This window comes from Tyto alba, unplaced genomic scaffold, assembly GCF_018691265.1.
Source record: "Tyto alba isolate M040663 unplaced genomic scaffold, T.alba_DEE_v4.0 Super-Scaffold_6, whole genome shotgun sequence".
NCBI classification, from domain to species: Eukaryota; Metazoa; Chordata; class Aves; order Strigiformes; family Tytonidae; genus Tyto; species Tyto alba.
In genome coordinates this window covers 15,598,724-15,887,081 of record NW_024881327.1, presented here as the reverse complement: position 1 = coordinate 15,887,081, position 288,358 = coordinate 15,598,724, and the positions used below count along the sequence as shown (strand labels likewise).

Genomic DNA, 288,358 nt, shown 5'->3' with positions numbered 1-288,358 from the left:
TTCATCTGGTTTTCAAATGCTCTGTACTTACTCCAACTTCTGTGACCCACTCCATCAGTTACTAAACTCACGTTTTCATCCCTTTTCTACTTCCACTTTCATCACTCTTTTTTGTGGATCAGATATTCACCAAGTCATCTGACTCTTGTCAGATAAGGAGTTCATTACTTATAGGATCAGTATAGAGCATGAAAACTTCAAATGCTGAGCATGGTACAGGTAAATTGGAGAACTTCAGGAGATGTGAAAGGCTAGGTATGTGACAATTAGAGAGGGTGCTGGGTTAGCAAAAGAGCATGGCAGAGCAATGGTCAACAGATCCATCCTCTTATCTTTCTTCCATGATGGAATGCAAGACACTACAGCTCAGAAGAGGTTCATATAGAGTGTTTGGTCATACAGAGTATTTGGTCATATAGAGTATTTGTGGCTCTACCAAGCCTCTAGGAAGATGATTTCTGATCATTATACCACCAATCTTCTGCAGACCAAGCATTAATGTAATCATATGAAATGTGTGGGGGGGAAAAGCGCATTATTGTGACAAAAGAATTGGAAATATCTGAAGTAGATAAATACAGAATCAGTGCTAAAGTGGAATAATAGATGTCATTCTAGGATGATGAACAGCTACTTGGGGTGCTGCTTTAGCTCAGAAAAATTAGAAGAAACTTGCACTGTGTTTGTCATATCCAAGAGGAGATCAAAGTATATGCTTGGATGTAATCCAATCAGCAATAAAATTATTACAGTTCTTTTTCTAGCAAATCCAGTCAATATGTCGATCATACAGATTAACACTCCTACGATAACAGATGACAAAGACGTAGTTGATGAGTTCTATCAACAGCTTGAAGAGACATTCATTAAAAATGAAGCAAAGCTATCACCCTTGCAACTGGGGACCTAACTGTGAAAGTTTGGCTGTCAGATGTATAAGCTCTCCAAAAGAAGCAATGGGAAATGACTACTCATCTTGGTTTACTGAATGAAAGAGGCATCTGGTTGAACTTTGTTGCTTTCACGTTCATTCATTCTTCATTGAACACCTAAATTGTATGTCCAAGATATTTGCACGGATGGGTGTGGCATCATGACTAAGAGCCAAGTGATGTTGAAGGATGAACAAGTAGCAAGCAAAGAACACGTTGAGTTGGAAGATCCGTTGTTGGCTTTTAGAATGTCAGAAGATAGATATTCAGCAGCCAATTGCTTCTTGTCCAGAGGCAGAAAAATCTATGTGATGTTTATCCAGAAGATGTTGGTGGTATTGGCATGGAGGAGTAGTCAGTTAACCCAAATGGGCTATGGAATAAAACTGCCAACTGCAAGCTACCGATAAACACATCCTGATAAGTCAGTACTGGGCTCTGAACATCTGTGAACAGCAGCAGGCAAGCATTTCATTAGACAGTGTGCGAAAGAGTAACATATGCTGCCCAGAATTTTTCGACGTGTATAGAGAAACTGCTTTGAGAAGCTCTGAAAGGATTTGCAAACTAAAATGGAATGACATGTCCCACACCCCCATCAGGGAACAAATCAGATGTGCCAAGGAGATAACAAGGCAAGCTTCAGTCCTAGATAATAGGCAGCAAATTCTGGAGTTAGTGAAAACCACAAATGAAAAACACTTTAAGGACCGTAATGTTGGAGGGAATGAAATACCTGTATACTGACTCATTTACCACAGACAGTATGCAAGCAAACATTACCTAGTGATCAACTGCAGAAGCAATAGAGAAGTTCAGTTATCTGGAAACTTTTATATTCAACCACAAAGATATTCAAAGGGAAGTGGAGGCAGAATTCCAATTCAGCTGTATCTTCTCACAGAAAAAGGCATGAGAAACCCTATGAACATTTAAAAAAGTACAAAGGTTCAACAGGTGAAAAGCTTATTTTTTTAGTACTGGCTTGGAGAAACAAATTGTAGCAAACTAAGCCTGATCACAGAAAGAGAGCTGAGATGTGTAGGCTTTATGCATATTGTAGATAGAAAAAAAAAAAATGCTAGGTAGAAATACTGAAAGTTAGAAAATGATCTTCTTTAAGAAATCAGCAGAAGCAACTGGATGGAAAACTGACTATGAGCCAGCAATGTGCACTCACAGCCCAGAAAGCCAACTGCATCCTGGGCTGCATCAAGAGAAGTGTGGCCGGAAAGTTGAGAGAGCTGATTCTACCCTTCTACTCCGCTCTGGTGAGACCCCACCTGCAGTATGGTGTCCAGCTCTGGGACCCCCACACATAAGAAGGACATGGACCTGCTTGAGTGGGCCCAGAGGAGGCCACGAAGATGCTCAGGGGGCTGGAGCACCTCCCCTGTGAGGCCAGGCTGAGAGAGTTGGGGGTGTTTGGCCTGGAGAAGAGAAGGCTCTGGGGGGACCTTATAGCGGCCTTACAGTGCTTAAAGGGGGCTGATGGGAAAGCTGGAGAATGACTTTATACAGGGGCATGTAGTGATAGGACAAGGAGTAACAGTTTCAAAATGAAAAAGGGTAGATTTAGATAAGGAAGAAGTTCTTCACTGTGAGGGTGGTGAGGCACTGGCCCAGGGTGCCCAGAGCAGCTGTGGCTGCCCCCTCCCTGGAAGGGTTCAAGGCCAGGTTGGACGGGGCTGGGAGCACCCTGGGCTGGGGGAAGGGGGCCCTGCCCGTGGCAGGGGGGTTGGAACTAGGTGGTCTTTAAGGTCCCTTCCAACCCAAACCGTTCTATGATTCTATGAGTGACTGTTCTATTTAGGACTTTTTTCAACGTATTGTGAGTCCAAGGTAATGAAGAAAAGAAAAGCAGATAAAAGCTTATTCTTCACTTCATTTTCTTCCCATTGTACATGGATCAATACTTTGTTAGCTTAGCCTATGTTCCGGGCATATCTTCTAAAACATCAGCAAAAACACTGACACCAGCAGTATCTGTACATCATTTATATAGATCTCATTCCAAATGACTTAGGCTGGTACTAGAAGGAAGTATTAGTGTCATCAGTGTACAGGATACACCTTTTGGCAACTGTTCTCCCTAAGAAGATCAGGTTAGTTATATGCTACATGACTCTAATAAGGTAGTACTGAGAGATAAACAGTAGTTAGCCTTGATACAGATAAATCTTCTGTAATTTTAGATCTTTGAAATCCAGTTATTCTGTACTTTTTACCTCACTGCTTTTACAGCCTTCCTACATTGCCTACTGGTATTTTTCTGGGGCATGCCTACAGTAATTGAAATCTAGTTTTGCTTATTTGATGGGAAAGCTAGATTGAAATGCAGCACATTGTGTCTCTGGTCTCTGCTGCTCTTATGTCCAAACTTTGAACAACCGCTACAGACTTTATCATGCTCGTTACATTTTATTGTGTCTACTGCCATGCAGTTCGCTTCTTCAAGACTTACTACTTTATCAAAAAATTGAGGTTTTCTAACAGTTTCCTGGACCATTTGGAAATACCAGATTGCAAAATATTATATGTGAGTGCAAGGAACTACAAAGATATCTGCACTCAGAACAACAGATTCAATAGGGTAACTGAACTTTTTAGCACTTTTTTCCCCTTCTGCCCCCCCTGCAAATAAACCCCACAAACTGCCTATTCTACTTCTGAATCCTGCAGTATCTCCATGCATCCTTTCTATCTTTTATGTATTTAATTGTACTGTTTCCTTCCTTTTGATGCATAGAACAATCAAATTAAACTGATTAATTATCAAATTAAGTATAATCAAGATAATGTTGGACTTTGTTCTATATGTTTCAGTTAAAACTGACCCCATATCACTTATGGTCTGATTTAGATAATTACTTTTTTTTTTTTTTTTAATCAAACTGTTTTCATACTACAAGAAAGAAATTTGGAGATTGAAATTCTCCCTTCCAATCCTTGTTTTCTACATCTTAAATTGCAGGGTTTGTGTTGATATTACAGAAATAGTTGGAGAAGGCTTCATGATCTCCAGAACCTAATGCAGGAGGTTAATTTTCTGCCCCTTCCTCTCCCATTTATAATTTTTGCAGTGCGTGTAATACAGTGCAGCTCTGCAGTCATGCTGCTGCTGTTCAGCCTCCCCTCTTGTATATTTTATAGGAAAAAATCCCAACTGCTTTCTCTGGATTTATTTTTAAACAATTAAGAACAGCATAAGATCAGAAAAATGGGGAAAAGAAGATGTTTGATGAGCAGATTAAGTGCACAAAATGATAACTTGGGATTTATCCAAAGGACATTTTTCTTTAGCCAGACATGCTTTTTCTCCTTGTTGCTGTCATGATTGATTAGTGAAGCACCAAACAATCCATGTAATTATTCACCAACTGCAGACCATCTGGAGTTAGGAATTTGCAGTCTCTTTCTAGAAATGTATCTGCACTGGGTTTGCTGCACGCTTTTGAGCCTAGTACTTAATCACCACATGTGGGAGGTGTTAACTAGGGAATTGCCTTTCCAGTCTAACTACATTATCATTTACATTGTGCTGTAAATGTCTACAACATTTAAGATGCTGTACAAAGGGTTAGAAGTGCAACACACATAACAGCTAGTACCCGAAGAGCATAGAGTTGAAGTGCACAAGTGGGTACCATAAAATAAAAGGCAAATGATGAGGGGAGGGTGGCTGCTAGAGAGGTAAAGGAACAGATGTCAGAAATTTTTTGGAGGAGGAGGTGAATGAGGAGGAGGGAAGCTGTTCCCATATGAAAGATGATCTAAAATGAGGAGTGGGCGAAGGAAACAATTTGGAGTTTCTTACAAGTATGTCTGCTGTCCTACCAAGAAGTGTTTGCGCTTTTGAATGCATAGCTAAATTTGACAGGAAAAATAAACCTTTTAAACATACTAGCATAAAGAGAAATGTAAAAACCCTGCCCATTGCATGATCTAGACATACTGTGCATTACAAAAGTAGCTCAGTCACCAAAATAATGCATGTCTTAACCAGAATCTCCCCCAAAACTCTTAAACTCATCATAAATTGCATAATTGTCCTTTTTCAGAGACCAGGAAAAACAGCCCAGCCTGAAGAAAGTCCTGAAGGTCAACAAGTTGAACAGGAAGGTCAACAATCTGGCTTTGTGGACATGAGGCAGGAAGGCAGGAGGCGTATTCTTCAGTTGGCGATAACACAGTGGGTGCCAGACTCTGACTATCTTATAGTTAAACCAGGGATTGCCCACATTTTTTACTGTGGTGCTTCACATATTCAGTGATGACTGAGAATGACACACCTTAGTGATATGGTCCTTTTGGTTGAGACTCTAGAAATTTATTGTTTCAAAATTGAGTAGAGACAGTTCTATTGTTATTGCTGAAGCTACAAATATGTGTTCATAAGGAATCATTAAATATGAAAAGACATCTGTGTTTGGGATGATGTCTTCTGGCTGGGGGAACATCCATGTAGCTTCATGCACTGCTTAGTTGCTGCAGAACTAGTTTCTACAGCTGTTATGACACATGCAGTGAGGCTATTGTCTGTATAGCCTGAAGTAACAAAAGCCATTTCATTTATCAGTATTTCTGTACAATATCTGGCCCTCTTTCCAAGAAAACAACAACTTTATTTTAGAAAGAGGGGAAATGTATATATTTGTTAACATATGCAGTTTTCCTCTAAAGGCATGCCACAATGCAAACATATGGGCTGCATCTCTTTATGCTAATAAACATTATAATGCCATGGCTTGGTCTCTGGCAGAGGCATGTCAGAGCTTATAACTATATGACTAAGGTCTTCTCCTGGTATAATCTGTTCTTGCCACTTACAGAAAATGGACCTTGTCCTACTGCTGAGCCATGCTGTAGCATTGTTTGGGAAGCAGTAATTGCTATGGACCAAATTCATGCCATGCAACATGCTAACAATTAATCAACATAAATGGTCATGATCTAGTGCTGAAATTCATGCTCTGTTTAGACACACAGTACACTTGTACAGACATAACGACAGCTTCTAGCTAATTCAGAACCATTTTTTGACAGCACATAATGACCAGGAAGCCTCCCTAACACAACTGACTTTCTCTGGTTTCTTGCAAACTGTACCTAAGGAATAAGAGCCACCGAGCAAGCTGGAATACTCCATCTCCTATTGGGATGTCAACTACTACCCATATTTTGCCCCACTTTTTGTGTCTGGTTCTCTCATTCATTCACTGTGATGCACTTTAATCTTATCTTTAAATAATTTGTCATCTCTTCCCAGTTTATAGCATCTTGAGTTTGTTCTCAACAATCTCCATCCTATACCAAATTAATTAAAAATAGTAATATTAATCTCAGATCCCTGTGGAATCGGTTTTGATACTGTGCTACAGATAATTTAGTGAGCTGATTTTTGTAACCAGTTGCATACAGCAAATGAAGGGGCAGGAGAATTAGGTGTGGAATGATTCTCTCTACTGATCCTATAATTAAGAAAAGGTGAGAAGCAGTAAATATCACCAAAGTTGTCATATAGACTTAGCAATGTTTTACATTCTATCACACTTATTCCCATTCTGTCTCACTGAGCAGGCAGCTGCTAGACTTAACTACAGTAAGATAATGTCAGAAAACAGAAGCAAAATATTTTGATCTGGGGACTGCAGAGCTGTGGGTGGTGTAAACTGTGGCCTCCTTGTAGATCAGAGAAGAACCAGGAAGAACTTTTAGAAGAGTGAGAAGCTAAACTATGCTGTTACCAAATTAATGTGCTATCCTTGCTTAAGTCAATGGGAGGTTCATCATAGTCTCCAGTGGAGTCAGAATTTCTTTCTCAGTACTTAAAACTCTACAAGGTTAACAGAAAAAGACTCAAAAAAATCACTAGCTGTACATTTTTGGAGACTAGATATATATAGTTGGTGTGCCTTGCTTAGCCACATCCCATCTGCATATTGGATAAAACTCAAGCATTCATTAGGTTCTCCACTCCTTGATGCCTTGATATCTACTAAGTGGGAGTCTTGGCATATGGAATGGGTAGAAATCCTGGTCTGCTCTGAGTTTGTCTCTAGTCTGGAAGATCACAGGACACCTGAGAACATCATGGCACATATTCACACATCACTTTAGATGCAGCCTAAGAAAATCTCTGCCTTCACAATGAAAGGTAGGTACCAATACACGGAGAAGCCCATGTACTTTCAGTAACAATTCTCTCTTTTTACCTAGAGGTACTGCTGTTTCATAAATGGTCTAATAAAGCTCAGTCTTAGATGTCACAGGAAGGTATTCATTCAACACATTAGGAAACTTATTTAACCAGGCTGAAGAGTGAATAGTAGAATGATGTGCAGTAGAAAGGTAGTGGGAACCATCTGCCCATTCTTCCTTTGTATTTCATACTATTTTTGTCATTAAATTAACACAGGTCTGTCAGGAAAAGGAAAGAGGGGAAAGAGAAGGGGAAGCAGAAAGGAAGGAGAGTCTTTGCCTTGGTCTGCCAGGTAAGAGGAGTCCCATCTCTGTTACTTATCCCTCCAGGATGTTTCTTCCCTAATGCATTTAAAAGTCCCATATGCCAGGAAAACAGACCACTGTTGGGGTTGTATCTGGGTTGTGTATCTGCCAAGTTGTAGGAAAAGAGATTTTATAACCAGCTCTACCAAAAACATGTTTTAGAGGAAACCTGCCTTACAAGCAAATGATGTAATGAGGGAGAAATGCCCTCATGTTTTCCAGAAGCACCCAGCACAATCCTTAAAGCAAATCCCATAACTTGCTCTTACTCATTCATAAAGGAGAATTTTTCTTCCCAAAACTCAGTAGTATCCTTGGGAAGAAAGAAGAGTTTGTAATATGACCTGCAGTCAGTAGGTCTACACTGCACCTTTTGTGTACCCAGTGAGCTATATGGTCACCTCAGCAAACCACGATGAAGCTGCATGATCACTGACATTTTGTTTGTGCATTCTCTTGTAGGAGCCTGTAGTTTTCTGTGTCATGCTGATCCAGACACATCAGAGATGATTTAATGAATATGGGGGCAAGGAAGGTAAGGAAAGGTTTTTAAATGGGGACATTTCCCGGCTACAGTCTAAACCAAGAGTAGTTATCAAATTAATTCATAAACACCACCAGCCACTGGCAGTTCTTTGCTGCTTCCAGATGAAACAGAATTCAGACCAGTGATCAGGAGGCAAAGGGTCTCTCACTCATTAACAACCCCATGAGCTTTCAGTTTCCCAAGAGCACTAGGTTTTATAAGAATGTCAGGAAATACACAGTAGTTGTGGCATAGTGTATGCTTAAAATGTTAATTACCTTTCTAGCTTAAATGTCTTTGACTTACTGTAATTAGACAGCAGAAGACTTTTTAAAGATGCATTGCTGGTGCAAGTTAAGCACTGTTTCGGTTACATGTCATTCTTCAAAGACAGCGTCTGAAATATGTATCTGAAGTGTAGCATCTGAACACTGTTTCGTTTACCCCAGACTTCAGTGTAGCAGTTTTCCCTGAATTTAATAAGGCTGCATTAGAATGAGCAGTGCCCAGGGTAACCTGAGTCAATGAAAAGCAATTTAATTTAGTTTATGCAAGAGGCACACTGTGTCTCTTCCCGCCCCCCGCCCCTCCGAAGTAAATGAGATGAAAATCTTTCTTACATATTGAACGAATGCTTTCAGGATTGTGTATCATACTGTGATCTCTATAAAATCTTGTGTAAATTTGTGTATTTTGGTCCCTGTGTATTTGGTGTAAGATACAAAGATGAGCTGAGCATAAATGAATACACTTCCCTAAACATCCGTAAAGACAACTATTTAATTCACCGAAATAATAATAATAAAAAAAAGGAAGAAAATAGCTGAAGCACAACTGGTATAAACAGGATGACTATGAAGATCTATGTGTTTATGCTTTTATTCTTTGTAGTTCAGTAACACCTTCAATGCCATATATACAGGGCACAGACTAGGAAACCTTATCACTACTGCACAAAGTTTGGCTCTTTGATGTCATGGCACAGTGAAATATCCAGGTCTAGTGTCCAAAAATACAAAAGGGTTATGTCCTGTGCCATGTGCTGATTTGAATTTCACATTGATGCCAGCGGGCAGCATATGTGATGCATTATATGTTGGTAATGTGGAAAGTGACAACATCACAGAGACACCCTAACTTCTTAAGCCAAGGAGTGACCTCATTAGGCCACAGAGGAAAACTTTGAAAAGACTTCTGCATCCAGGATCCAAGTCAAGACAGATACACGAGGCATGTTATTTAACAGAACGGTAAATACTGTCTTTGCATACTGTGCATTAATCAAGAGAACAGAGGGTGGGGCTGTACATCACCACACAGGCATATGGCACAGCACAAATCAGTGTTCAGAGGAGAGGTCACTAAAAGAAACCATCCTTTGCCACAGGTACAGAAGCTGTGTGTTTTAGTCTCCTTTGAACTATAAATACTCAGAAATTGCACCAGGATGTATGTTGCACTTCTATTTCATGTTTGTATTTGTTCTCATCTTTCATGTCTTTCGTATATTATGTTTTTCATGTTAAGGTTTCTGCTAGCAGTTTGCATCTTCTTGAGGTGTAGATGTTAAAATCAAATGCCGGAGTGCAGGGGCCAGCATTTGTTATTTTCTGCTTTGGACTGTATGTGTTAACATTTAACAGGAAAACCTAAGCGTACAGGATGCAGCACTATTAAGAGTTTTAGTTCTTCTGGTCTAAAGGGCACCTGTACTTCATTTTTTGCTACCAAGGCAGCAGTTTACCTTCAGGCAACAACTTATATAGTAACTGTATATGCTAATAAGAGATCAAGCTTCTTCAGAAAATAAAACTATGTCACCTTGTGCTTAGTTGTAAGAATGAATTAATACCAGAATTGCAAAGCTAAACATAATCTCTGTAACACCAAAATTACTTCTGTCTCTAATAAACTAAGTTCATGTTTGAGAGACAAATTAAAAACCAGCAAGCTTAACTTCATTAGCAGTAGAAAAAAGGTCAGAAGGAAAGTGAGATTTATTCAAACAAATGCCCATACTTTCCTTATAAATAGGCTTACAAGAAAACGCTTATAGGAGGGACAATATAACACAACTGTGTTCAATGTTTGTTCATTAGAAATTTTCTCACCATTTAGAGTACATAATTCCAGGTGGTATTAAGATCTGTACATACTATAAACAACAAATATATAGTTTAATGATACCTTTTGCTGTTCGGAATTGTTATGGATTAAGTTTGTTCAGCCATTTTGGAAGACATACAAGTTTTATTCATCGGATATGTCTGGCCTGATTATCCATTTTGCTGTGAAATTCATGGACAGAAAATGGCACAAAACTGTACAATGTGCTGGGAAAAGGTAAATGAGTTAAATAAAAAATAATGGGCTGGAATACTTTGCTGTGTATGTGCAAGAAAAAGATACTAGTACTTATATGGGGAAACAAATCCCAGTAAGTATTTACTGATGAAATTGGTTTGTGGGTCAGTCAGAGCTTTTATTGCTAGCACGCCATACAGCCACACTGCTCGTGAGTCTCTAATAATTTTTTTTTTCCTGTTTTATTTGAGAAGATAACCTTCCAAACCAGTCCCGTGTGTCCTGCGCAGGATTTGAGCAATGTTTGAAAGATGCTGTGGACAGCCCTTAGAGAAGCCTGAGTACCGGGGGGAGCACAACAGTGTTGGTGTGTTTGGCGGTGATGGTATTTTATTGCTCATCGTGGGATGTGAAAGGATCCTGGTGCAGTGGCAAAACCCCAGGCAGCGTGCTGGTGGGGACTCTGAGCTAGTGCTGTGCGCTGGCTGGGTTCTGGAGACAGGAGGCTGGAAGGCCAGGGCATAGCAGGGCCGGGGGCCATGCGAGACCACAGTGTGACATGCAGAGCTGCAGGGAATGGGGAAATAAGACCAAGATGTAGCCTTATGGTCGGTCTGCAGAAAGCTACTTGAAATTCCTGTTTGGTTTCCATTCAGGAAAACATTTCCCAACGCTGCTTTAAAGACTGTATTTCCATGGCTAGACAGACACATTAGTGAAGATCTTTCAAATTTCTGAAGCCTAGTTTTATCATTCTAATAGCCAGCAAGGGTTATATTAGCTGCTGTTCTGTGTGAAGGAGTGACTCTCAGTAGAAGGCGGCCATATACAAACAGACTCACATCCACCCCAAATTACACATGAGCAGAACAGTGGCATCCTCTTAGCATTAGCAAGTACCTCAAAGTTGGAAGGCTTCTTGTGAGTTCAGATTTCGTAGAGCTTCCCATGAAAAAGGTCTTTAAGCCGTCACAGGAAGTTTGATACAGTCATTTCCTAAGTCAATGACTCCCTGGACTCTTACAGAGTAATTGCAGTGCCGCTGCCTTCTCCTCTTTTACCCCAGATACTGCTTCTTTTTGCATACTTCTGCCTGCATATTGCATGGAAGAAGGTCTTTGTGACTTGTATTCTTTCATATATTTCAGGTAGAGCTAAGGCAAAGATAGCAGTCATACAATACAAGAACATTGCTGTGTATATGTGTATATATACATATATAAAAAATGTTTTCTTTCTAGACACTGTATCAAGTTATTGTTGTCTAGAACTAGTATTCAGCTTAATGGCTCCCATCCTCTCTTACTTTGCTCCAAGTCTTCTGCAATGAAAGAGCAAATTCTTTCAGAGACAAGCAGTATTCCCATCAGTAAAACAACTGGGACAACTCTTCAGTATGCTCAATTCTGGTTTATGAGCCACTAGAAAAAAAAGAAAAAAAACCCAAACCGAATAGGAAGACAACTCTAGGTCATCCCCTTTGGTGCTCTTTTCCCATCCTGTTTGAACTAAGAAAACTGAGTAGAACTTTGTAGTAGCAGATAGACCAATATAATAAAACTTAATAGCACAGATACAACAGGGACAGATGATGCAGAGTGTGGGCTGAATGTTCATGCTCCCTTTTTTCTTTGTGGGAAAATATTTAACAGTCACCAAAGCAGAAAAGTACTAAGAAAGTTCAACAGCAAAAGAGAGGCAGACAACTTTTGAAAATAGACTTGAAATTTATAATTATGTTCAACTAGCATCTCAATATACATTTTTTATCCTGGGAGCCCTACTATGTTACTTTCTGAATAATCATCCATCTCAACCAGGCCTCTACAGAAGGATCCAAACTCTGCATAATTCACCTTCCCACCCCATTAGAGTCTGCGCTAATATTTTCATCATGATGTTTATATGAGAACATCTGTATAGAAGATCCACTGCTCTCCTCACCTGGGATCTCCCATGCAGAACCTTCTGTAGTTGATTCAGCTTACAAACATATTTTCCAACTCAGTATAAGAAGCCTCTCCTAATTTGATTTGTGTTTCCTTCTGACGGAAGAACAGTTCTAGAAGAGATATTTATTAAAGACTCTTTGCAGCAAATACTATCTCCATTTCATCAGACACAACTCTGTGGACCATACTATGGGACAATTTTTTTCAGATTCCTTCTGCTGGCCTTCCAACCTTTCCTTCCTTTCAGAGTGGAGTTTAAACACCACCTTTCATAAGTACTCCATGAAGTCCCAGACACTCATAGTGTACTGCGGTGAACAGGAAGTATCCCGCTTTCCCTAAAATAAATTCAGGATTCTTAGGTTTGATTCTTCTAAAGATTCTCGTAGTCACTGAGTCCTGCACAAAATTTTAACAGGAAGCATGTGACGAGTATAATTTGCATTGCCCTTCAGTCTTTGACAAAACATGACTACAGTAGAGAGATCGTTGAAGCATTTGCCTCTGTTTTTGTCTGTTTTACCCCACAGTAACTAGATTAATTTGTCTTTCTTGTTAGATCCATCTCTGTAGCCAGTTCAGTTGTTTCAGATACAACCACTCTGAGGATCATAAGCAATGATTAAATTAACCTTCCTTTGAAAAGTTTGTTGGTAGCATTTGAAATTAACCTAAATTAGTATTTATCTTCATCCTCTTCTAGATTGCCTACTAATGAGTCAGAAGCGGGTCTCCTAAAAGAAACCTATTCATTCTAGGTGAAGAAAATACTGAAGTATTTATTTTTCCTCTTTTGGGGAAACACATATTTCACCTCCTCTTATCACAAATCCTTTGCTAAAGAAAATAATACTTTAATTTCAGTAGGAAAAAGAAGATAGCTTCAAAGACAGAACATGAAGTTGAATACCAGAAGAAAGCTAATTATTAAAATAAATAAAAAAGTCCTAATTCAGAAGCCAAAGTTTTCTATAATATGTTCTGCTGAGCAGGCTTGGCTTGGAGGTTTTTCAGTTGTTTACTCTGTCTTGATTCGAAGACTCTGGTCAATATGTGTATATTATATATAATGCATTTATACCTGATTTTTTAACTGAAAGGGAATGATCTCATTTCATTCTTTATGTGTATATTCCTCTTAATATATGATAACATACCTGTTGGCTTGTTTTTTTTTCCAGGAATTAAAATTTACCATGAAGTTAAGCAAGCATTTTGTTTTTAGCATCATTATCTGGTTCAGAACTGAACCAGTGCTGAGAAGTTGTGTTTAGAGATGAGTGTTGAATTTTGGACATGAATGTTTTAGTAATTTCAGTTGCTATTAATTTGCATGCAGAGACAAGAGTACTAGAGAAATGAAAATTTGACATTCATCTCTTCATATAAACAGAATGATTTATTTTTAAATCAAAGTAACCTACTTTGGTTACTTTTAAAGCCTTTTTTCATTTTTTTCAACATTTGATTGAGGTGGTTTTTTTCTTTAGCAAAGAAATTGTACGTTCAGTGAGTTCAAAATTACTCAATCCTGACCTTAGAAACTGCAATTTCTGCCTAGAAAGTTTTATTTCTGAAAATAAAGGTTGACTGCCAGTAGAAACCATGGGTAAATCTTAACAGATGGCAGTACATGCTGCAATTTTATGAAATTCCTGCCCATGGCTGTATATACAACTTATTCTGCATAGCTGTTGGGATCTGTGCAATTTAGTATGAATGTATATTATGTGGGATTAGTTCTGCCTAAAAAGAGGAGCTTGTGTGGACTGGCATGGTGGCACAAATGCATGTTTTCTTGCATCTGCCTGAACCTTGGACAAAATTCCATTAAACCTGATATTCAGTACAAGCAGTGTAAGTGTACAATGCTTCCTGGCATGGGCCTAGAGATGGGGGCTGACGTGTCTCTGAGATGACTCATGTACACATGTACATGAGCTGAGCCTGTTGCAAAGGTCATTTACATTGAGATATATATACAGACAGACAGAAGCATCTGTGGAAAATTTGGTGAACAAGAGAGCAGGTAAAGACCAAAGGAAGACCAAAGGATAAGTTGGTGCTGAGTTATTTGCCCTTTTTAAGGAACGTGACTTATTCTGTGCTGCTAGGATTGTGTTAGGTTCTGTGGCCCCAACACAAGGCTGGGGTAGTGTAAAATTACTTTGTGTGGCCTCTGAAAAGATTCTTTTGCAACAACCCTGCTGTCTGATTCATTGTCAAGATCCTACTCTACCAGGTATTGTGGCAGCTGGACCAGAGTGACCATGTTTCACTCACGTTTGTTCTTTGGTAACGATTTCTGGCTGGCCATGGAAAGACTTCAATCTGACTTGTCAAGCTGAAATATAATAAATCTTAAACTTCAGAGGAAGCTGGGGTGGATTTTCAGAATATTCTCAATTCAGCGGAGCCAAGTGTGTCAAACTTTGTTGTCTCATGAAATGAGAGGGAACACTGAATACAGAAAAAAACAGATACTAGTTGAAAATGCATGAAAATTCTAATGTTATGGAGGAGAAAAGGTTTAAAATGTTTAAATAACTCCTCCTCAAACTACATAGTTGCTGACTAGCATAAAAGAGTTAATTACAGCTTGCTTTCCAGTAAGTAAGACCTTTTTAATACCTGCAGGTGTCCAGTAGATTCTTTTGTATCAGCTAGCCATAAGGGGTAACATGATCCTCCACCATTTCCTTTTGGGTGGAAGTAGACACAGTTTGTAAGGTAATAGAGAAGACTAATAGCTAGATCTTTATTGAAAAGAAAACTAACACCACACTGAAATGCCTTTCAACTTTTTGGAAGGTCATACTGGGCTCCAGCAGGGCTCTAATCTGCCTTTGAACTTAAACTGAAACACTCAAATCAGAGCTGCTTTCTATGTTTGGATCACTGCTTTACAGCAGTGATTTTCAGCCCCATCCTATTGGCAATCCCCGTGCCCCATTGCTCTTTGCCTGGCGAGGTCAGGCACGGGATCCTTGCTGCCAGATAAGGCAATCAACCTTTTCTTGGCAGCTCGCAGCAAAAGCTAGCTACCAGCTGTTTCCCGTGACTGATTGAAGCCAGTGCTTGCTGCTGCTGCTTTCTTTTGGGCTTTAATGCCTTTTATCAAGAGTTTTCTTTTTATGAAAAAGACTACTATGGCAGTGCACATAAAAAAACTCAAATAGCTTTGAGTGAGAAAGAGACTTCAAATGTTCAGTGTCTCAGTGTCATAATGAGGACAACAATGGCCAGTGCATTCAGAGGTTACTCTGAGGTAATGCTTTTCTGTTCTACTTGTGGGCCCATTAAATGATTTGCAGGGGACTGCGTTCCCTCTTCTGTATCCTCACTTACGCTTTTGGAGAAAGAAGGGATTGGGTGAAAGAGGCCCTATTCCCCCTCAGTTACACTTTTTATGCTGAGATACTTCTGAACAACCTTTCTCTTGTAGACATTTCTGACCACAGGAAACTCTTCTTAAATCTTCAGATGCCCAATGTTCTTAGAAAATGGATTAATAGCACTAACTAAAATGCAGCTAGTACGCTTTGATTCAAATATATATTCAGATATAGCATTGCGAAATTGGACAAGACTCTGTTTGAGAGCCTTCTGTTGGCAAATGCCTTGGTGTAGAAATCATGGACCTAAAAGCTACAAAAAGTAATTTTATCAGTTATTAGTCACTTCTAGGAAGTGATCGTATAATAAAAAACCCTAGCGATGCTGGGATATCCAACCTACGTAACAGTGTGGAAATTATTAAATTTCTTCCTTATGAAAAGTGCAAACTGAAAGCCAAAACCAGAGATGCTCTTTTACTTTGGGGGTCTTCTATCATTCTGCACTGATTTTCTGGCCTTTGTTCAGACAAGATACTGTTAATTATCTTATCTATAAAGTATATACTGAAATACAGATGTTTGCAGAAGCACTTCTTAAAATACAACATTTTATTTAATTGATAAGATAGACTTGCACATGCTAACGATGTGTGTGTGCATAAAGCCATTGTGAAACACTTCAATAAAAATGGGACCTATGATCAATACCCCTGGTAAGTTTTCTATATTGACCTAAATAGCTACCATGAAAAATCCCAGACAAGTCGACAGCAATGCTCCCCTGTTTGAATGTTGCAGTACCATCTAAAGACAGGAAACTTAATAGTAACCAGGGCCTAACCCACAAAAGGCATCTAAACAGAGTCACACAAAGGTCTAGCTGATTCTTTAAAGTATATATAATGATCTGTAGATTATATCAGAAGCGGTCACAGAGGCTCCAGCTTGTTTTCCCTCCATAACACTGGTCTTAGAGTTTCCCCAAAATAATTGCTATAAGAACCAAAGGATAATTTTTATGAAAACCTCAGCTCCTTTTTCAAAAACCTCCAGTCATGGAGAATTCACCACAGCCTTTGACAAGTTGTTCCAGTGTTTAACTATCATCACTTACAGAAAAAGCTGTTTATTCTCCATCTAGACCAGTTCATCTGCCCCTTTTAGCCAGTTGTACTCATGTCTGCTAATCTAAATGGCCTTTTACTCATCATGTTATTACTCACAGAGAGAGGTTAAATTGCTTCTTAACCTTTTCCAATGTAAGCTAAATAGACTAAGCTTTTAGTTTTTCACTGATGCAGGACATTTTGTAATCCTTTAAGCATTCTCATGGCTCCTCTCTTCATTTTTTTGCATTGTTTTCACTATCCTCCTTGAATTGTCAGTACCAGAATTGGAGATAATTAGCCTGTAACTGCAGCAGGAATTACAAATGAAGGCATTACACGTGGTTTCTACTCCTACTAGGTTCTCCTTGTTATGTATCCATTATTTTGCACCTGGTGATACTTTCTGACAAAGGGAATTTAAAAATACCAAGTTTTGTATTTCTATCTGGAAGATGTCCCTCTTCCATGTATACTGAAAGCTCAATGTGCCTGAACTACTGCTACGTATTGCTGAGTGCTTTGCTCATAAAATAAGGCAAGGAGTCCCAGGCTTTTGCAAATGGAAGCCACCACCAACTCAGAAGGACCCAGTCCTGGCATGTTTTAAAGAAACAGTTGTTTTAAGGAGTGATGACTCATCCTTTTCTTTTCCTGTTATAAAGCTTGATGACAAATATGCATTAGGCACCCAAGTATCTGACGGAGCTTTGATACAGTCTCACACCAAGCAATGAATTGCCACGATGTGAAAGGCTGAGCTTGAAAGCAGACATTGAAGAAGAAACACTGGAGCCAGCCTCAGTTCACCCCACCATGCAGAGGGGCAGCTGGCCAGGTGTGCTGGACACAACCAACCAGCGTAGCTGCCATGTAGGGATCTTGCCGCTAGGCGCATCGTGGGCTTGGCTGGGATTGCCTCTGAGCCCCAACTGGGTGTTCGTCTCTCAAGGTTGTAAGTCAAACATAGATTCCTAAACATGAGTCTCGTATGCACAAGCTTGCAGGCCAGTAATGCTAATGAAAAGTCAACAGCTGTTAACAGATGAACCTCACACATTTAGAAACAAGGATAACAAACCCATACTGTGCACTGCTATGTTCTGGTAATTAGCCTTGGAGATGGGCTGTACTATTACCCTGGAGCAGCCTATATACCGGTCCATTTCAAATTGCGCTGATGCTTTGAGAATTCAGAGCTTTTGGAAACGTTCTCGAAGCTGGAGCAGAGCCTGTGGTTTGAAAGGAGGCAGTGGGAAACTAAACAAAAGATAGAATAAAGTAGATTTTTGGTTCAGTTGGCTGCCTTATTTTTGTTTATTGGTTGATCCACTTTTTTTTTTTTTTTTTTTTTTTGGAGCCCTTTTACCTTAGTTGCTTTTTTATATCTTCTACAATGTGGCGTCTTCACAAATGTAAGAGAAATTGTAAAGGATAACACAGCAAAATTATGTGGCAGTTTAGACATCAGACAAGGCACAGAAATGAAAAACACTGAAATTTCTCATATTGTAACACATATACATATATATTGACAAGCGGTGTGGGGATGTGTGTGTGTGTGTGTGGTTTTAAACAAGTTCCAGAATCTTACTTTTCACTTCCCTTCTATTGTTTTCTGTAGAAGCATGATTGCTTTAGCAATATTTGGGAAATTTTAACTTGTGTTATTTGGGAAGAAGCCACAAAAATAATCTGATACATCTAGACCACAAATAGGAATTCCAGTACTCCTCTGCAGTTAAACTGATCTGTGGTAGTGGTCTGAGAAAAATAGTTTAAAAGCCCTATGGAGATATGATAGGACATCTAATCCCTGCAGTAAAAGTGACTAACACTAAGTTTGGGGAATGAGGCTGAAATGAAAATCAAGAGGATAGGTTCAGTGTCCTAAGAGGAGTTGAATTGATTTCAACTCAGGACTTGAAATCAATTCAAATAAACTGACCAGGTGGGAATTAATTAAAAAGAGGAAGAGATATAGATCGTACTTATGAAGGGTTGTGGCTGTATAAGCAATTGAGTAGATTCTATTTCTCTTTCTAATAGGGAGGGAATGGGTAAAACTGGCAAGGGAATTGCTAGAATTAAGCCATTTGGAAAGGGAGAGAGATACAAAAATCGTTCTTCAGCATTTATCACTGGAATTGGCAAAAAGTCTGGGAAGGTGTCATTGTAAATAACCCGAAAGCTCCAGAGTAGATCGTTTCCCTCATGGACTTATGGATTTTAGAATTACCTTGCATCCTTTCAGTTCTCGGTCATCCCATAAGCATTTTGGTTTCTGGTTTCCCTATGATAACACTCTCACCACACCTGAGAAGGAGATTTTGATGAGTTCTCTCTTGAATTTTGCAAAAACGGTGTTTGAAGAAGTAATTTATAATACGTCAGTGTAGGTGTCTGACTGCAGTAAATTGAAGAAATTGTGATATGACAGGCACGTGCAGACAGAGGAAGCATGTGGAGCAACCACCCTCCTTCTGTATGTCCAGTTTGACCTTGTGACGCTAGATGGTCTAACGGCAAAGCTGCAGTCTTGGCCTGACCAAGGTTTTTCTGCATATGATGTCTGTGCAGCTTGTGTTAGTACCCACCTGATGAATGGCATTCTCCAATAGTTTGAAATCAACCTCTGTGAAAAGCACTATGTTTAAGTCTAAAAATTACATGTAATTAAATACAATCAAATTCCAGCACTGTACAAAAGACCCGCTGTCACTGTTATAGCCCAAACCATTTGATTTTAATTGGCTATGACTTCACGAAAGTCGATATGGCTTGGTTTGTTATGTTATTTTAGAAAAAAAATGCAAAATGTTTATTTGACTTTAAGCAGCTCTGAAACTTGCCTACTGTAACCCATAATCCTCTGATATTTTTAGAGAAATGCTTTTAGACCAGACACCATGAATACAACAGATTCTATGTAGCCTTCTGTGGTTTCTTAGCATAAAAATAATCCATGTCTAAACAAACAGTAAGGGGAAAAAAATAAAACAAAACCGCAGAACAGAACTATTTCTACAACTTGAAGAATTGCATCATGTTGTTCATAAAAGTTCATTCTTTCATTTTCATTTGTTATATGGAACTTTTCTTAGCAAGAATCATCTAACAGTACTAGAACTAATGTGCCATCTTGCCTGTATGATATTAAAATATCCCTGAGTAGCTAAGTACAGCGGCTTCTCACAGAGATTCACAAAAAAACCCAAGTGGATCCTTTATCTAGCTTACACCTAAAACAGGTTGGATTTGCTCCCTTGAATAACAAGAAAAATATCTAGCAAAATAGGATAAAAATTTATTAAAACACTCTCACTGCCTATAATCTGGAGATGCCATCAATAACTGTCATCACTGACACGAACCAACAATTCAGAGTATTAAAAGATTCATTTTATACATTTCTGATCATCAGTATTCTATACCCTATTATGTACTTTTCCTTTCCTGAAGTTTTTTTTTGTTCTTTCCCCCTGCTTCACAGCTTTCAGAAGTGATTCAGTCATCATAACATGCACCCTTTCATTTTTTTTTTTCTTTTCCAAAAACCTGCATTTCTACTACACTCTTCTGGATCCTAGATCCAGATTAGCTAGAAGTCTCATTTTTCATTTATGAAAACAAAATAATGTTTTTGCTCATTATGGTTGTCAAAGACAACCAAGATCCAAAACGAATATTAAAAGAACAATTCCAAAGTTCAAGAATTCTAATGTTTTTAAGCCAGCCTTGTATGTTAGGTATCTTTTAGTCATGTTTTAAATCTTCATATTTAGTGGTACTGCACTCAGAAAAATTAAAGGTTATCAGAGGAGCAGCTCTATGAGTAAATGTTAAAAAAAGGGAATAGAGAAACATACAACTAGGCTTATATCAACGCTGGGACCTGGAAAGGGGTTTCTTATTTCCCCACACATTTCTGTTTGAGAATCTGCATGCTCCAGAAAAAAAGGTATTGAAACAGAAAGCACTCTACACAGAAAAAAATTGCTTTCTAATCTAATGCAACTATTTATCTTTGGTGAATTTAAAAGCTACCAAAGATGTAGATCAGTACATACTAATACAAAAGGAAATCCAGTAAATATGTGCATCAAAAAGAAAGTGGAAAGCTTTCCTTTGAAAATGGAAACTATCAACAACTTTATCAAATATGTAGAACTGAGAAATTGTTTTATGACTGTTTCATCACAGCCTATCTTCATGGCATAATATGCATCTATAAATAACCTCACTTATACTGCTATTGTATATTGCCTATTTATGTTGAAATCTCCCTAGAACAGCCACACAGTTTTTCTGCTTCACTGTCCAAACTATGCATGATTAAAATCTTTCAGTAACATTCACAGGAAACACAGATTTTCAGTATAAAATGGGCCTAATATACCTCTTCCATGCATGAAAGAAAAATCTAATTGCAGACTTCAAGTCTATCATATGAAATACAGTGAAACATTTTAATTTCAATTAAAATATATGGGAATAAAATTGTAAATTAGTTATAAGTGCAAATTAAAGGTATAGAAGGAATCTTAAGCAGGATGATCCAATTTTTACATGGGTACAACATGTTCATGGTATAGTTAGCAGAGGTCTGTAATGTGGTAGCTGATTAAGCTGCTGGTACTCCAGTACACTGTCACGCATCCCAGAGAACTGTAAGGTACTTCACAAGCTACTAAAATTCAAAAACCTAATGAGATATACTTGCCTCTGGCAAACCAGAAAGCAGTGAGTGGCCGTGCAGCACAGGCATAACACTTCTTATTCCAGTGGTTACAGTGTTGTGCATGTCAAAAGGCTTTCATTTTGATTTCCCTGGCACAATTATTTTTCCTTGTAATTAACTCCACTGGCTATTTAAAAGTTTAGCTTGATTTACTCTGGCACAGAACCAGATTCAGCACAGATTTGACTGAATAATTACTCCCTTAGTTACCCATCTGGATTATAAGTGTAAAACACCAGTCAAATATGGATCAATATTATACTCAAGTATGTTCTGACACCCAGGCTGACGACACAGCATGTTGATTGAGCAGAAAATATTGACAAAGTAAAGCAATTCATTAGTTTAAATCTTGAAATAAAATTTCTAGTGTCTTTCCTCTCATCACTCTCAAACAACTCACTTGTATGTCTTTCTGTGGAATAGACTCAAAATCTCCAAACTGTTTAGGTCCTAAAGTCATCGTGAAAAAATACAGTGGGGCTCTGGTCCCTGGAGCTCTTTCCTGAGCTCTTCCTATCTGTAACCAAGCAGCTACACATAAAATATTAGAAACCCAAGTAAAACACTGCCAGTAGTCATATTTTGATTATGCCTAACTGAAAACGTACCACTATGAGTTTGATCTGCAGAAGCAAAGTTCAGCTCTTGTCAGATCAATGTTTGATTTACTAATTATTTTTTCAACAAAATATTCACATCAAGTTCTTAGATTGGTTTTAGGTAGTAGAACAGGAATTCCAGTGTATTCTGGAATACTGGTGAGGCATGTAAATGCCATTAGTAATGCTTTTACACTTTTGCAATATATTGAACTGAAATTCAAAAGAATATACAGATAAACCATAAGTTTGTTTATTATGAAATTACTTGTTGACAAAGCACAGGATCATGTAATCTTTTGCCTACTTTTTTCCTCAGCTACTCATGGAATTCACATCCTTTGAGTTTGAAGTGGCACACAAAATTGTCCCAAAGTGTTTAACACTGTTTGTAAGACAAGGGAAAAGAAAAACAAACAAACAAACCAACAAGAAACTTGATATGACACTGTTATTCTGTGCTTATTTTTAATATTTGTGCATCTTCCAAGAAACAAGTAAAATAATTATTCACCATTTGGAGAAGGTGATGGCAAAATCCACACTCGGTATCTCTTGAGATTTGACCTTGACTTGCGGTTCTACTAGCGCTACCTGCCTTTGACTGTGTTGGAGCAGGCTAGTTCGGTGACACCCTGCGCTCCTGTCTCTGTCACCAAGCTCCTTTTGGTTACCCCCTCCTGCTTGCACCTGGGTTTCCTCCACAGGCAGTCAGGGTGCGAAAGCCAGGAAGAGGGTGTGAGTCTGAACATCATACTGGGTCGGTGCACTGTTTGCCCTGGCAGACCTGGTGGCTGGGGAATACCCTGGTTCCAACAGGAGATAGGGAGATTTTAGTCCATTTATACAAAAGTTGCCATTTTTAGGACAAAGTAGCATCAAATTAGGAAGGAGGAGGGTGCAGAGGTACTAAGGGTCAAGGACTGAATGAAATACTAAAAAGCAATTAAGAAAGGATGACAATTATTATCTCCTATTACTGAGACATTATAATGGCCTAAAGACAAAGATTAAGAAAAATGTTTGCAGACATCTTTCCTTGGTGTGATGGTGATTTTTCTGCATAGATCTTACTGACTCCAGTAGGAGTTAGGCAGCTCTGGGGTGTGGAGCTCTTTGAAGCAGTCTCTCTTGAAATACGTATAGAAACATACACTACAGAAATCCTGCTCACTATATGATTTTAGTGTTAAAATTTAGCAGTCACCCATCTCCCAAATGCAATGTGACTAACTGCTCCTTGATGCCTACAGGCAGACCAATGCACTCAGATGCTTTACATGAATTCCTTGGCCACAGATACTTCTGTAATTATCGCCCTGTTGCAAAATGAGATTGTGCACACCCATCTGACACGTGAACCACACAAAATCTTCTCTGACTTTTCTAGGCCCTGATGAAAAGTGAGACACATACTGCTACAGCTCCCATACCTAAAGGATTAATGAGGTTATTTAGTAAGTGTTACGCAAGTTATGATTGATCTGGAAAAGTAGCATAGAAGTACCACCTTATTTTGCAAGAAATAGTGTAGGGCAGGAGCCTGGCTTGCATGTATAAATATTATTTTCATTCTGTTGGAAGTTTTCTTTCAATTGGAAATAAATTGATGTGATAAGGAAAAAAAAAAAAGGTAAAACTCTGACCTCATTAACAGTTGTAGCATGGTTGCCTTCATTATAAAAAGGAGGTGACTAAGGGAGGTATGACACAGGTCTCTAAAGTGATAGATGGTTCAGAGAAAGCAGGTAGGCAGTGATTAGTCACTATTTCTTACAGTAAAAGGCTTCTACACCCGCACTATCAAGTGACTTCAAAACAAACAAGAGGAGGTAGTTGTGCAGGCGATGCAGAGTGAATTTGTGCAGCTTGTTAATTCATTGTGAAGACAAAGAACTAAGAGTGCCAAGGAAGGGACTAGACATTCCTTTGAGAGACAAGTCAGTCAGTGGCTATTAAAAGTTTTTTCAGGTGCAGTTTTCAGCTTGGGAAATTCTTAAATGACTGGTTAGGAAGGTGGTTGGGTATTTTAAAGAATGAATCATTTATTAACTGTTCTTCTAGCACTTCTTCCCTGCATAAGTGCTAATGGCCACTGGAAAAGAGTGGATAGTGGAGCTGGGATTCACAGCTGAATGTAGCTGCCTTTATGTCCCTTTTTCCTAAATTTTGTGGGTTTCCAAAACACAAGCTGTTCATAACACTGAAAAACTATTAATTTTCATGGCATTTTCTTGGCTTTTACAGTCTGATCGGATTCTCATTTAGACCAGCACATGAGTTCTCATTTTTTTCTATGCACTGGCATTTGTGATGAGGTAGAGGGACTGTCCTGTCAGAGTTGCTCTTACCTTGATCGACTGTTGGATACTTGCAGTTCTAGAGGAAATCTTCTTATAGAGTGAGAGCTGTGTTTAGTATCAGGGAACACTGATTCACATTAAAAAAGCCCACTTGAAGTGGTTTAAATACCAAACTTTCTGCAGACACCGTGACTTTTAAATTTGTGCTATAAACTGGAGTAATTGTGTCATCGCTTCTGAGCTGGGAAGGACTTCAGGATTCCTTCCTCTGATGGTGAACTACTAGTAATGGGTACATTTTCTAGTGCTATAATTATGTAGAGTGGATGGAATATTTTTCCCCACTTCTAAGGACAGCTCCATTTGCAGCTTAAAGAACTCTTTCAAAATGAACTGAATCACTTGGTAGTTAATAATAGCTTGGCAGTAGGTTGTAGTAGGTAGTAGTTTTTAGAATGAACAATAGCAGAAAAAACGAAGAGAAACTTGTTTTCACCTATAAGCTCCTTGCTCCTTAATTTAGGTACAGAAAATTAAATGTTGACTGACCATGAAATGGCACAAGCTAAATATTGGGTGCAGGCTGGACAGAAGATATGTTAAGTACTTACTTCCTGGAAGGTTGATTTTTAGTATTTATGCATGTTTAAATATGAAAGTTAATTTCTCAGCATTATACACTCCAATGCATGACTGACCTTCCTCAAAGCTCCCAAAGCAGCTCTGGGTAGCTTTATTAGATACATGTTCCCCCAGCTTCAAGGTTTAATGTGAACCCAGAAACATCAATTTTGCATGGCCATTAAGCATTAAATAGATACAAGTGACTATAACTCATTTGCTGCCCAACAGATACACCCTGTATACAAAGCCTTTTACTGCATTTCTGTCACCACTGTATTTCTCCAAGCTTATGCTTATATTTCACTGATTTCAACAACATGCCAATAGAACAGAGTGGAGTGAAATTCTGTCTGATATTGTGCCTGAGAGTCAGAAGATCCATTATATTAGAAGGCCATGGAAGAAAATCAATGCTGTGATTGGTAACTATACACTATAGATTAATTAAGGCCAGAGGCAAGGGATTAAGCCCAGCACAATCATTTATGCAGTTTGATTGTGAACACAGTTGTAAGCAGACTTCTCTGAATGCCCAAAGTTGAAGGTCATGTTGTGTGACATTGGCAAGGCCTTTTTCTCCCAGAATTTCAGAGAGGACTCAAATTTCTCTCAATTTCTGTATGTAACAAGGTACTGGTGGCACTGTGTCCATGTGAATGAAACCTTCAATGTTGCCTTTGCTGCTGTGGTGTGGAATGGTATGTCATTTGTTTGGTTATTTTCTCCAGATTGGGAAATATATTTTAGATTCACTCCCCCACCCCCCAAACCCCCCAAACCCCTCCACCCCCCCAATTTATACTATGATAAATCATTGTTATCAATGCACAGATTTCTTATGAGGGAACCTTTGCCTGCTGGAGTAAGTTCTACATTATTACTTGCCTGTATGACTTCCTATGATAATTAGAAGAATAGTGCTAATCAAGTGGTACCAAAAGTGATGGAGGGATTGATTTCATTCTGCCTTGGACTGTAATCAACATAATATCTCCTTCTATACCCTACATGGAGTGTCCTACTCTCATCTTGTTGCTCAGATGTGGCAAAACTATTTCCAGCATTGTAGCCAATTATCAGTAATATTTTTAGTTAACATATCAAACTTTTGAGGTTAGAATCTTTACTTTTTTTTTTTTTTTTTTTAATTAAATCCAAAAAAAGAGTTGACGACCTTTCCCAGCTTTGGACTCTTTGAAGCAATGCTCAGCTGGCAGAGCAGCCAGAGTCACTAGAGTAAGGAAAAACACATGGTGAAAACAGGATAATTCTGACAAAGCAAATAAAATCACATCTGCAAACACATGGCAAACCCTTCATTACTGACCCAATCATCTTAATTTCATGGAAAACACCAACTGCTACAAATCTAGTTAATGATTGTCATGGCAAATTAAAGTGCGTAAAGTCATCTATTGTTAAAATCCCGACACAATTAGGAGCAACTCCTCTTTCATCCTCTGTATAACTCCTCTTTGGTCTTCTGTATATGTAACATATTCAATGTCTCACAGAAAATGATGCATCTCAAAGCAAATGCAGTTCCTTAATGCTTGAAATGCAGCTTTCCAGAACTGTGTTTTCTGCTGAAGGTTTTCCATTATCGTGGAACCAAGATCTCTGATTTAAAGAACTTTATCAGCACATCCCTGTGCAACTTGAGTGCATTGCTCATTCTCCATATAACATAGAAGCACTTCTATCTTTACACATCCCACACCTACTGTAACTCCAAAATATCTCCCCAATTTACAGAGCTTCTGTTAACGGTTATTATTTGTACAGTGTTTTCCAGGTCAAACAGTTCTTTTTAAAAAATGAATTACCTCAGTTTTGGTTAAATGATTATTCATGACCTTGTCTCAGTTTCCTCTGACTTTTTTCACTATTTGTAATGCTTACCTAGGTAGTCCCACTAAAAACTGTGTTTTGTTTGGGAATCACTCACCTTCACTGTGCTCTTTTATTTGCTAGCGTAGCTAGTCACCTAAATTTCATGGGATCATTTTTATTTTCTGATTAGGTAGTTGACACTTTTTATGCAAGGGTTTCACAAATGAGCTCTGCTGTGAAAGATGGGGATACAATTATGCTACTGTAACTACGGGGAGTCTAATAGTCACAAGCATTTAATTAGCATCCAGAAGTAGCTTGAATGCTTCAAAATAAGTCATTATTGCATGGCTTACTCCAAACAAAATACATTCTTTCGTTAAAAATGCATTAGCAAATTGAGAATTAGATTTGTGCTTTTAGGAGGAGGTTAGGGTAGTCAGTCAGACCTCTGAGAGATACTGGTATCACAACATTACTGTGTTGCCCAGTGATGTCTGAAGATAACACAAAGAGTACTGAACAAATTGTACCTGCAGCACAGAAGGTACCAGAAATCTCAGCATAACTGAGTGCATAAAATCAGAAATTCTCGAATATATGGGAAGGAAGCAGCATAAATAAAATGTTATTTCCTGAGAGAGAAAGTGGAATACATCAAACAGACTTCGAGTGAGAAAGAAACAATCATACTGAGGAATCTCTGAGGAAAAGAAAGGGAATTTAGCTTCCCAAGATTGTTCCAGCATGTGGTGTTAAACTTTTATTACAGTACATTGTTTTACCCAGCTCTCTTCACAAGTAAAGCAGCTCTCTAGCTTCTTAGGATCCAGTCTGACTGATCTAGAAATACCCGTCTCTCGCACTCTGTCTTTTTTAATTACACAACGCTCTTGGCAGTAGTCATCTTCATTTACAATAGCTCACTGGAGATCAAGCACCATTAACATTTCTCTGTGGTTTGATTCCTGGAGCTTGTGTCTGTCAATTTGGTTATATACACTTTGCTGTTGCTTTTGCAGTTTTGTTGGGCTGTGGCTCCAGGAGCCTTTCCACCTCTCTGCCCCTTTGCCTTTCCAGTCTCCAGCCACTAAGGAGCCTCTGGACTTCAGAACCGACTTTGCCATGCTCCATTAAACACAGTTATTTTAGCAGTCTTGCCATGTTTTCACTGAGTCCATTTGCAGCTGATGTAGAAGGATCTCTTCAGATACTTGGTGATTATGTCCAGGTAGCTTCTGTTGCTTTAAGTCTTCATTGTGAAGTCCTAATGTTGGGCGATGCAGATGGTGCAGGGCAGCTCCGGGCTGCATGGGGACAGCAGGCTGCAGAGCCAGTGCCCTGCTGGGCTGGTGTGGCCTTCGTGGCCAGGGAGCACAGCTTCCTCCTGGGTCTGTCCCCAGCCACAGCACCCAGTGCATGTCTGCACCTGGGTATCTCTGGGTAAGGCTTGAGGGGCATGTGCTGTGCCTAACAGGTGAAGGGCCCTTTTATGCTATGGAAAACATAGATTTTGCAATGTTAGGGGCTTGTCGGAAGTGTGAGGATGAGACCCAATTTGCATGTTCATCCACATAAATGTGCATGCATTTTCTACTTGTATGTACAATAATGGATACAGGAAAATTAAAGCTATTTAATGGCTCCCTTTGGAAGGTACCATCTGCTTCAATGTAATATTTAACATTCGGGACTCTATTTATAAACAGGAAGAGGTGTAGACTTCAAAGCTGGATTTGCTCATCCCAGCACTATGGCCACCTCAGAAGCTATATATATATATTTAACATGATACAGATCTACAGACCAAGCCTTGAATGTTTAAGTGAAGGAACAGAATGTGAAAGTGAAGGCTTATCCACCCTCCTCCCCTAGCTTAAACTAGAAGCAGCCAGTGGGCGATAATTCTTCTTATCATTCTACTTTCATTAAATAATTACTAGCATGTGAAAATATATTAGAGAAATAGAAATTGCATAATTGCTTTGCTATGATCCAAAAGTATTTATAAATAGACGCTGCAAAAGAATACCTATTGTATTGATCTAACAGTTTAGCTTTAGTCTTGCCACTACAAATTGTTCTCTACTGGTCAAAAGATAAAATTGGTTGTCCATGATATGTTTGCACATATGGTATTTGGATTTGATACAATTTCTGCCTGAATCAAATAGCTGAACACAGGCATATGAAAGTGAAGGAACAGTCCAGAGAGATTTGTGGCTGTCTGAGCTAACCCATGAAGCAAAGCAAGCCAGACTTTTGTCTGTTTTCTACATGAAGGTGAGAGAGGAAACCACTTAAAGCTAATACTTATCAGTTGAGTAGTTTTGGTTTTGTATTATGTCTTTGTATTCAAGTGATAAATTGTGAAGCAAGGACTTTTAAAGGACACAGTTGTAGTGTTTGCTTCCCTACTTTAGGCAACACCCTGCCAGGTTACAAGGTGTTTTAAAGCTAAAGGCAGGTTAACATATCCACTGAAATAGCAAATTCTTTATTTTTTTTTAGTAATAATGATGATTTCTCAGAATCTACTTTTATTTTTTTCTACCCTAGATTTGAATTGGGAAACATAGATATGAATTCGTGTTTCAAATATGATCCAGAGAAAAATGAGTGACTTGTAAGACAGGTTTACAAATAAAAAGTTGAATCTTTCATAACCATGCTCTCATGGTTGCCAGGAGTATCATCTGCCAGCAGTATTGATTTCAACCATCTTTAGTCAGACAGAACTCCTGGATCCATTTGAAACGTTTAAGCTGTCTTTATTACAAGTTCAAATGGGTTGCAGATGTGAAAAAACCCCACCTTTTTGGTACACACACAAATAAACTGGAGATGAAATCTAAGTGCAAACAAATGCAGTACTTTTTGTGATAGAGAATATAAAAGCATGACTATCCGAATTGTAAATGGATCTATTTTCAGAACTTATGTTTGACATACTGGGCTGACAATGAAAAGTCATTTTGACATGTCACATTGAAAAGCTACATTCGCTTCCTGCCCGTGGTTGGCTTACTCTGCCGTCAACATGTACTGCATTTTCCCTCAGGAGGCAGGGTACAGTGCAGACTTTCTGTTCCAAACCTCCTTCTCATTAGACCCATGAATTTGGGACAGGAAATGACATATAACTTCTTTGTTAAAATATAATATTTTGGTGGGTATTTAATGAAAAAAACATTACATGGACATTTAATCAAAAGTTTAAAGGAGGGAGGAGAAGGCTATAAACTTACTCATGTGCACGCTTGTTTTGAATATCATTGGATTGCAAACCAGAGAACAGATCTGTGTTCCTAGAAGTACAAATGTTAAGTAATGCAGAATTTAATCATTAAGGTGAGCTAGCCTCTCCCCATCGCACGTACTCTGTCCTGACTGAACCACCATATTTGACCAGGAACACATCCAGCTGTAAAAGTGATTTCCTTCAGCATGTAAATAAGATTTGTATCATAAAGGCAATTGTGACATGATTAAAGACTATAAAATCATTGTTAAATGCAAAGAAAATTGCCACCAAGCTAAGAAGGTAGAAATACATGTAGCCTGTAACACTTCAGACTTACCTTCCATACATTTGACAGAACAGGTTATTTAGTTGTCTCCTATTCAATATGCCAGAATCATGTATGTGTGTGTGTTTATAGGTATATACTTATCTGTTTATGAAGAATGTAAGTTATTTATTGCCACTAAGATGTACATAAACAAAGATGAGATCCCTGCTCAGTGACTTAGAGGTTTTATCCTGCAAGGTTTTGAATGCACAGAGGAGATGAGGAGTGTCTCAAAGTCCCTCCCATTGAATCAGTGGGAGGGGATTTTTTTTTTCCCCATCTTGGAATTTGCTCAGAATGTTGCAGATCCTGATAGGAAAGACATTAAGATCCATTCAATTCCACAGGTGCATTAAGTCTGTAGACACATTGGCTGAGGAATAAACCTTTGCATGGGTTGGTTTATTTGTCTGGTGGTTTATTTGTCTGGTGATAGACATTAGTGAGACAAGGTAGGTGGTTGACTGGTTTGTTACAAATAATTTCTGAAGGAGATTTGAGTCTGCTGAGTGAGAACTGGAAGACCATTCTGTATACTATACATAATTTTGGGGGAGGGTTAGAAATGCCCTTTTATTGAAAAAAAAAACAAAAAGCAACAAAGAAAATGTTGATTGCATTCAGATAAGAGATTTGTACTGCCTTTGACTTGTCATTGCTAGGACCAGTGGAGAGACAGAATATTTAGACTTGAAACACATACTAGAGAAAGGGAGTGCGTGGATGTAGAGTTAAAAAAAAAAAAAAAAAAAAAGTTTTACAGAAGGCAGATAACAAAACTTCAATTTGCCTGGCCATAGGGTGAGCAGGGTTCATCGTAACTCAACAATTGTAAATGCAGAACTGATGGAAAGACTGTTCTTTCCATGTAAATATTTAGACTATTGGATTCAGTAGTTGATGGTACATTCGGGGTCAGCCTCTTTATCTGGGTACAGAAGAGAATATTTAGGTTACCTAGAAAACAAATATATCCAGAGTTATAATATTAAATGCACAGAAAGAACATAATCAGCTCTCAGGTTCCAGAGGACCAATGTATTTAAAGGAATTAAATTTTGGGAGGAAATTTTTTCTGGAGACTTGTCTTATAAATTGTCTAATGTGTACTTTTTTGTCTGTATTAATAGCAAAATACTAGACTAGATGGACAACAGTAGGTCTTATTTTCTCATGGCCCAATGTTTTGAAGTAGATGCATGCCTTAATGTTTTTAAGTGCTTGGGAGTCTAAGACTCTAGTGAGATTTTCTAAATTGTTGGAGCAACCAACTAATTCCAAAATCAACAAAACCAAAAGTGATTATTTTCTGCAGGTCTTAATGTTACATATCTGGGAATACCTAAAAACAGATTTAAAGGTGATATAAGTTACCAAAATACTATAAATTTGCCATTATCCCTGCTAGACATTATAAGTTACTATTTGGTCATGGTCCTATTGTATCTAGATTTAAGTGTAATATATCCACATCCATACAAATATCATGCGTTTTACTTGATTCAGCCCTTTTCAAATGCTGCATGAAATAAATCCTTTCCCCTTTCTGAAGGGAAAAACTCTGATACCAGTAGACAAGGAATTTACCCAGTTCATTAGCGCAGGATCGTTACCGAGCGTGTAAATTCTATTGAAAGTATCTAACTTAACTTTACCATGGAGAGCACTTAATTCATTTTACCTGCAAACTTAAACCAGGGACTATCAGCTCAACTTCATGAGCAGAAAGCTGTTTCCTGAGGCTAGAAGGAAGAAATGGGTAGCCAGATAAAATTCTGGGGTTAAGGATCTGTATCAGTGCTGTGATCTTCTCCAGTGGTACAGCCAGAGTGAGCCCCTGCTCCCTTCCCACCTCAGACATATACATGCAGACATAAGTATCCCATGTAGGCAGAGATGCATGCAAAAGGCTTTGTCTAATTTGTTTGTATACCCAGCCTTTTCTGTTTTGATTGATACTTGATCATGAGGCAGATATTACAAAAGTTATATGGCTGTAAATAATGATCAACTCATCTCAGTTCCACAGTGATTATGCTTCTAGGGTCTATGTACAGAAAACATGTATAATTTCTCTCCATAAACACTTTTTCTTGCATCCATAACTATCCTTTTTTTTTCAGGTTTTGGCATCTGGGTAGCTGCTAGTAATTTAAAATGAGGACTAAAAAGGAATCTCATGTACAAAGGGACCGTGACTAGAGATTTAAATCTGAAACACAAGCAGAACGATGGATAATTCTGGTCATCTATAATTTCTTATTTAAAAATGAAATTACTTGCTAACTCAGTTTGACATAATAGGCCCAATCTTACCTTCCTTATTTAGCCCATAGATATGAAATGTGAAGTCTGAGTAGCAATGAATGGAGAAAGGATAAGTTCTAGGTGAGATATTGTGCAGTGTTTCAGTCCATCTTCACCTGAAAGAGATGGTTATTGACCTTCTATCGAATAACATGGATTTATGAACACTCTGTACATGGATTTATAAACTTATTCATATGTTTATAAACCAAATTAATAAATGAACATATTTATGAACCATATTAATTTATAAAAATGTGTTCTCAGGACAATATTTTTTGCTCCATCATGTAATAAGTTTAGCTCTTGCTCACAGTTTGTTTGATCAGTTGACAGTCACTAGCCTGGGAGTGGACTGTGGCTGATGCACGTTTAGTTCAGCTTTATAGCTGCACACTTTTTGATATACAATTGATGAATCTCCACTAAAAACTCCTGATTGCTAAAGTTATAATACCATCTGATCATGACAGTTATTTTTGCAAACACTGGTCCTCCAAGCCAGTCAGCCTCCTCTGTCCTATCCTTTCTGGCTGCCAAGTCCTTGTTCTTTACAAAATGTTGACAAAACACTGGTGCTACTGAGTGTCTATTTGATTTTTGACTGATTTTCCTGCTGCATGAGATCACTGGCAACTGCTAGAACACACTCTTGCTTTCCCAAACTTTGTGTTTATTTCCCTGAAGATCTTGCCATCTGCTGTACTCAGCTGCCCAAATAAGTAAAATTTTCCATGTCTTATAATTTTTTCCTGAAAACAATGTCTGTTCCCTCAATCTTTCCAGTTTTCATCAGGTTCTTTATGATCAGTTCATCTCTAAATAACATGTATCATAACAAGCCATGTTACCACAAACAAGAATATTGATTTTGGCAGTAGGACAGAAGTTACTGAAGCAACATTCAGTTAGTAGCATTCCAGAAACTATCTAGAGGTCAGCCAATAGAACAGTGGACAACACATTCATACATGATGCTCTTCATGCAGTGAATATTTTGTTGTCTTTACTTAGCATTTACACCTCATTTGTTCCACCTTGCTTACTTGCCAACCCCAAGTATTCAAACTCATGAAACTGGCTTGAAAGAGGTAACACTTTAAGCGATAACGCATTTAGAAGTTCTTAACCAGAGTGCTTGCACTTTCAAGCATTTTCCTGTAGCTAGCAGGAAATGCGCTTTCTTGTGGGGAGGGCAGAAGTGATGGCAGATATTCACACAAAGTATTGTGACCCCCTCAGAGCTGAGAAAACATCAGATATCTCACTTTTAAGAACTCCTTCATGCTGAGTGACTGAGTTACTCTCGATTTATATTAGCATAAGTAAATGAGAACGATGCATAAATAACTTATCAAATGACTGTGTGCAATAAAAAAAATGTGTTTTTTCACCTGTTAGAACTTAGAAGATCACTGCCCCTCCCTACGGGTTCCATCTTATTTCTCTTTAAGAATCAAGTAAACAAAAGCTCTTGAAGATGGAAAGGCACGCTGTGCAATTAAATAGAGAACTGAAGCAGTGAAGACGTCCATGCTGCCAGACTGGTTAGCTCTTATGTTAATCTGTTGCCTATCATCTCTATCGCTCTGCGATATCACAAGATCAATCTGAGCATGCCTTGGGTCAGCCTGAGCTTCGCTGGAAGTCATTGCATTATGAAGTGGGAACTGGGCTTGACTGCTTGAAAGTACTCTCTTCCTTTGTCTTGAAACTTGTTCAGAAATATAAATGTGGCAAAGGAAAAAAAAAAAAAACAACAAACAAACCAAAAAACCCTAAAAGCTTGAATACCTCACAGTCAACTGTTTGAAAACTAGAACTGGGATACAGAGCAGTGATCTCTTGTGAATTTTAACTTCAAATCTATTTTGTCTATAGCATCACCAAGCAAGCTCTTCACATTCTTATACGCAGGTCCTCATTTATTTTTCTCTCTTAGGTGATTTCTAGTGGGATGAGAGTGGGAGTTTGAGAGACGGATTAGAGTGAAGAATGAATGAGTGTTGCTCGCATGCAGATCCTGGGGACTCCCATAAAATCTAAAAAAGAAACCGTGGAGGAGGATGTGGCTGGCTGCTGAAATGCTCTGTGGGCTGCATCCTGCCTGTGGCTAGGCCAGAACTTGCACACCTTTTTGTTTGTTTGGTTGGTTGTTGGTTTTTTTTTTTTTTGTATGTGCACGCTAGGTCCTTAGACAACTCTTGCCACAATGGTATATGTATCTAATATAAAAAGAGACCGTGCCTTGGCACCACATCCTTATTGTTGGTACGCACATACTGTGCACACTTGGATTGTTAATTGTCTGCTTTGTAGAGATAGGAAGTTAATGTGAACTAGCGCGATGTTGCAAGGATGAACTTTCACTGTGGGAACCATGTTGGGGTTTTTTCTCCAACGCAATCTGAATTTTTGTCCTACAGTGCAGTGTTTTTCCCCAGCTCTGTAAAACTTCTCTGAAATGTCTTTATATCGCTTCGTGTAGTTCAGCAGAGTGTAAAATAACCTCTTGGCGTTTGCTTTAGTTCTGTCATATTCTGTTTACAAATTCAAAAGGACCTAACATAAATAGCTGTCAACACTTACATATTACTGTGATTCACTGACTTCACCACAAGAATTTTGGTACAGCGGCAGAAAGAGCATCAGTATAAAAATCTTATCCTGAAAGCCATTGCAGTTGTTTCTCTCTTTCAGTGAGTGTGCACAGCGAATCTAATTGTGCTACTTCAGATATAATTACACAGTTGCCAGAACAGGACATCAAAATGGTGTGTGGGCCTGAACCACCTAGAGTGAAGGGCTTTATTTTTCTTGTACTGCTACAAGAGGTTCTGCTTTGATTGTCTAGGTTTAAAAACTCATATAAATAGGGGGAAGAGGGAGAAAAGAGAAAAAAGAGAAGAATTCAGAAAATCAAAACATGTATGTCTCTTCTTATTCTCTTTATTCATACCTATGTTTATTCATAGGTAAAAATTTCTTAAAATTATGTTGAATTTTTTGGGGGGGAACAATTCTGACAGAATTATACTATGCAATTTTAAGGCCTGAGGAGTTCAGCATTAAGGACAGACTATCTGGAGTCTCTTGTCTGTTATAGCTACTTAATATCTAGCTATAAACTAGGAAGAACTTGTAGCACTGCTAGCTAGCTGCTTAGCTGTGGTCCTGTAGTCTATGACATCTCAAACCTTTCACGTGAAAAGCCATCAGCACACAGCAAACATTGCAGACGGGGATTTAAATCATGTCTGCTGTGCCATGGGAAAGGAGAAGCAGAGAGACTTGTTGATCCACTCTTGCATAACTGTGTGGTGGACAAATACGTGTCTGGCATGTATTACATTTTGAAAAAGCACTAAGCTCCAGGCCTTCCTTCTCAATTATCAAAATCAAAAACGCAGAAACACTGTAGGAGAGTTTGTGTTGCAAAATGACAAACTAGCTCATTTGTGGCTACAGGAGGTCTATGCAGGCAGGACTGTGATTGCCCCGGCTGGGACAGTTTAGTCTTACTGGCTGGAAATGTGGTCCCGGAGGCCTCAGTTTCACACTTCCCCTAAGAGGCCTAGTTTCTTTGGGACGACCATGTTACCTTGCTTCGGAGCTGGCTCAGGGGGCTCTGAATTGCACATGGACTATTCTGGATGGTAAAAATATCCTAGGAAACGTATTTAGCTCTTGTGGAAGCTTGTGGAGCTTCACTGAAATACATGAACTAATTGAGGAGTAAGGTAAAACCACTGGCGTTAGTGGTTTTCATGCACAGGCTGAATGGACTGAGTGTTGTCTTCCCTTTTTTTTTTTTTTTTTCTTTTTTATTTATTTTTATAGAATTGTAAACAAGGTGCATTTTAGGGGACAGTTCTGGCTAAAATGTTCCATCTAGCTAGTCTGCTTGATGGAATTAATCTGGCAATCAAATGCATAACTGGAAAAAGTTGAGCAAAGTAATGATGGACTATGAGCAATAACTTTTACTAGTATCACTAGAAAGATGTCCCATCACGTCAGTGCCATGAAACAGTCAGGCAAGAGGCTTTGTCACTGAGCTTCTAAGAAAGTTCTGTGTTTTCATGCATGGCATATTTTACTTGCGTACAGGTACTGAGTGTGGAGTGTTTAGGAAAAAGACTCGCATAGTCAGCAGGCTGGACTGATAAATTTGCTGGCATAAAATGCCATGAAGAACTTTCTGAATTCATTGGAGGTAGCAGGATGACATAGAGCATCCAGCATTCAAATATGTGATTCCTAGGAATGAGAAGCTGCCATGGATTCTAGCTCTGTAGACAGAAGCCAAATTTTTATGCAAACCAACAAGGCATAAGCTGTGGATACTGTTACACTGTTTTCTTGCTGCCTGGTCTGGGTGACCAGTGCTCCAAGGGAAAGCTCCATCAGTAGGAGCTGAAGTTTCCTTCTGGCAATGGCTGGATGAGAGGAGAGTGGAGTTTTTCTCTTTACTCTCTCCAACAAGGATTTTGCTTTGCAGGGGGCTAAGACTGTCTGACAGAACTGTAATTATGCTCAGGTTTACTGTGACTTATACAAATTAAATGATGAAGACATATAGGCGTATCGGAAGAAATCCAGACTGCAGCGTCTTGGGCATCTCAGCAGCTTGGTCTTGGTCAATGCAGGGTTAAACAGTATGACTTTGCTGAGCTGCTAGCCTTTTGTTCTCTGGCAGTAGCCAGTCACTCTGTTACTTTTACTGGAATAAAGTTCTTCATTTTCAGGCTATTAAAACGAACTGATTAAAAAAAAGACAAATACATGAACAAATATGTGCAAACAGAGGGTTCACTTTTTGTGGGAATTTTGGTTTGGTTGCACTTGATGCCACTCTCTCTTCTGCTTGTACACATTCTGTTGTATATGTTGTATATTCCAGTATGACTGGTGCACCCACAGAAAGCTAATTTTAAGTTCAAGTGCTTGATATTCTCATTAAAAGTGAATTCATAAATAGTGTGCATTACCAGTACTTGTGCAAGTTGCGTTTTACACTTGACTGTGTTTCTGAGTTATTTCCTAGCCACTAAAGCCCTTAGACCTTACTTAGTCTAACTTTCTGCATAACAAGCCTGATGGTTTCTACACTGAGTTCAGTATCTTGCAACTGAAGCAGACAGCATCTTTTTATAGACATCCAGACTTGATTTAAAAGCTCCAAGTGTCACAGCATATTCCAGGGCAAGCAATTCCAATGGTTAATTACCCGCACTGTTAAAAATGTGTCTTGTCTCCAGTTTGAATTTTGCTGAGTTCAGCTTCCAGGCTCTGCATCTTTGAATGTGAAATGTGAAACTCTTGTGTTGGTGATTACTTATGTAGCTTATCAGCACAAGGAAAAGAAACGATTCTCTGCAGTTGGTGAATAGGGTGGACAGAAGGGTGTTAGCATTCCTGCTCTTCTGCAGAAGCAATTATCAAAGATGCCAAGCAGTGGCTTTTGCCCTAAAAGGATAAGCCCTAGCAGGAAGTGGCAGCAGCAATAGGAGAGGCCTTGTATTAAAATAAATGTATGCTTTCAGTCTAACATAAAGTAAGTGAAAGGTTAGAAAGCATCTGTTTACTGCTAAATATGAAGAAATTATAAACCTTCTATCTTCTTCCTACCTCATTTGGGAATTCAGCATACTCTTAGGAGAAAGTCAATGTAATTTTTCTAGTATTAATTCATACAAGTTTTCCTATATGATCTTTATATAATGTGAACATTATGTATGAATGTTATGCAAAATATGCAGAACTTCAGAGTAGAAGGCTGGTGTCTGTCCCTAATGGGTCAGCAGCTTCTTCTTCCTCAGTTTTGTGCTAATATTTATCTAATTGCCCTGCCTGCTTAACTTTATCCAATGTCTCTGCAGTGTCTCCCCACCAATCTTTCGATTATTGCCAAGGCTTAGCAATTTCTGGAGTGATACTGTACAGCTTGTCTGGGAAATCTCAATGCAGATGGAGGCTGGCTGCTATGTGTGTTACTGTTGGCAGCGACTATGTATTTAGAGCAGTATTAGCAATTTCTTTTTTCTTTTTTAATGGGAAAACAGTATCACCTCTGTTTGTGAGTGACATAGTCAGATTTTACCCTAATGTATTTAGGTAGATACTTCAAAGACAGTGGCCAGAGAAAGCTTGAAGTCATTCAAAGTACACACTCTGATGGGGAGAAATTGGAGACCACTTGCAAAAATGGAGTTTAAGATTAAGCATCTCCAGAATACTTTGGAGAGTGTTTCTGGACACTATGAGAGTATATTCTGGGAATGCTGTGAAATGGCTCCTTCCTGGGAAAGAATCACTGGAAAATGTCACAGCAGGGACTTATCCATCCTTCCCTATCACTGCCCACCATGGGCTGCAACAGAGCTAAGTAGGTGAGGGGAAAGAAAAAAAAAGAGATGGAGGGATGGAGGGAGAAAAGGAGGGAGGGGACAAGGAAGGGAGGGAGAGAAGGAAGAAGGGAAAGAGGAAGAGAGGGGGTGAGGGGCACGTGGTAGCTCTAACAGGGTATCCAAAGGTTCTTCTAGGAGAAAGGGAATGTGTATGGAACTGCATAGTGCAATCTACATCATTAAGAGGAAACATGCTGTTATAAAACTTTTCTGAAATATTGTTCCAGGTACTTCTGAAATGAGGGGATAGGGAATAAAAAATCCACAATAAAGAGAAAGAAAAGAAGAAAGGAAAATACAGAAGGAAAAATTGGAGGACACAGAAATGGAAGGAGGTGAACCAATCATTCCCCACTGCATATTCTCCGAGCCCGTGAATATGCAAGTGAATATCTGAGCAAACATTATCCCTGACACAGATTCCCTTCCACAACATATTTGTGTTGCCATGCGTATGAATAATTGCATTAGTAAGGCAGAAGGTCTGGTTCCCATATTTTACATGCATCTATATTTTATCTGTGGCCATGCTTTGCACTCTAATTATATAGTGCTGGAAACATCCATTTGTCTTGTTCCCTCCCAGTATGAACAAGACCTTTTTTCTGGCTGACCCAACACCTGAAAGAAATTGGAGCAAGAATAAAAGGTGTCAGCTCAAGCTAAGTCTGGACAAGACAGAGGCAAACAGAAGGCATTTTAGCACAGTGACAGAGGTCAGGTCATCTGCCATCTGGTAGGATCTTGATGTATTGGTAGACCACGTTTAATTGTGTATCTGCATAGCAGCAACCACCTTCCTCTGTCTTATCTCCTGCCCCTTTCTCTTTCTTGTAAGCTTTGTTACTGAAATAGGTGGACACATAGATGAGATGACATGACTACATCCTCAAGCACTGTATTTTCCAGCTGAGGGAACAAGATGCAAGCGCATGGTGCTAGCACTCTCTGTGACTCTTGTGTTTGGCACCAGTCACAGTGTCAGGGCTGCTCCTCGCCTACAGGTCTCCGGGGACTCATGTATTGCAACAGCATCCAGATCCTCCACTGGTACAGTTGTGATCAGCCTTCTGCCAGCTGATGTATTTAAGTGGAAAACTCCTGAGAATCTGGCAAAGCATGCATGTTCTGGGCTACTCAGTTTTGGAAGTCTCATCAATCCCACTCTGAAGTCAGGATAAGCCCGTGTTAATTTTTAACTCAAAGCAAAACCATTTTTGAAGATATTAGATGAATTCACTACTGAGCAGAAGGCCAACACTGTAGTACTTAAATATCACTTAAGCCTTATCTGAAGATTTTAATGGGATTTATTTGGTATATGATCTTGGCCTGGCCTCGGCACAAGGGTTATTTTCACCCGAAATGAACTACTGAGGGGCTGACAACATCCTTTGGAAGACAACCAGCAAGAAGTCATTACTCTTGGGATAGCTGTGAACTCCAGGAGAGTTAGAGAAATATTTCCTTCTTAGGCAGAAAGCAGTGTCATATAAAGCAACTAACACAAGTGCTGGGCTTATTGGCAATGCTAAAATAGCAAGAATAACTGAAAATATTTACTTACACTCAATAAACAACATCTTCATAGTTCTGAATAATGTTAATGTCTGTTCCTTGCTTATGGTTTAAATTATTTTCACAAACCATTAAAGTCAAGATGATGAAATTGTCCCATCCTGTAGAGCACATCTATTTATAGAATGGATGTGCCCTGTACCAATAAGGATCTTTTAAAGGGAAAATATATTATCCGAGTGCTTTTCAACTGCATTCTCCAGTCCTATGCACTTGATTGTCATCATCTAGAGCCATTCCAGCCTCTGGGTAGCACTTTTTTAGCAATTCAGAAGATTTATGTGTCTGTTGCTGTGCTGAATGCCATTCTTTGAGTAAGCACAGAGCACTAAAACTTTCTTTTGAGGAGTGAGGGAGGAGGAGGAAAGATTAAAGTAGCTCGTGTGCTTCTTACATAAAACTTGAGAAGCTGAAATGCAATTTGATTAAAATATGATTGAAAGGATGTTCTGTGGCATGCTTGAGGTGGATGGTTTTAAATGACAGAGGTTCATGGGGGACAAGGGGGGAGTTTGGTTGTTGATATTTCTGTTGCATTTTTAAGGATATTAACAACTACTCTTGCAAGATGCCCTGCTGGAAAGCCTTGTGGGACTAGCAGGGCACTGCTACAGTGAAGGAGTTCCTTTGCAGCAGTTGGTTAGGAATGCAGCCCTGAATTTGCATCCCTGGTTGAGAATGTTTGTAGTCAATTAGAAACCTGGCTCTGCCTTACATTAGGGCTGCTCTTCATCACCCCGGGAATATAAAATGGATTTTAAGTGAGTGTAAGTGTAACTTATAACCATTATAAAACAGCTTTGCATCTTACAGCAGTTTAAAGCCTTGGGGTAAGTGAAAATCTGGATTCTCAATGTATAAATTATGGCCAGTCTGACTGAAAATTAATTGAAGGTTTTTATATTTTGTAATGCTACCACTAAGCCAACTTGAATAAGTTAGTTACATTTAATTCAATATGGCAGTTGTATTCATTAGAGCTCCTTAAACTGTATGGTAATCTCCAGGTTTCAGTGTTTTGCTTTGTAAATATTTGGGAAATGTACAGACACACATTCAGAGATCAGGTTGTTCTGTCCTTTTTTTCCATTCCAAAGTTCCTAGGAAAAGACATAGCACAGGAGGTCAGTATGAAAAACGCGTTCTAGTCCATTGTTCCTTTTCATATTCACTATGCTTCTTTAAATAATACATCACAGCACACTTTATATTCTGAGAGTTTTTGGCAACTAAATTAAAGTTTTCAGTGTTTGTTCCTTGGGTATTAACTTATTGTGATTAATTTTCTCACCCTTAACACCAGTTATGGTCTGTTTGTTACCACTGAGCCCTCAGTTGGCACTGATGGCACTTGAATAAATCATTTACTCCAGGATGTGTTCCATGTATGTTACCTTTAAAGTACCAGGGATTTAATCTATACTGTTTTCTGGCCATAAAGGCAGCAAAAATAAATCATAAATTGTGGCATATCTGTGAAAACAAATAAGGCTCTCCTCTTGCAAAAACAATTACACGCATCCCTCTTCGTTCTCCTGTCTCTGACAACAGCATTGCTCCTGAAAAAGGAGGCAGAAAAGCATCCTGGCTGTTAAACATACTGAGTATCACGTCTTACTTCAGGATCTCTTCAGCTGCTCCTGCCACTAGTAGTTTTTAATACAACATCAGAGTCGAATTAGCTATGTATTAGATACTTATAATATAAAATGAACATGTATCTTGTTATTTTGCTGTTTCCGTTTCCTTCAAATATTGCTCCTTTCTTTCTAAACAGGCATTGGTCTGTCATGACATTTCCTACTACACGAACATCTTAAAAAAAGCTTTCCTTCCATTCCTTTCCTAATTTATAATTTCTGGAAGATTTTTATATTCGCTGGGATAAGATCCTAAGGCCCGTTGCAAAATCTGTATTCTGTAGTCTCCCATTAAAAGCAAAGTCTAATTAAGAACCAAAGCCTGGGGGATGAACTGCCTGGGAGCAAATGACTAATTCTTGATAGCAGGACTGTGGTCTTAAGCTGTTGCCAGCATCTTGAGAACAGTTCGATGCTGGAAGCTGCTCCCAAGGGTCCTTTCTTTCAGTTTCACAAAGTACTGGCCTAGGCGAAGCAGAGGAGGTAGGTGCTCCTGTCGCTCTGCGGAGAGGCTTGAGGATGTGCACACCAGCAGGGGGAGATGAGGGGATGTCTTTCCACTTCTGGGAACCTTGGCACTGTTGCCTGCCTTCGGATACATCTACTGCTTCTACACTACAGCATTTCCACTGCACAAACTTGCAGTGCTTAATTAAAGCTCTAATTCTGAACCCATTTAGGCAAATCAGTGCAGTGCTCTACTGGATACATAAATCGAATTAAATCTGCTGCTTGCACCAGTAAATTCATAGGGACAAGCTACTCCTGCAGGTCAGGTTTTAAACCAATGCACATTTATTCACGGTTGGGCTCTGCCTGGGCTACTGGCCCTGCAGCTGGATGCAACAGGGCAACTGGGACTGTGGCCCAGCTGTGCAGGAGCTAAGGCTTGGCTAATTTCCTCTAATAGCAGATGTGTCAGGCAACTCCACCAGTTGCTCTTGGCAATCTGCAATGCCATTTGGCTGTAGTTTTGCTTCTGACTCTTTTGCTTTTCATTCTTGTTTTCTTAGTCTTGATCCCTGGTTCCTGTCTCCTTTGTGCTATGCTCCTATACTTCACCTTGTTTGAGCCCTGACTTATAATAGGGACTCTTTGCTTTTCAAACTTCTGGCTCTATGACTTTCTGACAATGCTCTTCAGTTTGCTATTACTCTTTGCATCTCTGGTATCTTGATTTATTGTTATGCTGGCTTCAGTACCTGTCTCCAAACTTAATTCTAACCTGGTTTTCACCTTTGGGCATACTAGAGTAGTCTGATGAAAGCCTCAAGAAATCTGAAACTGCAGCAGAGGAAACTTGTACTAGATCGCTTCTTGGCAGTGTTGGAGAAGGGACAGATGTGGCAGTCCCTTGCATGATTTCTTTTGGGTCTGCATGCTGCTAGGGATTACAGGCATGACTTGTGGATCAGTCTTGCACCAGAGGCTTAATCTGAATGCAAATATTCATTCACAGCCTTAGATGTCCAGTTATACTTCTTTTGTATTGAAATGTGTTGTAAGCAGGCCAGTTCTGGCAGGGGGGCATAACTATTTCCAGGGTTCAAGGTTATTTTCTTTCACTTGTGTTCTTTTCTTTTACTATCTGTTGACTTTTCAAATGTCAGTCCGGCTCTGTGTAACTGCTCATGGCACCATTTGTTACGGTGTTCCATGTTGACTCAGCATCTTGGAATTTGGAGCTAACTTGCTTTCCCTCTCCAGTATTCTGGATGCTATTGCTTGCATTTTATTCCAGCACAATTCATTTTGGTATCATCCATTCCACAACTCTGTAGAATTATCTAATTTTCCTTGCTTTCTAAACCAGGCACAGTACCATTATCAGTGTGTATAAATTCTGCTAAAAGCTTCAAGACCAAATCCAGAGCCTGTATAAATAGATGAGCCAAAAACCTGACAGATGTATGCAAGGGGAAGACATGAAAAACTCCAGAGGCCGGCGATGCAACAGGTTAAGTACCACAGTGGATGCACGAAAACCACATGTAGGGGAAGGAGAGGATACATTTGGTGATGGATTACGTGGCTATGTTTTGCCATCTGAACTTTCCATCCCTTTGCAAACATAGCCAGAAAGCACTTGGGTGATGCAAAAAATGGTTACCTGCTACAGGCCCTTTATCTAGCTCCCTCTTGTGTACTGAGGTGGAGTAAGAGTGGGAAACCATTTGTCAAGAAAATGCTCAGATGGTGTCCCTTGATGGGGATCTAGTTTGGTATATGGTCCTTTGTACAGGCTCTCTACGGTAGGGTGAATTTCCTCCCTTGGATATGATGGAACCAAATGGCATGTAGAGTACTGATAAATCATATTTGCTTTCCTTCCAAGGCTACTATACAGCACTTGCTATCAAATTTATTTTGGTCAGATGCAGATGAATGTAGTTCTTTTGGAAGTTTTAGGTGCTTGTAGTCAGCACTGTGAGCATGGGCTGTAACAGAACACTGGTTCCACTATGGAGCATTTCCTGAAGACCAACTATCAACATAGACTAGTACGTAGTGGTTTTAATTTTGTAGACAATTGTGTTATAGAGATTATGGCCTAGGCAATAGACTTAGATACAAAGATGCTAAGAATCCCCATTAATTTTTATATTGAAAGAAAATAAACTGAAACAATTACAAATCTGTCTTAAAAGAAAAATCAGGAAAATAATTGGTTAAGGCAGCACCAATATCCAGACTAACCTCATTGCAAATATTTTCCATGCAGCCTTCATGATACTCAAGAGCACTCTCTAACTTCCCTTTACTTCCAAGATACTGTCAAACTTACATTTATTACATGTGAAGCCAGAACTTCCAGGGGCTAAAAGCTAATGCATGAAGGACAGACACCCTGTAGCTAGAACAGTTTTTCTCTAATAATAATGATTAAAATTTTATACGCTATCTCTTACCATCAATACTTTAAAACAGTATCTTAATTGGTTGAGTCAGTGTGCAACATATGGTTACATTTGTAAAAGATTATCTTCATCTTGCTGCTGAAATAAAGTCCAGGCAACTCGAATACTAATTTTTCATAGGACCTATGACAGAGTTTGGAACCCGTTAGTCTGTACGTCTTTATGAAACTCTGGCTCAAGATTACTGCCTTCTCATTGCATGCACATTTATTCCTCCTTCCACTTTAGCTAGATGCTGCTGCTTTCTGTAGCTGCTGTGTGCTTAGAAGAATTGTCATGTCTCAGCTAAAGTGGAAAAGAATCCCTCATCTGAGGCAAAGAGGTGGGGACTGACTTATTTCAGACTTGAAAAAATTCCCTCTCCCCCAGCTCTCACAGACTTTGTCTCCAAAATCTGTGATCAGAAGTGACTTCTCTTCAGAAGATCAGAGCTTCCAATGTATCATGCTGGGCTTCTATTCTACTAAGGGATGAAATCACTAACAGTGCTACTAGGGATTGGTGATGCAAGAGGTCAAGTGTGTTAGAATTTTCCCTGAATCCACAGACCGTGTTCTTTACATTCAAAGATGTGATCTTCATGTTCTCCTCCTACTGTTAAATGACAAGAAGGAATTTAATAGGACTCAGATCCCATGAAAAAAAAAAAATCCCTCTACGGTAAGGGAGGTGTTTGTGAGAAAAAGCTGAAGGACCACCTGTGTAGATGGGGGGGAAAGGACAGATTTAAGTAATTAGGAATAGTCACACAACCTTTACTACTAGCATAGATCTGAAATACAGAATTTTTTTACCATTATGGGAGAACAAAGATAGTGTTCGGTGATTTCTCTGTCTTCATTTCCCTCCCTCACAGTAAAGATAAGGATTTTGCAAACGCTCCTGAAACAAGTCATGGGGTTAAGATTGCACCACACCATGACAGAGTAGTCATGAGGTCTTATACTTGTGATCTGAATCTTGGCCGTATCATCCTTGCAGAAGTGGTATGATATGAGGTGAGGTATTTGGCTCACCTTTTTCTCACGACAGCTTGCATGATTACTCTTCTTCAGAAGAAATTACCTGAAATGGGGATTCTGCTTTGGAAAGGAAGACTAAATGCATTCAACAGATGCATAATCAAGACCCCCCCCCAAGATAAAATGAAAGAACTTTGCCTAGCCTGGATATCATAATTGAAAATTTAGAAGCAAAGGAAAACTGTTTAAAAAAAGTCCCAGATAGCTTTCAGAATTAATACAAACGTCTTGGAGTTGTGACACCAAATGTTCTTATATAGCAGCAACAATAATCATACTTTCTTGTTAAAAAATCAGAGCTGAAGTCTTGTCCTGTGACTAATGGGGAAGCAAGTGTAAGCTGGAGAGACCCAGAGTCTCTGTTACTGCAGCCGATCAAGAAGAATCCAGATGACTCATGCAAACAGCCTGCAGTCACAGAAGAACGGATCCCAACTGGTCCTCCGCGTCTCATGAAGTTGTGGCCCACAAGGTGTAGGCAACACCTGAATTTACTGGCCATACTGCATTCCTAACATGCTGCTTCCCCCTCTGTGACCAAGCACCGGGTGCCGCTAAGCCGCGCTTCCCGGCAACGGGGATGAAGATGTAGGGTTTTTTCTATCCAGATTCTTCCATGCACTTGGTGCTTCATGAAGTACGCCTAACATATGGGGAGCCTTCTGCATACTTGTCATGGGCTTCAGGATTTGTTTGGGCATATATAAAATACCCTTGCTTGAGCACTAGCTCTGTTTCTTCTTCTTGTGTTACCATCGCGGTAGGAATCTCAGATGGGAACTTTGTTACCCATCTAGTTTGTGCTCGTGGGACTAAAGGATGGTCACACCACATGGAGCTCACCACGGTTGTAGGAACAAGCTGAGAACTCATGCTGTTGTACGCAATGCCAGCGGCATACAATGTCTTCCCATGTTCAGCAAAAATGCCGCAAGGACAGCCAACAAAATGTCCCCTAAAAATGTCAGGCGAATCAAAGCAGAGGATGTGTGTCATAACTGCCATCTTACTTTCTTTGTGGCTGTCTAAGCAATAGTATCTGCTAAGCAAGGAACTTGTACATCACCCTGGAGGGAAATGGGAAGCCGAGTTAGGTGTCTGTTGATTCTTGGCTCATCTACACAGAAGTTATTCAACAACAACTCTGTAAACATCCCTCTTCCAGAATAGGTGTGCCCTATTTTCCTCTTTAATTAAAACTCAAGAGTGTTAAACTAAACCGGAACAGCTCAGCCTTATTCTGGAAATAAATCATTAAATTAGTCAGGAATAGCTCCTCCTGAACATCTACACGTAGAAACAAGCCCTAAACAGTATTTATGTCGTCCGGAACCACGGGGGACACTGTCGCAGATGTAAATTACCTTCCAGTCCCCCAAAAAACGTGAAGTAAGAGCTGTCTTCCAACCGGGGACACCGAACACTGCCCACCCCACGACTGACCGCTGCGGTTGTCCTTTGCTGGACGGATCTGAGGAGGCGGCGGGGCGGGAGCGGCCCCAGCAGCGGGGCCGAGCGCTGCCACCCGCGCCCGCCGGCGCCTCGGCCTGGTCCCGCACCCGGGGGGTGTCTGAGCAACCCCCCCACACCGAAGGACGTTATTTAAGGAGTTTCCCTTTCGAGCAGGCCAGCGCCGGCCGTGCCCGTGCCCGCGCCCCGCGTGTGACCGCACCGGGTCACACCCCCCCCCCCCCCCCCCACTCGGGGCAGGCGGCTGGCTCGGCGGCTGCCGGCGCTCCCCGCACGATCGCGGGGCGGCCCGGCACGCAGGCGTGGCCACCGGGCGCGGTTCCCCGGCGTGCGGCCGCCGCGGCCACCGTGAGTGACAAGAGGCGGCCGCCCCCGCAGCCACACGCGGGCTCCCCCCGCTCCGCCTGCGGCCCCCGCGGTACCTCCGCGCCTGCCGAGCCGCGGGCCCGCGGGAAAGCGCGGCGGAGCGCGGCGCGGCGCGTCCACCCACCGGTCTCCACGGCGCGGGTGGGCGCCGGCGGGTGCACCTGGGCGGTGCGGCGGCGCGGGCGGGGCGGGGCTACCTGACAGTGATTGGCAGCTCGGCGGCAGCCAATGGCCGCGCGGGGGGAGCGGGAGCCGGGAGGGCGGGGCCGGGCGGCGCCGTGGAGCGTGTGCAGCGCCGCGGCTGGTGTCGGTGCGAGTGAGGGGAGAGACCCTGCGGGGGGGCGGGGTGGGGGGGGAAAGGAGACGGATCCGGATCCCGATCCCGATCCAGTGCGGCGGCCGGCGGCGGCGGCGGGAGGAGCCGGAGCAGCCATCGGCGCGCCGCGGAGGAAGGAAGCGCTGGGCTGGCCGCTGCGTGTGCAACCTGGCTGTTCCTGCTGCCCGCGTCCACTCGCGGCTTTTCCTGCCGGCGCTGCCTGACAGCCGCCCGCCGCGGGTGTCGTCGCCGGGGTCTTTGGCGGGGGGGGGGGAAGAGCGAGCCGTCCTAAACGACCCGGAGGCGTGCTTGAAAGCGAGCAATAATTAACTGGCGGAGGAAGAGGAGGAGGAGGAGGACGGGGGTGGAGGAAGACGGAGGAGGAAGGCACCGCGCGGCAGAGCCCAGCCGAGCCAGCGAGCGGCGGCGGGACGCGGCAACTTCGGCCGCAGCGGAGGAGCCGGAGCCCTGACCGCAGCGGCGGCCGCCGCCTCAGCCCGCGCCTGCCCTGCCCGAGGGGCGAGAGCCCCGCCGCCTCCCCGGCCGCCGGACATGTCGGAGCATAAGGCCGTTGATCCCAAGTTATCGACGACGGACAGGGTGGTGAAAGGTGGGTGCTGCGCCCCCCGCCGCTCTTTCGGCCGGGTCGTCCCGCCGTGCCCCCGGCTGGGGTGTCGCGTCCGTCGTGTCCCCCCCCCCCCCCCCCTTCCCCGCCGCGGCCAGGTACCGCGGGGCTGCCGGCGGCGCGACCGCTGGAAGCGGCTGGCTTGGCCCGGGGGCTTGCGCCGGGCCCCGGTGGAGGGTTTGCGTTTTCCCTCGCCTGCCCGCCCGGCGCTACATTGCAGCATTTCCCCCCCTTCCTCCCCCCCGCCGCCTCCCCCTCTCCGCCTTGAAGGCGCTGCACAGGGCTGGCGTGAGAGAGAGGGGGAGCCCCAGCTTCCTCGCCCGCCCCAGTGCCTGGGGGAGAGGGGGGCAGGGCTCGGCCCCCTCCCCCAGCCCGCCTGCTCCTCCGGGCATCCCCCCCCTTCCTCCTCCTCCTCCTCCTCCTCCTCCTCCTCCTCCTCCTCCGGGCTGCGCTGCCCGGAGCCCCCCCCGCAGGCTGCGCCGCCGCTTGTCACTGCCATTCGGCTCCCCGCATGCAGCAAGGATACCTGGAAACCTCCCCGCGCCGACAGCCGGGGCTCCGCTCCCCCCAGACCAACCCCCCCTGCGGGGGGACGGGCTGCGTTGCCCGGCTTCCCCCCCCCCCCCCCCCGCTCCCTGCAGGGCCGCCCCCGCGGCGGGGATGCCGCGCGGGGGGGCCGTGGCCGTGGGCGCAGGGGGGCGGTGGGCCGCGGGTGCTGTGGGAGGTGGCGAAGGCTGCTTCCTCCTCCTCCATCGGCGTCTGTTACTGACGGCCCGGCCTGCGTGGATGTGAAGTTACCCAGCGGGCGGACCGTGGCCGTGCACCCGCGTGTGCGTGCAGATGTGCGTGGGGGTGCTCGGCACTAACACGTATCGGCTCCATGATTTTTACTCGGTTTCAGAGGTATGCGTGTGCTGCCGGCCTCGGCCGTATAAACAAATCAGAGTTTGGATTACCAGCACATCGTGCCCTGCAGCACAGACCCAAGGGCTTATTTACTGGGGTGGTGCCTGATTTAAATTGCACATGTGCATTTTTCGGTACGTGTGAAGGGCGCGTGTATTCCGTGGCTGGGGTTTTCGGTTTGCTGGGTTTGGCGTTTCCCCCCGCCGTCCCCCGGCCACATAGCGGGATACACTTGGATACAGTGTATTTCATCCGGTTGGCTGTAACCCCTGGACCGATACAGATTATGGTGGAAAGCACGAATCCTAAATGCAGGCTGCATCCTTCCAGAACCCAGGAGGCTGGAAATTGCAGTGGCCTTGGAATGTATACACTTTGGTGTACGCTTTGAGTGTACATCAAAACTAAACGTTCAATATAAATATTATTCGGAAAGGCATATTATTTATATTTTTGTGTCTATAGTTACACTTACCTTCTTATGCCTTTTCCCCTCCATTTTTTTTTCTCCTCCAAGTGAAATTGTAGATTTTCAGATGTTGCAAGAGGCATAATTACAAGCATGATCATTTTTTAAAAAAATTACTTAGGAATTCACCTTTACCTTCTAATATCTGGAATATTTACTGCTTGTTTTAGTAGTCAGTCTGTTACATCACACTAAGAATAGACTTTAGAAACCTGAAAGAGCTATGTTTTGCTGATGTTTATCTTCTGTAGAAATAACAAATGACCATTGCATGGGGAAGACTTCTTTGTGATTATGGGATGCCTAACTTTTTACTTTTTACCTCTTTTTTTTTTTTTTTTTTTTTTTTTTTAATGTGCCTTGGTCTTAACACATGACCAAATCTCCCAATCTCTGCTGTGGCAGAACTTCCTTTGGCTTAAGTTGATGTTCATCATCAATAGGAATTATCTCAATATTTACAAAGCCCTCAATGTTTTCAATGCATCTGAATGTGTTTTGTCAGCAACTGCTTTTTGCGTTTTTCACACACATAACGTCTCAAACATCTGAAATTGCCATTTCTAAGAAAATTTAACAGTATGTATAGTTAGATATTTTTATAATGCAACTAACAGAAATCAACTCTGTTAAACTGAACAAAAAGAACAGAACATACGTGCTGCTTAGGTGTCTCTCTCACCTGGTAACTATTGTCTCACAATGCTAGTGTTCCATTGGAGATGTGAAGATTTGACTGGTTCAGTCCTTTATTAAATACTGATATCCTTTTAAGATCTTAAAATAGCCTCTGAAGAGAGTAGTACACAGTAAACTGATTCTTAATAGGATTATTCTTTGCTGTATCATAGGTACTTCACACTGCCTTCGTATACACTGTAAGGAAATCAAGTAAGAAGAAAATTGGGGGTAATAATAATAGCGATAGGAAAAGATTACTTTGTTGTTTCTTTCCTATAGGATGTGATCTGTACCTTCTTGAGATGAACAGTTGAAACAGGCTTGCAGGGTTAAGTGAATAAGGAATAATTAAAAAAATAAAAAGGTACCTTGAAAGCACCTATGCAAGTTAGTTGGAGAGCCTTAGTATTTTACGTAAGAAAAAGAGATATTCTGATGTTGATGAGATATAACCTGTGAAAACAACTTTTTGTTTTTTGAAGTTAGAATATGATATAAAACTGTACTTGGAAGGGAAGTGTTTTTAGCATATGGATGTACGTTCTGGATTAAACTCTCTCTTCTGTTTGCGTGTGGGTTTTTTTTTTTGCTTGTTTTTGTTGTGCTTGGTTGGCATTTTTTTAAAACCCTTTCAATTTGCTGGTGCATGACAGGAGATGTCTCCTAACAACAATTCTGGGCTGGCTGGTGAAAATCCTGGCTGGGCACTCTTACGTAATGGTGGGGTGGGTTTGGAGAGGTTACGGTTCCAGCAGCTTCATGCAGATTGCTTGTGGCTGAGAGCTGCCTCTTCAGGGAGTTGCTGTGGGCTTGTTTTTTTTTTTTTTTGTCTCCTCATGCTTAAAAAACTGAAATATACTGAGAAGTGGGGTATTTCCATAGGTGAGGACTTCATCTCCCACTCATTTTGCTTTGCTTATGAATTGTGTAAACTGTGCCTATAGTGATTTGAATCAAAAATAAAACATGCTTTTGGGAGAAGGGGGAAAGGGCTTAGGAGACCTTAATGCTTATAAGGTCCTGGTCTTCTCCCACCTCTGTTATGCAGCTAGTGCACAGTTACATTTGGTGGTTGGAGTGAGATTTTTGGATCTGATGGTGTCGTGCAATGAGCAATGGAAAGAAATTCAAGTCTGTGAATTGTTGTCTGAAGCAAATTAACTGTTGTTAAAGTTGACAAAACTGTGTTCTGTTGAGCTAAAGTAAAAATATGTGAATCCAGAGGATGCAGTTACAGTTTGAGAAGTACTTTTTTGATTCACTCTAGTGTTGTCCTTAAGATGGTACATGTGTTCTGATGCAATTAGGCAATTCATCTTTACTGTCCGGATTTTGTGATCCTGTAAAGGAGCAACATTTTGGTCTGTTGGCTGCAAATACAATAACCTGTACATGCAGAAGTTTGCAGGATCAAGGTTCAGAACAACATACTGTTACAGCAAATGCTGACTCGATGTATTTACAAATTGTGATTTCTTGCTTTTTTGTTAGAGGTATGATGCAGCCTTCACCTGGACAGACCTGTCTTTAAGTTCTTGTTCTTGTTCAGGACTGAGAAAGCTATTCCTTATCCATGTTGCTTTTCACTCCTGAGACTTGCCAGCTAGAGTGTCGGCTTGGTTGTTCTTGTGAAGGTAGGAATACCTGTCCAGGAAAAACTGGACTGAGGATACCAGCTCATTCCTCATGGGTCACATAACAGCTGTCTGATGTCAACAGCTTTTGGTCACTACTGACATTAGCAAGATTTGAACCCCACTGACCTGGAGGGAAAAGCTGTGTATCGTGTTACTTAACCTCCTCAAAATATTCAGTGTTGCATTACTGCCTTCTAGAAATACTGTTCTAAAGCAGAGTAATCCTAAATAAAAACTGAAAGGGAACTGGAGTAATCGTACAAAGAAGTAAAGCCAGTGTTCCTTGGAAATCTTGCTGTTAGCTATGTACAAGGATTGTTTTGATACTCCTGGGCAGGTCAGGTGGTTATGGGCTTTTTGAGTGGTGTGTGTGTGTGTTTGTTTTTGTGGGTTTTTTGGGGTTGTTTTTTGGTCTTTGAAGGAAAGTGGAGTTTTTCTGAAATCCTTCTATGTTGGCTGTTCAGATGGGTTCCTGCCATGGCTTGTGAACCATGGTGTTGGCAATCTTCTTTTCCTCTTGTGCGTTATGTGTGGAGGTGTACACAGTTATATCAACAATTGACAACACCCCAAAAAACTAGACATCAGTCTCTGCTGTCTCTGAATTTCAAACCGTGTCATTGTTAATGGTTTTCTAATATTCAGGCTATTGGTTGGTTGTAACGTAATGTGCATGCCAGCTCATGATCAGTGTGTTAACCACCAGTGTTAATTTCAGATTCGTGAAAGGTGAAATGCTGTCAATAATGGGAATTAGCAATGAAGTTTAGAGTTTCCATTAGTCCAGGGAGACTTGTGTGTACTCGCCAAAGGCTTATGCTGCAGGCTGGAATCCAGTGCCGGTGTACTGCAGAAGCCAGCCTCTGTCTCTCTGAATCAAGTGCAATTTTTCCAGCATAGATGTATCCTGCAAGTGCTGGGCTGCCGTTCATTGGTTTTTGAGGAATTGCGTGATGACCTGAATGTCAGTAGCACTGGTAACTTTGGTATATATTTTGCTGTAAATTTGAGTGTTAGGAAATGTATGACAAGAACTGGTGTTACTTCAATAGTTATAGCTGTCTAATGCCAGTAAACGGTTTTGTGCCCTTCTTCTGATGGTGCCGAAAATTCAGAATCTGCCTGATCCTCATGAGGGAAAGGGATGACTAGCTTTGTAGCTGTTCTATTGGCAGAGGAAAGCTGACTATTTTTCTTTTTAATTTATCCTTGTAGTACTTAGGAATGTACTCACTTGCTCTGAGGAAGCCTGCATCTGGGTTTAAGGAGTGTTACTGATTAGAGAATCCACCTTCACCTAGGTCAAAAAGGTGGTACCAGTGCAGCTGGGGATTATCTGCTCTCCTCCATCCACTTTTATCCCTATTTGAAGGGTTGGGTGTTCCTCCACCTCAGCTTGGGGAACTCGGTAATTGCAGATCCCCTGGTACCTTGGTGAAGCAAGCTGCATGAAATGCAGCTGAGAACAGAAAACAAGTGGATGTGCTTGCACAGGCTTTATGGTTACTTAGGAAAGAAAGTTAGGCTGGCTTGTCATTTCTTATATGTAATTACTTTGTTCTTATCTTGTGGTCAAAACTAAGTTAGTACTTGTAAGACTAGTGGATTCTGTCAGCTGGATGCAGTGTTCATGTGTTTCACACTGTGTAAGCTTGTATATATGTGTGATGGGTGTATAGCACTTGTAAAAGTTTGTGAATGTAGTAATGAGAAACTGAAACAAAACAAAAGCACAGTGTATGACAGTTATGCTTGTGTAATAAAGCTGGTGATTTATTTTGATTTGTGAACTCACTGAGCCTCTTAGTCATGAAGATCATTTTGTAAATAAGCCCTTTAGCAAAACAAGTCTTGCTGTATAGGCGTAGGGGAAAAATCGTGCTCACGCTGAAGGGCGCCGTTCTTATGTGGTTATTGCTGCACTGCATAGGTGGGAGGCTTTTCTCGTGCTCTATATTATGAGAGGAGCTTGCTGAATATACTGTTTCAGGACTGAGATGAGGGACGAAATTGCCTTGTCTGTGTGTTAAAAACCTTTTGTATACTTCTGAATTCTACATTGGCTAAAGCTGTCTTCTATTACCTGCTCTTTTTGGCTTAGCCTAGCAAGAGAGCTGGTGCTTTCGATACCACTGGTGGTGGTGAGAAACTCGAAAGAGGAGTTCATGCTGGACGTTATCAGCATTTCACTTAATTGGAAAATATGAGCCAGTTGAGGTCATTTTCCATAGGGGGATGTTGTAGAGAACAGTTGTTTCCTCTCTGCTATCCACTCTTAAATTGAATGGTATCTGCTTCCATTGCATGCATCCCACTTAGTGGTGATAGATGTTGCATGGTTATTCTTGCTTTTCTGTGCAGGTTGTGGCAGGAAGATCAAATGCAAAATATATCAACCTTTGATTACATAACTTGATATTTTAAATTTTTTTTTTTTTTTTTTGTAGCTCCATGACTTCCAGAACTCGTCACATTCCTTCCAGTCTGGTATTCTAAAGGGTTTTTCTGTCAAAAGTGATTTTGCGTAAGGTCAATAAATAAGTAGCTGTAGCTTGGATACTTCAAACTCATCTTGTTTTTTACTTTCTTCTATTTTGCCGAGTGGTTCCTACTTAAAGGACAACAGCAGGACTGTGACTTAAATTTGGTACTCCATTTTAAATATGAATGTGAATTTTTCCAAGGCTTCCCAGTAGTGTTGAAGCAGCATGTAGTGGGGGATAGTTCCCTCTTTGTAGCTTTAAAGAATGTGGAGAAAAGTACTTCCTTAAGAGTATTTTAAGATACAAAGATAGTGCTTAGCACTCTTCTCAAGCTTGCCATAAAAGAAGCCACAAGTTTCTGAAGTAAAAGCCACTTCAAATCATCTTCACGAAAAGGTGCCTTCTTATAATCTTTTGTATGTGGTTTCACAAGTCAAATGCAAGTTACTATTGCATAATGGTTCTTCAGCTGAACACTTAAATAATTTCCTGTTCTGATTATCAGTCATTTACCTTGACTTTCCCCCCATAAAAGACCATTTTATGGCTACTCAATCAATAAAGGTAGAAAGTATCATCCCAATTCTGAAAAATATTATAGTGTACGTCAGCCTAGTTCATGTAAGTGCGTGGCTCATTGAATGATATGTCACTCAGGTTGTAGATTCAGATATATTATTGCTGGAAGTTGTACCCCAGGTATGTTCTTGTTTAACTGTTGAATGAAGGAAGAGATAGAAGAGTGTATGTGGAGAAACAGGGAGACAATAAGTGCTATGATGGTAAATTTTTCTTTTAAATATAAAAATCCAAAGTACTTATTCCTCCCCTACTTACTCCTCCACCTTAAAGCCACTACTGTTGAAATAACACCTCCAGAGTAGTACCTCCTTGACAGTCATTTACGTGCATTTTAAACTGACTATGATATCTATATTTATAAGTGAGGTTAGTCATGTTAATGTTGATATGGCAACGCTGCTGTATGAGGAGAACATGACTGTCTTGTTTAAGATTGAATTATGATGCCAACACAATCTCCAACTAATACCATTTATGTTTGGAGTCGGAGAGAGAAGGAGCAGTGGAAAGTCACCAGAGTTCAAAAATGGTGTTTTTAGTTAGAAGTTAATTCCTGGGTGTCTGGTGGTTGCACGTGCTTAAGGTGTAGATAGCATTTTTTCCTTTTAGGGTGTACTTCATGATGTTGTTTTTTAAAAAAAAAAAATAATTTGAGGACTGTCTACCACTCCAACTTCTTCCTACTTAGAAATAAAGCTGTGCTGTACTGAACTTCTGTTGCAGCTTCCTCTTGTTATGCCCTTTATTTTCCTGTCTATTCTTTTCCTACATTTCTGCAAACTTTTCTCTCTTTATTGCTCTCATACTTGTTGCTGAGTATGTCAAGCAGCCTAAGTGCTGCCTGGTAGTTGTGATTTGCGTACCTAAGACAAGAGGTTTACCGAAGATGGTGACTTTCCTTTGGTGGATCTGTAGGTGCCTGGGGAAGCATGTGAGAATAAGGGAAGTATATTCTCCCTCTTCCTCAGACTTCTGTTGTAATTCTGCAGCCAGCTGCTGACTCTGTAGCTTTCTTTTCAGTGAATAGCTCCACTAGCAGTGTGCTGCTCAAGCTCTACCCAGCTTGTCACAGAAGGATGTCTCTATTTTGCAGTTCAGCTGCTGCTTGCAGGTTGCTTAGCAGTAATGTTGAAAACTCACAGCATGATTCTTAGTGTTAACTCATGTAGTTTGCAAAAAGCTCTGAGGGCTAGCATAGACAGTGGTGTGTTTTTGTTAACTTCAAGAGAGACGGTATAGGCACTTGTGCTTTGGTGTCTTTGCAACCAGATACAGAAGTTAGCAACAGAAGGCAGGATTTGGTGAAGTTGGCAATACTTGAAAGAACCTTAAGCTCACTAGAGATGAGTGAACTTTAAACCCCCAAGCTTAAACTCAAAGTGTAAAAGGTGCGGAACCTAGTCTGCATAGAGATTGCACAAAATCTTTGTGGTAAAGAAAGTCAAAACTATGCTAAATTATGGTTGCATTAAGTCTTTCAATAGTAATAGCTATTTTTCCATCTTTCAGATAGGCATATATGGCCTAATAAAATAATTGAAGTCTGCATATGCATTACAGGGCTTTCAAAATTGAGAATTGCTGTAACGGGATTGATGAAACATGTACTGATGGAGACAGGTATCGTTATAACAATGTCAGTATTCTACAACATATTCTTTTTTGCCATCCCATCTTTTAGAGGCATGCAGCTTAAGCATTTTATTGCATCAGATTCATGTTAGCTGAAATACTTTCCTTGAGTTGTCCTGACTGTTGCACAATGTAGAACTGATGGAGTGGAGCAAAAAAGTATAACTAACCTGCTATGGAGCAAATTCTGCAGTAATGTTGACTGTGATACTTGCTAATTATACAGAAATATCAAGCCTGCACAGTGTTGCCACAAGAAAGGAAGTGCACTTTGAACTTCTGATTGGAATGGTGAAAATAACATGTGTTAATAATGGGTTATGCAGATGTGATGCTGCAGACAGTCTTTAACACTCATTCTGGGCATTGTTCGATGGGCTTAATTAAGAGAATCCAAACTACAGGTTTTTGGCCTAATTTAGTGTGTGATTAGATTTTAATTTTTAATTTAAGCTTTTGTGAGTGTCTTTTAAACGTCATACAAGCAACCTTCATTTTTATTTTTTTTTGTAACTTGATAGTGAGAACTTGGTGATTGTGTGACTGCATAAAGCAAAATTCCCGAGTTGTTCATGTTCTGCAGTAATCAGCATTTGGAAAGAAATCATTTGCAGTCTAGATAGATGGCCCAAAGCGAGAAAGGAGGCCTAGCATCTGACATGCTTTCCATTGCTGTGTTTGGTTAGAAGTATGTGTTTAACAGTTACTTCTCTCTTTCTTTGGATAGGGATACTGCATTTTTATTCTTCTTTTGCTGTGGCTGTATTTGTTACTTGTTATCAACTCCATATTGGTTCCTGTGAAAATGGGCATATCTTGGGTATAATTAGGTGATAGCCTTTCTGAAGTGTTTGGAAATCTTCTGGAAGTGTGTTTCTGTCCTGAAGTGGAGAAACTGGTGAAATGAATGCTAATTCTCATAATAAATTAGTGATTTCCTTGGTAACAAGGGGAGGGGGGAGGGAAGGCAGTGCAGGAGTTTGTGACTTCTTTCTGGTCTGTAGTTATATATGGGTGATTTTGGAGGGGAAGTCACATAGCTGGGGAGGAACATACACTCATGTATTTTCTCTAGAAATGACATGAAATTACTTGAAATAGTATGTTCCAGATTCTGTGGAGACTTTATGTGGGAATACATCCTTTCCCCTAGCTTTTTGTCCATCTGTCAAGGAGTAATGCTCTAGTAGAGAGAGTTGTGTCTGAAAATTCTTTCTGCATCTATGTATGTGGGTTTTTTTCCATTTTAACCTTTGCTGTTGTGTATTTGAATCCTTATGAAAAAATCTGATTTGGTTTGCATATAGTACAGTTAACAAAACAAATAAAAGCTTCTAGATGGGGAAGCCCACCCTGTTGTTGGCTCTGGAGAAAAGATATTTCTTCAGCCACTACGGACTTGAGTAGTTTTACTCAGCACACCTCTTTTCAACAAGAAATTTGGGATTTCTTGGCTGAATTCTGCTTTTATTGCTAGAAAATACAATTTTAGTAATGTAATACTTTGTATTTATCATAATTTTTAAAGCAGTTTAGCAAAATTGGCAATTTGAATGCAGAACCATTCATACAAAATCCCTTCCTATCCCCCTGAACACAAAAAGCAACCCATGAACAGAAATGAAAAAAAAAAAAAACAAAAAAAACCCACAACAAAACAAAAAACCAAACAAACAAAAAAAAACCCCAAAACCAAAGTAAAACCAAAAAACCCAATAGAATTTAAATAATTTTTTAGTCTCTTTTCCATGATGCTTGCCAAGTGTTGGTTTGATGTAGATTACAATGGTCATACTGTGTTACAATCTTTGAAAAAGTGCAACTGGTCATTAGCTGCAATGACACGAACAGCTGTAGTATTTTATGGTAACAGCTGGGAACAATCTAGTTCTCTTCAATAACTTTCTTTTATTGTTCCTTTCATGCCATTTTTGAAATGAGAAAGCAAGATTATTGTATTTGTTCTCTATTTTACACCAGGGATTTCTTCATAGGCAGTGGTGGCAATTAGGTATCAAAATACGGCGTTGCTGTTTGTGACTTGGAACATTTCCCTCTGCAGGACCTGTTTCATAACCCACTGAAATCTGCGGGAGTTGGAGACTTTTCATTACCTTGAGTAAACTGTGAATCAAATCGTCATCCTAGGACTTAAAATTTTGGCCTTCCTTTTTGGTGCATGATTTCTCTTTGATTTAAACTGCTTTGTTATATCTGATTTTATACAGCTTAGAACAAGACAGCATTAGCTTTTATTTTAACACTCAGCAAAGTGGACTTCTACTTTGCAATACTCTTGTTTAGCAAGTGGAAAGGGACTTGTCTGTTTATTTATTGGGAAACCAGCCACCTACAATTTGCTGTTCTGTTGCTGTGTCTTCATAAGTGTAGTCTAAAATATTCTTCATGTATGTATGGTTCTGTTTTACCATTGGAAAAACAAGTAGGAGCCTTTTTCACGTATAAATTTTTTTTTTGTGTCCTCTTACAAAGGAGTTTTCTTCAATAATGTACACATCTGAGTTGCCTTAAATAAAATCTGCTTAACTTATTTTTCTGGTGTAATAGAGTAAGTCTCAATATTAAAATCACGCTGGTAGTACTGAAGATGTACATACCAGATCTGCTTCGGAGCATTATTTTCTTAATTGAGAGACCTGCTGTTCTGTATCACACGAGTTGTGGTGTCTGTGATCACTAGAGGGGAGCCTAATGGCATAACAAGGTCTAGTGGGTGTAAACCTGGGGAGTTTGGGAAGAAGAAATGAAGAGCACAGTGGGCCAAGGGGGTGTGTTTTCAGTGCAGTGAAGGGTTACTTAGGGAATCCGATCTAGGTTAGAAATCACAGGCAGAGAACTGCTTCAGGAATGCTTTGCCTGATGAGTTATATTGGCTCAGGTGAATGTCTCGGAGGTGCCTGTGCAGCAGGGTGGGAAGTGATGCGGTAGCTACTGGGGAGCTGGACTCTATCAACAAGCAGAGAACTGGCCAAGGCAGTTGGTGAAATTTTTAGTTACTCATATACTCTGTGTGTATAACCCTAAGTTTGGTTTACATTATCAGTGAATGATCTTTCTGCATCTCTTTAAATAAAAGTTTCTGGAGATAAAGTGCTTATAGTTTCTGTTAACAGTAAGCAACAATTAAGCTGTTTGTCCTTATGCTATCAGTAATAAGGAGGGGAAAATGAATTTAAGATGCTATCTTTTGAGTATACTGAGACGAGGTTACTTTTGGTAGAGGGAAGAGAGGAGGAGTAAAGTCAAAAAAACATATTTGTGCTACAAAAGGGGATGAACCTGCATTAATTTCAGTTGAGAGATTAGTTTTAGCTTCTGGGCTGTTGACTACCTTAACAGGTGTGGGCTTTTTTCTTCACCATTTTACCTTCTGCTCACCACTTCACTGGAGAAATAGCGTATCCTTAATTTTTATGAATGATGTGTCAAAGTCACTTTCTCAGTTACTCACAACTAGAAGTATGAGCTCTGACAATTTCACAGAAGTACAGAATGGTTGAGGCTGGAAGGGACCTTGGGAGGTCATCTAGTCCAGCCCCAGCCCTCAGTCTTTCATCACAGGAGAGGTGCCTCAGCTGCTTAAATCATTTTAGTGCCACTTGGTTGGACTTTCTGCAGTTGTTCCATATCTCACAGTTTCTGTGTGAAATCTAAATGTAAATAAAAGTTAATTTATATGTATAAAGAACTTGCACATTAGGGAGTAGCACACCCTTATCCTTTTTAACAAGGTACTGCTGCTTCCCTGGAGCTCGGATCTCAGGTGACACCTACATCACGTGTAAATACTGTCTGTTTACCACATAGAAGATGAGGAATATTACTGTAACAAAATTCTTAAATCTGTGTGAAATTTTTGTACAGTATTAACCTCACATCTTGTATCCTATTGTCACAGACAATACTTCACTGTAGGATATTGTTTGTATAACCTAGGCTAGTCTTAGAAGTAATGCCAGTCAAAGTTACTCTCCAGATACCTTTTTGGTTATAATCCAGTTGCTATGGCAACCGAATGTGCATGACTCTTCCCTCATGCCCCCCCCCCCCCCCCCCCCCCCGATCGAGGGAGGTGATCCTTCCCCTCTGCTGAGCACTGGTGAGGCCACACCTGGAGTGCTGGGTCCAGTTCTGAGCTCCCCAGTATGAGAAGGACCTGGACATACTGGAATGAGTCCAGTTCAGGGCCACAAAGATGCTTATGGGACTGGAACATCTTTTGTATGAGGAGAGGCTGAGACAGCTGGGGGTGTTCAGCCAGAAGAAGACAAGACTCAGGAGGGTCTCATCCATGTGTATAAATGCCTGGTGGGAGGAAATGAGGAAGGGGGAGGCAGGCTCTTCTCAGTAGTGACTGGTGACAGGGCAAGAGGTAATGGACACGAACTGACAGGTCTCACAGAAAGTGATTTTTCTGGTTTTCAAACACTGGCACAGGTTTGCCCGGGACGTTGTGGAATCTCCATCCTTGCAGACATTTGAAAGCTGTTTGGATGTGGCCCTGGGCAGCTGGCTTTATGTGGTCCCACTTGAGCAGGGGTGTCGGACCAGATGACCTCCAGACATCCCCTTCCAACCTCAACCATTCTGTGATCATCCTTTACTGAAATTTTTTAAAAATAGATAAATAAAATGCTGTTTATCAATTCACAGACCTTCTGACCAAACATGAAATACAGAAATTTCCCTTTGAAAATGAAAGGTTATGTCTGCTAATGAGATATTCTACAAGAAGAATGCTTTATGTGATTATGGGGATCTACTGTACAAATACTTATTTTGAAATAGCAGCAAGATATGTTGCATTGGGAAATTATGTGGTTTTTTTTTTTTTTTTTTTTTAATTGACACATCCATATGTAGCTGGCAGTGTTGCTGGCAAAACATTTGCACAAATCACTCTGGACAAGTTTCAGAATCTCCTGAGCATGTATAGCTCTGGAATTTGGTGTACCTTGAAAGCAGGGACAGATAGTATGCCCACTGTACTACTTTTCTTTGGGCAATTGTAAGAAAAATGGAAAAAAACTTTATATAAAGATTTCATAATTATTACCAGCCCTTCTGACATGACCATCAGAAGGGTCCATTTTCTAATTAGTGGAAGGAAGTGGTTATCTTTTACTAGTCTTTGGTTCATCTGATTTTTCCATAGTGACATGACAATAAAAACTGAGGGTGATGGTAATTGTCTTTCAGCTTGAATACTCTGGCATATTTTTTTCTTTGCTGCATTCTTATGCTTTTTTTATTTCCCTCTGAGGATGCACATTGCCCTGTAATTCTGACTAGAAAATACCTGAATACTGCAAGTGTAAAAGTAAAAGCAAACCTGTGATAAGGGAATCTCTTGATATGGGTGACAGGGAATGAAAATCAGCATTTTGGAAGAGTTTGTGACAAAAGTATGCTCACTGCTTCAGGAAAGTTAGTAGAGCTACCACATTAGAAATCTTGAGCAAGTTCTCTAGGTGGGATCACCTTCCCAGATAATGGAGATCATTTTTTTTTACTGAAAAGGCAGCTTCGAGGGTTGCTCTGTTGATTAGATACATTTGAAGAAAATGATAGGCAGGTACTGTAGTTTAAACTGTGAATTACCTCAGTGTTCATTTAGATCATACTGTATAATAAAAACCTGGGGCAACATACATCCTTATGAAATAAGTTTAAATGCATTTACTGTCTTTACAGCAACTGGGAAGAGGACTTGCTATTGCAGCTAATAAATCTTTTGCCTAATTGTTTGTCATTAGAAAAGTGCATGTCAAAAGATCCCTTGTTCTAGAGAACTTCTGGTTGCAAAAAGGCAAGTAGAGTGTTGAAGAGTTGCCTTAAAGATACATAAGGAAAGGAAAAGACAGGTTGAACGTAGATGTCATGACCTGGAAGGATGATCCTGGCAACTAAACATACCCAAGGAGCTGAAGAGGTGCTTTGAATAGATGGAAATGAAAAGCAAATGAGAAAGCCCAACAACTTGCAGGTGCTGTTAATAGCATATGTTCGCTTATCTGAAGTACGAATGGATATTCCAGGAATATCTCTTCTAGCTGTGCTGCAGGGCATTTCTTCTGAAGCAGCTCTGGTGGTTACGCCGTCATCTCCTGCTCAGGTACAGGCCATGTGAAGAGAAGGCTTTTTAGCACAGGGGGTACCTATCACAGTTAGAAATAAGTCACCAGAGGAAATAGTTTCTATGGATTATATTAATGAAAAACTTTTTGGGAGTGACTGTGGAGCAAAAGTTATTGTATAGCTAATTAAAATATGTCTTTCTTTATGAGGCAAGATGAATGATGCTGGCATTTGTTGTTGAGCATCTACTGTATCCTAATGCTCTGATATACTGGGAAAGATTAAAAGCTGACTTCAGTTAGTGCTGTGTTTTATCTGCATCGATGATGCAAGCTACTTCTAATAATTTTATCAGCAAATATTAACAAAATACCATGGTTTCATAAGGCTTATAAAATTTTTGCCTGAAGTCTTAATGTAACAAAACTGGCAGAACTGAACACTGGTTCTACCATAACTCCCAGAAAATAAAGGGCTGTGTAAGAGCAGTGAATTTTTTTCATGCCTTGATGCAGGGCCAGAATTTTAACTGCCTCCTTAAAGTTTAGCAAAAAAATTTTTAGCTTCAAAAATGCAGGTTTTATCTTTGAACAAAGATAACTGGTGGCAGTAATAACACTTTTTCTAATGTGCAGAGCCGCTGAGTGAACTTGAAGAGTTGATGAGATCAGATGGTGTGTCTAGCCAGAGAATGCTACAAAATCCTTTCACAACTGTTAGCTACAGAGTGAATTACCTTTGCCTGAGTTTATGTTTATACAGTACCATGCATTATTTTGGTGAAAAACATTCCTTTCAAAGTGTTCTTCCCTCATGAGCATCAGTCTCTTAGAAAAGCTACGTTTTTTTAAAAGGTGTAATAGAGATTTACAAATAGTAGTCTATAAAAATGGGAATAATACATGGCAACAACTTAATGGCTGGAGTCCTTGTTGAAAGCAATGCTTCCCCCCCCACCTTCTGGGCACGCAAAATCATATTTCTTGATGAGTATCTGCCAAGATTTGTCAGATTAATTTTAAGTAAGGTGGGTCTCCTGAAAGTTTCAGGGTATGAGGGACCTAAGGAGGAGTGAGGTGTGTTAGCTTTGAAAGTTTCCATGCTGTGGGAGGCTGGGAAAGTAACAGGCTGAATTTACTCCTGGTACGGTACACAGCAGCAGTCAGAAAGGGTGCTGGTCGGAGCCAGGGAAGAAAAAGGTAACTGAAGTTTTAATTACCTTTCCTTTCCTGCATCAGCATCTGTATGAAGCTTATCCTTATGCCTTCTGTCTGATTTGCTGTGAACAACGTGAATATTTTCTACAAACCTAGGAGGCCCTGCTTTTGCATTTCTGAGTTAAAGAAGAAAGTGACTTCTGTACTAGCTTGTCCTGGAACACTCTACTTGGGAATTGTGCTATATAGCATAAACTTCACATTGAAGTAATCAAAGGAGAAATCTCGTTTGGTATTAACCTTCACTAGTGAGGAATGCCGAGTATGATAAATGGACCAAAGAGGGTATTATTTATTAATTCACGTTTGTATATCTGCTGCACTGTAGAAGTCTCTGTCGAGGGGCTGGTTTCTCTTGAAAGAAATCACCAGAAAAAAACAGGTCCATATAGGAGATGTGTTCATACATGGCAGGACTGTAGCATCCTACAAAGCTCTTACTGAGACCAACAGGTGCTTCCAATCATTACTTCAGAACTGGAAATAGAAAAAGTTTGGATGTTTTCTACTGAATGATAAATACTGGGCATGCTACAAGTTTGTTTCTGATAGAACAGCATCCCCGATCCGTGTATGTGTACCTGTTTCTGGTTCATTGGTGGTGCAGCAGAAGAGGTGGTATTTGAACCAGAACTAGTGTATAAGGGAAAGGTAAGTGTTAAAAGCTTTCCGTCTGAAACCCTACCAACTCCCTTTTCAGCCTCTGGCTTCCCATTTAGATGGGGAAATAACTGTGGGTAATTGTGTGGCTAGGTGGGTCTTGCAGAGGAAGTAGTGTTAATATTTTGTGCTATGTACTGGCTAGGTTTTGATGCTTTAGAAAACCTTTTGCCTTTTTTTCACCACAGAGAAGTCTTGGGTCTCAGGTTGGTAAATCTTTCTGAAAATTAATGAATTTGTTCCTGAGTTAACTCAAATGAATGCCTTTTGATTCTTTAAAATGTTTGTTCATTTTTTTTTTTTCTGAAAAATGTATGCATCTGTACATGACTTCTTTTTCTTCTTTATATGCAAATTTGGACTTTTCATGAAAAGGAGGATGTTTTCTTGCTTTGACCTAGCTGCTATAAAACCTGTGTTAATATGGCCTGTCTAATGTCATACCCTCCTTCTATACTGAGAAAATTGTGATGACTGGAATGCATGTTGTCAACTTCTGTAATCTAGGTACTTGAAATATTTACAATACTGTGGTTACTGTAAAATTTCTTATATACATATACATGCACACACACTGTAGCTGCCTTGTATGGTTTTGCCTTTCAAGTTCACATCCTGGTTTGTCTCCTTGTTTGTTTTGTTTTCTAACCTAAGGTGTTCAGCAAAAATGAATAAAATTCTAACTTCTTTATCTCCCGTCTGAAATTTGCCATGTAGACACTTATATCGTAGTGAAATAAGCAGGAGGAAGGAGCAATCATGCAGTGTTTGAAACTTTTCATCAGGCTAAAACCAAACCCTCGAGTGTCTATTGAACCTGCCAAATACTGTATCAGGATGTTGTCTGTCAAGAGACTTAAACCTTTTCATGGATTCGATGCATGGATTCAAGCAGCAGGGGTATACATCCTGGAAAGGATTTGCTGAGAAGACCTCTGTTTTTGTAAGGCCACTTCAAATGGCCAGGAACAACTTACAAATAACCACCCACCCACGTTACTTTCAGTAGGTATGAGATGTGGAGAAGTTTTAGGGCAAGACTCATCAGTCCAATACATTTCTTTCATATTGTGTGCAAGAGCTGTGAATAATCGGTGCCATCCCTGGTTGAAAAAGCCAGTGCTTTGTGAAAGCAAATGCTAGTTTTTGTTTCAGACCCTGATAGTCAGTCCAGTAGGAAATAATAAGGTAACCCAAAACTATTACAGGTGTAATATTTTCTGTCTGATGGGCAAAGCTCACAGAAAACCTCCTAAACCCTGACTACAGACTCATTTAATTGAATCTCGTGTTTTAAACTGGGCACATCTTGGATTGAGTCCAGGGCATGAAACTGGAGAGCATTTGGTGGCACTAATAGATGATGTTCTCCTGTAACTGGATTGCCTGGCATCTGTTGCCTGCCCAGGAGGAGGCAGCATTAAAGAATGTGCCCACTCAGCGATAGGCAAAGAAAGTTCCCTCTTGGATTGCTCCTTGCTGGGGATCTCCTAGAATCTTTTATGCTAAAGTCTAGAGCTCCAAAATGAGGCTTTTGTAAGTGGTCTTGCTCCTCTGACACAGGAGAAGTACCCAGAGCAAGAGGGTACAGATTCTGCTTTACTGGTAGACTGGTATTGTGGAATCAAGTCTCTCTTTCCCCTGGGAGGAAGGGTGGTCCTAGATCCTATGCTCTGTACACCTATATAAGATGTGTTTATCTTTTGACTTTTCCTTTTTCTCATGCAATCTATTGGTTGTTTAACATCTGGGTGGTTCGATGTAACTCCTATCAAACTGAAGTGCTCTTTTTTGCTTGCCCCTCTGTGTGGGAAGGCGAAGAGTTTAGACCTCACCTTGCAGCTGCTGATTGTTGTTGTTTAATTCTGTTCAGGTTCTCCAGCAAGAAGGACTTAAGAACATGAAGCGAAAACAAATAGTGATAGAAACAAATCATGCCTGTATATGTGGCCATATAGTTTTTGTCTCCCTTCTGAGCTGAGGGCTTCTCTGTTCATGCCTGACTCACCTGGCCTGCACTGCCAGGCTATGCAGTCTGTCTTCCCTAACGGCTTTTAACAATTTGTTGTTCGTTGTTGTGGTGTTTTTTGTGTTTTTTTTTTTTTTTTTTTTTTTGTTTTCTTTTTTTTTTTTTTTAACCTGTCTGAGAATTCTCCATTTTGCAGGCTTTTTTTTTTGTTTTTTTTTAGGATAGGAGTCCAGTCCCCTCCCCCAAAGGTCATCTCTTGTGTGTTGATGTACATAAACTACCTCAAGGTTTTCTTAAAGAATAGTGGAAGCAAGCCCACTAGTCCTCCCAGGAGAAAAGTGCAGTGAGGTCAGTGGTATTCCTTTTGCTTCCCTTTCGGTTTTGTTCACTCTTATGCGTTGTAAAACAGCCAGGAAGATTTGTCATGAATCACTTTTAATTTCCTCTCGTGCAGAACATAATCCAATATAAACTTTTATTTTTCTTACAGTAAATCTATCAGAAATGGGTTTTTTAAAAATCTTAAAACGAAATGCAAAACCAGAAAGCACTCTAGAAACCCACCCAAATGTTGCAAACACATCTTCGGCATAACTTCGGTCAGACCATTTTGTTATTGGTCTCATTTGTTTGATCCTCATCGAGTTAATGTTTACTGACTCATGGGATGCAGAACTAAGTTTCACCTTGCCTATATAGCCTTTGGTTATTTTGACTTGTGTTTAAAAAAACCCTTTATTATAAATTTAAATTACTGTTATGAACATTTTTCTTCACATCTATCTGTGGACTATTTTTCAGATTTTCCGGTGTTGGAGGGTTTTATTTGAGGGGGGAACATCATGACATCATCAGAAGTGCTGTAGGGAGGGATAATCTGCAGAAAGAGGGAAGAGTAGACAGCAGGGGTAATTCAATATTTTGTTCTCTACCAACTTACTTTCTTTCCTGATAGTTTTCACTTGAGCCCAGGTCAAGAAAGGGGAATGTTATGGTTTTTGCTTTGTTTGTTTGTGTGGTTTTTTTAATTACTATTATTATTTTTTAAATTTTCTGGTTACTGATGTGTTAGCATCCTCCTTCGGTTCTCGAGAGTAACTGAAAGGAGAAATGGATCAGGTGGCCCTGGTGGGAGTCAACACGTGCTGAGATCCACAGCAAATTTTCTGTCTGAAAATGCACTGTGAGTTACTGGAGTTCATTGTGTAACATTACACACTGAAGTAAATCACAATAAAAATGGTATTTTGCTGTGCTGGTACTCTTTTTTAACATGCAAGCTGTGGTTTTTTTTCCGCTGAGAGACAGAGAATAACTTAACTTGCCTCTTTGAGTCCACATCTGCTCAGTGACTTTCCAGTGGTCTTGGAGGATGCCAACAGCGGAATCAAGAATGGCATTTTAGTCTCCTCATTTGGAATCTGGTGCCCCAGTCTGTTATATCAATATTGCTCTCAAAATAGTGCCTCCTGGTGCTACCTGTATGATGAAAGCATTTGAGCTGGCATATGTAACTGTGTTCTCCTTGTACTGCTTTGCCTTTTGCTTAAGTTAGGGCATGTATATTCCCCCCTTCCTCGCTGCCACATACGCGATTCTTCTCTCTACAACTGGGATTCCAGAACAAAAACAAGGATTGGTCTTTAAATGAGAATATGAATCAGTACTGTGAAGCCTGGACTCTTAAATGCAGTTTTTTGTCTTTGTGTTTTCAGTAGCAAATCTTTTTTCTACCTTGTCTCATTTTTAAACTGGAATATGTTCTACCTTTTAATAACGTTCTTGAAGTGTTATGTATGGGAAGTAGTCAAGCTGCTTGCAGCACAATATTTAAAGGTTTACAGTGTATATTGAGAGTGTGTTGCTTTCACAGGGCCTTTTGGATTTGATTCCTCTCTCCAATTTAACTTCATCAAAATCCAGAGTCTCTCTGGCACTGGGAAGTAAATGTGAAAGGCCAAAATGTCTCATTCAGACAACAACTCAGGTGTGCAGTCACTTAACTTTCCAAAGGCTTTGTTGTATCTTTAAAACAGTGGGTGCATCACTTTAGTATATCCTTAGACCTTGAGGATGTTCTTGGGCAATCAGCCAAATACAAATATCATGACCCTTGAAAACTGGTTGGATCCCAGTATAGTTTGCAGTAATTGGTTTTTATAGGGCAATGACTAATTAAGAAAAATCTCTTCTGGAAAGCCTCTTAAAATTTCAGAAACAAAAGCTCTTATTTTGTCTAATACATGCTTTCCTAAGGCAAAGTGATTATTCTATAAAATCAGAATCTCCTGTGGTGATTTTTCTCCCCCAAGAAAATCTATGTTCTAGAGAATATATTGTTCTCAGCTTCTCAGAGGGAGAAAATGTTGTTACAGATTGAAAGCATAAAAAATTTACAGCATTAGGGAGGTCAACTAAGAAACAGTTTTTAATGTTTTTACCTGGAACGTGTAGCAACAATTAAAAAAGTGGGTTTGCAATTCAACCAAAAATTGACATTGCTATTCATAATGGCTTGTGACTTGTGCGTTTAATGAGAAGAACGACCATGAAGACTCATCCTGTCTGTTTGCAGAACAGGTCATTCTGTGGGTCAGAGATGCTGACTTGCAGGGGAGGTGGTATTGTATGGGGAAGAAATCCTGTCTGTCTCCTTCCACTTTGTTCTTTGCCTCTTTTTTTTTTTTTTTTTTTTTTTTCCCTTCTCATTTATTTATTTTTTTTTTAACTTACCCATGTAAATTTGTGACATGATCCAAAAAACAAAGTGTGTTGACAGGTTGGTATTCTTTGATATCTGGTGCCAGAAGACTGTTGGAAAAATACTTAATTCTAGCATGTACAGAAAGTCAGGTTAAATATTGCAATTGAGACTGCTTTCGTTCTGGTCACTACAAAAGAGGAACAAATTATATTCTTATAATAGTGTTCTAGCTCAGGTGGGCTGTCAGAAGTATCATCCTTTTGGGGACATTTGTTTACAAAAGTGAAAAAGGCAGGTTGTATAATTCTAGGATGGGATTCCCTATATATACATCACTTCTAAATTAGTTGTATTTATACATAAACTGGCTTTCCATATATACTCGCAATTAGTGGAAGGTAAGCAGAAGGGGATATTTGTCTAAATGACTTCTAGTCATATAGAATTTTTTCAGTATTTCTTACTGGAGCTCTATTCTTGAGCCTCCACGTTACAGGACTGGCCACGAGTGGAAGCAGACCATTCCAGTCTTGTCTAATAATGTATTTGCTTTAGCTGTGTGGAGACTATGTTTTGCCTTTAATTCAACTCTTCAGGGAAGGGTGACAAGCTTACAGCTGAGTCTTCTCAGTTTGCAGGTTTGTTATCAACCCAGCTTATTAAGTGTCAAATGCAGCCTCTTTTTTTTTTTTTTTTTTTTTTTTAAATGGTTATTTATTAATGCCTGGTTTGCAGTATGGCTGAAGAGTCAGTTCCTTATAACGCATAGCATGCGAGTCAGCTGTGGTGCTCCGTGTATCGGCAGCCAGTCCTGTCTTAATGTATCAGATAAGCATAACAGTTTATAGAGGGCTGAGGAAATTCACTCAAGGACTGGTAAATACTGTTTGCCTTATCTCTGTTAACCTAAACAGTTCCCCTAAATGGCTGGTGGTAAATGATCTTGGCTAAGTTTTATGAAAATAAAGTATTTAAAATTAAATTAGTTCAAGAGGCCAGCCATAGTTTACTTGTCTGTGATGGTAAACTCTCAAATAAATCACAAAATCACGTATGGGTGGTCTTACGACAGGCTAATTAAATATATTAGGAATCTTAAACTGAAATACCAAGATTTTTCTTCCATAGCTTTTTGTTCTTAAAAGGCTAGTTATTTTTTTTTTTTTTACAGAATTATATAATCTGGTGTCTTATGGAAATGGTTGCCCAAAATTGTAAAAGTTCCAGCATCCCCTCAGAATGATTAGGTGCACAGTTTAAGAGTAGTGCTTTTGCAAACATCTGCAAGAGGCTGGAGTTTGTTACTTTGTCATTTCATAGAAGCAGGGCTGGATCAAAAGGCTTTTTTTCTGCTGACATCTCATTTGCTGCTCCGTGGTCAGCTGAAAGGATAATGAAGCAGCATGGTGTCTTGGCTGTGAGGGAGATACAACCCTTGACATTTTCTTGCAAAGTCTAGAAGATGACCTGTTTTCTCAGGGTCTTGCCTAAAGCCAAGTATGGAGCGCTTGTTCAGTAACTTTAATGATGTATTTTTGGTAGTGTTGCCAGGTCTTGTTCAGCTCATGATGTCTCGCTGATTAATATAAAACTTACAGTTCTTTTTAAACTTTGTCATCCTCTTGCTTTACCTTTGTGGTATAAAACTTTAGACACATCTCTGAAATTTATTTTCTCTTGCTTTGCTTGACCTGTGAAATCCTTTTGATTTCATAATTTGTAGAAAAATATGATTAAAACAAATTCTGCTGCCACTTCTCCTTCTGGAGAAGATAGAAGGTGACTGCCTAGGGTTTTTGAATTACTCAATACCAGTCACCTTTACTTGCTGAGGATGTCTTGGTTGCTGTTGCCCTCCCTGTGAGAGGATGAGATGGTGCTGGTGGCCTGCTTCATTCCACCACCTTCCAGACAGAGCAGCTTCAGCGTTTCTGGTGCTGTTGCCATGATCCCTGTAACATAAATGCAGGTCAGGGAACTTCTCACCTATGGGTGGGAAGATTCTATGATCCTCTGTATGGTGTAGGATTCTTCAAAGCCTATGTGCCAGTTTAAAGTGTTTTTCTTTATGTAGGAGGAAAGAAAAGAGAAGCTGAGTGTTCTGATCCTCCTTCTTCCTTTCCAACATGAAAAAGCTCATTAGCTGATTGCAAAAACTTTTTGCAGTTTGCTCTGTGATGCAAGGTAAAAGTCACAGTAACTAATTAACTAACTAAATAAAGGCACTGTAAAATATCTAATCTAAAATGAAGAATCATAAAGCCATTTTGTAGAACATCTGAGGTCACATCTGGAGGTCATAAAGTGTAGCTATGGATGTGCTTGTAACTTTTTTGAAAGGTTTCTTTGGGTTGAACATTTCAGTTTTTTAAAAGACCAAACACAGTATATGAACTATGATAGTCTCTAAAGATGAAGTGTAAGAAAGAGTCATAAGCATTTTCTAAAAATCAGTAAAGGAGTAAGTAGACTTGCTATAATCTAGATTTGCCTTTCAAATCCAACATTCTGTATTTTCCATATTCATACAGAAATATCGCCCTGTGCTGTAAAGTCATGAAGTGATGAAGAGCTGTGCTTGCACAGGAACATTTGTCCCTGGGTAGAGAAGCTTCCTTGCAGATCTTTTTACCAGTGTCGTTCTAGCAGAACTTTTCTCTAGCTGCATGCAGAACATAGGCTCTTGTGACTTTTAAAAACAAGCCTTAGATATGCTTCTTTCACTAATACTTAAAAACCAACGGTAACCGTGCCACTGTCCATGGTCAGCTGAATTTCACTTAGTTGGAAATCTAAATGCTGTCCTCTGTAGCAGAAAAAGCTGAGCCACTGGCCAGACCCGTTGCCTGTTGACCTTCCATGGTGATTTCTACCTTCCCTGGGAAAGGCTTTCCTGCTTTTTGAGGGGTGCAGGATTTTGTCCCTTCATTTGTAGGTATCTTCTGAAATCCTGGACATCCTGATTTAGAGGTTACTGTGAAAGAATGTAGACCCGGGCTTCCAAGCTGAGCTTTTTTTACATCTCTCTGTCTTCTTTGGGACCCAAATAATGCAGGCTGTTACATTAGGCCTAATGATTTGTGCCTCATTAGAATTTTAATTTTTTAAATATAGAGTCTATACGTAATTAATATGTTATAAAACAGCTGACCAGCACTGTTTTCTACTGGAATTATAATGCTGGGAAAACTTCTCATAGTATGTTTTTAATCACTGACCTTTTCCTTTGAAGTCAAGAAAAATTTACAACAGTAGTTATATGTCTACAGGTGCAGTATGAATACATTTCATGTAATATTTTTAAATCTGCTAGGTTTCCTGTGGTAACATGTTGGGTGTTTTTTGACCCTGCATGTAAAGACAATTAGAGAGTTGATCGCTAAAGCTTAGAAGATGTGAATCCGGTGTGTGAAATGACTCTCTTAATCCTTTGCTTAATTCGGTATCTAATTGTTTAAAGATCCATTGGAGTGTGCTAACAGCAAAACAAACAAATATAAACATAGCCCAGGCTAATGTAACATCAGCTAAATATTGCGAGCTTCCAGCCTGGCATGGAAAGTGCAAAACTGAAAGGCTGGAGGATGCACGGCAGGCGCGGGATGGTGGCTGTCCTCCTCGGTGTCCTGGCGCTCCCTGCCAGCCCCGCAGTGGGGTGGGAAGCTCCTCCCGGGACGAGGCATCGGCTGTGGAGCATCCCGAACTGCTCCCAGGCTTCTCCCACCCTCCTCTGGAGACTGGGGTGCGCTCTGGGGCCCGGCCAGACAGTCATTTTGGGCTCACGAAGCCAGAAGGTGCAAAGGCTTTTCCCACACCTGGGTGTGGTTAGTGCCTTGGCTTTCCTTGCTCCTTTTCCTTTTAAATGTGGAGATACTTGCCCAGGTCGCAGTGTTGAAACTAGACCATGCCTCTTGGTACACAGCCTCATGTCTTCGCAAGCTGTAGCTCTGCAGCTTTAATTATGGTATGGAAGCAAAAGCAAGGCAGGGGGAGAGAAGGTGCTCCCATGCAGCATAATGTAGCATACTGGTCATCAGCAGTGCCACTAAGGGAGGTGCATTTTGCCTTAGTATTTACGCTAGGAGGTGTCAAGCAGAAGGCTGTACCCCCCAGAGGAGGGAGCAGGGTGGTGGCAGTGGTGTACAGCTCTGCTAGCAGCACAGCACAAAGCTCTTACTACTACTGAGGATATTTCCAGTTACCTGATCTGCTGAACATTTTGTCTTTCGACCTCTCAGATTAATGCAGATACTAACATGCTCTCAGAGCAGTTTTGGGTATTACTAGTTTCAGATTTGTGAAATCCCTGCTTGATAGATTTTTATTATGTGCATTTCACCACTGGGGTATAAAAACCAGGCTCTGATAGCGACAGCCTGAAGAAGCCTTGGCACAAAGAATGTAATGAATTAAAAACTTGGCTTGGTCCATAAGGTGGGGTTTGCATTTCTTTTGGGATGACTCTTTTGTTGTTCAGTCTGCATAAATATCAGATCTCACCTTTACTATGCTCAGTAAAACCTGAATAATTCATGCAACTCTGACTAGTGGTTGACAAGAAGCAGCAGCAGTAGTGCTCCTGTAATTTTTGTGATTGCTGAGATGGCTACTTATTAAGAATTAAAATGAAGTTCCTAAAAACTGAGAGTTGACATAATTTTTCTACTGGAAGCATGCTATGGACTTGCAAGCCTTGCTAACCAGAAGCATAGAGATAAGAAATAGAAACCATTGAAAAGGAAGACAGTATTCATGTGTTTCCTGTTTTATCATTATTTTGTGTTCAACTTAATTTGTCAGTGGCAAAGTTCACATGACCTAAACCATCCTTTTGAAGCAAATTTGCCAACTTGTATGACTGTACTTATTAGTTCTGCATTTTGCAGAAATGCTGAGTGCGTTCATGAAGATCTTACTTTCATTTTGATATAATATATTGTGAATTATCAAATACTGCTTTATTTTACTTCACCTACAGGAAACGAAGGATAGATGACCTTAAGTTATTTAGCTAGTAGTAGGTGGTCCTTATTTTTGGTATTTTACTTTATAGAAAAACATGTATGAACTGTGTGCAAATTGTATATTTCTCTTCTTGTATGAACAAACAACAAGGTTTTAAGTGCTACCCTAGGGAGTAGGATTTAGTTTATAGATGTATCCCTCCTTTTAGAGTGTAATAGATATAGTACTCTTCTCCCTTGCTCAGTCTTGCATGAAACAGGAAAAAAGATTCAAATCTTTCCTTCAAAGTACAAAATAGCTATACTGTGTAAAGCTGTCAAAAGCACCAATGTGACTTGTAAGCTGATGTTTTCTGTTGACAACATTTTCATTGAGCAGTCCTCAAAACTACAGAGAAGGTCTGGTGGAGGAGATGAATTGTGCTGGGACTCCTCCAGAGCAGTGGGATCAAGGCAGCTTCCCAGGCCCCCCTACACATCCCAGTTATACATCTCAGATGAGAGATGACGTCTGTCATCTTTTTCCTCTTCCCGGGTTCTCTTCCAGTGTATTTTCCAACATGAGGAGGGTTGTGAGCGGTGTTTGGCAGGGTGCCTGGGTGCCGTGCAGCCTTGCCCTGGCTGGGCTGCAGTAGGCACTTGTGGCTGGGCTTCCTCATGGGCTCTCCTTATTGAAGAAGAGGTGCCCAAGTGTATCCCATGCAGGAAACGAAGGGTGTGAGTGGGTTTCCAGGTAACATGTTGAGCTAAGGGAAGGGATATTATTCATTATCTTCTTCTTTTAAACCCAGAAGCAAATCTAAGTGGCTGTGGAGTTAAGAAATGGTACCAATAATGGGCATTGGGAAGAACTGAGCATTTGTGTGCAGAACAGAGCAACAGGAAGATATGCATAGCTCCTGAGAAGGCTGGCACTTGTCCCACTGAAGTGATCTGTATAATGTTACAGTAGACTGCTGACACCACCAAATTTTGATAGATAAAACTGCAGTTTGTTTATATAGATTTTTCTCTAAGGTTCAGTAATTCCAATTGAAGATGTAAGTCTTTCATGAAATAAAAGTATCTTCATCTCTGTTTGCAAAGCTTGCATGATGTTCGGTCTGACGAGTAGTTGCTGTTTTGGGACTTAAACAGTAAGTTGTTTTTTTGTACAACTTTGCAAACATGAAATAGCTGCACAGTCAAGTAAATAGTCTTCTAATCTATATAGATACGTTCCTGCTTTATTTGAAGTACATGGATCATTTAGTATAGTTTTATTAGCTGTGTCTTTTATGTTCTTGGGCTGGGTTGGATGGATTTTGTTTTGTTTTGGTTTCTTTTTCCTCATTTAGAGGAGCACATGGTTTTGAAAGAGTTGCCTTACATCTGAAAACTTAGCAAGGAGTCTGCAGCTCATATAGTTAGTTCCATTCGTAGTGACTTCTTTTCCAGATATCTTTTTGGTTCCTGCTTAATTACATACTTTTGGCAATGGGAATGTTTTTTAGGACAGTAAATAGGCCCTGTTCAAACTCTGACCACCAAGCTAAATGTTAGTATTTAAAAGTCTATCAACAAACTCGGTGAGGAAAGAAGCATTCACAGTAACAAGATGAGATTATCTTGGTTAAAGCATATGCTGAAGAAATTATTTCTTTCCATTGCCTGGATAATAACAGGCAATGCTGCAGTCCACTGAGAAATTAGGCAGAAATGTTGAGCTAGGCTCGGTTGTTTGCTGTCAGACTATTACGTTAATTCCTGGAGGAGGCTGTTTACTAGTTGATATTCTCAGTATTCATCATCCATTTGTTACCGTCAAAGAGGATAATTTGAGCATTTTTGAAAGACAAAGCGGGAAGGGATTATAAACAGTTATGAGGACAGATTTAGAATTTCAGATGATGAATTGGAAAAATGGTCTGAAATCAATGAGGTGAAATTTAATAAAGACAACTGTAAAGTGTTACACTTAGGAGAAATCAAATGCACAAATACAAATGGGCTAGGCAGCATGCTGGCCAGGAAGGACCCAGGAATCGCAGTGGATCGCAAACTGAATTTGTCAGGGGTGGTGTGCATAACGCTGTGATTTCATTAGGGCTGTAGAGGTGATGAAACATGCCAGATGAATAGCGGAGGAGGTAATTATTCTTCTGTGCTTAGCACTGTGCTTTTAGGCTCTGTTTTAGACTTCTTTAATAAGAAGAATATGGTAGATAAAGCAGGCAGGGTCTCAGTGGCACCAACAAGGCTAGGACACAAGGTTTGAAAAACTCAGTCTTTTGGGAAAACCTGAAGCCTCTGATTTTCTTTAGCCTGGAAAACAGAAAGATTGGGGAGTGCCTAAATTTTCAATGATATGAAAAAATGGTGTAGGGAAGATAGAGCAACTATTCTTCGTTTCTACTGAGGCTAAAATAAATTATCTTAATTTGCAGTGGTGGAGATTTAGATTACATAGGATGGAAATTTTCCAGTACTGAACATGTTTTTGAGGGCTGAAAGAAATTCTCTGGAGTCTTATAAGAGAGAGATGAAACACTGGCACCATTGCAAAGATGCACAAATAAAAGCTGGCCTAAGTAGGCAACCCCCTCAGTCCCCTAGCTGTGGTATACATAGCTGGACTCTGAAAGCAACAGAGCAGAGAGTTAACCCCGTTGAGAGCCTGTCAGCTCAGCCTTAGAGCTGCACTGACGTAGCCAGGGATATCTGGTTCTGTTCATGGAGCTGCCTGGGATGCTTCTGCAGATTTTGCTGTGTGGTAGAGATGACCTAAAGCTGCCGGAGTCTGTCCTGGAGGCAGGGACTGGTATTAGTCAGGGCTTCTCAGTTTTTCTAGTCCATATCCAATTTTTCCTTTTAAAAACTCTTGTTTCATTATAGCATGTGGTTCTTGGAGTGGGGAAGGGTCTTCATGTCTCACTGGTTTTCTGCAGTGTTTCAACAGTGAGTTACACCTTGCAAGTGGGGAAGGCATAGATGATTGCCAGGGGCTATTTTTTGAGTTCTGGTTTTCTGTCATTCACTGTTAAATGATCAGCTCTTTGTATAATTCAAGACTGTTTGCAGTTGAGCCTGGAACCTTACATCTACTTCAGTTCCTTTTCTCTTACACTAGCTTCTTTCAGGACAGCATCTTTTATCTACCTAGTATTAACACTACTAATACTGCTTTTGAGATGTTAACATTTCCTTATACTTTTGTATATGAAGACTATGTTCACTTTCCAGTACCCTCTGAACTGTGTTTGATAAGCTGACGTGATGCATGCTTAGCTCTGTACTCCTTGATGTCAATCTTGTGTTGAAGTTACCCAGTAAAAAATTATGCTGCTTCTTTCTAATTATCCAGATGTTACCGTTTTGGGATTTCAGGTTGTTGGGATTTGTGTCGTCATTTTGGCTTTGGGAAAACTGCATGCAACTGTGCAATGAATTGACGTTCTGTAGCAAGTGGTAGTTTTATTGCTTACCTTTTTTATTTCTGAAAAGTACAGCATATACTTCTGGATTCCCTCTGTGTGTGTGTGAATACTTTAATTGGATAATTTTCCCATTCTCTAAATAGTACCAAGTGATTATTTCTTGAATGTTTTTTCAGTTTTATCTAAAGGTGCATTTCAAAGTTAGGAAAATGAATATATGAGGATTAGCTTTTGACTTTGAAACAAGTCTCAGATTCATAAGAAGCCTGTAGTTTAGCAGGCCTCAGAAGCAGGTAAAAATAACAGAGTGGGCTGTAGTGTCCACATCTGAGTCAATACAGGGTTAGCTTCTCATCTGGGTAAATTTGCCTACAAGAGACTCTGTGCTACAAGGGCTAAACTGGTTCTTGTACTTGAGCCTAACCCGTTGAGAAGTGGCGTGGGAGCCTCTGCAGCACTGAGCTACCTGAAGTCTGGGGCGTGTTCCCCAGCCCCATAGCTGGGGGCAGTCTTTGCTCTGCTCTGTATTTGGCAGGACTATTGATTTTGAGCCAGTCTGACTGTTTTAACTACTGTGTTTGGAGAATTATTAGGTGGTAGCTAGAGTCAAAATGTTTTTCTTTTCCTGTCCGGATCTATCCAGCTGCACAGAGCACTAGACTCAGATAAATTGTTTACTTGCCTTTTTCTGTGATTTGGTGTAGGAGATACTTGCACTGATGAATAAGAGGTGATTTTTTTTTTTTTCTTCTTTTTTTTTCCACCCCCCACTGGCATTAAACAACAACAGGGCACAGAATTAGTCATGCTTGAACATCGTGAGGAGAAAAAAAAAATCCTGATTACAGATCCTAATGACTTTTTTGTTTTTTAAATATGCTCACTGTTTTTGAAATTAATGTCTTAACTTTTGCACGCAAGGGGGGATGAAACAGTTTCAGGAAAATGAAAAGTAACATTTTTTGATAGAAGTTACGGAGCTCTAGTTCAGGGGTTTTACTGGAGACTGGCTTCTGAGCTCAGTGAAGTCACTTTTAATGTAGGTTCTATTGCAAAAAGAGAACGCTTATTTTGGGAAGTTAAAGAGGAAAGACTTAATCTGAGCTTTCTGTGAAATTAGTTTATTCTTGAGGGTGGAGGAAAGTGCATAGAAGTGAAACAATATTTATACTCATTCAGACAACAAATTGGCTTTTTAACTCTAATTTGCAGAGGCTGAAATTTTGAAACTTTGAAAATCAAGCCCTTTTAAAGTGACAAACTTACATGAATATCATAGTGCTGCAAACATGAAAACAGTGCCTTTCTATATGATTTTTATTTTGGTCAAGTGAAAGTGTACAAAACCAAAACACTGGCTTTTGATGTTGATGCTATTGACTGTTTATATCAGTCTCAGGAAAGTCGAGTTAAAATGTCACATATGGAAGGGATGCATGTTCCAGATGATTTACAGGAGATGACTATTACAATTTAGCGCAGTGTAATTTGCAGGCTATTGCTGCTGTTAATTCCTCACTCAGGTGCTTCTTGAGAAGGGAGCATTTAATTTGGAAAACCTTCTTCTTGGGGCACCTGCAGATTTAGTGACTTCGGGCATGAAATGCCGTAATCCTTCTATCTGCTCTTTATTGGGGTCTTCGTATCTCAGCTATGGATCTGATACAACACTTGATGCAGTTGCCTCTTCAGCTGGTTCAAGGATTGTGCTGGAAGTCCCTCTTATTGCTCAGACTAAAATTAATAGTGTAAAGATTTTCCCAGGTAGTCCCTAGATGTGTTTTGTGGCAGTCACTGAGATGCAGGTTCAAAGATGAAGTGACAATCGTCTTCTAATGAGCTCTTTCAGTGCACTTTGCCAGTCGCATGACTGGTTTCACTTGGACTCCTTCATTTAGCAGCTTGCTTTAGCCTACTCCGTTTTAATTTAATTTCCTTCCTTGATAGGATACCTACAGAAGTTTCTCATGCAGTTTTTCTCAAGTGAAAATAGCTTTGTTAATTGGCTAACATCACTGTTCGGGTTTCCCTTTGCTTCTGGTCAGTTCTTTTTTCTTCATTGTGTGAAAGTATTATCTTTGCTGTTTGCCATAGTATAGTAATGTTTTTTCATAAAAACTCAAATATGTAGACAGCTGTTTCCTTTATTCAGGACAGCACTAAAGAGGATATTATTACTACCCTGACACTGTGCACTTAAACTAACTCATGAATTCATATGGCTTGTTGTTTTGCCTTCTTTCTGCTAAGACAAGCAGTTTATGATAGTCTGTTTTCTTCTTTGAGGCACTTTCTGCTCTCACTGTATGAGGTCCTGCAGGTATTTTATCAAGGGATTTGGCATGTGTAATACCAAATGGTATCAGAGACGGGACTCTACTTCCCTGAAAACCTGAAGTAATAATTTTCAGTGTGGTAAATTCAAGCTGCATAAATATTTTGCACATATCTGACATAAGCACGTTGTACTAAAATGAGACTAGTGTTCTCTTGCCAGCCTTGGCAGCTCTCAGCATCAGTTTCCACGCACCGGCACTTCTGAAAATCCCCCCCCAAAAACTCTGAACACTTCCCACATGAGTTGAAAGCATTTGTTATTTATTGTCCGATAGGATTTTATGTATCAGCAGTGCCTGCTACTTTTAAAGGATGTAAGTATGCTACTTAAATATGCCACATGCTTTAATATACTGATTTGAACTTAATACTTACTTGAGACATGCTGTGTGTTTTCAAGTGGCGTATCTTTGTGCATCCTACAGTCACACAAGTCTGAGGCACCTCCTGGTAGAGGTTTGCTGAACTTCTTTGCGAGTGGCATTTACTGTCAGTCCCACTTTGAACATCATGTACTTAATGACAATCTCTTGTCACCAAAGCAGTTGCATAGGAGGGCTTTTAAACCTGTAGGCTGAGTAACTCTGCAGCATGTATTCTAGGCTTTCTGTATTACTAAAACTTCTCATAATTTGAGATAAATTTCCCCATGTTTACAACTCTATATAACTTTCAAAATACTCTTTATGGCATACATACGTTTGAAATGTATGCAGAGCTGGGAAAATAGTACAGTGCTCCTTAAAATGAGACTTTCACAGTCTACAGCTTTCTCTGCTGCAAGGTTGTGAAGCATGGAGTGATGTTACTCAGCACGCAATAACTGTATTTGCCAGAGATTGTTCTGAATAGCAGATTCATATGACAGAAGCACATTTATATGAATATAACCGTGAATACGTTCATGTTCTTTTCCACTTCTCAGTTAATTTTAGGAACAGTGGCAAATTCGGATAATGGGCTTTGTAGAGTTACCGCATGGCACAGGTGTTCTCCCAGTGCTTCTCTCCTTCTTGTAAGAAACTTAACTATTGATGTCCAAAGATGAAGAAACAGTATATTTGAAAATATTTTTTTTAAAGTGTTCCTCACTTCTCGTTTTCCCCAGAATTCCTTAGCAATCCTTGTTTTCCTCAGATAACTATTTATAGCCAGTATCTCTGTTACTGGGAGGACTCAGCTGGCAGGGCTTGGGGGGGATTCCTGGAGGTGACATCATCTTGTCTGCACAGCAGTCTCCTGCTGGCATGGCAAGGAGGGAACAACCCTTTAGTACAGATGAGATAAGAGAGCTTGCAAAATGCCTTTTATAGAGAATACGTGCAAAGACGTACTATCTTACCCGCTTCTTACTGCCTGAAGAAATAATGGCTCAAAACTCTTGTTGCAGGCTTGGTCTTGAATTTTTAAACTGTCCACCCACTTTTTTCTGTCCTGAAGACTCCTTTGTATTTTTTTCAAGTGGTACTGAAAAGCTTTTTAAAGCAAACAGAGAAGAGATTTTAATTTCCTTGCCTTCCAAGTGGTAGAACACAACTTGCATGGAAGTTGAGAAGCCTTGTTCTGACAACAAAGGTGCCTTCAGTAGCGGGTAGGGCGTAAGGGGATATGTGTTTTATTGTTGCTGTCCTCTTGGACACTCAGCATCCCTCCTTTTACATATCCAAGAATTCGATAGTATCATCAGGAAAAGGGAATGTACATGAGGCACATATGTAGCTTATTTGCCACAGATAGTTTTTACATGAGGAAGAAAAAGGCTTTCTATGGGGGAAAAAAGGGAAATGAACATTTTTCTCCTGTTCATGGTATGCAATAAAAAATTTTTATGACAAGAGGTACGTATAGACCTCATCAGCTCATCATCTTGGAAAGTCTAAGTACCTGAGGAGGAAGCGTAAGCCTTCTTGTCCCATCCTGCAGATAAGGATTTGGAATGGACATGGGCTTGCTTTTTTTTTTTTTTTTTTATTTTATTTTTAAAGCATAATTCTGAAACTCCCAATCTCCCCATGGCACGGGATCCAGCTCTGTACATTTCAGGTTTACCTTTGCTGCAGCCCTGAGCCCAGGTAACAGAGCTAATCGAGACAGTGACCACGTAGCAAAAGCAGCGCTTGGGCTCCCCAGAATGATTTTTGATTTGCAGCATGTCAGGGCTGAAGCAGCAGCTGATGAGCTGTTGAAACTCGAGCAACTGTATCCCCACTTCACTTGCCTGAGTGCCAGAACATTTGAACTCCAACCCACCTTCCCCTTCTTTGTCCCAGCAAACTGAAGTATAAGGTAGTGTTTGATCTAGAGGTTTTAGCCATGGTAAATCAGGATAGGGATAAAACTATAGCTAAAATACAGAGGAAACAAATCCTTTTAAAAATAATATACCTAAAGTAACCTGTGCATTTGAGAAACGTTTGTGTGAGAAGAAAGGGGTTTGGGAGAGGTGCTTTTTACAAATAAACAGTTTTTTGATGTGATTGATATTATTATAGTGTTGCTGGCAGGACTGGGAGAGTACAGGTATATATCAAAATGAAGTATTTAGGAAGCTGCTGAAAACGGCAAGTATGACTCCCTGCTTCTCTCCACAGTTTGGTTCCATTTTGAGCCATGAAGTGATATGTTTAGCTAGGCAAAAAAAAAAAAAAAAAAAGTATGTCTGTATTCAGGATGTATTTTCAAACTTGAAAATACTGGGTGTGTTTGTTTACTTTAAAATGATGGATTCTTGCATCTTGATTCCTGTGCAAGTCTCCAAAGCAGAGAGCTGAAGGTGTGTAGGGGAGGAGGGGGTCAGAACAGCAGCTGGGGGGCTCCTCCTGCTCCTGGCTTGGCCTTACAAAACCAAGGCGGGGAAGAAACCGTTTTCTTGGCTGAAGCACATACTGGGGTTTTCTAAAGGCAAAAAGATTTCAGCCTCAGCTGTTGACAACTGATCTGAGATACTGCTGATAACGTGCTCCTCCGTGAGAAGCCTGAACCCTGTTGCAGGTGGCAGCTGACCTACTTACTGGAGCCTGGCTGAAGAGCGGTGCCCAGCCCTGGTGCCCGTGAGGGACCCAGACCCTGCCCTGGCCGCCTGCCCTACAAGAAGTCTTCTGTCTCCTCCGTGTAATTAGTGGCAGTCTTTAAACCAGCACACTGGCAACAGTTTGGTGCTTTTAATAAAAACCTATACCCAAGGGAGAAGAGATAAAAGGGACATGGTTTGCAAAACGCCTGCCTGGTTTATGCTTGTGTAAAAGAAAGGTGTCTGGTGGCTGAGGTTGGAAAAGGTAGGAAAGCCTGCTGTGTAGATTATACTATTTAACACAGTGACTTGCACATCCTTTAAAATATGTATCTCTTCTAAATGTCAGAATAAAAAACTCACTTTGCTTCATCCCTTTTTAAACTCTTCAAAATAAGATTTAGTTGCTTAAGGTGAAGTGTGTGTTCAGACTCTCTTGTACCACCAGTCATGATTAACTCTCTTCTCTTACCTTGCTAATTTCTTCAAAGAACATATTAATTCACATCAAATGTTAGCAGAAACTTACCACTCTGGGATCCTCATTTACTTGGTTTTGGAATTGCAGTGGTGGGACCAAGTAAGCACATCAGTAGGAGTTTTGTTATTGCTACTTGTATGCTGGTCATTTAAGTCAAGTGAAATTGGAAGGGTATTGCATGCCTTGCAGTCTCTCTGGCAGCCATCCTGAGGAAGGAAAACTATGAGTTCCTCTTCTTATCACTGGGCTGTGAGTGTGTGCTTGGGGCTGAGTGCACGCTGGAGTGCTTTCTTCAGCCGGGGCCATTAGTCTTACCATTCAGCCTCATCATTTTCTCTGTGAAGAACTGATGTTTTTACGAAACTTAAAATAAAGGCAATAATGGCTGTGTACCATGTAGCTTCTTACAATTTTATCGGTTAGGCTTTCATCCTGTTTCTGTGAGAAGAGGTAAAGAAGCAAAGAGAGAAGAGACAAAGGCAACTGCCCAAAGCACAGCTTTTACTGGTGTGAAGGCCAGCATTCCCTAGCTGGGGCTTGTAAATATATGGGAGAAACCAGGAAATATTGCTTCCTGGTAAAACAAAGATCTCACCCTATGCATCTCTCCATTTTTAAAATAGACCCCAATGTGTATATGCTAATACATTTGAAATCTTTGCTTCATTAAAAAATTCTACTTGGGGCCCTTTTGTCCTTGATGGAAATTTTGTGAAGGCAAAATTTTGTGGGTTTGACCAGCTTGAGAGCAATTAACATAAGGCAAGAGAGAAATGTATTTGTCAAGTAGAAAAGAAAGAGGGCTAAATATTTTCAACACCCATTAAAGAACCTCTTCACTGTAGTTGCTTGAATTAATGAAGACATTGTGTCATGTAAAGCAGCTCATGCTGGTGTCCAGGTGCAAGCTGCTGGTCTGGACTCCTCCAAGTTCAGTCCCGGTATGGCATATTAATTTCTGACTGTTCAAATCGTAGATCTCAAGTGTGGACATAGTGCATAGGAGGATTTAAATTTGTCAGTTATTGAAGTAATGGTGTGGGTTGTTTGCTGCCTTCTTTTAACGTGATGTTGAGGATTGAATGATGCTGGAAAAACAGAAAAAAAATAGATAGTAATCATCAGGTTACCTGAGAATTAAGGTCGCTTGTTCATTGCCATATCAGTTTTGGTGTGAAAGTTCATGTTTTGCTTTTGTTTTGAAACACACATCTGCATGTTGTATCAGGACTTCAGGATGGTATTTTGTGGATGAGAAGCACATCACAGGCAGTAGCTTAGATGTGATGCTTATTTGGTAGTACTGCTTCCTTTATTTTGGTTGACTTGCCAGTCTCTGACAACATGGGAATGAACTGAGAAACGTTCACGCTGCAGGTTAACTTAATGTTGGCAGTCCTCTGGTTCGCCGGGTTGCCATGACTGCGATGTTCGTTTGGTGTCCTGAATGCCGAGATGCTCAAATGTCTGGCTCAGTGTAGGCAAAGCTGCGGAAGAGTTTGCTTTTAAGCATCATAAGGTGCCAAGCAACAGAATAACTCTTGAGGATGGACTTGTTTGCAGTGGGTTCCCAGGGGGTTGGCACCTCATGGCTTTGAGCCCCCCTGGTGCCAGTGGCATTGTGGTAGGTGTGACAGTCCACGTACTCCTGGTGCAAGATCAATTAAAGATGGTGAGTCAGGGGTTGCATCTAGGTTTTTCTTCCCAGTGGCTCTGACTTGTCTCAATCTCAAGAGCAAAATGCAGGGGTAGGAAGTAATTGAGCCTGTGAGGTTTAAGAGGCAAAGAACCAAGTCCTAACCATTCCTATCTCAGTCACCCAGAAGCTGCCATTTTCTTCCACGAAAGCTGAATGCCACGTGTAATATCCAAGACAGACATTTGTGGGAGGTGTGAGGGGAATCCCTGAGTGACCCAGGCTGTTGTACCTGCATCGTTCGCATCTCTAATATTCCTCTTCACAGTGGCAATGCATCATGTGGTCTGTACGGCTCTGACTTGAGTGTTTGACTACTCCAAAGTCCTTGTACACAGTGCAGCCTTTAAAACTCATAAGCTGTAAAAATGTTATATCTTAACATCATTTCTCAACATTCTTCCCATCCTATTCCTTTGAAAAGGGATTTTTTTTCTGCAGAGCTGTTGATTATGATTACCAAATTGTATAATGTGGACACAAATAGTTAATGGTACTTGAGTAAGCTTTTAAATATTATTCCCAAGTGTCACTGTGCCATCTGAGATATTAAGATACAGTAGCTAACTTGTGACCCTCAGATGTATTGTAGAACTGGTATTTTTTAATGTATGCAAGCCAAGCCTGCTTTTTTGTCAAATAATTGTTATATTTGAAATCCTGTAGTCATTGTCAAGGCACTGGCTTCTAATTTTGCACATCCTGTAATATTACATCAACCTTGCAATTTGTGCTGGAAGGTGAAGAACCTACATGAAATTTCTGGTAATTATCAGCCCACACACTTTGGGCCATCAGGAGTAGCGTTCCCTGCTTCAAGAAGAATCTTACTGCTGTTTTGAGCATATTGCTGACTGTATACTAATATGTAAAGACTGTTAATCCAATAAAGAATAGTATTCTAATTGCAACAAAGCCATGTCTGTTTTAGAAGTTTATTATTATCCGATAATGAATTTTGTTTTGGTTTTAGTATCTTGTCAAATTCAGTAACTAGCAGTTGACAGTGTCTTAAAAAGCAGTGCAATACTTTAAGTATTTTCTGTTTAGTTGGGCAAAACTGGACTTCGGAGTGCAGGCAGGGCAAGGTTGGGGGCACCCCTGTGACAGTACTAGTGCATGTGGTCCCTCTGAGATCAGATTTTGGGATCTTTAGGGCAGTGGTTTCATTGGCAGTAAAAACAACTATAGGGAATGATGTTGCAATTTCGGTGCAACTATTTGGTATTTGAGGATTTGCGAATCAAGCAGGGCACACCTACAATATTCGAGGGGGGGAAAAAAACCCAACCGCTTTCTGGAATTTCTGCAAAGCTTCAGGTTGTGTTTCCCCGAGGAGCGAGCGCCGCTTCGGAGCGTGCTGTCGCGGGAAAGGGGATGTCAGGGGGCAGCGCTGCTGCTGCTCCCAGCAGCATCCTCGGAAACCCCCCACCCCGGCTGCACTGCCAGCGGTTAAAATTTGGCAGAGGTGGGGAGGAGAGAGAGAGAGGATATTGCTTACCTTGACAAGGACACGAACATTGTCTAACAGTGCCACCCAGTGCTGCCTGCCATAACAGCACGGGGGAGCGAGGCGCTCCGTGTGCCTGGGGGGGGGGGGGGGGGGGGGGCAGGCCCAGGCCCAGGCCCAGGCCCCGGCCCCCTGGACACGCAGCACCGAGCCACACGCGGGGTCAGTTTTGCTCGTGCTTAAGCCATCGTCTCCGAGTTGCGTGTTTGAAATGAGGGGAATAAAGCTACCTCTTAACATGATGCGCAGACTTCCAGCTCGGGGCGGGGAGGGGGGGGCATCTTATTTAGGAGCCCACGTACAGGATGAAGCGTTGTGGCCAGGTCTCGGGAGAGGTGATCTCAGGAGTGTACAAAATGCATTTAGTTGAGTATGCCCCCTTCATATGCAGTAATATTAAACTGACAGTGCAGCCCTGTTACTGCAAGTGTGGTAAGAGCTTGGTATAGCTCTTTGGCACATTTCTGGTCCATAGGTTCATATGTACTAAGGACACAATAATTTTGAGACTGGGTTCAGTGGCCAAATATGGCAGTAATTGAGCACAACTAGGCTGCTGAATCAAATCACCACCGAGTACTTCTTATTGATCTTAAACTATAAATCAGACTCTTGCAGGCACACTCATTTTTCATGGTTTAAAAAAAAAAAAAAAAAGTGATTTTTGAAGTGTTAGGAGAAAGAGAGACTGCATAATTTCATTTTAACTGGCGTCAGTCCTCTGTGTCTTCTCAGATATGATGTTGGAGAACAGCAAAAATCTAGAAAGCTGGAGTTCAACTCGCAAGTGCTGGGTCTTGGGTTGGAATTAGGCAGAACTGTAATTTTTAACCTCTGAAAGCCACCTGAAGAGGTGGAAAGATGACTGGGCTCTGTACAGGTGGGCTTTGCATTTTAAGACTGTAACAGCAGCTATCGCATTTTTTAGGCAGGCAATATGGACAAACCAGACAGTTTTCACAAATACAACATTTTTTTCAAAACTGTAAGTGGAGATTACATAAAGATTAATGTGTATTTAAAAGAAAAAGACACTTAACATTGTGGTTGTGGTCTGAAACTAAAAAGGATGTTGTTTATTATTATTCAATATTTCTTTAATGTTAAGCCAGATAGAGTCAATAAAAGTCACTGCAAAGCTATAGAAGATGAGCTGCCTTCCTTTATGGTTTATGCTTTTCAATCGTATCTGTCTCTGAAACATTTTGAAGAGAAATGGAAGAAAGCATTCTGTGTACTGATGGTACCATTGTCTAACTTCTATTATTTTGCATGCTTTAAAATATGAAATTATCATGTTATTGCTTCAAACTATAAAAGGCTAAAATGCATCACAAGTTGAATGTTCATGCATCGTGCTTCCTAGAAAGGCTTTGAGGAAAGGAGGGGTAAAGTAGATGTTTACCTTTCTACAGAGGTCAGTGCTAAAGTTGACAATAAGAATGTAAACTAGTGGTGCTGTTTCAGAATGTGTTTGATTTTTTGGGGTGGGGGGGGTGGGTAAGAGTAGGGGTGTTGATAATGTTAAAATAGATTAAAAAATAAACAAATACTCTTGAAAACAGGAGTAACTTCCCCCCCCCATTTTTCTGACTTGGTATGTATAAGTTCTTTATTAACTTTGGAAACTGGAGTCTGAAAGGAGCTGCCTTCACACAGATTAGGATTTTCTGCATCCAATAAAAATGTTGTCACTGTCACCTGGTCTGCAAAAACTGCTTCTTTTATAAACAGGACTAAATCATCAATTCTATTTCATAAGCTATACAGAGTGAAAGTAAAAATTGCTTGTAGGCCTTTAAACTCTCCCACCTTTTGAATTTCTGGATTTCTGGCTGGTGATGAAAGACCTAAAGGGGTGTATTTCCTACCATTGTCTTTGAAAATCTGCAGGTGTAAGCCGAGTTTGGCTTTTCAGCTGTCTGCTTGGCATTAGCTGAGTCCACTGATAAGTGAAGTGTCACTCCACAATTTTATTTTCCTACTTTGGGACTAATGGTGTTGGGGTGTGCATGTCCCTGAACTTCTTCTGTGTTCATAGGGAGTAGCGATACCAGAGAGAAAACTCCCCAGCCACAGGGGTTCGAAGCGCTGCCCGGATGGGAGGCTGCCTCATCTGCTGGAAGTATGCGAGGAGACTAGCACTGTCTGACTTGCAGAGAGCTGCTGTGAACCTTCATATACTCTAATAAGCAGAATTTGACAATTTTAACTTAGTGCTCTTCTCTCACCTGCAGCTGTGTTAGGGGGGAAGAGAAGGGGGAACATTAAACCTCTGTACTGCTTGGAAATCCAAATGGGTAACTTCCGAAAAACTCACTGCTGAGCCTTTTCGGGAGATGGGAATCTCCTCTGTATCATCACTGGTTCCTCTCGATGTAAACATCTGTTTCTAACAATAGTTGATGTTGAATTTTTGGTGTATGGATGTTCAGCGGCATTTTGCTTTAGTAGGGTCTGAAGAACATGCCATATAGAAAAAATTGGCAGTCCCTCTTTCATGTCAAAATTCTTGGACCTCTTGCTTGCAAAGGAAGATGTACTGAGCCATCTGCTTTTGGGACTGCGTTATAACTACTCTTACTGTGTGGCAGTCAAGATCTAGTACTGGTTTCTCCATAGCAGGGCTGTTACTCTGTATGCTTTCTGGAATGCAATATTAATGTCTGTACATGTGCAAACATAACAAGTGCGCTTTTGCAGTTAAGGCAGTTGTTGTTCTTTTTTTATTAAATGTAAATGATGATGTATTAAAATTTAAAAATATTTTTTCCCAGCTCACACAAATGATAGTTCTTTCTGCTGGAAGGAAAAAGATAGAAGTGATCTCTTGATATTGTATGTTTGTTTGTTTGTTTGTTTGTTTTTTTCCAGAGTAGTCTTTTACAGGATCAAATATTTAGACTTGGCCTCACTGCCTGAAGTCTGGTACCTAGCTCTCTTTTGGCATTTGCTCTAATACGTTCCATAACTAAAGTTAACCAAATTTTTTTCCCCTTGTTTTTTTTAATGTCAGCTTTTCAGTCGCATGCTGTGTCTGTACCAGGACATGAGCATGTGTAGGTGTTTTGGTCTGTGTTGGTTCTTTACTCGGATAATTGTTAGCAGTATTTAAGTATTTGCTTTCCTAGCTTCAATTTGCTTGTTCCTGTTGGGTTTGAAAAAAGTAGTCTGGTGCCATCTGTTAGTTTCAGGCTGCTGTATAGTTTGACCTTTGTAATCCTTGTCAGATGTAGCGCAGTGCTGCCTTTGCTGGAAGGTGTTTCACAAGGGAGGCTGCTGCTTCTACTCCCTACCGATTTAAAAACAAACCTGGATGATTTCACTATTTTGTGGGGTTTAACTACTATTGTATGTTTTGCAAAGGCTTTTCCGATGGAAGAGACTTGATCAGTGTATGGACTTCAAAACTACATCTGCTTACTGTTTGCTGCTACATGCAGGCTGTCATTTTGGTCTGTCATTTCTTGTACTTCACAGGACTGTTCAAAATCAGAGAATATATAGAAAACTTGTTCAGTTTCTTCTGTAGAAGCATGGTTTATTTTCCCTTCTTAAATTAGTAAACCACTAACCTTTTAACCCTCAACCCAAAACGTGGAAAATCTTTTATTAAAAGTCTGTGTCCAGCCTTCCTACTGCGAAGGGAAGGAAAAAAACAAAAGGCACTAAAGGGTAATGTGAATTTTAAACACCAAAATTCTCAATATTGAGAGATCTGTTTTCTGTATTGCTGTCTTAAGGGACTGATCTTGGTCTTATTGAAAAGTCCATCAAAATTTCAGTTCAGAAAGTAAGCTCTCAAATCAGAAGTCTGTGATGCAGATTCAAATATATGCTACTATTTAAAATTTAGTTAAACTGAGAATTCTGATAATTATGATGGTGATACTAAAACAGCTAAGAAAAAAAAAAAAAAAAAACAAACAAAAAAACCCCCAAAACCAGTAGAAAAGTCCAGTAAAATAAATAAGTCTTAAGAAGCCTGCATTTTCGAATAGGATGTTTTGGGAACTTAAAATGTTTATATACGGGACAAAACCACTAGCATTCATAGCCTTTAACTACTTAATACTGCTGTTTCCTAAACCAAAAGTGTTTGGCATGCCTCAAACTATTTAATGCATTTCAGCAATAAAAAGGAAGACTGCAGCAAAACAAAGCACAACACCAGTGACACCTCAACCCTAAACCAACCACTTTATCATAAACAGGGCTGTATGTTTTTTCTGTCCAATTCAAAGCTTTTTATCCTTTCCAGTCAAATATTAGTATGTTGGATTTGGTTTTAGTTTATTAAGATTTTTAAGCTCACATCTGTTGAAATATTCTTTGTTTTCATAGCTAATTTTTTTCTTTTCCTTTTTTCCAATATGCTTTAAATTATCACATTTCTTTCAGTAATTGGGCTGGGAATTAGCAAGACTCACAGTTAATTGTGCATTTCTAAGCAAATGTGTAAGCCTCTGACTAGTACTTAATTTCTTTTACCATTAGTTTATTTTGGAGAAATTAAATTGAGCAAAATGATATCACCATTTTTCTTGCTGAACTGCTTTTCAGAAATCTGACCTGTCTATTCATTAATTGAATTGTTGGACAAATTAATTGAAGAACTTAACTAATTAATAATTATAATAATTTAGAAAGTTTTATATATCAAGAATTTGATGTCTTAATGATTTGAGACATGTCTATATGCATTATGTTTCATATAGGCCTGAAGAGTATCTCACATATGGGCATCAACCACGATGATGTGTAAATGTGACAAAAATGTATATTGGTGGAAAAAGAGAGAACTTCCAAAATGTAGACTTCAACGCAATTTGGAAACGGCCTAGTTTTACAGATAAATATCTGTACAAAAATGCTGGTTTTAGGATGATAAACCCTCCCTGTTAACAGCATGTTAAATAGCAGAAATAACCTGTGTGATAAAATAAAAGTAGTAATAATTGTCCTTTTTTGAAGCCAAATGAGTTTTGTGAAGTGGAAGTAGCAGGGTTTCATAATGGAAAAAGTTGCAAGAGTGTCTCTGAGGCTAATATATTATCAACTTAAAAAAAAAAAATACAATTATTAGGAAAATTATTCTGGCTGTTTGAGTCAGAAGTGACCTGGTGGCTCAAAAAGCAAGAGCCTCACTCAACAAAATGGATTCCTTTACAGGAAACAGTGTAAGGTAAGTGATGTTGAAAGGTATACAGGGCATAATGCTATTTAAACCACATTGTAAAATTATCTGTAATATTATTCATACTCTTCTACTTAGTATTAGAAAATTTATATTTTTAAGTTAAACTGTACGTGAACAGTCTTCAGCCTCATATTTAATAGAGAGGTTACTGTGCAGTAATACCTAAATATTTATCTGCAGTAACTTTTGGATAGGAATTTTACATACATACATACATATGTAAATAAAAATACATAATGTATATTGTGTGTGTGTGTACACTATAAAATTAGGAAAATCATATCTATCAAATACACAAAAATTTGCATAAAATATAAAAATATCTTTTGTATAGTGGCCACTGAATAATGCTGATAGAGTGACCGTTACGGAAGAGTTGCCTGCGCTGGGCAGCATTGCTGAAACCCAAACCGTAACTGGGAATGTTGATCTCCAGAGAAATGCTGTCTCCAAGTCAGGAGCTGATGCCATCTCCCTGCTGTAGCAGTGCTGCCTTAGTGCTATTAGTGCTCTTCCCTGTGTTTCTGCATATGTAAATACTTGTTTGATAATGAACTAGCAGTTGTTAGTCCTGCGGGAAGCTGCTCACATGAACTCTGTGGCTTGTTTGCAAAAGCAGAGCACGGTATGCGTGGTACCACGGACAAAATGAGCAGAGCAGTAATGGCAACTGATTGGGAACCTGGAGGGCTTATTTTAAAATCAAAAAAGGTGGAATTACAGGACCAGGACAGACCTCTCCTGGGGCACTGAATCCACTCATCTGTCGCCTCCAGCGCTCTTGCAGCCCTCTCCAGAAATGGTTCACGCTCCACTTCAACACCGCGGAGATTTGTCTCTCTCTCTACCTGGATTCAGAGACTGTGTGAAACCCTTTCAGCACTCATGTCTGGCAAGTTTCTTATTTATGACCCAATTTATACCCGCCTGTTCTCTGGTCAGCACTGTCCACCAGTTTCTCTCCAGCCCATCTTCTTTCCCCTTTACTGCTCTGACGTCCCTGCAGCAGGCAGCCACCTCCCTCCCGTCCCCCCGCTTTCATTTTGCCTAGCAGGAGGAGGCAAAGTCTTCTGGCTTCTCAGAAAACAGACTCAGGGTTGCTGTGATGATCTTCACAGCTTTGCTCTGCACCTGTTAGTGTATGAATTTATTCTTTCATTGCAGGTGGCCAGAGCTCTGTATGGTGATCCTGGCCATCGCTCACCACAGCCTTCCCAATTACTGCATCTTGAACTTGCTTCGTGTGTTCCAGGGCTGTATATATTAAATAATTTGTGGTGTTTACTGCCTTTTTTTTTTTTTTTTCTCCTTTCTTTTAAATGTATTTAGAAACAGAAAGACTGAATGTATGTAGCTAATTTAAGCGAGAAGTGACCTGATAGTAGGGGCTAGAACCAGGGCATGTTATGGAATTACAAAGTTTGAGAAATAGAAATACGGAACTTGGTCTAATGAAATGAAAAATTTTAGTGCAGGCTTTCAGGAAGAAAGCAGAAGACCCTCAAACCTCTGCTGGCAAATAGATATCAGTGACGAGAATTGTTCAAAAAGTTATTGCTTGATAATTTTCAAGTTGGACTGTGCAAAATATCCTGAATTTATTAATAGGAACAAAATCCTGCCCTGTCAGGAGAATGCTCTGGGTGATGCCATCAGCATTTCCTTTTTTAACCTCAATATTTCTGTAATATACCATTGATATTCACTTCAGGAAATCATACACAGAGACAGCCTGAAATAAATAAACTGCAGTGGAAACACACTCTAAAAATGGTCTTGGATGTGATACACCAAGTCTCTAAGTGCAGTAACCAGCTTGAGGGGAATCATCAGCTGGTTCTTTGCACATAAAAAACTGCTGTGTTGCGATTTCGGTGTTCAGAATGTAGTACTGGAGACCTTGAGTACTTGCCTTTGGTACTGTGGGAATACACACCTCAATTTATTTTGTCAAGCTTTTGTTTCCCCCTCCTTTCTTGGAAGGAGGGGGGCATACTTGGAAAGGAAACAAAATCTTCTATTTTTAATACTTGCTTTTGTCATGAGAGAACAACAAAAATAATGAAATTCAAGTTAATTCTTACCTGCTGAAAGCCTAGCCTAGCCAAGACTACAGAAAAGTTACCTCTAGACTCGATGTAATTGCTATCACTGCGGGTGTGATGCATTTACTTTTACATCAAACAAGATTTATTTTTGTTTTTACTCTTTTATCTCAAAAACTCCATGTGATCTCTGCAGTAATGGTAGTGATAAGCTTTGTTTACACAAATCTTTTGAACATGGCATGAACTCTTAGAGGTGAGGGGAAGAAACTTAACAGCAAGGCAAATGTTTGAAAAATTAATGCCCAGTTATACAGGTGGGAATTAGGTAGGGTTTCCTAGGATGGGAATATGCTGAATCCCAGATCCAAAACCTGAGGTGGGGGCATCGGATTGCTCAAGGATTGTTGTAGATGCCTGCATAGGGATGGGACTGCAAAAGCCTGCTTCAAACCACGTGATTGGAAGTGGCGATCTCAAACCTCGTGAGAGACTCATGCTGGTTGTGTGGACTGTGTGTGTTGGGAGCTGCAGCATGCGGCTCAGAGGGCTGAGTAGTTCTCTGTGGTGAAAAGGTAAAATGCAGTAGTATCCTCCCACTCCATTTCTGAAGAAACACTTTAGGTATACAGACTAGAAAATAACCTAATCAGTTTTGTTCATCTAAGTTATCACACACCGACCTTGTGATTTCAACACAGAATTTACAGTGGTACGAGTTCTACTTCATATGTGGTGACAAATCTCCTTTTAATTAATCTAGATATTTTTCTCTGAAGGTTAAAAAGTAATTTCTAGTTAGTCTCATAGAAAGTTTGCTTGACAATTCTGTTCTATGCTTGCAGAATATTGTGCCCACAACGAGTACTTCATGCAAACTTCTGTGGTGTAGCAGCCAAATGTAATCTACAGGACCGAAGACTGTATTGCATGTGTAAATTCAGTTCAGTCCTGCAGTTAGGAGCTGTAAGCCCGCAATTTGCTCATGTAATTGTCTACTTTGAGCAGGTAATACCCTTCATCTAAGAAATAATTTTTAAAGGCATCTCAGAGATTCTTGCATCTTCTTGCAGGGTTTCATCACGAGGGAGTCATTCTGGTGGTGTGGTTCTTCCCTACCACAGGACCAGTGAAAATCTTGGGTTTGGTCTAAACCTGCAATGAGATGTGTCAAGACAACTTCCTTCTTTCCTCTTCACCCTGGGAGCTCTAAGCTCAACACCTAATAGGAACTGGGAAGAATTATCAGTTTGTGCTTGTGGCAGAAAGTACAATTTTAGAAGCACTGAAGTATTTCTGGATTCATTCTGATTTTATGCAGTGGTTTATTTCTTGCAGAGAGATGATATTTCAAAAGTTGAGGAGAGCTTAATGTTGGCATTTAGAAAGAAATTAAATATTTTGACATCAAATTTCCATTGGTTCAAGCTTCCTTAGTCTAAACAAAATACTGTTTAACCCAAATCAGGCTTCGTAAAACACCCTCTGCCCAGTTTCCTATGTAACATTCTCGTAGGAGGTAAGCTTCAGTGAAGTGCTGGTGAACCACAGCTTGTTTGCTGCCATGATGCTTTCATAGCCAGTTCCAAAAGATTTTACTGTTGGGAAAATGAGCAGGAGAAAGCAAGACGACTGCTGTTAGATGGCATTTAATTAAATAATAAAATAATTGTTGGCGTTCTATAGAAGTAATCCATTTCTAATATAATTGCTCTTCAGTAATTATCTCTCAACCCACCATCAGCTTCTCTTTGATGGGGGGAGGACAGAGTTTGCTGATTTGCAGCTCTTGCCCTCTCCTGTTCTTTCCCGCAACATCCTCCAAGCTGGCTTCCCAGCCTCGAAGAACTTGGGTACCTGTGGGTCCTGCAGCCTTGCAGCCGTGATGTTTTTATCGATCACCCTCGGGCTGGCTGAGAAGCCCTGAGCAGCAGTCAGGGGCAGCCGGCATCTCGGGGAGCTCAGCTCCCCCAGTGTCGCTCTAAGTGCCAGCCAGCCCCAGGGAGCTGCTGTGCAGCAGCCTGGTGCAGCTTTTGGGCTTGGCACAGCTCTGGTCTCAGGTAGCAGAGGCAGCACAGCGATGCTTTCTGACCTGTTGTGAAAGAGCAAACCTAGATTGCTGCTCCTCAGAGCTGAGCAGAAACCTTTGCTTCTCCGTACACCTGAACTGACATCTTGGGAGGACTTGTTGCTCCCGTTCCAGTCTTGCATTGTTTTGTTACTCCTTCCCAGTCCTGACAGAAGAGGTGCAGTATATGGGAGGGGGGGAACCAAAGTAAGGCTGCAGAGGAGAGGGTCTGGGAGCCCACAGGAGGGAGGGTGGTATTTTAACCTGGGCTGGTTCTTGCAGAAGCAGCATAGGAGGTGCAGTCTGGATGACAAAGATGTAGCCTGCTATCGAGGTAGTAGCGAAAGGGAACTGTCAGGATCATCTCGTTCTTCATTCACTCTTAATTAAATATTGCTTGCTTAAATATGTGTATAATGGAAGGTGAAAGTTGGTGCAAGCTGACTAAAAATGTTTTTCTCTGGCTAGGATTTTCTGTAACCCTTTCTACAAGGGGCGTTCAGTTATAATTTCTGTTTCTTACAGTGGAGACATGCTACACTGTTTGCTACTGTTTTCCCTTTGGGTAACCTGTTGTGATTGTGATTCAAATAAAGCTGATGTGATGTATCTTTTTGTCAATTAAAATAGAAGATGTATAGGTATATTATGAGGGCAAGTTTGTCACCCTTAGGATGCTGCAAATTTATGATTGTATTGGAGTTGGGAACAAGATACCAAAGTTACTTATTTATGGTCATAACATGAAAGAAGATGGCTCTTCACTTCAGCAGTATTGGTCCCTGTCTTTAATCTTTAATTAACTCTGAATTTGACTAGATCTGCAAATAGCAGATGGTGAAGTGTTGCCAAATTGCTGCTTATCATCTGCTTCTCACATACATAATTTGTAAGACTATAAGTATAAAGAAAATACATCAGAAGTCCTCAGTATGGTATTCCCTGATAGCAGGGAGTTGTGTTCGTTTTTCTTTTGACAATTAAGTTTAACTGTGAGCAAGAGATTTAATAAAGCATTCAGACAAAAAAAAAAGACTTTCAAGATCAATTTTTGAGAACAAGCAAATGTTCAGCTACTCCAAAAGTTTCCATTGTACTAAATCAAATGAATAATTGATCTTTAACTATGTGATGTTCAAATGAAATGGATAGTGACCTACTGCTAAGGTACTTCATGTGCTAGTAAATAATTCCTTTTCTTATTTGCAGTGGTGCTTCTGAACACTGACTGAGTTGTAGTAGTTGAACACAAAAAGGGGAAGAAATGCTCCTTATGTTCAAGAGTCCCTTTTGGGGGCTGGGGGGAGCATGGTGACTCTAATTTTACCTGGTAGAAATAAACAAAATTTCTCCCGTCAGCTCTGGGGAAAGCTGGAATTGTAGACTGTTGTCTTGACAGCATCTGTAAAACCTCTCCTTGGTTGCTAAATATGTGTTCTTACCTTAAAAAAACAAAACAAAACAAAAACAAAAACAAAACAAAAAAAACAAACCCCAAAACCCAAACAAACCACAAATTTAAAAGTAAAATTGAAATACTGAGAAAATTTGTTGCTTGGCCAGTCACACATCTCCTGATTTAAAGGTATTTCATATGCAAGGCTGGTTTTACTTTATGTTTTCAATATATTTCAAAAATATATTTTCAATAGTCTGTAGATGGTACAGTCTTCAACTTAATATTACACTTGCTGTAATTAAAATGTGGGGTTACATCAGCAGGTCTTTTTAAGGCAGTGATTTGAAGCTTAATGGTGCGGGCTTGACTGTGTTCTAAAGGTTCTTCTTAAGAGTGGCTTCTAAAGAAAGTGGCTTCTTAAGAATGGCTTAAGAGTGGTTCTTCTAAAGGTGGCTTCATCATCCTCTTACTTAGGGGTCATTTAGAGTCCTGCAACTGGGAGGTGTGTGTGTGAAAACCTGCAATGTGTTGGAGGAAATTGCTGCTGTCCTTTAAGAATTTATTTGGTTGTAGAAGCCTTTTATGCCAGAAGAAGAAATTAGCCCAGATTTTTATCCCAGGAACAGAGCCTTACAGCACTCAGTTTAACAAATGCATAACTGAGCAAAATATGTCTGTAGAAGGAACAGACTTCAGGGGAAGAAGGGGAGGAGAAAACGAGTAGGGTTTTTCATCCATTATCCGTATTCTTTAGCAATATTTTATTAATGTTTTTTTATGGTTTCTTAACTTTTCAATTCCATTCTAATTAAGTTTGCATTTAGAGTGTACCCATTACCTTTAACTGATATTTGTCATACTGTCAGGGTTTTATACTTATTTTTGCTGTCTAGTAATAGACATATAGCAAGCTACATCTTGAGTCTATGGGTTGAAAATGAAGGCATTAATTTTGCCTTCTTCACAGATCAGTCTGTCATGTCACTTGAAATCTGTTTCCAAAAGAGCTAGTCACTCTGAGCAATGTTCTAACGTGCTTGTAGTGAGGAGGGGAAGAAGGGATTCCTGAAAGGGAAAAAGTAAAATATGTTTTGCTGAGCGTGGCTCAGGAGGTTGGTTGACTTGAATCAGATCAGACCTCAGAGCTCAGATGGTGTTAGCTGTGTTGGTGGGAGGCTGGTGGATGTTGACAGTTTCTCCTGCTGTAGGTACTATGCACGTGGGTAGTGTGGTTGCCATCTTCTTCAAAAGAAATTCACAGAAAGAGCTGTAGATAGGAGAAAAGGCTTCTAATTTCTGATTACTGTCACGTAAGCATTCAAGCCAAATAGGTGGACAGCCCAGCTTTTACACTTCGAGGTTTACATCTACTCCTATCGTGTTGTATGTAATGGGTGGGGTTGTTGTTTTGGTCTGGTTTGCTCTGCTGACTCAGATCTTTTAACTGACTATATTGCTAAAATTGTGTAGTGGTAGCAGCTAGAGGCCATCGCTGAGCAGGAGAGGCCATTTTATGAGGTTTGTATAGGGACTTGGGGCTGGATTCATCTTGTCCTGTGTTTCTACCTCAGCTAATTGCCTTCATCTCCTTTTCTAGGCAGTGGAGAGTAACGTGTGTGAGGCACAAATCCATTCTCATAGAATGAGCTCAATCATGCTGTCAGAATGCTGGTAAAGGGAGTCGAAAGACAGTAGGTTAGTCATGCCCATCTGTAGGTAATCGTATGTTAGGGGTGAGCTTTGCCTGGGTGCTCTTGCAGTTGCAGCCTCTGCTCCGGGAGCATGTTCCACTTTAGGACAGTGTCTTGGTGTTTGTTACGTCAATGGAAAATTCAAGGGGACTTGGAAAGATGTTTGGTGTAGTTCTGTCTGGGATGGTCGCCGAGGTGGTTTCGTGATCTGGGTTCTCAGACAAATGCAGAGTAGGCAGTCAAAGAGTATGGGAAAGTGGTGAAATTTGCTTGTGGTCACGGAACAGGTTCGTGGCAGAGCCAGAATGTTTAGAGCATATGAGAGCCTGAACTAACTTTTAGGTTCATCTAACAGCATAAAGAAATAGGTTGGTCTTGCTTTGATGTTCAGTATATTAGGTCATCTCTGAAAGTCTAAATGTGACCTGACTATAATTTTATAACTGGGTCAGGCAGAGCTAGAGGAGTTCTTTTTTCATTCTGGTTTTAGTATACTTGAATGTAAGGAGGTCTTGAGTAAAATAAGGAAGGTCCAACATTTGAGAAAAAACCCTGACAGCATCCACCCTACTCTTTTCTAAGTAAAAGAACTCAGACCAAAACAACTTCCTACGTTTTGTATTTTACTTGGAAATGAACGTATCTGATACATTCGTATGCGTTTCAGCTGCTTTCTCCTGAGTGCTGTGAAAAGGTGGTTATGTTTTTTATGCTAATCTATAGATTAGATACATAATGTCCTATATTTTGTCTCCCAACAGAGAAAACAGACAACTCTTGCAACTGTTAGACATAAACTAAAACTGGAAACTTGATTTTGCAAGAAAATCATGGGGACAGCAACAAACTAAATGAATTTACAGTGACAAAAGCATGTTGAAACCAATGTATAACTAAATATTAAAACCCAACATTTAACTTCTGCTTTGTAAATCCCCGTCCTTAATGGGGGATAAGAGATTTAAGAGACAGGAAGACTTCCTGGTTTCAGATTCAGGCACAGGTAGAGTTTGGACTAAATCCTCATTTTCTCTTAGCCTGCCTTTCATCCCAGTACCTAAGAATATGACAAGAAAAAAGAAAAGCAACAAAGACGATGGCTGGAATTAACACTATGTAGGTGAAATATGTATGTTTGTTTGTGCTTTTGTGATTTGTTACATGATCTAAAGCTAATTTTGAATGATGATGTTTAGCAAGAGTTGCTGATAGAAGTCGGTTGTCATAATCCCTTGTATCTGGGAGTGTTACAGGAGTACATAGGGGAAGAGAGCCCCTGGCAAGGCCAAGCCCTGCTGTCAGGGAGCAGGAGGTATCAGACAGGTCAGTCTGCACAGCAGACTCACATAAAGAACAGGAGATTATCCACTACTTCTTATCCCTCGCCTTCAAACCAGTATGAGTATCTTTGACTCCAGTACAGCCTTACAGTGGCAGGAGAGAGATGGGTAGTTGTTTATTGCTATTCCTGTTACCTTTTAGGTTTGCTATTGTGCATTTGTAACCCTGCTGTGTTGCACAAAACATCTTTATCTTGGCAACTGCTTTGTTTGCTGTAAAGCATATAAAAAGCAGTATAATTCTCGTGGCTGGCACTTGCCAGAGATTTTTAAAGCAGATGGGAAGTCGCTGCCCGCGCGAGCTCTGCCATCGCAGGGCAGTCCCCCAGGGAACGCCTTCGCCCCTGCCCTGGCTGCCGTGTTCAGAGGGGGAGGTGGGCATGCCGTGCCTCAGCCTTGCACGGGTTTCTGATGGTGACCAAATGAAGGGCATGTACAGGGATTCATTTCATTGATTGTGAATGAGCAATGTACTTGCAATTTGTTCTTCCTTCTTGCTTCTTTTTCCAGTGACAGTAATGTATGTGCTCAAAGGAATGACGTTTCTCGTGGCTGCTTGCAGCTGTCTGTTCCATTTAAAGAGTTGTTCATGGCATATGGATAGCAATATTAAATATGAACAGGAAGGCCAGTGATGGTAACTGTGGAAGAAGAAGGGTATCAGAGGGACCAAGTATGTAAAGGCTTAACTATTCAAGTGGTAAATCTCTTCCTGTTGTGTGTGTGTGCGTTGATGTCTTCCAACATTGTGAATACAGTGTTGAAGAGACTTTCGAAGACCACATCTTATTCTCTTGATAACTGCCTGAAATCAAAATGTTAGGAAATTAGGGCAGTAGGGAATCCAGCCCAGTGAAATGGTCTCATTCATCTCTTTGTTCTTGCTGTAACTGATTGCAAAGATATGTTAAAACAGAGAATGAGAAATACTGACTGGCCGCCTTATTCTGGAGGTAGCAGTATCACACCTGAAACCTGTCGCCAGCTAATTTTAATTTCCAAGAACATGCTTGTGGGTTCCTTATTTTAAAAATATAGACATTTTAAGAATTATACTTCCCTCACTCCGTTCTTCTGTAGGTATATTTAAATCAAAACCTGTTTCTTTTTTACAAGAGCAAAGGCAGTTTATCATGTTTCTAGGGAAACCTACAGATTGATTTCTCCCTCTACATCATATATAGTCAGGGGGTGTGTGTGTTGTTTAATGTTTTGAGTGTGCAGAGTGAAAATGGCAACCGGGAGACCAATTCTGTATCTTTTTTTTAGCCCTTAGTGATTTTAACTAACATTTTTTGTGACAAAAGAGAATTTTTGAAACTTAGAGGTAATTTTTTTTCCCCCTAACTAACATCAGAGAACTTTGCAAAAGTACATAAATAGATGCTTTCTAAAGCATGATTGATCATGACTGAGTTATGCTTTCATCTAAGTGACTCTTCAGAGCAAAGTTGCTCAGTCTGCAGGTAAAAATAACATTTTTTTTCTTTTTATTTTTTCCTCAGCTTGTAATTGCCAGCTTTTTGGTCATAGCCTAGAGCATGAAAATGAAAAAAAATATACATGTAATATGTATTTTTAGTAAATACATTATTTCTGTTACATAGAGGTTCTGTCATTAAATTTAAAGAGCTCTTTTAATGATACATGAGTCAGAAGAGAATCCGGCACCTACTCCTTCCTATAGCTTTCAGCTGCTCGTTCTGCATTGTTAATAAGGATAGTGGGACACAGACTTGTCACAAAGCAGATGACAAAGTCAGTACAAAACACTAAAGCTTACAGACCAAGCATTCCCTAAAGTGCGAAGACCTGTTCAGCTGCTGTTTACAGATGCATTATGGTATCATTGTCAGTTGTGTGATCACAAGTGAAGTCTCCCCCCTAAGAGCTTCTTTTTAATCAGCCCTGGCCTCCCGGTTTCTCATGTCCTTTTGTGATACGCTTTCCCTTTGCCTCTGAATTTTAGCTTCTGTTTCTGTGTCACTGAGTCCCATGCTTGGAGCAAGGAAGAAACTGTTTTGAAGAGTTGACTTCCTTCTTGTGGCTACTCTTCTTTTTAGTAAAAAAATTTAACTGTTCCTTATTGCCTGATTTCCCTTACTGAGCAGTTCTCAGTGTCAGAATACGAGTACTTCTATGTGTCAGAGTAAGAGTTGAGATAGTCAATGGAATCAGCGTGCAAATGGATGCTCTAGTTAGCCAGAATATAGCTAACTCAAATCTAAATCCATGTTTGTTTGTTTTTTTTTTATGGGTTTTGTCACTTTTTTGACCAATTCTGCTAAGTTTCAAGCTGAAAGCATAGTTCATTTGTCATCTTAGTTTGTGATGACATTATTCCATTAGAGTGATATTAAATTACTATGTTTGCAGTACATCAGATCACTCTGTGCTGTAGAACAATCCATAGAAATCCGGAACTGTGCTCATTATTAAATATCAATTGATGTCTTTGTACGTGGTATGAAACCCTGATGGTTCCCCACCAGCATCTCAGCATGTGTCAGAATATCTTGGTGCAAGCGGGAGGTAGCCAGTTACAGGATCAACCCTGCACAGCACTGGTGAGGCCAGACCTGGAATGCTGTGTCGAGGTCTGGGCTCCCCAGTACGGGAGAGACGTGGACTTAGAGAGGTGAACCCATCAAAGGACCATCAAGGTGACTAAGGGACTGGAGCATGAGGGAAGTCCGAGAGAGCCGGGGCTGTTCAGCCCATTGAAGAGAAGGCTCAGGGGGATCTTGCCAGTGTGTATAAATATCTTGGGGGGAGTGGGGAAGTGGGGGGTGGGCAGGAATAAAGACAGTGGAGCCAGGTGGTTCTCAGTGATGCCCACTGACAGGGCAAGAGGCAGTGGGCACAAGCTGAAGTACAGAGGACTTGGTTTAAACAGAAGAAGAAATTATTTTACTGTGAGGGTTATCAAACACTGGCATAGGTAACCCAGACAGGTTATAAAGTCTCCTTCCTTGGAGATGCTCAAAACCCAACTGGACACAGTCCTCAGCTTCAGCACTTTACCCTTCTGTGAGAATCTAAAGATATAAATTAGAAATAATGCAGGCTTAATGAAAATGGTGAAGAGACTAAGGTTAAAAATTAGTGTCGTACAGGTCTTTGCCTTAGATGAAGTTGTTCAGTCACATCAGTTCATGCTGTTTCACTGGCTTTTCGGCGACCACTTCATTTGGAGTGACAGGAGACTCTGGAACACAGGCTGCTGCCTCTTCTGGTTTTGTCTTTCCTCCTGTTTGACCTCCTTGCATCCTCGACTGCAGTCTCCCTTAGCCGATCTTCCCCTTGCTGCTGGACTGAAGTGACAGATTGGTGTCGCTACGGACGTCTCAGGTCTGTGCAAGCGAACCGGCGTCACTGGTTGACTGTCAGAAGCTGTGAACTTCCACAGCGAACCGGGAGAGAACCGCGCTGGCAGTGCTTCCAGGGGAAGACTGAAAGTATGATGTGTGAAGAGATTATTAATGATACCGTGATGAACATGTTCTAATGGGTTAAAAAGTCATTAAAACAAACATTTTGGTAGCCAAATGTTTTATGCAGGCCTCTGAAATGTGCATGAGTAGGAGGCTGAACGGAAAGAGTGATTAGGCAAACGAGCACGCAGAGGTATGTCACTAGTCTTTTTCAGTAATTAGCAAGGGGACAAAAGGGAAAAAAAGTTACCTGGGTGAAGAAGCCAGACCAAAACTAATCTACATTTCAGAGTTAGAAGAGAAATAAGGAATCTTCCTCAAATTCAGTCTTTGACTTTCTAATGGAGGTCTTTCACTGTGTCTCTTGCATTCTGATATAAGCAGTAATTTCTGTTAAAATCAGAAAAGACAGATGAAACTGAAAAAGCATTAAGAAAATAACAGAAGGCAGAGATTTTTCAGGAAAAAATAAAATAAAAAAAAACCCTACTGACTTGTAACTCACACTGGTTGCTCATATTTGGTTGCCTTCTATCCCATATTACCTTAATCTTCCTGTTTAAGTATTTCATGAAATCTGTGCTAATGAATGATGCTATATGGCTGCAATACAGAGATGGTGGTATGAATAGAAATTCAGGTTTCTGTGTTGAAGCCAGTTTCTAGCTACTAGGTGAGATAAGCAGTGGTGAGGTGGTCCCCAGTCCTCAAACACTGGCCTCATATTTTCTTCTAAAATGTTTGATAATGTCTGATGTGAAGAGACATGTGTAACAGCAGGAACAGTTTGGATACTTCACTGTACAGGGGAATAATCACTTCCTTGATTTCTTTCACCCCCACCCCCAATAAGCTTTTTAAACTTAGCATGCAGATTTATGCAGACACTTAGTAAGGTATTTACTTATGTGCCCAAAATTTGCCTTTTGTCAGCTGATCTGAGACCTCCTTTTCTTCTGGCTTAGTTTCTACAGCATATAATATGCACTTTCTGCCTTTTTTTTTTTTTCCTTCAGGAAGACCCCTTACTGCTATGTGGATTGTCATTTTCACGTAGCACTGATAATTAGACCCAGATTTTTGTTTGTATCTGTTCTTTATTACATTAAAAAAGTATCAACTACTGAAACTGATGGGCACAGATATAAATCTGTTGTTATCTTTTACTATAAGTATGTATTGCATGAAACCAAGATTTACTGACTGGAAGTTTTATTCATGGCTGTTGATTTCATCTGCTGTCTGTTAGGTCTTAGACATTAATCTGTGCTTCAGCCATGTCCTTCAAGTTTATAAGAAACTCCTATTTTATTAATCTTCAGTAACTTAATTGCAAGCCCTGCACTGTCTCTTCGTTAGGTATAAGCTGCTAAATTAGATTTCCTTTCAAGTGTAAGCACCCGACTGTTTCACTGCTTTTTCTCTCTCCTCTTACCTACTACCTTGCTCAAATGCGTGAAGTCTCACCAGGTCTGTCAATTTGTGTTTTGTTAACTCTTTTCAAAACAAATCCCTCTGCGTTAGGGGTCACTGGGGCAAGAGGCCTACTGGATTATTAGTTCATCTTGCAGTGAGACTGCAGCAGCTAGTAGACTTGAACTTTTATGAAATGTGATGGAAGATCTGTTGGCAAAAGCCGAATGGTGTATTGTAAGCATGGAAAAAGATTTTTCTTGTGCTGAAATGACATTTAAACAATCTTACTCTAGTTTTCTAAGTAGTGTGGCTCAATACTTAACTTGAAGTTGGAGTTCCTTATTTTACATTCCCTTTAAGCCAAGTCCCTGATAATAGATCACACTGCCATTCTTAATGGAGTCAAGAGCAATAAAATAAGGACGAAGTTTGATGTGTTGTAATAGCGTGAAACTGGAATCAGGTCTGTTACTGCAAGAGACATAATGGCACATAGTTCATTCTTGCGCGCAAGCTGCATCAGCTCAGGATAATGATCTCTGTGATGAGACGAAGTGTTTCTGAGAAAGACTGCCAAAAATGAAGAGGATGAGTAAGACAGTGGTTTGGTGTTTTGTTTTGTTTTTTTGTTTGTTTGGGTTTTTTTACCCTGCAGAAAAGCACTGTGTGTTGTAGCCTTAAATGTCAAATTAAATGGTAACTTCCAAAAATATATATACCTTTTGGAATAGACAATATCAACTGTGAAGAGCTGGAAACCTTGTATATACATATCGGGAAATTAACATTTCTGCTCCCTGTTGTGTTGGCTGTATAAATGATCTGGAAGAGCAGGTGAACAATGAGGTAATGGAGTACTAATTTATTCAGGGTAGTTAAGGGCCAGCTCTTAAGATTTGTGCAACTACCTTACAATCCTGCTTAAGTAAGCCACAAAATTGCAGATGGAGTTTGATGTAGAGAAAAATGAGTGCGCACATGGGAACTGGAAACATGAGAATATTACAGTTCTACCATGCTAGGATCTGACCTGTCTCTTGTACCTTAATTGTTGCTTCAGGATTATCTTTCCACGGGTAGCTCTGGGAAGGCAGGACCTTGCTGCTTAGTAGGGCTAAGTAGAGCACAGCAAATCAAATGGCACGTATCACTCATTGAAAGATGAAGAACAAGTTTTAGGACGTCATTGTATAGTGGTGTGCCTATGTCTTCAATGTTTGGAGCAATTCTGGGCTACCATGCAGGCTAGTTAAGCTATAGGACTGCCTACCACAATATGTTCTGAATGGTGTGGAAAGCTGTGGTGAAAGTTTGCAAGAAATCAAAAAGTGAATTAGAAATTTGAGAGGAAGAAGTCCACTGAGAGCAAGTACAAACAATGTATCTGGCTCAAAGTTCCTCAATTCCTGGTGTTTCCATTCCTAGATTTTTAAAAGTAGAAGTTAATGCTAATCTAACAAAAATCTAGGTTGTATTATGATGCTGCTACTTGTTTATATAAACACAGATTTGATACAGTAGCACAAAAAAACCCCAAAACAATCCCACCAACCCAAACAAAACCCAAACCCCAAGTGTTCTCATAGCATGACAGCTATAAAGCCCTGCAGACTGACATGCAACACTGCAAATACCTCTTTCCTGAGAGGAGAAGTATTCTAATTTGAAATCCTTAATTTAGGGGGGGGGGGAAATTGTTAGGAACTTTCTCAGTGGAGTCTCTGAGGGTGAATGTTGCCTGACCTCTGTGGCCAACCTTGGAGAACTGAGGTAATGCAAGCTACCAGATGTTCAGGTAGCTTCAGTTTTGGTTATTTTCAGTTCTGGAAAAGAGTAAGCCTTTCTTTGGGCCTAAGGCTTCACAAAAATGAAGCAAGGGAAGGAAAAAACATCAATAGCGTAGAGGCAAAGGCAGGCAATACAGCCGTCTGTTTGAAAGAAGAGTTTGTCTATGCATTATGTATAAACTTATCTTTAAAGAGCTGCTCAGTATTTACACCAAAATAACTGTTTAGAAATAGTGTATCGCCTGTTACTGCTGCAGGAGAGGTTATTTATTGTTTCTGGATGTGGTTTTATTTTGTCATCTTGTATTTTGAATTAACTCTAACAGCCTGTTATTCAGAGAAACATGAGTGCCCCTGTTCTGTCCTCGCCTCATAGCTGCATTCATTCTGTACTTGTGGTTTGCCATTAGGGTTTTTCTAATATGTACTTCTGAACACTGGAAGATGAGCAAGAGTATGTGTTTCAAGTATTGTTTTTGAAATGTCATTTCTCAGCTAACCAGGTAGAGTTAAATAGCATGGATGGCAGACTTCATTTCTTAGTGCTGGAAGAAGAAAACAAAATGCAGTGTGATTGCAAGTCCTGGTTCATTTTGAATTCCAGAGGAGAGGATTTTAAACTCTCTCTGTTAGCATATGTATATTTAAGTATATATTTTTCTTCTTCATAGTCGCTTTCTTTCCCTGGGGCAAGATTTTTGCAATAAATACATTTTCAGCATGCTTCTGTATTGTGTGTTTCTGAAAAATGTATGAAGTTAGTTCAAGAGAGTGAATCATAGAACGGTTTGGGTTGGAAGGGGCCTTAAAGACCATCTAGTTCCAACCCCCCTGCCACGGGCAGGGCCCCCTTCCCCCAGCCCAGGGTGCTCCCAGCCCCGTCCAACCTGGCCTTGAACCCTTCCAGGGAGGGGGCAGCCACAGCTGCTCTGGGCACCCTGGGCCGGTGCCTCACCAACCTCACAGTGAAGAATTTCTTCCTTATGTCTAATCTAAATCTACCTTCTTGCAGTTTAAAACCATTACCCCTCTCCTATCCATACACTCCCAGATAAAGAGTCCCCTCCCCACCTTTCCTGTACCCCCTTTAAGCACTGGCAGGCCTCTATAAGGTCTCCCTGGAGCCTTCTCTTCTCCAGGCTGAACCCCCCCAACTCTCTCAGCCTGGCCTCACAGGGGAGCTGCTCCAGCAGCCCCCCAAGCATCATCGTGGCCTTCTCTGGTCCTGCTCGAGCAGGTCCATGTCCTTCTTATGTGTGGGGGCCCCAGAGCTGGACCCAGCACTGCAGGTGGGGTCTCACCAGAGCAGAGTAGAGGGGGAGCATCCCCTCCTTCAACCTGCTGGCCACACTTCTCTTGATGCAGCCCAGGACACGGGTGGCTTTCTGGGCTGTGAGCACACATTGCTGGCTCATGTCCAGCTTTTCACCCACCAGTACCCCCAAGTCCTTTCCAGTAAGGCTGCTCTCCATCCCTTCATCCCCCAGCCTGCATTGATACTGGGGGTTGCCCTGACCCATGTGCAGGACCTTGCACTTGGCCTTGTTGAATTTTCTGAAGTTTGCACAGGGCCACCTTTCAAGACTGTTAGTGTTTTACACAATCTAGGCCTTTTGCTCTTGTGCTGAAATGTCTATCTATAACACAAATCAAATAAATTTAATTAATTTTGAAATTGCTGTATGTGAGCATTGCTGGAATTGTGATTTCAGTATGTTCATCTTGTTACTGGAGAATCTCACAGAGAAGAGTGAATTTGGACGTAGTCCAATGTGCATCCCAAAAATTTCAGGGTAAAGCTGGAGGAAAGAGGGACTAATGTAGAAACTAGATTAGTCCTATGTTGCAGGATCTCTGCCGAAGCCCTTCATTTGTAGAGGAAGGCATAATATGTTTTATCTACATTGTGGCATTATAAAATAAAGTTCAGTCCCTCCTATGGAAAAGATGGATTTGCAGTGTTTTCTTTCTGTTCTCTGTGACTCTGAACCTCAGAAAACCCATTCATCATCCCCTACCCTGCATTTGCTGTGAGGAACAACATTTTCTTCTTGCCTGCTGGATTAGCCCAAATAATTTTTCTTTTTTTTTTTTCTTGAAAATGTAGCTTCATACATAGTTTCTAGCCAGGAAATGTTCTGGGATTCCATTTGGAAGGTTTTAAGCATGGGGGGAATAGACAAACAACTTAACTTGCTTGACATCTGCTGCTAAAGTTGATGTGCATAAATGTGTCAGATCATTTTGGCTGCCTGTAGAAGAGGGAAATACTAAAACCATAAATTCAGTACTGTTTGTCCTGTCATCCAAGGTTGACAATTCAAGTGATGACTACTGGTTAAGAGTTTGTGGTTCAATTTAACAGATCTTCTTGTATATCTGCCCCTGACTATAGGCAGGGTAGATTCTGGCATTGATACTACCAGCATATGAAGTGTAAGCGTAGGACTTGAGTTATTTAGAAATAGCATTTTTTTTAAGACTAAGAATTTAGTAAGTAAGGTTTTTTTCCCCCAAACGAGTTAAATCAGAAGCTATTAAGTTTGACCGTAAAGCTTTAAATATAGAATTTATCCTTTTGAATTTGCCATTAAGTATACATTTTAATATTTAAATATCTTTAAATCATTAGGACGGTGACATGGGTTTTAAGATCTTCATATAATGAAAAAGAGTGGATATCCATGCACTGTGATTCTTTAATGCATCCCACAGGTCACAACCGTAAACCAGGTTTAGGTTTGAACTCAAAGGCCTTAAAAGCATGTTAACTGCCCTCATGCAGCTGAGTCTCTTGGTTTTCAGGTTGACAGGCTTTCTATGAGGTTAGGTCTCTAAAAAGTAACATCAAAGCAGGGATCTGAAGGAGCCTGATGATGATGCAGGCTTTACCAAAGCACATTGTGTGATGGTGTATCAGGTAGAAAATGGCAGCGATGCAAAAGTCAAAAATTAATATTACTAAAAATTAATATGATTATTTAGCTTATAAGGTTTGATTCCAACATGCTATATTGAACTCTCACGAGGAAGGGTGGAAACTATAAGATTATTTGCATCTAGGGGAACAGGGGATAATCTGGGACAAATCTTTTAGACCTACATTACTGCTTTTTGGATAACGGTGCAATTAGTCCAGCAGTCTTTGAGGTTATTGTTAGTCTAATCTTTAAACAGAGAAAAATGTGAAAGTTATTCTGTGACAACAACATGATCGACAATGATAAAACTTGAGGAATTGGAGTTTGAGTTTGCTGACTTGCCTGCATCTGGATAATGGATGGATTCTTTGCTGCTTTGGGAAATTCCCAGAGGCGGTCTTGGACTTTGTTAATACATGTTCAAGAAATTAAGCACAAAGGATTTTATTTCTTGTGTGCTAAATCCTACTTAGTAAACATTAGTATCTTTATGTTCTTAATGCTAAGATAATATTAATCTTAGAAAAGCCTTTGTATCATACAAATGTAATATATAATGCATTTGTACTTGCCTTTCACTTACATGACAGAAGGGCAGGATTTTCCACTCTTTATCAAGTTGCTGAGCAATTTGAGACTGCTTGATTCTGCAGAAAATGATTCAGTTGAAGTGCACTTAATTTAATCTCCTCTGTTTCACTGAGTATTTGATAAAAGATAATTGAAAATGCCTCAACTTGTGCTGCAGAAAGTTGTATTTGTAGTTAAACCAGACTTCGGTTTGCTCTTTTTTTTTTCCTCCTTTTTTCTGCTCCCTCTTAAAGGTCAATGTATCTTATTTGTAATGTGAATTACACTGGAAAGTAAGCCATTTATGGACTCAGTCTGGAGCCGATGGAGCAGCCATTTAAATATGCATCTGAAATGTAGTTGTTCCAACATTCTCTGTCCTACCCTGGGAATTCTGAATTGGTAATACAAACAAGTTACTGCTGGCTGTGAGGTGGCCAATGATTGAATCAATATCTGATGAGTTCTAGATTTTTTTAACAAATCGCTTTTCATCTGTGAAAGTAACTCAGAAAGGGTGAGGGAACACATGAAAGGTTGGAATTAGTTTTGCTGCTTATTTTGCAAACAGCAATTTGCTGGAAGGCTGGTCAGTGTGCTGGTTCTGTAAGGTGAGTTCCTCACCAGTTGTCATCCCATTCATTACAATCATCTTGATAGTGGCAAGAGTAAAAAATGCATCTGTCTTTGTCTTGCTTGCATGTCCCCAGTTCTTTTTAAATAAAGTGAAAATTGGTCTCCTCTTTTTTTAGTTCTCAGTGCTTTTTTACTGACTCTGTCATTCAGCATAGGGTGTTTCGTGTTCTTCCCCAGAAGACAATGCTGGAAATACTACCCTGTCTTCAACAGAGCAAATTCCCTCTCTGTCTTTCGCCAGCCTTTTTGTTAGAAAATAGAGTTGTCTCCTTCTTGTCTAACAAAATGGTGATGATTTTGTTAAATACTGTTCTTTAAAGCTATTCATGAAAACAAAATGTCTCTTAAAAAAGAAAGATCAGATACGGTTTATGAGCAGAGCAGTTAGAGATTAACAAAGTTTGGAGGAGGTAGACAGGGGAAGGGAAAAACTTTTAAGCAAATAATGACTGTAAGTCTACTATTTTTGTCATTTAAATTAAATCTAGTAAGTTGCCAGTTGTGAGGTGAAAGATATTCTTTCCACAGTCTGTGGTACTCTTGATGCTGTGTATTACTTCTGGGGACATTAATGAAGAAATAATATAGTAGAGAAGTGTGGGGTTTCACTTCATACCTTAAAAAGAGAGGGAAGTCTGTGACTTCACAGTATAAACCCTTGTTAATTCAAGCATTCAATAAAACTATTTGGAAAATGGTTCAAGAAGCTGAAGCCTACCAGTTCTGGTCAGGAACTTGAGATGGAGTACACCGATGAGCTCTGTGCCAAGGAGTTTCCACAGCTCTTGGCAGGTCCCTGACAAAGCAAACCAAGTAATGATTGTGTGGCTCAGGTAGGGCTGAAATTATTCCAACAGCAGCTTCTCTTCACCCGATGTACCAAGTCAGGAGATGACCTAGCATCATCAGTATTTTTCATAAGAGTGGCAGGGCAAACACAGTGGAAAATGAACATGCTTAGTTTTGTTGGAGGAAGACTTTGGACAAGCTTTTGCCACGCTTTTGCCACGATCTGTAGTACCAAAATATCATCTCTGTAGCATAGTAACCTTTCCTAGCAGGGAGGTAACACAAACAAAGGCCCTGTGCATATGATGAGGCATGCATGGTTAAATGAGCTACTTTGAGCTCAAGTACACTGTGCTATGCCTTGTTTGCTTTGATGGAAACCTCCTTACTGGTTCCGCAGGCTGTGATAAAAGGAAATCAGCTGTGCTGAAATAAAGAGCAAAACCCCAAACTTTCTGGAGCTTGAATATACATCGAACTGAATTACAATACTTGTGTGTTTAAAGGTGGATTGATTCTTGGATATGCATCTTCAAAAAGGAAAAATGCCCCAAACAACCAAACCTCCCTCTCCACACACACGCACACACACACATATGATTTTTCAGATTAGGTGGCCAGTAATGGGCTGCATAGAACTAGTTACACTTGGAGTGCTAGCTGGATTTTGGAGAGTAATAACTTGTGTGTCCTGTTGTCCTGTCCCGTTCCTAACCGCCGCCCCCCGCCCCCCCCCCCCCCAAGCCACAGTAGTTTATTGCATTGTAATAAAAATGTGCAAATTAGACTTTAGTGTTCAGAAGATACACAGTGACATGTTTTCAAAACCAAATTAGATGAAACTCACTTAGGCCTTTGCAGCTCCCTTTGAGATTGTGTGCGTGGAGGATGACAGGAACTAGTTCTGTTAAGTCTTATGCAATACAGTATAAGATTGTGAAAAATACAGCACTCTTGTGATAAAGTACAATTGAGATGGCTAATCGTATTTTTAGTATGTTTTAACGTATGTGAAAGAGGAGGGAAAAGCAGGGTAAGAGAGGTGGATCCTGCAGTCTTTTTAGACACATACTGCTGGAAAAGTGTTAAGTGAATGGAAAAGAGATATGCTTTCTTCCATGTCAGAACTGGAACGAGATTAATGGACTCGGAGAATTCTGGTCTGACATAGAGCCCTTTTTTTATTCTGACATCTACAACAGTCTACAAGGAGCTGGTTTTAACAAGTACAGAAAAATGCTTTTGTGTATCCGGTCATAACATGCTGTAGGGGAAAAAACAAAGTTATTCCTAATGCAGAAGTAGTTATTGATCTCTATTGACTCTATTTATAATTTTATTTACCTTTAAGCTATTTTCTTTTTACACTAGAATGTTTTGGGGTTTTGGTCATGTGTGTACAATGTATTAATAATGCAACTTTTAGCTACTTTTACAAGGAAATACTGTAGGACTTTCTGGAAAGCTGTAGTTAAGTCAGGAAAAGCAGCCATTCTACTTTGTTTAGTATCTGTTGCGTTTCAAATATGAGAAGACTATAAAAAAGTGTGGAAGCAAGTTTAAATATTGTTTCAGCTCTCCAGTGGTATTTCAAAGGAACAGTTAGCAAAATGGGAGGGCTGGGAACTGCTATTATCTTTCTAATTTGTTCTATGCTGGAAAACTTATTTTTAAAAATAGGTTATTAAATTGGAAACCAAGGTGTTCTGTACCTTTCTGATTGTGTTTTGGAGACCTTCATAACAGGGCGAGCATTTTGTACCTGATCAAAAATTGCTCCTTAGGGTAAGGAGGAGACTAGCATCTATCCCTCACTTGACCACTTACTTGCAATGTCTGCCTGGGTTTAATTTGTTTGTACAGGCACTTTTTGTGAAATGGGGAGGGCTTATGAAAGGCTTACCTTCTCCCTTGAGTTTTCTGGTGACAAAAGAGGGTATATCAATACTTCAAACCTGGAGCTACCCACTGGCTGCCCATAGAACATGAGAGACTCTTGTGTTCTCTCAGAGCAATATTGCTTCTGGAGATAATAGCTTTGCTGAAGATACTCTCTGAACAGAGGCAAGGTTGCTGTAATGATTTGGGTCAAAATGAAGGTAGCTTGTAGTGAGGAGTTTCTTTTGGTATGCACTTCGGGTATAATACACATCATTTTAGAAGGATCTGAAGGATCCAAATTGTCTGGGGTACTCATAGCCCCAAGATGCATTTCTTTTTACACATTCCCTCAGAAGCTTGTTCAAACGGAGTAGGTATTTCTAATGGTAATGTGCTTTTGGGGGTTTGTGCTTGAATTATATTGATAGAGTTAGTATAGTTTAGAAGCCTTGCAGCTGTTCAGTGTGTTTGCTAGGTACAATCCTTGAGACTTCTGAGAGCATGTAGATTAGTGTCCATTACCCTTTGAATTAATCTGGAATCCTTCATTTGAGGTGGTGAGACTTTAAGACGAATTCTTTCCTCAAACTTTTACAAAGTTGGTTTGATTCCTTAGGGCGACACTCTCGGAAGTGACTGATTGTTCACATCTGCACAATTTAACATTGCTTGTCAGCAAACCTAGCAAAGCATTTTTAATTTCTCAGCTGTGCATGATGTGGGATTTCTTTGTGTGAGAAGGAAATAGAGGTTGGTACAGCCCTTGGTAGTTCTTTCTAGTTCTGTATAGCTTTAGATAAAATCTGTAATCAGTATAGGTTTTACTTGTGTGCGTGAACACTCATACAAACACAGGCACGTGGGTATTTGTAACTGTAATTCACTCCTTTATTATTAAACGTCAGAGTGTGTAACAAGGGAGTCATCAGTATGTCTTGACACCACTATGGTATCCGTTATTTGCTCAGTGGATTGTCTATTAAATACAAAACACATTAGTGTTTTGTTTAGAATAATTGTGCACAGATAGGTACTATAAATATTTCATGTCCATGTGCAGTCTCTGCCCACCTTACAGGTACTTCTGCATTCGCTGCAGATGGTGCAGGGTAACAAGTTATAAATCACTTCAAGAGGCGTAATAATTGTAATATTTGCAATTATTTTGAATTGTGCAAAGCTGAAGGTATTAAAAAACAAAACCCCAAAACACAACAAAAGCTCTTGATTTTGAAAATGTGTAGGGCAGATTTCTCAGTTTGGGCTACCTCTGTACATCTTAAAGGTGCTTCCTTTTATACTGTTCCCCAGAGTAACTGTTGCCTTGGTCACAGCATATTCAGAGAAGAGATGATGAGGTACTGGCTATGCGAATCGTCACATACCTTTCAGGTCAGCATATATTTCTGATTCCATCTTCCAGTTAATGGTATTATGTACCCTTTTTTAATGCCATTCTCATGTATGGTCAAAACTAGGTGAGCTTTGCCCTTTCTTTGAACAACAAACCACATTGCAAAGGCATTCATCCTCTTACCAAGGAAAGAACCGTAACAAGCCTTGACAAAGATGATTTGAAGTGCTGGTCTGGTGAGTAAGTATCAGGCATCTGCAGGATCCTCGCTGGACGCTCAGCTGAGAGATGTAGCAAATATTTTGCTCCTTCCGTGATGTTTTCACCCAGCCTATTGAGGGTTGCATCAGGGCATTTGTCAGCACACAGCGTTGCCTCAGAGATTTTGCTGCATGTGTATCAAATCACAGGTCGAGTTCACAACACAGTGAGGCCTTGCCAGGGGTTTTGAATATGTGGTATATCAGAAGTTTGCCTTTAAAACAGAGTGAAAGATGGGACAACTCTAAAACTTACATTTTCTAAATTTTGGATGACTTGGGAATTACCAGGTTTTATGTTGGTATTTTTACTCCATTTGATTTTAGAGGCCAGCTGTACACCAGAGGTCTCAGACACTGTTTTGTGTAGGAGAAATAAAAAGTGTGTGAGGGCTAATTTTGTTGTTTTAGGGTTTCATAAGTCTTTATTAAAACTGCATGAGTACATACAAAGTTGAAAGAAACAGCAGAAGGTCTTCTGTGTGTGGTTACAGATCTGTTTCAGGAGGTGTTAGGCACCCAAACTCTTTTCCCTACTATTGTTTCCCCCCCCCCCCCCCGCTTGTTTTCCCACTGTTTGCTCAGGCTGTGAAATTTTCTTTCCCCCTGAGCTTCTTTGACCTTCCTGCTGCCTCTCTTGCACTGGTGGGGAGATATGCATGAAGCAAGAACCAGTGAATTCTCTGGCCTCGTGCTGCCTTGTGCCACCTTGTTTGAGTTGTGAAGTATGCCTTTTATCTGTGAGCCTTTATTATACGCTTGATGCAAACCCATTGTTCAGTGTGAGAAGCAACTGCAGTCTTGGAAAGATGCTTCTTTCATTTACAAGTAGCAGGAACTAGCCCCTTGATATTTGAATAAAAGCATTAATCAACCCCATATTCCACTTAAGTCAGAGTTGTTTTCCTTGATTCAAGATGATACACAGGAACGAAGTGATGCATCTAACAAACAGCGCAGCATTCTCCAAGAGAAAAAACAAGCAACATGTTCATAGATTGTATATGCTGGACGGCTTCTTGGTGTCGGTTGTGATTATGGCTAGTTTCTCTAGGTCAGCTTTGGCTTATGCTGCTTTCCTTCGTTGTGGTGATAACGTAGTAGGCCAGCTATATTAGTTAGATCAGTAATGCCAGTATAATTATATTTCAGATGGATAAATTCCTGTTTCACGCTAAGGTCATTTAATAACAAAATTCTGATGAACCTTGAAGATAAACTCATCTCTTGGTAATACAGTCAGTGCATGGTCTTGAGAGATTAAGAACTAGTGAAAATGTGTAGGCTAGTTTTATCGTTTGAAATGCATTGGTGAATGGATTTGGTTTTGTATTTCAGTGAGAAATATCGTGTGTGACTTCTCCTTTGGCTAATAGTGCTTACTTTCATGTATAAGCAGAAATCTTACAGAAAACCTGACTTGAGATCCTTGCTCGAGCACTTGAATCCTATTTGCCACTTTTGTTTTTTACTGTTCCTTCTGTGGAAAACATCTTGATTGTATTTGTCCTAACATTCAATGCTAATAATAGCTTCTATAACTGTATGCATGCTGCAGTCCTGCCATGCTGCAGCAATAACTTGCACAGTTGTCCCTCCATTCTCCTCCTCTCTTAATCTTGTAACCATACCTGCATTCCAGGCTAATTAAAACTTTTCAGTTCAAGGAGGAGTAAAATTTCTCACCTTCTGGGAAGGTGCATTAACACCCTGTTACTTCTTCCTGAAGGAAAAGACAATTTCCTTAGCTTCTCTTGAAAACGTAACTGCTTAGCATGAAACAAATTTTCAGACTCCCGAGGACCAGAGAAAAGTTGCTGATGCAGGAGAGGAATGCTGCTGTCAAAATTCCTGACCTCAGGACAGATGAGGCCATTTTTTATGCCTAGTGACCACCAAATGTCAAATGTGGAAGCGAATTTAGGAGCAGGAGGCATGAGTTTAGTTTCCCCACTGCCTGGTGCCTCCATCAGCCTAGGTTGCAGCAGCACATTTCCTCTCCTCCTGTCTGATCCAGGGTTTTTGAATCATTTTTGGAAGAGTATTTTGGGCTTGGTCAGGGTGTGGGAGAAACCTCAGCTTGGACAGGTCTATAGCTGAGTTGTTCACCAAGAGAAGAGGAGATGGTACTGAGCTAAGGTCTCTTGGCCACAGCACTTCACTGAGTAAAGTGAGCTGGATGATTGAAATCTCTTTTGATCTTGATTTGAAGTGACCAACCTGTTCTGCACTAAGGGATTTGAGACGTGAGGTGTGACCGAAAGGGCCTCCCTCCACCTCACCGTTATCAGATGATAGAGTCCTCTCTTGGTTTCTCTGTAACTGTGCTCATTCGCTGGCTTTTTTGGAAAGGTGCTGGAAGTCCTGTTGTGCTGTGCGGATCTCCACGCAGGCATCCTTCACATAGCCACCCTGCCCCACGCACGCCCGTGGATGGCAGAACTGAGTGCCCCAGTGCTGGTCTCTCTGTGGGTGTAGTCATCAGCAAGTGAAGATTAAATTGCTTGCCCGTAGCAGATCTGTGAATAAAGCACAGGTTCTCTGATTCTCTCATAGCCTCATAAAGCTGCTTTTTTAAACTCCAATATTCTGCTTAAGAACAGGATATTTCAGAGAGGATCAGCAAAATGGTAAATTTAGACAGATTTATTTTTATCCAACACATTTATTACGCAGCAATTGAGATTTGATGGAAGATATGGTTTGCAAAAAATATAAAAGCATCTTTAATGCAAATCCTCCTTTTATTTATTAAATATCCTTTTAAATACAGGACTAGAAACTTATACTGAGAGCTTTGAAACTCTGTTGCTGCCACATATACCCAGATAAAACCCAAAACAACAGTTTAAAAAAAGAAAAAACAAACAAAACCAAACCAGAACAACCTTATTAAAGTACATAATGGCCCAATCAACAAAAAATTGCCTTTTAAAACTTCTAGGTTTTTTTCTTTTTTTTTTTTTAAATAATCTTGCATGTCTTATTTTTAAAATAAAAACAACTTTCTACAGCAGTCTGGGTTAGTTGATGGAAATAAATATGCCTCAGAGATCAGTCCAAGGCAGAATTTCCATGCAGACACTCTGTGGTGTAAGTGCTGGTAGAGGCGAGCCATGAAAACCAAACAAAAATACGAGGGATGATTCACAGCCACGTTACCTCAGATTAATGCCAGTGTCACTGGGTTTGGTTAGTTTTATTTAGACATCGAGAGCAGGCTGAACCCTTTTTCAGAGCTCAGTGTGGTCCATTAATGCTGGATTAGAAAGAACATTTGTTTAATGGCATTACAGCAGCACAGCATGGTGGCAAATGTGGTCCATAATCTTTAGTATTGATCTATGCGAACTGTAATAATGTCACAAGAAAATTATTTCTTCGAGTGTTTTGGGAGAAGAACAAGTTGTCGCTGGAAATTGGTTCATACAGTGTACTGGAAGTGTTCCAATTCTTTTCATAGGGAGTGAAAGGCACTGTCGCTTACATGGCCCGTGGAGGGGCTTGAGTAGCCTTTGCTTTCTGAAAATGAAGGGCTGAATTTCCCTGTTAAACATTCTGGTTTGAACTGGGGTATTGGTTTGAAGTGGCAAGGATAATCTCTGATATTGGGCAAGATGAAACTAATTGTGCTGAGTTGATTAAAGTTAAATTCCAGCAGAAGCCAGTCGTTTAAAATATCTTTGGCTTTTTAGTAAAGACTATGGTGGGGTTTTCTTGTTTTGTTTTTTGTTCGTTTTGTTTTGTTTTGTTTTTCTCCTTCTTGTGTGTGTGTGTCTTTTTTTTTTTTTTTTTTTTTTTGTAATATGACTCTATGTAGCATGATGTGTATGATCCCAAATCCTAATCTAGACAAAGCCAAACCATGCTGTGAAGGCTGTTGCTATCTAGCTGTTAAACTGCAGAGGAAAAACAATATGAACAATTATTAGTACCTTTTTATGTTGCTGTTTTTTCCAGGTATGTGACCTGACCCCTAAACAAGAAAGGGCTGTTGTTGGATCACTAATAGGTGTAACCTGGCAAAAATTACTTTTCCTACTTATTCAGGTGCACTTTTTTTATGCCTATCCTGTGTTTCCTGTCTATTGATTATGGCTAAACAAGCAGAATTCAGTTTTAGTGTAATTCTGAAATGATATTTTTCACACTAATACGTGTAGAGCTTGGCCAGTTCCTCATACAGCATAAACGCAGTGTTGGTCAGTATAGATTAATTTGTGCAGAAGTATGCTGATTTAAAACTTCCATCAAAGGCAAAAATGCTACTAAAACAAGCAAAGCCATTCAGAAGTAAAAAAAAAAAAAAAAAAAAAAAGAGAAGACAAACCAACCACAAACAAAACCTAAAACCAAAAAAACCCATCAACTGCTCTTTCCAGCTATTTTTAAGGTTAATTTGGCTCCTGCTGCACTTAGTTCATACACATATTTATATTTGTAAGGCTTTAATTTATACAGCTTTGGCCTTGTCTGACTGAGTTATGAAGTGCTGGTGTAGATCTGCTACTTAGTGCATGTCTCATCAGCAGCAAAATAATAGGTTAACATTTACATATCTGCATGATTTTTGGATTTAGTTCACATGGAATAGTTTAGACATTAATGTTTTAAAAGTTCTTCACATCCTGATATTTATTGGCCTAGGTAAGGTGTTTGGATTTTTTGTTTGTTTGTTTTCCCCAAGGTTTTCTTTAAAAAAAAAAAAAAAAAAAAAAGTCCAACCTAAAACTTAAATTATTCAAAGATGCTACTTGCAATTCCTTTGGTCAGTGTTAGCATCTTAGAGCCTGGAAGACCCAGGCAGTGAAATACGGAGCTTTGTTAGTGTCACTATGTCTTGGTCTTTCCCTGTAGTCTCTTTGGGCAAGGTATTGATTGCTAGATGCCAAAATGTCTTAAATTTGAGATGTAATTTTTTTTTTTTTTTTTTTTTTTTTAATAATAATTACCTTGTAGGGCAAGCAGGAACTTCAGTTTCCTCTGCCTGGTGAATAGCTTCTTGACTTGTAGCAGCAAGAGGTAAACTAGTGCTTTTTGTTCCAGGAAGCAACTACTGCAGACTGACATTTAAGCAGAGCAACTTCTGTAACATAACATTTAAGCAGTGTTAGAAAACAGAATATCTGCAAATAAAGGTTGCTTTACCTGCACTTCCTCATCTCCCCTTCTAGGACTCGTTTTAACAAATTTGTGTGACTGATGCCTGACTGCACAGTGGTCAGTTTTTGGAAGCTAAATCCTTGTTGTGTTTAAACTTTGCCCTGATGGAATAGCTTTGGAAAAGGAAGGATGTTTGCTTTTCTGTCCTTTCACTTGTCACTGGAGACTTTGAGGTAAATCTCAAAGCAAAGCTGATTTCTGACCAAACTTGGTACCCCATTTTGCTCAAAAGGTGTGAGAGGGTCTCAACTAAGACTTCAGTTTCTAGGTGAGGAATTGTCTGCAGTGCCCCTTTTGGCTACATTGCTAAATAAGAGACTGAAATATGGTAGTGTCAACTGACTGAAGTAGGTTGAACCAGAAAGAAGAAAATGGTGCCATAAATCTGGATTGACACCTAAACGTTATTCAGATCCTAGGATCAATTATTTTTTTCCCAATAGATCAAAATAATTTCACATGCAATCACTTCCTATTTGCTTCAAATTAGGAATGATAGTGAACTCTTTCTGTAGAAAATAAATTATACATAACTCAAGTATTTTGGGGGATGGAGGAGTGTGCCTGATTCCTTATCTAAATCTTGGAAGACCTTTGGTATTTTCCATTGTTACAGGGCTTTTTCCCCTTGACTTTGTTTTCTCCAAATGAATTGTTCCTATAAAGGAATTTAAACTCTGAATAATTATTGTTCTCTGTTCCAAAAGCTAATAAAAACAAAGCTCAACAGTATGCAGTTGGAGGCCTATGGAAAAACGTGGGTGTAACACACAAAGTAGAAAAACAAACTTTGCTGATGAGGCCAGGAGGCTACGATCACATTTTCTAGTTTTAACTGTATGTGTTGGTCCTAACTGGGAATGTTTCCTGTTAAACTGAATTTTTCCTCTCTATTTTATGTTGTAGTTGATTTTTTTTTATCCATAAACTGTGGACAGGAGGGGATAATAAATGTCAAAGATACTTGCGTATGATCTCAAACACTAGGAAAGCTTGTATTTTTGTAATATTTTATAGGAACGAATGTTGCTTTGTGCTCTATAAGACTGGTAGAAGTTGTTTGCTTATTCTAGTAGTTGGCCAAAAGATACTCTGGGAATGAGGTTAGTAAATAACCATGTACCCTACAATTTGAGATTTCAAACAGACCTTTTTCTTTGAATTACGAGACTTTTCTTTCATGTGACTCTCTTAAAGTGTACCTCCTCCCCTTCCCCTTTCTAACCTGTATTTCTTCCGAGGTTCTCAGGGTATGCTCTCTGATGTGTCTGTCGTCTGTGAATATTCTTCTGTAAAAGTTTTGCTGTCATTACTTTTCTCAGACTTGTTGAAAAACAGAAGAACAATTTTATTGCTGATCGGTTGATAATGATTGAAGATTAGAGTTGGATTTGGCTGGTTATGGTAATCCAAATTTATGTGTGTTACTGATAGCAATGCTTTAATTTATTGTAAAAGTGTTCAGAGCAGTTGGGGTGGATACATGTCAGTCATTTCATGAGACGAAAATCAAACCACCAAGGGAATTTTGTGTGTTTATCCAGGCCTTTGTGTTTTATTCCTCTTCATGTAAGCCCAGAGTAAGAATAGTGTGTCACTGCTCTAACCATCTTGAAGAACTCGTTTATGTAAATTTTTCTTTAAGGTTTTTAAGGTTTCATGTGCTGAATATAAAGAACATCAAATCCTCTATTGATGGGTGGTGATGTGTTGTTTTTTTTTTTTTTTAATCGATTTTTGTGTGCATGTGGTCACTTAAGGTGGCATAGCTACTTATGGTTGTTTTTTTCAAGTGTAATTTGACCTGAGTTTATGAGGAGATTGGTTATGTTCTTTTAAAGAGATGAAGAAAGGTATTGCTATATACTTCTCTTACTGTTAGTTGCTGTATATTCTGGAGAAGGTCAGTTATGTCATGAAAAGACCATAGTAATTCCTGAAGTGATGGGAAGGGTTAATATTGTGGCCTTTAATCCTTTGAGAACAGGTAAATTTGTTGGAAAGACGCTGTTAGAAATTCAGATTTGAGGACACTGAAATACTCTCTTACCTTATGTGTTGGGTTTGTGTGGCAAGGCTTTGGTAGCGGGGTGGTTACGGGGATGGCTTCTGTGAGAAGCTGTTAGAAACTTCCCTCGTGTCCGACAGAGCCAACGCCAGCCAGCTCCAAGATGGTCCCACAGCTGGCCGCGGCCGAGCCCGGGAGCAGTGGTGGTAGCACCAGAGCAGAGATTCCCCTGGTGAAGACCGTGGTGAGGCAGGCTGTGCCCCTGCAGCCCGTGGAGGTTAATGGTGGAGCAGATCCCCACCTGCAGCCCGTGGAGGGCCTCGTGCCAGAGCAGGTGGACGCCCTTGGAAGAGGCTGTGACCCTGTGGGAAGCCCACGCTGGAGCAGGTTTGCTGGTAGGAGTTGTGACCCCGGGGGGGACCCGCGCTGGAGTGGTCTGTGCCTGAAGGGCTGCACCCCATGGAATGGACCCACGCTGGAGCGGTTCATGAAGAACTGCAGCCCGTGGGAAGGACTCACATTGGAGAAGTTCGTGGAGGACTGTTTCCTGTGGGAGGGACCCCACACTGGAGCAGGGAAGAGCATGAGGAGTCCCTGCTGAGGGGGAAGGAGTGACAGAAACAATGTGTGATCAATTGACTGCAGCCCCCATTCCCCGTCCCCTCTGTGTTGGTGAGGGAAGGAGGTAGAGAATTCGGGAGTGAAGTCAAGACCAGGAGGAAGGGAGGGGTGAGGGGAAAGTGTTTTAAGATTTCGTTTTATTTCTAATTATCCTACTCTGATTTTGACTGGTAATAAATTAAACTAATTTATCCAAGTCGAGTCTGTTTTGCCCGAGACAGTAATTGCTGAGTGATCTCCCTGTCCTTATCTTGACCCATAAGCCTTTCATTATATTTCTCTCCCCTCTCCAGCTGAGGAGGGGGAGTGATAGAGCGGCTTCGGTGGCCACCTGGTATCCAGCCTGGGTCAACCCACCACACCTTAGCTGGGTAATGCAACAGAAATGACAGGATTTCAGTCCTGTTCTGTGGTTCCACCTTGACAATGACTTTTGGTGCCCTTTCCCTCTGCTGTGCCACTCATCTGTTTGCAAAAAGATCCTTGTATGCTCATTGAAATGGCAGAGGTAGTTGAGACAAGATCATCCTATCAAAAACATATCCGCATCATTGAGAGGTAATGAAATAGCTCTTGGCACAGTGTGCCGTCCTGGCTTTGCAGCCAGTTGGGTACAGCCTTCTCTTGCGAAGTAACAAGGTGCTACAGGGGGTAAGACTTAATCTTCCCTTTGTGAGTTTGAGGCTCAACCTGTGTAAAAGTGTTTTGTGTAGAGAATTTGCTTCACTTAGGTATCACAGGCTTATGCTACATGAGGATTCCTTGCAGTGTGCTCAAATGGGTTGGCTTAGTGTGGGGTATGTCCCGCGAGGAGTGGAGGGGTGAAGTGTACTGATTAGAAGGCCACGTAAAGTGCCTTAGCATCTCAAAACAACTTGTCAATATGTTGGGGATGCTACATGGTTGAAGGAACCCTTCCTTTTACAAACACTTTCATAGTGTAGCTTCTGTCCAAAGTTAGGTGAGCTTCTCTGAGGCAAGTTTGTGTTCTCCAGTTCCAATTGAAATGTCAGAAGATACTAAAAATAGTAATCAGAGCTGGGATATTTGATGAGGTGTCTTTTGTTATTTTCTTTATTATTTCAAGCCTTCATACATCAAGAAATTATGTTAGCAGGGCTCACTTCAGTCTTCTGTGAAGCAGTTCCCTTGCTCATCTGTAGTACCTTCTGGTGATGACATCAAGGACTAGAATTGGTTAATGGCTGCAACGGCAATTAAGCAGCTCTGTTATGGTGGGGTTTATTGCTCTCAACTGTTCTTTGAGAGATATGCTCCCCCCAACACGTTACATGAAGAAGAGTCGGTGATCTTGGATAAATACTGACCATTTTTACCACTCCTGACTGCTAGCTCTATTGATAATGCTTATTTCTCAGTCACAGGTGTTACTGCCTTTTCTCAAGCGGCCTGTTTTCCATGCTGCCAGCTAAAGTATCTGTCAAAGGAGGAACTCCTTTCTGTTTCCTCTCTAAATTTGGTATATGTGGGCTTTGTTGAGGAATGACCCTCTTTGCTCCCAATTTGGTTTACAGGTGCTGTTACTCTAAGTTGACTTCCTGTAACAGCACCTTTTTGACGGACTCTTTCTTTATACAGTATTGACTAGCGTGCCCAGTGGAACCTTCAGCTTTCTGTGAAGGAACATACCTTGTTCTTGAGTGACATTGAATGAATTATGTCTTTAAACAAATACAGCTGTAAGCACTTCTGATTACACTGAAAGAGTTTCTTGGCCATTGGGAGAAATTAATGCTGAAACTCTATAGGAATCCTCATGGTTTCTTATTATTCTATATTATTGATTTATTTTCCAGATTTTATTTTCTGACACTTTTACCACTCAGTGAGCAGATTTAGTAAAAAACAGTGCTCAAATACATCATGTCTTAAAATGGCAGGAGAAAGCTTGGTCATTTAGAAAGAGGTTGCTAATTCTAGTGATGTTTCGGAGTCAGGAATAGCTTCCAGGCAAGCTTTGCATCACATGTGCCTACTCAAATGACAGCAGCTAATGTAAAATGAAACCTGATAGTTTTTGTTAGAAAACATTAGAACATGAGTTCCACTGAGGAAGATTTTGGTTTGAGTCTTATGCTGTCATGTAAATAGTTCCTTTTTTTTTTTTTTTACCAGATAGAGACATATTTTCCTGTCTATAATTCAAGTGGAACTAGTAAGAGCTTGCATGTGTTATGAATGCTATAGTACAGATTTTTATATTGAAAGTAAATACTGTTTTCTAAATAGCTCACCCTTCTGTATGCTCCTCCTGAAAAACAACTGCTAAGAAAAAAATGTGTATGTCAAGAAAAGATCCCAGTGATCCAATGTGTTTGAATGGTGAATTTGTCACCAGATAACTTGTGCAGGGAGATGAAAGCGTCGTCTACGTGCTACTGGAGGAAATCTGTGGAGGGGGGATCTTTGTCGCATAAGAACCTGATGTCCTGTGTGGCTTCGTGTTTTTGGTGGTGCCCTGTCCCTTTCCCACCGCTTTGGTGAGCCCTGCACTGCCCAGGAGGTTTCGTTCTGTTCCCCTCAGCAGCTGGGGATGGCAGTGACTCTTCCCTTCATTCCTGTCTGTCACCTGAAGTAATTAGTGTTCTTGAAAAAACTGTACTGGAACATGCTCAGAATTATGGAGTGCTAAACTATCACTATTAGGTCGAAAAGTTGATCTTTGCTTCTTTATATATCAGACCATAGCTTTGGTCAGACATGACACAGTACAGAAATGTGAAACTCTGATTAAATAGTAAATACTCCAGTATGGATGTTGTTCTCATTAAGCAGGAATGCCCAAGAATATGCACCATGTTGTAAAATGGAGGTAGATTTTTTTCAAAGTCAGCCTGCAAAAAGCTTTAGTTATCTACTCAAAATGTTTCTGGCTTTCAAAAATACAGTTTTCTTGGAGATTCTGAGATGATGGGAAAATTTTATGTATACTAAGTCTGAAGGCTATGAATAAGTAGATGTAAAAAAATAAAGCTGTGGAGTGACCTGACTTTTTTTTGAACATGTAGAGTAAGTGTCAACCCATTTAATAACTTCATAGAGCAGATGTTTCTCAAAATGCAGAATTGCAAATTGCCATTGGACAAATTCAATGCATTGGGTTACTGAGATGATGATAGGTGTTGGTGGGTTTTCCCTACAAATGAAGAAGAAAGCATTTATTTTTCATAGAAGTATGGTGTGCTACAAATAGTTACATACAGACGTATAGCATAAGTTGTATGAACTTACAGGACAAGCATTACAGAGGGAGATAATTTGCAAGGAACTTGAATACTGAAGAAAGATAGTTTTTCTTATGGGCAGCTTCCTCTTGAGAGTATTAATTTAGTGTACAGCTTCATTTTAAAATGAATAATATATAAACAAAATAATGCTTGCTTTGCTGCATGCTTGTATTTTATTTATATGTGCACACATGGTCCACTCTAATTAAGCACAGCTCTTTATGGTTTATTTATTTGTTCTAGAGAGGCTGCTTAATATTTGAGAGAAACAGTAACGATGTGTCTGACCTTTGCAGTGGCTGTGTTAACGGCAAGATGGGTTTTGCCAGAGCCTGCAAGAGCAGTAAAATAACAGGTTGATCTTTTTCTCCATTTGCTGCAACATGCTCAAGAGACCTGAAAGCACAAGAAAAAAACAAAACAAACAATAAGTGGTTAAAGAGTATTTTCTTGTGTTTTCAGATCTCGGGAGGATGCTACTGACAGGCTCAGGTGAAGGGTTAAAAACTTTGTATCTTTTATTCTTATTGTGGTCTGTGTTTTATTACCAAACCATCAGGGTAATATTTCATATGATGAATAGTTGGTTGTTTTTTTTGTTTGTTTGTTTGTTTGTTTTGTTTTTATTTTAATGCCAATACAAAGAAATAAATGTAAATGGAGGTGGAGACCTGTCCAGGTTTTAAGTTTAACAGAGTATGAATAAGTGTGCATGACTTTCTTGTATGGTGGTCTTGTAGTGGGATTTGTCACTAAACTCCCTAAAAATACATGTGGTATGTACATGCAGATTTTATTGCCTCTCCCCTTTTTATGGCCTTTGCTTAATACAGATTCCCACCTCTTTTTAAACAAACGTCCCCTGAGCCTGTGCCGTGATGGGGAGCTCAGTGCTGGCAGTTCAACTCCCAAGTCCTTCCTCCTCCCCCTTCTCCTGCCTCTCCCTGGTGGGCTCCTCTCCCAGCTCCCTGCTCATCCCCCTTGTGCGTGCTGGGTGCACTGCTTTTGTCTGATGAGGCTCTCGGTTTTATTTCTGATAAGGGCAGAACCGCTGGGAGAGAGAGTTACTTTTGCAAATGCTAATAGCATAGGTTTAAAAAAAGTGGAAAAAGAAAGCAGGTATGGAGGAGCTGATGGGTACCTGTGTATTCAGATGGTAACGTTGCTATATATAAAAAAGCAAAGGAAATGTTTGTTATATTTATGAAAGGATTTTGACTGATCCAGGCATTTGTGGGTGATACCAGTAAAGAACAATGCTTAACTGACTTCCACATGAACATTACCATTTCTTATGTTGTTCTTCCATGGAAGCTCTGTGTATGTGTACATACAAAATTAATATTCTCATAATGGAAGATCCAATTTGTGGTCTATTCAGTTGCCCATGTTTTTGCTAATTAATCATTAATCATCTGCTATTGGAACAGTATCTTTTCTTCTTTAATTAGCCACAGGTACATGTTTGTTAGACATCTGCCTGCAGAGCTCTTGTAGTTCTGCAGTGTATGCCATATTTTTCTCTTAATCAGTAGATAACGTTTCACAGCTTTTGTTTACTTGAGTGCTTGATCATTTACTCTGATTTGCTCTATCTTTATAAAATAAAAAATTTCCTTTCAGTGTACATACATCATACATGGTAGTTACCACAAAGTAATAGTATGCTGCATAGGTTTTTACACCGTGATGCCTTTGAGGAAGAACAGAGGCAGTTGTCTTGCAAAGGAATGCAAGCTAACGGGACATGCTTCTACCAGCCAAACTGATTGGAGAGAAGTAACAACTTTTCGTTCTCCTTCCTCCACGCAGGAAATGCAGAATCATTAGGACTAGCCAACATTCTGGGGGGTTTGGTTTTGTTTTTTTGTTTGTTTGGGGTTTTTTTGGGGTTTGGGTTTGGTTTTGGGGTTTGGGTTTGGTTTTGTTTGGTTTTTTTTGGGTTTTTTTTTTTTTTTTTTTGCAGAAGAAGGATGGAGGCTTGGAGAACCGCTGGGTTGTCATTCACTTTCCTTTTTCTTGCAATAGGCATTCTTTTTCTGTGTTGCATAATGAATTCTTTATAGCTCATGTATGTAGCTGTCTTGCCCTTCATGGCCTGCTGCAGATACGTGTGAAAGATTGAGAAAGCATGTAATCTCATTTTTGTGAGTGTCATGGTATAGGCTCAACTGCAATAGCTGTGAAAAATGGGATGCGGTTTTGGTCTTCAGTGGCCTACCCCTTAACATGGAAGTAACATTCAAAACATAAATTAATTAAAGCAGTCTGTCAGTTCTGGTCGACTGTGAGAGATCATCATGGATCTGTGGCAGGGCTTTCCAGGGCCAAGGGCTGTATTTTAAGATCATTGTTAGTTGTAGGTGTCATTGCTTCAGGAGATTCCTGGTGGTGTTAGGGATGTCATAAAATTTCACCTTCTCTCCTTTTTATCCCACTTTTAACTCTGGGAGCAGTTGGGCTTCAGTGTGTTGCAAAGACCTGTGTTCATTAGTCCCTACCAGACTGTTTCATTGAATGGACTGCTGGAGCTGTGGCAGCAGAAAGGGAAAAAAAACCAAAACAAAACAAAATTGAGCCAAAAAAAAAAAAAAAAAGGATGTTTTCTGAAGATGTTTGTATTTAAAATATCAGTGGAATATAACTGCACAAAGTGAAGAGTTCTTGGCTTGGGCTTGGAATGATGCGTGCGATTCCTGGGCCGTTTCTGAAGCACACTGACTGTGAAATGCGCAGCAAATTGAAGCTAACGGATACGTCGATCCGCCGCGTTAGGGTTTCGTGCCTCGCGATGTGGCAGGGCTGCCAGTAAGACCCTCCGCGGGAGACGAGGCCCTTTGGCAGGGACGGGCCCGCACTGCAGATGCGGCCAGCTGAGACCAGCCCTGCGGCCACCTCCTCTCCCTGCTCGGAGCTCCCGGACGGCCCGGCCCTCCCGCAGCTGTGGTGGGGATCAGTCCCGTTACCCCGTGGCGGTGCCTAACGCCGCTCGGACTGAACATGCGAGGGGAAGGGGGTTAAGCCAGGACAACGCTCCGGCCTCAGCCTGGCAGCTGGCGGCATCGCGTCCGACCCTGCTCGCTCCAGCTGGCTCCAGGAGAGCCGAGAGCAGGAGCATCCCAAAGTTTGCCGTGCGCCTCGGACCTTACGCGATGGCAGTTGGCGGCTGGCTGGTCGCTGCCAAGTTGCCAGGGCAACCCGCCTGTTCGTTTCTTTCCAACTTCAGTCCGGTGCAGCCTCTGCCCTGCCTTTGCTGGCGTGGTCTGCTCGGCACTCGGGCGCGCGCTGATGGGCTCTGAGCGTATGGTGTGTGGCTCACTGTTACTGACACACAGAAGGCGTCTTCTGTCCCCCCACCCCAAGTCGTTAGAGAGAGGTCTGTCTTGGATTTTAGCATTTTAATTGGAGTGTATCTGTGCATGTCCACGTGCAGAAATCAAATGCTGTGCTTGTTTGTGCGTTTTATGCTCTTAATGGAAGGGGGCATTATATCAATGTTCTCTAGTGCTACCAGAGCAGTTTAAGCTCCATTCCCTTCTTTCCCTGCTATTCCCGTGCTTTTTGGGGAGCTTGTTTGAATGGATCTACCTGTAAACATGGCCTAAATCTTCCTCTTGGTTTTTTAGAAGCATGAATTAGTTGTTCTTGCATGTGTGAATAATGTAGTCTGCAGGATACATGCAATTTAATGGTATCCTTGATAATCTATGTACAATTTAAACCACAGGTTACGATAGGCAGTAGAAAACTCACGTTAACACTGTTCTTCAGCAGAGATGTCTTTTAAAATACGTCATTATCAGTAACAGAGGCTTTGCTGTAAAAAGTGACCAGATATTTTTGATTTTTTTTTTCCACTCAGCTGTCCCATTTCCTCCAAGTCACCGGCTCACAGCTAAGGAAGTGTTTGATAATGATGGAAAACCTCGTGTGGATATCTTAAAGGCGCACCTCATGAAAGAAGGGAGACTGGAAGAGAGCGTTGCTTTGAGAATAGTAACAGAGGGAGCTTCAATTCTCCGCCAGGAAAAAAATTTGCTGGACATAGATGCACCAGTCACAGGTTAGTATGGAGTTAGGATGATGGAGGGGGGACGGTTGCTGGTTTGGGACCTGTTAAGTAATGCGTTAGTGTGTGTGGCTTCCTAAGGAGCTGAAAGGCACCTTGAAAATCATTTGTTCTCTCCAATACTGGATTCTCTCTTTTTCTGATACCATTAGGATAATGGAGGCCATCAAGAGTTTGTAAACTAGAGGAAGGAATCTCATCTGCTGAGCCCTTTCTGTTTCTAAGGCAGAGAACATTTTTAGTCCTTAGGAGATTAGAAGAACTTTCTTAAACTTCAAAAGTTATCTGGCCTTTTGCACCAGGTATTAATTCTATAATTTTATGGATGTCATTTACCATAGTAGCACTGTTCAGACAATGTTGGGCTCTGAAGGAACAATAGTGTCAGAGTAAATGGAAATTTTAATTAAATGCTAAGGAAAATAACGAGTACAGAAAAAAAAAAAATAGCAAAATCCCAGGTTGTGTTGCCTGGGGGATTAATGAATTGTGCTGGTTGCAGAACCCATCCTGCCCTTGACTATCAAACACTACCACCCACTCATTAATCCTCAGGAAATGCCTTATACTTTGAATTTCCTTCTCTAATTGTCTCCTGCCTCTGACTGCATTCTGAATGTATGAATGCATTTGCTTGCTTTAATGCGCCTCCTCCCCTGTTCTGTTGTTGTTATAGGATATGAATGCACTTTTGGCAATAAATCAATCTGTGGCACAGAGAGTTAGCTGTGGGGCAAACGATAACTAATTCCAGCCAGTTTAAACTATGAAACGAAACTATAAAACCTGGTTTAAGAAGGCAGGTCCTTTTGTCACTTTCGTTTCTGGAGAGTCCTACCAAAATTAAAAGAAATAGGTTCATCTGCTGCAGAAGCGTTACCCATCTTTATTATCAGTACTGTTAGCATTCACCAAAAACTACATAGAAGTAGCAAAACCTCAATTTTCAAGGAACCTTCTCTGAAACTGAAGAACATAGTGTCTGGCCTAAAATGATGCACAAGTTAGTACAGCTTGTAATTTTAAAAATGACATCCAAATAGGGGATTGTGGCTTGACCTGGAGATGTAATGTGTATCATCTTTTATGTAATAATTAGATTGTCATGCTGCCGTGCAATTCTGATAGAAAAGATGTCAATTGTGTTGCAGCTCATTGGTGAATAATGGGATCCCCCAAGTAGACTGAAAATAAAATTCTACAGACATTTTCTTTGACACTTCAGTATAAATGGATGAAGTCAGAGGTGCAATACCATTGTTCATAACTGAGTGGAAGACATGCAGAAATTCTAACTTTCTGTGGATTTTCTCTTTTTTTTTTTTGAGTGACTTTTTTCTGTTTGGTTGATTTTTTTTTTTTTTTTTTTTTTTAAATCCACTGGGGGAGGTAGTCTGTAGGAAGATGGATCTGGTGTGTTGTGTCCTGACTGATTTCCATAAGTCCATGTTTAATGTTCTCTTTCTCTCTCTCTTTCTCTCTCTCTCTCTCTCTCTCTCTCTCTCTCTTTCTCAAATTTTTCCCTTTAAATATTTTTCTTAAATGCTTTTGAAAGTATCAGAATTGTTTCGAATTATATTTTGGAGATTAATCTCCTGAAGGTTACCCCATTGTTTAACACTGGTATAATTTAAGTCTTTGATTCTTCTTTTCAGTTGAGCCTACATCTTGCTTTGTTCCTGCTTTTGAAATTATTCTCATGCAGTGATTGTGAAACTGCAGCATTCTTCAGGGTGGCTGGTAGCTACTCTCTTTTAAGCTAGCGTAGGAAAGCTGGGCTCCCGATGCTTGTTAGCAGGGTAGATGAGAAGTGCTAATGTTCTGTATGAACAAACACGAAAGCTGGAGTTACGAAAGTGATCATCAGAAGAAAGAAAAAAATAAATTGTGAGGGGGAGGTTGGGAAAGCTTGTGAGGCATGTTGTTGTGGGCCTGACAATTTTCTTTGTATGAGTAGTATGACAGCAGGTGACTGGATAAAGAGAATATCAATTGACTGATGATGTGATGAAAGTGCAAAGTATACAGGCAACCAAGAAATAACTATGGAGTAGAGGAGAGCTTTTTTCACATGTGCGGAAGAACAAACAAAACCACTGAGAGAGTGGAAAAGAAAATAAATTTTCTGTTTTAGACATGGCAAGCAGTCTTGTTGAAGAGTGACAGCCGGAAATCATTAATATGGGGTCCTCTGTGGAAGATGCATTCATCTTTTAGAAACATATCCCTGTAGCTGGTTAATGAGATGGTGATCATGAAAAAGCAGAGATGGAAGAGTGTAACTGAAGTAAGAGCACTGTGGATTAATACAGTGATATACTTGATATACTTGTTAAATAACATGAAAAGTTTTCTCTTAAAGCCTTGTGCAGCCATTGCTCATTTGGAAATTTCTCTTTTGTTTATTTTAAAGGGTGATATAACTGTCCTCAGAAAAAATATCAGAGTTCTGTTTATAAACAAAGTCATTTGAAATAAAGTGGATACATAGAAGACTTGGATTTGAGGGAGAGAAGATGTGTATAACGGGGGGAGGCATCCAAAGAGCCTAGTATGGAATGCACAATCCATTATTTTGCATTTATGTATAAAACTTACTCTGTGGATAGCTGGAAGCACCAATGTGATTGTCATTTTGGGTTAATACATTTTGCTTTCAAATTTGGTAAGTATTCTGAAGTATTGCTGATGAATTTTTTCACGCCCTTAGCTCAAATTCTCATTGTTTGCTACATACATACATGCGTGCATGCATAGTTTGCTACAGGTCTGGCTTAAACCCAAGGTGAACTATTCCTGCAGTTGTTGCGCAAGGCTGCTGTTTACTAGGTATGAATCTGAACAGAGCTTTAACTAAGAAGAGACTCCAACTCCTCTGCTATCAAGCCTCTTCTTGCACCTGGGAAGTGTAGAGGCAACTTTGTCGTGTCTTGTGAATGTGAGTTGGGAAGGACGGAGAGACTTGGGTTAAAAAAAGTGAGTGTATTGAGGGGAAGACTGAAAGTAGGGATAAAGAGTGGTGACAGGGGCAGCTCAACAGACAACAAGGAGGTGGTTGAGACTCGCCACTTGAAGACAAGAATGCGATAGAGGTGAAAAGCTCGGGATACAAGAAAATGGCTGAGAGGCCGAGTCAGAGGTTGACAGAGGATGACTGGGCAGGGAAAGTAGAAAGATGAGCAAGAGATTGACAGGGTATTGGGACCAGCTGGGCAACGGACCCAGTCTGGGAGGTGAAGAGGCGCGGGGTGGAGTGGGCCTGGCTGCAGAGCGACGGCTGTGGTGGCAGCCGTTACCAGTACAGGCCTGTCTCGTGACCGGCAGCGGGGGCTGCCACAAGGGTTGTGGGGTCATCTGTGCCGCCAGCGAGGGGAAGGAGCAAGCCAGGCACCCTGAGCTACCAGGATGCTTTCGAGTTGACTGCAGCACCATGGGGGATGGCCCTGCCAACCCTCCCCCAGCAGGGAATGGGCGGGCAGCACGGGGACAGGGAGCCACCTTCAACAGCAGGATTGTTCCCAGCTTCTTCATCTGTACCCTTTTCTCTTGGAGGCATGTGGTCTTCGTGTTAAGGTTGTGGGTTTAATGAGGTTGATCTACCACTAGACTACAGCTGTTCAGTGTTCAGAGGAAAGATGTCTATGGCAGCCTTAGAATTTCCAGTCCTGTTTTATGTTCATAAACAGTATAAGGACACATAGAGAATTTGGCTCATTTTTAATTGTTTGGGGATTTGTTTTTTTTTTTTTTTTTTTTTTGAGAAGGCTGGGGAAGTGGATCTCTGAACCTCCCTGATGGCAATATTTATTGAAGTCACACTCCAAAGAACAGTTGGGAATGCCAGATTTTGAATTGCCTGGGTAGCTTTATGTGGCCTTATTATAGAGGTTCATTACTATACAGAGTAGTTATGGGCAAGTGATGTACACTACCCTTTGCATGATGACTAATTACCTGCTTGCTTTTATGGTCCCTCACTTCCAGATCTAAAAATCTGCTGTTCTTAAGTGCTGAACACTCTTAACTGCATGCCAAGCATGTGTCCCTTTGACTTCAGTGCATGGGTAACTTTCTCTCTGTGTGAATATACGTGTATACCTCTGTATACTATAGAATTATCTATAAAATGTATGATACATTTTATAGCTTGCTTGGCTCCCAGTCTGTAGAATGGACCCTTTAGCTCACCTGTGTTTTGAAGGCAGTGATTCACGTGTCTTTTGAAGTGATGAGATGCTGTTATACTGAGTGGTGTTCAAAGTATGTGAGCAAGCTGATCATGCTGTCTTCAGAGTAAGGTTCGTAGAAGTTTTGTAACTAAAGCATATTTCAGACAAGTGAAAAGAACACAACTTAAAAGTTGTTCACTGCATGAGTATGCTTCATTCTGTTCACTGCATGGAAAAGAGCAGAAAGTGACCATGTAATTAAGGAATTTGTAGCATAATGTGTATGCAAGAGAGATTGTACATCCTAAATATGAAGTTGTTTGTGCAGTTTTTGTTGTCAACGTTTGTGGTGTTCACTTTCGTTACTAGGTGTATGATTTATTGACATTAATGGGCCTCAGTTGACTGGTCCTTTGCAAAGCAACCAAATGTGCACTTTTGGAATGTGATAAATTGTTGTTTTCCAACATCTGCAAAAGTTACCAGAGGTTAAACAGTGTTACTAATCTGGAGGGGCTGGGGTTAAAATACAAGAACCCAAAGGTGATACTGCAGAATTTGATTTCAACAGCAAAGTAGCTGATGACAACAGCCAATTCCAGCTTCGAAACTAGATGTAATTTTGAAGTTGGCCCTGTTTTGAGCAGAGCAGGTTGTGCTAGATGACCTTCCCACCTTAACTTTTCTGTGATTTTTAATTTATACCTCCTTAAATGACATACTTAACTACAAAGTAGACCTAAAACTCCAAGTGGTATGTTTGTCTAATACCTATCATTGTGTGCCTTTGCTTGTACCTTTTGGATTACTTTTCTTGAGGATATTGTTAGATTTGCAAACACTGAATGAAAATAACATGATATCTCTTGCACATATGACTGCACAAGTAAATAAGCTTGTAAGAGATCTGTGTTTGTGCTTTTAAGGTAAGCTTTTTTTTTGATGTTGATATCTATTTTAAAAATAATTAACATGTGCTCTGTTCCTTCTTGTAACGTTTGACATCTCTCATTTTGTGTACTCAGTGTGCAACCCTTTTAGTTAGTCTTTGCCTATCATTATTAACAAGAGTTTCCTCTAGTGAACTAAGAACACAAAAAACAGTCATATACATCTTTATAAATCTGTGCTTTTTTTGCATATGGTACTTACATGAACATTACCAAGGCAGCTGCCTGTGTACAGATGTTTTCAATTCTGTTTGTGTGGGTGCCACCACCAGCAGTGGTAATGACAACAGTTTCTGGCCTGGTGATAATAGACAGGCCGTCAGCAGGCACAGAGGGTGTCAGTCCCTCATTTAGAAAAAATGGAAAATAGGTAAAACAAGCATATACTCTTGTTGTAAACCTTCACATGCTTCATTGAGAAAGCCCTGACTCTGTGCTATTCTGTGTTCAAAGCTTTCTGAAATGCCAGGCGCATGCAGCTTGGTATGTGCAAATAGATAGGAGAGCACCAGATGAAGACAGAACAAAAGCTTATTGCTGCAGTGTAGCAAGTGTCTGAGTCTCTGCAGGTCTTTTCCTTGGCCCTATTATTTTCCCTACTAGTCCTGCTTTTTATAGCTCTCGTGTTTACAGATGTGGTAGCTGCAAGGAAACCACCGTTGCTTGCAGAGCCTTCCTTGCTATTCCCTTTGCATTGCATAATGTAAGGTAGAGTGTATATGTATTTCCAGTAGGTATATAAGTGCTAACCTCATGCATGCTAAGGGGGAATACACCCACGTGCAGTTTCATTGTAGTATCTTTGGGTAAAAAATTCCATTGGCTTGGTTGAATGTTGCAGCAGTGCGGAAATGTAACTTAAATACTTGAATTGCTTATAATGTTTGTATTGTAGTGAGCATGCTGAGAGTTTTTGTAATTTGAACTCTAAAGTGATAGGAGGGGAGAGATTGTAGGCATCTGGGGATAGCCTGTGTGGGAACAACTGTGACAACTCTGTTGACCTTCAGAAATCTCTGGTGCATTATAGGTCCATAAAAATTATAGAGAGAAAGCCCTTTCCTGCCAGTACGTGCCTTTATGATCTTTGAAGCTTCCAGATATTCTCTGGGTACATTATTCCATGGGATGGTACGGTCTCCTGGGCCTGAACATTTCCTTGTATTCCACATACATTTTTCCTTTGCCCAGTTTCTCTCATTTGGTAGTATTAAATAATATTAGTATGTTGCTAGTGCTGTGCAAGTTAAAACTTTGTAAAGATCGAGAATTTCTAGTGAAAATGATCAATGCTAAGGCAAGCTAATAAAAGTATTTATGCCCATACTATAGTAAAAAGGCAATAATGTTTAAAATTGCATTGAACTGTAGCACACATAAATTATCTGATGCATTGGAGAGTTGAACTTAAAATGTTCTTTCTGATTTATAACTTTGAAGCAGTTTTTGGACAGAATCCCAGCATGGAGACTAAACAAGATTGCTTATTATGGCCTACTAGTAGTGTACGATCTATTCATATTAGCACAACATCAAATTTTGTTAGAAATTAACATTTCAGTAAAAGCAATTTAGTTAAAACTTCTCTATTTCACACTTAAGTATTTGGATTTATACTCTAAACCTAATATACCGAGATTACTGTTGACAAAACTGTGGAATTTCCAGGACACTGTTATAATTAAAATATCTACCTAAGCATTCTGAAAAAAGCGTTTGCACGATCAAATTGTAAAACTTCATCCTGAGAGGCTGGTGTCTTCAGACTCCCAAGTATAAAAGCTTTAATGTTGGTTTGAAGTCTAGATGCCTGCAGCTTCTGAGGGTAAGTGTCAAACAGAAGAATTATTCTTTTCCCTTCTTTGCCATAATGCATTCATTAAAGTTATCTTTTAAAAGCATATTTAATATTGTTTGAGATACTGAGTGAGTGATGGGGTCTTTCCTCTGAACAAGGTGCTGGTGCAGTATGACACTTTGTTCTGTAATTCAACCAAGACATGGTATCTTTCGGTTGTAACTTCTTTAGCTGCTTTAACTGTATGGCTAGTCATTCTGAAAACATGTTGGTGTTTTGTTCGCTCTAGCCTTAAAATGTGTGAGTCCCAAATGTTCCTGGTATAACTGCATCAGTTTGAGTTTCTGCATTATACAGGTATACATTCCCTGTGTGGACCAGTAACACCTGAAAACCAGACACATTTCAGCAAATTATTCTCTCAGAATAAATTGCCTGCAGTTAATTCTCCTCCATCATTGGAGAATTAACTTTGGCTGCAGCGAAGTAAATGTTAGTTTGAAATAAACTTTGACTTGTTTCTTTCTTAATATCAATTCACAATCTCGTTTGCATAAATAATGACATTTCAACAGAACAGGTTGAAACCGTGGAAGAGGAAGAAAGGGGAAGTATCAACAGCATCATCTACTCTTACATCCTGTTTGAAAACAAATGGCAGTCCAATTCTTTTTACATGCCTGTATAAGGCAGATGTGTTCTTTGACTTAATAAATTAATTAGACTTTATTAAGAAGTATTTACCATCATTTTTTTAAATTATTTCCCTTTACATATCACTATTGAATATGTTAGTAAAATACAGAGAACCTACGTGTTAAACTACTGTTAAAAGTAATTTATGATATAAACATACTGTTGAACAGCTAAAGTGAACTTGATTGGTTCCTTTAATTAGATTGCTGATTAAAACTGACACTGCTTCAGCTATTTTGCATGCTTTATTGAGAACTCATAATACATCAAATCACTTGTGGCTTAAAAACTGGGATTTCTGAAAGAAGGTGAAGATGTAAGGCTGTATGTATTCAAATTTTTTTTATCTGTTCCTTCCCTAAATGCTTCTGTCAGTGCCAGATATAGATTGAAATATGCCTGCCTGCATCCCTGATAGAACAAAGTGATTGCGTCTTGTAGCTTAATTGAGCTGCTTCAGACATTAGCATCTGACGTTTTGGCAGAGCTGATGTTTTCTAGTAGCAGCTGCTTAAATCTATCATTATTGCCAAGGCAGTGGATACTACAGACAGTATTCTTTACAACTAGCTCACTTGTTCTTATAAATAATCCATCTATAGTTAACTTGCTTCAGTGCAAAAATCATAGTCACATAAGCGAAAGTGAAATCGTGGAGTCTGAGATGCCCTTCAGATACGGAGCTTAATTTGATGCTGTGAAATGGAGGATCAAATACGTATTGGGCTTCCAGTCAGCACAGAAATTGCATTGATCTAAAAAATACCCACCAGCAAAAATACAAAAACAACTGCTTGCAAATACCTAAGTTCTTGTTTTTATTTAGCGTGTGGGTGCTGCTTTATCATGTAAATACTGACGGCACAGTATAGCATGTTAGCATTTCTTCTGGGGCTATTCCAAGAAGACATAGTTCATCATAGCAGTGGTGTTTATTGTATCTTCTCAAAGATTTTTCTGAAACTTGTAAATCAGGTTTTTTTATTTGCTTTGCAATTATGTAGGCAGTGGCACAACTTGAGTTAGAACCGGGTAGTTCTGGGTCTTCGACACTTGGATTCTTTGTTGAAAATAACCATGATGTTTGCACTGTGTAATCCTCGTTAGAAAGAAAGAGATCCTTTGTTCTTGCCTTTTGTGTTCTCTCAGCTTTGCCTAGTTATTCCTCCTTTTGATTCTGGCCTCAGGTTAATTTAACTCAATCTTTGGTCGTAGTTTATATTGGCAAGGGCTGTGGGAATGAAGTGGGATCACTGCTGAAATTGCAGCCACCCACATTCCTTCCCTCCCCCATTTTGGATGGAGGAGCTACTGAAATGAGTAAGACCTAGAAGGGGGCAGAGGGAAATTCCAGCATATGTTTGCCTCCCCCCCAGCAAAAGAAAAATCTACCAGTCATGCATGAACCGGCGTTCTCCACTTTATGGGTGTGTGTGAAGCAGAGGATCATGATTTATATGTGTGCGAGGCTGGAAGGGGGATTGATTCTGTCTTAATCACACTGTACTTAGAACAGCTGTAGAGCAGCTGTAGTGTAGAAATGAAGCTGGGAATGGCTATGGGAGAGAAGAGGAGGAACTGGGAGTGTGCAAGGGGGCAGGCAGACTGGTAGCAAGACAAAGCCAAACAGCATTTTGTGACGGCTGATTATTGCCGTTTGGAGGTACCACTTGTGCTCACCTGATGTGAGAGTCACTGTACAGGTGTGTGCCCCTTCCAGTCTGGTTGTGCTTTTGGGGCTAACAACAGCTGTCTCCTGCCTTCTTCTGTGCTTTACACTTGTATATCTAACCTTTCACCAAAACCTGACTGTGAAGCTCTGGCAAGTGCAAAGGCGATAACTAGCAGGTTCGTTCTTAAGAGATATTATAAATATTACCTGTCATCACTTAGAGCATAACTCAGAGAGCGTTAGAAGTTGGAAATGATGCTTACAGAAGGATGTTGTTCTGCGATGAGTGGTTATTCTACTTCTTCCTGACTTCAAATGCTTTTTCATTAGCATTTTAATTATTCTAAAAAATGCTACCAGAGCCGAGACAGATACTTTCTCTATCTGGTTTTCTGTAGTTTATCTAGATAAAACATTTACAGAATAATTTGTAAGTGTGTATAGTATCCTCTGTGAAGATACTGCTTTTTTAAATGAAAAAAAAAATAACCAAAACCAAAACTGCTACAGTTCAAAATATTGTAATTAGTTTTAAAAAATCTCATATTTTAAAATTTTCTTTAAACTCTATAAAATCCATGCTCTCTAAGTAAATGCACCAATTGTGAAAATTAATTGTGCTGAACAGGAGCATGTTTTCAATTTGCAGTTGATTGTAGAAAGCCTTGGGAAATGTCACAGGGGATCGTGGCAATAGTGTATGTGGTTTGTACTGGTAGTGTGTCAAGCCATAACGTGTTCTTCTGACTCAGGGTTTATTATGTGCCCTTTTTTGTGGCACCAAATCATTAAATGGCAAGTTTCGAATTGTTCCTTGGTGCTGCCTCCAGAACAACAGTGCTGGCTTCTGCTTCTCTCTTCTCTTAGGTTTGGGCATCTAAATCTAGTTCAAATTCATGTATTGATACCACTTGGAATGGTAATTACTTCCTGAGAAAATATTCTTAATAAGTGAGGAGGATCTTGCTTCCAGTCTTCTGATGAAGATACATCAAGAATAAAATTTGCAAGAGGAATCTAAGTCCTATGCTGTTTTGTCATTGCCTTCCTTTATTGTGTAAATAATCCCATGAGTTCAGCAGTTGTGTTGAACCTTGTGGATCACTTGGTTTTAAGTCAGTGTTGTTTATTTTGTTGGGTTTTTTTTTTTTTTTTGATCCAGCTACATCTTTAAAGCAGGCAACCCAAGGACACAATTGCCATGGATTAAGCTCCAATTTAAGAGCCTGTGAAGAAGAATCTAAACCAGCCTTTTGGTGCTCAGGACAAGGGAAGGTGCTGCAGAGAATTCTTCTCACTTGTTAGGTGTATCATCATCATTGCTTTCAGGTGTTACTTCTGAAAGTTGCCATGTTGAATATTTGACAGTCACTCTTATTCCCCCTTCTTGCTCCAAATCTACCTCTGTAAGAAATTTTACAAGTGGAGAAACACCCTGGAAGTATTGCTTCAGTCAAAATAGGTTGAATTTGGAAGTCAAAATGAACTGCTTGTGCGAATTCACTGCAGGGGTTTATCCAGCCAGACGAAAAGTATTTTTTTTCTGAACAATCGAGATAAATTGAGTGAACTGTGTCGGATTTTTTCTTTATTAACCTGTGCTAATACCACTTTAAAGTATAATTTTTAATCTATAACCTTAAAAAAAAACCCAAAGAAACCCATAACACATTTCATCTCATATTTCACGCATGTTCTTCTTTGTGATCGATCCCCTCTGTACATAGAGCCTGAGGGCTGCGGGGTGGCACCATGGGTTTGAGGGCATTGCCAGTGGCCATAGAACTCAATCCTGTGACTTCAGCCTTTGACAAAGTGGCAGTGCAAGAACACTTCCATTTTCTTTATGCTTGGCTTGCTTTCTGTGACAGGCAATAGTTGGAGTTGTCTAGAACAATAAATTATGAAAGCTAATGTTGCTTCTTTGTTCCACTTCAGTTACTTTGGCTCTTCTTAGACTTTAGGAGGGGTAAAAGCAAGCTTCAGTTCAGATACACAATTAAAAGTAAAGAGAAGTAGACCTAACAGTTGTTGTGAGATCAGACTGTGTACTTATACCAGGTTATATTTTTTCCCTAAGCAATCTCAAAAACTCCAGTTGAAAGAGTAGAACTCATTTGAGGAGAAAATCATCTTTAGATTCTAAACAAATAAGAAAATATTTGTCTCTAAACTGCTGTTAATTATTAGAGTATGACAGGTGATAGCCATTTCACTGAAATTTTACTTCAAATGAGATTAACATGGTTAGGCCAGTGTTGAAGGTGAGACTCCAACTACAATAAAGCAATCATTGTTAAGGATTTGAGTGTGGTTTGTATGCTATACTTGTTATTTTAATGATTGATTGCAGCAGATTAAAAATAGGTTTCTAGACTACCGATTCTCTTAAAATGACTTGGGGTTTGGAGGTTTTTGGTTTGGGTTTTGTTTTGCTTTTATTAAGTTATCTGCTACTGGAAATAGACTTGCTCATTATAGTGGAAAAAATTCCCAAACACACATAGAGATTATTTATGGCCAAAACCACCTCTTAATATAGAGAGCCAGCACCAAATGTAATTAAATCCTGTGCAAATTAGTAGTCCCTCTGTGGAAATACAATAGCACTGCACCTACATTTTATTGTAAAATTAGTGGAAGCAGCATTAAGGAGATGTGTGGGGAGAGGACACCAAGCACGGTGCAGAATACTTCTATGGCTCCCTGAATCTTCGTTGAAGGGACAAATGTATCCTCAGTAAACTGATGATTTTAGCAATGCAAAATGACTTTCAAAACATTGGCGCCAGTCTAGGTGTTAAAGTGCTTCTGCTTTTTGTGTATGAAGACTATCTGAAATGCAAGATCTCCTTCTGAAGGCATGAGCTGTTTAAAATGTTACTGGTTGAAGATGCCATCTGGTGGTATGCATTTGGTATGTCTGGCTGCTTCTTGATGTACCTGCCAACAAGGCCATATATTCTTTAACGTGTGCCAGAGAGAAAGAATAACCATTATGGTAAGGCCAGAACACGAAGGTCTCCTAGTTGTTGCTATAGGCACAGGCTGGAAGACTACCACAAGATAAGCATAAGCAATTAATGCAAGTCAGCCTTTCATTTTGAAGTCTGATTTTCTAAATAAGCACTTGGGAAAAAAAATCAGGTTATCTTACTCGGAGGCAGTGAAAAATAAAATGGATTTGTGTTGGACTGAGGTGACAATGAAATGATGGACATCTGCCACCTTTGCTTGGTACAGATTTTTATGGCAGAAGGAAATGCATTTCAATTGCATAAGCAAAAATTCAAAGTTTTTACATTAGTTGATAAAACCTTCTTCTGTGTGTATTCTGAAACCTCAAGGGCTGTATTTCTTAATCTGTAAGAATATCAGGAATACAAATATCATCTCTCCTAGTTTTTATGTAAAGCTTTTTTCTTTGAGAAGAGCTTTTAAGGTCTAACATTAATTGAATGGTAAAGGTTAAAACTTTGTAGCGATAGCAGTTATTCACTGTGCTATTGAAGCTAAATTACTCACTTTAGCTAGTTTAAACAAAAGCAAAGCATTAGTCTGTCAAAAGACATCTATCTTCTCTTTTGCAGGTTCTTTTGCTCTTATTTCATCACATGCTTTACCCAGGCATCAGTGACTTATTCTCCAAACTAGATTTTTTTTTTTTTTTCAGCATAGGGTTTCATTTAGTAATTAAGATAATATTATTTTTGTTATGTTCTTTCTACACTAAGCCCTTTCCTTAGAACCACAGAGTAATTTAGGTTGACCGGTACCTTTGGAAGTCACATGGTCCTGCCCCTTGTTCAAAGCACGGCCAGCTTCAAAGACAGATCAGGGCTAAATTCTGTTGCTTCTTTTCTCAACTAATCCATCTTCTTCCTTCCAACTTGCACATGTTTCTCCATCCCTCTTAACACCATGTTTCTGAACAGACCTCCTACCGTTCCAACTGTGTAGTGAGGGAGGGAGGTTCACACCTCACAAAAGGCATCACTGTCTTCAAGCTTCAAGACTATTCCTCTTAATGTCTGCCCCTATTTTATCAATTAGCCACATTGTTTTGCTTCAAGAACCCCAGTGACTCATCTGAGCTCAGGCTGTTTCATGTTAAGCATTGGAAACATTTGTTTGACTCTTCATAGAAGGAGGACCATATGCAGTTCCTTTTCCCGTTCTTTTTTTCCCTTGGTGATTTTATTCTTGAAAAATCTGGCCTTGGAAGAGTTGTTCTCTGAGCACTGAGTTGGCTGTCTTCTCAAGACCAAGTCCTTTCACATGTGCTTTCTGGGACAGGCAGTGTTGACATTTAAGCTGCCATTAAGAGCTATGACTCTGCAGTGCCCGAGTGACGACTGTTGCCCATTAAGCTTACTGAAGTGTATGGAGGAGAGCACGGCGTGGAGAGGCTGTTCTGAGTGCCTGCAGCTGTCTCATCTCCACCCTCCTTGACCATCTACCTCTCTGTCTGCCTTTGGACTTGCAAAGTATTGTTTATGCAAGGCTGTGAAGAAAGAGTAATAATGAAGAGGATCCATCCACCTGATGTGTCATTGTCGCAACTGAAACGATAGTCTCAGTGATAGATCATATATGAAACATGATTTTTGTGTCCTTCGGAGTCACCTGGGCACAGAATCTGGCTTGCAAAAAGTCTGACTGGTACCTTTATTCCATTCTGAGATGGCCCAAATCTCTTCAGAGTTTTGGAAGTGAACTGTCTGGTTCAGATCCTGTTAGTGTTTTGGGGCATGGGGGTATAAGAAAGGACTTCCCCAAAGTGTCTATCTACAGGAAAAGCATGGGGTAAGGTATTTCAGTAAGAAGGGTATGTTTCTAGTTGCAAGAAATTAATTCATATTGACAAGAATTTTGTGGAAAATACAGATGCTAATGGCTAGAATTTTTGATTTGGTGTCTGTTCTGCTGCATTTTCCATTTTTTTTCTTGTGAACAAGAAACCTTTTCCAGTAAATAAGTATTTATATCTAGAGGGTATACAGTATGTGATCTCAAAGCACAGTTGTTACAACTGATAAATGTGCTGTGTGGGTGCTGTATCAGTTGTGAGGCTCTGGTGTATTTGCATGCATACAGGGAATCGTGTAATTAACCACATTAAACTGAATAACACACAGCCTCCCCATTGTTTCTCTTTATGGGTGTAATTAGATGCTGAGAGAACTATAGCAGGAAATAGGAACAGTTTCCTCCTGCCACCCCTCAAACAAGTTTTCAGTTCCAATTAAAATAAATTACATTTTCAACCATAAGAGATTACTCACATGATATCTATGTTACTTAGAAAAAACAGGCACGGAAAGCCTGGTGTAAAGGTAAATACTAGAAAGGAGAAAGTGGAGGAGAATAATTTAGAAATCCTAGCCAATAGGAATTCAAAACCTGATTCTTTCAATTCTTCAGTTACACTCCAATGTGAAATTTCTACTACAAGTTGAGTAATGGCAGAGGGGGAAGCCTCCTCACAAGATTCTGGGCACTAGAGAATTACCTAGTTAAAGCATTTGATGTGCTTTGACACTTTGACTGACGAATAAAGTTTTATAGTTTTACATATTTTTTTAAAAAAACCCTTTATCTTAAGGAAGAAGTAATATATGACATTTTCTGCCTAACACCCTCCTAACTTGATCCATCAGCTGTTCCAAGAGTACATCCTTTCCTGCACTGCTGTGGCAATAGGACTTGTAGTACAGAAGAGGAGACGACCCTTCATTATGATGCAGTTAGGTGGAAGGATAAGACTTTTTTTATTACTGTTACTTTTGCTGAGACGCCATATGTTTCATGTCACAAATAAAACATTTGTTTGGTTTTGAAAGTATCAATAAGAAACAAGAACTAAAACCACGTAGTGAAAATCACGTGAAAAAGGAAAAGCATAGTCTTTTGGGCTATGATGAAGTTTAAAACTAAGATTATATTTGAGTTGTTGATTAATGAACTGCATAAGGGAAACCAGCAATCTGCTTAGTAAATATTGTCAAGGATAGGAGCCTTTTATCCTTTTACTGAGGTTAAAATGATGGGTAAGGTGGTGTGAGAAAGATTATTTGAGAGATGAGAAATTCCTAATTCTCTATTATTGTCATACCCTTCCAGTGACTTTAAAATCGTTTGATAGACATTATGACAAATAATGGCTGTCTTTTAAGCTTAATCATGCAGAAAAACTTATGCTGCATTGCAGGAAAAAGTGCTGTCTCCTGTCCTTTCCTTCAGTACTGTGGCTGTTTAACGATGGTTTAAACATAGTTGTGAAGAAACATATAATTAGTATCTTAATATCGCTGCTTTCCATGTGTGGAAAGTCTTAATTTCAGTGGCTAATCTGCGTCTCCATGGTACCTGCTACGTACGTTACTTCAATACGCTAATCAAACCATGAGGGGGGGATGTGGTCTGGGGAGGATTCTTGGATCAAACAAAAATATGCATGTTCCCTTCTAAAATATCTCGCAGGTGTATGTTTTTCAGTAGTTTCTTATTCTGCAGATGCAGTCAAGCTGTGTGATTGTGTTTAGTGGAGGAGACTTTTGACAATGCCAAAGCCTGATGGTCTTCCATTGTTAACCTTCCTTGCTTTCTTCTCCGTTGCATAAATATGCATTTGAAGCCATTTGTGTAATGCATCTTTGAGTCCAAATTCAGAAGTGTTTGATATTTCTTGCAGGAGAAAATACTCCATCCTCCAAAAAATAACACGTGATCTGCAGCCTGACAAGTACAATTTCGAAGGTGATGGCTGATATACAGAGTATCTTGATTTAAGATACGGAAGAGCAAGAGATTTTCACGTAGCCCAGTTTTTGCATCGAAAAAAACAGAGTTGGAGAAGCTAATCGATCAATGCTTGTTACATTGGAGTTTGGAGCAACCTCACCTTTCTGTCAGTTTTCAGAACAGCTTATTTTGTGAAGTTTAGTATAAAGATGATAATGTAGTTCTAGGCTTGAAATCTGAGCTGCATTTGGAAGATTTGATTAGTAGTTCCTGTCTCTGCAATTGTGTGGTAAACTTTGAAGTAAAAGCATTGCGATGACAATTCAATTGGAAAATTAACTGCACGATATGGAAGATAGCTCATTCTCCTCTTACTTCTTCTCCAGCTTTTCATCTACAAAAATAGTGAAATTCCTGGCAATCTTCTTATTTTCTCTGCAATTTTCCAGTGTCCTTGATGATACTGGAAAAAGTACAAGTCTTAATTGCTTCCTTTCTTGAGATATATGAAGAGATTGCTCTTCATATATATATATATATATATATATATTATATGTATTCTAATATGTGCTGTTTCTTTTTTGGGTTTAAAGTTAAAATGCTGAGACAGTTTTATAAAATTGACTGTAATGCTAAACTCGGCTCGTCCATAAGGCATTTAGAGCATGTTCTTGTACTGTCACTGCTGTTACTTTGTCAGCCACATAACTGCAAATACCCCTTGTGGCCTGGCGCAATTGCTGAATTATTATAATACCATTATGCGTATTGTTGGCTGAAGAGAGCGAAACAAGTCCTGCAGAAGATGTTTCCTCAGGTGAGCAGGGCTGGGCATCTAGCTCCTCCATTCTCCTTTCACCTCCTGAAATGCTGAGCCCAGCGTAAGTGATCCTTTCCTCCCCCGTGGCTGCTGACCTCTGGAGCGGCGTTTGGGGTCAGCCTGGCTGGCGGGGGCTGTTACGTGGCAGCAACCTGACCTGCCTGCTGGCTGTCCTCTCCCCCTGGGCTCCGGAGCTCCCCTGCACCCGTGTTCAGCTGTGCCAGCATGCTGAGCCCACTGACGTCTAACCTGGCAAAAACTACGTGATTAAATATAATGCTTGGCTTTTTGCTGGTTTAGTATGCTGAAGCACTTTGTTTTGCTTGGGGGTGTCTGAGACCAGGAGCTAGAGCAAGAGAGTGAGAGGGACTACAATGGTCAGGAGCATGATTAGCTGAGACTGCCATGAACCCTCGGGCTGAAATTACATTTGCTTATTAGGGATGCTGAAGGTACTCTGTCATTCCTGTGAAATATTTTCCTGGATGGTTGAGAGAGAATAAATACCGGTACCTGGTAAAGTCAAATGTATAATCTGGGCATGTTTAATATGCATAGCCAAAGCATGTGGTCCTTTTTTTCTTTTTTTTCTTTTTTTTTTTTTTTTTTTTTTTTTTTGTTCCTTATGGTATGATATTCAAACTCTAGGAGAAATGCAACATCTTGAAAAGTAATTTGCTATAGTACTTTTATTTCTACTATATGGAAAATATGCTGGTATTTTTCTTCGTATTGCAGAGTAATCCTAGACTGGGTATTTGAGTCATCCTGTGTTAAAAAAGCTGTGATGCTTTTCTCATCAAGAAATTCAGTACAACATGATACTGCTTTGCTATGATTTCTATCTGGTAAATATGCCTAAATTATACCTGTGAAATTTGTTCAGAAGATGAAAAGGTTGTATTTGTTTCCATTTAAATAATTCTCTGTGGAACCAGTGTAAGGGAGGTCAACTGTTCACTTCTGGGCTTAAAGAAGATCTGAAATCAGTATGTGTGTATGAACACACAAGATACAAAGCCTACACTTGTTCTGAGTTGGGTTTCACGTGCTTGTGCGTATATGTGTACACATACTGCACTCTATCCTGGTGAAGCATCAGACAGTGTATACATTTGACTTAGATTTTAAAGATATTTCAGGTGTTTACAGTAAATAAGCTAACATTCTTCTTCAAAAGTAGCAACATCACTTGTGCCGATGATCAAAATTATGGCTTGGTTTGCAATTGTGTTTGTTACTTGTGTACTGAATACTAGATGATGATATACTAAATGTATCACTTGATGAGGGATGCTGGTACTCTGTTTTGCTGCAGTCTTCCAGGGTTTTGAATTCTATCCTTGCAAGTTTCATTTTGTTGTACTGCAAGGAATATCAGTTTAGAAGTAATTGCTGATGCCTTAGAATCCTTTTGCTACTTTTTCTCCTTGTCAATCATAGTCTGTTATTAAGATTTTTTTGTCTTTGGTGACAAATGATCTGCTTGCTCTTGGTTGTGTCCTCTTGATGCCATCCTTAAAGAAGCCAGCTAACCTCACATAAGGAACGCCGATGTGTATTTAACTTTGTATTTAGTTCTGGTGGGAAGCTTTTAGCTGTATTCCTCATCTAGGCTGTAGAGACCTGAAGTGGGTGATTTTTTTGATGTTGTCTTCTCCCTCTGTATTTTCCTTTTTCAAAATCTTAAGTGGTTGATGTTCCACCTCTGAAGGTGTTCCCAGCCTTCCTGGGAACATTACATCTGTTTCTATTTCATGTTTGGGTGAAGACTGCACGAGTACTGGGACTGAGAACCACTGAAGTCTGTTTAATTTTTTTTTTTTTTTTAATTCTTTTTTTTTTTCCACCAGCACCTCTTGCTGAAAGTATAGTGAGGGGAGGGAAGTTAAAGTTCTTGTTCTGGAGAGAACTTAACACAACCCCTCAGGCATTCTCTTCTTAAATTAGAAAACAGTTACTCTCGAACAAGAAAATTGAAACCACTCAGAAATTTCTGTTTCCTAAAGCATCCTGCAGTATGTTTTTGGAGCAATTTGTGCTGTGCTAAGTCGCCTCATACTCAAAGCACAGCAGCACCTTTGCCTTGTCAAAAGCCCCGTGCGAGTTCTTGTTCAGTCATCTTCCTCCACATCTCTCTCCTGCATCAGCTTTCAGAGCTATCCGTGACCTTCTGTTCACTTCTCTCTCTGCTTTCTCAACACAACTGGCCTTGGCTCTTCCCATTGTTTCTCTTTGCTCTATCTGGAGCTCCCTTCCTCTCTTGGTCACTTCCTTTCCTCAGAAACACATGGACTCAGCGTGAGTTTTTGCTTTATCTTGGCTGTCCTTTAAATGCTGTGTCTCAGGGCTGATACATGGATAATGCAGAACTTCCTCTGAAGCTTTTAGATTGGTGAAACGGAGCTGCTGGGTTTTGATACCAGTGTGTCAGTTCTTTATTGGCTGTTGTGGCTCATATGTGAGATTTAAAACATCAGGGTCCTGGATCAGAAGGGTGAAATCTTCCACCTACAGACTAAGCTCAGAATTCTAAAGTCGGGAGCAAGGCAGTAACCCCTACCCAGCCCTAGAAAGTAAGATTTGCCCCTCAGTTTCCCTTTGAAGTCTGGGGAATGTCTAGGAGGCAGAGTGGAGACCAGATGGCTGAGACCCCTTTCTCTGGATTGTAGGCAGGCGCCTTGTGAAACCTCAAGGGATATGAGACCTCTCCGACCGCTGGAGGAAAGTTCCTGCCACCACCTATGGCTTGTCCCTTATTTTGCAAGGCAGCTAGTTATACCTGCAGCAGCGTAAATTCGATTTTTTTTATTTTGATTTTTTTTAAGTTTTTCAAAGGTCCATTATAAATAGAGTTGAAAGGATTTGCATTTTAAAAAGAAAGGAGAAAACCCATTTTAGTTCTGTCTTTAATCCAGATCACTTCAATAGGCTCATTTACAGTGAATCTCACAGGGTTGTCTTAGCACCTGTTGGATATCTGTCTGCATGGAGGAAACAGCGTTTCGGTTTGAAAACAGGCTGTTTAAATTGACTCCTGGGGTGTGAGGAAATGTAAAGATGCATTAGTCAATCTCAAGTATGTTTGTTAAAAGATTTTAATAAATTCTGGAGAAGGATGCAGCATTGCTTTAAAAAGAAAGAAAACTGAAAAAAAGGCAAAAAATCTTACTGTAGGGAAGCATGTCTGTCTCTTCTCTCAAGGAAAATGGGGTGTGCTTTAGATATCTCCAAGTTGGGGGTGATTGTGGGTTTTCTTTAAAAAAAGTTCATTAAAAATACTTCTGTTCACAAAAGAGCTCGGATTTATTACAGTTCTCCTCTCAGACTTAGGAGTTGTGCAGCTTTGGAATTTAAACAGATAAACTACGTTATCCCCTGGTTGGACTTGAAGCTTTTGGGTGTTTTTTTGCTTTTCATACCTTGTAGTATGAAATACAGTTTGTCTGCATTTGGTGTAATGCTAGTAGTAAACCTACAGCGAGTGCTGGAATACTGCTGTGTGGTGATTTCAGACACTACATCCAGGGTAGACAGCAGCAACAGATCTGACACTGCTGAAGTGCCCTAGCATAATCTCTCATTTGAAGGGAGGATATTAAATGGCCTTTTTTCCTCTGGAAAAAAAGACCTTCTTTTGCTCTGGAATTGGGCATGTTTATTCTCTGCTCGTGACTTAAGAAGAATCAACTTCTAATTCATTTACTGAGGATGGATTTTGAAGTGAGAATGGTAGCAAGCGCTGTTTGCTTCAGTTCTCGAAGGAAACGTAAAGCTTGGCCCTCTGCTTAACGAATGACTGATGCTAATCCTGAGTGATGATGCTCACCGTAGTTAATATTTCATAACTAGGCAGAGTGCTTGCTGAAGGGACTTTTAATATAGTGGGCTCTGGTCTTGGGAACAGCTTAAGGGCTCTGTACCTATGTGTGCTCTGACAGTAGAGCACAAATCTTCTCTGCTCTGTGTCACAGCTCACATGTGCAGAGCCTTCAGCTGTTGTTTTATTTGCTTCTTAACATTTTGTTCCAGGGATTTTCTTCCGCAATCGCTTTTTAGGTGTCTCCTAATTTTGTAACAACATATGTGCAAGTAAGGTTGAATTGGGTATTCTTTAGGTTACTTGTCCCAAGGTAGTGTACAGCCTTCCTGCTTCGGTGTTTCTAAAAGTCAAAGTTATACTGAGTTCTGTTTAATCTTTTATTCTATGAGGTAGCCACAGTATGTAGCAATAAACATCACAGAGAACTAGGTGATAACACTGATTTGTTCCTATATTAGTAGCAACTTTGTCTGGAATCTAATGTGCCTTTTCAATTCTTTATTTTATTTGTTAGCTCATTGTATACTGCTTCGGCAGACTGATTGCTCTTTGCAGCTGTTTGCTGTTCTTGGCATAAGCAGGTCATAGCCAGCTACTTTTTTTTTTTGCTTTGAAACAATATTGACTATGGAAGTGACCACTTGTATTGGTCCCTAACACAATTCAGGGCGGGCTGTAGTTCTGTAGTACTGAACATCTTGCTTGCAATGATATTTTTGTCACTGGATTGTTTCCAGAAGGCAAAGAAAACAGTTATTTCTGCTAGGCTGAAATAAGCCTGTGGTAGTTTAATGGAGGTGTAAGCCGTGAGCTCCAGAGGTTGTAGGGGGTACGATGGCTGGTCACTCTCGTGATTGTGCCAGTGACACTGCATCTTCACACAACAGTTTGCAGAAGAGCAAAAGGGATGGGTACATAGTAATCGCTGGGAAACTTAATTTATTGGTTAATAAAATAATTGGAACTTCTCTAAGGAGAGCTAAAGAGCAAAACATTATTGTATTTGTGCAGTTAACCTGGGAAGAACATGGGTCAATGTGATTATTCTTTAGTCTAAACATGCCTAGTGGTATTGCTCTTTGGCGCGTTGCTATTATCCTTCCTTAACGCTGGGGTCAAGCACAGTCAGAGATTGCAAATGATATTTTACAATGTTCAGTATAGTCACTTCAGAACAGATGAACCCTCAGTGGTATTTAGCCACTAATTTTTATTGTGTGTGATATATTACGTATGGAGATAGATAGATAGATATATATTAAAAAATTAGTTCTGTTAATTTGGGCTGCTCTTTCTTACCAGCAGAGATGAGGAAAAGCTAAAGAACAACCTGGTTCAGCTGCTGCAATAAAAATTAATTTGAAAGAAATGCACACCTCTGGGAACAGCAGGACTTGTTTACTCTATAAAGTGGTTAGATATGTTGCTCTAATCTTCATGACGAAGACTTTAAAATCCCTATATTTTAAAAAACCATGAAAATTGGGTAGTATTACCTTTTGTGTTCTCTTGGAGCGTGTGGAGGTTTGATGCACTTTATTCTTTGGAAAGGTATATTTATTTGGTGTTTGTCAGAAAGGTTTTGGCAGTAGCCAACGGGGTACTCTGTAAAGGTGTAACTGGAACAGGACATGGATGAAATATGTAGTTTGCTTATTTACTATTCAGAGAAGCACAGTGTCAAACAAGCAATACAAATAATAATGGTAGTGTTCTAGGAAACAGAATATTTCAGGGGTCGAAAAGGTAAATTGGAAGGAATTATGAACTCCCAGGAGACAACACCCAAGCAAATGGCAGGATTTGAAGACTGAGTTAATTTCCTTGTACACCCCCCATCTCTGGGGATTTGTGTATAATGATGTACGCAGAAGGCTGTCTGTAGCCACAGGCTTTTAGAAAGTACTCTGCCTAGGTCTTTGTTTCATTCTACTGAAATGGGAAAGGATTTCCAAGGGACAGAATCAGGCAGATGTTAAAAGGTTTTAAAAGCTCCCTGTTCATACATGCTGACTGGATTAATGAGGCATTTCCCAGCTCAGAGCATAATTTTTATATGCTGTTTATGTTTTTCAACTAAAAAAAACATGTTGGTACCCTTTTTAATTCTTCCTCTTTGATATAACTATTTAGTTTACCTGTTCAAACTTCACTACTGACTATTCCTTATGAATTTTAAATGAATGTAGAGCCTTCATATATATTTTCTAGGTATCTACTCCAGTGAGAAGTCAGTGGTACTGATGTGAAAGGATCCATCAAATTTCTGCAGAAGTTTAAGGCGCTGTGGAAAAATACACTAAATTGAAACTAAATAATAAAACCAAGAACTCCTTGATTACTAGATACTGTAGTACCTAGAAGGTATCTATGTAATGTATTTTAAAAAACACAGAGAATATTTTTGTGATACATGTACATTCTCAGTAAGGGGAAGTACTGTGCAAAAGCACTTTAAATTTTTTTTTTTTAGTTTTAATGAAGTTGCTTCCACCCAGGTGGTCAGCTTCTAAAACCTGTAGAGCAGATGGTTCTCTCCAGGAGAGTGAAATGCAGAATTGCAGAGTGCAATGTAATGGTGCCAGACCATGCAGGACAATCTGCTGCCTGAGCTTGCCTTAAAAGCAGAACAGGAACAACCCATAATTCACAGATGAAAAAACAGTCACAGGTCAAAGTGGGGCAGAACATAATTTACTGGATTATTTCTTGGGGAACACAAAGAACTACTTGAATAACAGCAGGCGGGAATGGATTTTTAAATATATAATTATGCCTGAGGTTAATTCCCTTTTACCTGTTGAGTTGCTGAACAGTACAGCGAGGAAAGACAACCACTTTGAAAAGCCATGGCCCCTTTCCTGTGATAAACCCATAAATATGTAGTTTGCTGAGCACCTGGCATGTGAATAGATGTAGAAGGAATGCCTCTGTTCCTGGCCTTACAGCAAGCCCTGTAAATTTTGTGTTCTCTGCTTTCTCCCCTTCTCTGAAGGCAGCAAGCAATCATTTTTGCAGTCATATATTTGTTTATTTGAGGGATTTCTTTCCTCTCCTTTCTGTTGTGCTCTTTAAACTGTAGAATTTCCTGCAGATACTGTAGCTGTACCTTGCATCAAAATGGTGCTGGTTCCCTTCTCAACATGGAAGCGTCTTTCTTTGGCCATTTCTTGTGCCTTTAGCAGACGTACGAGTACAACTTGAAAGGCCTCTACATAAGAAATTTGGGCTTGCTTGCATGTGCTGCTTCTTTCATCTCCTTCAGTACATCTGCATCTTGCCTACCCTTAGCAAGCTTCGATGTCCTGTCTAAGAGGAGGGGTGGGTTTGCATCTTAGAGAATAGGCTACAGAGGCAGGCAAGTGTTAATTTAATATGTCTGTAGCAAGTAGTTAGCTTTGAAAGTCTGGCAGCAGATGGAAACTCAACTAGGAATGAAAGCAAGAATGAATGTGCCTTTCAGCATCCGTGCCTGGAGAGGATTCTTGAAGGGGGGGTGCATTACATCAGTTCTTCACGTGATTAATGGCTATTGTTCCATCCTAAAATTTAAGATGAGTGATGTGTTTTTCCTGTTGAATTAATTCTGTTTGCAGCAATAAAAATTCTGGTGTGTAACAGAGTGCTTTGATCTATGCAGTTGTCCTTTTCAAGCAGCCGATGGTTGAAAGACTAATTAATTTATAAACATGCGTTGCCTTCTATTCGGGGTGTTTTTTCATATTTTGCTTTTATACTTCGTTTTGGTCATGTATGTGTGAGACTGTCAAAAAGAAATCCAAGTTTTTATTGTCTTGTTTAGAATAAGACTTTATTCCTTGCTCCTGCACTGAAATAGCTGAGAGAGAGCAGATACCAATATTTTATCTTCCGGGGTTGAACCTGGGGCACGCTCCAGTATCTGTCAGTGTTACATGGGACTTTCATCAAAGCTGACTGTAGATGACTCTGGCAAAAGGCAGGTGGTTGTGGGGCTAAACGCCGTGCTGAAACACAAGCCTTCTCCTTGGGGCTTTCTATGCGTGCGCTGAGATGACCAGTTTTTCCTTTTGAAAAGACCTTTAACCTCGGGACTGGCGCGGGGCTGGGCATTGCACAGCCTCTCTGGCTGAGTGGGAGGGAAAGGAGGGCTGGGGCTGGTGACTGGGCTTCGTTTTATCTCTATATCCGCTGCTGTATGTCGCTGTGTCAGCGAGCCAGCAGGAATGGAGATGAAGCAGTAGGGGCAAGTGTTGCTGATGTGATGTATACACACCGCTGACATGGAGCAGTCAGTTCGGAGGAGAGGCCTGGTTATCAGTTAACATACATGCTAGAATCTCTTCTAAGAATCAAATTTGGTCATGTATTCAGTACCACCTGAATTTACTGTAATATTGGATTATTTTAATCTCTATCATCTGAGGGTTCGCTACTATAAATTATTATTTAATAAAAGAAGCAGTGAGCCATGCTAATCAGATTGAAATACCATTACGCCAAGCTCTCTGCAGACATCGAGTAGAAGAGTTTCTTCTTCACAAATCAGTCTGTCCTACTAGGTTTTTTCCCCTCTGTTATAGGTTGTTGGTTTTTCTTTTGCTTATGTGGAATAACTGATGCTAAATAATCAATGTAAGAATTTGAACTAACCAGCATTTAGGGCAAAATTCTTTCTGTACTACATTACCCATAAAATTTTGGTGCAGGTGCATTGGATAAAAGGAAATGACAGTGTTTATATATTGCAGTTTTTGTTACCAGCCCAGAGTGAAGATAGCCATTTTTTATTCCAAATAATGATTAATCCCTCTAAAGAGAGGATTATAAGGTCTTGTCTTTCACTTTGTGTTGCGTTTGCTCTTGAATGTCTTCTTAAAATGACTTTGGCCTTTGCTTTGAACTTACAATTTTGTGAGCGTTGGGGAATTAATGTTGTATGGTCTGACTTTGGTCGTTCCAAAGGAGAGTAAGAGTGTTTGTCTTTCATATGACTTGACATCTTTTCTCAGGGTATAAAGAGAGGGAGAGGAGAATAGAAGACAGGAAGAGGTAGCACGTGTACATATTCACAGTTGGTCAACGTTTCTTGAGAAGCAACAGAAATTGTGCTTTGAAAGTCACAAAGGACAAGAAAAGGGGGTTCAGGCCTTCATGTTTTCTGTGTCTTTCATTTGTGTTCAATAACAGTTGTTGGTGATGTTGCACTTATACAGCAAAATAGTCCACATGTCATTTAATGAGTCCAGTCTCAGGAAGACACTGGACCCTGTCTCCCACCCCTCTGAAAGAGTGACCCTTGTGTGACAGCTGAGTCCTGTGAACTTTGAGTTTCTGAGTTGGGATGTTGTACCAGATGTTCAGACAGAACAGGGAGGGGCTGTTCGGTTCAGCTCAGTGTGTTGGGTTTGTATCATGCTAAATACATTTCTAGAGCGGTAAGGTAAGCAATTTTTTTTTCAGGTTCAGCTGTGAGACTGTAATAATGTGTGGTGCGGACTGTGTCCCAGAAGAGCAAAGTCTGCTTTTAGATTGTTACATGAAAGAGAAAGATAAACATGCAGTAGTATGGAGCCAGCAGAAAGACTGATATTTAGCATATATGTGACAATTTAATTTCACGTTTCCTATAAAATATTTTTTAAGCACTTTAGCCGTGTTTTTTTGCAACATTTTTGATTTACAGATGTTTCCACCGTCTCAATCAGATTTTAGATCTAGGAGTGCAATATGGACAGTATCATGAAGGTGATGTGACAATTATAGTATGGACTTTATGACCATGTTGATTCTAAGGATATGTGAGGCAACTTTTGCAAGGTGGGCTGGTACAGCTGGTAGAGCCAGGGAAGTGAAGAAACAGAAATGTGAAGGGAGACCAGGTCGAAGAACTATATATGGAGATTATAGAAATCCTAAAAATGGAATTTAAAGGAGAAATTAGTTCCAGTTTTTTATCCCCAGATACATACCAGAGTAGGGAGCTATTGGAACAACTGACAGAGTATAACTGAGCCTCCCAGTTTTAATGTGCATCTTCAAACAAATACTTTTTTTAAAGAGGCAGTTACTGAAGATGGTGATTTTTACTTGCATCCAAGTAGGTTAGATGTCTGTATAGAAATGGAGCATCTGCAAATTAGGTTGAGAGAAACAAGCATAAAAAAAAGTTTAGTTTTATTTCTTATAGGATGTAATGTAATATAAAATTAAGTATATATGAAAAAAAGGGGATGAGGATTTTTTTTTTAATTCAGGTTTTCATTATCTAAAATGGGATTTTTGATATAAACTAGGAGTATTCTTTTAATTTTTTTTTTTAAAGGGAGGAGTGGGGAACCTAACAATGGTCTCTCTCAACAAAATAAATGTATGTAAAATTGACTTGAGGGATTTCTGAATGTGATAGAAAAATAAGCTTGCTCTTCTTAGAGTATCGGTTTACAACGTGTTCTCATCCTAATTGCTAGTGCACACTGTGTTATTACGTTAGGATATGTACACCAAATATTTATGACTAGTCTCTTGAAACTGAAACAATAAAACACGCTGTTCTTGGAAAATTATCTAAGGAGCATACAAATGGTTGATTTGCCATTGCTAACACATGCTTTGAGGATTATGATTTAGATCCTAGATGTCTGGCTGAGATTGCAGGGATACCCCAGAATATCAGTAGCTTGTGGCTAGGGTAGGATGCCCCTTTAGCTGATACAGCTGTAGGTGAGGGTTTTTTGAAAGACAGGCATGATAATTTACTGTAAGCAGTAACTGAAATGCCAGGAGAAGAATCCCTTGTCCACGACTTTACCTGTGGTAAAGGGCCAGTGTGCCTAATTGCACATTCCCCAGCAAGTCTAACCAAACAAGGGGTTTTTTTAAAATAACATTGTGTTAGCTGCGGAAAGCATTCAGGTTTTTTGACAGGAGTATTGTAATGTCTTTGTACTAAATGGTATGGAGCAAGTGCCTCTTCTAAGTTCTGTATTTCAGTGCAAGCTTGTTTCTACAAGGGTTAAACTTCTTTTAAGGCATGAGCTCAGTGGTGGGGGTGGGTGGCCCATGCTGCTTCCTGCTGCTGGGAGATGGTCTGCACCGCGGAGTGGAGGTGAAGAGGGAGTCTCTACAATTCCTTGCCTGGTGTCAATGTCAAGAAAAACAAACCGACCCATAAATCCTCTCTTGAATCGCCTACAGAGGTGTCTGACTCACGTGGTGTGTCTGGTGCTTTTGTCAAATAGGTAAGAGACCATTGCTGGCAAGCAGTATTCTCCCTTGCCAGGCTAATCATGGGCAGTGCTTGGCTGTTGTGCAGATGTTTGCCCTCTTTTTCTGTGGTGGCCATGTCGTGCCAGAGGGCTGATGTGCTCCTAGGGAACTTGGCCTGCAGCTTTGGCAGTAATGTCTGCAGCAGTGTCTCTTGTCTGAAGTTGCACCAAAAAGGAAAGAAGGTTAAAAGGGACAACCAGCTGTCGAGAGTTGTAGTCATCTTCCTGGGCGAAGCTTCTCCCCTGTGATAAGTGCTGATTGGCAGGATCAGAGTACGTGTCAAACCTGGGATGATCTAGAGCACATCGGTTACAAACGTTTGGGATGACTGGGGACTTTTCTCTGTAGATATTAAAAGAGCCTGCCCTGAGACATTGCAGCAGCATACAGGCAGGAGACCACCTTGCAGGGTGTTTGGAAGAAGTATGTGGCTATTGCTGTCCATCTGGACTTTTCCCAGCTGAACTTTGGCCATCCTAATGAAGCATTAGCTGATGAACCATTAGCAACCAACAGGCATATTGAGTCTTTGGGTAGGAGCTTTGCCCTACTGCTAAGAGGGTGCTGTTAGTGCACCTTGAAGACCTTGCCAGTCTTCAAGGTACAGTCAGTGATTTTGCCTGTGGTTTCTATCCGTACAACTGAGGTAAAGCAAACTGTTAGTATTTTCTGGGAGCATGTACATGTACAACTCATGACAGGCATATAAAAAGAAAGAGGAACTTCTGTCTCATGCTTCAATGTAGCTGCTGTGGTTCACCAGAATTAATACATGCTGCTAAAGTTTTCCTGAGACTTGCTTTGTTTTTTATTTTTCTTTTTTCCTGAACGTATGATACTTGGATTGTAGTACCATAGCTAGTAAAGCTTTTTATTGAGCCAAAGCTGGGATGACAGTAGCATGCTGTTTTCAGAGACAAAGGGAACTGATGGTTAGTAATTAGGCTTGTGACTGCCAGTTGTTATGTACCCAAGATATTACAGCTGTATGATGTTTCTAGAGCAAATGGGAGGTGAGCTTTGCTAAGAACTTGAGAAGCAAAATTTTAGCAATTTCCAAGATGTTCAGAGCATCCTGTGAAAAAAGTTTTCTCTTAAATGGCACTCACCAAGGATGCGTTATCAAAGAATGGTTGAGGTTGGAAGGGACCTCTGAAGGTTACCTTGTCCAACTCCCGTGCTCAAGCAGGGTCACCTAGAGCCAGCTGCCCAGGACCATGTCTGGGCAGCCTTTGAATCTCCAAGGTTGAAGACTTCACAACCTCCCTGGGCAACCTGTGTCAGTGCTCAGTCGCCCTCACAGGGAAATGTCTTCCCCCGTGTTGAGAGGGGACCTCCTGTGTTTTGGTTAGTGTCCTTTGCCTCTTGTCCCATCACTGGGCACCACTGAAAAGAGCCTTCTGTTCTTCACACTGAAGCGTCCCTGATCTCTCAGTCTTTCCTCATAAGAGAAATACTCAGCCCCTTAATGACCTCTGGGGCCCTTTGCTGGACTCTCTCCACTATGTCCACATCTGTCTTGTACCAGGGAGCCCAGAACTGGACCCAGCACTCCAGGTGTGGCCTCACCAGTGCTCAGCAGAGCGGAAGGTTCACCTCCCTTGACCAGGGAACCATTAGCCTTTGTTGCAGCAAGGGCACATTGCTTATGACAGCCTCTGTGAGAGTGATTGAATTCTCTGTCATTTTAAAAATTGTTTATTTGCAGGTTTCATTTCTGTGATGGTGAGTAGTTGTTCTTTCTGGTTCTGTTCACATTTGTGGATCTAAGACTGTAACTTAAGGTATAATGTTTGATTAGTAAATGTATTAGCAGTTCTGCAGGCAGTGTGATATTGAATCCTGCAGTCCTGACCTGTGGAACCAAACAGCAAGTATGGAAGAAAGCTAAATGAAGCCAAGTTATGCACAGCCACATAGCCACGGACAGAGTCAGCTGTGTTGTGTCGTGTGACTAGGAGAGCCTTGGCACCTAAAGGGAATGAGCGAGAAGGCAGACCTGTCTCGTAATGCCCTGTAAAAGCAATTTATGCATCTGTAATTCCATCGTCTGTTCCCTACAGTATGATTAAAGCTTGTTGTGCATAGATGGTGACATTAGGTACTGGAGGTTAACCACCTCTGTGGCTTGTAAATAGCTGTGTGAATTACAGGTTTCTTACCTAGAGTTTCAGAACTGATGCAATGCTACCTCTTACAGGCTTTATCCTGATAAGTCCTTGTTAAGGCATGTATTGAGGGGAGGATAACACAGCATTTTGAGCTGACTACTTGATTGTGTTGTCTGCTCTCAGTGAACACATTTGTGTGGTCTGATTTTTCTTTTGTAGTTGGGACTCAGCAGCTCAACCAAGAACAAGATGCTGAGGGCAATGTTGGTCACAGATTGCAGTTAGGGAAGAAAGATGTGTAAGTAGGAGTTTGGCTATCGGGTTGGTCCGTTACAAAGCTGGCTACATCATTCCTGCTACATGTGAAATGATTGCCCTTTCAGCATGTAGTGGGTGAGATGCAAGGAGGTTGATCAGAAAGAAGAGGGTGAGCCAGGCAAGAAGAGGGTGAGCCAGGCAAGAAGAGTGAGCAGGTGTAGTGGCTGATAGGTTATGTTTCGAAAAATTGTCCACGCTGTTCTCTCCAGACGCAAGTGTAGCTGCCAGTCTGGGTGTGCAGATGCTGGAGATGGGAGACAGCTCTGAGGAGGGGCAACAGCAATAGAAAAGGCTGCTAGGTCACATCCTTCCGAGCCAGAACTTAGCACTGGGGGATGCCAAATAATTCCAGGAGAATATCACAGGATAATGTAACATAGGATAAAGATACTCTTTTTGAAATATTGCAGTCAGTTTGTTGTAGGGTTGACTGGCTGCATGAGAGCTTGGGTGTAGCCTGGGCGTCTAGGTAATCTGATCTTCATTGAGGCCACCAGTCTTGTATTCTCACCAAAACTCTGTCAACCTTGTAATGCTAAGATGAGGTGGCCTGAGGGAAGAAAATGCCTCTTTACAGAAGGCTTGGATGTTGATCAAGATGCAAATCATATGTAATATTTTCATTAATTATCTTGTCATAAGAGAGTAGGCATGTGCTAATAAATTTGCTGAGGGCATCCTCTGGGAGGGACTGTCAAAGAAGGACTGAAAATGAAGGAAGAACTGGGATGTATTAAAAGTCACAGTAGTAAAAATGGGATGAAATCTTTAGTTTTGTATGTGAAGCTGAGATTTCTGTTGTGAGCAGGTTGGGCATCAGCTTGTCTGTGGAGGAGAAAATCCTGGCTTTGGTAGTTAATTGCATAATGGCTGTGTGAAAAAGACAAATTCCATCCTGTCTGAAAAGTCATTTCTGATAAACACAGGGAAGTGTTGAGCTGATTTTCATCAGTGTGTGGTTCAAAGCCCTGGTGAAACTTCTCTGGAAAATGCATGTATTTCTGATTGATTGTATTCAAGATGAAATTAAACAGAAGCAGATATAGAGAAAATGCTCCAAGGATGAAGGGTGAAGAAGTGGTGGAACGGGGCAGATTGTAAACAGAAGGTTGAGGGGGGGAAATCTAGAGGGAAAATGAATGATTTCCTTTAAAAAATGGTGTTGGTACAAGAATGGATGGTTGCCTATTAATAAAGATAAGAAGTCAGCTAGGATTTAGAAGAAAAGTTCATCATCTTCAGAACAAAAATGTTCTTGAAAGGTTCCACTAGAATTAGTAAGGACAAAAAATTAATTTTCTTAAAAGGGAACTGTTTTTTTTGTTATTTGATTTTTTTTTTTTTCATTTTGTTTTGGGTTTGGTGGTTTTTTTTTTTTTGATTGTTTCTTTTTAAGGACTCATAAGCAGAATTATCAGGATTTGGGGACTCTGGGCTTTGATCCCCTTCAATCCAATATTGCAGTGCTTCTAAAAATCATAATTGGGTGGTATTGTGTGTGTTTAACATGATGTCTCGACTGATTAAATGTGGGTGATTTTTTTTTTTATTTAAAATATTTAATCTGTGTATGTTGTTGTGGCTTGAACTGGTACGGCTGTAGGAAAAAACATCTGAATTCTGACAAGAGGCACAGATCATCAACAGAGCTGTTGTTCTCAGTGCATAGATGAATTCTTCTCATAGTATGGTATCACTAGGTCTTCAGGGTTGTTTCCTCTGAGGGCTTCAAGAAGCTATCTTAGGGCAGAAGTAGCCACATAGGGGTTTTTTTTATTAATGCATAAGCCAGAATTCCATTTGGTTGTTTCTTTTAAGATTTCATGTTGTGGTATAAAAATGGAAGTGTATGCAGATCTTTAAAGTAGCTCTAAAATAGCTTTAGAGTAGGGTGAGAAAAGGACCTATTGAACAACAAATCTTGAAAACAAAGAAAATTTGCTTCAGTATCTTGAAAATTTAGAAGCATAAGTCTGTTCTTATGAATACTTCCAGTTGTAAGTGCTGGTGGGAGTTGGTGCTTCTGCCTGATTTACAGGAGTTTAGTGGACATGGAGCAGAATTAAGAAAAACAGAAGAGTCGAGGAGCTATCTATTTCATTAAATAGTACTTCCTTTTCAAAACAGTGCTGGCATTGTTTGAAATTTTATTGTATTGTAAATTGTAGTTTAAGCCATCTGAGGTATTACATCAGAAGTCTAAAAGGAATTTTGTCAGATATTGCAGTGTGGAAGCTGCAAAGATCAGACCAGACAGCTCTCACTACACTTATTCTGCAGTACAGCATTGGTACAAGTGACAGGGACATTAACTTCTGGCATCTGGGATAACTTCAGCCAAAGAGTGATCTTTAGTCTTCATTATATCATCCCAATTTCACTTGTGTAGCGTGAACTAGGGAGGCCCCATTAATGCTGTTAAAATTGTAATGTAGGCAAGATACACATCCATGCCTGAGCTTGTAATTGTAAGACCTGTTATTTAAAGTCAGATAGCCCCAAAAAAGGACACAAGCACACAAACTAGGTGTGAATTTATAGCTCCTCTGCTGTTCCTGAAATCTTACTGCCTGTCCAGGCCTCTCCCCTGGGCAGAGCCAGCAGCGCAGGCTGCTTCTCAGTGCAACCCAGACATTTTGCAGCTGGCTCTTCATTAGGTTTGTCTCATTATATGAGCTCCTGAGTTGAAACCCAGGCTTATGATTTTGCTGAATTGCTGATTATGTAGTTCGACACAAGAAGTTGCTGGGGACTGTGCTTGAATTCATCACGTGCTAAATGGTTTATTGTTGGTTTTTTTTTTCCTTGAGAATTTACATTAGCCTTGCGTATCTCCGATTGATATGCGGAGTTGATAGGTATTTAACAGGAATCCAGATCCTGTGAAAAGACTTTATGATGTCCCTCTTGAAACCAGCCCCCCTGTGCCTGATGTTGCGTACCTTGGAAGAAACCCTGGGGAAAGCAAGTGGCTCTGTATTTTAAACCTGCTGTGAGAAAGAAAGAGTGCAAGGCTTCAGCGTGCAGCCGTATGTTGAAGCAGGAGAAAACCAGAACATGGCTCTGAAAATCTCTACAGTCCATCCTTTGCACTGCATGTGGCAAGATTCCTGGGGAGAAAGAAGGTGATACTGTAGTCTTTAATTGAAGATGGTGATAACGCGTATGGAAAGAAGGCTGAATTCTGGTACTGAATACTTGACTTTGCAAGCTTAGTGTTCTTTTAACTCTTTTACTGTGCTTACAATTTAGTACTGTTGTTTGGGTTCAAGTGGACAAGCACAGATTATTTTTTATTTATTTTAATGAGGTAAAAAATAATTCATGAAGTTCAATATTTTCACTTCAAATGGAAGGGGTAAAGCTAATATTAAAAGATGAGGCCAATAGCATTATCTTTATTTACTATTGTAGCTTTTAGGAATACTGTCCTGGTTGGGGCTGGAATAGAATTCATGTTCATTTTGGTAGCTGGAGGAGTGCTGTTGCACACTGAGATCCCAGGGCCTCTCCAGCTCCGTGTGCCCTCACCTGTGTGCGGGGGCGGGGGGAGCACAGCTGGAGGGCTGGGCCCGGATTGGCCGATATGCCATGTCATGTGACCTTGTGCTCACTATATAAAGACAGGAGTGGGCTGGGAGCGCTCTCACTTCCGGGAGTGTGGCTGTGGGGCCTTGGTGTTGGGGATCACCGGCGGGAGCAGGTGGGTGGTGAGCAGCTGTATTGTACATTACCTGCTGATACTGCTGTCAGCGTATTGTTCGGTTACTGTTATTAAACTGTTTTTATCTCAACCCGCGAGTCTCCCTTTGCCCCTCTGATTCCCTCCCCATTCCCAAGTGGGGAGAGAGTGGGTGAGCGGCTGCGTGGCGTTTAGCTGCTGACAAGGCTCAAACCACGACAGTCCATTTTGGCACCCAACATGGGGCATGAAGGGTTGAGATAACAACAGACTTGATCTGCGTGTGCTATCAAATTTATTATAATGCCGACTTCCCATCCTGTTACGTCATTCTCTTGGCTCCTAGAAACGTGGGTTTTGTTGCTGCAGTTGTGTTATACATCACATTACTTACCGTATCTAGTCCTCATACTGCTGCTTATTACCCGTGGGAATTGGATTAAGATTTTTGCCTTGCTGTATTATGTAACACTGATCTATTGCATGATAAAATCATTGGTCTTGGGAGTAGTGGGGGATTTGTACTCAGCATGGTCATCGTCTGTATACACTGTGGGGCACCTAGTGGAATGGGTTAGTAACTACACCCTCCACCTTTTCTCCTCAGAGAGCCCACCCAAGGGGGAGATACCTTCTTCTATCTTCCCCTTCTCCAGGCTACTTGCAAGTATGCTTGAGAATGCTGAGAACTCTGAATATCCATGGAATGCTCATATTAACGTTGTTGTCTTGTTTCTGGAAGCTGTAGTGTTCCTGAATGTGGTTCAGGTTCTGTTTCGGGTTAAGCAACTGTTTCTGAATACCACCCAGAGGTCTACCCCAGGTTTGCAGAGTTATGAGTGGCTGGGAGTGTGAGGTAGCATGCGCAAGTACCTAGGACAGTGGGGACCTCCAATGTTTTGGAACTTCACCCCTGAACAAGTGCAGGATCCTGAGAAACTAGTAAAATATTTAGAAAAGGTGTGTGTCATCCTGACAACTCAAGAGAGACGCAGATCATTGCAACATTTTGGGGCCTGGCCCATGCCTACTGAACCCTGCTTGCCACTTTGCAGTACCCTCAAAAGGAAGACGTCTCGGCATCTGCGAGCAAAACAACCGGCACTGCAACCACTCTGACACCTCCACCAGGCACTGCAGCCACTCCAACTCGGACAACAGACACTGCAGCTAATCTGACCCCTACGATAAATATTGTGGGTGAACCAGAGAATCAGTCCATGATGGTGTCAGTTGCTCCCATACAGAAGAAGAAATACACTAAAAAATCCCCTCACATTGTAAAAGATGATGGTGAACCAGGGCCATCACAAGAACAGGAGGAGGCAGAGCCAGTGGTAATCACTTGATCTCTATCCCTCAGTGAACTACAAGACATGCGAAAGGATTTCAGCTGCCATCCGGGCGAACACCTCCTTACCTGGCTGCTCCGATGCTGGGATAGCAGGGCCAACAGTGTGGAATTAGAAGGTAGAGAGGCCAGGCAACTGGGATCCCTGTCCAGGGACGCAGGCATTGACAAGATTATTGGAAGAAAGACACAAACATTCAGCCTTTGGAGACGACTACTGTCAGGCGCGAGGGACAGATATCCCTTCAAGGAAGATCTTCTATGTCATCCAAGTAAGTGGACTGCCATGGAGAGAGGCATCCAATACCTGAGGGAACTAGCTGTACCAGAGTTGGTTTATTATGACCTGGACAATGCACAGCCAACCATAGACCCAGGTGAAGTCATATGCACCTGGCCCACATGGCAGAAGTTTATACAGAGTGCTCCATCATCACATTGCAATGTATTAGCGGTATTGGACACGAGAGAGGAAGAGGGACCAACTATGGATGACTTGAATAGCTTACTCCGGCACTATGAAGAAAGTCTCTCTTCTTCCATCGTCGTGCCTGTGGAGAAACTGTCACAAGAAGTCTGACAACTCAAAGAGGACATGTCCTACTCTCCACCTCCACAGACTAAGGTCTCAGCGATCAGGAGCAAACAGTTCCCTACTCAAGCAAGACGATATACACCACAGGGGAACCTATGATATTACCTGCACAACCATGGAGAAGACATGAGGAAATGGGATGGGAAACCCACCTACCTTCTAAGAGAGCGGGTTCGAGAGTTGGAAGGAAGAACAGCTACAAAACAAGGTTCTTCCAGGAGAAGTGCCACTCCAGTCTCCACAAATCAGTTACCCAAACTGCGTAGAAGAGTTGACTTTGCTCCTGATCCTATGAGAAGAACTTCCAAGTCGTACTTACAAGAAGTGAGTAACCAGGAAGAGAGTGAGATTTGCACAGACCGCACTAACCCCTTCATCGATAATGGAGACTATGACCAGCATTAGAGGGGCCCTGCCTCCAGCCAGGTGGAGGAGAGGGATAACTGTGTTTACTGGACTACGTGGATTTGATGGCCTGGCACATCTGACCCCCAGGGGTATAAGGCTCTGGTGGACACTGGTGCCCAGTGCACCCTGATGCCATCGAATTTCCAAGGAACAGAGCCTGTTTGTATTTCAGGAGTGACTGGCGGGTCTCAACAATTGACTGTGTTGGAGGCTGAGGTGAGCCTAACTGGGAATGAGTGTCAAAAGCACCCCGTTGTGACTGGCCCGGAAGCTCCCTGTATTCTTGGAATAGATTATCTCTGGAGAAGATATTTTAAGGACCCAAAAGGGTACCAGTGGGCTTTCAGTATAGCTGCCTTGGAGACAGAAGAAATTAAAACAGCTGTCCACTCTGCCAGGGTTCTCAGAGGATCCTTCTTCCGTGGGACTACTGAAGGTTGAAGAACAACAAGTGCCAGTTGCTACTACATACAACTCTGCACCAACGGCAATATCGCACCAACAGAGACTCTGTAGTTCCCATCCACCAACTGATTCGTCAACTCAAGAGCCAAGGGGTGATCAGCAAGACTCGTTCACCCTTTAACAGCCCTATATGGCCAGTGCGGAAGTCTAATGGAGAGTGGAGACTGACAGTGGACTATCAGGGCCTGAATGAAGGCATGCCACTGCTAAGTGCTGCTGTGCCAGACATGCTACAGCTTCAATATGAATTGGAGTCAAAGGCAGCCAAGTGGTATGCCACAATTGATATCACCAGTGCCTTTTTCTCCATCCCTTTGGCAGCAGAGTGCAGTGCACAGTTTTCTTGCACCTGGAGGGGTGTCCAATACACCTGGAACAGACTGCCCCAGGGGTGGAAACACAGTCCCACTATTTGGCATGGACTGATCCACACTGCACTGGAACAGGGTGAAGCTCCAGAACATTTACAATACATTGATGACATCATTGTATGGGGGAATACAGCGGAAGAAGTTTTTGAGAAGGGAGAGAAAATAGTTAAAATTCTTTTGAGAGCTGGCTTTGCCATAAATCAGGGTAAAGTCAAGGGCCCTGCACAGGAGATTCAGTTTTTAGGAATCAAATGGCAAGATGGGTGTCGTCAGATTCCAATGGATGTGATTAATAAAATAACGGCTATGTCTCCACCAACCAGCAGAAAGGAAGTACAAGCTTTCTTAGGTGTGATAGGCTTCTGGAGAATGCATATTCCAAATTACAGTCAGATTGTAAGCCCTCTTTATCAAGTGACTCAGAAAAAAAATGACTTTTTATGGGGCCCTGAGCAAAAGCAAGCTTTTGAACAAATTAAGCAAGAAATAGTTCATACTGTAGCCCTTGGGCCAGTTCGGGCAGGACATGATGTTAAAAATGTGCTCTACACTGCAGCCGGGGAGAATGGCCCTACCTGGAGTCTTTGGCAGAGGGCACCAGGGGAGACCCGGGGTCGACCCCTTGGGTTCTGGAGTCGAGGATATAGAGGATCTGAAGCCCATTATACTCCAACTGAAAAAGAGATACTGGCAGCATACAAAGGGGTTCGAACTGCTTCAGAAGTGATTGGTACAGAAGCACAGCTCCTCTTGGCACCCTGACTGCCAATACTGGGCTGGATGTTCAAAGGGAAGGTCCCCTCAACACATCATGCAACTGATTCTACGTGGAGTAAGTAGGTCGCGCTTATCACACAGCGGGCTCGAATAGGAAACGCCAACTGCCCAGGAATATTGGAAGTGATCACAAATTGGCCAGAGAACAAAGACTTTGGAATGTCGCCAGAGGAAGAGGTGACCCGAGCTGAAGAGGCACTGCCATATAATGAACTACCAGATAATGAGAAGCGATATGCCTTGTTTACCAATGGGTCCTGTCGCATTGAGGGAAACATCGGAAGTGGAAGGCTGCTGTGTGGAGCCCCACACAACGGGTCGCAGAAGCTGCTGAAGGAGAAGGCGAATCCAGTCAATTTGCAGAGGTGAAAGCCATCCAGCTGGCCTTAAGTATTGCCGAGTGAGAAAAATGGCCAGTCCTTTACCTCTACACTGATTCATGGATGGTGGCAAATGCCCTGTGGGGGTGGTTGCGGCAGAGGAAACAAAGAGGCTGGCAGCGTAGAGGCAAACCCATCTGGGCTGCTGACTTGTGGCAGGATATTGCTGTTCGGATAGAGAACTTGGTTGTGAAAGTACGCCACGTAGATGCTCATATACCCAAAAATCGAGCAACGGAAGAACATCAAAACAACCGTTAGGTGGACCAAGCTGCAAAAATTAAGGTGGCCCTAGTAGATCTGGACTGGCAACATAAGGGTGAAAAATTTATGGCTCACTGAGCCCATGACTCTTTGGGCCATCAAGGAAGAGACGCAACATATAGATGGGCTTGTGACCGAGGGGTGGACTTAACCATGGACACTATCTCACAGGTTATCCATGAATGTGAGACCTGTGCTGCAATCAGGCAGGCCAAGCAGTTAAAACCTCTTTGGTATGGAGGGCAATGGTTAAAGTATAGATATGGGGAGGCCTGGCAGGTTGATTACATCACGCTCCCACAAACTCGTCATGGTAAACGTTACATACTTACAATGGTAGAAGCAGCTACCGGATGGCTGGAAACATATGCCGTGCCCCATGCCACTGCCTGGAACACTATTCTGGGACTTGAAAAACAAGTCCTGTGGTGGCATGGCATCCCAGATAGAATTGAGTCAGATAATGGTTTTCATTTTCAAAATAATCTTATAAACACCTGGGCAAAAGAATATGGCATTGAGTGGGTATATCATATCCCCTATCATGCCCCAGGCTCTGGGAAAATTGAGCAGTATAATAGGCTACTAAAGACCGTGCTGAGAGCAATGGGAGGTGGAACTTTTAAGCATTGGGACACACATTTAGCAGAGGCCACCTGGTTAGTCAATACTAGAGGATCTGCCAACCAGGCTGATCATTCTACGTACTGTAGATAGAGACAGAGTCCCGGTAGTGCACCCTAAAAACATGCTGGGGAAGACCATCTGTGTTATTCCTACTTCAGGTAAAGGTAAACCCATACGTGGAATTACCTTTGCCCAAGGACCCGGATGCACTTGGTGGGTAATGCAGAAGGACGGGAAAGTCCAATGTGTGCCTCAAGGGGACTTAATGTTAGGTGAAAATAGCCAATAAACTGTATTGGATTAATCACCACACCACCCTATCAATGCTTTGTTATGGTTGATACATATTAGGCTAATGGCATCCTATTAATGAAGGCAAACATGAACTTGGATAAAGTTAGGACTGGTTTCAGCAACTGATGCCCGGTGACTGCTGCAGACTGTGAATACAGACAGCGTCAGATGCATCAGGCACCAGCTCCAACACAGACTGCATGCCATCCTCCTGCCAGGTCCAAGGACACCTGTGCCCTACTGACTGAGCATCGATCCTCCTGCCTGAAGGGACTGTTATAACAGATGGAACCTGAAGCTATGGACCAAACGAACTCCTGATGCATTCTGCAGTGATGGCCCACGGACTGAGGGAATGATACCTATGTGCACATGTCTATGACCAAGGAAGAGGATAGTAATGAATTAGAATGTATTAGAAATATGGAATGTGAGCATAACATAAATGATATGGAATAAGGGGTGGATACTGTCCTGGTTGGGGCTGGACTAGAGTTCCCGTTGGTCTGGCAGCGGGAGGAGCTGCAGCCCCCTGAGACCCCAGGGGCTCCCCAGGTCCCAGTGCCCTCACCTGTGTGCGGGGGCGGGGGGAGCACAGCTGGAGGGCTGGGCCCCGATTGGCCGATAGTCCGTGTCATGTGACCTTGTGCTCACTATATAAAGGTAGGAGTGGGTCAGGAGGGGCTCTCACTTCTGGGAGTGTGGCTGTGGGGCCTTGGTGTTTGGGATCACCGGTGGGAGCAGGTGGATGGTGAGCAGCTGTATGGTACATTACCCGCTGATACTGCTGTCAGCGTATTGTTCCGTTACTGTTATTAAACTGTTTTTATCTCAACCCGCGAGTCTCCCTTTGCCCCTCTGATTCCATCCCCATTCCCAAGTGGGGGAAGGGTGGGTGAGCGGCTGCGTGGCATTTAGCTGCTGACCAGGTTTAAACCATGATGTATACATATCCAGTAAAGGAATAGTAATGCATTGTCAGAAGAAAAGGAGAGCAGCCTGAACATCGTAAGTCACCAACATTTGGCACCTGCGACATGGCTGAGCAGGCCAGATAACTGGAGTGGGCACTCTGCAGGTGGAGCACATGGGTAGTGCTGGCAGTCAAACCTCTATCCCATCATTTAAGAATATTGAGTATGCTGGGAAGAGGAGGCCAGGCTGGGGGGGACATGAGACTGTTGGTAATATCCATCTGTTCTCCCTGCTGATGAGGTTACAAGCCTGTGATTCTTGACCAGAGAAACTTAAATGAATAATAAATTAAAAAAAAGTTTCAGTGACTAATAACAACAACTTGTGCTAGAAAAGGATGCTGTCAATTTGGAAGTTAAAAAAGAAAAGAGATGTCTTTCCTGTGGATCATTCAACATCTGTGTGAAATGATTTTTGCTTTTTTTCTCACTAAGATCTATTAACACTTCAGTATCTTATTCAAACCAATAATTGCTTGGTTTGGATCTGATAATGCACTTGTTCTTACAGCTACTCTTCCCATGTGGGAAATGCAGTGCTATTAACATAACCTCCTGCTGATGATATAAACCTTGGTATTACGTGTTGGAGGACCGAATTGCAGGGAGCTGATTGGAGGGAGATAGAGATTCATTCCTGCAGAAGTGTGATGTGCTCTTTTGTTTTAGCATCACATGACGGTACTGAACCAGAAAGATGCAGAGTCATCATAGCTGAAAAGGTAGTCAGCTTTCTGGTACCCAAGAAGTACTATGTATGGAGTAAATGACAGTTCCGGTAACTAATTTGGTTAAGTGAGTTTGGTAGGATGGAAAATAGAGGACAAATCCCATTATAAGATTGCTTATTTTTAATTAAGAGTAATTACTTTTAATTAAAAGTTGTAAGAAGGTGGACACTGATATTTCTGAAGCATTTTCATTAGTTCTATACGGTTTCCAAATTCATTGCATGTTTCTAGACTCTTAATGAAAACAGGTTTAAGTTATTTTCTCCTCTTGTGACTCTCAGCATTATAAGGTCACAGAGACTTCTTTTTACACTAATACTAGGGAAGAAGAAATGTTTTCTTTGGTACTTAAACCTTTCTTGTTGCTTGTAGTGGCCTGTCTAGTCTTCTGTTTGCAGTCATGAAGCAACATGCTGTCTCTTGTGACCTTTTGTTGACTCTTCTAGCTTTTGTTTTGGAGAGCCATCATAGCCTACCCAGCTCTCTTTATGAGTCCATACAGATGTGATTTGTTGCATGAAGACATGAGTTAAGTGTTAGAAGTGAACAAGGAATTGCTGAAATATCTTTATGCTTCTGGGGATTTGTAGTTAGGGAATATCAGCAGATGAGGAATAGCACTTTATATTTACAGCTCTTTTTTTCTTTAATGTAAGAGAGTTTCGTTTAGTATATAATAATTTGCATTGTGTGAATGTCTTTATGTTTTGACATGATCCTGCTGATGGAGAAATGTCAGTGTGTTGCATCTGGTGACTTAATTTTCTTTCCTGAGGAAGTACATAAGGAATACTCAAAAAATAAACTCTGTTGCAGCATACCGTAGTATTTTACTTGTATGTAAGTGAAAAGAAATGAATGCCTCCAGAAATACGTGGAGGCATTTAATTACCAGAACCATTTGTTATTATTATTTCATTTGCTGTTGAGGAAAATAGCAAGAAAAAAAAAGTGAAAACCCTCCTGGGAAACCAAAGCTTTTTAGATGTGTTTTGTGGTTGATGTTTCATGCTTGTTAACTCCAGGATTTGGTTTCAAAACCCTTTTAATAGAGTTGCTAATGGAATTCTTCATCTTACAGGATGTGTGATAAGAGATTTTTGTGTGAGAGCAACATGAGCTGCAAAGTTCCATGTGCCATTTAGTAACACTGTCCAGATTTCCATAAAGTTGGTGTTACTGGGGTACTATTTCATAAGACAGGGGGGAAGGATTCTTCTCCAGGCATCATTTATATGCTTGTTTGATGCTTGTCAGTTTGCTGGCAGTCTGCTCTGGACCATGTGCTTAACTCTCTGTTTGTTCTTTAAAATCCAAAATATGGGTTGGAATGAAACCAAAACATCCCCCCCCTGCAAACACTCCAGCTAGATGCCTCCTCCCTCATCATGGGCCTCCTCACCTGCTGAGTGAAAGCTCACACTTGGAAACCCTTTTCTTCCTACCTGCAGTTGCAGTGGTCTGCTGTTGAGAAACCAGAAGTTATTTGCTAAACAGATTAGCATGGACACCTGCATTAGCTTGATTGTAGAGCTTGGAGCTTCGTGTGGGCTAATTTGACTTGTTTTTCAGGGAGTTTCCCTGTTCCTCCAGGTCAACTGCTGTTAATCTGTAATATCACTTGGATGTTCATCCATGGACTAGAGAGTCTGAAGCACAATGGCCAAATGAGAGGTTGGAGGAGGAAGAGGAGGCTACCTCCTATGAACTCTCCATTTAGTTGTATGGTCCCCTGGTCCATCTTTGGTTTGTAACAGGTCATTTTGGTTAGTACTTAATCCACTTACTTAATCCTTTGTAGATTTTGCCATTGATTATGTTATGGCTTTACTTTATTAAAATAAAGTCTTACCTTCTGGATCTTTCATTTCCTTTATTTTAAGTCTACACAAGTTGTTTCTTATAGCATCTCAGGTCCTTCTGGGAGTTTTAGTCACCCTCAGTGTAACTGTTACTATTTCAAGTAATATTACTGATCTAAAGTTAGTTTACTGTGCTATGCCGTAGATATTATTTTGAGCTGTGGACTTCTGCTCTCTAAACAAAAGCTGACTTAAGTGACTATAGGCTTGGATTTGGTGGAGTTTTTTCTTTCCGTTTTGTACTCTTTTGCTGTCACCCTGGCAAAGGTAAACCCTTGAGATGAACAGGTAAGGTGAAGGATCAAGATCTAATGACACTTGTTGGAAATTAGTTGTGAAAAACAGGTTGTACTCTGGATGTCTTAATTCTTGTTTGTGCCCAGGCATCTTGAAAACAGGTTTTGTTTAAATTTTGTGATTTCTGGTTTGTGCTGGTTCTTTTTAACTGGGCATGCTATAAATCCTTTTTAAATAATGTGTCTATCAGATGTGTTCCCATGCCTGTAGTACTAATGTCAGGCACACCCTCTCTACACCTAATACAGCAGGAACTGTTTCCCCCAAAGGTACAGAAAAGCAGAATTAAATTTGAAGGGAAAAATCAAATAAAGCTGAAATGAAAAGGAGGCAGAAAGAACTGGCAGGAGTTTGAGGTGAGGATTGAACATATTGTATTTGTAGGCTGTAAAACTGCTTAATTTAGTGACTAATATAACTGTGGCTACTCAGCATAGCATGGTGCCTACCCCTGTACTCTATCGACACTGTCCTTTACAGGCCTTAAAAATTAATTTGAAGTTATGCCAGCAAATGCTACCTTACTTTATTGTAGAATATCCACCTAACGTTTGACGGCTGTTCTGCATTGGACATATTACACGCTGAGGAACTTAACGGCACACTACTATAGAAAGATTTTCTTTTTCTTTTTTTAAGCAAAAATTCAAGGAGGTGCAGATAGTTCCTGAGAGGAAATAGCACCTCCTGGAAACTCTCCGCGGCTCTCCAGCGGTACCTCAGCCGACTGGCTGTCCGCGCTGAGCCTGGCAGCGCAAGGCAGGGTGACCTGGCTCCGCACCGGTTGGTGCAGGGCCATGGTTATTGTATCACCTGGGGTGCTACCCCTGCAGAACCAGCCTGCGGCTTGTCCAGTGAAAGTGGGGGCACAGGTCCAGTGAAAGTGGGGATGATGCCTTCAGGGGGACGAGGCCTTCACGCTGACTCTCACACAGGCCGTCTGATTCGTACCAAGGGAGAGGCCGAGCTGATGCAGCTCTTCTTGATAGGTAAAGTATGAAAATTGGAGGACACCAGCAGATTTTTATAAGGCTTAGAGAGATGATTAAACTTTAATGATGTTTTGAAGCCCTGTATGCATTTTTTTGTGTTGTAAAGCTGCTCTTTTCCCCTTTGTTTTCCTGATGGTTTTCAATGGAAACCATGACATGCTTCTCTTTTGTTTTGTGTTCTGTTGAAATAAACGTCTCTCTAATAATATGAAGAAAGCAACGAGGGAGAATTTTTTTCTATCTGGGATGCAAAATCTGTATATGACTCATGCTTACAGGTAACATTAGACTGATGATTACAGAGGATGTGTTTGCTGTAAAAAATGCATTAAACTAAACATGAAACTTGATTCTAGCTTTGAATATACGCTAGTTTTGTTTACTCATTCCTTTTGTAATGGCAGATTTTTTTCTGTCTTACCTAATTTAAAAAATAAAGCAAAGTAGTGGATTATTAGATGACAGCTGTTGTCTCAGAATTCTCTTCAGGGATTATTTTTTTTTCACATCTCAATTTTATTTATTCTTGGCCTGTCACTTAATATGGACCTGTTCCTGCCTTGAGACTGAGGATCAGTTCTCGGTGTCCCAAGTTTTGATGCAGTCCACGTTTCAGGACAATCAGGGGCCTTGAAAGCCATGCTCCCTTCCTTCTCTCCTGCCGTAGCTCTGCCACCTTTGTCCTGACGTATTGAAAAATAGGGTGAAACAAAGCACGAGGGAAAGAGCAAAATAGAAAGAGGAATTAAGAGAGTTTTAAAGCATGTATATAAAGCAATTTTATCGGTGTGCCTGTACTTTTATTTCAGAAGTGTATCGATACTTTTGCATGATCATAATTTTTTTCCTTGGTGTTGCTCTTGCTGTAATTTCTCACAAAGTCTGCCATGATGTGTCCCTCACTGTCTTCATTCCTGAATAGTCAGGTCAACAACAAACAACTAAACTGTGTGATTAAATCATTGTATTTTCCCTTTGTTTGTATTTAGACAGCCCTTTTTCTCATGTAATGATTATTTAAGTAGCAGAAGGAAACCTTTTTGCTTGTGTTATATGCATTTTACTCAGGATACGCATGGCCTTGGAAGAAAAATCTAGTTGTTTTTTTTTTCTCATGAATACAGGAAATTACCATGCTGTGTGCAGAATGATCACTGACAGAAGTTTGAGGGACAGGTGAAGTGACCTCCTCTAGCTCGTAAGGGGCTCTTCTTGCACCCCACGTGCTTTCCTCTCTTCTCCCACCACTTATACCATTTCTCTGGTTTGAGGAATATATCCTTCAGCAATTCAAAAATGTGAAATTTCAGTTTCCAGAGGTTTACTGAATTAAAATGCATTTTAAAAACAAAGGTGCACTCTTGTATGAAATAGCTGTCTATTTTTTACAAATTCTAAGAAAATGACTTTGTGCTGATTACCAACTTAAAAACTGCGTCAGCCAGTAATGGATACTAGAATACTGTACATAAGAATGATGGACAACTACAGTGAAGCTACAGAGAATAGAAATGGCCTTTTAAGTTACCTACTGTTGGGTTTACAACACTGTTGCAGTTTACAACAGAGAAATGTTTCCTGATTTTCCAGTAAACCGAAGTAGCAAAAGAAGCTGGTGCTGATTCTTTTACTAAATTTTGATTTGACAGAAAAGCCGAATTTTGCAGTCTACCACTTGCTTGTATTGTCACTAATTGAGTTTTAAATGTTTTGTTCTATTTCCTGCTGTAATAATGATTTATATCTTTCTAGTTAATGAGCCTAGATTATTAGAGGATCATGTTCAGGGGCTGCCGTGAAAAGCACAGCAGTCCTGCAGTCCACTGAAAATTTATCTCAAATTACTTTTTTTTACCATTTTACTTAAAAAGGAACTTCCCAAAAATACTATTCTTATAGGTGGCAAATAAAAACTTCTGAAAGAGACAGAACCTCAATCTGAAAAAGTATTTTGGCTAGTCAGCTATGAAATAATCCCACAAATCATTAATATGAATGATCTGCAGAAAGAGGACAGGGTTAGTCCAGTTCTTAATGACTATATTGTGCAACGCTTCTTCAGGGGTGTGAGACTCTTGATGTTTTACAGCATCATCTTCTGTGTCTAAAAGGACACCGTAATTAAACAAAGGCAAGTTTGACAACTATATTTACTAACTTTGAGTGCCAAGACCACCCAGAAAACAAGCAGTAAGTGTTTATTTGTATATTTTTACTCTTGCAAATATTTCTGCAGGTGTGGGGGTTTTTTGTTGGTTGTGGGTTTTTTTTGGTTTGTTTGGGTTTTTTTTTGTTTTTTTTTTCTGAAGAGACACAGTAGTCTGTAAATGAGGTCTATATGAGTCAGTTTGTAAGTGGATAAAGATTTTTATTGTGAAGAGACTGCTGAATGCTAAGAAGCTTCTTGTGTATGAACTGCCCACCAATTTCTTGAAATGGCAAAAGTTATGTTCTTTAGTTGCGATAATTTTATGTAAGATAGTCTGGATTCAGTTATATCCAACAAGTCAGCCAAGGAACAATCTTGAGAAAAGGAGTATAGTAAATATTAAGAATCATTGATCCGATGCAAATCACACCTCATTCTCATCGTTTACCCATGCTACTGATGGTTCATTAAGAATGTGCAATTTAAACAGTTTGTTTTTAGCAGAGATATGAATACCTGTAGTAGAACTTTATTGTTACAAACTTTACAGGAAAAAAAATGAAAACTGCTTTCTTGACTATTGCAAGGCTTGTGCAGGAGCCTTGCTGGACTGGAGAAGTCTGTTGTAGCTTTGTTCTTTCAACTGCCTTGTCGCTGCTGTTTGTAAGGGTAGATTGATGAGAGGGGATCTAAGAAAGCCTCGAGTCCTTCCCTGCTGAAGCTCAGGACTGAAAGCTGCTCCTTGCTTAGCTTGGGAGGGATGGCTCAGACTCTCCCTACGTTGAAAGAGGATCTCCTAGACCCGGCCCAGATCCTGGGATCCCTTGTAGCTGCTTACTTGGTTTGTCAGTCCCTGACAGAATAGATGACACTAATGTCCATGGCGAGTTTCTAATCCTTGGTCCTCTAAGAGAATTTGTCAAAACAGCTCCAGTGTTTTAGATCTTTATGTGGTCCAGTTTCAGTAAGACTTTTAAATAAGACTTTAATCAAAGCTGAATGGGTGTTAGAAATGAACCAAGAGGACTTTTTTTTTCATGTATTTAGTTCCTAAAATAGTCTTTTAGACTTTAGTAATTCTTAAACAAAGTACTAATGTTTATGAAAGGTGACAATGTTCTTCTTAGCAACAGTTGTAGAGATTAGTTTCATCTTTCAACGTCTCAGTAAGATGCTATTCCAGAGAATGTATACTTATCCTCCATATCAGTATTTTCATACTAACTGGCTGTTTGTTATATAGCTTTTTACTTTGTATTTGAGGAAAACCTCCAACATTTCCTAGCTCTACGTGCATTCTTTTGAGTGAAGAGAATATTTTTTTGGATTGTATTTTTAGAACTGTGTGTTGTCCAAGAATGCATGAAAAAAGGAGAAAAATGGGTTGACCATTCTTTTAAACTTGCATTTTTCCGTATCAGATTCATCAGCTCTGCTTTCTGTGATGCATAAAGATCACTGCTTCTCTTGGACACCAGAAAGACAGACCCACAATTACTTTCTTTTGTAGGTGATTATCTTCTGAAAACTGATTACCTTCCTTGTATGTTTTCTGAAGATAAGATTCTATCTGCAGTGACTCATATTTTCAGTCATAATGATGTGTCTTTTTTATAAGAAACTTCTGTTGATTTGTCTTTTTTTTTTTTTTTTTTTTTTTTCCTTTTGGTCACAGGCTTTTCAGCTTTCTAGCATGCTATTTATGGTAGGTAGACCATTGTCAGTTGAAGGCCTTTAATGAAGTTTTGCTATGGACTTAAGTAACGTAAATATTTCAATTTGAAATATATATATACAAGAAAATAATATAAAATTTTCAATTAAAATATAGGTTATGAAATTTTTGGAGTACATGAGAACTCTTGGGTGTAGTAAATACAGGTTTATGATCCAGGAGGTGCTTTTTTTTATTACTTGGCCACATACAACAGGCTAGGAAAGAGACTGCCAAGCAATTTCTACAGTTTCAGTTAAGCAAAGGCAAGCTTTAACAAACATATGAATACATTAGAATTTTATTATCTTTATGTGCCTGAAATGTTTCTGCCTTGCAGTCACTTCAAATAACCATGCTATTGCAATCCAGAGGGAGTAGCAAGTAGCCTGAAAAGTCGCTGAAGTGCAAATAGTGAATTTTTTTCCTTTCACTTGACAGTAACAAATCCATGAGAGAACTGTTTCCCTTGAATTGCTGGGCTGCTGAGAGCCAAATTTGACCAATCAGTTGTACTAACCATTACAAGGGAGAAGCAGCAGCAGAAATCTGTGCTTCGTAAAGGAATCTTTAACGAGGGCAAAAGGTTTTGTTTCGTAAAATCAAGGTCGTATGTTCTTAGGAATAAGACCTCTTGCTTGTTTGCAAGGAATAGAATAGCCAGGAATATGCATAGAAGAAATAATATAAATTCCATCATGAAAATTACTTCAGTGTAGAAGGTACATCAGGGCAACTATTCTTCTCTTGTAAAGCAGGCAGTTAGTTAAGCTACCTACACATTATAGAGAATAAAGGGAATTAGGCATTAATAAAGGAACGAATGAAATGGTACATAAAGGAGAGCTTAGTAGACCCACTTTTTCTGGTGAAGGTCTGTTAAATTGAGGTTGGAATTATGATTTCTTGCCAGGTTCTAGGTTCCAAACTTTCTGGCTTGATACCACTTAAATGGTGGTAGTATCAGCTCACTCAGATAATAACTACCAATTTTGACTCTCTTAAAAACTTCTCTTAATATTTTTTTTTTTATTAGCAACAATGTAAAATTTAAGCATCTGTAACTATCAACCCATAAAGGCTTATAAACCCAGGGTAGATGCAGACAAAAATGTTATTGCTTGAAAAAGACAATGGAGTGTGTTGGCTGTTTTCCTTACTAATGATGGCAACTGCAAGAAAATTTGGAAAATGCTGGGTTTACTGTATTTGCCCTGAATATATGAGAAACTTAAACCTTTTAATTTGGCATTTGTTTTTTGAGGTGGGTTTTCTGCGTGTTTTGTTTTGTTTTAATGAATGTTCAGCTTCCCATGATGATTTGCTCATTCTGTCAATGTTTTAATTGTTCTAGTGAAGGATTATGATTAGAGTGAGTCCTGTAGTTGCCTTGATAAAGGTCTGTGGTTTTGAACACTTCCTTGGGTTTTTGCTTGACTTCAACCAGAGATTGCACAGCTTTGTTGAGCAGAAGCATTTGCTGTGGAAGCCAACTTGTCAGCAGAGGTAGTAGAAAGTGGCATTTCTCTCTGAAGTTTAGTGTTAATGAGAAGTCACAAACACCCCACAGATTAGTAACACTCTAGATAAAGAGCTTCAAGTAAAAGAAATACTCAGTGGCTGTAAACATTTCCAAGTGTTTCCTTTTGTCAAATAATTTTTTACTGTGAATGTGTTCACAGTCCTTGTTTTCTACAGCTGTGATCTGAATTCAAAGCTGCAGGAAGTGCATGCTAAAGAAATGGAGAGATGAGAAAAAGAAATGCAATTTGTTTTAATACTGTGAAAAGGATTTTTTTTTTTTTTTTTTTGTGCAGGACAAAAAGTAAACTATGGCTGGATTTTGGGCTAGTATTGTAGTAGTTGTAGTTGAAAAGAACATTTTCTGGCATGAATTAAACTGATAATGGATTTGATCTTAGCCAAAAGTTGACAATCTTCTTCCTGAAAAATGAGTCATTTTGCAGAGCAAGAGAGTTAAAGAGGAAGGTCCTTCTGAAAGAAGGATTTAACTTCTTCAGTCGCTGCATGCACAATGTTGTGTTAAAAAAATACCTCTAGTACCCAACTTGCATTGAATAGAAACAGGGAAATGGTCATCTTTTAGTGCCCCATTAAAGCATTATTTTGCTGTATGCTCTGGCAGTATAGTGTTACATATAATATTCAAAGGAGTATGTACGTTGTGATCTAAAATAATGATCACAGCTCTGGTTATCCCAGTGTGTTGTGTAAGTACAGCTGATATTAGCCCAGTTAAGGTTCTGAACAGTAGGTGTCTCCTGCTAAAATACAAATTTGCCTTTTGCAAAGTAATTCTGGAAGTGATAGTCATTTAGCAGTACTCTGCTCCTTAAACTCAGTGTCTTACGGAGCTGGAGTATTATACTTATATCTAGTAGTAGTTCACACACCAACCTCCCAAGAAGAGTAAGCACAAGGCAGATTGTTTCAGAAGTGACTTCAGTTATAAAAAAACATAAAAGAAAAAAAGAAAGAAAGTTTGTTTGGGTTTGTTTTTTTTTTTTTTTTTGTCCATCGTATTTTTGATTTTTCTGTCACGTCATTATAAAAACAAATGGATGTGTGAGATTGGACTAGGAGGACTTGAAGTTTAGACTGTTTATACTGTCCCAGTGCTCAGAGAAGAGTATGAGCTATGGCGTTAATACAGACAAGTAAAACTGGAGAAAGAGTTCAGTAGGTATTCCCCAGTCTTTTGAGAATAGCCAAGAGACTTTACTTGCAACCCAGATGAAACACTGATTTACTTGTCAAATAACTTTCTCTTGGTCAGCATGACTTCACAGAATACAAATTTAGGACATAACTTGTTCATCTACTTCATAGCAGTTTGGAAATCCCTGTAACAACAGAAGACAAGGTTATGTTAACTGAGTGGAGCAGAACCAAATTTGATCTAAGCAACTGATTGAAGTCAATGCCAGTGGTTACCCAGTGAAGCTGTGTATCTTCAGATCTTTGAAGTCAGGGACTAAGTAAGCAGGAGGAAAATGGACATTATGTAGCATTAAGTTGGCTCAAACACATTCTGGTTTGAGTATCACAGCAGTTAGCAGGACAGTAGTCTGCAAAGCCAGGTGCTTATCTTTAAAGTCACGTCAGATACAAAGCTTTATTTCATACTGGTACTGAAGTCTTTTGGTACAGCTGTGCAGGTATGGCTGCTCCACCTTCAGTAATGCACACCTACAGCTGCAGTACTGTATTTTGGAAAAATCTATATTTGAGGGGGTTTATTCTTTTTTTTTTTTTTTTTGTCAGAAATTTTGCGTGGTTTTGCATTAAAGGATGGCAATTGTTTCTTCTGGTGTGTGGCACCGTTACATCCTGCTGATGGGATTTGCTCCTTTTATGTTTAGGGTTGGAATTGCGCTCTCAAAAAAGATCTGGTGTTTGAGGGTATCAGTTGCTGGTCCCGCCTCTTGTATTTTTTGTTGAAAACACATCCTTATTGATGTTGTTGCTTTAAGAGGAAATGCATTGTATTTTCAGATTCTTCCTTTACTATACCTGCTGCGTTTAAATGGATGTATGTTATATTTTAAAGCAAAATATCATAAAGTCACATAAACAGTTTCATATTTTGATCACATATATGTCCAGGATTACAGTGTTCTATATTCTTTGAAACCAGATAATCTGGAAAGTGCTGTGAAAGAAGTAATCACATAGTTCCCATCAGAATTAATGAACTCCTTAGCCAGATCCTCTGAACTTCCTGTAAATCTTGTCCTTGCATTATAAAAAGCTGACTCAGATATTTATTTTATATCTGTACCTATAACTTTTAATTAAAATCCTAAATCCGTGAGATTATTTTTCTCATCTGGAACGGTAGCTGGAGGTGTTTTCAGGCTGTATATATTCTGTTTGCATGATTTGCATGTGTATGATCTGTTCAACTGATGATGATTGAAGCAGTGGAGGCCTTTATCCTGCAAATGCAAAAAAGTAAGGTGGTGGAGATACTGAATTCACATACATTTAATTCACATATCAAATCTAACCTAATCAAATGCCAATGCAACCCTGTTCGGTGATTGGTAAAATATTAAACATTTATTTAGTTCCCCTTAGAACTTTTGGTCTGTAATTATTAAAAGTGTATCTGATAACTCTATATTAGAAGCCTGAAACGATGTCACATTTGAGATTACTGATAGACTACAGACCAAAAGAGGTGCATAAATGCCAATTCAGTATAATAGATTTTTTTCCTATTTTTTTCACCTGATATTCTCTTTGAAAGCTATTTTTTGATGGTGACCTTTTCTTCTTACCTCTGTTTCTGAATAGCAGTACTCTGTTATCTCCCAGAACAACTTACTGCATGTGATGTGGTTGGTGGCTGTCTGCCAGAAGAATATTTCTTCCCTGTCTCTCCCCTCCTCTGACTTTGTTTTTGAAGTTTTTCCCTTTTCAGCCAGCCATTGGGAAGACAATTCTCAATATCGTGGGAGAATCTGTTTAGTTTGCTTGAGGAGCATGGTGCAGGAGCTAGCCCAGATATGCCTGGATGCCACCACTAAATGCTACCCAGACTTGTCTATATTGCATGCACTTCTTATATGCCTAATATCAAAATCAAACAAAGAAACGTAATTAAGATTATTCTGTTCATCAGTGTGACTGTGTTCATTTTCACAATTGTCATTGTGACAGCAGTTTTCTTCTGGAACTAGATGATCTTTAAGGTCCCTTCCAACCCAGACCATTCTATGATTCATGTTGATTTAGGATCAGCACATGAATTTAACCACCTACTCAAGATCCTGTTTAGGTATAAGTTTTCAGCAAGAGGAAATCAATGTGGTCAATTCCTCCTTGCACTGGCTCCCCTGACTAATTGTCATATAAGCTTTTACCAGGACATAAATTACTATGGAGAGCTTTTTCCTAAAAGCACTTTTCTCAAACCTTAGTAATTTCTCAGCAGGAATTCTATTTGTGTAAGATTTTGGTTATGGAATTTAGATTCTATAATTTTTTAAAGTCATCTTATGTGGTTTGAGCTAGAATTGGGAAACCTGCACATGATGTGCTCTCCTTAACCTTATACCCATTCACTAGCCCATGAACACCTGTAGTACTGAAAGGTTATATTAAAATAATAGCTCAAGCCCATTAAAAACATGGGTGCAAAAGTTGAGGTTAATGCTCAGTAGGTCTTCACGGATGGTTGCTTTTGCTCACGGATCTGAATATAGGCCATTAAGCCCAAATGCTGGACTTCACAGAATTTCTTTGAAGCTAATTGTGCTGGCTCCTTCCACTCAGGGTGCATGCAGGTATCTGTGCTGATACTGCCAGTTGCTTATTAAGAGCCCAGGAATTTGAGAAATAGTATTTTTATTTTCCCTTAACATCTGTTGCTGGGAAATATAGGCAGAGTGCTATAGATCCAAAGGTAATAAACAAATGCATTTGTCTGTGTTGAGCAAATGTTTGTTTTCTACTGATAAGGCAAATTGTGCTGAAGGAAGGAGGATTGTTTTTGTCAGGGTAATGCTTCTGATTCTTAATAAAACACCAAGTGGGGTGGGATGGCACATAAAGCAGGTCTGTGATGGCATAGAATGACAAAACTGTGATAACAAATGTTATCCCTAGGTGAAAATGGAAGATACGCATTACAAGCCAACATGAACATCCCGTTTTTGTGGTTTAGGTTTTTAGATGCAAGGCATTCATATACTAAAGCTAGACATGCTAATGCTGCTAACCATAAAATTGTGTAAGTTGTTGGGTGCTTGGAAGGTAATTAGATTGCAGTCTGGTAGGGTAATAGTGCTCTAAAACTGTACTGTAAGAGGAACAAACAAGGATACTATCCATCAAGCCCTTGTAAATACCGTGGGCTTCATATAACTATTTTTATATCCATGTAATACCAGTGCCTTTGTTTTAACTTTACTGGGGTTGGGATTTGTACTGCTGAGAGAAATAATTACTATAAAGAAACCTGATCCTAAGAGTTGAATTAAATCATCATCATCATCAAAAAAAAAAAAAAAAGCACATGAAATTGTGAAAGACCAGCTACAAACTACTTTTAATGGCAAATTGCTGACTGGAAAAATATTGTATAGCAAAAAAGTAATGGAGGCCTCTTCACCCAGATTATTGAGAAAGAGGTAACACTGAGAAATTCTAATAACAAATGTGTATGTTATAGAAGGACAGTGTTACAGTCCAATCTATGCAAGTAAAAGCTATTCTCAGAATAAAACACAGCATTGAATTTATGCTTCTTTTTTCTACAGAGCTGACCATCTATGATTTTCTCCTCTCCAAAAGCCCTTTTCCTATTTTGCCTCCTTTCACTTTCCCTAAATTTCATTTGGAGCATCATGTGTAAAGCCAGGCTGTGCCTGCTTCTTGTTCAGGACCTTCCTTCCTCATTGAAGGGGCTCTCTTTTTCTGGCATGTTGAATTGGATGGAGCAATATGAGGATGTGTTGTTACCTTTCTGGCTATCACTGCCCTCCCACTGACTTTGTGACCTTCTAAATTATTAAACTTCCCCAGGCCTTTTTTTTTACATCTATAAAACTAAGGATAAGAGAATTTCCCTATTGCTATAAATAACCTTGATCTAAGGATATGAGCTGGAAATCCTGGCCCATACACGAATGAAGCACTGTCCTCACAAGTAATCCTTCTGATGAGGTTATTTGTGGAATAAGCATTGCTCCCTGATACCGAGGGTGCATTAACAGGAGATAATGACTGCATGTTTGCTTTTCCATTTGCTACAGAGGATGCTTAGGGGCAGTGATGGCCTTGGAGGGTGGCAGGGGAAGAGCTGGTTGTTTCTTTGATGTGTATGGGAGTGAATGCTGTTTTATTCCCATCCCGTTTTGTTTCTCTCCCCATGACCTGATTCAGCATCTTCTGGTATATGTGATGAGAACACATTTCCCTGTTAATCTTGGAAAAATTATGTAAAATATTCTGTAGATCACCATCCCCTTTCTACTACAACTCTGCTATGTTGCTTTGACTGGGAATTTAAAGTTTTCATTTGGCACCCCACTGCTGTGATCTCCTGAAAAATTCATCAAGGGTAGGAGTATGGAGGGAAGTGGTGCTTCTCTGCCAGTGTAGGTTTTACAGTACTAGATAGAGGCTGTTTCCTGACACTCTGTTGGTTCTAGTATCTCATATATATGAAGGCACTCATGTACTGGCCAGGCTTATGGACATGGTTCTTAATGTGTTTTGAGACCCTGCAAATACAAAAAGTAATTTTGTGGACCTATTTCTGAAAACTTTGTGCTGAAGATATTTTTTGTAGCCTTAACATCTTGGAAGGCTTGCTGCCACGTGGTTTAGGGTTTTTTTGCTTCCTACTTTACCAGAGAATATTAATGACTGTTGTCCTGAAAGTCTTTTCTGATGTGATGTTTTCCCTTCCCCACTCTTTTTCACTCTGCCTCTTTAAATCACGTATTATTAATTTGTTCTAGCCTTTAGGGGATGGTGGGAGAAAACTAACTCCTATTACAAGGAGCAAGCGTGGGTTGATCTTTACAGACACTCGTGTTTCAGGTGTTGACAGAGCAGAACACAGTATAGTGTCCTCATGTGTTGCACAGAAAACAGCTTTTCCTGAGATACTACTTTTTTTTTTTCCTCAGGACAAAGAAGGAAAGTCGGCAACCAAACAACGTTGTCAAATGTAGGATCAATGGTTCACTTGAGGTTTCCTTTGCTGTACCTGTATGGCTAATGGTTTCTGGCTTTATCTTTGGTGAAGCAGGCCTCTTTATGAAAATATATAATTGCAGTTTTTTATTAATGCCAATTCACTCTGGTAGTATAAACTCATTAGTTTGCATGCAGTGACTGAAGGGAAAAGATAGATGAAAGCCTATTATAATCATGTTAGATAACCAGATATGAATATGAATGAGATCATGCTTCTTTTGGAAATACAGCGCTCTGTTGTTCAATACACTTAGTATAACAAACATTTATATGAAAACCCATTATGTTGAGTCTAGTAGATGCTTTCTTAGGATGATAAGTTACCTAGTGAGCTGTCTATATGATTCTGACTTCAATCTGAGTAAGTAATGAAGTCTGCAAGTTCTTTAATCATCTTGCTTATAAACAGAAACAGAACTGCATGACTATAAAATAATGTATGTAACTTAAGCCTGAGTTTGTGTCTTGAATAGCGCTTTAGTGGGCAGCCACAAATAAAAACTTATGGAGATTCTTCTTTTATTTTGTACCAAAAAAAAAAAAAAAAAAAAAGAAAAGGAAGCATGGAACAAAACTGGCATTTTGAACATTTCATATTGCTGTGGCAAAATATAATGTTCCTCAGTAACGTGTACATTTGGAAACAAAGCTCATTCAAGCTCAGAGATTGGGTAACAAAAGACGTGACTCTTACATGTGACTTTGTTCTTAAATCTTGGGGAAAAGAGAGCCTTCTGGCCAATAGTTGAGTCCTTGAGGAGCAATGGTAGTTCTTCTTGAAGCACCTGAGAATTTAATGCATATAGCTCTTGCAAGTGTTTTCCCTCATATTTATTGGTTGGCTAAGGAAGCCCAGTCTTTGACTCCTCAGCTACAGCAGCTCATCTAATTGTTTTTGCTTCGCCTTTGTGTGTCCACTGTTGCTTGTAATTACTCCTTCCTCACTTGGCTTCTTCATTCAGTCTTTGGTAACTTTTCATTGCATCAAACTTCGTCCTTGGAGAAATGGTTGGGACGTAAATTCTCGCTGGGGTGTGCAGCCTCTTTGCCACCTTATCCTGTAGACCTGGACAAATTAGCATCCATGAGTCAGCTCAGACATGCACAGATGTGCACGGTGTGCTTGTCCCTTTGTCAGTGAGTCTTTGTAAGTACCAGCTGCCCTAGGAAAATGGTAAGCTCTTGGAAGCACATGCTAACTAGCGGAACAGTAAGCAGCTAAACACTTCCTAAACAAAGCAAACCCCTTTGTGATTTGCAGTCTACATTCTGCAGTGTAACTCAATAGGGTGTTTTTCTCCCTTAGGTTTTGCAGTATTACACGTTGCTTTCCTGAAGCACAGTTTCTTGGAACTCAGTGCAAAAACATCCCTAGCTCAGTGAATGTAAAGAACAAGTTGTCAACCGATGGATAATATTCCCTACGGAGTGTTAATTTCCTCTTTAAATGGTGTCTTTGCTTCATTGCTGTTAATTGTCATACATGTATGAGTTTGCAGATGTTGCTTCTGAAGCTGCTGGTGGAGTGTTGCATATGTGCTCATAATCTCGATGACATTTGAAGATGGCAATATAATCTTGTGATACATGTAATGTAAATTCACTTGAAACATTAATGGTATTTTACTTTTAGACTATATTGTTACACCGATTAAGTATGTACATGATAAATGAGGAAATATGTGCAGCACATCCAAACTGTTGCAGATAGAAGATTTTTTTGAATTGACAGTGTTTAATGTATTATGAGTATAAATTTTGTTCTTAATATCCTTCTAGAGTGGGAAATCACACAGAATACTCTCTGGACTGAGTTTGTATGTAGCAAAGAGCATTTAGTTATCTGAAGGAAGGGATCTGAAGAGCATTTTCAGACTTTATGTTTGTGCCAATAATCATTGCAATCTAAATCACTGCTCTACCACTTTGTCTTCTATAAATAAGATGGCAATGCCACTGCTAAACTTTGGGTTTCCTTCATTATTAGTACAACTTGGTTGCTGTTTCAGTGTTGCTTGTTCCTTTGACATAAATCAGAGGGAGATCCTTGCATTGAAGCCATCAGAAACATATTTAATTTGTATTAGGATGACAATTTCTAAAAACAACAAAAAAAAAATTTCTTTCTTCGCTTCCCCATGTCCAATTTCTATTTTTATAATAAAATGGTATTTTACAGACAGTTACACTGGGAAAGTTCTGGTGCTATAGTGTAAGATAGTGTAGTGGATCAAAGTACCTATTACAACAAGTAGGAAATGCTGCTCAGAAACACAATTTCTCAGTAATTGCACAGACAGTCCTGTGAACTTGAATCTTTTGGAGGGAGGCCCATGTCTTACCTGAAATCTTCTTCAACAGAGATAAATTTCTAAGGGGTCCACAAACAACCAGTGTTTCTTAAACCTTCTGATTGCACCAATACATTCAGTAGGAGATCAGTTCAAAACAGCTTAAAAAGTTTCCTTATATAGCATGTTGTGCAGTTCTGGAGCTTGCTGCCCTGAGAGGTTAGATAAGTAGACAGTAAAATTCACAGGCAACAAGTTTGGTGCCTGACCTGATCCCTGGAAATGGTAAGTCAGTGGAAATAATGTTTTGTTGTTGCCCAGCTGGCAATTTAAAGATATAAAGAAAGCTGAAAAACACTGGATATATTAAGCAGTCTTTTTTTTGAGGGGGGGAGGGGGAAGGGGGAGGTAGGAGAAGGGAAATGCTGTCAGATTTAGTTGTCCTAAATTGATGAGTGTAAAAAGTCCATGACTTGATGGCATTTTTGGGGAATGAGTGATATAGAACACAACTGCTTTTAATGTTAATCCCACACACATATAAACTGTGTTTTATGTTCCCTGCATTCATACTTTAAATCCGTAAGTACATTGATCCTGGAGATCTTCATTAAGAATTGAATTTCATGCTTTACTGTGCTATGTTTTATTTTGTTGTTATTTGATGGAAAAATGTTCATACCTTGTGGAATGTATTGATTGATAGCAAGTGTTCCAGTACTAAAAGAGGGCCTGCACAAGTATAAAAAGGACATTTTTGACAGAATTCAATTGAATGACAGATCCAGTGGTAATGCTTATATAAGAGTAAACATGATTAGTGTGCTTTCAATTTTTTTTTTTCTGTAACTTGAAAGGGGAAGATGGTTAATTCAGAGCTTTGTAGAGGTAGTGTGGAGTGGGCATGGAAAATCTTCTGTGGGCTCTTGGTGGGACAGTGCTGCAAGGCTCTTAGTGATGGGAAGCTACAAGTCAAGACATGAAGGGTATGGTAGAGTTACTGGCTGATGAATGTTTCTGCCTTTATGAATGGAAATATAATGCTGGGTCTCTTCTGCCTCCACCTATTAGAAGATAAAGAATTGATCTGGCTGCCTGGGAATTCGTCCAGTTTTGAGATTACCTGGAAAATATATGATCCCTAATCTGTTCGGTGCTAGTCCAGGCAAAATACTAATTGGATTGACTGTATGTAACATTGTGGTCTTTCAGTAGGAATTCTGGAATCTGACCATAATAAATTAAATCTCAATGTTAACTCTTAATTTTGAGCATCTTCTCTTCCTCCCACTGCTTTTACCAGCTGATTCTAAGCTTTTCTTTTGGAACTACTTTAATTGTTTGGCAAGGTTTGGACTGAGGACTTTTTAGCTTTCCATCTATTTTTTTTTCTTTTCTTTTTTTTTTTTTTTTTTTTTTTCCCTGTATATGTTTCTGCATCTGCTGTCAAGTAAAGAAGAGTAGGCTGCTGGAATATCCATTGAGTATCGATTTTTTTCAAGTGCAGTTCAGAATTTTGCAAGTCACGGGATTACAGGGCTCTGCACTTCTTATTTCTGTCGTCTTCACGAGTTTACTCTCTGCTTTTCTGACTTGTGACAAATTCATGGACGTATAGCTACTTGGGGAAAATTTTCTAACCTTCTTGGTTTCTCTGTAATGGCCTCAGTGTATTTACTTGATCACACATGTCCACATAACAACAACAAAAATCTTGTTTCTTTCTGCTTTAGTGAAAGAGCAAAAGTTAATCCATTTAAAAATCTTTCAGTCTTCTTCAGGTTTTTGCAGTTGGAGCAAATGGAGGCGGGCGATAATTGGTAGAGCTGTACAGTTATATAACTAAAAGCTTTTCTGCTCAAAGTTAGGAGAGCAGATTGCTTGGCCATCAATATGCGACACGTGTTCTTAATCTTCCCACAGTGTCCATGCAGAGGAGTACAGTCAAGCAGTGTGTATTGGTTTGGTAGATTAACATGTTCACTAAAAATGCTATAAAAAAATTTCTTTTGGGGTACTTTTTTGTTTTAGAGAAAGAGAGGTGTTGTTATATCACTTGAAGATTTAAATAGTATTTATTTTGCATAATTAATGGCAGATATTATTCTTAGATAGAAATTATAACTGTTGATGGCTTTCAACATGAAGGTTTTCATCTAAAACTCTTGAGGGGGGAAATGAACTAGGGCAAAGAGATATATATATATATATATATATATATCTCACAATATAACACAGTGGTGTTAAGATTACTAAATGCTATTTTATGGGAAAATACCCTGTTACTGTCACAGAAGAATGCTTAGCTAGCCAGCACTGGTGGATTGTGTCACCAAGTTCACATCAGTATTGATGAAAGCAGTGACATCAGTGTTTTCTTCTGTACCTGAAGGGGGGTTGTTTGGTTTTGGTTTTGATGGGATTTTTTTTTTTTGTTGGTTTTAGTTTTTGGACAGAATGACACTGTTGTATTGAACTTAGTGTATACATTCAGAGAAAAGTGATGCAAGTAAAAAATATAATGTGGCACTGGGCTGAGATGAAAGACAATAAGGCATGAACACTGTTTGCATTGCGAGTTTGTTGGATTTGGTGTTGCAAGCTGTTCTATATAGTCCTTTTATATCTATGTTGAGACGTGACTTCGGCTTCTCCATGGCATGTGATAAATGTGAGGTTTGTTTATCTGTGATAGAATAAGACCTCTGTATCAACTTCCAGATAAAAGCTCAAATGAGAGCAGTGCTTGAATACAAAAGCTTGAACCGTTACATCAGAGAGAGCCTCTGAAGTCTTATGAATTTAGTGTTAGCAGTAAATAAGAAGCTGTGCTGCTGTTGCAAGATAAGGTCTATCTCGGATCATTAGTTTATTCAGTTTCTTCATAATCAGCCTTCCAGTTCACAAATTTTAAGTCATTGAAGGCAGAACCAGTCTAAACTGACCTCAGTAACAGTCGAGGCCATTAACATTTTCTTTGTCTGGGCTTGGCCCTAAAATGGGGGGTTGTCTCCCTCCCTTAGGTAGAGGAAACAAAACAAGGCAACAGGAAGCAGGTTTTGGCACAGCACTGTTAGTTAAGCTTCCATGGAGGCCTCCAAAAGCATTGCCTGCCTTCCTGCAGATGCTTAAAATCACCCACCGCGGAGTTTGCAATTTCACAAGATAGCCGAGCTGATCTCTTAACTCTAAGGCACAAAAAGAGGCATCCCTTCTTATTAGCCCTGACTGCACATCACTTGTGCTTTGTCGTGTTTATTGGGAGCTGCTCTTTCTAGAGAAGCCGCTTGTTAGATTGACTTCATTGCAATGAAGTGAAACAAATCATAATTATGCAAGATTAAATAAAGTGGTAGAGATTAAAGCATGAAAAAATCAGTGTCCTCTCATGTAAGACACTCTTTGGGAAAGCAGGTGAGCCATTTTTCTATACAGAAACCAGAAGTCAGAAATTTGTCAGTTTAACCAGTGGCATGCACAGGACAAGTACGCTTTGCATTTTCGTCTGGGCTTAAGACTAGGAGAAATAGAGGAGTGATGTCAAAAGAAAGAATAACCTTGCTTGAACATATTCTCTTCTCCAGGACAACTTTGGTTTGTCTTACTACTATTGCCAGTATTGGGTGCTCTGCTGGACACTAGGAGGAATGGACAAATACCTATGAAAATAATTATAGGTCAAATTTGCCTGATGGCTCTCCTTTAATTAGTTGGTAGTCTTTTGTACACACATATATGGATACATGTCATAGCAGAACAGTTTCTGCTGAGCAGTTGCCAGCTCTCACTGGTCATTTAGCTAGAGGATGATGCACAAAATTGTCGTAACACATTTCTTATAAGACAGTGATGTCAGAACAGATATGCCTAAAATGATCTTCACGTGGTGAATCTGAATATTGCTCTTTTTCTCTTCTAGTTTGTGGAGACATCCATGGTCAGTTCTTTGACTTAATGAAACTGTTTGAAGTGGGGGGTTCTCCTGCCAATACACGGTATCTCTTCCTGGGGGACTACGTGGACAGAGGGTACTTCAGCATTGAAGTAAGTTTCTTATTTCTGTTTTTGGCTGTGAAACCACTTGAAGACTATTGTGTATATTCAGCATCATAATTCAACCAGTTCAGGAATATTGAAGCTCTTCATAGATACCACTTGTGAGCAAGGTAGTCCACGTTAATGTCGCTGTTGGTGTTTTTATAAAGATTGCTTGGTGTCCAGTCAAATCCCACTATAGCTGTGCTGGAAAGCTGATGGAGAACGGACCTTGGTGCTAACTAATGGCCACCCAAATATTACACAAAAGCAGTCTGCTCTGCAGCTTGGGCAAGCTAAATAGAATGAATAGACAAGAGGTATTAGAAAAGAGACACAAGAGAAAAACTAAATTAACAACTCATAGTTCAGTTTGACTTTTAGGTTTATTTGATCTCAGTCTCTTGGATGTGAAATTTCATGAAAATGGAAAGACTAGATAGGGGGTAGACGGGTCAAAAAGCCAGCCGGTAACATGCTGTGCTGGAGGGAATGAGTGAGTTCTGTTTAGATATGGCATGCAGGAGTACGTGATCTCTGGCTTTTGATGCAGCACTTGCATCCACAGAGAAGTGATGCACATGTTCCCTGTTGAAGGTGCTAAGACCTGGTGCAGACTCCAGTATCAGGTTGTAATATGTGGAAGGCAAATGACATCCTTTTTAGCTGGTTTGTGAAGGAAACGGTATCCTATCCAACCTGCCCACCTTTGACTAGAAGTGAGTCAAATACCAAAAAGAAATCCTTTGTTTCAGTGCTCATAAAACAAACTGGCTTTTTTCTTCTGCTCTGTGTTGCTGCTTGATTATGCGCACTGACAGATGAGGTGCATAATTATCAAATAAAACCTAATCTGGATTTGCTCATCCAGGTCATAGTTGATCTAGTCACTGAACTGTCAGTCAGAAACCCTTACAGCAGCTTTTGAGCTACAGCTGGACTCCTTTCTCTAAAATGTTCAGACTTTAACCCCCTCTGAGTCAAGGGAGAATACCCATTGTCTGTTAGAAGCAATATGGGTCCTATGTTACATGTCTGCATGTCTGTGACTATGTAAAATGGCAGCATGCGAGAATACATACTGCTGTTTCATTCTGCATACCCCCTCTTAGTACACTGTTGCCATATTGATATAAAAATATGTAATCCCAAACAGCTATTTATAATGTGTTTGTAAATGGATCATCTTCTAGTTTTATATTTACAGTAGGCAGAAAAGTTTCTTTAAAATACAATTCTGTAAAACGACTTTGGCTTTATTAGCTCACTTTAAAACTTAATTTAAAATCTTAACAGAATCTTGCACATTTTACAAATAGAAATATGTTGTTCCAAGTGAAAATGCGCTAAGAATTTAAGAATTGAAAGGTTCTTTTGCTCACCTGCTAAGAATCAATATGGTTAGGATTTTGTCTCATACTGAAGTCAGCACTTTGGTGATGACTTTTTTGAGCCACCTGTGCCTGCTTCCTCCCTTTTCTGATCCACAGTGAGCTGTGAGCGAAATTATCACTGTGTGGATTACCATGCTGGATCACTTGAGAAAGGTTGGCAGTGTGGGTGGTGGCTTCACAGGCTTAAACCGTTGTACAGTTGGATCCTGAACTACCATTTTTTAGTTGTGATAACCTAGTTCGTATTTCCTGTAGACTTCAACCAAGCCAAGTTGTATCTGGAAGAGGAAAGTTTTGTCTTCATTTCTATATGGTATTAATATAAGAAATAGAACAAGTGGATTCACTTCAGCTTTCAACTGCTTGTCTGACAGTTCGACAAAATCTACTCCAGGGCTATTACTGGTTAAAGAGAATAGCAAGCCATATAACACAAAGCAAAAGAGTTTATGGGTGGGGAATAAGCCCCTTAAAATTACCCATTTAACAACCTGCACATACATATTTAGCAATTCTGAATTTAATTTTTCCATTCTGAGACACTATTTTTTCACTGGAAACAGTACTGGCTTCTGCCAGCGCCAAGGAAATATCTGAGCTGTTGCTTATATTATTCCTTTTTATATGTAAGGTTCTCAAATTACTACTTCTTTGGCCACATATTGATTCTCCCTACCTGTCACCTTAATGAAAGAAGGCCTTCGAAAGGAAAGGTAGGTTTCTGTTTTGTAGGTGTATCTGGATGTAGAGCTATGCATTCAGGCATGAACTCAGCACAATACGTTGTGACAAGGAAATAAAAATAGTGAAGAAGGCAACTTGACATGTTGGGGGGGGATGCTTTTGGTGGAGAAGAGGCCCTGAGCACGTCTAGCAGGCACCAGCTCTTGCCGGTACTTTGTGCTGAAGAAGTGATGGTAAACAGTCCTAGTCTGATCTCAGTGCATATTTCTACCATGCCAGTCTCACTGTGATCTTTATTCCATTGATCTGCTGGCTCCCCTTTCTGCTACGTAGACATGAGACTCTTGCAGTTCTGGGGCCTTTCCAAAAATTTAAGTAACTGGTCCAAGTTACTAGTCACAAGTAATAAAAGCTTTAAAAAAAAAATCCGTCCGATTACTGTGTGATATCTAGCGTACGTAAAAGTGACACCATTGAGCCTAGACCTAGCTGAGTGCTGGCAGTGGGCGAGATAATCCTTGTCTGTGGGCTGCAAAGCATTTGGGATTCTTATGGATGAAAGGTACTATATAATATAAGCTATTATCATTAAGAACAGAGGAAGAAATTGCATAAAGTAGGTGGAAGTCATTTGATAATGCAGAGGGTAAAAGAGTATTTGTATAATGCACTCAGCAGAAATGACAGTCCTTGCCCTATACAGAGCTTTTGATCTAGGGGCTCAATCCTTCATGTGTGTGCTTCATTTTCACCGGGGTTAGCTCCATTCTTTGAGTGCGGGGTGGTTTGTGTGTTTAAAATTAGTTCTAAGCAAGGTGTCACAGGATGAGAGACTAATAAAGGAATTACAACAGGTAAAATAAAAAATGTCAAAATTGTAGGTAGGATGAAACGAGGTTTCTAGGCACAGACAAAATCTTCATCCTGTAGCTGCACTCTTTTCCATTTGATCTTTTGGCAGAGCCTGAGCATTTCTTTGCTTACAATAACAAATTTCTGCAAGTTGCAATATCTGATATGGTGCACTTGCTTCCTCGGCTCCATAACTGATAGCATTTCCCTGTTGTGCTTGTGCACTGTTCCAGGGTTTTGACTCCAGAGTAGAAACCCCTCAGTTCTCGCTTTCAAACAAGTTTTATGGTCATGGAGAAAAGAAACCCAAATGATCAAAACAGGGGGCTATTTTTAAATCGAAAGAATAGTTAGAGCATAAGTGGGTCTGCAGGCATGGGCTGTGAGGAAGAATGACTAATCTCTACCTGACTCTGAAATCTCTTTTGAAAGGCAGATATAAATGCCATGCAGCGTAGGGGCAAGTATACATACAGACTGCTTTTAATCAGTCTTGGAAAAGTTATAATCAGAGTAAATACTGACAATAATGCATTAATAATATTATGTAAATGAACCATTGGAATTATTTTCCTGCTCAGTCCCACATAAAAACATACAGGCTTAAATGTCAATTGAATATCATAAGGTACAAACTGATCATTTTTGACAGAGCAGATAGTTAAGATATGGAGAATTAAACCAATGTTCAAAATGAACAAAACCGGATTTGTGTTTTAAGGTTCAAAGCATTCATATGTCTTAATTTGCCAAATGCAAAGACCAAAGTTGCAGAAGGGGAAACTGTTTTTGTAGTATTTCTACTTAGAACAAAGCGTGGTATTTAGAGCGAGTCTGGAATTTGACCATCAGACTTTGCAGCAATTAAAAAAGGCATTTGGCGCTTGAGGTGCATCTGAACTCTTTGAACTGTTTGGAATTATTAACTGGTCTCTCCCAAGAAAAGAATTACAAATAAATAAATCTGTGTTAGTAAACTGTGGATGAAGTGAATGCTGGTGAAGCTATGTGTTTGTCATCTCTCAAGTCTCTGTGCACTTTCCTAGGACTTTATTTGAAGAATAAACACCTTTCAGTTTCCTCAATTTCTCTGGTATGTTAATGTTTTCCAATAAACAGCTTGATTTAAAATAGTTTTGGCTGGTCAGAAATAGTTTACTAGTGAAGTCAATTGTTTTTTTCACTTCTTTCGGAGCAAAGAAAATCCTGATACCTTAACTATCCTAAATTTCCTTACCGTTTTCTTCTGTGTAGCAGTAGCACGTATGTTTCTCTGTAGCAGGAATTTGCATCTTCTAAGATCTCATTGTTCCTGGGCAGTGCTCCTCAGAGCCGTGAATATTCCATAATTCAGCAAATTCAGATTATTTTTTTATCTATTGGATTCCCAGACTGGAACATCTGTTTGTGTCAGGGCCGTCCTTGCAGCTTGCCTGGTCCTGTCCCAGCATTTCCCAAAGCCAGTCCCAGCATGCCAAGAACCCCTTTTGGCTGTGGGGAGAGAACACGGGGAGGTGCCCTGGAGGTTGATCGCACCATTTCCCCCACATTGCTTCCATCTCTCTGCAGGACCCGTCTCCACAGAAAACAGCTGGGGCCAAGACAAAAGGTCCAATGAGGAGAGCTAGGAGCCAGCGCTTGGATACCTGTTTAGAAAGTACTACGTATAAGAATTACAGGAACATTTAAGAGGAAGAATTGTCTAGTCACTTTTTGGTTGAAAACGAGGTCCTTCCTTTTTGGACATTTTAAGGTCCTTCCAAGGGCTGAAATGGGGCTGATGTGTTCTAAACACCAGAAAAGAGTATAAGGCAAGTAGCAACACTTTGCAGGTGATCACTTCTAATGAAATAATCTGGGAGTCTAGCTAGGAGAGAGTCTTGGAATAATTGAAGTCTAGAGGTGCTTAAGTGCCATGCAGATGTCAAAACAAGCTGCCAAAGCATCTTGGGAATATTCAACAGATTTTTAATAAAAAAATAAACAGATGTTGAATGATTGGAATGAGATTCTTGAACATTTTAGAAACAGTAGAGACCCTGACCACAAGAAATGGGTTCACTGTTACTCTACAAGAAGCCTATTTTCACAGCAGTAGCCTTTTTAATTTTTTTATACACAACCTGTATGTACGTGAGCAGTGGTTTTAGAAGCACAAAAGACAGGTAACATAGGAGCACATTGGCAAAAAATTTGTGGCAAACACTGTTAGTTGTCACTGAAGATCTGGTTGATGCAAGTAGCACTACTTGCGGTTCCTGTTCTGCATCAGAGACTTAGGAGAAGAGATCATCTTTTATGCCCTGAAAGTTGGGAAAAAGGTAATGACACCTGGGTTGTAGAGAAGACAATACAATTTTTTCTTTATTTTCAGTAGTGTTCAGTTTTCTTTCTCTGTGCTTAAGGGATGGTAGTTCAGAAATGGCAGTAACTTGCGTCTCTTATGCGTATTTGGATTACAGATGCAGTGTATCTTTATTTGTCTCTGAATTAAAGCCCTAATAAATAGTCATACCAGTAGTGTGAATGCAGTTACGCGTGTAGAAAAGGTACGTGGTTTCCATTGGGATCATTATTCCATCTGAGAAAGCTGTACCTGTACTAGGTACTATGATGGTACAGTTATTTTGATGCAGTTAGAGTAATGCAATTTTTGCATTTAGGTGAGATGTGTGTTAGTTACAGAGTGAAGGAGCTATGCCAATATACTATTCCACAGTTCACAGAGCATCAGTAAAAACCTTAGCTACACGTGGCTCAAATTACCCTTTCGAGTATGAATTACCTTGCATTTATGCACAATTTAATCTGCTGGGGGAGTTCCCAGTGCCATCAGTCCTTTGGAGGGACAGTTCATCTTTTGTTTTCCATACAAAGCCACACAGCTAACAGTGAGCTGCATCTGTCTCTTTCTTCCTGGCATGATCAGTGCAAGAGCACCCAGAAATGAGTGTGCTGTGTTAGAGGTGCTGCTGTGGTTGCAGTCTAGGGGCAACGGTAACGATTCTTCAAGGTTCCCTGTTTTGAGCATATAACTTGAGATGCGTGCAAGCGTTCTGAGGCTTTGGGTTTTCCATTTCAGGAGGTGCTGAGATGTCAAATTGTTCAAAGGCTCAAATTCAGCATGCAACAGTGGAGTTAAATCCCAAGTCCGTTTTGAAAATATGTGCCTTTGGCTTACACAGGGCTTAATTGCACAGATCTTTTCTTTCCCGACGCTGAGGCCACCAGAGCCTCAGCAGGAAAACAGCTTGACTATAGGAGCTGGGAGGTGGGCAGATTATCTCTGTGTTATAAACTTAACATATCTGCTATTTCAACAGCTGGAAGACACTAAGCAAGTAAACAAGGGTTCATTTGGAGGGCTGGCATTTGAGAGATAAAACCTTTTTTTTTTTTTTTGATAGTATGAAATAAAACAGGCCAAAAATACATTAGAGATGGCCAGATTGCAAAGGCAAAGTTGCTGATATACCTTTTTACATAGGTTTACAGCAGAGCCGATGTGTAGTATATTCTTGATTACAAAGTTGGAGGGGAAAATAAAGATATTTTAAAGTTTTGCTATTGGGAAGCAGTATTACCAAATAACTGAAGATTGTAAACTCAGATTTTCAACAAGGCAAATTAACAGAAATCTTTTTACTTCAGTAAGAATTACAATATGCAAAGCAGAGTTAGAAAAAAATAAAAACAGAATATTTGCTCATGATACGTTGTTTTGGACACAAGTGGGTTTTTTGTATGTAAATGACTGTAAATTGAAAAGCCATGAAAAACTGTCACCCTCATATTTGCTGTTTAGTTAACTGGGGAAAAAAATTCTGCTAATTAGCTCTTGTTTAGTATTATGATATTATATCACTGGACTACCGAACAGAAAAATAAAGGTATTACCTAAGCAAAATAAGCCTTTGATACGGTACTAGTGGAAACAACACAAAATGTGAATGGTGGGCATATATATTATTTGAATAGTGGCAGGGAAACAGAACTTTCTGGACTGCATTGATTCTCTGTTACCGTCTCGGTCTGCTTCTCATGTGTGCTTCACAGGAAGTAGAGAAAAAAGAAAAAATAAATCTATGATAAGCAAATGTAAAGAGATCTACCTGTAAGCAAGTACCAAATGCCAAAAAGATAAAGCTTCCATCTTTCCTTGTTTTCCCTGGATGTTATTTTAAGTACCTGATGCTCATTTCAATCTTGCCAAGGCTTTATGAAAATGAAAAACTTCATAAGGGAAAGAGAAACCACCCTTTTTTTTTTTTTTTTTTTAATAAAGCACTTCATCTAAGCACTAGTCATTGTGCTTTCCTAAATTATAAGGTGCTTTGGCAGGATTAGAAGCTCTAAGGTAACTTAGATACAACTTTAAAAGCTGGAACCTTTCTTGCATGGCTGGAGGTGTCACTTTAAACTTCTTGTCTCACATCATTTACATCAAAATTTTGCATTAGCCAGTTAAGTTCAAAGAAGTGGAAGGTTCTGGGAATTCTTAGAGGAATGAAGAAGCCATCACCAAAGCGGGTGAGAATTGCGCTGGTGATGTGGAGAAGTGCAGGCTTCCTTCCCCACTGAAGTGAAATCCTCAAACCCAAGCCTGCTGGAGTTATCACAGGTAGAGGAGGCTTTCCCGAGGCACACCCTTTGCGGTTTTTTTGGGCCACGGCAGATAATTCCTGTGACAGAACACCGTAATTTCACGCTGGATTGCATCAGCATGATCTACCTGGCGCTCTGAGGTCTCATCTCTCTCCCTGCAGTGGCAGTGGCACCTGGGAGGCAGAAGTGGCGGTGCGAGCTGGCAGGCCTCCCATGTGTTTCCAAGGGGGAGAATTAATTTTGCAAGTCCTGGAGGGTGCTGCCTGTGCTTTCTGCTCTTTTTACCTGGTTCTAGACCCTCTGAGTAGAACAATGGAAATTGCAGAGTATGGGCAGAGCATCCAGAGGTTTACGTGTAATAAATTCAAAATAAAGAGTAGTAGTATAAAACCCCTGCTGCTGTGCAATTATCTTTGGATAGCATGAGGTTTAGCACAAACATAAAAATATTTCATCTTTTTTTCTTTACTTTTTTTTTTTTTTTTTTTAAGATGAGGACTGTGTAGCAAATGAGGGAGCAGAAATCAAAATGTTGAGCCATGGTTAATGTAATTTTTCTGTATATCAAGACATTCTGAATTGTAGAATGGAATTCATACTGTACAAATTTAGAGACATTACATTGAAAAAAATGCTGATTTTGCCCTAAGCAGAAGCTGTGGTTAGGAATACATTCTTCATTTCCAGTCTATTGATTGTTAAGATAAATAAATATTTTTTTTGTCAACAGAACAAAAGGGAGTGTTAGGAGGTAGTTGAAAATTAAAGTAGGGGAGATTGACAGCTTTTGTTTCTCGTGCAACAGGTTTGCAGTTCGTGGATATTTCAGAAAGGAAGGATTGCAGGAGAAATTCTTCAGACCATTTTCTAGCTCGTGTTTTTTGAGAAGCCATTGTGGTCTGTACAGCATTCTTGCAGATGGTGGGATCATCTGTGGGGTGAATGGGTCCTATTTGTATCAGCTTCCTTGGAGCTGTGTTTCTCAGCCAGATACCTGAGCATGGTCATCCTGCACAAAGAATAAATCTTCCATGAAGTTTGCAAGTTTACTCATTTTTCAAGAGTCTTGTAATGCTTTGGCATCATTGCTGTGTCAGTTTTGTTTTCAAAACAGCTATTTTAATCAGATGGTTTTGAGAGGTCTGAGCAGAGATTAGCCTCTCCAAATCTTGGGTTTTTTTTAATCTTTAAAAACATGTCTAGAAGAAATGTCATCTCAAATAGAAATCTTCTGGAAAGATAAAAGGCTTCATAGTAGCTTTGCAGGAACCTCATGTAATGGAAAACTTCTGTGGGGTTTTTTTCTCAGTTATTTGTACAGAGCAATGCTAAGTGAAAAATGAACAAGCATTGTGTAAAAACTGTGTAATACTGGAAGCTGAGGTATTTCCTGAAGTGTGAGTTAAACTGTTCTTGGGCAACTTTTCCTTAAGCCAGGAAATGTGGATCTTCCGCTGAAATTGTTTCCATGGCGTGTTCCTGCCTCATCTGCCAGGTGGAGAGTACGGGCTTCATTCCGGAGATGCACAGCAATTACTTCTTGATAGCTGAGGCCACTGAAGGCAATGCACGACTGAACAGGGAGATACCACTTGGCAAAAGTGTAAAATTTTATCAGAAAATACTGGTACTAGTTTCAGCCAGTCCAGGTTGAAGCGCAGAGAAATGTTCGCATGTAATGTATGAAGAGTAAAGTTAACCTGTTGAAAATAAATGTTTCACACAGAATGCTTTTTCTTCTGCTAGCTTTTTCTGGTGGAAGGGAACATAAGGGGTTGAATTATGTCATTAATTTTGAATTCTATTTTTCCTTCTTGTTTCTGATTCACAGTGTGTGCTGTACTTGTGGGCCTTGAAAATCCTTTACCCCAAAACACTGTTTTTACTTCGTGGGAATCATGAATGTAGACATTTAACAGAGTATTTCACGTTTAAGCAAGAATGTAAGTCTACCTTGTCCCTTTTCCTCTTAACTTCCTTTTCAACAATTTGTTTTGTTATTTTGTGAATATTTGATACTGGTTTACCACCAGTAACTTTAAATGTACTTTTCACGTTAACTATCATTAATTTTAACTTCTAATCACTGTTCCCTGAGAGGGCAGGCGTTGGAGAGGGTGTCTCGGTGGTGGAGAAAGGAAAGGGTGAGAGCCCCTGCAGCAGGTAGTGACCGACTACCCACACAAACCCAGGGGTGTTGTCACTTGGTGCTGTGGGTACTGCGACACTTCAGCGTGCCAGCCTGGCCTGGGAAGCAGCCCGGGGCTCCTGGGGGCCGTCTGGGCCTGGGTGCTCTTCGTGCTGCTGCTGATTTTTGCAGTCACAGCCTGCCAGCACGCCAGCTCTGGCACCTCTGCGACAGGTCCCTGCTCGCCCAGGGAGGAGGTGGCATCTCACTGGGTCTCATCTGCAGCAGGAGAAAAATGCAAGGAATTTTTATGAGGTTTTTAGGTGGGTTTTTGTGGTGTTGTTTTTGTTTTGTTTTGGTTTGGTTTTCCTTTAAGTATAGCGTTTTCACATTTACCCTGGAAGTAGGCTTAAGCTTTTTGGTATGTTCTTTTTATAGAAATTCTTTCTGTGTTGCAAGAAGGGATACGCTGACACATAAGAGCTCATTAGATGTAGACCTTCACCTGCACAATGAAGCTTCTTTTTTCCCCCGTGGCTCTGTAAGCTGAAGCCATTGCCATAAGTCTGTGTCCCCTTTTTATCATCAGGGATAAAGGAAATGTTAATTGGCTCAAAGGCTTCATGGTTTACTGAGTTTAATATGCATATTGGTAAATTAACATTTCAGCTTCATTGTATCACGTTGTTCATTTCATAATGGCATTTCTGTAGATAATTAATTATAAGGGACTGGGATAGAGTTCTGATTACTTCATAGAGAGTATATTGAGTGACAATGTAGTAGATGATAACAATTCAGCAGACTTTTTAAGGCTTGCTGTATAGATTTCATGGCAGACTACAATGCTATATTAAATTGTTTATTTACAGTTTTTTAGAAAAATACAAGAAACTTGGCAGAACTTTTATTAGTCTCACCTCAGAATCTGAAGAATTTTTCCAGCAGTAAATAACAATAATCCTAAATATTTTCTTAACAATAATCCTAAATAATTTTTTGCATGATGCAAGCTTTAGTACAGTCCTCAGTGCTAGAGGGAGCAGTGAGAGCAAGACGGAGATACTAAGCAGCACCCTAATTCCTTTTCTTCTCTTAAGTGTTGATGGCACTTTCTGATACCATCTTAATCTTTAAAAGGTAAAATCAAATATTCAGAACGCGTATATGATGCCTGCATGGATGCCTTTGACTGCCTTCCCTTGGCTGCTCTGATGAACCAACAATTCCTGTGTGTACATGGTGGCTTGTCTCCAGAGATCAACACTTTAGATGACATCAGAAAAGTAAGTCTGAATAGTGCTCAGGTCTAATAAGTGAACAGTTAATTGCCAGCAACTAAAACTTGAATTCTTTCTCACTGTCATTCATTCGTGTAAGATGCTTGTATGTCATTTTGACATTCATGTTGACACTATCACCTTTTAAAGGCCTTTCTAAATAGAAGCTAAAAGGAATTGCTGCAATTAGTCATATTTTATTGAGGTGAGGAAATCACCTGCGTCCAGTATAACAAAGGATTTATCATCTTTGTGTTCTAAAAAAATAAATGTTAGGTATGTAAGTATTTAGGTGCAAATGAATGCATAGTATTGATTTCTTTTAGGTGTCATCTTACTAGCACAATGTAAGCACACCATCTGATGATTCCTTGCGCCTTCTCAGGCATTCTGCGCTTTCTTGGAGAAGAGATAAAAATATCTCTAGAAAAAACTCACAATATTTAAAACACGTAATAAAAAAGTATGGTATGATTGCAATGAATATAGTCAAGATGTTATTATTTTTAAAGGAGTCAAGAGCTTCATTTTCAGTAGGTCCTGCTGTGTTTTTAATAGTACTGCACTTGAGTGCCTAGCAAATTGTTCTCTGAACTGTCATGAGATTATTATGAGGAACTTCTCAGAACACAGGAGTACCACACAGACATCAACTTACCAAGCCTTGCTTAGACAATGTCAAACAGTTTCTTCACATAAGCCAGTGTTGTTGCATGTTATCAAGGATTAATTTTTTCAGGTGTTTTGTAAGAGAGATCTCAGTTGGTATTTCTACAAGGAGATATTTAAACCATTCATTCTTAGAATATCCAGCAGAAAAGATTTTCTCACCTCTTACTTGCAATTTGAGACTTGCAAACATGGATATGTACTTCTGAGGTTTGAAGTTACTAAAAGATAAATTATATTCTGAGGTTAATTTGTAGCCTACTAAGAAATTAATATGGTTTAAAAAAAAAAACAAAACAAAAAAAAAAACAAACCCAAAAAACAAACAACAAAACAAAAAACAAACAAACAAAAACCCAACAAAAAAAAAAAAAAACACAACCTTGAGCCAGTAATTACATGTTTTGGTTTAAAAGCAATTAGATTAAGATATTAGCTGCACTTTTAAAATTAGTGAATGTAAAGTTTTGTTTTGGAGGTAAAGGTTCGCTATCTCATTAAGCAAAAATATTCACTGCCTAAAAATTAGCTGGCTTTGCAACGGTATATAATGGCAGAGTAAAAATGTTTAGCTCTCAGATTCTAGATTAGGGTCATTAACATCTTCACTTCTTTTTTTCCCCCCACTAGCAGGTTTGTTAATCTTTGGCAATCAGCAGTAATTGGCTTTGCATATTTATGAATTGTTATTTAATTTTAATGAATTACAGGTCCAAAACTATGAATTGGTAGAGGGCTGAAATACTTAGAAGGGTAGGTATGTTATGAATATTTCATGACAAGGACACAAAGGTAAAATTGTAGAGTTCTCTTATTAAAACTCTTCAACTGAGTGTTGAAAACATATAAAACCAATTATTTTTCTTTGAATTTTTTTTTTTTTGGGGCGGTGGGAAAAAAAGTATGTTAGGTATGCTACTAAATCATTACTTGACCTTTCTGATCAGATCAGAGAATGTTTCGGACTGCAGGCCTCATTCTTACACCTGTCTTAATAGGGAGTATTTTAATGTTAAAACGTTCTTGCAGAGGAATACTCATTTTCAGTATTTTGGTATTTTGCTATACTTTGTCTTATTTGCAGTATGATTCTATATAATTTGAAATTTTTAATACCAGTAGGCAGAAAGAGTATTTTTTAGCTGCCTAATTAGGGCTAAGGTTAAGAGAGCAACAAGAATGTCATGGCAAGATGCTGTAATGCAGAGATGTTGTCTTGGTATTTAAATACAATTTTTTTGTGAAAATGTATTTAAATCAAAATGCAACTTGCTTTGAAATAACTGTTGTCTTTATTTCTTGAGGTGCCTCACATAAATCAAGTGCCATGATGTTTAAAAAAGTCACGAAATACAGAAATGCCATCTCTCTTGTCAACTGAAATGCTTGCAATGAACAGTAGAAAAAGGGAAAAAAATGCACACAAAAATGCACACAGAATGCAATCCACTGTATCTCTTAATTTTTGGTTATATCATTTCCTTATCTTTGTCAGTGTTAGCGAGGAGTGTTTTACTGTTATTCAAAATCCAGTGCTTTAAAGATGAGAGCAACCCAAAGCCGAAAAATAGATTGCTTTGGGTCTTTGTTTGGCAGTGCACGGAATGAAAAAACAGTAACTTTGCTTCAGTGTTTCTGCAATACATAGTTGAAAGAAGTTAGTATTTCTTTGTCTCCTATTTTTCTTAGTTAGATCGATTCAAGGAACCACCTGCATACGGACCTATGTGTGACATCCTGTGGTCAGACCCGCTGGAGGACTTTGGAAATGAGAAGACTCAGGAACACTTCACTCACAACACAGTCAGGGGGTGCTCGTACTTCTACAGGTGAATATTATGACTTTCAATGCATTTCTGGACATGGACGTGTTCTGGTTTTGCAGTACAAATGTTTGCTCAGAGTTTGTGGCACTACTTAGATAAATGGGCTTTTTTTTCTGCAGGCTGGCCATGTTTTCAGGTAAATTCATGTTTGGTTTATTTGTATCTTGCTCTCAACAGCAACTGGGAAACCCTAAAATTACTTAATTTTATTCAGTGGAGCCTGTGTGTTTTGCTTCTGTTCTTGTAAGTTAGGGAATTAATGTGTCACTTTTAAAAAAGGGTAGGTAACTACATTTTAGTTTGAAAATTAGAACTTCATTTTGAATGAAAGACGCCAGCATTGGAAAACTCACTGCCTGTTGCTCTTCAGGGTAAGTAAAAATTGTGATTTCCTCCATAATAGCTAGTCTTTTTTTCTCTCAGTTTGGTGAAACTTTTGTTTATGTTTGGGAATAGTTCTTCCCAATAAATTCAAGATTTGAACAGCATTGGTTAAATGGGACTTGATAAGAGCTGAAATGCAGACAGGTGCCTGTAACGTACTTGCAGAAACACATATGGACTTAAACACAATGATATCAAGTTGTAATTCATCTTTGAAATTATTTCTTTCTGTTGATGTTTGTTAATAAAATATAACCATGAGATTATTCCTGAAAAAAATAGTAGTAATGGGGATAGAAGGACATCTAAAGCAAATCTGCGGGTTAGTTTGTGACTATTTAAAGGAAGCTTTCTTTTCGGTTTCCTTTCTGCTTAGTGGTAGTTGTGGTTTAGGCAGGGGGTTTTTTGTGTCTGTCTCACCTTGCACATAGCTGACCCGTAGCTGTTCAGTAACATGCCAAAAGTAAATCAGTGGCTTCTACCAGTAACCAAGAGACAGAGCCATTAGAGTCAATGTCCCTGTTGGTAACATTAGCAGGAAGGTAATAGATGGTTTGACTTTTAAAAATTAGTTTTCCTAGTCCTTTCTGCGAGCCGTAATTGCTGCAGGGTGAGGATGGCCTGAGAACAAAGCGGGTTTGCACTGCAGCCTGGACTGCCAGCACTCACCTTTTGTGGGCCAGTCGTACTGCCACCTTCGGATTGATAACTTCTGGAAGGTGCTCGATAAATAGGTTTGCTCTCGTTAGGAAAGAAGGTGTCAAACTTGCAAACAATTGATCTGTGCAGAAATGGGCTTATGACTCTAAGGGGGTAGAATCATTCCTCCTCAATAGCACCAAACGCTGGAGCGTGCCCGGGACTCCCAGGCACTGCAAATAGTGAGTAATAGCCGTTTCCCCTCATGAACCTCTCTTACAAAAGTTAAAAACCCTGCAAACATGCATTGTTCTTAGATACAGAGCTTATTATATATTGGAACAACTTTTAGATTTTAGAATTATTTTTTTTTTTCCCTAGGGCTCTGTTTTACCATAAAATTTCCCTAAAATATGTATCAGTTTCCTCTTGAAGATATATCAGATCTAGTCTAAGTCCCGGCTCACATTCAGAAAAGCGCATATTTCAGGGAAAGAGGAAATATTTGAAAGATACCTAATTGTCAGGTCATGTGTGAGGGACATGTAACTGCTCAATGACATGAGCAGAATACTAGGTTGGAGTCACATTGTCTGAGATTATATAAGGCCAAGTGTTACTCCTAAAAGAGGTGCCTAGTTGCTCTGGAAGGTCACTAATTGTTTACCTAATGATAATCCATGGCCAAAAAAAAAAAAAGTATGCATTGGTGTGCAATGTTTAATTATGCTTGCCTTTTCTAGTTACTTCCTGAGAAAAGGAGCGAATTTCCCTAAACAGCCAGATCATCTTGTAAAGGAAAGACTGATTTATGCCGTCCTCCTTCAAGAATGTCTGTTGATAGGACAGACTTGGTTTATTCTTTAGTGAATAAAACTTCTTAGTTTCTTCAGTCGTTTCCAGAAAAGAAAGTTAAAAGATAGCAGCATTTTAAGGGAGGGTCAGAAACATTTCAGGCACACACATGAGCCAGGGAAATGATTTCTAGATGATTAAGATCTCTTAATTCCAGGAAATAACTGTAATAACTGTCATTTTATCAGGCACGTTCACTATAATGGCAAGTTTCAAGTGACTTTTCTATGATTTAAAGTTACTTCCTATAACAAAATGCTATGGGGAAAATAACGGTCACGTGGCTTTCTAACTGTGTACATGCAACACATTAACAGGACTTCCCAGCTCAGTAGTACATGAAATTTCCATTCAGCCGAAACTCATTTGTAAAATGTTGAGCCATCTGTATGAGGTAGATACACCTGAGAAAATATAAAGACTGTAGCTTACACTAGTCTGACAATCCTCACTGCATTTCTTAGGTCATCACTCACGTACAGCCTATGGAATTTCAAACTGATCCAAGTTTTTCTTCAAGAAATTCCCTTTTGTGTAAGAGTTCTTGAAACTGTTATGGCTAGCACTGTAAAATGTCAGTTCATGAAACCGCAGGCCTAACATGTCATTTAGAGGTGTAAAGAATAGTCAGCTTAATTTTCAAGGGTGCTAGGAGTCAACGCTTAATGCATACCTTTTGCATCCAGCAGCATTTTACGGGGTGGATTGTCAAAATATATGGATCCTTGGAAATAGCAATAGCACAATGCCACAGTGAAAAGTAACTGAGAAATTTAAGTAATTCTTGGACATTTATTAAAGTTCTCTACCTTAATATGAACAAAGAACAATAGTGATGAGATTTCATTTCCCCTTTCTGAAATTTAATGTTGTATGTCATTTGCAGTCATGGTCATGTTTGATGCAATTTAATGAAAAGGTAGAAGTAATTAATGGTGTGCTAGTTGTGTAAATTGGCTTTTAATTATGAGTTGAGTGAAGCTTTTCTTTCATCCTTACCCAAATTACTATCATATCCAGGGAGGGTTATGAACAAGAGGAATGAATTTGTCCCTGAGTGAGCTCCCCCCTGATTTTTAAGTTGATCCAGCCAGTAAAGAAGTGTTCCTCTTTGTCTATCAGATTATCTGGTTTTGCCTTGAATTTATTTAGTGAATGTTTTTTTGCACCTAGCTGGTTGTATTGATCTTGCCAATGACCCATTGAATTTATTTCATGGACTAGTGGTACAGTAACTCTCAGGGATTTCTATAAGAAACATACCTGATTTGGCAAGATATACTGCTACTTATAGTCTTGAGAATGGCTTCTTTCAGTGATCACAAAGCTTGAAGAAGTCAGCTGGACTTTATTCTACTCTGAAAAGAACATTAACTTAGAGAGACAGCCACTAAGTGGGTTTAGGCAATTGTTGAGGTGTGGGGAAAACTCTTTCTAAGCCACACTAGAGTGGTGAATGTCATCATTCCCATAAAATTTACTGGATGGATGAAGAATGAAAATGTTCTTTCATTGCATTCAGACAAAGTTACTCTGAGCATGCATTGTCGTAACCGTGAAAAATTGCAACTGGATCCATGCCCAGCTTGTTTTTTCCTTTGAGTTGAAGCTCTGGTAAAGAATGTCAGGAGTTTAGTTGCATCACTGAGTTAATTAGCAGTGCCTTATCCTATGTAAAGTATATCAAGGGCTTCCTATCAGGGGTAAGCAGATGTGCAAGCTCAACACTCACTTTCTGGGATCATTTATGTGTATGAGACTTGGCTAATTACTCACTGTTAACAAGAGAATGAGTGTGGTGTGAGCCTGGCCAAAGTCAATGTATGGCCTCAGAAGCAGAGCAAATACCAGAAGTTTTCTGCAGGTATAGTTCTCCAGCCTCTTCGTTTTTTTTTTTTTTAGTGAGTTTAGTATCTGTTCTCTAAGGAATGTTGAGCTTTATAAAGCTGTTTGGCTCTTGGCTACTTGTATTTTTCAAAAGCAACAGAATAAAGGCAGAAATGGTTAGAGGATCAAGAGTGACTGGCACTGCAGACTTCTCCAAGAACTTCATTTGCCAGCCTTGGATAGCAGTGAAGTGGTTCAGCCTTACAGGTGCTTTGGGGTAGGATAATAATTTTGGCCCTGCCAGCACATCATTTCAGTGGTTTACTTTACATGTATGTTAAGCTTCTGAGTACGCAAGGACCAGGGAAGTGTCTGCTAAAAGCTTGTGAAGACTAGCGTGTTTCACCTCAGGGTGTGAGGCACAGTTGTATGAATTACAATTTTTTACTTTTTTTTTTTTTTTCTGTAGCAGCATTTTAAAACAGTTTCTTTAGCTCACTTTTCCACTCTCACTTCTCCCAAGCCAGAAGCTTTTCGCTGCCCTCATCTGCCCAGCTGTACTGGTAGAATTGCTCCTCTGCTCCATCAGACCTGGGAACACATCCAATTTTAAAAGAATGACTCTGCAAAAAAGATATGTGTTTATTTGTTCTAATACCACGCAGTTCCTTTCTCCACTTTGCAGTGCAGCTCTGCATACAACACAGCTCAGGGCAAGAAAAAGCAGGTGGAAAGAAATGTGCTGGGAGCTGCCTAGGACAGCACAGCAGCAAAAGCATTTGCCTGTGGCCTTTGGAGGCTGATGCATGAGGCCAGTGCGCTTTGCTGCAAACTTGATTTTATATGTGCATGTAATCTCAGAGATGCTGTTGGGCTAACTTTAAATGTCTTCTTTTTTACAAGAAAAATATTTGTGCCTCTGCTTTAACGATCTGACGAAGGATATGAGAAAAATTAGATGCATCCAGTTTTCCCAGTTATTGGTGGAAGAGCAATTTGAAAACATCTGCCGTTTTGGTTCATGTTAGCAAAGTATTGCTTCTCTTCCAAAACTGTGTAGAAGTAATCGGTGATCAGGCAAGAGAGACCTCCAAACGAGTAAACTATGCATGAGGCATTTTAATGAAAAAAGGATGCCGAAGTAGGGAATGTCACACTCCATGGAGAATAACATCTCTCTAGCTTAGCGGTGGGATATTTTGTTTTCTCCGTGAGTCACTGCTCTTCCATGATTCAGCATGACACATGAAGCGCAGGCAGAAGGCTGGGTGGTTCTGGAAAAGCCTGTTGCGTGGGGGGTTTCTGTTTGTTTGTTTTCCCTCTTGGCCAACTGCTTTATTTCTGGCTCATCTGATTTACAGTCTGGGCTCTGCAAAACAGAGCAAGGAGGAGAGCGTTTCTGGAAGGGTAGCGATCAAAAAAACTAGTAGGGAATTTTATTACAAGATGATAATTTTCATTAGAAGGATTAGAAAAAAAAAATCCAAGCAGAAATCTTTTCTGTAAAAGCTTGTTTCTGATTACTTTTGCCATATTCTCTTTTTTGTTGGCATTTTGCAGGAATTCCTGCTGTTTACCTGGAGGGCATGTTTTTTTGTGTTGAGGAATATTGTTTAATATGAAACTGCATTTGGGCAGGAGCAAACTGATGTTAAGGAAGTGCTGGAAATGAAAGCCCTGTATTTATTGTCACAGCTGGTATAGTGCCAGCAATAGCTGCATATGTTGAAAACTTTGATTCTCCCCGGCCCCCACTTCACGTAGCTGAAGAAAAATGCCTGAGAGTTGCTTTACCCTTTTCAAAATAAAATATCCAGATAGCATGCTCATAGGTTGTAGTGGTCAGGGTAATATGAGTGCTTGCTCATTACAGATACCATCCTATTCACTTAGAAGAAAAGATGGCAGTCAGATTTTTGTGTGCTTATGTGTGTATGTGAATGGAGCACTATGTGGCATCTCTGCCTTTCTAGCTGTGGGCCTGGTAAGATCAGCTGAATTCTGCTAGTAGAAGTCTATTTTTCACCAATTTATGAAGAATAAGGTAACTAAGGAATTAAAAAAAAAAAAAAACAACCTCTTGCACTTTGAGATGGAGCTGAACCACCTATCATGTCTATTTAGGAGCATTTTTTACTTCATTATATCTTCTTTAAAAGCAGCACTTAGTACTGGATAAAAAGAATACTATGGAAAAAAAAAATAATAGGCTAGACATTTTGAGCAGCTGCACTGATAATGAACATAATCAACCGTCTATCAGATTTTTCATTATAGACCCCAGTTTTCAGGAGTTAATGTAAAAATTTCTAAACAAAATGTACCATAAGTCTACATTTAGTCACAATTAATTATAAAAAGAAATGTATGCAAATTAGTTCTTATTTGCCAGTGGTTTGAATGGCAGCCTGTCAGCATTTGAGATTACTGCAGTTGCCAAAACGATACCCCACGTAATTTGGGAATTTAAATTATTTTATAGCGGCAATCTTTTTAGACAATTCCAAATACCAAACCTGCAACTGAGAATATATGTTAGGCGGGTCAAATCCAAAACCAGCAATACACCATTCGATTGGGTTTGTAGCCTGTAGCTGCAAATGACATTTCAGCTTCAAAATATCCAGGAAGGTTGGAAGCAAGCACTAGTCTTTCTTTTGGATAAACTGAAGGAAGATGATGCATTAGATTTTGGATTTATTTTTTTTTTCATGAATTTTCATCTCGCTCTCATGCATGAAGTTAGAAAATGATGGGGCTGTTAAATGATTGCATGGGAGCCTTGAAGGTGGTCCATGAGATCATGGCTGGGGCAGCAGGTCTTTTGTATAATGTTTAATTGAGACTTTACTATTATTATTCTTTTAACTTGCTCATTATGGTTAGCAACGGTTTTTACTTAAGTATTTTGCATAGCAGTGTTACTGTATGACTGCATCTTGCCCCTGAGGTATTGCAAAACAGTGTGTTCTTGCCAGTGTCTTTGAGAACACATACAGTCCTGTAACATAATATCTGTGTGTGGGTTACACTTGGAGATTCAGAGACTCTGCAAGCTTGTTTGTGTTATTTACAGGCACACTGTGAGCCCATCGTGCTGCAGAACCAGCACAGAAGTGATCATGGAGATGCCTTAATGTCTTCCCCAGCACCTTGTATTTCCTTCTTTAAACCTTATTGGCTGTTCTATTATTTGAACTATGGGAGAGTTTAATCTCTAGTGGAAAATAAACTTGGTGAATGGATGTTAATGCAGGGTCTATTTTGCTTTTTCTACAGCCATCAGGTGACATTTCAGAGCTGCTCTGTGAGTTTTACACTTGGTTTCTCCCCAGGTTTAATGTTTTAAATGCAACTCCTTTAGGCTGCTAGCGAAAACGGAGCCAATACCATGCTGCATCCTTGCCAGAGAGCAACATGAAATTCAGAAGTGTCTTTTGGGAGTAGGGTCACCAGGCTGCAGGGATGTGGCTGAGGCCACCTGCTACCTTGCAGGGGTGCAGGCTTCCCACCCTGCTGAAAGGTCATGAAATATAAAGTAGTCAGCTGAACGACTGCTTGCTTTCAAGGGTGGGAAATATAGCAATAAGGAATAAGGCAACACAAGTTGTGTAGGACTGGTTCGAAGAGGGAGAACAGGGAAGAGCTCTATGTGTCATCTGGATGAAGACTCTATCCCAGCCCTTAGATGTTTTTAAGTGGTCTGGTAGAGTTTTGCCAAATCTGTGAAGTCTTTTTTTATTCCAACACGGCTTCTCCTTGACTCTCTTCCATGCATGTTCGTTGTTCTGTTTTGAACTTGCTACAGTTGGATTTTGACAGGAGAAGCCAGGAAGGTTGGGCTCTCTTGGGTTCTGTATTAAATTACTAATGACAGAAGAAAGGATTTGCTTCCTGTCTTGTAGTGATAGGTGGCCATCGTGCTTGCTATCCTTCAGTACAGGCATGGAGAGTCATCAGTGGTTTAAAAGCAAAAAGAAAACATTACAGTCGTTACAGAAAAAAACAAAACTTATTTCTGAAAGCAACAGAATGAAGTAATTTTAAGTTCTGTAAAATTTATTTAGGTATAATTTTAAATAGCATCTCTCTGAAAACCTAATATTTCACTCTTGTGCTCTCAAAACTGCATTAGATTATGCTATGTTTTGTTTTTCTTATATGGGATTTCCATAGGTTCAGTGTCTTAAACAGCAAGAATGGTTTTCATGGTGCTGAACTTGTAAGAAAGAGCTCCTCCATTCTCATTGAAAGCAACACTGTCCATGTGCAGTGAAAAATATGATAGAGTCCTCTATCACCATTTTCACCTAATGACTTTGTTTTCACTCATACAGTAGAGCGTGTCTTGGAAAGATGTATTCAATGCGCATATTTTTGTGGTTTCAGAAGTCACAGAACTTACATTTTAAGTTGCCAAGGGGAAAGATAATTCTTGTTTATCAAGGAGATGAAGTTCAGATGATCAAGTATCTTCAGTTTGGAGACTGATTTGGCTTTCTTCTTACTGTCTTTCTCCCTCTCTTTCCGCACATCACTTTATTATCTGGTGCCCATAAGCAGCCTGTGCATACGGTAGTTAGCGTGCAAGGAGGCTTTCTGTTGCAAACAACCACTGTATCACATTTTTCTTTTTCAGAGTACATTGAATCTTAAAGTATAATAAAATAAATTTATTTCTTTCTGCCAAGCAAAAGGGAGGTTGTTGTTATGTAACGAATTGCAACTTCCCAGTGTTCCTCTCCACGCAGTTAAGGGGTGGGATTAAAAAAGGTGCTGCTGCTGGTGTTGTCTCTACTGAAATCTGCCTGCAGAGCAGGGGCTGATTTCATGAATGATGTATGTTGGATGAAACATTTTTTGAAAGCTAGAGCTAAATGCGGTGCTTCTGTTAATGTCGTAACAGGTGCTCTTATTTTTTTCCTACAGTTACCCTGCTGTATGTGAATTCCTACAGCACAATAACTTGTTATCTATACTCCGAGCTCATGAAGCTCAGGATGCTGGGTAAGTGTTCATGAAGAGGGGACACTAACAGTGAGTGGCTTACCATTGTCAAACACAGCAAGAAGAGAAAGAACAACTGAGTGAAAATGAACTGGAAAACTTAAAATTAAGTTGCAACAGCTATCACTTTTTTATTAATGCTATAAAAACATACAATGGGATTAGAATGTCTTTTACATGATTGTCACTGAGTTACATGACTTAATGAATCCTCCTATATCCCACTTAGCCTCAGTGATTTTAAGTGGCATAAAATGACCAAATGTTATTGGGATGGAAAACAAATTCGGGTCAGAAAAAGAAGTTTTGGAAATGGGTCTGAGTCTTCTGACTTACTGATTGCCATGACATCTGGGAAGTGATTTGGCTCATGAAGGCCAGAGCTGTCATGTCATAAGTCTTTCACACCTATCTGAAACTTCTGGGTCTACTGGTTTTATGCTTTATTAGGAAAATGAACTTGCAGAACTTAATTGCCAAAACTGATTTTATGCAGGAGTATCATTAATGGATTTACGGAGTTTATTAAGACACTGTGCGCTAAAACAATCCAGGTCAAGCACCGGGTGGTGTTGATGGTTCCCTCAGGAAACTATTGCCAGTGTAAAGATAAAATTTTTTTATGCCACTTTAAAAAATTATTACAACTTACCTATTCATTGAAATGTACCATACTTGTGAGGTTTTAATGAAGGTTTGGTATCTGAATAAATAGCTTCGCATATCTTGCATAAATTATTAGTGTGTTTATTTGAGGTAGAAGTTTTACCCAACCTGAATAGTAATAAAAGATGAAGTAGCAAGATTGTAGGAATGAGGTCAATATTCAATATGCATATAAAAAGCTATTCTGAAGATTTGAATTATCACATACTTAAAAACATCAATGCAATTAAAAGCAGGCTATTACTCTGCCAAAAATAACTGGCATGAAATACCCCAGGGTAATGAAATTTAATTTTTATTGTATTGCTTTTCAATAAAGGGTGAAAAAATAAAATTTTGTAGAAGGGATTGCATTGAAACTATGCAGTGGTTTCAGTGCAACTATCGTGGTGGTTTGCCGAATTCTTGCATTGGTATTTGCTGTTACTTGTGTCTTACTAAGACACAAGTACTGTTTGATTTGTTTGCTTCCCGTTACTTGCGGGCCTAATGCTTGATTGATGATGTGTTGGTCCAATAAGCCTTTTATTTTGGGTAAGGCTTTAGGTAATGAAAACTTGCAAGCATTAATAAACTGGCTAATAGACTGGATGAGGTGAAACATAGCACTGAAGATATCGGACCCTCTGTTTCCTTCCCTTCTCGTACCTTCCGTCTCCCCTGGCCTTGCTGTCGCTGGCGTGCCCAGAGCGGGCAGGCAGCCGGAGGGTGATGGAGGACGTGCGCTCCCTTTCCGCAGGCAGTACCGCACCCCTCTGAGGCACGTGCTGGTGCTCGCCTTCACCCGCAGTCCCACGGAGGGGGAGTCTGGGGACGTCCTGGAGTGCAGGGGCACGGAGACCACCTGGCTCCAGGGACGGGCACTGAGCGAATTCACAACAAGGCCAACCTCTGGCTCACTAGATTTCAGATGGAGACACAGCTTCCAAGCGTGGTGTGGCTCCCTGGCCATCCCAAATGAATACAATGAATAAGCCTGCAGGAAATATTTTTTTCCATGCCTTTGAAAAGCACACATGCATGTTTTTCTGTCTTGACGTTTGTAAACAGCCAGTGCAGTAACGTATTAGGGATTTTTGTACTATATTTGGTTAGTGACAAATATGCATACGACAGTGGGCAATAATTAGTATCTTGTCTTTCTTTTTAGGTATCGTATGTACAGGAAAAGCCAAACAACAGGCTTCCCTTCACTAATCACAATTTTTTCAGCACCAAACTATCTAGATGTATACAATAACAAAGGTAAGAATTTAATTCCTGTTATTAGACAGCAGACTGTACTTCACTTTACTCAAATATATTACATTGGGTTTCTTCACTCTTTTCTCTGTGTATCAGTTCATGCCCATTCCATTTATTGCATAATACAAATCTAATTAAATTTTTTACAGGCAGATGTATGCCTCTGAAAATAACTGTAGATTCGAATATGCCTTAGGATATTTCTGTATTTTGACTACAAGTGATTAAGTAAATGTTACACAGGAAGCAAAACAGAGAACAGCTCTATTTAACTAACAGAATAATATTAAGAAATGCTGTGGGTGAGATGTTCAGAGCCGTCTTACATTTAATTAATTATTTGTCCCTTTGCTCCTTTCCAGTAAAATTAATGGAGATTGTATATGCAAACCCTCTAGCCATCTAACAAACTTTGACAGATTATCAGTGGATAAAGCATAGGATAGATACTGTCTGAGTTCCTTTATGGTTTTGGTTTTTTAATGACTTGAAAGCCATTATGTAGGAAATGAAATATCATTAGCCAAAAGAAAAAGGTTTCTGCACAAATAAGCAGTCAATGGTCACTCCGTAAAGATTCCACTGAATACAAGTGTTTGCAGCTTCTCTGAGTTTATTAGTTTACTGCATTCCCTGAAATCTCCTCTAATGAACTGGAAAAAAAAAAAAAATCATGTTTCTAAAAATAAAGCACTCTAATAAACCTGTCCTCCTATATCTTGAAATGAGCAGTAATGTTTATTTTCTTCTATTCCGAGCAAAACTGAAGTTATATGTGTTCCTCTGTGAGCAAGACAAAATAATTTTTTTCTTAATGATATTCTTGAAAGTAGCCCCACTGCAAAGAGATCAAGCTTTCTTGAGAAGAGACATTTTTAATTTGGATGATTGCCTGCAAAGAAACTAAGCAGTTCTAATTATTTTTTTAAAAAAAAAAAAACTTGCAAAAGAAAGCTTCTTCCGGCTTCATTTTGTATTATAAAACTTAAAACTTAAAAACTGTTATGCCAGGAGCTGTGTGCAAGGCAAGGAAGCACTTTACTGTTAGATAATGGGGTTTGTACACTTTGGTGTTCTTAATGTGTGTGTTAACTTGTGGAAAAATTAATAAAAGTATTCTCCAAAAAGCATGGGAGCAGAGCTGTCAGTTGCTACTTCTGTAAAAGTAAATAATATAGGGACTCTTCTAGCAACCCAAAAAGTGCAGGATGAAACAAGGAACGTGTTAATTTTCTTGGCAACATCATTGCTGGTGGTGGAAAAGTGTGTTTATTCTCCGGGTTGGCTGCTTTGGGTGGCAGGCAGACCAATGACGAGTCTGTAGAAGCGAGGTGACAGAAAACGTTCACCTTTTGTTTCTTAATGCACGGGGATAATTCTGTGCGCATGGTGGCGATGGGTGAGCAATGTGAGATTTTTGTCATGAGGGCAAATGTTAAATGTAAAGCAATGACTTATAATATTCAAAAGCTTGAATTTGAAACCACAGAGTTTGGGTGGTGAAAAGAAGGTCATTTCCCTTGTTCCAGGATGTTCTGCTGTAGCAAGCAGGTCTTAAAACTGGTGGAAAGCCTTTTCTGGTGAAGGGCTGTGGGCCAGCTGCTGAGAGGTGTTGGTTACCTGCAGTCACAGCTGAAATTTGGGTGCACTGCTGGTGCTGTCTGCTCTGAGTGAGCTCAGGCAAATCAGCATTGGTGTGAGATTGGCACCGGTGTGCCACTCTAATTTATGACTTATTGTAAATTTAGAGGCTGACCTTTAGCAGCTTCGTAATGAATTTCTGTTGGGTTTAACTGCCTCCTTTTCTCTCATTAGAAGTTTTGACGCATTATTTCATGTGACTGATTGTGCTGGCTCTTGGCATTTAAAGTACATCATGCATAGTTTTTCATGCTGCATTGCTCATGCATCTTCATCTGTGTAGCATTTGGGTGCTTGCCTCCCTGTTCAAGAAAGAAAAGCACCATCATCCTCAATCAGTCCACAGCACGGCTACTCGTTGGCTTCCTTGATTTGCAGCAGATGAGTTAATTAAGAACACAGCTTCTGACTGACTGACTGATTTCAGGAGGGTGAAGGAAGGCTTTTCTTATCCAGAGGTGTTACAGGACAGTTGCTGTAGCTGACTCATTGTACACTGGTGCAGAATCTGATTCATTTTCACAGATCATTTGGGGTTTTGCTTACTATCAGTCCTTGGGAAAGGAGTCACTTTCCTACTAATAAGTGTGTTCCTTTCTAGTATGCATTCTTAGTATGCTTCTGGTTGTCGCTTTGCTAATAAAGTCGCCCTAACTAAATTTCTGAGAGGCTCCATCTAAAATAAATACGTTTTTTTGAAAAGCTGCAAGGGGCTAGGAATGCTTATTTTCTACGCCAGGTTGATAGTTCTCATACCCATTAAAGCAGATGTACTTCCTTGTACTTCTTCAAAGCACTTCAGAAGGAGTGGGCTTCATTGCCAGCTTTACCCAAGGGCTTATTCAGTCCCTGCTGGAGAGCAGCCACTGGCATCAGAGATGCCCTCAAAGAGCAGTAGGGAGGTAGCATTCCCAGAGCAAAAGGAGGTTTGACAGGAGTAACTGAAGATAAGCTACCCAAACAAGACCATGTTCAGCCTATCTGCTGTTAATAATGCTGCTGTGGACCCTCTGCATGGGCTGTCTTGCAGTATTGACCCACCATGGGAATCTCTTTCAGCTTTGCTCCACTGGATTCTGGCACCAAAGGGAGTTTTCTGTATCCTGGTTACTGGCCGTTGCCTCATGTAGTCTGCGTGTGTAATTCATCCAGCATGTGGCTGCTGGTCATGTCACAACCCCAGCCCACACACATGTACAACTTCGGGTGCCAAAGTTAGGTTTTTCAATTAGGAGGCTCCTGTCAGGGGTTCCCTGTGTAGTTAATGGCGACAGAGAGGTACGCTTCCAGGGGGTGATTCAGAGACTCGGGACCTGTCCAGATATGAGGGGCCTAGTGTCCCTTCTCTTTCCAAGACTATCCTCCTTCATTATTGTTGTTAATGCCTTCCATATTCATTATAACGGAGAGCATTGGCAAAGGGGAGAAATTTATGCTTTTTTTTTTTTTTTTTTGGCTACTTCTGAGCTTCTGTTCAGTGTCTTCATAGTTTTCTAAAACATTTCTGCTCTCATTTATATTATTAAATGGGATAAAAAAAAAAAAGAGACTTTATTATTAAAACTTGTTAAATACCAGTGCATTGATGATTTTCTAAGACTACTCCTTCTGGAGAAGATCAAAACTCCTCATGCAAGAAGATAAATGTTAATTGGATTGTGGTAGTTACTTGTGACTTCAGGGCCTTGGAGGAAGGCTGTACTGATCAAAAAGTTCTGAGAAGGTTGTGTAAGTACAAGTTTACCTCTGGATTCAAGGGTGCCCATCACCAGGAGAAATTCTCTATAGCAACAGAATAAGAGGGTGCCAAAAATTACTGCATTGTATTATCATCTGGCCTTGTACCATGTCTAAACTTTCATTCCCTCATTTAATATTTCTTAATGCCTTAATTAGGGCTTGCTGTAATGCTGTTTGTTCCCCAAGAAAAAAAATCAAATTAAAGATTTGCCAACAGAGACAGGCAATTTATTTGTAAATCATTGGCAATACTTCATATTTTAGTGTCTGGCTGTCACTTCAGGAAGTGCATGCTTTTTGGCTGAGTGAACAATTTTAACTAGCTGTCTAAAGACAGACTATTATCTTTTGAACACTTTTAAAAGATTAGGCTTCATACTGGTGAGATAGCTTTGGGTTCTCTGGTGGTTATCAAAAAAAAATAACATGATGTTTCTTCCAACATGCTGCAACGTACATGTGGTGTTGCTGAAAGGAAAAGCAGATGATGAAGGAAAGAAACAAAGAAAGTATGAAGGGGAGTTTGGGATACTAGAAACACCAAAAACAGCTGTATATCAGTGTGCTTGTTAACGTATCAGATAAGTAATATATCAATGAGGTGTGTATAAAGTATCAGTATGTGGTGTATCATAGATACATAGTAAGAAATGTACCTGATCCAAATGGATCTAACAGGAGCGTTATTTTCATATTGGAAAAAAGGCAGAGTAATATACCTGGAAGACAGGGAAGATCTTTGAAAAATAATAGCACTTTGGTAGAAAAAAAAAGCAGTTTAACCGTCTGTCTTCCCTATCAGTTTTCTTTAATGCTTTATCTCTGCTGTTGTGATGAGGCCCTGTCATGGAAACAAAAGCTTTTAAAGAGGAGCTGTCAGGGTATCTAGGCCATCTTATTGCCAACACAGAGAAGTTGCCAGAAGTGATTTTTGCAGTCTGTCAGTAAAATCTTGAACGCTACTGCGCTGTTTCTTTGGAAGAGGCAATTGCACATACAAAATAAAAATCTTAAGAATTCTGTAAGGAAAGATTTTCCCAACTGCAATTAACCTCACTTCTCTACTGGATTATTTACATCATTACCTTGTATAGTAAATCATTTTTTCCTTTGATAATGTTTAAACTCCTTAAGCATTTTACTAACCTTTATCCCTGACCTGTCTTGGGTAGAAAACGCTGTGGTTACTTAGCAACTCTGCTGGAGGAGAAGGCAGTGTTCCCAGTTGCACAGTTAATGCTGTAGTTAATTTGGCATTATATCAGAAATTGAAATTCTTTCTTAGGTATGAGGAATTTGAGAGACCTTTCGCTGCATTTATTTTCTAAATGCAGGATGAGTTTTCTGAAAAAAAAAATACAGGAAGATTAGTTAACTTGCTTGCTAAAATTATTTTGAAGTTGTTTATCTAAAACTGTGTAATTCATTCTGGGCTAGTATTTCTACCATGCTCATTACTTTTCTCCTCTGATGGAAATGTTGTCAATTAATTTACTGATTCAGCAGATTAATGATTCAGCAGATCTCGAAGCAGGATATGTAATGTCTTTGGGTAATTTTGAACTATCGGTCACACAGTTTAATGTTGTTCACATTGCTTGAGGCCCAAATCCACCTCCCAACATTTAGGCTTTTAAAGTGCCATTTGAGATGCCAGAGGGATCCAAGACATCCACTCGGATCTGAGAAGTATGACACGGTAGACGGGCCATCGGGGCTCATCTTTAACGGAGGGAGACCAAGGAGATACCACAGCGAGTCTCACATGTCACTAGGTGCTTGTATTTGACCCTGAGAAGGTTAGAAGAGCTGTCTCCATTTCTAGCTGAAGGAAAGAGGTTTCACCTGCACATTTTTCACCACCCGTATTTTTAGCCTTAGGCACCTATGTTAAATGCTTGAAGCTAAACAGTATGAATGCCCTTTGCCTGCTGTGTTAGTGTTTCATTTCGCTCTAATGTGATTTCAGCATCCCGTATCTCAGTTTACTAGCATTGGAAAGAAGTATAATATTATTTGGGATATCTGCACATCTTCACTTTACAAAACATTAGCTTCTAAAACTCATTTACAACAGCAAGTACCAAAATTAGATTCAAATGTGTGTGGCTGTTGAGAATAATAAAATAAGATTCTTGCTCTGGTTGGTGATTATACACGATAAAGCTGTGGCTGGTGGCTTGATCTGCTAGCATCTCTCTGAGTATATGTTTGGAAAGAAAAGTATAGAGGCTGCAGCCTGGAATAATAAACAAGTGTTGGAGAGAGTCAGGTTTTCCTCAGTTACAGTTTTCATAACCAGAGGAACCTATCCCACTTCCTTCTCTCTCCTCCATCAGTGACCACATGGCCTGTAGCCGTATAACCTTCGAAAGATTCCTCCTCTTTCAGGGCATCTGGGGTCTCCAGTAGCTACTTAGGGATCAAGTTGATGTGGACTAAGATGAAGCAGGGGTGAAACCCCCCAAACCTTTTCTGAGCCAACAGAGAGGAAAAGAAGAGCTATGACTGAAGTAAAGCAAGGGGCCAGAATAGCTCAGTGACACTCCTACTATTATCTGAGAAGCATTTTTTTCTTGATCCAGGTGAAGTTTTCTTCTTCAGACTACTAAGCAGTAGTCAGAACCGCACAATCATAAAAAGAACCAGTTTGTTTAATGTTGAAATACCATCTTCATTAGTTACCTAATAAAAATACTTAGTTTACATTGTGCTTGTAAATGAAAGATTTTAAATTAAAATTTCAGAAAAGTGTTTGTGATACTGGTAACTACCCTACTTTATTCTTTTAAGAGTAGGGTTATTTTAGAAGACTTCTGTCTCTGTTGTGTAGTGTTCTTTTTCTTCAAGTGGCTTCTGAAGTCATTTGTGGGGGAGTGGTACAGGTCATTTACCGAGGAGAATAGTTATTAAAAGACTGTTGTAGAAAGTTGCTTTTGTGAGATTTCAGATATATAAATTAAAGAAGTGGTGTGAAGATTATTTTTTTTACATTAATCACAAAATAAATTATCTTCCTTAAAAAAACAAACAAAACAAAACAAACAAACAAAAAAACCAAACCCAACTTAAGCAATTTATATTTAATCTGTTAGGTTGCCCAAATGTTCTGCTTATGGTTCAGGCTGTTTTAGAGGCCAGTTTTAAAAGTTCCTTGTAAAAGAGATTTATTCAACTTTCACATAATTTAGAAGTAGACTTAATGGATAAATTGAAGAAATAGTGGGAAGGATAACTACCTCAGCTCACTAAGATGATGAATTTGAAGTTTTAGTCCTTCTAAATGAATCTTCACAACCATTAAGCAGTCCTTTTTGTGTGGTTTTGACTCATTTTTTCTGTAAAGCCACAAACTATTTATTTTTATTATGCAATTGTGTCACTGTAATAGAAGGAGAATGAATTTCGATCTGCCATATGTCAGCCAAAAAGTGATGGAAATATTAAGAGCATCGACGCTAGTTTTCTCATTTTTGCTAATAGCAGTATTAAGCCATTTCTATTCCACTGAGCAGCAGAATGGCTGCCAACTGTCAGACTAGGATGGGCAAGAGTCAAATGTGGTTTATTTAAATGGAGGGTGTCTGCCTGGCAAAAGTTCGCATAAATGTTAGCAAGTCATTTTCTATGCCTATCAGTGAGTAGGCTTCAGAAACTCCCAGGTGACTCTGGACTCTGTCATCGGCCACAAAATGGATGATGTTTAGCAACCTCTTAAATTTTTGTGGGAAGCAATAATCTAGTGCATCAAAAAAACTTTCTTCTTTGACTGGCATGCACTTTAGTCAATGGAAGGAGATGAATAATCAGAAGAAATTGTTCACCCCCTTCAGCCAGCGGTGCAATACACTGCATTTCCTATGTTACTGTGCTGTAGCGCAGTCGTGCAGCTTCACTGCTGGCTGTTAAGTGATAACCAGCCCCTGGAACTGTGTGCATCCCTGGGGAGCCACAGGTGGGAAGGCTGGAGGAAAGGGGAAAACAAAGTATGATATACCTCCTTCTCTATTTGTCTTTGGTGTGGTATATTTCTGACATACTTTTGATTCATGCAGTTTCATCATTTTCGTGTTGCTTTCTTGATTCGTCTTTCTTTGACTAAAGCTGAGGAGGACCATTCTGAAGGTCACAGATTGTTAGATCTTACCAGGGTGGCTTAATTCATATCTTAAAAAGGCAAACTGAAGACAATTTATGTAGTTTACATACATGTCTTCCAGTATGTGCTGTATGTTGTCTCTTTGGTTTTAGGTGGTCATCTCAAAATTACCTTTTTCTCCATGAACAAAGAACTATTTGCTCTTCTATTTCATAAATGGCTCTGCTCACATCCGAGAGCACATGTATTCTGTGCCTATGCAACTTAGAAATTACTGAATTTCAGGAAACAGATTCTGTAAATTAAAATATACCCTAGTTAAGTTAGAGATACTGTCACCAGGTTGAGTAACTGCATTATTAAGGTTTTACATTACATGTGTCTTTGCAAGAAGACAGAGAAAAAAATAATAAAAAGGAAGGGATGAGATTTAGTTTTACTGTTTCCCAAGCTGAGGCAGTTGGCCCATAAACTCAACAATAGAAATCCAGCACTGGATGTTTCTTATTGAAAGGCCGTATTATTGAAAGCTTTCCCTCAGTACATTCTTTTAAAACCAACAAATAGACCTGTGATACAAACAGCTGCTGAACCCATCCCTATTCTGTGTTCTTCCAGGCAGTCTCAATGAATGGCCTGAGGTTTGAGTAATCTACAACACCCTAATAACCACATATTGCTATAAAAATTTAAAAAGTGCATGAAAGACTGGATTTGGTGTGAAACATAGTGTTAGCATAGCATTGGGCAAACTTCATGCTTTGGAAAATGTGTTTTAATAAGGGTAGTTTTCTAGGCTTATTGTAAAGTTCATTTTATTTCATCTGCCACATTTGCAACACGATTACTTTGCTCCTTGCTAACCAAATTGATATGGTCCCTTTCTCTCCTGCTTGTGCTCTCTACCCTCTCAGTTATACCCAAGTCACATTCAGCCTTTCCCTCTTTCATCTTACTTTTGACTGCACGGAGACGGGGTACAGCTCTGGTCTTTTCTAGAAATGGATAGCTGTTTCTTACTGATATGCTCTGTAATACTTTGATTTTATTTGTTCTATTAATATTGCAAAACCAGGTTAATCGGATCCCGTTTCAGATATGTACCCGAGGTCCATTAACAGAAGTTAACACTGAACTTGGCAGAGTGCTTTAAAAAGTGTCTATGGCATAAATATCTATGTATCTCCCCATTAGTAAATGTAGTCTCTGTGTGTGTGTTGACAAGAATGATACGAATTTTAAATGGTGCAAGATAAATTGTGTTAGTATTCATTCATACTATAGGGACCATTGTCTCGTGGGCCTGGAGTTTGAATAACACAAGAAGAAAGTATCAAGTTGCACAAGAATATGAATGAAATATGTTAAAAACGTTCACTGGCTGACTAATACTCAAACTCTAAGTGATGAATGCTTTTCTCTGTTATCTCCAAACTATGGTTGTGAGGGGCAGAGATAACTGTGTGAAATGAGTGGTTGTGAATACTCTGCCTCGTTCCCCGCTGATGGCAGATCCCAGAGCCTACTTTCATGACTACTCAGAGTTATTATTTCACTTACCAACCCATCTTAGTGCCAGGGAGAGCTGATAACACCACTTTCATACTGGAAATGGCTTGCATCTTTTTGGAGGCTGTATCCTATTATAACTAGCAGTCAGGAGCTGCCCCTGGGTCAAGTGGTTGAACACTGGTGAGCAGCTCTGCAGACTGGGCGTGCTGTGGGCATTACTGGTCCGGTAGCCAGTGACACACACGTGGCTGATGTCTCTCTGGTTTCTTTCCTCTCTCCCTTCTAGCTGCAGTATTGAAATACGAGAACAACGTTATGAATATCAGACAGTTCAACTGCTCCCCTCATCCATACTGGCTTCCAAACTTCATGGATGTGTTTACCTGGTCCTTGCCGTTTGTGGGTGAGAAAGGTAGGTAAATTGGCTCTGTTCATAGAAAGCACAGATTGGTTTCTTAGTCACTGTGCACGTGGCCCCGTTTATTTGAAATTACAAGAATACCTTAAAGACAGATGACTTGCTTTCGAGGACAAATTTGAAGAAATAAGCCTCAGGGGGGCAAGAAACTGTTAATGGTTAATCACACTTCTCATACATTTGTATAATTTCCACTCTCACCAAGCTACGATGCCATTATATTTCTGCTGCAGGAATAGATTTTATGGCATTGCAGACCAGAGGTGCATTCACTGACTAGAATTCTTATTAGTTGTTCCTTTATAAGCTCTTGGACATTGTTTACTGCTCAAGGGACATCACAACAGAGTTCACTACATCATGGTTACATCCTTACGCAGCTGACCTATCTGATAAGATGATGATGGGTTCCTTTTTCACCAGCAAACACACAGCTGGTGATGCTAAGACACAGTCTGGTAAACTGTTCCTGGAGAGAGTAGAGAGATGGCAGGAAGAAGGAAAACCTGCTCCTCAGCCCCTTCTTTGCCCAGGGCATACGGTGCCTCATTGCTGGCAAGAGGACTCTAAAGAACATAAATGATGTTTTATTGAAACATGATGCTCTTGATGTTGCCTGAAGACAACTTCATGCTATGAATGGCAAGCACACAAAAGGCATGAAAACACTTTGGTCTAACATATTAAATGAATACATAATGCAAACTGCTTAAACCCCAAGTCATTTTATTCAGGGCCTGAGATGAAGCTTGCTTTGATCCATCCATTATAGTATATTGCAGCAACAGCAATTACTGCCAGAAAACTGTAATAAACTCTTAAAAGCTGCTTGGAATAACAATTCTCTCTTAATAGGCAACTGGAAATACAGCCAGCTGTGGCTCTTACCTGCAGTCATGACCGGCTTTGTTTTCAGCTACTCTTTTGTACAAGGAAAGCTGCTGGTGAGATGCCTGAGGTCTCTGTGAACAAAGCAGATAGACAATGAAATAGGGATTAACAAAGAATAGACAGCTGTTTCCACTAATGGAGACATTACATAATCCACACTGATGCATGTTGCAGACACTTGTGAAGCAGATAAAACACTTTCATTTTTTTTTCAGCCATAAACTCAGCCAGGCAGTTTTTAGGATGGGCCAGTTCTCCGTACATGTTGCAGGTCCTGTAAGGTCATTTTTTCAGAGGCTTTCCATTGGTAGCCTCCTCAGGTGTGGGGCTGCAGGGTGCGTGGTCAGATCTGTTGATGTTCTGAGACTGTGGAAGCTCCTCCTCCTCCTTTTTTATTGGGATTCTTTTTTTTCCTCCTTGACTTCCCAGTGCTCACTCTTACCAGTTGCTTGGAAATCTGAGAGCCCTGAGAATTGAAATCAGTGTTTTCCCTTTCTCTGAAAAACAAAACTCATGGATGTAAGAGTTGATGTTCTACACAGCATTTTATTTATTTCTTCTTTTTTTTATAGATATTTTTTTTCCTCAAATGCCCACCAAGGTAGGAAGCTGTTGGTTTCACTGGTCAGTCTTAATGTGGAAAGTCTTTCCACTAATCCTGTCAAAGGGAATTATTAAATCCTTCACTAATATAGGAAAAATACAGCTTTGTCCCACCCTTCTAATATTCCAAGCCACCATAGTTGTCAGAGAAGAGGATTTTAATAACCATTTGATTAAAAAAATTTAAGTTTCAACCTGTGTAGCTAGTGCAAGACTAGACATGCCTGGTAACCCTTTTAATGATGCTTACTAGATGTAGATGTAGTGGAGTGTTACGCAATCTGCTAATGATTTCACATTTACCTTTTAACTTTGTCTTTTTTGATCTCTAAATTACCTTTCCGTGGTTGTGATTTTTGCTGGGGTTTTCTTTTTTGCTGTTCTTACTCTGTGTGCTCTTTGGTTAGTGTCTCACTATTGCCTTTCCAGAAAGAGCTGGGATCAGGTTAGGGGTAGCCTGAGGCTGACCCTTCCGTGCCCAAGTTCTGAAGTAAGCAAGCTGAATATATTCTGAATTCACCAATTATGATGTTTCTATTGAATATAGAATAGTTCTAGCTAGAAGGGACCTACAGTGATCATCTAGCCTATTTGTCTGGGATTTCAAAGGATACTGCCCCTTTGTGGACATCTTACAAGGGTTAATGTATTGTTGAACTGAAAGTACAGTGTCCAAAACCTGGCTAAATAAATAAATATTCTGTGATCCCTCTCGCTGTAACTTTTTCAGTTGGAATGTCATTCCATTTGCTTAGTGGGGAAATTAAATCCTATTGCAGCGTAGCAGCAAGAGGAGAGTGGTCAGTTCTGTTGTCCAAGTTGAGTGAATGCAAAAATGTATTAAGGAGGAGAAAACAAGTTATTTACTTCATTGACAATTGCAAAAAGAGAGACTGTAAACACATTATTTTTTTTAAGGTCTATTTGTTGTGGTGTCCATTATATTTGGAACAATTTTTATGGAAAGATGTACTTTTTATTAACTACACAAAACACTTCAAGTTTATATTACTACATGCATAAAACTAGGTCATGTTTTTTAAAAAGTGGGTGCTGTTTCTGTACTGAATTTTCATTAACACTCCTACAGCTAGAGATTGCTCTCTGACAGACCAGGGGAAGCTTAATATCAACATTTTGCATTTGTTTTCCATTTTAGTGACAGAGATGCTGGTAAACGTGCTGAACATCTGCTCAGATGATGAACTAGGGACAGAGGAAGATGGGTTTGATGGTAAGAGCCTCCTGCCCTTGGTTGAGATTGTTTGCCTTGAAACTACTTTAGAAGTTGACTTACTAACCCCGGGACAATTTTCTGAGTTCAAAGTTCTGTGCCACTGAAGGCAACTGTTGTGCTGTACTCCAGCAGATTTGCTTACTGCATGCTTTGGAAAGAATTAATGGATCTTCTGCCCTGTTCTAACTCTATTCTCGGTCTCACTCTTTGTTAAAAAATTTATTTTCCTCCATGAAATCTGGGTTGTGTTGTCACAAAAAGGTCAGATATTGATTTCATGTGTAAGATCCAAGGGATTCCCACAGCAAGTTTCATTATATCAATGAAATGCTCTTCCTACAATTAAATAATCTTCCTGCAGAGCTCCTTCCAAAACATTGGTACCGCTACTTTGGAAGACTTGTACTTGAAATATTTCATTAGTCAAATCTTTTAATGCAGTTGTGTATCTGAAAGGCTTTAAGAAACAATAGAATCAATAAAAATAAATGTGCAAACACAGATAAAGTTCTGAACTGATATTTCTGCTGAGAGAGGAATGGTCAGTTCTGTTGTCCTTGGGGTTGGAGTTTATATGGTGTTAAGTTGCCTTGTACCTGTTGATTTGACTGTAAATGATACTTTATATCTTGCCATTTAGGGATTCTTAGAAGTCAGTTTATTTTATTAGAAATTGTTTTCTGTTAGGCTGTGCAGGAGTATATTGCAGCTCTCTAGAATGTCCCTTATCAATTGAGCAAAACTGAAAAAAGTCGCATGCGTTGCTAGCAATCTTACTATGAATGATTTCAGTGTTTAAAAAAAAATCTATGAAAAGAACAGAAATATTAAAAAATTTTAAAAGAACCTGGAAAAATCTAGTACTACTAAATATTCTCAAGATGTTGTAGGTAGGACGAATGAACAGGGAGAATGAAGAACTTTCAAGTAAGACAAATATTTAATGAAGTTGTAATTAATAATTAAACTTCTCTCTCAAAGTCTTTACTTGTAATCTTTGGAAGAGGAAGCCAGATCATGGGTTTTGACAAATGTTTCCTTTGCAATGGAGAAGAACGATATGGATGGTGGTGCTTTGATTTTACTGTGAGAAGCCAGATGGAATTCCCTGTTCTGCATCTGCCACAGAGTGTGGACGCGAACAATTATCTTGCAGGACTTGGGACAAAGACTGAATTTATTGAAACCAGTAATCAGTGGAGAGAAGAAAACACCTGTTTGAACATTATGCCCAATTTTTTTCTCATGAAATTTAAATAAGTAGCTACTGTATAATTAAAGCAGCGTGTGAAACAGTACGGAGGCATACAATGAGTAAAAACTGTGTCAAATTAAATGCAGTAGCAACAAAACCATGTGCTTAAAATCCTTGGCTCAAGAAAGCACTTAAGCACAGGCTGAAATCCCACTGAATGCAATGCCAAGGCAAAAGCTTTATGGGAAGGATTTTTAAATTAATTCAGCATTGGCCAAGTTGTACTATAAACTTCCATTGAGGATAGATAGGCCAATGCCTGTAGTCCTTTTCTAAAACTGTACTGTGTCAGCAACACACGTGCCTAAATTACAGTTCAGGAGCACGTTTTCAAAAGCAGTGTCAGAAATGCTGAGGCGTTAGGGGTCTTTGGGGGCAGCAGCCCTCTCCAGCTGCAAGAGGTCTCTGCATCTACCGCGTTTTTTCGGGGAGGAGGGTGAACCTGCCCCCCTCCCCCAGTCTCCCCAGGAGTTTCACCGCAGCACTCCTCCAGCCGTGGAGTTTGCAGCACTGCAGGTGTCTAAGGAGGGAGGCAGGCTGGAATCCTCTGGGCTCGCATGTGTGTGTACCGTATAACGATATCCAACAGCGTTAAAGTTTCCAGATGAGGAATAATTAAACCATTCCTGGTACTGTGATGCTAATACTGTTGTCTAAATCTGCTTTCAGTTTTTTCTTTATGAATGAATCCTCTGTGTAAAACATTATGTTAAGGAAGATATTAGAAATGGTGTCTTCTTTAGCATGTGTAGCTAAAACCAGAGCTGGCACATGTTCATGTCTGCTTTCCCAGATAATCCCCTTAGAGCTGTTAATTGGGATCTGTGGCGCTTGTGCTGCAGCTTGCTGTGGGTGCACGCTTGGAAGCAGTGGGCTCGTGGGGATCATACACATGGAAAAGAGACTGAAGGATTTGGGCATAAAAGTAAATTTGAGGGTTGATTTAAATTTAAATAGAGGCTGATATCCTTAATGATTTCCTGGTGGCTTCTGATTTATTATCTGTACAACAAAGGAGAATTCTCTTTCAGAGATAGTTGAGTTCCCTCTCATTTTTTTTCCTTAGAGCCTTGCCTTTGGGGGGAGAAACAAGATGTATTTCATTTGTGTTCTTGATGAAACAGACTGGAATGATTATCAGCATAAAACTGTTGCTGTAAGGGCTGGACATTAACAGTCTAGTAGTGGTTCAACATTCCACTGTTCTTTTTCAACAATTTCTGTCCGGCTTCCTTGGAGAACTGCAGCAGTACAGTCCCATTCACCCACTGACATTTTTCTTTAGCAGTATTTTCCACAGAAGGAAATGCCTGATATCTGCAACAGCAGATGCATTTTGTTTGGTGGAATGATTCTTTAAAACCATCACTCATTTTCATATCATCAGTAGTTTTCAGGGCTCGCTGCTGATTTACTTTCTCTCCTTGCAGTTTGAACATGCCCTGACCTGGGTTCCCACATGTAATGAGAATGATCCATCACTATGGTTTGCACTGATCATTCATTTAATTCATTTGTTGTTTTCTTTTACACTTTCTTGCCCCATCTTCCCCTCTCACTTCCCCCTTCAAAACAAAGCCCCATCAGTATTGCCTGACCTCACTGCATGGTGTTCTTGTGAGCCTTTTTTTTTTATTATTATTTTTGGTTCTGAGTCATGCACGTTGCATCTAGCCACGAGCAGGATGCTCAATAGCATGTATTCCGTTTTTTTCTCCCCACCTTGTTTTGCTGTTTGCTTTTTTTTTTTTTTTTTGCGCGCGGGAGGGGTGGGTGTGTGGGTGTTGGGGTTTTTTTTTTTTGGTGGGTTGGTTGTTGTTTTTTAGGGGTATTTTTGCCTTTTTTTTTTTTTTAATTTGTTTAAGGAAACACATCATGAGGATCTGATCATTTTGTTGTAGGCAGTTTCTGTCTGTGTTTAGTGAGAGAAAGCCTAAATATCAGTCATAGTGCCCTTTATTCCGTATGTCCCTGCTGGCCTGTATTGCCTTTTGGTGTCACTCCCTTAAAAACGAGGGGATATGATAGGTCAAGTTTTCTTACCTCTGACAGTTTCCTCTTCCTGTACTTTCTCTTTCCTATTTGCTGTGGTGGTTGCAATATAATCTGAACCAGCAAAAAATGTCTTGGATGAACGTTAGCTCATGTGCTGTGTGTTTTGTGCATCATACAGACCACTTACCAGTAGGAGCTGCAAATACTTCTACCTAGCCAGCATATAGTCGGAGACCTCTTTTATTTTAATTAGCAACATTTTTGGCCTCATGCATTTGATTGAAAAAACTAAGCCACTAATTAAGAGTGCAGTAATGTAATAGACGACACAAATGCGCTGCTTGCTTTGTATGCATCGCTATCATGATTTGGCATAAAGATACTCCTACGTTAACTGCATTATTTTTTTCATTGCCTTCAACATTGTAGCTCACAGCCTTTTCACAGAAAAGCCGCTGTCACAGTGCTAGCTGCAGCATTTATTCCTCAGCTGGAACACAGCTTCCCCAGTACAGTGCTGTAGTCTGAGCCTAAAGAGAATTACCAAGTCAAGTGTTTCTTGCCAATCAAAACCTGGGTCTGCTGTGAACAGTGGCATATGAAATTTGCCACAGCTCTTCAGTGCAATAAACCACACCTAGGGTGAGCTCTGCACCAACTTACACAGAGCCTGGGCAAAAGCAAAGGCCTCGTTGTTAGATCTCGGTTACTTACCAGTGTCTTCATAAGGGTGTTCACGATACTCCCTGGGCAGATGAGAGAGTCTGAACTTTGCAACAAGTTAATTTTTAACTAGAAAAGAACTGGTTTATGTTTGTTCTTCCTCTAAACCAGCAAGGTTGGGCTGCAATGTATACCTACTCTTTGTGAGTTGGTGGCAGAGGGGCATTTTCATGTGATCTTCTATTTATCCATTCAATTTTTTGGCCAGGCGTGGTTCTTTCCATGCCCAAAGCATTTTTCATGTAAGATGTACAACAGCACATTGGTGTGCGCTGCCTCTGGACCAACCTAGCAGCGTTCACTAGATAACCCGTGCCCCTAAAACACGCATTATGGTGCAGTTGTGCCCGGGCACCAAGTGCTGCACTTGTCTTGCTCTCAAAAATAGTTGATTTTAAAATGCGACACCTTGTACCATGGTGGTGTTTGGGTTTGATAACTATAGTCTGCTGGACCACTGGAACAAATGCACACGGGTGGTAGATAGCACAGATTTTGGTAGAAGCAGCAGCCATGTCTATGATAGTAAACTATTCTTTCAGATATCAGACGTAAGTAAAGTGGAAGAATTGGCTTGATTCCTCTAAGAAAAGAGGCATCATCAGGCAGGCACACCCCAGGGGGGAGGGCTGTTTTGGGGAAGTGATTAAGCCTTATCAAAGCAGCTGTCATAATGTAGGAGAAAGTCTGTGTTCAAGGGGTGGTAACACCAAGGATAAGCTTCTCTGCTGACCTTCTGCATGTTGGTTTCCTGCAAAACCTGCTAACAAGGCATTAAACTGGAAAGGTTTTATCTTCTTTTTTCCCCCATCATTCTCAATCTGTTTCTTTCCTTCTGGCTGTTCCCTGCCTAATTTATTTCTTTTCTGTTTTTCAGACTTTACTTAAACATTGCGTTTCCATTGATGTTGTCAAATGTTCTGTATTATTTTTTATTTTCATTCTACAAACATCACTGATCTTTTTCTTTCCCCCCTTTTGGAATTCATAAGAAGATCCCATTTATGCACAGACAAAAGGTATTCAATAAGTTGGAAGGCTTAAGTTTCATTAATTTTCCTAATGCTTAATTAGATAATATATAATATATTAGAATACCAGTGAGAGATTTGGGTTTGGCTTTTTTATTCAGTATTGTTTTCCATCTGTTCAATCCTACATCTTGGAATATCCTCAGAGTTTGCAGTCCTTTTTTTCATTGTTCTACTTCTTAATCTAAGGGTCTAAATTACATTTCATGTAAATCCTACATATCCAGCTTGCAAGATCTGTGGATGCTACAAATCTGAAATCCAATAGAATGTGATAAAATACTGAAGTAAGATTCAAAGCATTTATTCTACCTCCCAAATAATTTTTCCACACAATTTTAGACTTGGCTGTATTAATGATTTTTTTTAATGTTGAAAGAAAAGTAAAAACTTAAAAAGGATATCAAGCAATGTTTGCAAAGGCTAAAATTAGCCCTTTTACCCATAGCCAGTTCTCAGGTTATGACCCAATTACTCTCACATCAGTGTATACTTAAGCGTACCTGAAGTAATTTATAAGGATTTGCATTAATAGTGAATTTCAGAATACTAAACTGGAGTATTCACACTTGAAATGTGAGTCTAAGATAATGTATTTGTTAGGGAATACAAATAATGTGTCAGGTTAGTGGTATTCAGTCACAGCTAAGAGGACAATAAAACGTTGTGAATATCAAGTGCATTATTTAACAGTATTTAAAAAAAAAACAGATAGGATAAAGAAAATAATTACTAATATTCAGTACACATAGAATATTTTAAGTCAATTTCACAGATCTGTTACAAATTAAGAAATTCAGCGGAGACCAAAATCTTTTAAGTGTGTTTTTTAGTGACCTTTTATGTGTATTGATGAGAAACAAAATACTCCCTTTGAGCCTGTTGTGGTTTTTCCATTCTTATTTTATATTTAAATGTAGGGCATTGTATTTCACTTTGGTCATAAATTATATTTCCAGTTCTCAACTCTTCTTGAAGTTAAACAGTGACTGAAAAAGGTCAAATATATGATCTACTAGAACTGTATGGGTTTGTATTAAGCAAGTAGTTACAGTGGCATTTGGAGGAGGAAAAAAAAAAAAAAAAAGACAAATTGTATTTAAGTGCTTTCAGGATAAAAAAGGCTAAAACCCGTGTCTTGTGTATCTTGAGAGTACAATTTGGTGAAATCGTAGTAACTGAGGCAGGAATGTACCCCCTCTATTTCCTGAAGAATCAGGCTGAATCATTGCTGTTTAATTTAAATTTTTCATTAAGCTGCTACAAATATGTTTAATTCAGTTACAGATTAATTACAGCTATTTCTCCCACTCTTTATTGTCTATAATTAGACATTTATGCCTAAGACTTTATATCTTTTTTTTATTGTTATATTTTTTGTATCTTTTTCTTTCTATTTTTATCTTTGCATGTGAGAGATTTGAAAACCCTCATTCTGCCCATAGTTTCTTTCGGTTTGAACTTCAAGATACAGGCTCATAATTTTGACACTCTACAGGGACACTTAGAAACGGCTGGCAATAATGCGTGGATACCTGCCCCAAAAGGTGGATGCATGCGAAAGTAGCACACATGATTGTAAGCCACCTAGTACACACTCCTCAGCCGACATGCGAACGTACCCCGGTACCAATGCGTACGGTTACTGACATTCGAGCACGCAGGCTGGGATGGCTGTGGGCGCGTACGAGGTGGCTCACGTGGACCCCTTGGTACCCGGGCTGGTCAGGGGCACACGACCTGGCAAGCAGCTCTGCAGGATTCTCTCCGTGTGGCTGTCAAGCTCCCCATTTATCAAACAAACCCCTTGCACTGTTTGGGGTTAAGCTTGATCTTGACCATGACGTTAAAAATTGCAGTGAGAGTCATCCTGAGTTTTTATGTCATCATCTGTGGTATTTGTTCCTGTGGTTACTTAGCTTTCTTTTGAACAGCTCTAGGATCTGTGAGTTGAGTTTATTTTCAATTTTGAAAGTTTTTTGCAAAGGATGGCCATTTCTTTTTAAATTCAAGCACAGGGAAAAAAAAAAAAAAATGTACCTCCTTATCACCTCTTCTAAAATGCCAGGGTATCAGCCAGGCCACCTAGTCATCTAATAAGTATCATGAAGCTACATTTGCATTTCCAGTGGTAGTCTCAAACTGTTATGAGTTTCACTGTAATTGAGAAATCTGCAGTAGGAAAGGTGACAGTGCCTGGAAGAAGAGCCATTTTTGTCCTTGAATTCTGGAGCAGTGAAGAAGGAAGCATTACCATGATGCATAGTGGTTTTCAGGTTGCACTCCTGAACCTCCAAGGCAGTTGTCAGGCAGCATCCGTACGAGTCAAGGTTACCTGTCATTCAGAAACCTCTGGGAGAAATCTTCATGATGTATGTGGTTATGATTGAGATAATCTAATGATTGAGGTAATCTAATGAAACTGGTTTACTTAGTATAACATGGCATTTTCCTGGGGACGTGAGGGGTCCTTATTAAAAGAAATTCCTCATTCTGATAACTTAGTACTGTTTGCTTTTCCCATTCAGGTGGTTCTCTCTTGGATGCGCAGATGATATCCAAGTAACAAGTACACATGAAAACTTAGCTGAACTGTAGTCTCTATTCCAGCATTTTTTTTTTTTTGAGGTGGATTACTGTGTGAATTCACAAATTTCAACCTAATTGTAAGTTTGAGCAGGCCATAGCAGTGATGAGATAGAAGTTGCTCTGTGAAACTCTCTTAACCACTGCCAGCCAATGCAATCCCTACCATTTCATTCTGGTTTTCAGGACTCTGCCTTTAGGTTTTATAACCACTTAAATACATTTTAACTAGGGATGGGAAAACCCGAACTGGACCTTCTTGTCCTTAAACTTCACCCAATTCCTTTTGTTAGAAAATTAAGTGAAATGTGATTGGTTTTAACTTGAAATGATAACATGATGAAACAGATTTTAACTCCTTTGTTATTTAAATTTTAACTCTTCTTTTTTTTTTTTTTTTTTTTTTAATGGTTTGGGCACTGTCCATGATTAATATCTTTTGGGCGTTTGGACTATTTCCCAAGAAACTTCTTTTAAAAAGAGTATTGTCTCTTAAAATGTTCTTGAAATGGAAAATTAGCTTACATTGATGAAAAACCATGCAGCTTTAATGTGTAGCAGAAAAAGGATCACATCTCTAGAGGTACTAATAACTAGATAATTCAAAAGTGATCAGTCTTGAGCTGTAAATAACCAAACAAATAGTATTTTTGGTTTTTATTACAAATATGGCTTAGTTTGGAAAACCATGGCATTAATATGACTTGTATTTAGAGTTGAGAGTAGTCATGTATTGTTTACAAATCCCTATAACTGTTTTTAATGTGTTTTCCATAGGAGCAACAGCTGCTGCTCGAAAGGAGGTTATAAGGAACAAGATAAGAGCAATAGGAAAAATGGCTAGAGTTTTCTCAGTGTTAAGGTAAGGTTTTGTGCTGTTTCTTATTTTTTTAATGCTAAAGGACATCTTTGAATGATTACTTACAGCACTCTACTGTTAATCAAACAGCAAATTTCATATCTTAGTACACCACTCAACTGAGTTTTACTGGAACCTTTTAAAAATTGTTTTGTTTATACAATACTGCTATTTATTATGGCTCTGAATATTATTCTTCCTCAGGGCTTTTGTTGGGAGTAAAACAGGCAAACAAACAAGACATCCACAAAGGAAATTGCAATTACCCTTTTTTTTAAAGACTTTCCCTCTAGGTGTACTAATTAACAGTCACAGTGAGGCAAGAGTTAAATGCAGAGAAAGGGTATTTTCCACCTCATCTCTCATTAAAAGGGAAGCCAACTGTCCCACTTTGTCTCCCACAGTTGTTGCTACAGCCATGAGCAACGATGATTAAAGATGAAAGCATTAGGGTCATTTAACTAAAAATCCAGGAAATCATTTAACTAAAAATCCAGGAAATCAGTTCGTGGACAACAGCAACTTGTTACCTTGGGCTGTACTCCCCCAAACACATGAACATGAGTTACTAATTGCTACTCAATGTTTAGAACTCTCCATCTGATGTCTCTGAGCAAAAGAGAAAACATGCTGTGCTGTGCTGAAGTCTAAATATAGAAAATACAGTTCTCCCTCCCTTTCAGCAGAGGGATTTTTTTCTCAGGAAATTGTATGTTGCTTTTCTGTAGTCAGTTTATGGCTATTATGGTCAGTGCAAAACCAAGGGATTTTTACAAAATGTATTGGTATGATTGTATGATTGATATAAAAAGAGGAAATAAAAATAGTTACTCAAAGAAGACAATTCCAGATGAAACTCTCAAACTTGCTTGATTTGAGACCCTTCTCCAGCATGCAAGCAGTGGGCAAGTTGTCAGTGGGGCTTCACATGGACACAGCAGTTTGCCCACGTGTTGCAGATTGCAGCAGCATAGCTTTAAGTAGTATACTGGGGTGGAGGACTTTGTACCTGGGGTTCCCAAAGTGTTACATGTGAATTACTAGTGATGCACAAGCTACTTCAGTGGTACCTATTTAAAAAAAAAAAAAAGAAAAAAAGAAAGAAAAGTTGACATCATGCTTTTTACCTAAACAAGATGGGGGAACAATCAGATGTTTCCACCTGCTCCTCTGTACCAAGTCTGGCAGAGAGCCCAGAGCTGACATTGCCACTACCTTCATAAACCAGCACGATTATTTTGCTCTGATGATAGTTGAGCAAACAAAGTTTGGGAATCCTGGCTTTCTCCCATAACCTTGAACTGCAGCTTCTGGATCTGATGCATTTTGTTGTGGAGCACCTTTTGAAATACAGGATGAATTCATCAGAAACGTGGACTTCAATATGCATAAGGGCCTGAAGTTGGATGCTCAGCTGATATATTTGGATTTGATAATTTGCACGTTATTGACTTCACCTATATGTCAAAGACTTTTTCAAAGGGAACTATGGCAAAGAAGCTTTTCAGTGGTTTCAGGGATGAAAGAAGGATACAGGTTAGTTCTTGCATGTGCCCTGTCTCAAGTGATATGCATAAGCTCCATAGCTTAGGGTTTTAGCACTGTTTGAAACTTTGAGCCCTCTTAAATTATTTCACGAAAATCAGCTTTCTAAGGCACTGGTGGAAATCAGTCTTGATCTTTCCCTGAAAATCAGTCAAATTAATCTCAGAGCTGTTCTTAAGACACTTTTTTTACCCCTACCACTTGCATCCGAACATATCCATAAGATCAGAGTGGACTTTATCTGGTAGAGGAGAAGGCAGTGGTTCACTCACTGAAGCTGCTGAGCCTTTTACAGTTCTTGGTTATTGATGGACCTTAAAATTTTGCAGGAAGGACTGAAGATGAAGAGCATATTTGCTCTCCCTTAGCTTTAATAAGCAAATACAGAGCATCCTTACTGTGGACAGAGGCACAGTCAGCAAATAAGCAGTTACCTCCAATGGGCAGTTTTGCTGACCAGTGTTTGGGGGGAATGAGTGATGTTTCATCCCAGCCACCACTGCCCACCTTGGGAGTACCTCTTCTTTTCTTTTTGCTGGGAAAGTTTGATTCTCCTCAGCTAGGTGTCAGGCATCTAAATAGAAAAAATTACATGAGGTTATTCTTGCAAATACTGCTCCTGTAGAAAAGCCTGGGTTATTTTTTCTGTCTTGCCAGCACAATCCACATGTAACACGAGTGTCTGGTAATTGTGTATAACCCTGCAAATCCCGAGGTGTCACCATCATCTAAACAAGCCTATTTCAGAAACCTTTGAAGACTCTGTTTGAATCATTGCTAGCTTATGAAATTCATTTCGCTAATTCTTGAAAAGTGTTTCTGAACGATCAGCACCTGGTGTGACCACCTTCATAGGACTCAGCTGCCCATCTCTTCTTTGAGCTGGAGTGGCGACTTTCCATGAGGGTGCAACCTGAATGTAAAACTGAGATCATTTCAGCCACTTTAGTCTCAAAAATAGATAGCAAAATAGTGTTGCATTGAGTTTCAAAGGTCATGAATGAGCTTTGCCAAGATTAGCCATCATAGAAAGGTTGGCTTAAGCTCAGTGGAAGACCTCATGATTCACTATCATTGCCTCTCTGCAACTTTGTTCAAGTCTGATTTTTCTTTGGATATATTTAGACAAGAGGAAGGTAAATAAAACATTTAATCAGTTTATTTTCCTTTTTAAAAAATGGAATTAGTGGACATCAAATAGAAAATGAGGAACACTGAAAGTTAAAAAATCTCAGAATTTGTGATACAGAGGTTTCTTGGGAATATGCTGTTTAAAGATAATAAAAATACAGTGAATAAACTTATCTTATGAAGGCGAAGCTAAAAGTGCCATTGCAATTTAATAAAAAAAAAAAAAAGATTAAGTGGACTTAATTGAAAATGCAGATCATGCATTTGTTTGCAGAGGCAAATAATCAAGAGAAAGCAAAAACTTTGGTGTGTAACTTGATGATGAAAATACTATGTTCTGGAAATATTTGGCTGTTCCATTAGTTCTAATTGCTTAGGAAACTTGCAAGGAAAATGGTCACAGTTTGATTCTGACTATGACACAAAAAAAGTGTGTGAAGACACAAGGAGAATCATTGTCAAATTAAAAATAGAACTTGAAGAGTATATGTAGTAAGTAAACAAAAGTTCTTTAAAATGTGTGAGTAATTCAGGACACGTAGGTCTGGAGAAAATTGTAAGTAGTAGAATTGCTGAGAGACAGTTTTGATAGACAAAACCACGTTATCCTCAAGTGAATGTGGAACTAAATACTGTCTTTGTGTTTGCTTCCTCCAGCTTACTGTCATAATATATTTCAAAGTAAAGCACTTCAAGATAGGTTTCTCTTAAAGAATTGGGGTCAATTTTGCTGCTGAGAAAGTGTGTCATCACAGACAGCTTTACAGTGCTCACAGAAGGCTGTATTTAACAACTTGTCTGGATAGAGCTGCTGTGTTCCTCTTGCCATATATTAAAAACTACATATAATTGAAGACTGGCAAAACATACTTAGGTTTCCAAAAACATTTTTTTTTTAAATCCAGTATCATTTTTAGCATATAAAACTATTAAGAACAGTTCTAGTAAGGGTGGAAGTGCTTATTAATTTTAATGAGCTTTTAGCTGCCTTCTTTTTTTTAAGTGATTGATGATCATTAATAAATAATGCATCTGACTGCTGGTGTAGACAAAAGCAAAACAGCAATTTAAGTTGAATTTAGGCCACACGGTGTAAGATCCTTCAACGCATTGTTGGCAATAACTGCTCCTTTGGTCGTCCTCTTATCAAGTTTGTGGTTTATGTATATATATTCAAACATATGTCATACGTTGTTTCATAGATGCAAATTATATTGTTAACTACAGTGGGAATCTGTCTATGGTGTTGTGCAAAGGTGAACCACTTACACAGCAGTGAAGGGAACTGCACTGGTGTTATCACTGGATTCGGTCTGTCCTGATAAGGAGATTGAATAACCAAGTCATTGCAGGGCACGTGTAGCTTAAGGTGTCTAAAACATGTTCCAGGTTTAAAAGCAAGACAATTATTTACTTTGGGGTTGCTTTTTTTTTTTTTTTTTTTCCCCTCCTTCTGCAGAGAAGAGAGTGAAAGTGTGCTGACGCTGAAAGGTTTGACTCCAACAGGAATGCTGCCCAGTGGTGTGCTCTCTGGAGGAAAACAAACACTGCAAAGCGGTAAGCATGTTTACCTGTGTGTGTCATTATGTGAAAAAAAAGCCAATTGGGTTTCAACTGCAGAACCCAAGAAAAGTAACCCCAGTCTTCTCAGAAAAAATAAAGGACAGAAAACAGGCGCTTCGCTGTACTGGAGCATTTGTGAGCAGTTCATGTAAGGCCACTTCTCAAGACTTACTACGTACCACCGATTTTCAAAGAATGAGCGGGGAAGAAAGCCCCTGGAAATCAACTGTTCAGAATGGTAGATCAGTTGCATGTGAAGCGTGCCCCTTCCACAGTTTACAGCATCTTTGGGGGTTTTTTTAAGAGCAGCCTTTGATACATGGAGTACTAAAGGTTCAGCTTAGATAATGACACTCAAACTCTTATCTGATTTGTTCTTCCTCATAGAGAATCACCAATGGAAAATAGCTCTAGAATTAGATTTTCTCTCCTAGCAATTCTAGGTGACAGCATGAGAACAATTTCGGTCTGATTTAAGCCTAAGTGAAGGGAAGCTCTTACAAACACCACGTTTGCCTTGTACATAAACACAATACAGATTGTCAGTTCAGTTTTATACCAAGTGCTGCTTGTTACAGGAAATCTGTAAGTATCTAGCAGGGTTGCCTTTGATGAAATATTCCTTTTAGAATAAGGTGCCGCAAAGTATTTAATTTACTACTGTAAGCTTTCCTTTTTTTCTGTGTGTATTACTGTAAAGTATATTGTAGGCACAGAAGAATGTCTCTCACTTATTGAGGTTCTGTTGGCAGTAGATTTAAGAAATAGAAATGCTTTATAACCTTAACACAGTCTCAGCCTCTTGTTTTCCTGTTTCCTTCCTGGAGCTTTCTTTCTCTGTATTTTTCCCTTTACTGTCTCTTTTACCTAGAAGATTCAGGTATACGGTGGTAAACCTTCTTTTGCCCATTTTTTCCCTTCCCTTTTTTCTTTTTGATGACTTGTGTGTTACAGACATAGTAACGTTCTGCTTTGAAAATGCTGCAATATGATTACATAGGATGCCTTTCTTAATGGGGTTGTGGTCCTTACCTAGGCTTTTTCTCCATATAGTTGCTTTATGTTTGTCAGCAAATTTGGTCCAAGGAAACTTCTATTGTTGCCCTGGCAAAATATTAGGAATTTAAATGAATTTGAGAAAATTGCCTAAACTTCTTGTTACAATGGCTAAAAGGAAAATCTCCTCATACTGCAGTATTCCGGCTTAGTAAAACATTACTATACACAAGCTTCTGCATTAGTTAACACGTACTACCCCATTCACCAAATAATCTGAAGTTTACATAGTTTCTGTTAAGCACACATTCATATTACCATCTGTATTAACAGAAAATATGAGTAGTGTGTTCTGTGGTAAACGTATACGTTTTAGTTGTCATTTTTTTTCCTAATGTGTCAGTGCTGGTTTGGATCTGATTATTCATTTTAATTTCTCAGTTATAGTGTTTCCTTTTCTTTTAAGTTTGCATTGGTTTCATTCCTTGATTTTTGCCATCTCTCTTGCTCTGTAGCTTGAGAGGCATAGTCTTACCTTGGTGCGTGTGGGTTAGCCCCTCTCATTTCCCCATGCAGCAAGATAATAGTATACATACTTTAGTATTGATCTCAATCCATATTTAACATCCTAACTAGGAAAAAAAAAAAAAAAAAAAAACAACCTGGGTTTTATGGAGGATGAAAAAAGCTTTTACATAGGGGAAAATAGGACAAAAAGAGAAGAGAGACATTCCTAAAAACTTGGCTTCTTGAGCTATTCTCTAAACCAGATAAGTTCTTGAAAATCAAAATTGCTTTTAAAATATTTGAGCTGTAACATGGCTATATTGGATTGCATTTGCTGATTTGCGTCAGCTTTTAGATTTCTGACTGTAGAAACAAATTCATGCCAAAGCTGATGGGTACAATTCAAATGAAATTATGCCTTTAGGAACAATGAGTGGTTTCAAAACAGTGGTAACGTGGTATTCATAACACTGCAGCAACCTCCCAATTACCAACTTTTCTCTCTCTGACCAGGCTTTGCAATTTTGGAGGTCCAACAGCTTTCAATCTTGCGCCTATGTCCACTGATTTAAATAAAATATTAGAAGAATGCTGGTTTCAGAGACTGGGTTGACAAAAAGGATGCTTACAGATGGAGCAGGCTGGGCGAGATTGCAAGCGAAGGCAAAGCTGTCTGAGCAAACTGTCCCGTGCTGTGGGGAGGTTTCTTTAGTAAGGAGAGAGAAAAGAATCATTCTGAGAAGTTGTATGTGTGGCTCTTCTGCCGTGTGCTGGCAGCTAATACCTTTCAAGCTGACATCGTAAGTGGTATGAATTTTGTGTGGTGGCTTCATGCCATTTTTCGTTCTCTTTTGACAGGGCAAATCAAACTGTTCTTTTTCAAAGCTGGGAGAATTATACAATGACCTTTTCAGGTCAGATGTGCAATATGGAAGACATTTTCATTTTGTAGTTCTTTTGAGTCAAAAGAAAACCACTGAAATGTGTCTTTAAAAACATTTAGTTTGTGAAATTTCTGCTTCAAAACAACCTATGGCTTAATTCAATCTGCAAATTATTGTTTTTGTGTAAGCATTTCTGTGTGTGTCTGTTTTGCCAAAATCCAGCACTTACAGTAACATTAGTGTTGTAGCTCCTTTGCTATTCACTGACTTGTTCTTAGAGTTAAAATCCTCTGCTCATTTTTCTCATTCGTTTTGCTACCCCTTTCTTCTCTTCAGCTACTGTTGAGGCTATTGAGGCTGATGAAGGTAAATTGGCCAGTCCCCTTTCTGTTGGTGCCACAACAGATAAGGGCTCTGCTGGGTGTATTCATTTTGCTGTAGCTTGTACAGATTGTGTGGGTGTTGGGCTAACAATTGTGGCTCGGTATTAAACAAAATGTAATTGCTTTAAAGGGGAAAATGTTTTTTGGTTTTGCTTTTGGTTTTTTTCTGTTGTTGTGGTGTTTTTTTTCTTTCTGAAAGTTACAATCACGTTGGAATCTCTGTATGTTGAACTAAACACTGAGTAATGCCACAGGAGGAGGTCAGGGGACTTGGATTTCATGGGACATAAGTCGGCAGCAGCTCGTAAATGCCCTGTGACACATAGCTCAAAATCGGTGCGCTGGAGGCTAGGTCTTGTCTCCACCTCAAACCATCCTCAGCAATCTCTGGTCGAGGAAAACACACAGCTTTTTTATAAGTATTCTCTCTTTTGTTTGTTTTTTTGTTTGTTTGTTTGTTTCATTTTGGTTTGGGTTTTGGTGGTTTTTTGTTGTGGGTTTTTTTTTTTCTTTCTCTTTTGCTTCGGTTTGTTTCCTTTCTTTTAGGTCACTAGTTAAAAATTTCTATTGGTCTTTTGTTACAGTTCAGCATGTTTCTGTTTCTCTTTAAAAGTAAAACAACACGAGACATTTGTCTGCAAGATGTCTGCTTCCTCTGGTAGTGGCAGTTTACACACTGGATATTGACATTAGAGCAACCATTAACACCAGCACCATTTTAGCTACAAATATAAAGTGACTGGCTGCCTCAGAAGATTTCTGAATCCAAAGCACTGTGGTGCTTTATTGACAGACCTCTAATTTAACCCTTAAGCAATTTTTAACAATATGGTTAAAACCTAAGTAAGCACATATCGCAATATAGACGCACAATATTCATTCAGCATTATTACGTTTTGGAAGAAGAATTTCCAGAATTCCCCTTTAAAACAAAATTTTTCAGTTGTATTTTGTTCTTGCCCCTCTCAAATTTTCTGTGAGTATTTTTTTTTTTAGTTAATTAAAAAAAAAAATAAATAATAATCTGATGACTGCTGTCAGTTGGTAAGATGTGCCCTTTTGGCCAGTTGAATCTGGTTTTGATTTTTGTAAAGCAGTGAATAAAATTACAGAACAAACAAGTAAGAGAAAATACAACTGCTTTCTAAATAGCAGTGAGTAAGCTGCTATTTATGTTGGAATTATCTATTCCTATCGGCAATCTCTAATCTGCAGTGTGCATTCTCGTTGACAGTTTGGCTGTTTTCTGTGATTTTCTGTGACTATGTGTTGTGTTTTAGTATACTCTTAATGTAAACTGCTAATACTCGTTGTCTGACCAGCAACTACAGCAGAGCACCTTCCTCAGTATTACGGACAATGACGTGTCTGCTTGAAACACAATCAATTGAACATGTCCCCATTCCCGCAATAGGCACCCTTCAAGTTAATTCTTGATTTTCCGTCCTTGCTAGTTAGACACTGTAACTGTAGTCGTAACGACTGGTCTATGTAGACAAAGCTAACGATGGAGAAAATGTTTTGCCCTTTGCCAGTTGTCCCTCTGCAGTTTGATTCAGGGCCTGATGACACCAATGGGGCTGTGCTACTGGCAAGCTCCGGGACACAGCAAGTGTTTCAGCTTCAACATGGCCATCCATTAAACTGTTGCTTTAAGGGATTGGCCTGGGTGCTTGTTAGACATCTTCATTTCTGTGGTAGAAGATAAAGTTTAAAAAAAAAAAAAAATCCAACAGAAAAAAAAAAAAAAAACTTGAAAAAACTCACTGTAGGGCTTGTTTTGTTTTCACTGCTCCATCCCTGCTCACTTGACCACTTGACTAATCACCATTACGTTGTTGTTGTTTTTCTGAGTTGAAGTATAATACATGTTAAAACCCATGCACTCCACAAAGTTCCAATATAACATTTGTGAAACTGGCTAAGGAACTAAATCCTGAGGCAAACAGGATCTACCCATTTTCACAGGAATGGTTGGCAAAAATATCAGCATGAAAACGCTTTTCCTGCTCCCCCCGAAATGCCAGGAGTGGTAGATTGGTACCAGGGATGTTCTGGGGGGGGGGGTTGGGTTTGTTCACTTGTTTTTTTTAACAGAAGTTACCAGCTTGTCTAGAATCTAGAATCGAGACTGCATATTGAAGGAGAGCAGGAGTACTTTGGGGTAAAGAGAAGATAAAGGGAGGGAAGGAATACTGAATTTGATCTTTGAAACTCCCCTATCATTTTCTCCCCAGGGAGTTTGCAGTTTCCTGGTACTAACACACCATTTCTGCTCTATGGCATGTTAAGATAGAGGCATAGCAAAAGTGCCAATTATGGAATTGCAGTGCATTGATTTGGTGCAGATAAGAGAAAAACACACAGAAGGCTATGACCAATTATCTGCGGAGCTGTGACCTGCTGTTTGCCTACAGTGCTTTTTTCTCTTTTGCTTTAAATCTAAAGATCTTCAACTCTTCAATTAAAGAGAGGAAAAAAATAATAATAAAAAAAAAATTACAGTCTACAAATACATTCCCCAGCCTGTGGCTGCCTTCTGAGGTTGGTGTGGCCTCATCAATGTCGCTGCTGAAGGGCAGATCAAAAGACCTCAGATTCAGTTGGAACTTTGGTCCTTTGTCAGTGCGTTTCCAAAGTTAAATTGTACGAATGTGCCGACATTTTTATATTCCTGGTCTGTGTTGCACAGCGTTACTGCTGTTTGACTCGAGCTGCTTTCTAGAAGTCCAGGGATGTGTCGGGGAGGGTAACTGCCCCAAGCGATCAACGAGCAGCTCACTTGTGTTGAGAACATAAGGCAACCTGTTGTAGGATAACCTCAGATCTCCCATAGCTTTAATGTATATCCTGCAAACGAGCCTCACCATGTTATCACCATCTGTAACTGGTGAGTGCTTTTTCCCCTGGTCTTTGAAAGTCAACTGAGAGTTTTGCCTGATTAAGGACGTTGTGGCAAGGCACGATGTCTTTAAGGCTGTAAGCGATGATGACAAATGCTAATTCACCGGCTCACGGCTGTGCCCTAAGCATGGTTCCTATTCACTAACTGTAGATTCATGTCAGCTTCGTAGCGTTTTAAGCTGAACCCCAGTGGACAACAAAATATTGGAAGTTGATCTTGTTGAAAAAAATAATTGTGTTGCAAGAGACGGTGGTGGTTAACCCCCAGCTCTTTCTGAGTACGGTAAGAGGTCGGTGGTGGTGTCAGATCTTCTCATTGCTGCCTTCGCAAAGAAGGACTTTCATACTCGTTGCTAAGTTGGGGAAAAAGCTGCCAAGAGTTTTACCTTGCTAATTTTACTTTTTAATAATCCTTTATTTAGCTATCAAAGGATTTTCACCCCAGCATAAGATCACTAGCTTCGAAGAGGCCAAAGGCTTAGATCGAATTAATGAGCGAATGCCTCCGCGCAGAGACGTGCCATCCGATGCCAACCTTAACTCCATCAACAAGGCAATCTCCACAGAGACTAATGGCACGGACAGCAACGGCAGTAATAGCAGCAATATTCAGTGACCACTGTCTGGGAGGGGGGCTGAGCTGCAGGGCGCGATGGGGTTGCTGCACATCAGCAGTGGGATGTTCTTGCCTCTGATAATAGCTTACTTGCTCTGGGGGCCAGGTGTTGGATTCAGTTTACAAAAATCATCTACGAAGAGATCATCAACTTTAATTTGGTGGGAGGGGGGGTGGGGGAGAGACACCTCCTTTGGATATGCCTTTAAAATGCTTGTAGAAAAATGAAAGCTCATGCTGGTATATATTGCAAAGTTAGGGGAATGAACATGTTTTCCTACTGCATTGGGAACGTCTAGATATGTTACTGAAAGGCCTTTTATTATGTTACTGGACATGAAAACTTTGTTTAATTTCTTACTAACTATTGTACGTTTACAGTTGCAGCACTAAACATGGACAACATCAAAACATTTTTAACAAAATGTACAAACTAAATAAGGACTATTTATTGATAATGTTTTGCTACTCTTGTCAGACAATGGCTATGAAATAAATTAGGCAGTCTTTAAAAATATAGAAAAGAAAAAAAAAAAAGAAAAAAAAATGTTGGAAATTTGTTTAAAATGCCAAAAAAAAAAAAAAGAGAGAGAGAGAGTGAGAGAGAGAGAGAGAGCGCGCGACAGTTTAATTTTGTACAGATTATGCTTACCTCAGGTTTCTTTAGTGTGCTTCAATGCCCTTCTTTAAATATAACACTTATCTTACTAATTTGGCAGCAATTATCCTTTTCTTTGTTTAAAAAAAAAAACCTGGAATAATTATAACATTTATCTTTTTTTGCTGTTTATATTTAGGGGGGTTTGGTTTGGGGGGTTTTCTGGGTTTTTTTGGTAAATCAAGTCTTGGTTGTGGCTTGCTGAATTTAAATATTTATGAGTGGTGCATTTTTAAGTATAGTGAACAAGACACCATATTAAGTGCAGTGAAAAGCATCTATATTCTGTAAAAATCTGCCTATGCATGTTTTTTAAGAAAAAATGGCTGTATAGGCCTGTATGGGACTGTAATGCGCTTAGTGGTCTGACTTATACTGGAAATGTATGTATACTGGCGTACTTTATATTCTCTAAAAAAAAAATGCTTAATGCCTTTGAAATTTTGTAATCAAAAAAAAGCTTTGAAAAATCTAAGGGGAGAGTATTCTTAAAGTTTTTAACATAAGCTTGTCAGTGCACATATAGATGGGTAGCATGTTTAGCAAACCTTGTGAAATTTAAATAAGTTTGTAGTTACATGTGAAATTCTAAATGCATGATAACTGTTAATGTCATAATGGTTTAGTCATTTTGTTCTGTTCTGTCATGTGCCACAAAATGTGTAATTTTTTCACTTTTTTCCCTTTGTATATCAGTTACGGGTTTCAACTGGTTCATTCTAAAAAAGAAAAAGAAACAAAACAAAACAGTCCATTGATATTTTTTAACAATTGTATAAGTGCCCAAGTAATTCACTACAGCCTACAGCCTTGCCTTTGTAATTTGACTTCAAAATGTTGGCAATCAAAGCATGCACTTGTAACAATGAAAGAAGCATTTTATATTACTACTCAATAAAAATGTGCATGAACTTAAGCACTTTTCCCTTTCTTGCTGGCTCAGTCACAGAAGCGCACGCAGGCACACGCGCGTGTGTGCTTGTTGCTCTCTTTTGCTTTGGACAGGAGAAGACCATCAATATAAAAGAAGAATGACTTGTTTCATAATTCAAGGTCAGTTATTTACCAAGAGAAAAATTAATTTATTACCCATCTCCTTTAGGCTACTGAACATCTGCAGACTTCCCCCCCAAGTTCTGGTTAGAAGGCTGGGGTTTTGCTAAAATGAGTAGGATGTATCCCACAAGTAGAGTGCAGAAGAAAACGTGTCCTTTGCGTGCTTTCTCCCCCCTCATCTGGAGTGTTTGAAAAGGTCAATTAGTATCATTTACAATGTTCCTTTAAGAAAAAAAAAATGTCAACAATTTCAGATTTCAAATGCTCTCTCTTAATCAGAGGTGAACTGTTAAAGCTCTGCCTTGTTCTCATTTTCTCCCTAACTGTGCTCAGCGTCCTTCCACAGTCCGTCATCCTGTGAAGAGCTGATGGACAATGCCACACGGTGCAATGTTGTGGATATTGCTTTAGTCCTTCTTTCAGGTAGCATTATTAAATGTTGGCTTGGAGCCTCCTTTCTTACGTGTTTTTCCCATTTTAGTTCTTGTCAATTTTGGCAAAATATTACAGGTGGCAGAAATAAAGAGAATTGATAATATACGGGACTAGGAAACTGGATCAATTTTAGATGTAAATTTTATCTCAGACTGTGTAGAAATAGAGCACAGGGGAGGGACACCGAAAGTCTAGCTATTCACCTGATCAGTGAAGCTGTTCATCTGGCTAATGAGCGTGATCTCTGCAAAAAAGGTAAAGGTGAAAATTTGAGTGACTGCTTGACTGGCCAGTTTGCACTAGCCAAACAGATGTAGGTCCCCTCAGGTGAGTTTTTCCGTTGAGACGTCTGAGTTATCACTCAGCAGGCACTTTGTGCAATGTAGAGCAATGCCATTGGGCTGTGCAACGTGTGCTCTCTGGTTTCATTTGAGTAGGGCCTCAGCAGCTGCCTAAACCAATTTAACAGCAAGAAAGGGGTTTTTCCTCTCAACAGTGACAGTGTGGCGTATTGCTCTCAGTTGGTAGACTTAACCCAAAAGATCCATGCTAGATATCAGTGGTGGGTTTGCAAACGCCTGCTGTAATTGCCGAAGAGCTTATGGGTAAGCGAGGTAGCCCAGGCTGAGTAATGCATTAGGAAATGTACAAAGTCTGTCTGGTCAGTAAGGAGATTTTAAAATTTTTTATGTCTTAGAAGAATGACAAACGCCCTGAGTGTGCAAAACTGCAGTGTCCCTTGTGTCCAGGTAAGATGGCCTGACTCTCTTCTGGAGCGAGCCCCACTGTCCTACCACAGAGCAGGTTCTGAACTGGCTCTGAGGGATAGTCTAGGCTGTACTCAAATGTTCCTAAAAGGACAAAAAACTTTTCCAAAGGTTATCTCTTTCCAGAGCATCCCATCTCTTCCACATGTCCTTCCTTTTTTCTGCTGCAGAAGGAGCTGTAGTTGAATTTGAAGAAAAACCCTGGTGCCACTGAAGGCTGAGGTTTGGATTTCGTGGCCTCACTCAGTGACGTGCCATGCACTGGAGTATAAGTCCCAGTACAGGTTTCTTCCATCTTGCCAAATATGCTACTTTAATGCCAAAAATTTCTTCAGGGTTTACTGTATGGGTTTTTTAACCACTTTATTCCCACTGTGTGAGATAGTATATTGGGTACACGTATTATATTTTCTGCACTGTCATAATTTTCCTTTTCAACAGTTGTTAAAGTGTATTATCTCTTAGCTAATTTTCTGAAGAAGACAATATTCAAATTTTGTCCAGGGTTTCCCCAAAAATTGCAGTAGGTTTAACCCTGCTTAAGCTTGTGCCAGAATTACCAAGTATCAGGCTCAGATACAAATTCTTTTAGCATTTTCCTTGACACCCTTTTTTTATTGTCAGAGGAGGATTGTCTAGATCCTCTAGAAGAGTTTGGATATAATTTGGCTTTCTCCTGAGAACGTGGCCAGCGAAATTGAGGTCAGAAAGCAGGGCTAAAAACAGGCACCAAAAGATGCTGCTTGTTAGCAAAGACCTGATCTCTGACCTTTCCCACTTTAGCTTCATTTTTTAGTGAAGCAGTGAGTTAAAAGTGTAAAAAATGGAAATGTAGGGACATTTCTAGATTCAAACTGAATTTACAATTTTAGTCCTTAGAAATCACTTTCCCTTCTTTTTTCAAGGTACTGTTGCTCAGATTAGTCAGATCTGTGAATCTTCCCACTTCTTTCACAAAGAGAGGGATGTGAGAATCGGCTATTTCAAATGTTAAAAAAAAAAAAAAAAAAAAAAACAAACACCAAAGCAACCATTTGGAAAATAGTTTGCAGGTTGCTTTCTTAGTTGCTTTTGGGAGGATGTTCAATTCTGCTAAATATGGTCATTTTTGGCATGCAAAAGGATGAACTTTCTGGTTCTTCAATGATTTAGAAAAAAAACTATATCCATGTTCCCATCTGTTCATGTGTAGATGTTCATATGTATGTGAAAACACAGGGGACTTGCAGCTAACTCCATAGGGGTCACAAAAAGGAGGAGTTGATGGAACTAGAGGTGATTTGCAGATTTTTTTTTTTTTTTTGTCTTGCTGAGCTGACTTTGCAGTGTCGAGCCTGGTAAGCATTATAAAATGCATGTTTTTATGAGGCTTCGATTATTTTTTAAATAACTTCAGAGCAGTCTCAGTTTTACATATGATGCCATGTTTCATCAAGCTGACAGATAGCTGTGTGCTCTGGACAGTATTCTGCTGCAGCACTCGACTGCAAAGGGAGGGGCTGCCTTGGTTCTGTCATCCCTGTCAAAAACTTGGTTTAGGTAAAGTAACTTGACAAAGACCGTGCTAAGGGACTGTTTTTACTGCCAGTGGGAAGTCTGCAGGGATGCTAGCGGACATGGCAGTGCCTGTTCCTTCGTGGAGTCCAGTAGTGGCCATGACTAGTTGCTCTGGGTTTCACCAAGGCCCCCTCTTCCTTTTGGGCAGAGCCTTGAGTGGTTGCTTGCTGGAGGTCTGGTCTGGGCACCCAGTTTAGGTGACTCTTACAGCAGCAAGACTCAGGCAAGAGATGGCTGTTTCATACTTTAGCTGTTACATCCCTGAGTCAGTTGATGTAGACAACCATTTCTCTCAACATGTGGGTGTTTAATAATCTCTCTTGCTCTAAATGAGCAGTTGAACATTGTGACTTGGACTAATTTCACAGCATTTTAGGCCAGAGGAGCCTGTTAGGTTACAGAATTGAGACTCCCTGAGGCCAGCAGGCGCCGCTGAGATCAGCTTCTCCAACGCAACTGCTCGTGCAGGGTCAGCTAGAGCAGGTTGCTCAGGGCCATGTCCAGTCGGGTTTTGAGTATCTACAAGGATGGAAAGTCCACAACCTCTCTGGGCAAGCTGTGCCTGTGCTTGGAAGCTCTTACAGTCAAAAAAAAATTGTCCTTACATTTAAAAATTTCCTGTCTTTCAGTTTGTGCCCACTGCCTTTTGTCCTGTCGCCAGGCCTGACCGAGAAGAGCCTGGCTGCTTCTTTTTCATTTCCCCCCATCAAGTTATTCAGACACCTTTTCTTCAGGCTGAACAGTACCAGCGCTCTCCATCTCTCCTCATAGGTCAGATGTTCCAGATCCCTTAATCACCTTCGTGGTCTTTTGCTGAACTCACTCCAGTAAGTCCATGTCTGTCTTGTGCTGGGGAGCCCAGAGCTGGACACGGTACCCCAGGTGTGTCTCACCAGTGCTGAGTAAGGTGGGGGGGAAGGGGGGAAGTTGAATAACCTGCCCTGGTTTCCTGTATATACCATTACATTTCTACAGCGTATATTGATGCCAATAATTTAAGACAAGTGAAGACATCTCTGGCCTTGTGAGTTGGAGATGTGAGCCATACCTCAGAAAACAGAGGAAGCAGAGCTACGTTGCAGTCGCAGAGCTGAAATGTGCTAAGACACAGATCCAAGAAGGTAAGAGAAAATTAATGCCTCGCCAGTCTGAGAGGGCAGTGGAAGATTGGAATAATATTTATTGCCAAATCTGGTAATAAATTTGATCAGCAAATTATCCAGATGGGTATCTGTTGCAAGAGGGAGAACCCTCTTCACTCTCTGTCCCGTACTGTGTCCCACCTACTGCTGATCCTCGGTGCTTCAGAAGAAAACAAAGTCATCATCAAAAAAATCTGGCCAACCTTGTACTGAGGGAAATAATCCCTTCCTGGATTCATCAGGCAAGTGGTTGAAGCCCCAAAGCATGTGATTTCTATACAGTCATTACTGTAGTGCAGATCTGCACATGTTATCAGGACATCACAGAAATGAGAGATCTTGTGCCTCCCTGGGGAGGGAGAAGTAACCTTCCGAGGAGGTTGCCTGAGGAGAAGGTAATTTGTTTATCTGTCACTTGATGGTTTATTGGTTACAGTACATATTTAATAAGATTTGCACTTGGACTGCATTTTTCTAAAATGAGAAGAAAGTGCACTCTGAGGCTAACACTGCGGCTGAGCTTGAACAAGGTTACAGAGCTGGTGTTTAGGCAAAAGACTGAGGCAGCCCTGCAGCCATGGACCAGGGCACCAGAGAAAGGCAAGGAATGAGGAGTGGGGCTGGCAGGAGAGCTTGGGGTGTTTATTTCATTCCTTTCTCAAGGTAGATAGGAGAAGAGGCAGTGCTGGAGACCTGAGCACTAAAGCTGTAAAACTGAGATGATGAGATACAGAAGCTGGATGATGTACCTTGCCTTTGGATAGGCAATGACAGAAACTATTTCGGCTGATAAAATTCACCTTAGACTAGCTGTGCACTTAAAGTTGATGATAGAGTTCAGTCTGGGACCTGGACGCAGTCACACATAAAAGAAGAATAGGGAACAGCATGGGAAATAAAGTTTTGGAGGGCAGACCCCATGATAAGCCAGGCTGAGGCTCACAGCCCTAGCAGAAGCCACAGCACAGATTGCAGGATTGAATGCTGCAATTCATGTTGAAGAGTTGAATTAATTCAGCTTAAATGCAAGGATGCCTGTAAGCAAGGGGTTTGGACCTGGTACAAGGGAGTTGCCATGAAGTCATCCGGGATGACTGGCCAACGCCTGGGCTCTCTACAGGAAAAAGGGCAGGACTTATGAGGACTTTAAATCTCAACTAAACTTGTGAGGCAGGACTTGCAAACTAACTAGGTAATGGACACCTCAAACAAACAGAGGAAAATAAAAAGCTGACAAGGAACGGAAAAATGACCTGCCAGCCAAGTAAGTTGGGGATGGCCAATAAAGTCTAGTAATACAGTGAAAATCAGCACGAGTCCAGCTAAGTTGTCTTTGCTGATCATGGTCAAAAAGCAGCAGAAAACTTTTCCAGATGCTTGAATAGGAAGAGCAAGGTATAAATAAGTGAGAAATGATGCAATGAGGACAAGGGAGAGATTTAAAGTAGATGTATTGGCTAAAGGACTGTGGAAGGAGAGCCAAGAATGAGATTTAGGATATGGAAACAAGAACTACAGGAATTGAGGCAGAAGCAAAATCAGAGTTGAATGCACTTACTCCAGGAAAATGCAATAGTTTCTTTCCTACAGTCACAACAGAAAATACCACATTTGCTTACCCATCAAATAGCAATGCTCTTTAGCTGCTCTCTGAATGGGTGGTATACTTTGAAAACGTAGTTGGAGAATAGATAAATACAGAATTATATATAAATAAGGAACAACCACAGTGCCGTTGGTCTGAGCATAATCATATGCAAAGATTTAAAGTAAATCTTGAAGGAACCGCTGACCAAAATGTATGTGAGAGGGGCTGTTTGCTACAGTACTGTGTGGCAAACAGAAATAAATTATGGATGTCAGGAACCTGTACATGAACGTTAAGGTGGAAAGGAGCCAGCTGAAGGGAACATCACAACTGTCAGTGTTGGGAGAGGAGGTTCTGAGAGGTGAAAAGGTTCCTCGGAGGTAGCAAATAGAAATTCAGCTAAGCAAGACATGCTTGTGGCATTGTAAATTGTTTCCCCCTTCCCTTTTGCATCTGCCTCTCTGTACAGCCTCACCAGCTTTCAGGGGGAGACGAGGATTATAGGGATGGGGGAGGCGGGGGATCAGGATTACTGGGCAGGGGGGTGGGGATTACTAGGGGGATCACTGCTGGTGGGAGCTCTCTTCCACACATTTCCCTCTCCGTTCCTTTCCCCCCTGCTTTCTTCCCCTCTTGTCCCTTTTCCTCTCTCCCTTGCTCTTTTGCTTTATCACAGCCACCGTTTGGCCACCGGCTCCCTTTCCCGGATCCCGTGGGGCTCTGCCAGCTGCCCGTGGGCAGCCGAATGCCGCTGCCAGCCCTGGCTCGCAGCACCCAGCTCCGCGCCTGGGGAGGCCACGCACCGGCAGGGTCCCTGGGGGGGACCTCCACGGGACCCTGGGGTGTCCTCGCCTCGGTTCCCCGTGCTGCTGCCGTTGCCTCCACCACGCCTGCGCCTAGATGCCCGTGTGACCCGGAGGCTGCTGCTCACAAAAAAAAACAGAATAAAACTTGATGACTTCCAGGGAGACTGGTCCTGAGCGCAGGAGCATCACCAGCAGGTCACCAGCTCAAGTTTTTTGTTCCTATTAACAGAATTAGGAGTGTTCCTTGGGAATAAGTGGTGTTAGGAAAACACGGATATTTGCAGGGAGAGCATGACTTAGCAACAGGACAGGACAATTAATTTTTGCTTTTAGGAGGTGAGGAAATAATATTGGTAACAAAAGCTTTTACGTATGTAGTGAGAAGCGCTGATGTTGCCCCAAAAGTAAATTGGCATCAGTAAGTGATAGTACTGATCCTTCCTGCAGAGCTGGTGGGGAGCAGTGGCAGAGGGATCAGCGTGGGACAAAGGGGGCTTTTCCTGGTCTTTTCTGCCTCTTTGTGGCTATTAGTCACAGTGGAGAAAAAAAAATAATGGTCAGTTTTGCCTTTGCTATCTCCCGGCAAAGAGTTTCTCTTGGCCCTTTCACCTCCAGAGCTTTTTCGTAGAAGGAGTGATTCATATGTGTGCTTTCGTATGGAAATAGATTTGCAAGACTTGCCAAACAACGCACCTCTTAAAAGCACAGCTGGGTGCTGACACGGCAGTGTTTCCCTCAGTCCAGAAAGTTAAATCCAGAAATAACCTCCCGTCTCTACCAGCTCGATGACTCATGGCAGGCTTTGGGGAGGCTGTGGGGATTCCTGTCCCCAGAAAGCCCTGCCGCTGCCGGGGGGGCTCGGGGAGGGCTCAGCTGTCGGAGCCCACATGAGGAGATGCTGCCTGGCCCCTGAGTCAGAGCAAATCGCTTCTGTGGGGGCCGAGAGTTAGAGGAGATGGGCAAGGAGGGACTGGGGCAGGGGTCTGAGGACAGGGTCTGAAGCAAATGCTGGTGGGGCTGCCTACCCTGGGTGCTAAACGCTCCCTTTCTTCCCCAAAACTGGAGGGAAGTGCCCTGGCTGAGCCCGCAGAGCAGGCTTTCTGTCCCATGGGTGAGGCTTGTTTCCCGTGCCCAGGAAGGGCTGGGGCACAAGCCTGCAAACCCCCCAGTCAGGAATCCTGGGCGAGAGCTGTGCAGCCCTCCCAAAGGGGTGGAAGAGCCAGGCGCACCTGGATTGGGCTCCCCGGGGATGCACGTCTGCTGCTTCCCCAAGGGGAAAGGGGGGAATGACGCCTGTGCTTGCGGTCCTGATGCACCCAGCTTCCCGGCCGCAGTTCCCGCAGCGGCTGGGCTGGCGGCTCCAGAATTACGTGTTTTCTATTAAACCATTTAAGCCGTTACATGGCTTGTCTGGAATTCGAGGGGGTTCATCCCTGTGAACAAGGACCTCTGTGGTGGTCTTCCGTAATAAGTGAAAATACATGCTGTGAGATCTACAGTAAATTATTCTGACTATTAAGACCTCGATAGCTGTTAAGATAAAGTTATCCACGTAGTAGCTACAGAGCACACAGTTACTCTGCACTGCCCAGGATTTCTTGTTAGGCTGGTCTCCGGCATCTTTGCTCCTATGCCAGTGCTGGAGTATGAAGATTTAGGTAAAACTATATGTGGAAATACTTTATCTGTTTCCTCTTCCTATGGATTGTGCTTTTATTGTTGTTTTTAAACACAGTTAACCCAACGTAACCTTCGTAACCGATGTGTCAAAATTACTCCCAGCTCCTCACCATTTCATCAGGAGTGCGAATGTAGCATCATATATATACACACACACATATATATGTGTATATATATGATGCTATGCGTATATATGTGCATATATGCGCACAGATATGTATACGTGTATATAAAAAATATGGTATATATGTATATATGGTACATGTTAATTAACACAGGTGTTTTGTGGAAAGAATATAATCTTATTTCAGCATTTTAGATTGGACCCGCCTCGTTACCCCACAGGCATCAATAAACAACATAAAAAAGTGGGACGTCTGCCATGTATCCCTGTCCCTGTCTAATCTGGCCCTTCCTCTGGGTTTCTGCATTGCCCTTTCCCAGAAAGTCAGAGAGACTTTCTCCCGCCTATCTGGGAAAGCTGAAGCACAGAGTGGACCCAGCGATGGCTTAAAACCAGCAGCAAAAGCCTCCCAGCCCGGGTGTGCAAGCACTAGCACCAACAGCACATCCCCGCTGCTGGCACTGGTGGGTGCAAGCCCCGTGGCACTGGGTCCCTGGGGACTGGGGCCAGGAGGGGTAGCTGCAGCTCACTCAGCCAAAATCTCTCGGCAACCAGAGCACAGCCCAGCAAACAGCACTTTTGATCTGAAAAGCGTGTGTCTGGGTAACATTATTGTTATTTTTTTTTGCTCTTCCCGGCCTGGCAGCCTTGCCTATCCATACCCCACTTCCTTCAGCTGAAGCAGTAGGATAGAGACGACTCTCTGGAGGTGGGGATGTGCTCCGGAGGAGCCGAAGGCAGCAGCCAGGCTGGGGGCTCGCCTGCTCAGAACACGCTGCACGTATTTGCAGAAAACCCAGACCTGCAAGAGCCCGGCAGGACTGCCTGCTCAGTCACTGGGATTTACATCAGGATGACAAGAGCACGTTTATTATGGTGAAAATACTCCACACAGTTCAGCATGCTTTGCCAGAGCATTCTTAGGAGAAGAGAGTGATACAGCCTGAAGCAGCAGGATAAAAGGGTATCTGGGCCATTTAGAGCTGGTAGGGAGTTTTAGGTAATATTATTAACTGTGTAATGCTTTTTTAGTGAAGCTTGTGGAGGAAAACCTTTGTATCTAATGGAATAACTGTCATTATTTCCTGGCTCAGAAATATTTCCAGTCTCCTTGCGGTATCACATATACTGGAGAGGTCTCGGGTATTGCCTGTTCTCAAGGGCAGTGAAAGGCCAAATCGGGGGGGGAGTGGAGGGAAAAGAGAGAGGATTAGGAGAAAGTATGATTTTAATAGCAGAAAATATATATTTTTCCAAAATTCCATTTTATTTTTTTTCTTATTGTCGCCAAGATTAACTAAGGGTAAAAATGCCTGAGATAGGGATCATTTGAAAAAGATCAGATGGGAATGAAGCTTTCGCAAAATTGTTGAAAGACTAAACGCATCATTTACTTCTGTGCCGCAGCTGAGGTGCAGCGAAAAACATTTTCTGCTGAGCACTGAGAACTAAATTGTTACGCTCGTATGAGCGTTCGTATGTTGTTAGACTAAAACCCTGGGGGTTTTGTAGCTGGCTCGGGTGCTAGCCGCCCTGGGACGGTTGGTGCCCGGCTGTCGGCGGGTGCGCCCGTAAAGGCTGCTGGGGACCGCGGGGTGCGAGGGCTTGAAAACGACAGATGAAAAGCTTGGTGGGGAGCTGCGTGTTGCTGTTCGGGCCCTTTCCGAGAGCCGGCAGCACACCTCGCCGCTTCCCCGGGGAGCTCTCCTGCCCGCCCTCCTTTCCTGCGGGCTCCCTGGCAGGGCGCCGGTCCTCCTCGCTGCAAAGAAAACAAGGGGGGAAAACCCCAACGTGAAACACGTGTGACCTCTCTTCCCATCCTGTGGAAGTGCTTGATGTCACACAGCGTGGTGCCAGCAGTCAGGAGCGATGGACGACGCAGGGAATAATTTGTTTAAGCGCTGCATGTCATGCCTTAAATTCAGTCTCCTGCTGGTGCCCCAGCCTCCCAGGCCCTCGGGGAGGACCTCGTCCTTTCGGAAAGCTGCCGCCACCCCTAGCGATGTTGCAGGGCGGTTTGTGATTGCATGGCTGCCTGCCGCCTCCCGCAGCCCTCTCCCCTTTCCCTCCTGGAAAGCTGCAGCTTTGCAGAACCCAGCTCAGAACGACGCAGGCTTGCAAGGTACATCCTTCAAGGGGGTCTCTACAGCCCCCCTCCCCTGAACTGAAGTTGCATCTCCCGGGAAGAAGGACAGAACGGGAACTCCTTTCTTCTCCTCCGCTGCCATGCCAGGCGATTCATTCGAACGTCCAACAAAAATACTCAGAAAGGCCAAACTAACCCTATTGCAGCGATGCAGCCCCCCAGCGAGCAGCTCATGCTGTCCTTGCCTTCCTCTGTGCGCAGGTTTGGAGCACGCACGCCTGGGCATTGCTACGTGTAAGCGAAGCCTGTTGCTATGGGGACAGCGGGGCTTGCTAAATATGGGCTGTGATGCCCAAAATCGCACGGGCGTTAACAGCTGAGGTGCGCGCAGGGTCCCTGCCAGCGCTAAAAACCTGCTGTTGGGGTTCACCAGAAGGGAAAGCGTTTTCACTGGGGGGTGAACCCTCCTGAACCGGTGGCGGGGTTAATTATGGGCTGCTGATTTTTATCTTCCGCAGTGCCCTGGGTGCTCCCCAGGACGGGCCGGCTGGCTCTGGGACCCTGTACTGCAGCTGGTGAGAGGCTGGACTGTATTTATCTTCCGAGCGCAGGGAGGGATTTGCAGCATTTCCACTACTTGGCATGGCTGGGTTCTTTCTTGCCTAAAGCGACGTAGCTGTTCCAATGCTTATCTGTGCGGGGCTGAATGGAGGTAGGGTGAGATTATATCTGATACAATTATCAGCCTTGTAATTACATGCAACAGCCCCAGACACCCTCCTGAGTTTAGCATACAAATCTAATAAGAGTCAGGCACAGGAGTACTACAGGCTGAGGAAACCTGTGCTTGCCAGACCTTTGCCTGCACCTTTTGGCAAGAGCTGCGGCGTGATGTGCAGCGATGTGTGTGAAGCTGCAGCGCTCGCCGTGCGTGTGTCTGTCGGTCCGTGTGAGGCAGTGTCCCGCTGAGGAGAGACGGGAGGTTCACGCACTGGCCACCCCACGGGCCCCGTGATGCTCGTCCCCCCTGGGCACGGAGGCGGCGTTTTGCTTGCGGGAGGTGAGAGCTTTGCTGCATTTGCCCACCCGCCCACCCGTGCAGCCTCCACGCTGAGCTGGGGGTTGCTGGAGCAGTAGGACGTGAGGCTGCGGTGCCCCTAGGTCCTTATGGCAGCCCGGGCTTTCCTGGTCTGGTCCTGGCCATGCAGTGCTGGTGAGAGCCATGTTAGGACCACGCACCCACCCTGCCCCATCAGTCTGCTCCAGCACTCCCACAGAGACTTTAGTTTCAATGGGAATTAGCAAAAGAACCAGGGCCTGTTGTTCCTAATGCTGGCAATCATAAAGATAGAAAAAAATGTTATTCTGGACTGGTTGGTGAGACCCCTTTCCTTGGTGCGGGCAGTTTCCCCCCCCCGCCCCCCACTGATTTCAGTGTGAGCCTTCCCATAGTGTGGTACAGGATATTGGGGTTCAGCCCACACCCACAAAAAGCTCCCCTTAGGTTTTGGAGTTAGCGAGGCAGCTTAACAGGAGCTGCACGTGTCTTTGCAAGCTGTGGGAGATGCACGTGGGATGAGCACAGAGGGAGAGCGTGTGGGCCCCCCTCGGCCTCGCAGCAGCAGGAGGAGGAGGAGAGGATATGGCAGAGGTCACAGCTCCTGCTTGACCTGCCTCCCAGAGCTTCCCGGCCTCTTGGAGCAGCCAACACCTTCCTAATATCAGATTTCCTGAAAAATAACAAATTGCTCATAACTGAGTATGAGGGATGGGGAGAAAAAAAGGGCAAGGAGTGAGAAATCCAATGCTGTAAAACTTCTAGAGGCTGGTGCAGCTAATACATAACAAACCTAGAACCAAAGGCAGAGAGGAGGGGAAGAAAGCCTGTGGAACAGCCGTGGAACGGGCAGGGGCTTGCTGGAAAAGTGAGGAGAGGAAAGAGAGGCCAGGCACACCAAATTTGCAGATGGAAAACCACATACGTAGACAGAGAGGCCAGCAACAGGAATTATTCAAGTGGTAAGAAGCCATCAGGGACATCCTCCCTCGGCAGGTGCCCCTGTGCGGGACCACCGGCTGCTGACGTGGGTCTGCTCTCCAGGTCGATCCGAGGTGCAAGCGTGAGGCACGTGGGGCTGGGGCTGAGCTGTAGCTGGTGGCATCCAAGGGGGCAGAGAGGAATTTGGTGGGAGGGAGGGAGGGAGGCAGGCTGGGGGATGGGAACCACACGTCTCCCTGGTTTCCATTTCACAATGGAGGCGAGGAGGTGTTCTTTTGGAGCTCGGAGGTGGTTGTGCTTTTTAAATACTGAGTGAAATGTGAAAAATAAAATTGTTCCCAGTCCTACACCCTCAGAGTGATTTATGCTGGTATTTAATCCCGCTCGTGTTTCCCTGCCCACCACGTTCTGGTTTTCTCTGCACTTTTGTAAGCGGTGGGAAAGCATCACGCTGCTAATTACAACCCAGGGCTGTTTGGACACAGAACTGGGGAGGGAGGTGAAGAGGAATAAATAAATAAATGAAAAGTCCCGTCATCACCGTAAATCTGGGTCCCACTCTTTGCAAAGCCCACCAGTGTGTTTCCAGGGAGACTGCAAGTTACTGGTAGGGATTTGTAGAAGCCTGGCTGGCTCAAGGTTTGGCTGGCGGCAGTGCTTGCTCTCTACCATTTGCACCACTGAGATGAGCCAAAATCTGCCAGCATCGGGGGGCTCACTGCTGTGCTTTAGAGGGGATGTCTGCATGGCCAAGGTGGCACGTCTGCTTCAGCCCCGTGGGGGCAAGAAGAGGTTTTCAGGGCTGGCGCTGGCCACAGGGCAGGGCAGGAAAGACAGCTCCTGCCTTGGTGCCTGGGGAAGCACGGTGCAGTGCGTGGTATCTGCACTGGCAGAGATGTTTGCTTTTATGATGACCATATCTTAAAAGCTCTTTTTTAAACTGTCAGGCTCTCCTTGCATTCACATGCTGCTGGACCGCACAGCCGTATCCTTTATCAAAAACAAGTACAGAAGCACCTGGGTTGCCTCAGGGTGGAGGATGCAGGACTTGGTAGGGAGAGTGGGAGGAGTGGGGGATCAGTGGTGGACACGTGCATCACTGGGACCCTCCTTTTCCCTCCTCCCCAGGCGCCTCGGCCGGTGGGGCCGGCAGGAGGGAGCCAGCAGCAGATGCAGGCAGGGGCTGGTGCTGCCTGCATGGTTCCTGCTGCCAGTCAAGTAGTTAATAAAGCTTTCTGGCCTCTTATTCGATCCACCATTTCAGTCAGTTTAGGCTCCCTGCGGCAAGTTGTCCGTGACTGTTTTTATTCACTCTTCTTTCTGGCTGAAGGTCCCTCAGCAGGCTGTCTCAGCCCAGCAAAAACTCATGCAAACTACACACAAAACGGGGCCAGGGGTGTTTCCCCTGCTCATTGTTCTGGCTTGCAGATTTGGCTGGCTGAGCTCTCTGTATCATCTCCTTGAGCCCATCGCCCTGGCATGGTTCAAAGCAGTTGTGCAGTGGCCAGCTGCCGGCAGGTTTTCTCTCCCTGGGGTGGGTTTTTTTGCTTTGTCTTGGGTTTGGGGGGATTATTGGGGGGGTGGGGGTGTGTTTTGGTTGGTCTGGTTTTTTGACAGCCTGAAGGGTAGGCGATGGTGTCAAATGAAAGAAAAGCTTTGCGACATGGCTCTTGGGGCAGAGGTGGGTGGCCTGGCAAACCCTACAGCAGTGGGGCAGCCTCTTGAGGGACAAATTAGTAAAAGACTGCCTGGAGGCAGGGAAGTCATTGCGTCCTTCATGTGCTCTTCCTGCAAGCTGCCCTGTCTTTCCTCAGGAGCCCCCGCTACACTATGTAGACCAGCCCTGTGTCTGCCCATCCCGCCGGGGCTCTGCTCCCGGCCCCTCCGCAGCCCTGGTTCTCCCATGCCCTTCCCGGGCTGGGACACCAGCTGATTTCATTTAGCCGTTGACAAGCTGGACCTCACGCTGGTGAAATCTGTGAATTATTAATAAGAAAGCAGCTCTTCGTTAGGACACCCGCAGCCGTACCGCTGTGGCCTTTCCCAGACAGAGGTAATTGCCGCAAAAATTTATGCGGGGTTTTTTGGCTCCCTGGCTCCTGTCATGGCCGTGCTTGCTTCTGCTGGCTCCTCCCTTTGCCTGGCAATGGCCTAACGTAGTAACCAGAGAAATACCTAAGGATTAATTAATTCAATCCAACCTCCTCTGAGATGGAGCCCTGGCGACCTGCTCGCAGCAGTTGTGAGCAAGGTCGCATCGGCACGGGTGGCCAGGGGATGTGGGGAGAACTGTGTGCTTTTGTGGGACGGCGTCTGCTCCCTGCCCCGCTGTTGGGGAGCACAGCCAGCCCTCCACAGAGTTTTTTGGGGCTAATGGAGCTTTTCCTGCCCTCCGGTCCATGCCTGGTAGCTCCTGTGGAAGTCGTCCATTTCTTTACCAGGGAGCTGCACAAAAGCCATGCCACCCGGTAGCTTTGGGAGGCAGCACACCTCAGGGGTGTGCTGGTGGTGCCCGTTGCCATTTCTGCCTCCACGCTGGCTTCGGAGCAGCCTACGAGTTTGTACCCAGCTGCCTCCAGTGCCTCTGAGGCCTGATGGTTCCTAATGGCTGTATGAACTGGTCTGCGCAAGGATTGATTTCATCCCAAAAGTTTTGACTGCAGTTCATGTCAGTATTGCTCTCGCTTTATTGACCACCAGGGCCCTGCCAGCACACAGGTGTGTGATGCTGATGCTTCCCATCAACTGTCCCAGAGCTTTCCCCGGGTGCATTTCCCTGCAGGAGCGTGGAGGATCCGTGACGCCTGCCAGGCTGTAGCCCCACGGCATCCTCCCCATCCCTCTGCATGGGAAGGGAAATCTGTTGCCTTTGGCTCACGCATTTGGTTTGTAACAGCGGTGTCTCCACCTCTGATCCCTCCTGGTGTCAGCGTCTCCTCCCTGCAGCCACCGGTACGGTGCGGGGGCAGCTGCCGCCGGAGCCCGGGCGGCCGGGGCTGGCTGCTCCCGGGCCCCTGCCGCTGCCCCGACAGCCCACAGTGAAGCCGAAAGTGAAGTTTCAGAGTGCCATGCGATGAATAAAATATGAAGAGGAAAAAAAAAAAGTCAGCCTGCATTTGAAAACAAAGGTATTTCCTTGATCTTTTTGTTTTTTTTTTCAATCTTCAGAAGAAAGGCCGTTGGGAAGTACTAGATCATTGCTTCTTCATCAGCCTTTGTCTTTTCAGAGAAGAAAGGGTTTAGTGGAGAGAAATGAAAGTTGGCGCTTGGGTTTTTCAGCTGGAGACAGAGCAGCAAAGAGCCCAAATCCTTCCAGTCTTTGACATGTTATCCTCTCCACAGCAGAAAATCTCGGAGGGCTGAAAATACCAACATTTATGATCGTTAATGTTGCTACTAATTACTTGTCTTCCATTAGGTATTAAAAATGCGCTCACAGCTCACCCTCCTGCAGTGTTCAACACAAGAAAATGTTACTTCTTGCTTTCCAGACCCTGTCTTTTCCCATTGCCCAGCAGCACAGGCAAAGTTGCCCTTGCCTCAGTTGTGCCACCACAGGATCTGATTGGAAAGTTTTCCACACTGTCATACACACTGCAAACCCAACATCTCCTCTCCTGCTGTCTTCATCCTCCCCCCATCCTCTCTGTCTTCCTCATCGTCCTCTCTCTGATCCTCTGGTCTCACAGGTCTTGCCACGAAGTACAGACCACATATACACACACACACACCCACCAGCAGTGTGATCTGGGCATTTCCAAGCAGTAAATTTTTCCTTGGTTTATGTTCAAGAGAGAATTAATAAGAATTAAAAGAAAACAGATTTGCCTGAAAACCTGCAGTATTCTAGGGCATATGAAGAAACCCAGGGATTTAGCTAACGTGCATGGGAAAAAAAAAAAAGAAATAAAAAAACATCCTGCTGCAAGTGGTATTAGCTGCCAAAGCCATAATTGTGCAAAACTGGAAATCCCTTGCTCAGCTGAACCTAGCACATTGGTACAGCATCTTAAGTGAATTAGCTGGCATTGGAAAGCTAGCATTTCTTATAAATAATAAACCAAAGATTTTTTCAAGTCATTGTGACAGTTTTCTTGGAAATCTGAAAATATAATACTTATGTTAACCAGCTGTGTCATCTGGATAAGCATTTTAGTTTTCTGATGGGGAATTAGAAAATCTGTAAAGCAGTACAATTCATATAGATTATAAAATACTGTCTCTAATGCAGAAATAGATCAGCTATGAAGTGATAATTTAAAAAACATTATCCCTGTAATTTGAGGACGCATTTATATTACATAGTAACTCATTCTGTTATTTTGCTGGTTTTCTTGTTGTTTGCCTTTTATTTTTCTGTGTTAGTCTTCTATGCAGAGAAAGGTTATTCAGCTGTGTGCCTAAGAGCCTGGATGCTGGTGCACACCGTGGGTGGGACTGCCTGGTCTGTGCTTTGGGACCATCCCAGTTGCCCCTGTAGGCTTGAGTGCATTCATAAATGTTAAGACCAGACCAAAAAAAGCAGGCACAGCAGTGTGATTGTTGTGTTTACTGGAGGAAATCTGTCTGGTATTCTTGTTCTTCTAAGTCTTTTGAGGCTGCAGTAGATAAGGAGCAAGACTGTTTTGTTAGCATGACTTTCTTTAAGGGAGACCTTTCTACCACCAGGTACTCTGAGGTCCCTTCTGCAATCACTGAGGGTTTCAAATTTTGACACGCTGAGTAGCAAAAACTTGCCTAAATCACCTCTTGTCTGAAACTCATGAAACCCAGAGAAGGGCCTTTGTGATGGATGCAGCTGGTGGTTTGATTCCCCTTCTCTGTCTGTTATAAATGTCCTCCAGGACATGTCCTGTCCTGAGTAACTCCATGAACCCATCTCTCAGGTCTGCATGTCTCAAACCACAGATAACAGGGCTGAAGAAGAAGGTACAGAAGAAAAACATCAAAAAGGCCCACGGCATGTTTCGGTCAGGCTAACCATGTGGCTCTCTGATCTCTAATCTTCTAATCAACAGCAGTCCGATGGCCAGATAAAGAGGTCCCAGGGAGATGTGTGGGTGACTGGTTTCCAGAGCCTAGCTGGAAGAACTGGCAAGTTTCAGGTACTGAAATCTTTTTAAATATTGAGATAGGAAAAGCTAGCTGGGAAAAGGGAGGCCCCAGAGCAAAGCACCAGGGTTATCCTGTGCAGGGTGGCGAAAGGGGAAAGCCTGGGAGGATGGGCACCCTCCAAGGGAAGAGGCAGTGCCTGGGAAACAGCAAGACTCTACTAAGCAACGTGGCTTTTGATTCCCAAAAGTACATAAAATAAGGGATATGTGAAAGCAAACAAACACCCAAGAAATCCTGAAAATGTTGATGTCTGTCTTCTCTGTTTTTTTTTTCAAGGGGTGGCAGATAACACAGTGTGTTGCAGACCACAGTATCCATAAGGGTGTCTGAGAAGACGTGGAAGCTCCTGTGGACCTGTAATGAGCAATGCTGAGTCTGGCAAAGCTACGAGATTACAAGACCTTGAGACATCTATCCCTTCAGGTAACATCATCAAAATTAAGTACAATTGGTGGCCATTTAACACAGATCTGATCACAAAAGTCACATATGATAAAATCCTCTGGGGTCTTGAAGTGGTTTCCAAGTATATATGCTGAAGATGGGCATGTTTGCCCAACATACCGGCCAGGAACCTGGAATGGAAACAAAAACTTTAGTGATCATTTCCACACAGATAAAACCCAGTGTTGTTTTGTGCTGCTGGAGGGGTTCAGAGTATTGCTATCACTTTTTACCATTTTTCTGGAGAAATGGAAGGAAAAGCAAAACTGTACATATTGAGGAATCCAGCCACCAGAGGATCCTGAGGGCAGACCTGTTCAGCTGTCACTGCTGGCAAACATAGCATCCCACTGAATTACACAGGCTTGTGGAGGGAATAAGAAAGTAAAACTAGTTCAGCGACAAGTAGTACTGGGTCTGTCTTAGCTGTGTCAAGAGGGAAGTTGGTCTAGTGCTGGGATCTGCCTCAGGTCCTCTATGAGACTGACATCCCCGACAGAAGAGACACAGGTCACTCGACTTGCTACTCTAAGCCTTGAGCCTAGCCATCATTCTCTTGTGTGGTGTTGGGGAAGAAAATAAGGGGTAGAAGAAGTGGAGGAGGAAGTCTCCCGCTGGAGATTGTACAGGGCCCTTTACTTTGCTAGAAGAGCTTAATGATAGCTGTTAGTAACCACGAAAGATTTAAATTTAATTCCATACCCACGTACATTGTCACCACTCAAATTAGAACAGCTATCCCACAGTGATATGAGAAATCACAGTTTTTTTAAAATACATAGTAATTAAAACTATTAGAAAAATTAAACATTTTTATAACCTCAGCTTCCCAGTTCTCTTGTGGGATTGTGCTGAGGGTAATTTAAGACTGGGATGGGGGGAAGGAAGATGCCCATATCTTGGAAAGATAATTTGGGGCTGAAGTGAAGGAATCCATCCTCTGTTATGAAAATTGTCAGCAGCTGCAGCTGAAGGAAGCAGGAACAGCTCTGTCCCACTTGTCATACAACTGTCCATATGGAAACACTTATTTGGGAAGAAGTAATTGAGAGCCTTAATATGAAAATCATTTCAGATTTGCCTCTGAATAAAAAGGTCCTTCTTCTTCAAGATTAAAATTTTACATTAAATATTAACAAAGGAACAAATCCCATTTCTGCTGAGTGTTTACAGTGTGCTGCTGAAGCTGTCGGGAAAGTGTTTGCAAGGGTTTGCAGATGCGGGAGTGTGCGCGCACAGGGCAGGGGGCTCCCAGCCTTGTGGGAGGCAGTTGGGACCTCGCACTGCTCAGAGCTCAGCCACAAAGTCAGCCTGGCCCAAATAATTTGAAAATGAAAAATAAGTTGCCAGAGCAAAGAACGAAAGAAAATGGGTTTGGCTCTTCGGAGGTTTGCAATTAAAACATAGCATTTTGGGGTTGAGCATTTTGCACTGCTGAAAACCTCTCTGTGCTTATCATTGTGCACAGGGGCAATGAAGAGTTATGTCTGTGTCAGGATCCACTCTTCTTTCCTCCTTCTCCTACTGCTTTGACAAAGAGGCAATTGTAAATAATTTAAGACTGTAAATTGTCCAAGTCAGTGGCTGCCTTTTAAGATAAAGAGCCTTTAAGTGCACTAATGTAAACCATAACAGTAGTTTGGAGTTCAGGATTACAGATATCAGGTATGATTTTATTTCAGGGTGTTTCTGGCCAGAGTAGCCTGGCTACTAGAAAAAGTTTAAAAAGCCTATTTCCACCTCCGCCTAGTTTTAGGGATGGCTGCATCTAGGTTTGGTCCATCTTCCTCCCTGGGTGCTCTTTGCCTATGAAATGTTCCCTGCACAAGGGTGTTCCCCTGGATCTTGGGTGCTGGAACGCTGCCCTGGGTGGTGTCACCACTTTCCTGCCTGCCCCCTCTCCCCTTAAACCCGTGCGTAGGCAGGGAGGGCGATGCACTCGAAAAACTGAAGCTAAGGGCAAAAAATCTGAGCATGCCGTCTGCCTAACGCCTGGAGCAGAGCCAGGCTTTCGGGTATTTAGAGCAAGGGATACAAGCAAGTATTTATTTATTGATTGAGAAACAACGCTATCTCAATGCAAACTCGCTATCGGTTTCCAAATCTGATTTAAATAAACTCTTCCAGTGTATAAATCCAGACAAAATGTCACTCACCATATGTTTATTACTAAAACTTGGCGCTTGCTTGCCTTAAAGTAGTTTTCACACGCGGGCTGTTTGTTACAAAACCTCGGCGAAGCAGGTATAATTAGCATTAGCGCTTGAGGGGGAAAACTGGGGCTGAGAACAGAGAAAATGATTTCCTCGCTGCTGCAGAGGGAGTTGGCGTGGAGATCTGGATTAGAAATAGCCTTTCCTAGCTTCCCATTTTCTTCATGCAGATGACTAGATTTGCATTTTTTATCAATTTTTGTAACAATTGGACAAATAGCACCTTGCTCATTTCTTAAATAAAGTGCTTGTAAGACTAGCTTAGAAATATACAAATAAATGGTCTTCCTACCTGAATGGTGATAACTACCTTGCAAGGAAGATGTATGATGAGTTGCTGTATGCTATTTTGCATACAATTAACATTTATCAACCAGAACACAAAACACTTTCTGAATACATCATTTATACAAGATTTATAAATGATCTACACTTGTACTGCTGGCATAAGTCACTCTGATGAAGCCACACAAAAAGCCTCAAAGGGACAAGCAAGTAGCACAAGGTGGTTTTGTATGAAACTTCTCCAGTGCTCTACAGATCACCACTAGAATTATTATCAAGTGATCAGATCCAAAGTTCTCAGTCCAAAGCCTTTCAAACAAAGTTTGAGAGCTCTAAGGAGGCAAAGATAACAGATCTTTTATTTTTTTTTTCAATTTAGTGCTTATATATGAGCAAATAAAATTATAGGTTGATTTTGATATCGTCTTGACTGCAAAACAGACCCATCAAGAGATTAAATTCACTTGCACGTATCCCCTTTTAGTTAAATTCCTAATAAATATGAAACTGAAATTTTGTCTGAAAGTGGAAAAAGTCAGAATTAAAAACCCCATGAGTTCTTCCTCTTAACACATGGAATTTGATTTTTCTTTCCTCTTAGAAAACTGCTTTATGCATGGTAATGGGTCTTTCTAAAAAAATCCAAAGATTGATTCTCTCAAAAGAGCATAATTATACACACAAACTTTTTGTCTTCGTATTCCATTAAATATTATTTTTTAGTTTATTTTCTCCTATCGTAAAGTCCTTCAAGTCCTTCTGCAGTAGGAGCATGAGAGAGACAGAGGCTGGGTAAGAAACCAGTGGAAAAATACTTCCTGAGAATTGCACTGCCCCTTGCCCCTTCTCTGGCTGTTTTCACTCTCTTCGCTGTTTTCATGGCTCACAAGTCCATGTTGCCGTGGTCTCTCAGCTCAGCCAGTCTCACTGACCTTTGTCTCCAAATCTCCAACTCCCAAATGCTGTATTGCTTGCTATGAAAGTATGTTCCCTCCCCAAAATCCCACAGCATTCTCCAACGCAAGAACTTCTCTGCCATCCTCCATGTTGCATTTCCAAAGCATATCCTAAATCAAAGATCTGCATTTCTGGATGTCTGGTGGGAGACACCAAGTGGCCTAATTTCAAGAAGGCTCTAGCACTCTTAATTTTTGGGTGAATTTCACAGGCCATGCCAGCTGCTCCACATAACCAACTCCAGACCTCTTCATGCTAGGACCCTGAGATCCTTGATCATTTCTCTGCTCCCCCAGCCCATGGGGACATTGGCTTCTTCCATGAACTCTCATGATCTCAAGTCTCCTTCCTTCACCCACAACTGAGCCCCTCCAGCCAGTTCATGTGATGGCCTCATCACAGTGAGATGGGACACGGTGAGGGGCTCCTCAGTACTTCGTATTGTCACTTTCCCCATCCCCAACGAAAAACTGCAGTGCTTGACTGCCAGGGATCTCTGCACCCTATGGTAATGAGAAAGCAAAGCTTCTGAGTACATTGAGTAAAGTGCATAGAAATATGTTTAATTTCCAGGGACTTCAGTGGGATGGAAGGGAAATCTGTTAAAGGTGACTCTTAAAAAAGAAACAGGAGTGGGAGCGACAGAAGGGTAAAAGGAAATGTTGGCCTCCCGGTGACTACTTTTAATTTTACAAAGAAATCACATGTTTTATGTAATCCACAGAAGTAATTGATTTTGAGGGAGCACAATGAGGCAAGATAAAATAGCATAATCCTCCAGCTATTGTGCATCCTGTTTAGAGGCGCTCAAACAGAACATAAAACAAGCAAACATCATCTGCTGCGTGTACTGTAGCTGTCCTTCAGCACGTGTTCAGGGAATGAGAGCTCCCTGTCTTTGGTTTCAATATATGTACCTGTGTGATGTAATGCCTACCTTGTGATATAATTAATGTCTTTCAACGTTGCCATCGTGTATCAGCTGCTCCCACTGAATCTGGTGGGATGGCTTTTCAGGTCATACTCAGATGGAGGAAAGGTATTGCAGCCCAGGGTTAATTGGTAGAAACTGCAAGTGCAGAAGGATGATGCAGTTGGTGTGAAGCATATGATGTACACAACGTCATTCAGTCAGGCATTTCCCTGGGTCTTAGTGCAGTATCAGAGACAAATTAAACCAATTTTTCTAGTCCCCAACTTGTGCTGGAAGCTGGAAGCTTATGGGTAAATTTTAGGAATATTACATATCCTGCTACTGTAATTTGGTGACAGTGTACTATTTTAAAAAACCTTATGGTACTAACTCTTTCACAAAAGCGTTTTTAGTGCATCCAGAGAGCTACTTGCACCTTCAAATAAAGGATGTTACCAGTCTTATTTTCATCACTGTGCAAAAAAAGAAGAAATAAAAGCTGGATAAATTATATTTTCGTAAGGTTTGTTTCCCCATCATTTTGCATATGTCCTCTGGGGAATTTTCTGCAGTCTAGAAATAAACATACCTGAAGAGCTAAAACCAAGCAGCGTGTAAGTGTTACATGGCAAATGGCTCTGATGCTTTTAGGCTTAGCCCATTGCTAGGGCTGGTTTCCAGACAGCACTTTCTGGGCTTGCTTATCTTCGTTCTGGGCTCATCCTACAATCGCGTGGGGAAAAGCCTGGAGCCATCTCCTGAAGCGCACGGTCTTTGCCCCAAATATTTTACCAGATGGGGAAAATGGGTGCTGCCGGAGGGGTCCTGCGGGGAGCAGGTTGCGCAGCCGGGCTCTGCCCCTGTAGCCCTCTCTGCACAGCGGTGGCCAGGCAGCCGGTTCCTCGCTGCTCTGGCTCCCGAGACACTTCTGCAGAGGCAGCTGGGGTTATGCATCATCCCCGTTCCCTTCTTTCCACCCTCTTGACTGCTGCTTTGTTCGGGGTTTTTATTTCCCTCTGAGGCATTGGAAGTGGCAAAGCTTTCACTGGCACACTAGTGCTGCTTCAGGTGAGTGGTTAGCAGGTAAAAAAAAAAAAAGAACGAAGTGCACGGGGAGGCACCTGGGGCGTGGGTTGTGCTGTCAGCACGGAGGCAAGTAACGGAAAACAGGAGGAAAAAAGACCATTATTCACCTTCCTCTGTGCCGGGCCCCAGGCAGGGAAAGGGCTGCTCCTCTTTGGCCTGCACGGCCGCCTCCTGCCATGCTGCTTCGGCCTCGTCAGCAGCCGCAGCGGCTACAGCTCGGGGGTGGGTTTTGCAGGGGGGGTTTGGACCCTCCTACGCGCTGCTCTGGTGCAGCACGCGAGTCATCACCATCCCCAGCTGCAGCAAGGATGGGGAAGGGGGGGAAAGAGGGAATTTAGAAAATGCAGAAGCCCCTAAATTTTGAGAGGGACCGGTTTAAATATTGTATCTTTTCGAATCACTTCAAAAATCACAGCTCAGGAATGAACCAGGGAATAAAACCCTGATCCAGAAAACAATCAGTTCCCCACATAAGCTCACTGGGGCTGTTACAGGAGATGGGCTGATTTCAGGATGGCACTCTATGGAAATCAGAGTTTTATTCAGCCTCAAAGGGGAGGAATCGAAAGACATGGAAAATGTTTTTTAAAAGTGTGTCTTATGATAAGAGTTGGGAGTTTGGGAGCAAAACAATTGATTTTCTTGAGAAACTGGCCACTATTTTGGTAGGTGTATGCTGAAATCAGTGAGAAGGTGCCAGATTCAGCCAGCATGGATGAGGCTGCAGTGTCTGCCCGCAGTGTGCCCTTGCCGGGGTGGTTGCTGCCAGCGTGCCTGAGCTGATGGGTCGTGCTCGCTCAGGCTTTGCTCAGGTATTTTCATCTCTTGGGAGTGCTGTTTTGGTTATTCATGATGATATATATGAAGGGGGAGAAGCAGTTAAGTAAATTCTACCACCTTAGGACAACTTTTCCCCAAGCAACAAAGTTGTTTAGAAAAGAAAATGAAATAAGACCCGGTTACAAATGATGCATTGAAATGCAAATCTCTGTTGACTCAAACATGCAGGGATGAAATAACAATTTTACATCAGCAGGGTCAAAGAAAGTTGAAAATAAAATAGAAACTTGAAAATAAAATAGAAACTAGGTAGGGCAGGAGCAAGGTAAAGGCCACCAAAATAAGACCTAACAATGGCCCTGTAGTAAGCATGAATGAATGGAGATGACGGTAAACTGAATGGATTAATTAGAAATGTAACTTTGCATACAATTAAGTTATTTGTTTGAAATACTGGATACACATATTTAAGCTTATTTCAGTTGCCATAACAACCCAATACAAGCACCATATAATCTTTTATTGCCTTATTTTGGATATGATTACATTATTTTACAACTTTGGTTGCTAGGAGAGCACAGTACCTTTCTGCACGCTTCAAACAATTCTCACTTTGCAGAGACATCAGCTTCTCAGGCCTCTGAGATAGCTTACGGAATCATTAGCAAGGCAAGAAACCGAATTACACATGTAGGAGTGAGTTGCACTGGGAAAACTCTCCATGAGAGAATGGCTGGGATTTTCTCCGGCCACAGGGCTGGCAGGGGTGGCTCTTGTCAGAGAAGAGCTGGGGAGTGAGGAGGTGGCAGTCTGGGGGGCAGCCTTGGAGGGAGCTCTTTTTGGGAGGGAGCTTGAGCTGAGGAGCTTCATGTGCTCTTGTTTTGATGAGTTTGTATTATAGAGTACAAGTTGCATTTCATGCTATCAGATTCCTTTGCTGGAAAGGCTAATAAATGTGGAGTTACAACTCTAAAATCGATTCTAACATAAGAGAATAAGACAATTCCCAGTCACTGAACCACACTTTTGCCCACAGAATAATCTAATATACCCAGAGCAAAGAGAGCAGATAAGCTGTGGGGCAACTGGCTGCCCTCTGCTTTATAGCACCAGGGCGCTGCAGAAAAGCAGTGGGTGCTATTTAAGATATAATGGCAGGAATTTCTTGGGGTGCACCACCCAGCAGAAAGCAGTGGCAGGCAAGGCTAACTGTGATGGTTCATGTGTTGGAGATGGGTGTGCATCACACTGAGGTGGCGTTTTTCTGGCATGTGGCCTTACAGATGGATTGGGGGCTGGTGTCGATGGCTTGCGCTGACAACTCCGGACATGGGGAACACAGGAGAGAACGTGATTTCCTGCAAATAGCGAGTGCTGAAGAAGGCAGTGCTGGGAGAGAGGGGGCAAGGCTGGTGGGAGGTGTTCCTCTGCTTGGAAAAAGGACCAGCGATACTTCCCTACCTCTGATAATTCTGGAGGCTTTAATGCTTTGCAGCTTCATGAGGAAAAGGCATTACAAGTTTGTGACTGTGATTTCAACGGGTAATATGGAGGTCTAAAATGAATAGGAAAACGAGAAGAACACTGAAATATTTTTAAAGTGTGTTTAAAAGCCAGGAGGAGCTGTTGGTAGAAGCAGGGCTTTTCTTTTTTCTTCCCCCCTCTTCCTCCACCCCCCCCGTTTTAGATTTATTTATGATTACAGGAGCTCTCTGGGAAGATTTTGTTCTTAAACCACACCCGATAACTAGAAAGGGAAGAAAATTAGTTGCTTGGGTTTTTTTTTTCCCCCTCAATCTTCTTCCCTCCTGTGCCTTAAATTGAGATTGCAATTAAAACAAAAGCCCAGTTGCCCAAGAAACAAAACAGAAATTCATGGGGCAGCCTAAATATCAGCCTCATCTTGTTTTCCTTTAGTCTTCTCCTTTGAGAGTTACAGCAACTAGGCAGTATGGAAAGCAGGGCCAAGCCAGGGATTTGAATAACAGCATGCACGTTTTACAAGGAAAACGTGGAAGCGGCGTGTTCATCGCTCGTTGTGACAGCCACACGTGTCCTTGGAGGTATGAAGAGACACAGATTAAGGGCATGGACCTGCAGGAAGAGGGATTTGATCTCCCAGACAGCGGTCTGCTTGATAAAGCTGCCAAACTAACATTTCTCAGCAGTACGGGACCCTCCTTCCTCTGCTACAAAATGTCATGCTTTGGTGCCTGTGGAGTACCTCGCTGCCTTGAGATGACAGCCTGGCCCTCCAAAGTGTCACCAGCGATCCAGTCCCCAATTAACAGCACAGGTTTGTGGGTTTCTGACACTGTTCTCAAAGCTCCTGTGGGCTGCTGCAGCCTACAAACCAGGGATCATTTCTGCTTTGTAAGACTCAAAGGAGAGGAAGGGAAAAAAAATGGGGAGGAAAGGCTACAGTTTCATTATTCCATGCTAGCAGGATAACAGAATACATTTCCTTTAATACTAAAACATGTCATTTGAGAAAAGATCCTGCTGTCTGATCAAGCTCTCCATTAGTTATTTTTGCATGTGCATGCACAAATCCAGCAGCTAAGCCTACAGCACTGCTGTATATTGGAAACCAGAAAATGCTGCAGGGTGTTTCTAAAGAATAGCAATTCTGAGGTTGTGGGTGGTTTGTGGGTGTAATAAAAAAGGCTGCATACCGAGGCATCTGAATTAGACTTCTCTTTAGGCTGCTTACAGTCTCTATCGAGATTGTGAAGAACCTGATTCTGCCATCCTTATCCTAACCTACAAGCGTTTGCTTCTGTGAGCAATTTTATTTAAGTGCCACCCATTGTATCCAGGGCCCTAACACAGAAGATGAGCAACGGTGTGGCTGAACACAAGTGGAAAAACACTGAGCTTTACTGTAAATACCGATGCACTCCGTATTTTTAGCAACTGCTGAAAGCTGAGATCAGTTTGTCACCAAACCATGGCTCATGGGCAACACAATGCCTGTGTCATCCCTCCACGTTGTTGACCATCCCAGAGGCTGCCAGGACCACCACAGTCAGCGTCGACAGAGGGTGCAAACCACACAGTTGCTCCCTGCGTGCCACCAATTTGTGCCATCCCCCTCCCTGCCGTGCTGGAGCATCAGCTCAATGCCCTGCTGTCCCCGGGGGCTTCCCCCTCCTTCTACCCACGGTGGTCTGTCACAGCCACCCCCATCTCAAGACCCTCAGTAGCTCTTATCTTCCTAGCTGGGTTTTTTGTTGTTGTTTTTATTTTGGGGGGGTCTCTTTGTCGAGTTGGGGAGGTTGTTTTGCAAAACTCCTTCCTCTTCCACCTGAGGATCCTTGTTCTTGCTCGGCTGGAGGGATGCTGTGGGACATCATCTGAGTTCCTTGCACCTTGGAGTGGTAGACCGCAGCCCGGCTGGCGGCTCATGCCCCATGGGCAGCCAGCCCACCACACAGGCAGCTGACTCCAGCCTTGCCTAATCTGGCTGATCAGTTACCATGGAGGAAAAAGAAAAAAAAAAAAAAGTCTTTGTGCTCCCTTGAGCTAAAGTTTTGCCTGGCTTTTAATTGCAGTAATAGCACACTTTATAGCCTCCGTGCTCCCACTATGCCTCAGCGCCAGGGCGGCGCAGAAGCCAGCTCAGCCCGAACCGTTATTCCAAAGAGCACACCTAGCAAGTTCCCCCAGTTGTTTATAGCCCTTATTTTGCTAATGGAAAGTTAATAATTGGCTAGAAACTGTGCAAAAATATTAAGGGAAAGAATCACAAGATCACAGGAAGAACTCTAATGTGTTTCCTAGTACGTCCCTTTCATGTGCCTCCACAGATTGTGGCTCTAAATACCTAGGGTGAAATGTGTCTGGGCATTTCAACACCTAGCAAATATTAACTACCTCAGAGCTGGCTTGAACAAGCAGGCTTGGGGGGTGCCTTTGTGCTGCAGCCTGTAAAATTGAGAAGCCAAGGTCTGTGGAAATAGTCACTTTTAAATTCTGCCCTTTGCTTCTGTAATTTTGTGAAAGACCCAGCTCTGGACAGAGTAATGCCACAAAAGCACTCACAACACCCAAGGACGCTCCAGAGCTCAACAAACAATACTTCATTAAGCTTTATGATGCCCTTCCAAGGTAATTATGGCATTGTTATCCCTTCCTGCTTTTAGAAATGGGGAAATTAGGGATTCTCAGAGAGTAATGCAGAGCCAACTGACTTGCAATGTCCATCAGTTTTCTGCAGATCGTCTCATTGCTACCCAGCACTTCTGATCTGTGATTCAGAGGATCCCACCTGTGTCCTCTAGTTAAGAAAGCTAAACACACTGCTAACTGAGCTGTTTGTAAAAAGAGAGGGGAAAAAAAAGGAAGAGGCTTTGTTCAATAACACTGAACACTTTTCTGTCTGAAATCTACTTTTCCTGCTCGGAAGTGACATTTCATTGATTGCCCATCGGCAGCAAACATGTGAAGAAGCTGGACAGGTATGATTACTTATAGGTATGATTTCTTCTTTCCTTTAGGTCCTTCCCTAGCATTTATGACTGTCCTTCCCAAGAGAATGGTGGATCATTGCCTGGATGGACTTCATCAGTACATACTGATTTTAGTGACGTGTTTGGTCAAAAGAAATATAAAAACAAATCTGCAAAGAGTTGAAATGTCCTTCTTGGTGGACTGAGGAGACTAGGCCTGTGGATCACACTTGATAATGCTTTTGTCCTGCACTAAAAAGCAAAGTCTATTTGCACCTTCTTTTTTTTTTTTAGCAATGTTTTCTAAAACAGGAATGATATGCAGCTGGTTAAAAATGCGTATGGCAAAGAGAAAAATAAAATTCTGGTGCTTATACAGAATGAGCAAGTGGAGAGTGTGGAAGTGCTACATGCCTGTTGGTAATTTATCTGTGAGGTTAGGGGGGTTTTTGGGTGTTTTTCAGAGAATATAATTTGGCCACCCATAGAGAACAAACTCGAACCCTGGTGGGCGGGCTTGTTTGCCTCACAGCGATGCAGCTGTGCTCTTTAAGGAGCAGCATCCCATAGGAATATAGCCCACAAAGCAAAACAGGCTGGCCTTTTTCCTTCCTCGGATCTGAACTGTGTGAACAAGTGAGGAGGAAAGAAAACACAGAAATAAGAAAGTGTACCAGAGACAGGGTATTTCATGCCACTATTCAACGTCTGGAGCCACAGGTCGGGATACGTCTCAGACTGCAGATGGTGGAGCTCCTGCCCACAGCATCCCTGTGTCACCACTGCAGCCCCTGTCTTGCAGTCATACCCCTGCCCACAACTGCCCTTGGTATGTGTCCAGTGAGATGTTTGTCAGTGAAACAGCACAGCCTGGGCAGCCTTGCCAGCTCTCCCTCCCTCAAGCAACCAGTTTTCTGTCTGCGGCAACATGCAATGTGGAAGAGTGGCTTCAGTATGTTTGCATTTCAGCTTGTTTGCTTTACTGATTTAGTATAAATTACAGTGATTTCTAGCAAACCCAAATGCTTACAAAATTAATGAGGCAAGAGAAGAGCACTATACGTAAATGTCAGAGAGCAACCTGTGCTTCAGCCATTTATGGTTGTGTTTTACTGTATTATGAAAACTCCCATTGAGGCACAAACTTCTCCATGCTGTACAAGTTTTGAGACCCTAATAAAAATAAGACTGAATACAAAGACCAAGAACTCGACACTTAAACAAACGGAAACCAGGCACATACTCACAAAAGAGTAATTATCTTCCCCGTACCACTGTGCTCCTGTCTCTCTGGTGAGTCATGCAAGGTGGCATGAGAGCAATTGTCTTACTCTCTTGCTGGATTTCATGGCAGCCTCCCCAGATAGGACTTCAAAGAAACAATTAATGGGAAGCTTATCCCTGAGAAGGATTTATTTGCTGCTGAGCACCAGGCACTGTCACTGGTCTAAGTCGACAGTCCCTCTCCCAGAACATGATGACATGGTTAAGTGCAGGCGCATGGGCCACTGCCCGTGTCCTGAGCCAGACAGAGCAGAGCCAGCTGCAATTCAGAAGCTGCATTAATTTGGGTCCCAGCCCTATAAAGTATCCAATTTGTTTGCCAGCTGTTTTTCAGGACCACCATTGGTTTCCCTACATGGCCTGGGGGTTTGGTGGTAGCCCCTGTGCTTTAGCGCTCTGTACACCTCTGCCACAGCTGCTCCTGGAGAACTTCAGTGTCTTTCTGCAACACGTATTCAACACAGTGTTCAAGCACTGATGAAGGCCAATGTCTACAATCCCATCTGCCTGTACAAAACACTCATAAATACTTTAAGTACTGGCTGGTTCATTCTTGTCAGTAGCAGCCCCCTCCTGCTAGGGACCAGTCACTACATAACACACACATACCAACACTGCATAACATACTCTTTCCATAGGTCGCGGATAATTATGTTGAGGGAGCTTTTGTCTTAGGCCTATACAGTAAATGCCTTCCCTCAGTTCTAAGATCAGTACAAAGTCACAGTCGTGATGCCAGAAGCCATTTCTCTGACTGAGATGTGCCAAAATCTACACATGGTACAAGTGCACGGCCCCGTCTCATAAGAAGTCCCTAGGAAGTAGGCGGCCCAGATGTGCTGACCCTGGGTGAAACCAGCCACTAAGGTACACCAGCATGGGAAAATATTCCCTGGTTCATAACTTTTTTTTTTTTTTTCTTTTTTTTTCCAGCTGCTGCCATGCTGGCTGAAGAGGCTGCTATCCCTCACAGGCTGAGACTGACAGTGCAGGGGATCAGGTAGGTCCTCTTGAACCTCCTTCCATCCAAAGGAGCTGAAGTAGAGACAGCTGCTGGGCAGAGTGATCAGCTGGTTGTAACTGAGATGTGGTGAGAGGCTGCTGTTTTGGGATGGCCACAATCTCTGGCAGTGGTTGGTGGGGAACACAGCTGCAGTGGGAGATCCCAAGCTATGTGGATGCATGAGATAAAACTCTGGTGTCTGTGGGACTGTGGTTTTCAGCAGAGAAAGGTGCCAGGCCCAAGCTCTTTATACACCGGTTTAGTGTTGGCAAAAAGATTCTTGGGCCAAGTAGGGCTTGGGTCTAAAGAAACCTGGTTTTGATAAACCATAGCTACTTTTTAATGGCATCTTCCTCGTCCCAACTTTCTAGAGATTTTTGTCTTTTATTTTATGCTAGGGTGTCAATGTTACTGCGCAGGTGGTGCACCTACCTTTGAATTTAATTTGTTCTCATCTTGTAATTGCATCCCAGAGGAAATGCTGAGCGTACCACAGACAAATGCAAGAGTACAGTCGCTCTTCCAGGTCTGCCATTTGCTCTGGCAGAAAGAGGCATCTGTGAGTGCTCAGTTACCCTCAGAGCACAAATTGTCCCTCTGATCCGATCACAGTTCCCAGCCCTTCCACTTGAACACATCTGACCATATTTCTGGCACATGCAACAAGCCCAAGAGGAGACAGGTGCTTTAGATTGAGACTAGGTAGTTATACTACACAGATATACGAGCTGTTCAAATGCTGCCAGAGGTTTCCTCTAGACCTTTTTGCTAATGTCTGACCTGTTGCCTGGATTCAGCCAGGAAGAGATGTTTGCAAATGCAGGTTGTGGTTGCTGGTTCAAGCCTCCTTGGATTTAGATGATGAGCAGAGATGTTCAGCTCTTCTAGCAGATCTGTGCTCAGGTGTCCTGAAGTAGAGAACCATTAATTGCTCAACTAGGGAGGTGCTAATTGCTGTGTTGCTACAGCTTCAGCTGACTATTTCAGGCAAACTGTCCTGTGATGTCTTCTGCCCCTAAGATGGTTCCTAGAGTCCATACAGATTGCTACAGAGCAGAAACCTTTGCCATGGCAAAAAAAATAATGCATAGAAAGTGCCAGTGGGACAGAAGGAGAGTGAAGGCCCCCTCAGGTTTGCTGGACTTGCTTTGGTAAGATGTGGTTAGCCAGCCAGAAGGGAGATGAGCCACAGGAGAGCGAGTTGCACAGGCACCTACCGAGTCTGTGTACTACAGCCTAAAGGATACATCTCTCATCTTTCTCAGTTAATTTTAGCCTTGTTCTTTAAAGATGTGATGCTTCCAGCGATGAGCTTTGGGGGCCTCTGTGCTGTTTGTGGGGGGGACAGGACTACAGCAGTGTGCATGCACGGGGCTTGCTGCTCGGCCCTGCCGCCGCAGCCCCAGCTGTCATCTGGCCGCAAATTGACCTGCAAGTGCTGCTTTCGGTGTGTTTTCCTTTCCCCTCCACTGTGACTGCAAAGCTGTAACGAGCGGTGTGTATCTGAAGTGTTCCTGTTCGGCCTAATGGTTTCTTAATCCTTAGCAGGCAGGGAGCGAGGGGGTGGGTGCAATGCGCTGATATTATATGAGCAGCAGACAGCTCTGTCCTCAATACCTCAAGGTACTCTAAATTAATGCTGATAAAGCTGGCAGCCTATACTAATTCTCAACTAGATGCATGAAAACTGATTAATAAAACAAAGCTTCAAGCCCCAGCAGCTCCTGCATTCAGGTCACTGACCCTGTTTTAAGAAATAGGCTTTTGTGCTCATACATGGTTCCCGGGGTGGAGAGGCAGAAGTGACAACCAGGGCCACGCGCAGGTTTCTGGCATAGCATGGCATAGTTTCACCCAAGTTCTTCTCCCCAGACAGAAAAAAAATTGACATTACATATTATTTTTACTAAATCCACTGCTTATGTCCTATTAAATGTTTCCTGATGTTTTGAACTAATGTTCTCATTATTTAATAGTGACAAAAGAATATATTTTGTTTCCAGGAGAGCAAAAGCCTTCTTTCCTAACCATGTTTATCTCACTCGGGAGTTTATTCTAAATGCAGTGCTATTAAGGCTGCATAAATTTAAGCCAGGAGTGGTTTATGACATGCTTAAAGTGTATCTCTAATTTGTTTATATTGGTGAATTGGGCAGGAGGTAAAATGTGTATTACTACTTCTGGACACAATCCGAGGGCATAGCTACACCTAATCCAGCTGCAGCTGATGAAATATTTCAGTCCAAGAAGCAGAGACCTCTGCCTTAAGGAGCTGCCCTCAATGGGAGGGCAATGGGAGTCCTTTCACTAACACTTTCAGGGTGTCAGATTTGAGAAGCAGGGGCGGAAGTGTCTTGCTGCTGCCACCGTGGTCTCGTACCCACAGAACAGCCGGGAAATAATAAATAGCTGTAGGTTTGCTGTACTGCAAGGCCAGCATGTTCGTCACATACCCCTCACAAACTACCCTCGTGGTTGACTGCTTTGCTGTGATTAAGCCACAAAGTATTCAGAGATCCCACCAACCTCAGTGCTGAGATTTGCCTTTATCCTTTTAAGAAGGCTGTTATTATGTTCTTTGCCAGGATAAATTTGGTCAAAAGACTGCAGGCTGCTGTCCCATCCCAAACAATTCAAGTTTGTAACCCATCAACGTGGACTCCCTCCATCCACCCCTTGGCTCTCACCAGTGCCTGTCTCCTGCAGGGTCAACTGGAGCTCACATGCAGACATGGCATGGGGGAATCTATAAGGGTTAAACCCAGAAATTTGCTGGCCAGAGTTTATATCAGCTGAAGGCCGAGCCTGCCTTCATGAGCTGTTGTCTTGGCAGAGATGTCCTACCTTCTCAAAATGTTTGAAAGCACACATTATTCCTAAGATGCTTGAGCATGGGAATTCACAGACATTTTCTTCAGCCTTCACAGGGAACTGTAAGCTGCAATTTGGATTCTCTGCAACACCCTCTGAGCACAAAGCCTTGCACCAACAGCTAATGTTTGCTCCCAATGCAGACCGAAGGGTACATTTGCAAGCAACAAAGGCACAGAAAGCATTTATCTCCTAGGCAGTTTATAGATGCCACTTAGCATCCCAGGCTCTGACTTCCAAGTGCATTCTTGCTTCAGTGAGAAACCTGTGACAGAAAATTGGATTTCACTGAAGTATGAGGTGTTCAAAACAGTCATTGCTTCTGTCTCACTTGAAAAATGGCACTCTCTCAGACCCAAGATATATTAATATCCTTCCCCTGTCACTTCCCCCAAGTTCAGCTACAATAGGAATGAAATTCAGTGGAAGTTGCAAGTACCAGATCATCTTTGTCAAGAGATGGCAACAAATCATTATGAAGCAAGTTATATTTAATCAGCATTTTTCAGAGACTCACAGGCTGGTTCCCCCTCCCCCTGCCCTTCTCTCTCTAAAGTAAAATTAAGTTTATTTCAAAACCCGATTAACTTTCTGTGTTTGCTTAGTCTGATTTTCACAGGGGAGCCTGTGCTAAAATAAGGCTGTGCTGGTCCCAAGCTCGAACAAAGAAGACGGAGAGACTCGAGGGGTCTGTGCAAGGGAGGGAGCACGTCTCCATCTGACGCTGCGTAGAGCTTGTCCCGCACTCTCCCTGGGTGCTGGAGATTTCACTCTGTTCATGGGAACAGCATGCAGACTCTTCAGGAAGCCGTGGTACATCTTGTGTTGCTCTGTCAGAAGTAAAATCTAAATTAAGATGGAGGAGGTGGTGGGTTTCTAGCTGAGGAGAGGAACAGAAAGACTTGCCTCTGAGAGGAACATAATCAGCAGGGCTCTGTAGAAGGATTGTAGGACTTGCTAGACATTTCTTTTTTAAACCTAGAAAATCTGAAAAGCAAATTAATGGGCTCTTTGAGTCATTCTGTGAAACCCGTAGTAAGCTGTGAAATTTTACTCAACGGCTAAACTTCCGTGTAAGTTGTTTGGGCTATTTTTCCCCCATAAAGAGGGAAAAAGAGAGAGCAGGAAGCTATGAACTGGGGAGGACTAATGCCGAAAGAGAGAGACTCTCTGCCAGAGCTGAATTTCATTCTTCTCCAGCGTTTCAGTGGAAAACCCATGAATAATTTCAGTCCCAGAAGGTTTAAGTGGGGGGCCATACATGATGCAGCAGCTTTGCATCAGGCAGCTACACAAGGTGGCGAAGGTCACCTTAAAAAGCTGACACCTGGAGCAAGGGGTACAATGACAAGGATATACATCAGTGTGTGTGTGCTGCATCCTCTGGGATAATCAGGGCAGTGAAAAAAGGGGCTCTGGGTAGAGAAAAATTAACTGATTCATGGGTGGGTTGTCTCCGTTTTATGCTACTTCAGATCAAATCACCACTGTAATATTTGGGCTATTTTATCAGATCAAAATCTTGAGTGTCATATAGCACAAATAATTTTGCTGACATGATAAAACTTTTGCTAGAATGAGAAATAATGAGGCATGGTACTGAGTCCCAGTGAATATCTCCTTGTGTTTTCTTGGGATACCAAAATAGGGACAGGGACTAGCCCCCATTCCTCTGCCAGTTTCTTACATCTCTGTCTCCACACCTTTCTTCACCTTCAGTACATCAGACTTATCTGAGGGTCACTCAAGCATCCTCAGGTAGAGGTCTCACAACTGACAAGCTGCTCCCATTTTGTCATTTCTTTCCTTTCCCCAGATCCTTCTTCCACTTAAATTCACCGCAGGACCAAAGAAACCACATGTTCTACAGCAATGCTTGGTGTGGTTGTTTTTGGGCTAGCACTGACAGCAAACCTGTGATCTTCAAAACTTCCCAAAGGGCCTGGATGTTATTTTGCATGGGGAGTCTGTATTATTCAGGCTCTGAAATATTTCAACCCCAGACTTCCGCATTTTTTTAGAAAACGAAACTGGGGTGGATTTTTTGGGGGGGTGGAATAAAAAAATTCTCTTCTGCTGAAGAGACAAAGTAACATCTTCTGTGCTCAGACCAAATTTCTCCTCTCAGATCAGCATGACAGATCGCATCTCAGGTTGGGAGCAGCTCAGATGTATGGGGAGCGGGGTGGGGACCTGTTTTCCATGCAGCATGCATGTAACCCTACAACACTGGTGTTAGTGTGACAAGCCAGTAGTCATCCCCTTGAAGTTTAAGCTGAATAAGGATTCCACAACTCTACTGACATTTGAAATGTTTGAACTGTCAATGTTAATCTGGTATTTCAACCTCCAGACCCCCATGTTCATGCATGGGATTTCTAGTACTTTTGTCCTATACTGACTGAACACAGCAAACAGGCAAAGCCCAGCCATTTTGCTGTGACAAGGTCACAGAAATATGTGATGAAACAAGATCCATTCCACACTTTTATGTAAATAAAATTCAAATTTATTTAAAACAACAAAAAAAAAAGAGCAAGGGTTGGAGGATGCCTCTGTTCTTTTTCTTTCTCGTTTGTCCCATTATACTCATTATTCTGCTTTCCTACATGACATCTGTAGGAGTCCAACTCCTATCCCAGGGGCACAGCAAATCTTTCCTGGCATGATACAGAAACATAGTATTGGAGGATTCTTTAAACCAGATGGAACTGGTTCAGTTTTAAATAAGTCTGAGGAATAATTCTGTTCAGTTAACATAAAAAACCTTTGTCCTTTGCTATCAGTAGCTTTGTCCCTTTCACATATATCATTATAGCATTTCCATGCTATATGTATGGCTCACCTTTACACGTGAGAAAAAAATATTCCTCTAGCAAAAAATGTATTTTATTCCACTTGTATCCTTCAACTTACTTGAATAAGGAGTATTAATGTCATGAATGTTATGTACGGTGAAGTTCAAGCAGTTAGGATGAAGTGCCATGTAAGTGTAAGTAACTGGGTCCAGCACACTGAAAACACGTTGGTGGCTGCTGAGAACCTGAGTGTTAAAGGATGCTTTGCCCCTAACACTCACCCCTTCTGGAGGTCCCCCCATGTTGCACAGGGACTAGAAAGGAGAAGGATTTCCTTGTTTAGTTTAATAACAACATGCAGTCCAGGGCTATTACTTTCCACCTAAGGTTTTACCAGGACCTGTGGCAGATTTCCATTCAGCACTGGGCTGCAGGAGAAATAGTGCTTGCTAGGATGGGAGCTGGGGGAGGGAATACCTTTAAGCCTTGCATCTAAATCACTCAGACTTTGGCTTTAATCACTTCTCCAAGGGGCTGAGTAGGAAGTTAAAACATCTGGAGCCACAATTTCAGTGGTATTCCTGAAGGTGATTAGTCTCTCATTTGCAGGATTTTTTAAAAGTGCCCAAGTATATTCTGTGATAATTAAAAAATTTAGCCATGGTGTCCATTACAGACAAGGGAAAACAGTTGTTTTTTTTTTTCCAGAAACCCAGCTGAGCTTTAAATCAGAGCAACCGATGTGACTTGTTTACATTTGAAGGGAAAAAATGCATAATTATTGCAAGAAAATAGTGTCTTGGCACCACTCTCTTCTGCTGGGAAACTCAGCACCTGAAAGGCCCCAGAGCTGCTCTTGTACAGGGGAGATACTGCCATGCTGATGAGCTGTGGCTTGTGGGGAAACAAGCCCAAGAGAGAAAACTTCAAATTGCCCTCAGTCTTGTGTTAAGAAAAACAAAAGCAGCCTCAGGTATTTCTGCAAAAAAGAATGAAAATGTAGTTATAGGGAAGGTGGGAGTTGGGGGAGATGAGAGCTATGAAATGCATTTATTTCAGTCTTGTGAAGTACCATAGCATATCGAAGCACTTCAGTGAAAATCAAGAGAGATGGATTTTGACACAAATGTGTCTTCTGAATCAGCTAGATGCATGTCTCCCTGCCAGCATTATTCATAGGTGAACTTTGAGAAGTGCTAGCCTCATCAAAATGAAAAACCAGATCATTTCTTCCCATCTCCAGACAAGCTAAACTCTGAAGGAAAATATATCGTTAGGTGGAAGGACATGAAATTTTATGAGCATATAGGACTGGCTGGACCTCCAGAGATCAGCTACTAATTTTTTTTTTTTTTTTGAGACTCTGGGTAGGTCTACAAGGAAAATGTAATTT

General features: G+C 40.7%; 1 protein-coding gene across 2 annotated transcripts; it reads left to right on the top strand.

The window, feature by feature from the left end:
• Positions 1-48,338: 48,338 nt before the first annotated feature.
• Positions 48,339-250,441, top strand: PPP3CA (protein phosphatase 3 catalytic subunit alpha). Of its 2 annotated transcripts, XM_042807998.1 has the most exons (14): positions 48,339-48,977; positions 131,139-131,339; positions 193,572-193,696; positions 203,054-203,165; positions 204,491-204,636; positions 206,989-207,128; positions 215,760-215,837; positions 217,654-217,748; positions 227,027-227,152; positions 229,812-229,886; positions 238,257-238,341; positions 242,474-242,571; positions 245,301-245,330; positions 248,674-250,441. In XM_042807998.1, the coding sequence occupies exons 1-14, from the start codon at positions 48,920-48,922 to the stop codon at positions 248,865-248,867; spliced, it is 1,563 nt and encodes a 520-aa protein (XP_042663932.1). In that variant the 5' UTR covers positions 48,339-48,919; the 3' UTR covers positions 248,868-250,441. The 2 variants fall into 2 exon arrangements, with proteins under 2 accessions (XP_042663932.1, XP_042663933.1); XM_042807999.1 differs by lacking the exon at positions 245,301-245,330.
• The last annotated feature ends 37,917 nt before the right edge of the window (positions 250,442-288,358 follow it).

What these genes read in the sequence shown, in the direction of transcription:
- PPP3CA (XM_042807998.1), top strand. Translation starts at nt 48,920, where the DNA reads ATGTCGGAGCATAAGGCCGTTGATCCCAAGTTATCGACGACGGACAGG. An exon ending in GAGGGTACTTCAGCATTGAA is followed by an intron (nt 193,697 to 203,053) that starts GTAAGTTTCTTA and finishes TCTGATTCACAG; the next exon opens with TGTGTGCTGTACTTGTGGGC. An exon ending in AGATGTATACAATAACAAAG is followed by an intron (nt 217,749 to 227,026) that starts GTAAGAATTTAA and finishes TCTCCCTTCTAG; the next exon opens with CTGCAGTATTGAAATACGAG.